The following is a 288358-nucleotide window of genomic DNA, read 5'->3' on the forward strand; positions in this document are numbered from 1 at the left end:
TAAATGTGAAGAATTCCAACTGGTGCCTACATGGAACTTTCACCCTAGGTTATAGTATCTTTGGATTAGGTAGGTACTTTGCAGGTTATGAAAAGAGAAATGTAGACAGCAACCCAGCTATGAAACTTTGGACCTAGATCCAGATATGTGAAACTTTGTCTTGCCCCTACATCCAGATATTAGCTATAGACAAAAATATCTGATTTTATTTAAGACCTACTTCACAAGAAGTAGCCCATTGTCATCTTTGCTTGGGCAACCAAAAACCAGACAGCAGATAGTTAACTGGTAAATCAAGCATGGCTGGTCTAAATACATTCAATAAACTTATTCCTAATAGTATTTTCTTGTACTACTAGATCAATGGATTACCCAGTCATCGTCAGAGAGGTTTTCTCCAGCACCAGCTGGGAACAGATGCAGAGAAAGATAGCTAGGCATAATGTGGAGAAAGTGTCTACATTGGAGGCAACCATCAACTCCCTCCAGTCAGTGCTTAGGTAATGTCTAAGAAGAGAAGACAGAAAGATTTTACAGGTCAGAAAGGAAGGAAAACATCAAGAGATCAAGGCCCTCTCATTCAACTAAGCAAGATACAGTGAACTCACAGAAACTGAAGCAGCAAGCACAGAGCCTACATGAGCCTACACCAGGTGCTCTAGTATTTATTATAGCTATTGGTTTAGCACTTTTAGATAACTCCTGACTATAAGCACATGCGGGTCTATGACTCCTTTGCCTGCTCTTAGCACTCTTTCCCTTCTTTTGGGTTGCTAGGTCCGTTTTGATATGAAAGTTCTGATTTATCTTGTTGTATTTTATTTCGTCATGCTTGGTTTTTAATCTCTTTAAAGCCTGGTCTTTTCTAATGAGAGACAGAAAGGGAATGAATCTGAAAAAAGGTGTGTGTGGAGGGGGGGTTACTTAGAAAGAGTGGATGGAGGGGAAACTATAATAAGGATAGATTGTATAATATCTATTTTAAATATAAACAATGTTGGCAGGTAGAATATTTGAAATTTTATTTCTTTTTAGGTAGTATATTTCTCCTCAACTAAATATCACATATGTAAATTTGATTATATAACAAAGTTATTTAGGAAAAACTGTGGAAAGCCTTGGAATGGATGTGAGGTGTGTATGGGAGGACGAAGAAATGAGATGTCCTTTCATATAAGAGTATATTATATAAAGAATTTGCAATAGAAAGGCTCCATGGGGACTCAGTTTTCTCCTATCTCTCTGAAACAGCACTGTGAACTTATGGAATTCTCTTGGTGAATTTTGCAACTGAGAATTCACACATCACATCTCTCCTGCCCTCTTCAGGTCTATCACATCCAGCAACAAATGATGACTTCAATACTCTTTCTGTGAATTTTAATGTTTTTATAAATATTAGGTAAAAACAAATTTAAATTGAATAAAGTTATTGTTAAAAATATATATCAAGTGCTTTTTATTTATTTTGTATTTGTTTTTTTTAAATTTGAGCATGCAGCCATAACTATGATTCTAGAGAAAGCAGCAACTAGAACAGTCAATACTCATAAGCTTGGGATATTGCTATTCTGATTAAGAAACCTTTTGTAACATTTTTATGGCTGATATACTTGTGTTCTATTCATACAATTAACAACCTCAGTAATGTAAGTTTCCTTCAAAATGTTAGGAATTAACTATCCTAAAAGGAGTGATATGTTGTTAATGAAAAGACAAATGACAGATGGAATTAATAACTAGGCCTAAACGTTAGACTTTTTCATAGAAAAGTGACTGAAATACAAGGGCGAGCTAAGTGTATAAACTAACTTGACTAATTATGACATCTTCACAATGTGTATCAGTTGCTAAGATCACAAACACCTGATGCTACACTGTCTTGTACCCCATCCCCTAGCCGTGTTCCTTTTTTTTCTAATATTCTGTTTCTAATTGCATCTTTTTTTAAGAATCAAGATTATGCAAATAGCAGAAAACTTAGCACTTATTCTGAGTCTGCAATATTTATTTTTAAAGTGAAACAAATATTTCATCCATTTTTCTTTGGGTGGCTAATTTCATTCACTAAGAGAATTGCAATTTTTGAAATTAAAAATATATTTTTTTTAAAGTTTGAAAGGTTGATTTCCTTATCTACTCTTCTAGATACACAATCTTTGATGCAGAAACAGAAGTGGCATGAGAAAAGTTCTTTTTTAATTTTAAAGTTTTATTTATTTTATATACCATCCACAATTCCCCCATCCCCTCATTCTGCTTCACCATCCACATCCTTACCCATCCACTCTCCTTTCCTCATAGAGGGTAGGGTTTCCCATGGGAGTCAAGTAAGCCTGTCATATCCAGTTGAGAAAAGACCACATCCCTGCCCCCTGCATGTAGTAAGCTGCGTGGTGTCACACCTGATGGAGATGTATAATCAACTCCTGAGATGGCTAAGGCCTGACCTATGCTATGATCACGCAATGATTATCAGCTGCCTGCATATGCGTGAACCTATGGGCAGTGCCCACCTAGCAGTTCGGAGTTGGCAGCCCATGCCTACTTAAGGGCTGGGAGAGGTTTGCCCAGAGAGAGAGAGAGGTCAAGGAAAGAGGGGAAAGAGAGAGGAAAAAGGAGAGAGGTCAACGGAGAGAGAGGGGAAGAGAGGAAGAGAAAGAGAGTGAATAAAGTCCTGGAATAAACTGCTGCAAGAAGAGCTCCGGTGGTCGCGTCATCCTTGCTGGTCGAGGGTGGACGCAACAAGTGGTGGCCCATACAGGGACAAGTGTACAGGGAACCTCCAAACCTCTCTCCGTGGAGCCCAGAACTTGCTGCAGTCAGGGGGTGCACCAAATAATCCTCAAGGTAAAGATTGGGGATCCGCAACAAAAAGCGGGTTTTCCGCTCTCGCCGGTAGAAGAAGGGAGAGTGGGGGTAATAGGGTGGCGACCAAAGCGGACACTTTAAAGTCAGAGCCACGATCAAAGTGGATGATTTAAAGTATAGCCATGACAATAGTGGACGGTTTAAAATGAAAATAAAAGAATAGGATTTATAATGGGCGCTTCAACATCACACCTGATTTTTCTGGCTCTTAAAGAGCTGTTATGGAGCGCTTTGGAGAGGTTTTTGGCTAAATGTGACACAATTGCTCTTTGGTTTGCCGTCTCTGGCAATCTTAATGTGTCATCCTGGGATAGGCTTGGTAGAGATCTGAATTTTGCTGCTGAACAAGGTATGCTAAGGAATGGAGGTATATCTGTGTGATTTGAGTTACCGAGACCTCCGGAGTTTAAAGTGGCCTGTGAGCCACTGCGGCTCCAAGACCAAGGAGCTCTAGGCGGCTCCAAGGCCAAGCAGCCCTGAGGGTCAGCAAAACTGCAAACACCGGGACCTGCCTCAGGGCATAGAAGCACAACCAGGGTAAGATCTGTTGGCCTGAACCTCTGTCCCAGTCCTAGGCAACCAGCCAGACCAGGGTCGGGGCTGGCCGCTCAGCCCCACCATGCCTCCACCTTACAGCATGGTGGGGAAGTGAAGTCTCCGCCTCTCCTCTGTCTCTGCCATCCAAGTCCAAGCACAACTGGAAAATGGCAGTAGACTGTAGTAAAAACCCCTAAGAATGCAGCGTCCCCGCTCAGCAGGAAGTAGCCAGAGAGATGCCCAAATTCCCTAAAACACGGTTTAAGTGGGGGCCCTTTCAGAGCAGATGCAGGATCAGCTGAGCTGCTAGGGAAGTCAAAGAGGTGCACGAGGGAGAAGGTGTCTTCCATGCACTCAGCTGACAAGAATGAATGTGCCACGGGGGTATGGCAGCTGGGGTATGTTAAGTCTATAGTCTGTCAGACATTTCTATCCATCCGGGGCTGTGTGTGTGATATGAAAAATTTAAAGAACTGTCTAGCTATCTTTTAGGTAATTGGTCTGGTGAATTCGAACAACAACTGGAAAAGCTGCGGGTGGCGATTGTGACTGTGAACTCCACACGCATGGATACCAGCCTGGCAGATGGACTATCTTCCTGGATCACTCCATGGATCATCTGAAGGAGTGGGCGGGAGTAGGAGCCCTAACAGGTTTAGTGGTGCTTGCCTCCCTGGTATGCCTATGGTGCATTTGCCACAGAAGGGTTTCACAGCATTGCAATGCAGTTAAATGATCATTCAGGCCTTCACGGCCATTGAAGCAGGACAGTCTCCCCAAGTTTGGCTAGAGATGTAAGAGCAAGTCTGCTTGCATGTGGGTTGGTGTCTAGCTCCCACCTCTGTAAAAAGGCACCGGACAGGTCTAGTGTTCTCTGAGTGGATGACACCTGGACAGACACTAGTACATGTTTCATTTTTAACAGAGATCAGACCTCTACTCTTACCTGTTTGGTTTACAAAACAAAAGGGGGAACTGTAGCGAGCTGCGTGGTGTCACACTTGATGGAGATGTATAATCAACTCCTGAGATGGATAAGGCCTGACCTATGCTATGATCACGCAATGATTATCAGCTGCTTGCATATGCGTGAACCTATGGGCAGTGCCCACCTGGCAGTTCGGGGTTGGAGCCCATGCCTACTTAAGGGCTGGGAGAGGTTTGCCCAGAGAGAGAGAGAGAGGTCAAGGAAAGAGGGGAAAAAGAGAGGAAAAAGGAGAGAGGTCAACGGAGAGAGAGGGAAAGAGAGGAAGAGAGAGAGAGAGTGAATAAAGTCCTGGAATAAACTGCGGCAAGAAGAGTTCGGTGGTCGCGTCATTCTTGCTGGTCGAGGGTGGATGCGACACTTGCATCAGGGTTGAGTAAGGTATCTTACCACAGGGCATGGACTAACAACAACAACAAAAAAAAAAATTATGCACCAGGACTAAATCCTGGGCCCATTGCCATGGGTTCCACAGACGAAGCCACACCACTGTGAGTCACATTCAGAAGGCCTGGTTTGGTCCCATGCAGGCTCCCCAGCTGTGAATCCAGAGTCCATGAGCTCTGGTCAGCTAGAGGATTTTAAAACTGACTTTTGAGTATAAATAGAAAAGTGACTGAAATACAAGAAACCCTGTTATGAAATTCTTGCAATTTCTCCATGGATTATATCACAGGAGTACCCCAAAGAACACAATGCAGCGATGCATTCCCAAGAGGTGGGGATAGAGGTACAAAGTACCCTCCCTTTTTGATCCAGGAGTTAAACATCAGGTTAGGCTTTAAAATGAATCTCATTTTTCAAATTAGCTAGATGGACATCTCATGGAGAGGATATTGGAGTTGCCATTCAGTCTTACAAGCAAAATCATGCTCACGTGGAGTATTTGGGGAGAAGAAATAAGAATGTGCTAATTAAATTTGTCTTGGAGATATCCTAATCTACTGCAGATTCATTCTGATGACTTTAGCTCTAGGCACTGCTAATTCAGTCTATACTACTAACTTTTCTTCCTGGTCAAAGGTTCATGTTTACAGAAGTTAGATGTCCTGTGATGGAATGTACTGGTTTTGGTTTTTTTTTTATATTGTCGTATTCCTAAATTGTATTCTAAATATTTAAATTTATACTTATAGCTGGACTACAGTCACCATAGGTAAGAGTTGCATGTTTGGCAATGAGCAACCATAGAGAACCGTAATTGCTGTCTTTTGAACATGATGTGACTTGTGACACACACGATTCACAGCAAATGTGGTGATTGACACAATGCCAGACTACCTCAAATCCCAGTGTAGGTTAGGAAAGTGCTCACTAGGCTTTCCTCACTGAGTAGTTATTAGCAGATGATAGCGCTAGAGGAGGAAGAATCATTATTTCTGAGGGTGTGGCCATTGGTAGATTTCTCATGTTCCGGTTGAGGGCCCCACAATTGAACTTTTAGAGTTATAAATAAAAGGAAAGCAGACAAGAAGTTCAAAGAGCGAGGTGTAGGGGAATATTTGGGTTACTTGAAGGGGAGAAGGGAGCATGGACTTCGTCCTGTTTCATTACATATGTACATGAAATTTCTCAGAGAATAAAATGAAAACTATTGCTTGTTTCTAGTTTTATATGTGATAAATTACCTTCAATGCTGCATTATCAAACTGAGTAAAGCTTTCCAAGATTAAATGGAGATTTCAAAATGTTAGATGTACTGCTGAAATATGTTTCTCATATGTTTACATTGATCAACTTTAAAATTGTTTGACTGGACAATTCATGTTCAATTTCCAGCACCCACATGACAGCTCAAGACTATAACTCCAGTTCCAGGGGATCCAACAACCTCACACAAACAAAAAAAAATTGAAAGAAATGCACGTTCACAAGACTTTAAATATACTGCATACAAAAATATCAATGCTGGTTTTTGTTTTGTCATGTTCAGCTCTTAATTATCTGTGATAAGTTCATCTATTTTTAGAAAAAAAAATAATATATTTCAATATATTCAAAAATTCAAATATGTTCAGATATTTTGATTTTTTCCCTCCTACAACTCTCCAAAATCATCCTTGCCTCTTTCAAAAAGGCAAGAAAACACAAACCCCACAAAATTCAAAACTATGCAAATGGCTAAAAGGCTAAACAATAGCTAAAATAAGGAAAATAAAACAAAAATCTGCAAAAATACTGAGTTAATTTTCTATTACACAACTACCACTGGGTTTGGAGATTACCTAAAATGTGCTTTATATATCCAGTGAAACTCATTTGGAGGTTCACATAGATCACTTCCACATAAATCACTAAACTTGGAGAAAGGGTTTGAGGAAAATACCATGTTTAAGTCTGAGTGCTCCAAACTCTTTTCACAGTTTAGTGTTAACTCCCATCTACTACAAGAAGCTTCTCTTATCCAGAAAGGCAATGAACTATTGGCACAGCAGAATGTCAATAGGAATCATTATATTGCTACTTTACTTTAGCAGAATAGTAGCATTAGATTTTACTCTCAGAACATGACCTATTTGATCACCCTATTCCAAGGAATATGTAGTTTTAACCATCCACCCATTAATATTATGCAAATAAACACATATAAAAATGCATGTACTATTATGAAACTTTCCATATTATTCTAGTATTACATTATAGATATATGAATGCAATGTCACATCAGTGTGTAGTAGATCTTTTTGAAATCTATTGGAAGACCTTATCCCATGTAGCTGTTATTCTCTTTAGGCTCATAAAACTTTTTGTAATTTGTATATAGACAACTAAAACAATTTTTAGTGCATGTGTTCTTTCACATGACATGCATAATTTCTCTTCCTCCAATTTCTCTTCATTTCTATAAAGCTGGGTCAAATATGCTACTTTGCTGTACTATCTCTGACTACAAAGATTTCTGATGAGCTGAAATATACCTGTCTTTATTCTCTGCCCTACCCTTCCTTCCCCATTATTTTGTTTAAACACCTGTGATCTATTAACCTCCACCCTTGTAATATTTTCCCCATTACCCACACAAGATAATTTATTTCTTTTTGAAGAATCTTGCTATGGATAATTCAACTTTTTATCTTCATTTATTCCCCAATTTCATTGACCAAAATAATGACCACACTCTATTTCATTTCATCTTCTGGAATTATATAAAGACATTTCAAAGTTGTTATTTCATTGATCAATTGTGTATTGACTTAATTGTATCTTTGATTTTTTTACCAGTAAATTACAGCTTTTATATTTTTATTATTTTTTAATCTTTCATCTTTGCTTTTATCTTATTCTCACCTCTAATTCTTTGATGTAATTGAAAAAGTATCTCTTTAAATATTACAATTATAAGAATTATTTCTTATATTTGTTTTTTTTCTCCTTATTCTACAAATGAGTCATTTTTTAAACTGTGGTTGTTTTCTGAATTTTCTACTAGGTAGTACGTTCATATTTCACCAGTATTTTATCATGGGTTTTATTTTTTTTTTTGTTCATTTATTCTGAATCTACGTTAGTAACTACTCTTTACAAGCATTATTTATCAACAACAGAACAATGTTGTTTTATTGGCACAAAGACTTATTTTGTCTATACTCTAATAATTTTTAATTTAAGTAGTCTAGCTGCTTCTGAGCTTTAGCTTTCCTATACATTTATTACCCAGCAAAGCATCTATATGTGCAAATATATATACAAATATCCACACCTAAAAACATGTATTACACACAGTGCACAAACACACACACAGACATACACACATGGTTGTTGTTGTTCACGTGTCATTCAGGGTTCAGCGGCCATATCTTCGCTTCCCAAATTGACTTCCTTCGCATTACTGTATAGGAGGGCTCAGGGTCTGCAAATTTGTAGTACATAATATGTGAGAGAAATTGCAGTGTATGAAAGAATAAATATGTGCTGCCAAGTTTGAAAAGCATACACATTTATGAAAATATATTTCTTGAAATTGTGCATCATTTAAGTTATGAGAATTTCTTAGAGAAAACCTGAAAAAACCTTTTGTTATTGGGCTTGTTTAGCACGGTGTCCTTGCATTCTTTGTTGAAAACCTGGTAAATTCCAGGCCACTTACTTGTTAGAGAGACAAGTTATTGTTATTTTTAAAAAGCAACAGTGTTTATTTGTGTTCCAGGAAGCTCATATTTTAGCAATATGTAGTAAGGCATATTTGGCAGTTGTGAAAAAAACAGACTATCTCTCCACAATAATATTTAGTAATGTGCAGATAGAGAAGTGCATTTCACCATGTGGGAAAGAACGCTGAATATTTAAACTGAACCAACTGTGATGAAAAAGGACTTTTATTTATAACTTAAGATTACCAGTCTCACCAAGATGTTGTTTTCAATAAAAACTTTGTTTGAAAGGTCAGTGTTAAAAAAACATCTTGTAGCTGTATCTGTTGAGACTGAGCTCTGAACTCAGCAATATGATTCGCTGTGGTTTTCTGTAATGATAACAGTCTTTTTTAAATAGAAGCTTTCTTAATTGAGTGGTTAGTATTTATCTGTAGGTATAGAGACAGATATTTAGAATGCATTCAGAGAATATGCTGGCTTAAGAAAAAGGGAGCTTAGGTCCTCCTTCAAGGTCCATGACTTCACTAGCCTTGGGCAGTTGGTTACTTCCAGTACCAGGAATGATTCTCCTCTGAGAAATTGAACCTTAAGATCAATTAGAGACCTGTTGTCACTGCTACACCCAGAGTAGGAGAAAAAGGTTTCCTGATGGAAAAGCACACTAATTGGTTATCCTACAACAAAAACTCAGTACTGAGGAATCTCATATTGAGTTCCTTAATGGCTGTCCAAAAATACAGATATATCAGCAATGGAGGAGTGTTCCTCTTGCTCCATAACCTCACAAGAATGATTAGTCACTTCACTTGGGTGGCTGATCTTAGCCATTCTGACAGGTATTAGTTAAAATATCAAAGTCATTTTAATTTTCATTTCTTTATGGCTAATGATGTTGAACATTTATTTAAATGTTTTCCAACCCGTAAAGATACCTAGGTTGAGAATTCTCTATTTAGATATGTATCCCATATTTAAATTTGATTATTTGTTTTTTCTGATATGTAGTATTTTTTATATAATTTTGATATTAGATCTTCACTGGATGTGTAGGCTGTGCTTTGTCCAATTAACAGTATACTTTACCTTAAAGAAGATTTTCATTTTCATAAGGTTCCATTTACTAATTGTTAATTTTAATTCCTATGCCTATCAGCGTTTTCTTCAGAAAGTTGCTTTTTGTACCAGTGGGTTCAAGACTATTTTCTACTTTCTGTTCTATCAGGTTCAGTGCTCCTGGATTTATGATGTCTTTGATCCACTTGAACTTTTGTTTTGTTCAGCATGATAAATATGCGTCTCTCTTCATTCTTCTACATTTGGATATTTAGTTCGACCAGCACTATTTGTTGAAGATGCTATCTTTTTTCAATGAGTATTTCTAGCTTCTTTATCAAAACTGTTTCCATAGGTGTGGAAATTTATGTCTGGTTCTTCAATTCTATTGTTCAACTTGTTTGTTTCGTTTTGGTTTTCTCTTTTTGTCAATATCATGCAGTTTTTATTACCAACAGCAACTATTTTAGTTCAGAATTATTTTAGCTATCATGGGTTTATGTTTCCCATATGAAGTAAAGATAATTAATGGTTCCTTCAATATCTAAGAAGAGTTGAGATTTAATGTTTTAATAAAAGTGTTTTTTAAAACATTAAGTATGCATCCTAACTTGTTTGTCTATTATTCATAGGACCATCAAGATTTATTTTTCTATTATGTGATGAGGGTTATCAAATCATTGTCATTCAAATCAGTTATATTAAATTCATTTGAATAAAGCAGTGAACAAGATATTGACTTCTAATAGTGACATCACTTCTTAATATTTTCATCTCAAATACTTATACTCGTAGTTTAACTTTTAATAATCATTTTAACTGAAAATCTAGTGAATATCATACATGTACTGAATTTGAAAATTGAAAAAACCTGCAAACTAGAAAACTGGTTCTTAAATTGTGCAGTGTTCTTGAAAAAAATGAAGTATAAAATAATATTTGTTGTTCCCAATCATGTTTCTTTGTGGAAATTTAAGAATAGAGAATGCTATGTATTTTCCCCCAAAAGAAGCCTTTATCACACTCTGATAAAGATTCATATCTTGCCTGACTGTTTAAACCTGCATCGTGGAAGCTGAAAATGCTCTCTAAATGAATAACTGGTTATATTTATTGTACCTTTCCTGTGTACATTAGAAGAAATACAGCTCACTATTTATGATATCACGATAAATTCCCCACTTCAAAGCTATGAAACATGTATAAAATGTTAAATATTTAGAGACAGTATTAAGCATACTTCTATAATACAAATGTTTTTTTATGATTGTGCTGACAATAATCCAATCATGGCAAAACATGTTGTATATATAAGAATCTACCTTGTCAGGCTTAATGGTGGCAATCTGAACCCTATCCTCAATGACACTTAATTAGTGCTTGGTCTTTGTATTTGTAGGAATGTAAGCAACTAATGAATGTATGGGAGTAAATTTCACTATTGATCATGATATTTATATAAGTATTACCATGACAGATTCTAATTATTAAAAATTTTTAACAATCTCTAACCTATGGTTACAGCATAGTCATGTTATTATAGAATGTATCATAGGTCATCTTTCTTTATAATATTACTTGTATGCAAAAACCACAAGTCATAAATGAAATTAATAGAGAACAGTTAAAAAAAATCTTTTCATAAAATTAAAGAACATATTTTTTATATTTGTTATATATGTAGAAATCATCATGAAAAATTGTCTTACCATTGAAAACCTAGCACATATTTATAATTCTGCAACTTCAGAGGATGAGGCTAACCGCAGCTATATTGTAAGAATAGGCTAGGAGAAGACGAAATGATTGAGAGTGCTTATTTGCAAAGGACATGAGTTTGATTCCTTCCTCACATCTTAAGGGTTTCATGAACCTATAATTCCAGCTCTAGGTGATCTGATACCTTCTTCCAACATCTGTAGGCAATTGAATTCTCAACATAGACACACACACACACTTGCACAGACATGAACACACACAGAAAAAAAATGACCATGGTAAAATATATAATGTTAAAAGAGAATCTCAGCACTAGTTTTTTTTCAAAGTTGGTTATAGAAATATTTTTAAATATCTGTTTAATTTGCACTTCCTTATTCTGATGTGGGTTTCCTCTCTGTATGCCATGAATAAAGAGATTGTTTCAGCCAATGGCTTAGTAAAGTCAGGAGGGAAATCTGAACAGAGATATAGAGAGAAAGTTGATGAAGTCAGAGAGATGGCATGTAGCTAATAAAGGAGAAAAAAACCCACCAGACCCTTATCAGTAAGCCACAGCCTTGTGCTGCTAGACTGATTAATAGAAATGGGTTAAGATATAAGAGTTAGCCAGAAATATGCCTAATTTATTAGCCAAACAGTGATGTAATTAATATAGTTTCTATGTTATTATTTGAGTGTTGCCACACATGAGCCAACTGCATCCACATAAAATCTGAGAGAGACTTAGAAAGGATTCTAGACACAAAAGAACAGAGTCCAGCTTCTTGGTAGTTGCATATTTTCAGATAAATTCTTCTTTCTGGCAGTGAGTAGAGACATGGCTTCTTTAAGAGAAGTCTTCCTGACTCAGTGTTAGTAGCAAAAATTGCACAGCTTCTTTAGGATCTGGCTTTCTGGTTCATGCTGGCAGAGCTATACAGTAATGTAAATCAGATTTGGTGAAGGACATAGAGCTAAATTGAAGGAAAGTGAGTAGATATGGACTTGATAAGTTTGTAAGGCAAGAATTGGCAAGCATTTGGTTTTGATTATGTATGTCTTACAAACACAAATAATAAAGTAAATTGCAAACAAAAAGATTAAACATAAATAAAGGTAATCTAATTATAAAATTTGAAGTGCCCCTTCAAAGTGGGTCAAAAACCTGGATTCATAAAGAGAATTATGTAGGGAAAACAAAAATCAAGCTGTCTTTCCATCCCAAGACCAATTACCTAAGAGTCCCAGGTGAGACATCTGCATTTCCCCAAAACTCCCCTAGTGATTCTAATGTGCACACAGTGTTGAACACAACTGTTGTCTCAATCATTCCCCAGATGGGCTTTTGACTTATAAAACAAAAGAAAAATAAATGGGAAATGAAACTAGTAGGAGGCTTCCTTTTTTCTATACTTATTATAAGGACAAACTGAAGCTACATGGAAGCTCTGTAAGAAGCCAATTGTGTGAGACACAGATTCTAATCTATGTTGCTTAGTAAAATAATAAAACACATAAGGAAATATCCCTGGCTTATCTAGCTATCAAAACGAGCTTGAATCAGATCTTGTCTGCCCATATATTTAAAATGTGAAATTTTTCAAACACACTTAAGTATATAATCGCCTTACAATATTTCCTTGAATTATTTAGAAATGTATAAATATTTGAAGTATGTTCTATAGTGTCTGCATAGATTTCTGGAAGACATTACATAGATACTTAATAAATCATTCCAAGGTGTCTATAGGAAATAAAATAGTACATTCAAACAAATGAACTTTGGTGATAAGAGAGCTTGTAAAAAGAATAGAAATCTCAGGGATTTTTCCTGGAACTTTAAAACATACAAAGGAGGCTAACGAAGATTATAGAAATGTGAGATCTAAATCATATTTAACTCTGAGGCTGCCATGGAACCTTATACAGCACATTCTCAATAGGATGAAATTTCTAAGCAACAAGGATATAATGTTCCCTTCACTGATTTCTTTATAGTAACATCAGCTTATATATGAGGTTATCTTTTATAAGACAAAAAGTAAAATATCACTGACCATAGACCATATTTTCAAAACTTCCCTCAGTTTTTCAAAATTCTCTTGATAAAGATTATAAAACAATATTTTTGCTATCTTTTGATATTTCTAACCAGAAATAATTATTCTATTCCATGTTGAATTTCATTGTCTTTGGCATATGTTTCTGAATCCATAATTAATGCACAAATTCCTCCTTTTTCATTGTAGCCAGGTAATTTGTAAGCACCTTTCTAATAATTCCTGTGACTATGCTATCAGAATTTTCTCTTACTGTGTCTTTTTAATTCATCAATTTTTTTTTAAAGATCTTGGTCTGGAACTCAGCGTGTTTTCTAATGGAATTTTACTCTTCACATTTGTTTCATCTGTGTGACATACTTATAAGAATTTCAAAGGTGATTTAGAAATTATGTTCTGAATTTCAATGCTTCATTATGGAATGTGGTAGATTTATATGTGCACTAAATACACACACACTATGTCCATCTATCAATACATACATATGAAACATATTTGAAACGTTTTCTTTGTACACCTGTGATGGGGAAACCTTGTTAACCAATTATTTTTAAGAGGTGGGACCAAGTTAGGGTGTGACTTTCTGGGACCTGGAGAAAAAATGGGTTCACAGCCAAGGTTCTCTCTCTCTCTCTCTCTCTCTCTCTCTCTCTCTCTCTCTCTCTCCCTCTCCCTCTGTGTGTGTGTGTGTGTGTGTGTGTGTGTTTCCCTTGCTGCACAGCTGAGCTTGGGCTTCTCTATCCAGTTTTGTGAGTTTTCTCCTTATAATAAATTAAAATATAATTGTTTATCTTTTAGCTAGCCTGGTTATTTCCCGAACTGAGTTAACTACTGAAAAATATTGCCCCCATGACAGTGGGAAGTAATTCTAGAGGACAATGTCAGGACTCCCAATAAAGTTTGTCCTCAGGGATGGGAACACCATTTAGGGCTTATTGATTATTACTTGTATCAGGTAGAGGGTTGGAGTGGAAACTGGATTCTAAAATAAAAAGGGGAACATAAAAGTGGGAAATAGAGTGAATAACTTTGAGCTATTATTTATGGGAAATTTACATTGGTAAAGTTTTGTATATTGATACAAGTTCAAGCTATATTTTTTATTTCTGCTTACAATATTCTATACTTATGCAAAATTATTCTGTCAGATTGTATACATGCATGTTTCTATCTCTGTTTAGGACATTTTGTATTTTTGATAGAACTTTTAGGATATATTTTAGCATTGCATTATATATTATACTTACCTCTGATCAAGATACTTATACATTGTTTATATTTTGAGGTCATTGTCCTCATTTATTACACATTTGTTTACCGATTATTTAATATTCTGATATTAAGTCTTAGTCTTTAAGTTATACAGATATTAAATATCATAGGTCAATAGTTGTTCATGTTTGCTATACATAGTCAGATTAATTAGGTTCTTTAGATATATAGAGATAGTATTCTGCCTAGATAGGTAATCTTCACCACTTCAAGGATCTGTAGAACATGGTATTTTAATAATTTAGGGTTCTGTTGACATGAGACATGATTGCTCTTGACAGCACCAATCTATTCTCAAGAGAATGTTGAGCATAGGAGACACTCCACTCGGAGTCTTTGTTTTCTTCTTGACACGATTGACCTTTGGACAAGGTTCTGCCCATGTCTCAACCACTGACAAAGTACATGGTGTTTGGACTGGATAAGGAAAAGGACTGCCAAACCTTGCTAAGACAAGGTAAGATGGTTCTGAAAAATATCATGCCTTTGAAAATGGTCTGTCAGTTACGCTAGGTCTTAGCCAAAGTTGTTTGCTTCAATGTTGCAAATAGGACAATGCGGAATACTGAGAATTCAAGAACAATTGCAGTGGGTTTTTGATCCTACTGCACGTACTGGCTTTGTGGGAGCCTAGGCAGTTTGAATGCTCACCTTACTAGACCTGGATAGAGGTGGGCAGTCCTTGGGCTTCCCACAGGTCAGGGAACCCTGATTGCTCTTCGAGCAGATGAGGGAGGAGGACTTGATCGGGGGAGGGGGAGGGAAATGGGAAGCGGTTGTGGGGACGAGGCAGAAATCCTTAATAAATAAATAAATTTTAAAAAAAAGACTTTGGGTGATTGCTCAGGTAAATGTGTTCTTTGCTTAATATTGTATATGTTGTTTGTAATTTTATACTTGATATCTGTTCCTATTGATAATAGTTTGTTATTATATTTGGATCTCTCCTGTTTAGACAAAAAGGGGAGGTCCTGGGAAAGCCTTGTTAACTAATTATTTTTAAGAGATAGGACCAAGTTAGGGCTTTCTGGGACCCGGGACTGGGAAAAAAACAGGAGCCTGGTCCAGGTGCTAGCTCTCTCTGTGATTACCTTGCCTCACAGCTGAACTTGGACTTCTTGCTTGGGATTTGTGAGTTTTCTTCTAATAATATAAAAATATAATTATTTATCTTTTAACTAGCCTGGTTATTTCCCAGATCGAGTTAACTTCTACACACCTGTTCATCTTGTTCATGATCAAGTGCTTCCATCTATACAAAATTTTCATAATATTTCAATTACTTTTCCATTATAATTCAGATCCATCCAATATTACTTCTAATGTTTTTCATGTGTTAGGGATTTAGTTTCCAGCAGTCTTACTGTAGATATATTTTTGTCTCAATAATTTCTTATATGTAATAATAGAACATTAACATATTTATCTCCTTTTTTTCTTCTCCTTGTTACCTTTGTGTACTTCACAACATTTTTAAGGTTGAAATCAAGCTAAAAAGATGGTATTTTGTTTAATATGGTTTCCAAAGCCCTTATTAGGACACCAGTATTTTGCTCAATTTTCTACTTGAATATTGGGCTATTAATGACAAGATTTACCTTATTAGTTGCTTGTCTGTCACAGTGATAAAATACCATAACCAGAGGCAAGTTTATATTTGCTCTGCGAGGAGGAAAATTTATATTGGCTTTCAGTTACAGAGATTTAGAGATTATAATGATAGATATAGTATTACTTTTCAATTCAGTGTCATGATAATTATTAGGATGGAAGCAGAACGCAGTCAGATTGTCAAAAGCTCGTGTTTATGGTATCTAACCTTTCAGGAAAAAAAATCAACATTGAGGTCAATGATTTCATAATTCTGTGGAAAGATTAAAATATGAGTATATTACAGAGTAGATATCTTTCTAGATATAGTTTTTGTAAAATTCTAGTAAGTCCCTATGGTTGAGGAATATTATATTGGATTCTAACTAAAAAATATGACAAACTTAATGCAGGGAAAAATTAGGTTATAGTAGTTGAAAATGTAAGTTGAAGAATAAAAGTCTTGGAGGAAAATAATTCAAAGTGTTGTTTCCTGAAATTCATACCCATGCAGATTTTCTGTTTTTTTTTTTTTTGCATACTTATCTCCATGGATGATGCAGCATTTTGGTGGTGGTGGTGGTAGTGGGATTTTTTTTTGGGGGGGGGGAGTTAATTGTCTTCAATGTGTTTATTATGGACTGTTATTAATATGGTTTTCTTTCTAACTATTATTATTATGTATAATAATTATGTATAATGTTTTGTGGGAGTTAATTGAATCAGTGGCTTCTGAGCAAGTTGAAGTAGTAATAAATGAAAATGAAATTTCTCAGGATAAACAGAAATTACACAACTGAAAGGAGATGCAGTATTATCTTGTGTGTGTGTGTGTGCATGCAGACCCAAGTTTTGGTTGTTGCATGATAATACAATTATTCCTTAAAGTCAGATTTCATTAGGTAAATATTTAAATTAAATATATTAATTGGGAAGAGCTTGAATGTAAGAATGTGTAGCAGTGTAAAACAATGTGCTTAAAATTATTTGAAAAAGCAAATGCAAGATATTTTCAACTAAAATATTTTTACAAATATTTAAGACTAGAATCAGTTATAAAATAATACTTAAAATATAGTCATTGTTTTTTAACTATACTAAATATAGTAATTGATAATGTAGTATATACCTCTCAGTAGCTAAAACAAAGTATTTTGGCTATATCTACGAGGATTCAGCCTCCATACCTACCGGGTGGGCAGCCTAAAGGCCTAACTGGTCCATAGCCCAGAAAGTCTCCCTACCCTGCCCTCTGGGCTTGCTGTTACCTAAGCAACTTTTTGTAAAATCCCTGCCATAGGACTAAGTGTGTGCAGTGACTTGGAAATATCCCAAATTTGAAAATGTCCCCTTCCCTACTGCTACATTCCTTGCTGTATGGTGACTTGTGCAGTTTCCGGTTTGTGCTCTCTACCTGTGAGTTCTCGGCTTCCTGCTCCATGTATGGAATTGATTTAATTGCTTTTAATTTGTCAAGCAATGCATATTTCTCAGTATTTAACCACTACCAAGGCAGGAAACTAAAGCAGCTCAGGACAGTTCCTGCTGCCCCTGGCTGCATCACTGCTAGTCCTGACTCTGCAACCATAACACCTGCTGGACAATAAAGATTATTACACCTAAATCAATTTACTGGATCTCATAACAGGTAATTAATAAATAAATAAACTTGAAAGTTATATAATGGCAGACTACATTAACATTTAAACCTCTAGTTACTTTTTTGCTAACACTATGGATTGTATTCTGCATGGTTATGGTGATACATCCATTTAGTGGATATTGGGTCTCATATTTTGTCTTCATATTATATCCTTAAGAAAACGGTTTGATAACAGAGCCAAGAATGAGGCACATTAGAAATGATACAGTCTTTACAGACTAATAATGAACAGCTAGCTGACAGGAATAATAAATTGAGACTTTGTCAATTACCAGGTATAGATCCAGCAGAGATTTTAGTGTCTTTGACTACTAATGAAATAAAAAAAGTTATGGGAATACAATGAACCATAGCAAAGAGCTTGTGCTATTTTTTTTGGGAGAAATTAATAACAATTTTCCCCAAAGCAATAGACTTAACCTTATAAAGAGAATTTCTTGGATTCTTCCCCAAATTGTATGTGATACACCAATAAATGGAGTCTGCACAATTTATTTTATACTGATACAAATAAATCAGGGAAGGCAGCTTACAAATCAGAAGAATTAAGGAAGGTGGAACAAAGCCCTTATAATTCTGTACAGAAGGCAGAATTATATGCTATTCTCAAGGTGCTAAGAGGTTTTTTAAAACCTCTTAATATAGTTACTGATTTACAATATGCAGAAAGAGTTGTTTTGCATATTGAAATGATATTAAAAATGGGATTTAGGGGGTTTGCCCAGGTAGTCAGTTGTCTCTGTCATTTGTTGCACATTTTGGAGGTTGCTTGATTACACTTCCTGCTTACTCAAGTAACATTATTTTCCTTCTCAGATCTTCAGTGGGGTTGTAGATTAGATAGTTGTAGGTACTTTTCTCTCATGACTTGGCCAAGTTATTTATTATACAAGACTTAAACTCCTTAGGATAGGATAATTGGATAATTATTGAAACATTTATCACATGATTTTCTCTTGATATATTTGTTCTTATTGTATGTAATTTTGTATTAGGGTTAGAACTCTCTTTAAACAAAAAGGAGGAGGTGCTGTAGGAATTCCTATCGTCAGTAGCCTTTAAGTTACCTGTCCACTTGGGCATGGCCTCCTATGTAATTTTTGCCGATTCAAAGTGGACATTTGGCCTCTCTTTTCTGGCTGTGGGATTTGGTTGCTGTTCCCCTTTTGAGCAGAGGATTGTGATCTGTGAATCAACCCTGAAATAAATAACCTTCTATTATACTCAATTCTGAGTATAAATCAACTCTGATTTCTTTTAAGTTTCTTTCTTTTATCAAATAAGAACCACAAATACATTTGTATTAAGTATATTAATTATAATGTTAAATGTTTTATACTATGTATATACATTTGGAAGATTAGAATGCTCAAGTGAATTCAATTATGTTCCTTTAAAATTGTCTGAAATCTTGCCTATTCTGTATTTTTCCAATGAGTGTGGTTGTTTTTATGGAGAGCAAGTACTTTTGCCTGTTTTGGTGGCTTTGGAATTCTTAACATACATATCATGAGGTGAACTTTGGCAGCAGCAGTTGAAAAGGGATAATTTCTACAAAGGTTGGAACTCATTCTCTATATTTTTATGCTGGCATCTGGAAAAGCTGCAAGGCATTGAAAGTGATCTCAAAGGCATTCATCCATTCAAACCCCTGTTGTGACAAACAATGAGAAGAGAGAGCTGATTCTTAGGCTTGAGGCACATGTATAAAATAGCTGTCCTAATTCTTTTTTAATCTTTGCAAGTCATGTCTGAGGCATTTTACAAATTTTTAGATTAAATTAATTTCCTTTAGTACACATGAGTGGAAACAGCTTTGAGACAATTGCATTTTGTGAACCGAATGTGCAGATGATGTGGAATAACTCACTCTGGATTGGGTGGACGCTCTGGGAAAGCATAGCTCTAATTTCAGTCTTAGACAAATGTGAGAATAGATTAATTCTAGATCAAATGATTCACATGACACCTGACACTCTAGTTATTCTTAGGCCCTTTGTCCCAATATTATGTATTACATACACATACATTTTAATGGCATGAAAAAATTAACTGAAACATATTTACTGAAAATGATAAAGTTCAAGTTTTATCAGATAAATATGGGAGCAGTGCACCTTTCAGTGTTTTGAGGACCCTTCTGTAATTTTTATGATATGTGTGCATATATATTTTTAATGAAAAATTACTTTGTAAGTGAAAATGGTTAATACATTTTGCATGTAGCATCTGTGAATAAAGTGGTTTTTGAGCTTAAAGTGGAAGTCATGAAGCCCACAGAACTAAGTATTACAAAGATTGATTCATTGTAAGCGAATGGATGTTGACTGGAGTTAAAATATCTTAAGGATTTGGAGAGTCAAAGTGACATGTTTGATAATGTCCTCAGATGCTCGTGTTGAAGACTGATGTATATGTAGTGAGCTTGCAGGAAAAGAAACTTAGGAATTGCTATAAAAATACAGAGGAAGACATCTAATCAAATAAAGGTTAAGGCAGGTGAATCAAATAGCCAATTAACATTCACTGAATGAGATAGTTGCAAAGATACCTACAGTGTTCATTTTGGTCTAGACAGTATAAAATGTCATTATCAGTAAAGTGAAAAATAGGAGAATCTCTATGGAAGGTAGTGTGAGATTATTTAGTGCCCTGGCTGTGTAGATTTGAAAAGTGAGATGATTTGTAAATGAGTCTGTCTTTGGGAGTGGTGTACCCACAGGTAGTAGCAAAGTAGTATTTGTCATTAAAAAGAAATGCAGAGAAGTTTTTTTTTTAAAAAAATTGTAATACAAAGAAGACTTAACTGGTAACTGAATTATAATTTAAGAGCACACACTTGAATTTGTTAAATTTATAGAAGTATTACTTAACCCCAACCAATTTTTTTTTAATTTTCTGTTGAATTTCTGCCTGTTGTACTAGCTTCAATCTTCCTCCTACCCCACTCCCACCCACTCCTCAAAGGCACATTGCTTTGAGGAAGGAACAAGGCCCTACCTACTATATCTAGACTGAACAAGGCATCCCTCCAAAGGGAATGGCTTCCAAAAAGCCAGTTCAAGCAGTAGGGATAAATCCTGGTACCACTGTCAGTTGCCCCACTCTCTGTCCCGCCACACAACTGACACCACATTCAGTGGGCCTCTTTGGTCCTCTGCTGGTTCCTTTCCGGCTGGAGTTGCGTGAGCTCCTATTAGCTCAAGCAAGCAGTTTCAGTGGGTATCCTCATCAAGGTCTTAACCTCTTTGCTCATATCCTCACTTGTCCCACTCTTCAACTGGTCTTCAGGAGCTAAGCCTAATGTTCTGCTGTGGATCTCTGCCTCTGCTTCCATCAGTAGCTGGATGAAGGTTCTATAATGACATTTATGATGGTCATTAATCTGAGTACAGGGCAAGGCCAGTTCAGGCTCCCTCTCTACTATTGCTTAGAATCTTAGCTGCGGTCATCCTCGTGGATTCCTGGGAATTTCTCTAATGCCAGGTTTATTGCTAGCCCCATAAGGGTTCCCTCAATCAAGATATGTCTTTCCTTGCTCTCTACCTCTGTTCTTTCCCCATCTCAACTATTCCATTCCCTCAAGTTCTCCCCATCTTCTTTTCCCCTCCTCCTCCATTTATACATTCTCTTCTTTCTTGGAATAGAACCTCACAATATAGTCAAGGAAATCAAATATAAGGAAATTACAAGATGGTCAAAAAGGAAATCAAAATAGAAATTCCAAACATAGGTCATTTTTCTTAGTTCAAAAAATACTTTATACTATAACAGACAGTGTGGATAGGGATGAAAATGTATTGATTTTTGATGACAATCATTTTATTTATGAATTTTATTGATAAAATCAATACATTTTTTTTTTTTTTTGGTTTTTCGACACAGGGTTTCTCTGTGGTTTTGGAGCCTGTCCTGGAACTAGCTCTTGTAGACCAGGCTAGTCTCGAACTCACAGGGATCTGCCTGCCTCTGCCTCCCGAGTGCTGGGATTAAAGGCGTGCGCCACCACCGCCCGGCAATCAATACATTTTCAATGGCATCATCTGTCTTATATAGAAGAAAGTATTCTTTAGTTTGCAGACATTCCAAAATTTTTTTAATCACATTTTGTCTTTATTTACTTTGCACTTAAATGTATCTTAGACAAAGTATTTTAGAATAGCGTAAGGTAACACTACATTTGAGCATAAAATAAATTTTATGTGCAATAACTATAACTTTATAAATAATGTAAGCATTAACCTATATACAAAGTTAACATCTTTAAAACACTTATCTTGAGCCACCATGTGGTTGCTGGGAATTGAACTCAGGACCTTTGGCTCACAACCATCTATAATGACGTCTGGTGCCCTCTTCTGTCCTGCAGACATACACACAGACAGAATATTGTATACATAATAAATAAAAAAATATTTTACAAAAATATTTTAAAACACTTATTTTACATTAAGTTATAAATGTTGTGCATTAGTGTGAGTTACAGTGATATAAGCATATGAATCCAAGGGCCCACAGTGACTTTGTGTCCACTAGGCTCATAAGGAAATTATAACTTGCTTAACATGGATTCTTGGACTTAATCTTAGTTCCTCTAAAACACTCGTATGCTGGTACATGCTGTTAACCATTGTGTTGTCTCTAAAATTCAAATTTTATTTTTTAAATTGTTTTAGGTGTGTGTGTGTGTGTGTGTGTGTGTGTGTGTGTGCGCGCGGACATGAGAAAATGAGTACATTGGATGTGGTGGCTAGAAAAATGTAACAGATATACTACAGCTGTAATTACAAGCAGTTCTTAGATACCTGATGTGAGGAATTTACCTCATCTTTCGAAGCAGCAGTATGTGTTCTGACAACAACATAAATATTCTCATATTACCCTATAGTTTTTATAAAACAGGCTCTATAAAATTTCTGAGTAATTACTTTATTTATTTTGATGCTTTTTAGCTTCCCTTTACTTCAAAACCCAAATGTTGTAAGAAGGTTTGGAAGCCTGGGTACTGCATTAGTAATGGCAGGGTCCAGGTCCTTGAAATATCCTTTGAAATATGAAATATCAGTAATATCGACTAAGTACACAAACAAACTGACTTAACTCAATCTGTGAATAAAAGCAATCGACCATTTAAAACCCCAATATCTCAGCATTTTAATTTTTGCCTTTTTATAGACTCATGTAAAACACATTTTCCTATTATTAGATAATAGCCTGAAGAATTTTACTTTTGTTCACTTTGAGTTATAGGCACATAAAATACACATCAGATAAGACAGTGCTGGTTCTCAAAAATGTAAATATGGACGACCCTTAAACATAAAGTTAGCACAGCAGACCATAAACCCTTTTATTCACAACTTTTCTTCAAGGTAATAAGCCCTTCCTATGCCATGGGATGGGCAATAAACAAACTAAATTGATGTGCTTTGCATAGAACTCTAAGAAAACGGCAGCTGTTCATCAAGATCATTTCAGTTTTTACCAGAGTGGCAGCTGTAAGGCACATAATTCATGTGGCATGCTGGAGCTGTCCATCTGCTGGGTGCTGAATTCACGGTTGACCAATCATCTGTAATGGAATTTCTGTCCAGTTCTTTGTGCATACCATCATATTCTAAGGACTCCAGATGTTTATCCTGTATGGACAAAGAACAAAACATCATGTCATTCTCTCTGGAGAAATGCTATGCAAACAACTCACTATAGAAATTGATTTTATTAAAAAGAGATCTCTAAACATATAGTAATCAATTATGATATTTTAACATAAATCTATACACATTTACATATCTCTGAAATTATATGGTGACAATGGTCTTAAGAGAAGTGCTCATTATTAACACTACTGGAGGCTTTATCATTCATTCAATATTCACTATTTGTTTGGAATTTTATTTTATTAGTATAAATAATTCTACTGATTTACAGTAGTAATAAAGCTTCCCCAATTAGTATTTCATTATTGCTAACATTTAAGAGGAAATTATGACTGGAAAAGATGTCCAATTATTTTCCCAGTCTAATTATTCACTCAACAAGCATTTAATTTCAACATGCAGATTCCATACTCCAGATGTTTTGGTATGCTTCAATAAGAATAATGAATAGACTTAACTTGGATTCTTCTAATTCTGCATAGTAACTTGTTATAATATTATATGTCATCAGAAATATACATCATTTGGTCAGTACCTGAAAAAAAGTAACTCATTCTACTGTAACACTGGCACATAGGGTATACATGGCACATGGGATATACATAGGTTAGAAAAACTGATTTTATTTTTGTACTAACTACTCCTGCAGCCTTCACAGTGTATATGCTTTGAAAGTCAACATCCTTGATCTCCAATAGTAGAAACAACCACATAGACTCTATCCGACTTACCAAAGCATTCTGTAATCTGGTGACTCTGAACATTTCAGACGTAGAGGCCAAAAGACACTTTTCGGATGAATTTACATATGTATGGGAATAACAATATCTTTGGTTGTGGAACATAGACTAAGAAAATATTAATCCACTTCCTGTACTTTTGGTAATAGGATGTCAGCAGAGAAGAAGGAAATGTGAACAGATAACACATGAAAGCTGGGTCTTGACAGCACTACACAAAAATGACTACCCATGCCTCAGGCTGCATCTGGACCTGTAGTTTTATATGCATATGAAAAACTTTGTTTTCTTTAAAGAAGCTTGACTTTACGGTTTGTCCTCGAACTGCATGTATAGCTAAGGGGAGAATAAGCAAGACTTAAATCATAAATATTTACATTAGTGCTTCAAGATTTTCACATTGCTGTGTCCACTAATTTTTGATGAGTAATAGAATCCCTACCAGATTCTGATCAAGTCCTCTAATAAAACCTCACTTTAAGATACTAGCCATTTCTCAATAACCAAACATAACATTGTCTTTTCTGAGACTGCTTGTGATTTTTAAGGTGGTAGTTTTTTCCCTTTGCAATGCAAAATAAATTGTTTTCTTTCACAGTCTGATACCAATAGTAACGCTGAGAAGGTAGAACCTCTCAAAAAGGTATAATGTCATAACAATAATGGTGATTAGAGAACTATGAAGTCATATATTTTTAAAGTGGTAAAATGTGAATAATTTGTTCACTTCATAGAAAAAGCAAACTCTAATATTAAGGTTATAATTTCAGGAAAATATAAAGAGTACTAGATAAAAACAAATTAAATGTGGAAGTAAATGATATTACACAGATAAAAATAGGAAAAGATGTTTGAAAGACTAAAATCAAGTTTTAAAAAAAATAAACCTTTTAAAACTCAGATATGAGAAAGGCAAAAATGTCAGTCAGGTTTTTCAGGTACACAACTAGACATTTTCATACTGTATTTTTAATGATATGGTCTAGCAACTCTTGGGTCTTGACTCCAATGGAACCTCCAGTTTCTCAAGTAAGCAGGAAGTTGCACTATATTGTCAAACTTCAAACAGTTCCTGCTTTACTGGGACTTTAGCTCATGAATCCATAGAAACATTGAAGGAGTCAACCCCTCAAGATGCAAACACACAGTGACTTACAGGTTCCATTATGTTGGACATCATACGGGTCTGATTTTCATAAAATGCATCTGGGCACAAGATAATCAGTGATTCAGATGCAATGTTCTAGCTTCCTGAAGGAACCTTTTCCACAACAATCAAAAGCATCAGAATTAGTAAACTTTACTCACTTATACAGGCATTGAAAACCCTGATAATTATTTACAAACTTAAATGCTGCATATATATTGATAACTACTTTAAATATATACTAAATGTATGACTTCATTTCTTCAGTATTCTTTATCTATCTTCACCTGTTCTTTCTCCCCCTTATGTTTTTTCTTCTATATCCTCATTTCTTTCTTTTCCTTCTTTCTTTCCCTCTTCATAATACACACACACACACACACACACACACACACACACACATTCCTACTCTAAATGTCTATTTTCTCTTTGATTAATCTAGTTTAATGCCATATAACATTAATAACACTAATCCACATTCACTTTAAAGTAAATTTTAGAATTCCCATTAAAACCATCAGGCCTTAAAACCAGTCACAAATATTTAACTAGCATTACTTCTCACTTGGTCTGGATTATTGTAGTATGCACAGACTCAGTTTTGTAGTTGATGATTCAATGATTCAATAATTCAAAGTTGAAAATAAAACTTAGAGAACTCAGTCAAACTACACTAACAATTGTATTTTATTAAACTTTTAAGCAGCATAATTTTGTTTCTATTTAAAAGTTATTATGGCTTTCAAAATTTGTAATTACTTGCTATTGTAACAAAGAATCATGAATTCTTTATTATATATGTTATAAATTGATAACATAATTACTAAAATTACTTAACAATGTAAATTTTTTTCTTTTATTATTATTATTAAAAATTTCCACCTCCTCCCCTCCTATTACCCTCCCCCTACCCCTTTCCCCTTCTTCTTTTCCTCCTCCCCCTCCCTCTCCAGTCCAAAGAGCAATCAGGGTTCCCTACCCTGTGGGAAGTCCAAGGTCCTCCCCCCTCCATCCTGGTCTAAGAAAGTGAGCATCCAAACAGTCTAGGCTCCCATAAAGCCAGTACATGCAGTAGGTTGGAAACCCAGTGCCATTGTCCTTGGCTTCTCAGTCAGCCCTCATTGTCTGCCACGTTCAGAGAGATCAGTTTGATCACATGCTCCATCAGTCCCAGTTCAGTTGGCCTTGGTGAGCTCCCATTAGATCAGCCCCACCGTCTCAGTGGGTGGGTGCACCCCTCGCAGTCCTGACTTCCTTGCTCATGTTCTTCCTCCTTCTGCTTTTCATTTGGACCTTGGCAGTTCAGTCCAGTGCTCCAATGTGGGTCTCTGTCTTTATCTCCATCCATTACCAGATGAAGGTTCTATGGTGATATGCAAGATATTCATCTATTTTTGACTAGTTCCTATCTCTCTTTTTAAGTCTATTTCTAAATGACAATCTTGTCAAATAGTTTTAATCATCAAACTTGTAAGATTGACAGTATTAACTTTCCTCTGAGTTAAGCACATGATTGTTCAGATATAGGTCAGGCTGTAACAACACACTTCCAATTAGAAATAAGTAAAATAACAGTTGAATTTGTTCTTCATGAGAATAATGACAAAACTCTTTTTTTCACTTTAAGGGATTTAACATTAACGGTGAATATATGTTTTTCTGATACTTTCTATGGGAAATAATTTTTCAAATTTTACTGAATCTAATGTTGATCTCTCTATTATTTTTTGTGTGTAAAAAGTTAACAATGATTACTTCTTTGTATTCTTACAAATGGTGAGGTCAAAGACACCTATCCTCAAATCTTACCCATATTCTCCTTGTTAAATTTTGTTAATGGTTTAACTGTGTGTCTCAACACACTGCACTACCGCTTCCATAAAAAGATTCTTATTTTTTTTATTTTGTTTTGTTTCTTCATTTTGTTTGGTTTTCAGTTTTTGTTTTAAATTTAGTTTTCATTGTGGGGAGGGTGGTTACAAGGACAGAGAATAAAGGCAAGGAGACTGGGAGATAAGATGGATTGGAAGGCAGGATGTGAAATCCAAAACGAATCAATAAAAATAAATAAGTGAAAGTCCCTACACCTACTGTCGTCAAGCACCGCCACTGTACCAGATATGTTGACAATGGACAAAGAAAATTTCTCTGGTGTATCTTCTTACTGTTTTATGCAAATCTACTGATTTTTTTAATGCAGCCAAAACCTTAACAGAACAATTGTTTTTTCTACAGATTGCAGCCTTGGTTTGTCCAGTTCTTTGCTTGGTTGCTTGATGGCTTCTATTTTTGCTATTTTCTTTCACTTTTTGATTTTTTCTTTTATTTAAAGTAGATTTTTTTTGCACAATATATTCTGATTATGGGTCCCCCTCCTTCTACTACTTATCTGCAACATCCACGTTCTTTCTGTCTTTCCTTAGAAATCATGTATCTGTGGAATGATAAAATAAAATAATATAAAATAAAGCAAATCATAATAGCACAAAATAACCATTCAAAAAAAAAGCCAAAGGAAAAGGCATAGAAAACACATACAGCCATAGAGAAATACAAGTTTGCATACATAGGAATCCCATATAAACACAAAACTGGAAGCTAAAACTTAAAAGCACAGTACCTGTAAGATTCAAAACAAACATATGAACAAACAAACAACAAGAAAATAGAACTGACATTTTGTGACTGAAGATGGTTGTTGAGCCCGTTTTGTGTTGGGCAGCTACTGCTTGGCATGGATTTACCCTAAGAGTGGTGTTTTTCCACCATATTTCCCTTGAAGACAACTAATTTTTCATGTTCAAATGAAGATCAAATGAAGGTACCTTGTGGGTTAGGGTTGTGGTCATAGAATCACTTCTTTTACTCAAAGACCCCACCTGCTGCAGACCTAAATGGGTCCTGTGCATGTTGCCTCAGTCTCTATGAATTTCTATGTCCACCAGCCCTGTTCTTTCTAGAATACCTTGATTTATTAGTGTCCTCCATTACCTCTGGTTCCTAAACTCTTTCTGTCTACGCTTCTAGAGAGTTCCCTCAGCTCACAGTGGAGAGTTTTGACAGAGACATCCTTTTTAGGGCTGAATGTTTCAGGGTCTCTCTCTCATTGTATATTGTCTGGTTGTAGATCTCTCTGCTTGCTTTTGTGTGCTGCTGGAGGACACTACTCTGATGATAATGGAGCCAGGCACTGATCTATGAGTTTAGCAGAATGCCATCAATAGTAATTTACTTCTCTGTTCCTTCATGGTTACAGTCTTTTTTGTTTGTTTATTTATTTTCCCCAAAGGCCCTGATCTATCAAATCTCATGTTCTTGGCCAGCATTGGGTTTGAGTTCTATCTCATGAAGTGGATATTAGCTAAAATACGTTTTGTTTGGTTATTGCAACAAGTTTTGTACCACCATTGAATTGATTTTTTTGTAGGGGGGGTGGTAAGTTACTACTATAAAATAAAGGGTATGTGGTTAGGTTGGTGTTTATCTTTTTCCTTTGGTTCCATATTGAGTACCTTCCAGAACCATGAACATTAGTTCTTGGGGTGAAGGCTCTAACTAGTTGACAGTTGAGCTGAATTTTCCAATGGTCAATAAGTTGTATAGGTACAGTCGTTAGCAATAAGGCCTTACTATCAGTTTGTGGAGAGTCATCAATAACCTTGACAACAGCCTAGATAGTTAATATCCCAGCATTTTGTGCTTTTTCAATATCATATATCTCTATATGCGGTGCATCATCCTATTAGACCTGACAAGATACTGATAACTATGCTGTTTTTATTCTTATATAACCCATTATATTATGATCACAAATTATACAACTATTTACTACCACTGCCTAAGTAAAATAGAAAATAAAATCTAATATTTGTTTCTAAACAGTGGATCTTAGCCCTTATATCACCACTAATATGACAAAGGATGTAGAGATGGCAATCCTCATACATGTCTTTGTACTTCTCCAGCTAGATCTTGGCAGAAAGCTGGATGAACTGGAAAGAGGGTTATAGAATCTCACAGACTCAGGAAAGTAGATGTAATGCTAAACACTGATTACTAGTTCCTACTGTTTGAAAAGACTTAAAAGGCTTTAGCTATATCACAAGTAACCATAAATATGGTAGATTTATTTTGCTTACTTTTCCTTTAAAGAAATAATTAGAATGCCTTTTTGTAGGCCCTTAAGGGTATTTGCTTTTTCTTCCTTAGATCTCTAAGTAGTTCTATCTGTATCTCTCTGACAAAACAAGGTCTCATTGACCAGTGTGTCTCAGCTTCTCACAGAAACAGGATTCAAAATATCATGGTGATTGTCCTGGTCCAGTGAGAGCTGAGAAACCTGCCAGAGGCTTAACAACACCATCCTAGCAGATTCAGGGACCTGCTCTTTCTGTAAAGTTGTAAGGATTGTTTGATTGGCATGAGTTAATTTTCTTTTCTAGTAAAATGTAAATTTCAACTTCTTTCACCTGTTAGCACAATAACTCTGACGTGTGTGCTTAAAGATACATATTCTTATTAGATATCTGCATGGGTCAAGTTTTCCTCTTTTTTATTCCATAAGGTCTCTATTTTTTTTTTTATTGAGAAAAGGAGAAAAAAAAAGTTTCCACCTCCTCCCAGCCCCCCATTTCCCTCCCCCTCCTCCCACCCTTCTCCCCCTCCCCCAAACTCCTTTCCCCCTCCCTCTCCAGTCCAAAGAGCCCTCAGGGTTTTCTGCCCTGTGGTAAGTCCTAGGTCCTCCCCCCTCCGTCCATATCTAGGAAGGTGAACATCCAAACTGGCTATGCTCCCACAAAGCCAGCACATTAAGCAGGAACAAAACCCCATGCCATTGTCCTTGGCTTCTCATCAGCCCTCATTGTTCGCCATGTTCAGAGAGTCCAGTTTTGTCCCATGCTTTTTCAGTCACAGTCCAGCTGGCCTTGGTGAGCTCCCAATAGATCAGCTCCACTGTCTCAGTGTGTGGGTGCACCCCTCGTTGTCCCGAATTCTTTGCTCATGTTCTCCCTTCTTCTGCTCCTCATTGGGACCTTGGGATCTCAGTCCAGTGCTCCAGTGTGGGTCTCTGTCTCTATCTCCATCCATCACCAGATGAAGGTTCTATGATGATATGCAAGATATTCGTCATTATTGCTCTAAGATAGGGTCATTTCAGGTTCCCTATCCTCAGCTGCCCAAGGAACTAACTGGGGACCTCGGCTTGGGCACCTGGGAGCCCCTCTAGGGTCAGGTCTCTTGCCCACCCTAAAGTGGCTCCCTTAACTACGAATTGCGGTTCCATGCTCCCCTGTCCAACCTTCCTTTATCCCAATCCTCCTGTTTCCCCAAGGCCCCCCCTCCTTCCTTTCGAAGTTTTCTCTCCCCATCTCCCCTTACCCCCATCCCACCCCACCCCCAAGATCCCAATTTTCTCCCCGGCAATTTTGTCCACTTCCCTTAGCCAAGAGGATAACTATATGTTTTTCCTTGGGTTCACCTTCTTACTTAGCTTCTTTAGATTCACCTATTGTAGACTCCGTGACCCTTATTTATGGCTAGAAACCAATTATGAGTGAGTACATCCCATGTTCATCTTTTTGGGTCTGGGATACCTCACTCAGGATAGTGTTTTCTATTTCCATCCATTTGCATGCAAAATTCGAGAAGTCATTGTTAATGCAAATCAAAACAACTTTGAGATACCATCTTACACCTGTCAGAATGGCTAAAGTCAAAAACACCAAGGATAGCCTTTGCCGGAGAGGATGTGGAGGAAGTTGTACCCTCATCCATTGCTGGTGGGAATGCAATCTTGTGCAACCACTGTGGAAGTCAGTGTTTCGGTTTCTCAGGAAATTCGGGATCAACCTACCCCTGGACCCAGCAATACCACTCTTGGGAATATACCCAAGAGATGCCCTATCATATGACAAAAGCATTTGTTCATCTATGTTCATAGCAGTATTATTTGTAATAGCCAGAACCTGGAAACAACCTAGATGCCCTTCAATGGAAGAATGGATGAAGAAAGTATGGAATATATACACATTAGAGTACTACACTGCAGTAAAAAAACAAGGTCTCTATTTTCTTGCAAAAATAAATGACCTATCAAGGGGTCAGTACATGGAATAAAATAAATATTTAAGATTGTTCAATGAAGGGTTTAAATATTGTTCTGAAAATATTTTTCAAGTAAGTTGATTCGGGCATTGACTGTGTCACTACCAAGTAGAATATATTTAATTAATTTAATTAGTATTGGTAATAAGAACATAAATATATATTTATTAATGTTCAATTTTAGGACAAATATAAGAGAATGTAAGAAGCAAAGGTATAATCTTTTTAGAGACTATTTGTATTCTAATACCAGATATTATTGATGTAATAGATATGGGTTCTGTCAAGAGTGAGATTATCTATGTTTAAATTCCAATTCACACTTTTGTATTCATATGTAATAATGATAGTATTCAAACCATTCATTAAAGATTCAATATTATTAAACTTCTGGCTTCCTGGTGGGAACTACTATAATTATCAACCTTCATAGCTGCTGCTTTACCCACTGACAATGTGTAATCTTCTTGGCCTTCATTTCTTTTCCTTTTTGTGAAGCATAGATATTCCACAAACAAGTGGCCTTTTCATTGGTAGTTTATGTTTTTGTTTGTTTATTTGTATTCCTGGTGAGGATAGGTCACTAATAAAACTGTGAAAACATGGGCGTTAGCAACCTTTCTTACATTGAATAGACTGAGGTTGGAAAGGCAGGTATACATGGAACATTGTGGGTGCGCATGAAACTGATGGAACGCTCTGGTTGTTATTAGAAGGACTTTTCTAATGGTTGTGACTAGAAGGATTCTATTTTCTAAGTAGTTTCTGAGCGTTCCTGGACCTAGAAAGGGCTCTGCTGCCTCCTACAGTTTCCTTGAGTTAATATCAGACTGAAGGAAGTTTTCAGTCACAGAAACAGAATTGCTCCGTCAGGATATGATTTTGGGGAGGAAAGGTAGACATGTACTTTACTTTCTCCTCCTTATTTGTGCCACTGTTTCTGATTCTACTTTTTTTCCAACCCTGTTTCTTACTCATCATTCTCTCTCCTATGCATGTTCCTCCATCTACTTAGAAACAATAAAATTCCACTTCTATTTTGCATAAAATCATTTAAGTCTGAAAAATGTTTATCAAAAAATTCATGACATTCTTGATAAAGGTATTGATTCATAATGAAGTTTTGAAGAAATTGAGTTATTTTTTGTAATGAATTAAAAGTTTTACTTATTCTATTTCCCATACATCATTCTTCAAATATATTTGTTTATATTTTCATATAAAAATGATGTAAATGTGTATATTTATAAAAACATACACTCGAAGATATAATATGGCATACACACTTTTATTGTATGGATTTTACTCACATAATTTTTCTGTGATTTTTTTCATATATTACTGCCTGCCTGCAAGAGTTTCCTACTGTTTTCCCAGTCATTTATAACCATTATATTTTTAAATATTTGATGTTATTATTGTCCTGTGGTTTCTTCTTCTTTTTCTCATCTTCATACTTTTCCTTCTTGTGTTTGTGCTTATTTTATTTTGCATATTGAAAATTGGACCAAGATCTCATAGAAGCATGGCAAGAAAAATACTCTATCATCAACCACTAGTAGTCAGTTTACTTTCATGTGTTATTTTCCTATAAAAAGGATTATATATAAATATGTTGATTCACGAACTTTTACATTTCAGTTTATTACTTCAATATATATTTATACTAAATAAATTGATGCAAATTTGAACCATGGCACTATGGTATTGTGAATAATTTAAGTAAGTATAATGTGATTCTGAAAATACTTTCTTGGATCAAGTTACAAAAAATATTCTCAGTTTCCATTAAACAAAGTATCTAAAATATGTGATACATATGGAATACATTGTAATTTAATAAGTCATTTATAAGTTGTTAAAATATGTTATTAATCAGTTACTATATTAAGAAATAACTAAATAAATGATGTGAAATCAAGCCTATGAAAAAGAAATATGCAGTTTAGCAGTTGGATCCAGAGATTAAGAATGTAACTATGAAATTCACAGGACAGAATATGTAGTCTGTACAATAAAATATCTATGGCTATTATGTTACCTTTAAAGGTAAATAATCATTAAAATTTCTGTTCTATACTGGATGTACAATTGTATAGCAAAATAACCTAGACAAAATATGGATTAATAAATGAAAACTTAACCACAATATCCCAATAATAATTGCAATGTTTCATAGTGCAAAACTCGGTGATCTTGTTAAATAAAAGTCCACAAGTATTTTTCTGTGCTGACAAGAAACAACTCAGTTTTGTTCTGAGAATTAATGGGCAAACAGAGTGAAGTAAATTCTTCTTCTAAATGGTATATTTGTATTTTCTATATTTCTATTTGATGTCACTCTGAAATGCTTTAATAGATATGCTGTAGGAATTCCTACTCCCAATAGCCTTTAAGTTACCTACCTACTTAGGCGTTGCCTCTTATACTATATATGCCAATGCAAAACACGAGTCAGGCCTCATTTCTGGTTGTGGGGTTTGGTTGCTGTTCCCTATTCCAGCAGAGGATTGTGATCTGTGAATCTACCCACAAATAAATAACCCTCTATTATACTCAATTCCTAGCTATTATGGTATTTCTTCTAAGTGTCCTTCTTCATAGATATAAAGTCATACAAGCTGATATTGATTCAGAGAACCCAAGTCTGTTCTAACTAGGATATATAACATAAATGAAGATAGAAAAATTTCTGTATAAATAAAATCTGTTTATTCCTTTATAGTTTGGCAGTCCCCAAGGATGTATACCAAGTCTGTCTGATATCCCTGGATCTGCTATTACAGTGAGCATTCTGAATGGCGTGAATGATGGTTGTAATTATCTTAAACCAGATGGCTCTCCTGTGACTATACACTAACAGAACCTTTTGCAGGCTTCTTATTACAATCAAATTTGCAATAATTCAGCATCATAGGAGGTCTGTCCTTTCTTTTGACTTTATCAACTAAGGATCTTTATTTTTTTAATTATTATTATTATTTTATTACTTAAAAATACCAGTCCAAATTCCCATTCCCTTCCCTCCTCCCATTTCCCTCCCACTCCCTTCAGAGACCCTCCCACCTCACCCCCCTCCAATCTTATGAGAGGGCCATGTACCACACCCTGCAGAAAGTCCAAAGCCCTCCCTACTACATCTAGGTTGAGCAAGGCTTACATCTGAAGAGAATAGTATCCCAAGAAGCCAATAGATGCCATGGAGACAAATCCCATTGTCACTATCAGTGGCCCCTCTGTCTGCCCCAACTGTCAACCCTCTTCAGAGTGACTCCCAGTCCAGTTGGAGTTGGTAAGCACAAGCAAACTGTTTTAGTGGATTAACCCTTCGTGGTCTTGTATTCCTTGCTCGTACTCTCACTCCTTCCACTGTTCAACTGGATTTTGGGAGCTTAGTCCAGTACTCTGATGTGGGTCATTGCCTCTGTTCCCATCTGTTATCGGATTAAGGTTCTATGGTGATATTTAAAATAATCCATCAGTCTGACTATCAGAACTTTCAAGAAGAGATAATACCTAAACACCTCAAAGTGTTCCATATAATACAAACAGAAGGATCACTGCCAAACTCTTTTTATGAAGCTACAGTTACTCTGTCCTTTATTATGTTTAATTAATAAAAAATAGGAAGAAACAATCTTAGTCCTTTAAAAGATGTTTTGATCTAACATGTGCCTTTAGTTATTCATAAATTATAATCTGTATAATCACATGACAGCATAATAATTCCTTTTAACTTATTGATATTTAATATTTAATTATTTCAACTTTGTACCAAGAAATAAACTGAAATAGTAATCTTTAGACAGTATTAATGAACCTAGATTATTAATGCATAAGCATGTGTGGTCATTACAGTTATGTTAACTCATGCATATTGTAGTTAAACTCAATTACATTAATTTTACATTTTTGTTATTGTGAATCATTAAGTTAACCAACATCTTCAGGCTCAGATTTTCTTTAATATGAACAGGGAAAGGCAGCAGGATCTCAAGAAAGTGGAGACAGCATGGCCTAGCTCTGCTCTACCCTATCACAGGCCCAAAACAGCTTCTTTATTAACTGATAGTGTTTACAGCATACAGCGGGAAATCCCACATCACTTCCCCCTTTCTGTCTAAATAAAAAAGAACGTTTTAACTATAACATGGTAAAATTATATATAACAGAACAGTTATCAAGCAAGAATGACAGTTACAGTATTTATATCTACTTTACCTTTTATCATAATTAAGGAAAATAATAAATATATAGTCTTCAGTTCCTTCAAAGATGCCAGAATGATATAATATTGTCTACGTAAAGAGGAAGTACATTGTTAGCAACTTCCAAAACTCTAGAATTGATAGAGATATCTCACTACCTTGGCAGTCACCCAAAGGTCTTCTGTACCATTGGGTATCCATCTTCAGCGTACAGACCCTTAGTGTCCAGCAGACTTTTCCATGAAGCAGAAAATTTCACAGTTTCACCTATATTGGCGGTTTGTCAGTCACTTTCCTCTGTGTCCTGCAGAATGTCAAGCAGACTCTTTCATAAAGCAGGGACCCTGAAGGACCATTTTACCTTTAGGCAAGATCAGTAGTCATTTCTCTGTGGGTCCTGCATGTCCAGTTCATACAGCATAACATCTAGTAGTCTAGGCAAGGGCAGTTTCTTCCCCAAATGGCTAACAAACTCTATAAGGAGCCTCTTTGATGCCCATCATCCTCTAAAAGTTATTAGTGCTGCCAAGAGCAGATGTGTCTCACTGTCATGAAAAGTCCTAAATTTATAAAACATTTTAAGTGCCATATTATGTAGTCTTTGAAAGATTTGAAGAATGCCTATCCATCTGAAATATATCTCTGTATATCTAGAAAACCTAACTAGCATGACTACAAGCTTTACTATTATAGATTAATCTTTATTAACCTATATTTCTCAATTATACATTACATTTTAAATGACCAGTACAATCACAATACCTTAATAAAGAGAAGAAATATACATTGACCTTAAATTAGTATCAATAAACCAAGATCCATACTGATGCAAAGTAGTCATCTCTATATCATATCCCCATTTAAATATAAACAAACACTTATAAACAATATTTGGGAATTTGGGTGTAGTTCTCTCCAAACTGCTTCCTGTTTTTTGTTGAGCAAAGTATTTTGGGGGTGTTCACGGTGATGTTTCAGTGGGTCTTGGTCCATCAAACCACATCAGTCTGAAAGGATTCTACAAGTTTTCAAATTCTGGAAACAAAAGAAGAACCTCTTTTCCAAAGCAACATATTCTTAGACCCATATTTTGAAGTCAAGACACCTTTAAGGTATATATGTTGATTACTTACCTCCTTCACAGTCAAAAAATTCAAAAAAAACAATAATATGCATAATCCAGACTCTCTGTGTATATTCCATCTTTACATGGCTTATTTTTCTTTACTCCTTTTACCTATGACAGTCTGTACTCTTTCTCTTTGAATATTTTACGTTTTTTTAAAAAAAGACATTTACTTTTTTTTATAACTGTAAGTATTCTTTTTCTTTTCTCTACCAAGTTTACATACATTTATTCAACACTGAGATCCACTTAGAAGTCTTTATTATTTGCATCTGTCAATATTGTGCATCTGTAATTTTTGTGACAAAGATGAATTCTTTAAAAAATATAAGGTTATCAATACAATTCTTCTTTTTATAAAAGAAGAAAATCTTTTATTGATTTTTGTTGAGCTCTACATTTTTCTCTGCTCCACTTCCTATCTCTCCCCCCCCCTTCAACCTTCACCCACTGGATGTTATAGAAGAGAAAGTGGAAAGTACAGAACGCATTGGCACAGGAGACCACTTCCTAAATATAACCCCAACAGCACAGACACTGAGAGAAAAATTAATAAATGGGACCTCCTGAAACTGAAAAGCTTCTATAAAGCAAAGGACACGGCCAACAAGACAAAACAGCAGCCTACAGAATGGGAAAAAATCTTAACCAACCCCACATCAGACAGAGGGCTTATCTCTGAAATATACAAAGAACTCATAAAATTGGACACCAGAAGATCTCATAATCCTATAAAAGAAATCTTTAATAAATAAATAAATTAAAAAGAAGAAGAAGAAGAAGAAGAAGAAGAAGAAGAAGAAGAAAAGGAGGGGAAGCAGGAGTTCAAGGCCACCCTCAGGCACATAGCCAGGTCAAGACCAGTCTGGCTTACTTGAGACTTTGCCCCATAAAACAAAAATTTAAAGACAGTCTTTAAAAAAAATGCCTGTGAACTTTAACAAATATTTTTATATCTGTCATTGTTGTGGCAACTGATACTTAGTGCAGTAATAATAAAAGGCAATGCCTTTGATACACTGGAAAAAAATAGAGTACAGACGAAAACAGAGAACTCTCACACAGAGGAATCTAAAATGACTGAAAGACACCTAAGGAAATGTTCAACATCCTTAGTCATCAGATAATGCAAATCAAAACAACTCTGAGATTCCATCTTACACCTGTAAGAATGGCCAAGATCAAAAACACTAATGACAACTTATGCTGGAGAGGTTTCAGAGTAAAGGGAACACTTCTGCATTGCTGGTGGGAGTGCAAGCTGGTACAGCTCCTTTGGATGTCAGTGTGGCAATTTCTCAGAAAATTAGGAAACAACCTTCCCCAAGATGACTTCGTAAAATGCTAAGCAAGTGCTTCTTAAAAACCTAAGTTACGCCGGGCAGTGGTGGCGCACGCCTTTAATCCCAGCACTCGGGAGGCAGAGGCAGGCGGATCTCTGTGAGTTCGAGGCCAGCCTGGTCTACAAGAGCTAGTTCCAGGACAGGAACCAAAAGCTACGGAGAAACCCTGTCTCGAAAAATCAAAAAAAAAAAAAAAAAAAAAAAAAAAAAAAAAAAAAAAAACCCTAAGCTACATTGTCGCTAGCACAAACAAAGATCTGCCTGCTTGCTCTGTTCAGGCCAGCATGGCGGAGTTGTTCACTGCCTCTGAGAGCCATATACATTGCTGCATTATTAGGCACACAGTGGGTCTATGTTGCCATTATGCAAGTTGTAGCATTCTGCTCACAGAAACCATTTAAATACTCTGTGGCTAAATCTCCACAAAGAGTGGAGTTCTCGCTGGCTGCATGACCCAGAAAGCTGAGGCTTTTTTGTGCTGCTGCTAAATCAGGAAAACTTTTCTAAAAGGACTCATGGTGTTAAGCCATGCTTAACTGTTTTTGTTTTTGTTTTTGTTTTTGTTGTTGCTGTTTTTTTTCCCCCCTAGAATTCCTTCCCAAGTTCTCTCAGGTTTTATGTTGATTTAGCTAGCACACATTGGAGCACCAATTTTAACTAAGGCCTAAAGTAACTGACAGACCATTTTCACAGGGAGAAAATGTCTCAAACCATCTTACCCTGTCTTGGTAAAATTTGACAGTCTTTTCTTTCTTGTATCCTGCTTGTCGTGTCCAGAAATCATGCATTTTGCCATATTTCCTATCTGGAGTTTCTCAGTTCACCTCAGCTTTTTGGATTACTAACCTTTTAGGATACATAATGAAAATCAAAATAATCTAAATCATTCCAATTTTATTTTGGAATATGTCTTCTTTCATGCATATTTGGCATTAATTATATCAGTGTTTAATCATCTGGTATTCATTATATCTGATTACATATGTAGCAAATGTTTTTATGATTTTAATATTACTAAGTAGCTGGAAGATATGATCAAGAATTATAAAACATGCATTTGTAATTTGTATTCCTTCAATATGCTGTGATTAACTAGCTATAAAGATTTGTCTTTGAAAATTAAAACCCAGAGGCTAAGGGCACTGCTCGATATATACTAGCACCTTTAATGCATCTATGCAGAATTAGGTTCACAAGCTCAATGCCCACTTAGAACATGCAAATATGCCAGCCCACTGGTGCTTGCAGCAAAGGAGGAAGGAGCATTGGCTAATAAAGGCACTGCCCTGGCCCATTTTATTGGTTAGAGGATAGGTGGGAGGAGTAAACATAACAAAATGCTGGGAGGAAGAGGAAGTGAGGACAGAGACTCCAAAGCTCTCCTCTGAGGAGCAGACGCCTGAGAGAGACGCCATGCCCCGCTCCCGGGATGAAGCTCCGACCCAGGATGGACATAGGCTAGAATCTTCCTGGTAAGCGCACCTTGGGGTGCCATACACAGATGATTAGAGATGGGCTAAATTAATATGTGAGAATTAGCCTAGAAGAGAATGGGCCAAGCAGTGCTTAAAAGAATAGAGTGTCTGTAATTATTTTGGGGCATAAGCTAGCCAGGCAGGCGGCTGGGGGTGCTGAAAACGCAGTCCCGCCGCCCTTATTACTTCATACCACACAGAGATACATATACGCAATAACTTTCAAAACATTGGGTTATCTGTGAATATATCTTGGTTTTAGAGTCCCATGAGTAAGTATTTATTTATCCAGTTATTTCTAGAAGTAATGATTCTACTGTTATGACAGAAATACCTAAGAGAATAATGTAACCTACTTCATCATAATATTTACAATGTTTTGTTTATTTTCTGTCAGATGATTAGTTTCAATTCTTCATAAGTAATAATTTCAAAATTCAATAAAGCCATTTTATTTAACCATGTCTTTGGCATTAGAGAATTCAGTAATTTGCTATTCTTTGAGATTCTGTGTTAATAAAAAATGTAATCTAGGAAACTGGTTTCTAAAACCTGAATCTATTGACGAACACTTAAATTATGATGATATCTCCTATTAGTGAACTGATTTACAACATTTATATTGAATTAGGGAAAACACTGTCATGTATAAGAAATACGTTTATGTATAATGTGTTCAATGTACTCCAGTATGTCATCCCCAAATATTTATGTTCCATCCCTAAGTCACACAAATGCGAATTCCACTAACAATATCCAAAATGTCTGTCTGGGCTCAGCTCAGGCTGAAACATGGACAGGGTAAAACAGAAGGATTGCTACTGGATAGACAGAAGCTTACACCAAGAATACCTCAGAAACCTGTGGAATGGGTTTCTACCTGGCAGGAAGAGGCACTTCCCTTACCTTTGGCAAATTGGGCATATAGTTCACTACTACCACATACATGTAACACATACTAAAAGGCCCTTCTCTAGCATCCAAGCTGTTCTGGTTTGCATAAACATACAACACACACACACACACACACACACACACACACACACAACTACTTGTTTTCCTTAAAATCAACAAGGTTTCATGGCAATTTTGGAAAACTCATGTGCTTTTGGCTCTTTTTTTCTCTTCCACCAAGAAATAGGCACACAAGAGTTCCTCATATTTCCAACATGCTATATTATTACCCATGGAGCAAGCTAGTTCAATGGGTTTTCAGTGCACTGGCTTAACATTTTGATTGGTTGAAACCTTTAGAATCAGAAATACTTAGTCATTAACCAAAAAGAAAACTGAGTTCCAAGCATTTTGAAAGCTTTTATTTAAAGAAGCAAATGTTAAAAAGAATAAGAGACTGATTCAATATATAAGACAAAAAGGTAGTGCTTTAGTTTTAAATTGCCATTAAGTACAAGGACAGGTACAATAATATATTGAAAATATAAAGGTGCCAAACAGGTTTCTAGCTATGAGACACACTGAAAACCAAAATCAACTCTGTTTTCAAATTGAGTTTATCTTCTTGTAAGCATGATGATAAAATAAATAAGCTAGTAGTATGATATAGGCAGAGAGAAGTTCACAGCTCTCTCTTTCTCTCTCTTATACCAGCTATGAATGTTAGTTTAGATGAGATACCTGGAAACAATCTTTGAATATATGATATTATAACTTTGACCTTTTACTTGAATGAAGAATAAGTGTAGACTTGAAACATCAAAAGAAAGATCATTAAACACAAAGGAACAACAGATAGAAATCTTGAGACCAAGTGGGATTAATATCATAAAACAATGGAATCAAAATAGCTGAGAATCAGAGGAAAATATAAACAGAATCTGAAGGTGAGCCAGGTAATCTAGGTTTTGGAAAACAAAGGAATGCTGTTGCTATTTGTCCTCTAAGAATGTCCTAACATAGGCACCTAATGGTTGGCAATCTTCCTGGCTATATTTTGGTTCAGTCCATTGGATTTCTTTTGCCCTCACCTGTACTAAGCATTTTAGGAAATGAACCACTTTAGAAGGAAACAATTCATGCAAACTGGCTCTTAGACAATGCTAAGCATTTTAGGAAATGAACCACTTTAGAAGGAAACAATTCATGCAAACTGGCTCTTAGACAATGCATAAGTTTGTTATTCAGCAAGTGAATTGACTGAGCCTGTTTGCCATTGTCTCTCAGAATTTTCCTGTGAGCTTTAAGTTTAGATATTTGACTGTTTCAAGGTATAACTGTAAGTAATTGAGCACCTTGATAAAAATATGTAAAATGATGTGCTTTGAAGTTTAAAATTCATATTGAGTGTTTGGGGGATGTATGTTGTTAAGAGTGAGGTAGGAAAGTCCATTCCACAGACTAGTACACTAATTCTTACAGGATATGTGGTTTAAAGAATGATTATGTTTGTTTGTTTTTTCTTTAGAATAGATAAAGGAATGGCAGTAGTGAATAAATAACTAAGAATATTTAAAGTCTTTAGCTGAGAAACACTTTTAAATATAAAATAAAAGGACTTTGAGTGAAAGAAAATTCAATTACAAACTCTGTATTTGAGTTGGATAATAAATATGATGGAGTTATAGGAACCATATTTATGAGTGATATTCACATTCTGGTCACTGAGGCCACAGTTGTGCTATGTATTAGGAACACAGAGAAATAAAGGTCAACTTCTCTACAATGGATGGATCCTGCCTGGTCCTAAACTCTAAGGTTGATGTTATTGTTAGGGTCACAGCTACAATCTGTTCAGGAAATTCTATGGAAGAGAAGGTAGAAAGATTGTAACTAGAAAGGAAGACACTAAGGAAACAAGGCCTTCTAGACACAATAGGAGTGATGCAGATTTGAACTCATAGAAACAGTGGAAACATGTACAGGTATCAGCCAGAAAGGGTTCTAGTACTGAGAGGGGAAGTGAAAACAACCACATACCCATAACTGAGAAGTTATCTTCAATTGATAACTTCTCTCAAAGGAAAAACTAGTTTTGTAGTTTTTATTTTCCAAAAGAATCTCACTGAATATTACCCACCTTTAAGATCAGGCTCCATGCTCAGACAGCCAACACCAAATAGACTCAATGGCATTTTCTGAAGCATTGTGACACACAGTGTTTTGTCTGGGTATTTTTTTTTTTTGAAAAAAAATTTCTGCCTCCTCCCCGCCTCCCATTTCCCTCCCCCTCCTCCCACTCCTCTCCCCCTCCTCCCACTCCTCTCCCCCTTCCACCACTCCTCTCCCCCTCCCCCTACTCCATTCCCCCTTCCTCTCGAGTCTGAAGAGCAGTTTGGATTCCCTGACCTGTGGGAAGTCCAAGGTCCTCCTCCCTCCATCCAGGTCCAGGAAGGTGAACATCCAAACAGGCTAGGCTCCCACAAAGCCAGTTCATGCAGTAGGATCGAAACCTAGTGCCACTGTCCTTGGCTTCTCATCAGCCCTCATTGTTCGCCATGTTCAGAGAGTCTGGTTTTATCCCATGCTTATTCAGTCCCAGTCCAGCTGGCCTTGGTGAGCTCCCAATAGATCAGCCCCACTGTCTCAGTGGGTGGGTGCACCCCTCGCAGTCCTGACTTCCTTGCTCATGTTCTCCCTCCTTCTGCTCTCCATTTGGACCTTGGGAGCTCAGTCCGGTGCTCCAGTGTGGGTCTCTGTCTCTATCTCCATCCATCGCCAGATGAAGATTCTAAGGTGATATGGAAGATATTCATCAGTATGGCTATAGGATAGGGTCATTTCAGGTTCCCTTTGCTTATCTATTATGGTTTTTTTTTTACTTTTTTTGAGTTTTTTTTGTATGTGTGTGTGTGTGTGTGTGAGAGAGAGAGAGAGAGAGCGAGAGAGAGAGAGAGAGAGAGAGAGAGAGAGAATGTGTCTCAGTGTCTGTATATGTTTCTTGTGATTTTTCTTTGGCTATTTTCATTTTCTGTTCTGATTCATTTCTTTTTATTTTTTTCTCCTCCATATTTTTTCTTTTTCTTTCCTCCTCCTCAACATCATCATCATCATAATCAATCCTCATAATTTTAAATTCCTGCTTTTTATTCTAATGAGAGAATGAAAGAATGAGTGTGGATTTGGGTGGGCAGGGAAGTGGGTAAGATCTGGAAAGTGTTGGGAAGGGGAAACTTTAATACAAATATATTTTATTAAAATGATATTTTCAATAAAAAAGTATTTCCTCTTCCAATGGGGGAAAAACAGGAAAGAAAAAAGAAACATGTCCGGAGATCACAGAATAGATAAGACAAGAAAAAGGATAATTTAGACTTTAGAAAATAATATATGATGTGGTTGAAACATAAAGAAGACAAATGTTACAAGAGGGTAGAGTGTCAAGTAGCGATCATCTATTCCTTTAACTTTTAGAGGCTAGGTAGAAAATACAATGATCTAATATTACCTAAAACTTCAGCCAATTGAGCATTCTTTTTATTATCATTCCTATGTTTATTTGGATGAAAATTTCTGTGTATCCACCCCATTTGATCTGTGTTAACATTCACCAAAGACATAAATTTTGCTCCTATACTAATGGACATAATGGAATATGGAGGCATATACAGGAGAACCATATAGATGCATTCATGAAGTTGTCTATATAACTACACTATTTATACTCCCAATAATAAATATATAATTTATATTTCCCAATTCTAGGAAGCACAGAAAAGAAGCCTCCACTTATCATAAGTAATTAAGTACATCACTAGAGATAAGACAAGTTTATTAGTGTAACAGCTGGATCAGATCCCTTCAACATAAGTGAATTAAAGAATTGAAAACTATGATAATCGTTAATCATGGAATCTGAAATTGAAAGGTATGTATGGTGTACAGCAACCTATTTGAGTTTGAAGAGCTTCAGCATTTACAATATTTCACAATGGTTAGGAATAATGATGCTCCTGAATGCTATGACAATTTGCTATGTTCTTAGGCAAGTCATGCTTCGTACTTAATATTTAGTGGACTCATTTTGTAAACAATGTGAGGTGAAGACTAGATGGCCATAATAGGCATACAGCAACCACAGAATCATTTTAATGGGTAGATAGTCGTAACATGAGCTAATTAGAGACTGTGAGAATAAAAATGACAATGGATTATCAAAATTAAAAATAAGTTTAAAAAATTATAAAATGTAATTATAGGATTATTAAGTTCTTCATATAAAAATTATTTTGTCTAAATCTTTGGAAGTGTATAATACAATAATTTCTACCTTAGAGAAGGTGAGAAAAGCAGAGCAGGGTATTTATCTTGACTATGGTCCCTGAAAAAGTCAAAATTTGACTTATGTGTTTTAGTTACTTTTATGCTGTTTTAACAAAACACCCAACCAAAACAACTTACGTAAGAAAGAATTTGTATTAAACTTTTGTATTTAGTATATCATGACCAGTTATACATGATATCAGGAAACTGAGGCAGTTGGTCACACAGTGTTTACAATGAGGAAGAGGGAGACCTGTACCTGTGTTCAGCTCTCTTTCGCCTTTTATATTCAGTACAAAATTACAACATAACACAAAGTTTCAGTCACAATAGTACTGCATGTATTTTTCCTGTTTGTTAAATTTTCCTGGAATTACCTTCATACAGACTCTCAGAAGTGAATTTCTATGATAATTCTCAATCCCATCAAGTTGACAATGAATATTAGTCATCACAATGTTGGTGTTTTAGTTGTAGAAAATAAAATATGAGTGAGTATTGACATACTTTGAATATTGTGACACTGAGGAAAAGTTGGTGAAAACTAACATGTCAATCTTTTGTTCTATAGAGTGTCTGGTGACATTTCATTAGGTATATGAGTACAAAGAAGAATTAAAGATGTTCAACTTTTTATTATCATTACTCATGAAAAATTACTCATTTATGACACTTTAGAAATTTTCATTGTAATTCTACAGACCAAAAATAATAGCAACACTTTAAAAAGAAAGATCTCAGGTGCTTCCAGATGTTACAATCCAGGAAATATCAACAAAATGGAGAAACAGTAATACTGATGCCAAATTTATATAAGTGCATCTATTGTATAAATTCTATTGACATGGATAGAATGTAATTTATCCTACCCTATCTTGAAATTCTCAGACTTATGCCTGACAGAGAGCATGGATAGTTTACTGAGCACTTAATGAAGAAGCATTCTGTGTCATCTTATCTCCGATAAGCCGAACAAAATTTTATGTTCAAGAAACTAGAAATATGGCACAGTCCCGCTTTAGATTTTTGTCATTTAAATTAGTCCTATATCAGGAGCTGGAGAGGACTATGAGAAAATGGTTATATATGGCCCTATAAATTAGTGTCATTGCTATAAATATATCTACAGGAAATAGTTCTGGGGACGGTTTCTAGGATGTAGGAAAGGCAAACTTCAGATATGGGTATTGAATGAAATACACACCCACTATCAGAAGAGTTATACATTATTTCAAAGACTTAAGCAGTTCTTCCTTGTCTCATCTTCTACTACTCTTCCAGCTTATTAGAACTGAATAGGCGCTTTTCTTTAAGTACCAAATTTAACTTAGTAATGGCGTAGAATTGAGAAATTACGCTTTGTTCTTTAGTTAAATTTCAAGGTCATCCTAGACCTCAAAAGTGGTGACTAAATGGGTTTTACTTAACTGCTGTTATTTTCAATAGAGTTGCAAGAGTAATCATTTGCTCTCGCCCAAAATACTAAGTTTTGGGTAATATGTTTAGAGCCAAAGATGAAATTTTCCCTTATTCAAATAACACAGATAGGAAAGTCTTCTAAATAATCTATTCCTTTGTTCACGGCTAGTGGTCCACCGTGTACCTTGCACTGTCCTTTTCTGATTAAACTTTCTTAGCTGTTGAATGTTTTATATATTTAGCAGCATATGATATTTTATCAAACTTGTAGTTATATTCATTATATCTGATGGACTTGTCTGTTGAAAAGCAGAGGAGAAATCACAAGGGCTACAAATTTTTATCCTAAGAATATTAAAAATACAGATCAAATTTATGAAAAACAGTGAAAATCTGACATTATACAAACTGAGAATTCAATTTTTTATTTATACCAATTGTATTTTCACTTTCACATATATCAGTCTCTTGGTAACTCATCATGGTACATCTATACTTCTTTGTGTAGCCTTTTTCTTTCTTCCCTCATGGGGAACCACTCATTCCGGACTCCCAGCCCATCCTCATTTTCAAGTGTAACTTAGAAAAGCTAGGCGCGCCACTGCCCCTTCCTTCTTCCTCGGCGCTACCTGCGAGGTGGCTGCCATCTCCTTTGCGGCATCATGGCTGGCTTCCGGCCTCTGGTGAAGCCCAAGATCGTCAAAAAGAGGACCAAGAAGTTCATCCGGCACCAGTCAGTCCCATATGCCAAGATTAAACGAAACTGGCGAAAACCCAGAGGTATTGACAACAGGGTGAGGAGATGATTCAAGGGCCAGATCCTGATGCCCAACATTGGTTATGGGAGCAACAAGAAAACCAAGCACATGCTGCCTAGCGGCTTCCGGAAGTTTCTGGTCCACAACTTCAAGGAGTTGGAGGTGCTGCTGATGTGCAACAAGTCTTACTGTTCTGAGATTGCTCACAATGTTTCCTCCAAGAACCGAAAAGCCATTGTGGAAAGAGCAGCACAGCTGGCCATCAGAGTCACCAATCCCAATGCCAGGCTGTGCAGCGAAAGAATGAGTAGATGGCTTGTGTGCACGTTTTATTTGTGTTTAAATAACACCACAAAAATTAAAAAAAAAAAAGAAAAGCTAGAAACACTTACCAAGAACCCCAGTGACCACACCAAGCAGGATCCCAGTAGAATTCTTTATATGAAACACATAACAACCATACAATCCTAAGAAGCAGAGAAATTAATAGAAACTAAGCCACCAAACACATATGCAACAATGACAAGACCAGACAAGACCAAATACTAGTACTTAGAGTTATAGCCATCACAATCCCAGATGCATTAGCTACCAGCCTAAAAAGCAAATCAATAACAGCCATGACAATATGAAAGCCTAACATTTATATCAGTGCAGGCCATGAACCACCCCCCCCCCAAAAAAAAGAAAGAGTATAAGACAAAGACCTTAAAAGTACCTTAAAATGGCCTTTGTGAAAATGAGGTTATTAATAAGGAAATGAATAAATCCCTTAATAAAACCACAAACAAACAATGGAAGGAAGTTAATAAAACATTTGAAGAATTGAAATGGAAGTACAATCAATAGAGAAACCTCTAACTGACAGAAATCTAGAAATCAAAAATTTAGGAACTAGAACAGAAACTTCAGAAGTTTCAGAAACCTCACCAACAGAATATACGAGATGAAAGAATCTCAGGAATGAAGACACAATAGAAGAAATAGATACCTCGCTCTTTGTTTCTATGGCCTGCCTGCACCAAGCAGGGTAGGCACTTTGTTTGCCACCTGCCCACCAGCACAGAGGCCTGATCTCTCGGCGCCAGGAGACCCAGTGTTGGGGAGACCCAGCGTTGGGGAGAGACAACGTTGGGGAGAGCCAGCATTGGGTAGGCAAGGAGACCTGATCCGGTAAAGAAGATCCATAAGGGAGCATTTGCAAGAAGAGATGGGCAGACGCCAAGGCAAGAATTCGCCCAACAAGCTGAAAAGCAACAGGAAGCCACCAGAAACCAGCGACCTCACAACGGGAGGACATGAACACCTTAATCAAGAAGAAGTAGAAAAGATTGACTTCATGAAAGTGATTGACACCCTTAAACAGCATGTAAAAAATGCCCTTATAGAAATGGATGAGAAATATAACAGAAAGTTTGAAGAACTGAATAAATCGGTGAATGATACCCTAGAAAACCAAGGAAAAACAATCAAACAGATAATGGAAATGGTGCAAGACTTGAAAACTGAAATGGAGGCAAAGAAGAAAACACAAACAGAGGGCCGGCTGGACATGGAAAATTTAAGTAAACAAACAGAGTCTACAGAAACAAGCATAACCAACAGAATACAAGAGATAGAAGAAAGAATCTCAGATTCTGAAGATACCATAGAGAAAATAAACACTCTGATCAAAGAAAACAGCAAGTCCAACAAACTCTCATCACAAAATATTCAGGAAATATGGGACACAATAAAAAGACCAAACCTAAGAATAATAGGAGTAGAAGAAGGAGAAGAAGTGCAGCTCAATGGTCCAGAAAATATATTTAATAAAATTATAGAAGAAAACTTTCCCAACCTAAAGAAAGATATACCTATGAAGGTTCAAGAAGCATACAGAACACCAAATAGGCTGGATCAAAAAAAAAAACATCCCCTCGCCATATAATTATCAAAACACAAAGCATACAAAATAAGGAAAGAATATTAAGAGCTGCAAAGGAAAAAGGCCAAATTACTTATAAAGGTAAACCTATCAGACTTACACCTGACTTCTCCATGGAAACCATGAAAGCCAGAAGGTCCTGGATAGATGTACTCCAGAAACTAAGAGACCATGGATGCAAGCCCAGATTATTATACCCAGCCAAGCTTTCGTTCACTATAAATGGAGAAAATAAAATTTTCCAGGATAAAAACAAATTTAAACAATACGCAGCCACAAATCCAGCCTTACAGAAAGTAATAGAAGGAAAATCACTAACCAAGGAGTCCAACAATGACCACAATAACTCAGACATCTAGAGACCCTTCACCAACACAAATCAAAGAAGGGAAACACACAGACTCTACGACTAAAAAAATGACCAGAGTTAACATCCACTGGTCATTAATATCACTTAATGTCAATGGACTCAACTCACCTATTAAAAGGCACAGGCTAAGAGATTGGATACGAAAACAGGATCCAACATTCTGCTGTTTACAAGAAACACACCTCAACCACAAAGACAGGCACTACTCAGAGTAAAGGGCTGGGAAAAGGCTTATCAAGCAAATGGACCTAAGAAACAAGCAGGTGAGGCCATACTAATCTCTAACAAAGTTGACTTCAAACTTAAATCAATCAGAAGAGATGGAGAGGGGCATTTTATACTCATAACAGGAACAGTTCAGCAGGATGAAGTCTCAATTCTGAACATCTATGCCCCTAATATAAAAGCACCCACATACATAAAAGAAACATTGCTAAAACTCAAGGCAGCCATCAAACCACACACACTGATAGTAGGAGACTTCAACACTCCTCTCTCACCAATGGACAGGTCAATCAGACAGAAACCTAACAGAGAAATAAGAGAATTAATGGAGGTAATGGATCAAATGGACTTAACAGACATCTATAGAACATTCCACCCAAATAGGAAAGAATATACCTTCTTCTCTGCAGCTCATGGAACCTTCTCAAAAATTGACCACATAGTCGGTAACAAAGCAAACATCCACAGTTACAAAAAAATATTAGTAACCACCTGTGTCTTATCAGATCACCATGGATTAAAGTTAGAATTCAACAACAATGCTACCCCCCAAAAGCCTACAAACTCATGGAAACTGAACAGTCAACTACTGAACCATACCTGGATTAAGGAAGAAATTAAGAAAGAAATTAAAGTCTTCCTTGAATTCAATGAAAATAAAGAAACAACATACTTAAACAGATGGGACACTATGAAAGCAGTCCTAAGAGGAAAGTTCATAGCACTAAGTGCCCACTTAAAGAAAACAGAGAAAGCTCACATTGGAGACTTATCAGCCCAACTGAAAGCTCTAGAAAAAAAAAAAGAAGCAGACTCACCTAGGAGGAGTAGAAGACTGGAAATAATCAAACTGAGGGCTGAAATCAACAAAATAGAAACACAGAAAACAATCCAAAGAAACAATGAAACAAAAAGCTGGTTCCTGGAGAAAATCAACAAGATTGACAAACCCCTATCCAAACTAATCAAACGGCAGAGAGAGAATTTGCAAATTAATAAGATCAGAAATGAAAAGGGGGACATAACCACAGACACAGAGGAAATTCAGAGAATCATTAGATCTTACTACAAAAGCCTATTTGCCACAAAACTGGAAAATGTAAAAGAAATGGACACTTTTTTAGATAAATACCATATACCAAAGTTAAACGAGGACCAGGTGAACAATCTAAATAGACCTGTTAGTCGTGAAGAATTAGAAGAGGTTATCAAAAACCTCCCTACCAAAAAAAAGCCCAAGACCAGATGGTTTCAATGCGGAATTCTACCAGAACTTCCAAGAAGACCTAATACCAATACTCCTTAATGTATTTCACAATATAGAAACAGAAGAGTCATTGCCAAATTCCTTTTATGAAGCTACAGTTACCCTGTTACCAAAACCTCACAAAGACTCAACCAAGAAAGAAAATTATAGACCAATCTCACTCATGAACTTCGATGCAAAAATCCTCAACAAAATACTGGCAAACCGAATCCAAGAACACATTAGAAAAATTATCGATTATGATCAAGTAGGCTTCATCCCAGTGATGCAGGGCTGGTTCAACATACGAAAATCTATCAATGTAATCCAGCATATAAATAAACTGAAAGAAAAAACCATATGATCATTTCATTAGATGCTGAAAAAGCATTTGACAAAATTCAACTCCCCTTTATGATAAAAGTATTGGAGAGATTAGGGATACAAGGGTCATACCTAAATATAATAAAAGCTATATATAGCAAGCCGACAGCTAACATTAAATTAAATGGAGAGAAACTTAAAGCCATCCCACTAAACTCAGGAACACGACAAGGCTGTCCACTCTCGCCATATCTCTTCAATATAGTACTTGAAGTTCTAGAAATAGCAATAAGACAACATAAGGGGATCAAGCGGATTCGAATTGGAAAGGAAGAAGTTAAACTTTCGTTATTTGCAGATGATATGATAGTGTACATAAGCGACCCCCAAAACTCCACCAAAGAACTTTTACAGCTGATAAACAGCTTTAGTAATGTGGCAGGATACAAGATCAACTCCAAAAAATCAGTCGCCCTCTTATACACAAAGGATATGGAAGCAGAGAGGGAAATCAGAGAAGCTTCACCTTTCACAATAGCCACAAACAGCATAAAATATCTTGGGGTAACTCTAACCAAGGAAGTGAAAGATCTATTTGACAAGAACTTTAAGGCACTGAAGAAAGAAATTGAGGAGTATACCAGAAAATGGAAGGACCTCCCTTGCTGTTGGATTGGGAGGATCAACATAGTAAAAATGGCAATTCTACCAAAGGCAATTTATAGATTCAATGCAATCCCCATCAGGGTCCTATTAAAATTCTTCACAGATCTTGAGAGGACAATAATCAACTTTATATGGAAAAACAAAAAACCCAGGATAGCCAAAACAATCCTATACAATAAAGGATTGTCTGGAGGTATTACCATCCCTGACTTCAAACTCTATTACAGAGCTACAGTGATGAAAACAGTGTGGTACTGGCATAAAAACAGAGAAGTCGACCAATGGAATCGGATAGAAGACCCGAATTTTAACCCACAAACCTATGAACACCTCATTTTTGATAAAGGAGCCAAAAGTATACAGTGTAAGAAAGAAAGCATCTTTAACAAATGGTGCTGGCATAACTGGATGTCAACCTGTAGAAGAATGAAAATAGACCCATATCTATCACCATGCACAAAACTCAAGTCCAAATGGATTAAAGACCTCACTATCAGTCAGAACACATTGAACCTGATAGAAGAGAAAGTGGGAAGTACCCTACAGGAGATGGGCACAGGAGATCGCTTCCTATGTGTAACCCCAACAGCACAGACTTTAAGGGCAACATTGAATAAATGCGACCTACTAAAACTGAGAAGCTTCTGTAAAGCAAAGGACACTGTCACCAAGACAAAAAGGCAACCTACTGACTGGGAGAAGATCTTCACCAACCCCGCAACAGACAAAGGTCTGATCTCCAAAATATATAGAGAATTCAGGAAAGTAGACTTTAAAATGCTAATTAACCCAATTAAAAAATGGGGCACTGAACTGAACAGAGAATTCTCAGCAGAGGAAGTTCAAATGGCCAAAAGACACTTAAGGTCATGCTCAACCTCCTTAGCAATCAGGGAAATGCAAATCAAAACAACTTTGAGATATCATCTTACACCTGTCAGCATGGCTAAAATAAAAAACTCCAATGATAGCCTTTGCTGGAGAGGCTGTGGAGGAAGGGGAACCCTCATCCATTGCTGGTGGGAATGCAATCTTGTGCAACCAATTTGGAAATCGGTGTTTCGGTTTCTCAGGAAATTCGGGATCAACTTACCCCTGGACCCAGCAATACCACTCCTGGGAATATACCCAAGAGATTCCCTATCTTATGACAAGAGCATTTGTTCAACTATGTTCATAGCAGTATTATTTGTAATAGCCAGAACCTGGAAACAACCTAGATGCCCTTCAATGGAAGAATGGATGAAGAAAGTGTGGAATATCTACATATTAGTGTACTATGCTGCGGTAAAAAACAATGACTTCTCAAATTTTGCATGCAAATGGATGGAAATACAAAACACTATCCTGAGTGAGGTAACCCAGACCCAAAAAGATGAACATGGGATGTACTCGCTCATAATTGGTTTCTAGCCATAAACAAGGGTCACGGAGTCTACAATTGGTGATCCCAAAGAAGCTAAGTAAGAAGGTGAACCAAAGGAAAAGCATATAGTTGTCCTCTTGGCTATGGGAAGTAGACAAAATTGCCGGGGAGAAAATTGAGATCTTGGGGGTGGGGTGGGATGGGGGTAAGGGGAGATGGGGAGAGAGGGCGGATAGGGGGAGAATGGGGGGAGCTTGGGGAAGGGGGAGGATTGGGATGAAGGAAGGTTGGATGGGGGAGCACGGAAGCACAATTCTTAGTTAAGGGAGCCACCTTAGGGTTGGCAAGAGACTTGAACCTAGAGTGGCTCCCAGATGCCCAAGCCGAGGTCCCCAGTTAGTTCCTTGGGCAGCTGAGGATGGGGAACCTGAAATGACCCTATCCTAGAGCAATACTGACAAATATCTTGCATATCATCATAGAACCTTCATCTGGTGATGGATGGAGACAGAGACAGAGACCCACACTGGAGCACTGGACTGAACTCCCAAGGTCCCGATGAGGAGCAGAAGGAGGGAGAACATGAGCAAAGAAGTCGGGACCACGAGGGGAGCACCCACCCACTGAGACAGTGGAGCTGATCTATTGGGAGCTCACCAAGGCCAGCTGGACTGTGACTGAAAAAGCATGGGATAAAACTGGACTCTCTGAGCATGGCGAAAAATGAGGGCTGATGAGAACCCAAGGACAATGGCACGGGGTTTTGAACCTACGTAAAGTGCTGGCTTTGTGGGAGCCTAGCCAGTTTGGATGTTCACCTTCCTAGAAATGGACGGAGGGGGGAGGACCTAGGACTTACCACTGGTCAGGGAAATCTGTCTGCTCTTTGGGCTCGAGAGGGAGGGGGAGAGGAGTGGGGGGAGGGGGAGAAGGGTGGGAGGAGGGGGAGAAGTGTGGGAGGAGGGGGAGGGAAATGGGAGGCTGGGAGGAGGAGGAAATTTGTTTTTTTTTCTTTTCTCAATAAAAAAAAGAAAAGAAAATGGAAGTTTTTACTGCATGATATTTTTTGTGGAACCTTTATTCACATATATTTATACATATACATATATAATATATATTACAAGCAAGTGCAGAATTATGATGTAACATGAATGTCTAATTGTAAATCATAGACAAGATACTGAAAGAAATGTCTAAAAATCTTTGTCATGATTTTTTATTTACGTATCTGAAAAATGGGAAGGTATCTGTATAACATTTTAACAACATGGCATATTTCCCAATAAACTTAATCTTGGTAGTAAAAAGAAAAAAAAAGAAATATATACCTCAGTCAACAAAAAATTTAAGTCTTCAAAACTTTTAAAATCATGGTACTAAACATCCATGAAAACAGAATACCATGAATTCTAAGAATACTAGGAACAAAAGAAGAAGAAGAAACCCAATCAAAGACAGAGAAAATTGACTAGACAAAGTAAAAAAAAAAGAAAAAAGAAAATTTTCCTAACTTAAAGAAAGAGATGTCTATAAAGATTCAAGTATTGACAGAATACAAGATAGACTAGATCATAAAAGAAATTCTACTAAACACACAATAATCAATGTACTAAACATACAGACCAAAAAAGAATATTAAAATATGAAAAGGAAAAATACAAATTGATATAAAGGCAGAACTGTGTGTCATATATCAATCTGTTGATTTCATTGGTTAAGCAATAAAGAAACTGCTTGGTCCTCATAGGTTAAAACATAGGTAGGCGGAGTAAACAGAACAGAATTCTGGGAGAAAGAAGCTGAGTCGAGGAGTAGCCATGATTCTGCCACTCCAGGCAGACGCAGGTTAAGATCATTCCTGGTAAGCCAGCTCATGGGCTACAGCAGATTAGTAGAAATGGGCTAGGCCAGGTGTGAGAGCTAGCCTAGAAGAGGCTAGATAGAAATGGGCCAAGCGGTGTTTAAAAGAATACAGTTTCCGTGTAATTATTTCGGGAAAAGCTAGCCGTGGGGGCGGGCTGATGGCGGGACACAGCCCGCCACTCCTATTACTACAGAACTGTTAGAATAGCCCGTAGCTTCTCAATGGTGATTCTAACAGCTTGAAGGGCTAGGACAAAAGTTGTACCAACTAGATATGACAAAAGACACCAGCCAAGACTGCTAAACCAAATAAAATTTCCAACCATAATCAGTAGAGATAATAAGACATTTCTTGATAAAATAAAATTTAAGCAATATATTTTTATAAACCTAACCCTATAGAAGGTGATAGAAGGAAAGCTCCAACTGAAAAGTTGACTGTACCCTAGAAAACCCAAAGAATAAATAGTCTCATAAGAGCAAATAATAAGATGAGAAATGCAGACACACACACACATACACACACACCACCACCACCACCATCACCATGACCAGCACCACCACCACCATAATGAACAACTACCTAATAAGAATCAATAAATATTTTTCATTGAAAGCCTTTAAAACCAATGTTTTCAATTTCCTAATAAAAGGCACTTACCAACAGAATATATGTGTAAACAGTACCCATTCATCTGCTTCATACAAGACACATACCTTAACAACAAGGATAGTTATCAGCTCAGGGTAAAGGATTGGGTCAGAAAAATTTATTGCAGAAAAATGGACATAAAAAACAAACTGGTGTAGCCATTTTAATAACTGAAAAAATAGTCCAAACTATAACTAATCAGAATAGATACAGAAGGATACTGCATACCTATCAAAGGAAAAAGCCACCATGAGGATGTTCTTAACTTATATACCCCAAACATAAGGGCACCCAAGTTTGTAAAATAAATTCTACAACAATTTTAATCACATATTAACCCTTACATACTGCCGGAGGGAGACTTCAGTACCTCACTTTCACTAACCGAAAAATCATCTAGACAATCTGACAGATAATTCCAGACCATGTCACTTAAAAACAAAAAATATGAGAACTTCAAAAGATCTCATAGAATTTTCTCCAAAACTGACAAAAGAAAGCAAATCCCAACAGAAACAAGAGAACTAAGATAACATTATCCATCATCTCCAAATACCATGTATTAAGCCTACATATCTACAGCAGAAACAAGAGAAAGCTTACAAACTCTTGGAAACTGAGCAAATCTCTAGTGAATGAAAAGTGAGAAATTAAAAAGAAATCGAAGACTTTCTGGGGTTGAATGAAATGATACACAACAATGGAACACAATGCATGTGGTTCTAAGGGGAAAGTTTATGGCAAGAAGTGCCTGCAAACAGAAAATTTGAGTGATCTCATATCAGCAATGTAACGGCACAGCTGAGAGAGCTCTAGAGCAGTGGTTCTCAATCTTCCTAATGATGTGACCCTTCAGTACAGTGCAGTTCTTCATGTTGTGCTGACCCCCAAGCAAAAAATTATCTTTGCTGCTACTTCATGACTATAATTTTGCTCCTGGTATGATTTGTAATGTAAACACCTGTGTTTTCTGATAGGTGACCCCTGTGATAGGGTTGTTTGACCATGCAAGGGGTTACAATCCACAGGTTGAGAATCATGGTTCTTGAAAAAAAAATAAATCACAACTAAAACATGTAGACAGCAAGAAATAATCAAACTCAGGGTTGAAATTAACAAAATTAACAAAATACAAACAAAAGGAAAACAGAAATAAAAAGAGATTGACAGGTAGATCTCTAATGATTTGGGGAGAATCAGTAGGATTAAAACAGTAAAAATGGCCATCCACCCAAAACAGTCTACAAATTCAATACAATCCCCCCAAAATTTCAACACAATTCTTCACAGATTTTGAAGGAGTAATTTTCAACTTTATGCAGAATCGCAGAAATCTAGGAGAGCTTAAAATTTCCTGTGCTAACAAATTTTGAAATAGAATTAAAGACCAAAAGATGAATCAGAACATGTATGAACACCTGATTTTTATATAAGGAAGGTCACCATCATTAAGACAAAGCAGCAGCCTACAGAATGAGAGCAGATTACTACTAACTACGAAGCCATGACAAGTGGAATACAAAATTGTACAATCACAATGGAAATCAGTGTGGTGATACCTCAAGAACAGGGCAATGGAACTACTACAAAATCCAGCAATACCACTGTTAGCCATATACCAATGGATACTTCATCCTACCACAGAGACTTTTACTCAGCAATGTTCAATGCTATTCAATTCACAATACCCAGAAATTGGAAACCTAGATATCCCTCAACAGATAAATGGATAAGGAAAATATTTAAAGAGTGGATTGTTACTTAGCTATTAATTTGATAAATGTAACCCATATAAATTGTCTGAAAATCAAAAACTGGACGGTCATCTCAATACGCTTGAGCTCTGTACCCAGCCCTTGTGTTTACTAGATGCCGTCTTCTTGATTTCTCAGATTTGTTTGAAATTTAAGATATTTCTGATGTTGTCGTTTTAGTTCTAGGATGATGGGTGTTCACTACCATGCCTAGTTTGCATATATATTTTCAAATTACTTATGGATACATGCTGTGTTAGTATAATGTATAGTTACTTGTTTGATATTCTGACCATTGCTTATATAAAACAGCCAGAGATATCTACTTTATTCATACTGGAAGAAAGTTAAGCATTATATTCTGAGTGCATCTAAGTTTAAGAGGTCATTATGATAATTTTCTATTAAATTTCTAGACTTCTAGATGCAAATTAACAATCTATCTCATGAAAGATTCGTATTTTTGTGTTTGCAGATACTTACCACGGAATTTAAAGATTCCGTTTTCGCTATTTTCAAAATCTATCCTAATCCTTGGAAAACAATTTTAACTTTTCATCTTTTCAGAATTCTAACCTGCTTTGCAGCATCCATTTTCATGCCTGAATCCTATGGTAGTAAATCTCTAAAAACAGAACTGTGTGGAGGCCAAGGCTCAGGAAGCTTTGCCTTAAAACCAGGCGGCACCTAGGCAAGAGATCCCTCTGCAGCTGTGCAGCCAACCTTCTTAGCAAACACTTGCATTCTGAAAGCCAGTCAGCGCAACAGCTGTGCATAGCTCAGAGTTCCCTTCTTTGCCTAATTAAGACTGATTCAGACCACTAAGACCTCTGAAAACCCTAATCTCACCTTCCAAGACTCTGTGAGCATTGACACATAATACTCTTTCCCATAAGAATAAGTCCATCAAAGCAGAATTATAAAGATGTGAATTAAACAGAGAAATTATTTTCATCACATTGGAGACAACTTATGATGCTTTTGAACTATGATAGTTGTCATTAATAATTGTTCTTAAGGAAAAATTCTTTGTGACAAAATTTGCCTTTTCCAAGACAAGATTTTACAGGAGAACTTCTTGATAGGCTTTTACTAGATCAGTCCTTAGTACCTTATTAACCTTCCCTCTGGAAGGCACTATCAGTTGAGGGTATAAGAATACAACCACAGATGGAATTATATGAAACAACGAACAGGGGAGTAGATTGTGCCATATGAGTCACCTTTGGAAGTGTTCTGTCTATTCTGTCCTAGCCTTTGTCATTTCGCATTAGAATGCCACCTCTTTCTCTGGGTCTTCTAAAGTTAGAGAAAAAACAGCCACTCTTGCTTCACAAAGGAAGAAATTGCTTTCACTGAGGTAGAAGTTACTCTGCATTTTATCTTGAATGTCTATCAAACCTTCTGAACCTGCTCTTGTGTTGTCTCTGACTTGATTTGATGCCTTCATTGAATCCCATTCTTCCCTTATGATTTTAGATCTCTCTGTAGTCAGCTCTGTGAGACAGCTATCTTTCATTTCTGATACAGCTCTATTCATTTTATCTCTGTTCAGAGAATGTCTGCATGAAACAACCGGCTTTGCTATTAAATATACATGAGGAGCCTTCATGTGGATTCAGCAGAAGTCTGTCTGCTGCAAAAGCATTGCATTTCGTTCTCAGGCGTTTGGAGAGTGGATTATTCATCATATTTCCTGGAACATGATGGCTTTTAATAAATTATGAGTCTGTGTCTCATGGTTATAAGTTCATGAGCTGAGCTTTGCATCAATACATATTCACTATATCTGGCTCTGACTTACACGGAATGTGTAATGCGTAAGTTAGCAGCATTACTAAATCGCTTGCCTCAACAAATCTTTAAGAGTCATATGATATACTTGAAATCTTTTACTATGAACATTTACATTCTTTAAAAGATCCTCTTCACCAAATGAACTTCATAGTCTTCACTGCCAACACAGGTTTGTAGTCATCAAGGCATGGGGACACTTAGGGCAAGTGAAGTCTACAGACAAGCAGAAGACACTGCTTTGTTTGGAGAATGTGTTCTAAGCACAGACACTTGGCCCTTCAACTTTGTTTCTATGACCTCATGTAAGGAGGAAGTGAGAACTGGGTGTGAATACACAGAAAGAGGAATTCTTTGTTAAACCTAATGATAAGATATTTATAAGTGGACATCAACCCAAAACCTTTGACTAAATATTTTGATGCTATGACATATTTTCCCAGTGAAAATTTTGTAGCTTAGCCACTCTGTGTGCTGCATACTTTAATTTACTATTTTGGAAATGAGTACTAATTTTATTTGAATGACTTCACATCAGGCAAAATGTAGGATACTAGGAATAGAGAGTAACAATACTCCTAGCATGTATGGTGTTTTCAGCGTAATGAAAAGCAAGAAAATTTAAATCCTTACAACAGATATATCATGACAAATGCTGTGGACAGCAAGGACTGAGACTTATGACAACGGTGAGTCAACAAGCTAATGCAAAATTACAAAATACTTACTTCACAGAAAATTTGGGGGCTATGTTTGAAAGAAAGTTCTAACATTTTAACCCAACAAATACCCTTTGTGTTCATTTAAAAAGTAACCACAATGCCAGTATTCTAGTCTAAGGTATATTTCATTCTCCAGGCTAAGATTCTTTATTTCTGTTTGAGAGCATTGGAAGTCAGGTTTCATTGTGTTTTGGTGGGGTCTTCTTCACTGGCTTGTCCTTCACAGGAAAGGACATTTTATTTTATCCTCCTTCCTTCCCTCTTCCCTCATTCTCCTCCTCCAACCCTGACATTGTGTGTGCTCAGTGAGTGATCTACCAATGAGCTACACCTTCAACCCATTTTTAATTTGAGGTAGGATCACCTTAAGATTCCAAAGCTTGATTTGACTGGCATTATATCTCTGAAAAGCCTTGAATTTAAGATTCTCCTGCTTGAGCTCCCTGAGTCAGGGGGATTCCATGCCACCTGTTTAAGCTGTTGTTTTTAAAGGCATACAGAATTAACTCAACCAAAAGTGTCAGACTACCTTTGAAAATAATTGACATGTTCCTATCATGTACTAGGCATACACAGAGATTAGTAAATGCCACATCGGGATTTCCTACCATTTAAATTATTTGAAAACCAGCATATCAATTAGTTTTAGTTTATATATCAAGCTTTAATAATTACAAATAGTTAGACTTAATATGCATGTCTATCTATTGGCAGTGACAGTGTTGTCAACGTGACAGGATCTCGAATCACTCAATAGATAAACCTCTAGGTATATTTATAAAATGGTTTATGGACGTAGATAATGAAAGTGAAAGATTCACCTTAAGTGTGGGCAGCACCAATCCATGTTCTGTCAGCTAGAAATAAATAAAAAAGGAGGAGTTCAGGAGGTAAAGTGTTTATCATGCATGCAATGAAGGAAGACAGAGAGGGGCATACAGCATGCTCATGGCTAGTTTGTGTAGCCAATCTGTGCTTTTCAGTTGTCCCCCTAAGTGAGGTGAATAGTTCCAGAAGACCCTTAACATCCATTTCTTCCTTCCAAAACACACACACTGATGTATATATCCGCACACACACGGATAACAATGTAACATTTGTGAACGCATACACATTTATATATGCACTGAGAGAGACACACAAAGATACACTCACATACTAAATATCGAAATCTACCTCTGTCTCTGCCTCCTGACTCTGTGGGCATAACGATTGCTTTCCCAAGTTCAGATCTCTGCCTGGAAGTTCCTCCTTTGCTTTTCTGCCTGGAAATTAGCTGTCCATGTCTATCTATCTATCTATCTATCTATCTATCTATCTATCTATCTATCTATCATCTATCTATCTATCTATCTATCTATCATCTATCTGTATAATCTTTACTTTTATTGATTTTTTTTGTGTATTTCACATCATACATTGTGATTCTACTTATCTATTGTCCCCTCCCATCTGCTCACTGCCCTGCAGCCTCTCCTGTAAAAAATAAAACAAAATTTAAATGAAAAACCAGAACTCAAACAAAAGAGGCAAAAGAAAAGACTTAGCACAAAGCTAAGTCTCTAGAGAGAAAACTAAGCCTCCCTTTTCTCACACTATGTGATACAGGGTTTGCATAGCTTGTGATGGCTCTAGCTCAGCACTAGAAAACTTCCACAACTGTTTTTTTTTTTTTAATGAATAAATCAGTTTCTTTTCCTCTGTAAATCCATATTTTTCAACATTTTTTATCTTTATCAGATGTTTTTCGATTAACAACTCTTTAATACAGTGGCCACCTTAAAATGGGCTATAGTAGTGATAATGCCAGAGAAATCCTTTACTTTTTTGTGGTTATGTGTGATTCACATTTGTGAGTTTCAACCAGATGATTCTGTCCAGCATTTCTGCTATACTGCTTCAGCAAGATGAGCTTCTATGGAATCTTATTTTTTATTTTTGAGTAACATATTCTGTGGTTCCATCCTACAATAGGGTTTTACTCTTTGAACAAAAACATGAATTTCGGCCGGGCGGTGGTGGCGCACGCCTTTAATCCCAGCACTCGGGAGGCAGAGGCAGGCGGATCTCTGTGAGTTCGAGACCAGCCTGGTCTACAAGAGCTAGTTCCAGGACAGGCTCCAAAACCACAGAGAAACCCTGACTCGAAAAAACAAAACAAAACAAAAAAAAAACAAACATGAATTTCATATAGTTTCCATGAATGCTCATCTTGACCTCTTAGGAAACCAGGATTTCTGTGTTCAAATGTTTATACTCAAACAATTTGTAATAACTGTATATTTATTAGAATAAAAATTAGTTGTTATTATTAAACTCAGTTCATAGTTCATGTTGGTAAAAAAAAACATTTGAAGTTGTTAAAATATTCTCTAAAAAGAATAAGGAAGAAAGGAGATAGAAAGTTTCCTTTTCAATGAAATAAATTTCTAATGATATTACAACTAAATTACATCACACAGGCTAAGAAAATAATGAGAGTTAAAAAGAATTACTTGACCTTGTATTCATTGGATCAACTGACTTCCAGAACTACGACTTCAAACATCATATGTTTGTGGTGGCCCCTGTATTTTATTTCCCTTCCTTTACCTTACTACTCAATAGAATTAATTCCTTAAGTATCAGAAATAATGGAATAAGTTAAGGAATTATTTTCCAGTTCCACACATTAGTCTTCAGGTTTTAAAGATATAATGTTACCTATTCTACAAAAGCTGTTTCTTATGCCCATTTTTATGTATTCCCCTATTAAAAAGTATCCAAATATATTGAGCTTAAAATGGCTCTCTTGTTTAGGTAGTATATAGACATAAATGCTGAGGTCTCCTAAGGACATAAATAAATGTAAGCTTCAAGTATACAAGCACAATGAATAAAAAATTCACAAAGACATAGCAAAAATATAAATATGTAAACATCCACACCAAGCTTTAATGAGTGAACAAAGACATATACACCAGTATCAAACTTAAATATAACAAAATTAACATGTCTTTCAAAATCACACATTTTTACGTATTGGACATTTTCACTACAATGAAACAGAATGAGTCAGAAGGTGAAGTAGATTGAGCAAAGAGTAGATTTAAGTTGTTTCAAATAGCTTAGCAGGTTGTTACATGACTTGGAGTGACTATCCAAGTCACCTTTTGTGATGTTCTAACTTATGTGGACTTTTCATTTCTCAAATTATAAAATTAAAAAATATACTTACTATGAGTAGGATGTCCTTAAATGTGTCCATAGAGCACATGCTGTCTTACACTGAAAATAATCATTTTTTTAATGAGGAATAAATAGAAGATGTATGGCTAAATAGGTTCAGAAACTCTGAGTTAGAGGGAGTGTGTCAGCTTTCTTTAGTGGATTCAGCTAAGCGCATTTAACATGCTAATGTGTGCTCTGCACCACAGTTCCATTAGAGAAGAATTCTTCTAGTCAGCTAGGCCCACGTTTAATTTAACAACTTGGCCTAGAACTATGTAAAACTAAATGTTGGCAGGGTTTACTAGGAAATACTTATGGAAAACTCTAAAATCACCTTAGTAACACTTAGACAAACAGATCTTTAAAACAGCTATAAATGCAGACATATTATCTATTAGTCAATACTATCTTACTTGAAAAGTAGAGAATAATTTTCAAATATCAGGAAATGTTTTATTTTAATGCTTGTCATGATTACTTGTAAGTTATCTTTAAGAATGGCTGTATCACTTTATAGTGAAGTAGAAACAAGACCCTAAGTTTTCTTCGCTAAGGTGGAGTTCAGTATCATTTCTGAGTACTGCCTATAAACTTTTTCTTACCATAATCTTTATAAGTTTATTTCCAATTAGAGATAAACAGCAATATAGATATATTTCTATCAAATTATTGTAACTGAATGGTTATTTTAAGGATTGCAAAAAAGAATTGCTTAATCACTGTTGATTTTAAGGCATTAATTAGCTATAAATGATCATCAAAACTGTGTTAATCCTCAAAACTTATGTTTCAGTATAAATTTAATGACTTGGGATATTAAGAAGTAAGTTTAATTGACATAGTATCATGCCAACCCCTAAATATCTATCTACGCAACCACAAAGATTTCTCTGCCTGGAACAGCAAAGTATCGCCTCACACCGGCTAGAGACAAAGACGTCTAATTTGAAAAGATGCCAAGAATCTGTAAAACCTCCAGGCTTATTCCAAGATGACGTTTATATCACTATTGTCAGACTTAAAGAACATTACCAAAGTGGGGGCATAAATAACAGAAGATGCAAACCACCATCTCCTAAATTGGGAATGAACATGGGAAGCCCAAGAATATTTTTTTCTGTATTCATTCTCTAGACATTTTGAAGATTTTATGAAGATTTTAACTTGACAATTTCAATAGAACACAGATGTGTTTTCTGGGTAGGAAGTTTTATTTATCCAGATAAGTCAGTTATCATAACAATGAGCCATGGAGAGGAAAGGAACTCATACTGCCCTACCACATACTGCTTATTTGTCCTCGTTAGCAGATTTTAGATTATAAGAGTGGATTAGTCATGGAGGTGAGTCACTGGGGAGCCCAACAGTTCTGATGGTCATTTCCTATCTCAGAATTGCACAAAGCTCTGGTCTGCAGAACTCTAGACAAAACCACAACTGAAATTTCGTGTAAAGTATTTAGGGGCAGGAGGCAAACGAGCAGGGTATACAGAAGAGGGACAACAAGTCAAAGTGCACATTTGTAACAACGTGAAAGAACACAATTATTGACCAAAAGAAAAAAGAAAGAACTGAGTCTTAAGTAATAATTCTACAGTAAGCAAGCAATATTTAGAGCAAAGCAGTTTTTAATTAATTGCTTAACATTTTTGAACAAGTTTAATTTATCGAAAAATTAGGAGGAAAATAGAATTTTAAAATTCATCTTCTTCTTCCATCCTTAGCTTCCTGTTTACCATACCTGACATGGGTATGGAATACTTGCTAAAATAAATGAATATGTTCTATGGTAGCATAATTTAAGGTGCAGAGATTCAGTTTTACTTCTATTTTACTCTATAGTTATATTGGTTTTATATAACTGCTTAATACTGTGCCATCACCATGAAACTAAGTTAATCACTCACTACAACAGAGAGTAATATTCAATTTAAGATAAGTCATAGCAATAAAATTCTGTTTTAACAGAATAAAAATTTAAACATCCACCTCAGATTAAATGACACAAACAAAACAAAAACATATAAATTGCCTATTTTATATATAATAACATAGGAGCTCTTGAAGGCCTCACAATATACTTTAACAACACTATTATTGGGGAGCATTATGATGTTAAGTACATTAATTATTAGCATGTGTATGCATATCTATGAACAGAATTTCAAAATGAATGGAGAACATGCATAACTGGAAGAAGAAAAAGAAATTCAAAAATAACAACTTGAAATTATGAAGAGATATACAATATCTAAGGAAGCTAGTTAGGAATTCTAAAACTTCCTAACCAGAAAAACGCATGCCCTGGTGGCTTACCTGGAAAATTCTATTGAATATTTTAAGAAAGATTCAATAGAAAACCTTCATAAACTCTTCAAAATGTCCAGATAATGAACACATAAAAATACTTGATGAAACTATAATAATAAAATATAATAATAAAATGTAAAGAGAGCAAGCTAAGATATTAAGACGTAAACATCTACCATGACTTATGTGCAAACTCGCTTTGCAAATATCAGCAATTTAAATGTAGAAAGTACTGTCACCTTTGAAGACGTAAGATTTTCTCCAACAAGGTAAGATTATTTAATAAACTAATGAAAATGAATAAACTAATGAAAAGTCACCTTATTAGTTAATTACTAGAATAATGGGAAAAGTGTTATGATTACCTAAATAGATACAGAAAAGGCAATGGAGCAAGTCTAATGACTTTTCATAACACTCCACAGACTGGAAATTGAAGGGAACTTTCTCCACCTGATCACAGTTACTAAATATATAGAGTAAGTTATGCAGCTGATATTTATTAATGACAACACAAATTGAGACCAGCAACATGACTCTGCAGGGAAGGGTGCTTGCTGCCAGGACTAATGAACTAAGTTTTATTCCCAATACTCAAATAGATGAAGGACAAACCCAATCTTCAAATTGTTCTCTGGCCTATACCCATGTATTCTAGCACACGGACACTTGCCTATACTGAATCACAAAATAAATGAATAGAAAAACCAAATGCTATTTAAAAGGCAGAAATGCTTTTTAATCAAGACTAGGACAAAGACAACAGAGGCATACCTTTCTCACTTGTTCTGAGAACATACTTGAGTTTTAGCAAGGATTCATAAGCAAGAAAATGATAATTAAAATTCTCTATTTTCAGAATACGTAAGTATGTATATTGAAGAGCCTATGGAATTTATTACCAATATCTAAGTGGAACAAACAAGTTTAACAGTATTTAACAGTTATAATCATTCTACAGAAAGCATTTGTATGGATTACAGGTGAATAATTCATGTTGTTAATTAAGAAAAACAATTTTGTTCATAATTTATAAAAACTGAATTTTTTTGAATAAATTTATTAAAGGATATATATATGTATATGTATATGTATATATGTAAAACACTAAACTTCTGGGAATAGTTCTAAAATTATTAAATAAATAGATGAGAATTGTTGTCAATGGATTGAGGCACTTATTGTCAGTAAAGTAATCACTCCCAAAAGTGGTCTGAACATTTAAACAGATTTCTATGGAAATCTCATCTCCTCGTCAGAAATAGACAAACTGTTCCAAAAACTCAGAGACATGAGTAGATAACAAATGTGTCTATGGAAGAGAGAATAGCCACAAAGTCTTGACAAAAGACAATGCCAAGTGACTCAAGACTTTTCATTTCTAAACCATAGTGGAAAGTGATAGAAAAAATATCACAAAACTCAGAAGTTTGGCAAACAAACTTCTATTAACTAAAAATACCCGACAAACAGAAGATGTAAGAACTGCACTTTAACTCATCTCACTTCTATCTTTCAATAAATAATATATTCTAACTCCATGTAAATATACTATCTGCTAGGAGAAAACTGAACATTCTCAGTAGAGCCCTGGAAAACTGTAGTAAGACAACACCATATAATCACTCCTTTCCTCCTTTTTTTTTTTCAGTTTAGTTTAGCACAATGGTCTCTTTAAACTGTCATGGAAAACACTCAAATTTCTCACCTCTTTGAGTTTATATGTTCTTACTATGTCGCCTATGTCCAGTTAAATTTATGTGTATTTGTATGCCTTTTTCTGCTGTTGGCATTCTTACATGTAGGAAAGTTATGACCTCATATTTTCCTTTTCTCCCTCCTACCTTATCAACCCACTTTCTTCCATACAAGTTCCTGTTTTACTCATCTGTTTCTGTTCTATTTTGAAAATCAGTGAATGTAAGCAGCACCATCTGTGTGCATTTGGAGACTTCTGGGTTCACTAGCCATTACTTAAATGATGACAGTGACTTTTCATTACACAGAATCTTTCAGCAGCTTCTAGTTCAATGAGGCCAGAAGGACCTCTTGAACCTCTCCTCTATCCATGGTTGGCTGTTTAAAGGTCCTTGTGAAAACTCAATGTAGGCAAGTGTAATTGCAATGAATTCATGATTAGAACATTGGCATCACGGCCAGAAGATGACATTCTGTAGTTCTTTAATAAAAAGTGTAGTGACTACTATCTTTCCTTTTGTTTTCAGTCCTTCCCCTCACTCACCATGTAATTGATTATAAATGAATTGTATTTTTCCCCTGATCATTGGTTTTCCCTTATTGGAATGCTGACCCACCATGGCAGAAATTTTTGTTCAGTATTTCATTTCTGTTTATATAAACTCTAAAACCATATCTATATAATTTGCATAATAAGTAATGAGCAAATGAAGGAATGGATCTTGGATACTTATACTGGTAAAAATACTTTAGATAACATATAAACATGGATAGGCAAAGATATATAGGTGATGTTGTTACTTTTTCCCATTTATCTCTCTCTCTCTCTCTCTCTCTCTCTCTCTCTCTCTTACTCTGGATAGCTTCTAACGTAAATGATTATGTACTTTCATTCATGATTTCTCCAAGTATTGTCTCTAGTTTGAAGGTGGAGCTCAGTTTTAGAGTGTGTCACCAGCTTGCAAAAGGCCTGAGTATGATTTTCATCAGCACACACTGATACACACATACATACAATCTTTTAAAGAAGTACCATTAATTTATGCATGTTACTCTGATATGCTGCTGTCTCTAGAACTAGCAGAATTCATTGCTGTTAATCTTAGCATATACCCCAGCAAAGCTTACTAACTCTAGGTTAATCAAACCTGTAACAATGGTATCAGCTTCACGTTTTAGTACTGTTGGTATCAGCAACAAAGCTATCTGCTAGGGACAAATCTTCAAAAAGTCACCACAAATAAAAACCCTTAAGGCAATAAATATTTTTTCATGAATAAGAGTCAATAGCCTATAAATAATCAATTATCATATCTGTTCCAACATTCAGTCTTTATTCTACTTGATGTCACAATGTTAGATATTTGTAGATACTTGATGATTTTGAAACACATGCTGTTGTTTCACCAAACTAAATGTTTATCAGTTTCTATTATCAGAGAAAATGAGACTCTTCAGTCATAGGATGATAAAGTTACACTTAGACGGAAAATAGAAGAGGATATTTCCGTGTACGTAGAGAACTGGGTTTTAAAAGTATTCATTAAATAACAAAGCAAAATCATTTTAATAAATAAATTGTTGAAATGGAACAGATAAAATTTGGTAGAGCTCCAAAGTAGCAGTATTTAAAGATATAGCACACTATATTTGCAATAATTATTCTTGAATTTGTTTTTTAATACTTTTGGCCTAGAACAACCCCTGAGATATAGGTAAGAAGTAATATCAGTAAGATTCCATTCATAACTCTTAGAAAGGGAGGGAAGAAAGAAAAACCCTAGTACAGTGCATTGATAAAAGCCACAGGAAAGTCTTCATCATGTTCAGCAATCAATCTTGCCATTTCCTAAAAGTTGAGGCATAGATACACATTTGGCTTTAGCAATTGCCTCTAGACATTTACTTTTGATGTTTTCAGCATGTGATACTTAAAATATAGTTCTACAAACAGCATCCTAAATGAAGTTAAGTCTAGTAGGATAGAATGTTGTATTGAGATAACAATAATCCAGGAATAATTATGCTAAATTTCTGAGGAGACAAAGTGCTATGCATGTACATTGATTCCACTATTGAAAATATAGTGCGCGTATGGGTCTCACATGACAAAGTCAGCCTTTGCTAAGAACAACATAGGTTGGTGCTGTATTTCCCATCAGCAACAATGATTTTTGGAGATACGCAGCTTCAGTAAATTGTTGAAAACATATTTTATTGCTATATTTAAAATATTGAGTATTTCATTAACTGCTGGAAATAGAAATGTTATAAATATAAATAATACTGTTTTATATCAAGAAGAATTTGAAGTAAATGAAATTTTTCAGTAGTTCTACTTGGAGTTAGTTGGCTAACAAAGCAAATATGTAAGTAAAGTATTTGTTTTTGAGTCTAGCCCACTGTGAGGGGGGCCACCCATAGGCATAGGGTTCTGTGTTGCAGGAGAAAACAATCAGAAAAAGCTGTGGAAGGTACATCAGTAGAGAGCATGCCTCTATTACTTCTGTCTCTATAACCTCCCGTGAGTTACTACATTAACTCACCTAAATAATGAACTGGTTGGGAAATGCAGGAAAAATAAACTCTTTCCTGAGTGGAGTGAAGAACCATTGATTGGAAGAACTTGCTTTCTCAATACTGATAAAACATTGACCAAATTCAACTTTGAAAAGAAAGAAAGAGGAAAATGTTTTTATGGCCTACAGTTTAATGTACTCTGAGATAATCAGGGCAGGAATTCAAGCAGTATCCCAGAGGCTAAAACTGAAGCAGAGAATGCTTGTTACTGGGTTGCTTTTCATGGCTCATTCAGTTTGATTTCTCATACATCCCATGACCATCTGGACAGGGATTTCACAGTCCAAAATAATCTTGTCCCCAACAACAATAATTAATAAAGAAAAAGCCACAGATATATGCCCACAGGTCAATCTGATGCAGGCAATTCCTCAATTGAGCTTCCTGCTTCCCAGGTGTCTGTGTTGTATCAAGTTCTTAAAAAACTAACCACCTGAGTTAACAAACCTTAACAGTGTTAAGACATTTCAGATATCTGTCTGCCAAGCTTGGGTGTATGAGTAGAAATGGCTTATGTATTAATATACTGTATTAGATAATTTCTTTAATCATTCTCTTTGAAAACCAACACCTTTGCTTCCAATTTAAGTTTTATTAGAGATCAATGTGGAAAGCTCACATTCCTAGAATTACCATGAAACATCAACAGAGGGATGCCAGGATTTTATAGCGAGCAATGTCTGTCTATTTGTGTTTAATAATTATTTCCACAGTTATAGTCTTCACTTAAAGATGCTGGAAATTTGTAAGAAAGTAATTGAACATAAGTGGAACTTTGTTGCTGATAAGGATTCAGATAAAGACTATTTAGCGTTTCCAGTTATAACCTATAAGAGAATAATCAGTGAAGAAAGACTGCAGGCAAGTATGACACCAATGCCCATGCCAAATTAGATGCAGAAAAGCCCATGATGTCTCAACCTTAAACAAAGAACTACAACCAACTGAGGAACATTCAGAATGAAAGACGTGGCCCTTTCAAGAGAAGAGGAAACCACATGGGTGATTGTCCCAGCAAGCATACATAAAGTAATATTTTATATATTGGACAAGTGGCATTCAGGAATGTATATGTATATACAAACAAATATATGACCTCAAAAACAATTAGTGAATAAAAAGGCATGAATTTGAAAGAGAGCATGGGTGGGAAGATGGGATGTTTTGAAAGGAGGGAACGGGAAGAAGAAATGTTGCAATTAATTATCTCAAAAAAAATGAAAGAAAAAAATAAAAACATGATTGAAGAAACTAACATATTTCTAGTGCAGGGAAGATGCCTAGAGATGATGGAGACATCATGAGAAGATCCTAAAAGAATTCCTTTCTGCCTAGGTAAATACAAGCCCTGTATTCCAGTTCTGCTCAGAACAATTTCTAGAAGGAAAAGATTTGGATGTTCTCACTCCCTTCTGTATCTGTATAGTAATAATTCCTTTTGTGCACTTAATATTTTGTAATAATAATTGTTTTCAAATATAAGTATATTATACATTCATATTGCATTGTATGTTTACATAACATATATTCTTTACAGATAATTACAAACTCAATAGCTATAACTTATTCTTAATAAAACTTGTTTTTCTGTTTTCTTTCATTGAAAGATTTCTCTGCTTTTTTGTTCTATTAGATAACTCTTTTTAAAAATATTTTAAGACCATCTTAGTTTGCATACCAATACCAGTTCCCTCTCTCTCACATACTCTCACTCCCCCTCACCTTCTCCCCATCCCAATATGACCCATTCCTGAGAGATTGTGAGGCCTCCTATGGGGTGTCAACAAACTCTGTCACAACATGTGAGACAGCCCCAAGGCCTTCCCCTCTGTGTCTATACTTGGCCTAGAAAATAGATTTCTCATTTATTATATTTTGATTACAGTTCTGCCTCTCCTTGTTTCTTCCAACCTTTCCTCCAAAGAAGATCCATACCATTTCTAACTCTCTTTAGAAATCAAATATCCATGTAATAATAATGAAATAAAGTAAGTAAAAAAGAGCAAATCGGATAAAAAACAATGAACTAACAAAAGACCCAAAGAGAAAGCACAAGAAGCAAAGATATAGAGATAGGCACATATTCATTCACATACTAAGGAATCCCATAAAAACCCCAAACCAGAAGCCAGAGTATGAATGAAAGGACCTGTATAGCAGGATAAAACAATAACAAAATACCAAAAAGATGCCCTGACTTAACACGAAAGATAAAGAACCTCCAGAATTACCACCGAGTTCATTTTCTGTTGTCTTTCTACTGTAGGGTGTGCTTCCTGCTATTAAGAGTGGTTTGTTTTCCCAGTGAGACTCTATTTGAAAAAAATAATGATGAATTTTTTATATGTAAGTGGCTGTCAATTGGAGATAACCTGTTCTAGGGTGTGTGTTTTTTACTCCTTTCAGCTTTAGCCATAGAGAAATTTAGCTTGATCAATTAGAGATGGGGACAGAGAGGAGGGGGAGCAAGTGTTTAGCTACAAGGTTGGGCATAAGAGTAGGAGACTGGATTTAGAGGGGAGGAGAGGGGTGCAGTCTGAAGATTGTTTACCTGGTTTTTCTGGACCTTGGTTTATTTTTCTTTAGAACTTATATTTGATTCTTATGGATTTAACCCAGGGCAATATAAAATAACTTAACTACCTCATATTGTTCATTGGTTCACTTAGAAGAAAGCTTAAAAAGTCACTTAGAAGAAAGTTGACTGTTCTCTCAGTTTAAAACATCAATGTCTTTATGATTTAGATCACTAGTATTTGGCTGAGATTATACCAACAATTGGGACTGCTTTGGGGAGTTTCTGAGCAAAAGAATATAATAATCTCCTATAGTTTCTTTCATGGAACTGGTCCCTTAGGCTATGGATAGTACAATTCTTATTAGATTATAGTAGTGGAATATGATGAAGAGGAATGGAACTTTCCAGAAATAAGAAGTTTGAGGAACTTCCTTAAATTCTGTTTTCTTCTGTGTCTGATATAATGCTGGCTTGGGAACTGCAGTGCAGGAGTGCTCCAGAGCGCTAGACAGAGCATTGGCTCCTTCAAATTGTCCCTCTCTGTAACAGCACAGCCATTAGCCTTTTCTATTTACCTCTTTGTTATAAACTTTTGCCAGAAATTTTTGGGTTATAAACATGTTTTCCTGTTCTCAAAATAAACATGAGTTGTAGATAAATGGGCAAAATGCAAGTTTAAATGTATTTTTATGAACAATTTTAAAATTTACAATTTCTAGCTTATGATGGAAGAGCAAATGCTGTTTATGGAAATCGTGGTCTTACTAAATAGCTTTTGGTCTCTAACTGGGAGAAAGTGGCCAAGATGTAAACAGCCAGACATAATGTTCCATGCTGGTGCTTACCAGCACTGGGCAAGTTTAAACAGAAGGATTGCCATGAATTTGGTGCTTGCCTGGGCTATATAGTGAGTATAAGCCTAGCTACAGAGGGATTGCCATGAATTTGGTGCTTGCCTGGGCTATATAGTGAGGATTAGCCTAGCTCTAGAAAGATTGCCATGAACGTAATGCCAGCCTAGGCTACATAGTAAATACAAGCTTAGCTAGGGCTACAGAGTGAGAATCAAGACTAGGAGTTATGAGAGTGTTAGGAACCATTAGAAGTTGTGTTGACGGGAACTGTTGTCTGCCTTGTTTGTGGAAGGGTAGGTTGATACTAATAGACTTTTGGTTTATCTAAAAGAGACTGAACATATGTTCTTGTACTGCAGTAAAAATCCGCTAATATTTACTCTTAAAAAATTTGCCCAAGTTCAATATAAAGCACAAATATTCCACACTGCTTCCTACTTGAGGATGAGTAAAAATATTCCCGAAGCTGCTGTGAGGGCAGCTCAGGCTAAATTCTTACAATAGTAAAATCAATTTTTTTTAAAAAAACTGATTTTCTGCAATGCAAATCACACAGAAAATTCAGAAAGATAAACATGCAGACCAATTAATTAATTAATAACACCTCTAGCATAGAAACAGGTACGTATTCACACCACATGTTTATGCAACGGACAGCAGGAAATCAGGGAACAAACGAGTTTATATACCAACTAGTGGAAAGCTGTGCTTCTCTGCTGGTATTGAACTAAAACCTGGAGAGTTCCACAGATAGAGGGGAAAGATATGGATGAACGTGATACTACACATAATGACCAGGGTTTCTATTCATCTCATGATTAGCAGCTTTGAGCTTACTCTTTATGCTCCTTCCCTGAGAGTGTATGATGTTCTACCTGAGGGTTAAAATAGAATCGGGTGCAGATGAACATTCTGTTTCCCACTGAAACTCACAAGGTGAAATTGTACATGACTTTCATCTCAAGTATCTCAAATGACTCCATTCTTCTGTCTGAGAGAGTCTCCACTAAATCAAAAATATATATAACATGCCTGTCCGTGGTATGTTAGTTTTACTTTTCTGCTTGTGACTTCATTTTATGCTACATTTATTTACTGTTTACTCTGTTCTCAGGACATGCGACAATAAAATAGATAATTACAGTTACATGGTTTCTTTCTCCTGGAACCACAGGGGTCTCATCATAACCTGTCAAGTCCACTTGTGACTGCATCACAGAAAGTAGATTTTGCTGATACACTGATATATTGATAATACGTTATAAATATTATCCTTATAAAGCATTCAGATAATTTGCCATTCAGCTATTTGATTTTTGCTTTGGATCGATATTTATTTATTTATTTATTTTGAGAGAAGTTTTCCCTGTAGCTTTGGTGCCTGTCCTGAAACTAGCTCTTGTAAACCAGGCTAGCCTCAAACTTCCAGAGATCCTCCTGCCTCTGCCTCCCAAGTGTTGGGATTAACCACTGCCTGGCAGATCAATATTTAATATGTAATAATGGAGTTAGTACTTTGACATAATATCTTAGGACACTATATTTTGTGGCCTCTAACTAGAAAATAAATTTCTTAACCTCTATGCTATCTCAAATATATTTTTTGTCATGGAACACCTTAATGATTGGTTTGAATAGTTCATAAAAAACCTCCTGCTTATCCAGTGTCTCTGTGGAACATGTCATACACATGCTGTTAGTGAGGGTCATGACTGTACAGGTGTTATTATCCCTTTAGTTGTCATGGGTGTCATTAAAAGGTTGGCTTTTACATAATGTGATATAACTCTAGTAGTATAAGCACCACATTGTAGACTTTCTGTTTGTTTTAAATTACAATCTTCCCCCTTGATAGCAGCTCTCAAAAATACAAGTTGAAAATGCCATTTATTTATCTTGTCATGTAAGATATTCTTTCTTTTCTTAATTTGCACATCATTATCATAAAGAGTGTGTATCTTCTCTCTGTTTTAATTCAACTTAAATCACTGAAAGAAGACACATGACACACACTTCACATGCTCACAGTTCATAGCAATTTATCTGCACAAGAATTTAACTAAGAAGTGACATTTTAAATAAAAATGGAATTCATTAAGATGTGCTAACCTTAATAGCAAACAAAATACACAAGAATTTAAACTATTAGGCACATATATTATTTGATGCCATTGTAGTGATTATATATCTTGATTTTTAAAGTACTAAGGTAGTATCTCATTTAGTCATTTGAATTTTGTGTTTAATGAACATTTCATGTGTTATAATACTATTAATAAATAGACAGAATGCAATTGTCTTAAGAATGCAACATTACATGGTCATTAGTGAGGGGAAAAGCATGAACTACTTAAGCTCTACTCTATTCTTTAAACAAAATTTAGTCACAATGCTGAATTTATTAGTTTTTGAACAGTTATTGAATGACAATAGTTGCATTGCAATCTCTTTTCATGACTAAAAGGTAATGAAATTGTATCAAATAATAGTTTTGTTTCATATAGTCATTTTCTAAATAATCTGTTCTGTTTGTTCATTTGAGACACAAGAAAGATATTGCTCATACAAGTAGGCACATGAACACTTTATCCTGTGAACTCCAGTTATTTTAATTGCTGTGAGAATTAATTTCTGTTATTTCTGCTTTTCATTTGAAATCTACTAAGAACTTGTGGGGCTAAAGGAATGGCTCAGCACTTCATTGCACTCATTGATTTTACAAAGGATTGGTTCAGATCCCAGCACCAATACAGTGGCTCACAACAGCCAGGAACTTCTGTGCTTTCTTCTGACTTCTGCTGGTCCTACAGAAGTGTGATGCACTTGCATATGCTTATTTTTCATTCTTTTATTAATTGTTCCATTTATTTTACATATTGACCACAGTTGTGATTCTCTCCTTTTTTATCCTGTTCCCTCCCCCACCTCCCTTCTACCCACACTTCTCCTCTGTCTCCATTCAGATGGAGGCACTCCCTTGGGAGTCAATAAAGCATGGCACTTTAAGTCTAGGCAGAACCAAGCTCTTCCCCCTGCATGAAGATTGAGTGAGTCAACTGAGCATGGGGAATGTGTTCCCAAAGCCAACTCAAACACTTTAGACAGGTCCTGACCTCACTGCTAGAAGCCCCACAAACAACTAAGCTACTCAACTGTCACACACACACACACACACACACACACACACACACACACACACACACACAAGGTCTAGGTCGCAAACAGGATCCCTATGTCGATCAAGAGTCAGTGAGCTCCCAGGAGCCCAGATGAGCTGTCTTTATGCGTTCCCTGCCATGATCTTGCTGCCACACATCCCCAGCTAATGCAATCTTTCTTCTCTCTCTTCAGCTGGGCTCCAGAGCATACCCAGTGCTTGGCTGTGGATCTCTGCATCTGCTTCCATTAGCTACTGGATGAGTGTTCTCTAATGACACTTAGGATAGTCACCATTCTGATTACAGGAAAAGACCAGTTCAAGCACCTTCTCCACTATTGCTAGGAGTCTTAGCTGGAAACATCCTTGTGGTATATTCTTATGCGAACTCTCATACACATGAAATAAATAAAAATATTCGAAAATGAAAGAAGTTAGTATGTGACTAGTACTTTATCAATTCCTGGGAGCTAAAGTTTGATTTGGGCTCTTTTGCCTTCAAGGAGTTCAAACCCAGTTTGCATGCAGGCGTGAAGCAGGAGGAAGAGGAGCCTGTTCTTTATTTGTGAAGAAGTGTGTGCTCCAATGAGCATGGCAATAACAGAGGGATGGTTTAGGAGCAGGTACAATTGGAAAAGTCCACTTAGGGAAGGTGAGTGGGGTCATACCTGGGCTGGAAGGATGGCTACTACAAAAACAGAGGGGGGAAACCTAAGGGTTTTATTTACCAACAGAAATGAAATGGCTCTGAAATGTTGCAGGAGCAGAAGATTCATGTTTATACATGTGAATTCAGCACTTTGATACTCTGCCACACTCATGTTCAGGTACAACTTTACTGGCACTAACAGAAAAGAAAAATAAAAGAAGAAAGTAAATATTCCAGGAAAACCAGTATACCTGGAGCAAGGCAGAAGATTCGATGCTTCTACTTTCTATCTATTGATAGCTGGCCTGATTGGGGTATTCTGAATGCTAAAAAGGATTATCACCAGCTTTAGGACAATTAAAAAAAAACTTCACAATGATATCTGTATTTAAATTTATCTTGTTCTTATAGAAAACAATCTTGAGTAAAGGAAAACAAAGCAAAACCCATTCTTTCAAACCTCTGTGACAAAGTTTTTCTTCCTCTCAATGATCTGCTGCCATTTGCAAGAAAGATTCCTTATGCTGTAAAAAAAAAAAAAATTGCATTGCCTAACCCGTATTTTCTTTAATTTGCATTTGCTTCTCTCAAACCCATCTCACTTTTTACTACTTTACAAGTTTTTCAATCACTATTAGTGATTATTTACTTTAGAGTGTCATAGAAAAAAATTTTCTGAGCTGTTGGAGAGAAAAAACCTTGTGCACTAATAATTCTGAAATTAGGTTGGAATAAATGAGAAATTAGTAACTTAGAAAATTCATTTAAAAATTAAAATTGCCCATCCATGAAGAGACAGAGAATTTGGTGACTACTGGGACAGCTCTTATACTTTACCTATCTTTTGGCATGTATATTTTAAAGTGAATTTGCATTCGCCAAACGCAAGGGATTTTACAGATGACTGATGTCTGTGAAAATGAGATTTCTCCCCTGAACTTGCTTTAATTAAAATGCTGTAAATAAGGGAACATTTTAATGTGGCAATCTCCATGTTTGGTTAGAGCCAACTTTCTAGAAAACTGCTACTTAGGTTTGCTACTAAACAGCTCTGCTCCACAGATACTGCTGTTTCTATCTGCTGTACTTAACACCCCGGCTAATGTTCTGTTGAATAATGTTGAATAAACAATCCTCAGAAGAATAAAATTAGTTTTCAGTGTTAAACATCCCGTTTGTTTTTATTTTTGCTGTTTATAGTTTCCATAATATATAAATTATTCATATATGTATATACCTAATATGTACATACCTAGGAACTTTAAACTGAACACACCTAGATGTATGGTCTCAGAAAAGCAGCATTTGAAGTAACTTTGAATCTATTTTCTCCTAGGAGCTAAAACCTCAGGTAGCAGGGTATTCTTGAACACATGCTAGAAGAGAGGCTTTCTCCATGGCTAATTTGCCCTGCAGTTTCAGATTGCAAGCCTGGCAATGGAAAGCTAGGTAGTAATCTACTCCCTTGTAACAATTGCCATGGATAAAAATCAATTATATCATGGGGAAAGCGTATTTTCACTTAATTATCATAATAAATTCTCAGAATATAAGTAATATATAAATACTTTGGTTAATATCTACACATTCTCTTCTTGTCACAATCAAATTTGACATTTTTTCAACTAATATGAGATCATTTCAAAACCAATTCCTTATTTTAGATTTCCTGTGATGTAAAAAGCTTAAAAATATTTACCACAGCATCATAAATCTCTGGTTTTATCGTCATGGTAAGCTAGAAATAACCATAAAATATTTAAACACAAAGCCTTTGATATGAAAATGCTCTTATTTGGGGAAAGAAGTCCATAAAATAAATTGTCAAATAAGATTAGGTCCTTGGCCTTGTACAGCAGGACCAGGGCTCTCAGAAGGATCTGTAAGAACTACCTGTTTAAAGATGGATCTCTTGGTCCATATTGCACAGAACCTGTATGGGTAGTAATGTGTTCTATTAGGTAGTCACTGCCCTGGGCCCCACAAACTGGTTTTTACCAAGGAAGTGTTATTTTTCACTGACCAACAATTATCTTATAAACCATTGTTTCAAGGCCCTAGAAACCCTTTCACTTGGAAATATATATTTGTTTAATGTTAACAGCGATGGTAGAATCTGCTTGGATGTTCAGCATTCAGAGTGGCTTCTAGCAGTGACTGTGTCCAAAGTTCTTGTCTATGGTTCCAGTTCAACTCTTTTTTGCTTGTTTTTGGGGAACTAAACCATTCAGGCTTTCCACTCCCTGTCCTCAAATTGCACCATTTCTCACCATGATACCACACAGGAAGCATGCTGTCTTCTAACCACTTTTGCCATTAGAATACAGTACCTTAAAACTCAGGGAAGAACTTAGTTTTTTCATGTCTTTTTTGTAATGGGGCCACAAAGTAGGAGACTGAGTATGTTCGGAAGGCTATCAGTCCTGAGTAAATTGGGAGCATGGGGACCTTGGGAGAGGGTTGAAGGGAAAGGGAGAGGCAGGGAGGGGAGCAGAGAAAAATGTAGAGCTCAATAAAAATTAAAAAAAAAATGTTGGGAAAGCATCTTTGGAAATTGTTTCTGACTCTACCCCACCATTTTCCTCTGCATAGCTGCATCCTGCATTTCTCTTCTCATGCCAAGCAGAAGATGTAGACAACGTCAGAGCAGAAAGCATTCACCACACCACGAAAGAGGATGACCATTTTTGGAAGCAAGAACAAAATTATCAACATGTAGAGATTGTGCTGTTTTGTACGTTGAATTTTCCCCCACCCCCACTTTGACCTACTGGCAATTACATAATTTACAATTATGCCATCAAGCATAAACTAATTACAGATTGGGGCACAGAAAGGAAAACAAACTTTAATGTGATGAAAAATAAATTTACCTCGTAACTCTAAAGAAAAAGTCTCATTGCCCGTGGATTAATTGCTTCTTAAATAATTAAATACGTGCTGGTAATAGACTGAATAATTCTAGAATCCCACTTTTCCATTCTTTGTCATTTTTCTCTAGTAATTTGTCTATCAGTTTTATGTTATGATTAATAATTACTTACATATCCATCTGAAGTTCAGAATATTCCCAGGTTGCAGAAACATTTCTTTGATACTTCATTTATCATTTTTCCTTGTTCTGCTTTCCAGGTGTCTTAGGACTAGAGAACTTAATCTAAAATAAACAACATTTCTATTTCAATATTTCTTGAACTCCTTGACATGCTTTTATGGTTTGTAATGTTTCTTTTAAAATAAGAGATGTGGAGAGCTTAAATTTTCTGTTTTGACTACTTAGAGTGAATTTGTCTTAAAACAGAACTGTCATTTCAGTAATTTTAGGTCATTTTTATCAAAATGTTTTTCATGATTTTAATTTTTTGTTATAAATTAAAAAAAAACTGTGCTAGGTCTGCAATTTCAGCACCTAGGAATAAACGGAGGCAGAATTGAGCACTCTAGGCCAGCCTGCTGAAGATAGTGAGACTCCCACAAAATAAATTAAAATGATGAGTTTACTTTTAGATGCAGCATTGTAATATCAAATAAAATATGTCTCTTTTAACTTCTGTCCCCGAAGTGGAGGAAGGAGAGCACCTAAAAAGTATACCATTGGTAGGAGTAGTAAGGAAAAACATACCCCAAAATATGAAAACAATCTCTCAAAATATCCCTGAGTTAATTTTTTGTTGGCCATATACTGTTGGGTAGGGGCTGCCATTTGGTGTACTTTGTATACCCATAGACACCATTGGAGAAACCATTTTTTCCTTTGTGGGTAGGTGATAATTGGACATAGTTTTGTGTTAGAGATGGGACCTTGGGCCACTTCCCCTCTCAGTTCTTGGATCCTATCTGGTTCAGTTCTGTTCAGGCCCTATGGATGCTGCATGATATCTCTGAGTTCATATGTGTGTAGTACCTTTTGTGTTTAAGGCTCTGTTTTCTTAGTATTTCATTTCCTTTGACTCTTACAATCTTTCTGTCTCCTCTTCTGCACAACATCCTGAGCCATCAGGGGAGGAATTCAATGCAGACACCCAATTTAGAACTGAGTGTTTAAAGATCTCTTGTTGGGACCATTTGGAGTCCTGGCCTCCAGCTGCTCTTCCCTGCTAGTGATCTTTACTTTCCTTCTGATTTGAGTTACTGAAAGCTGTGTCAAAGTTGTTCACCAGTTCTACTTCTCGAGCACTTGTTGCCTTGGCCTTGAGGATCAGAGGATAAGATTTTCACCTGTTGGCCTACTTGACTGTTGGGTATATAAGCCTCCATGGTGCTATTGAATAAAGGGCTTCTTACCAGTAACTAGAGGTCCGTGTCTCTGTCTGTCTGTCTGTCTCTGTGCCTTTGTATGTTCAACCTCCAGCCCCTTTCCCAAAGCTTAGGAACTGTATGATAGCACTTAAAGCGCAGACCGGTGTTGTGTGCTGCAATCTCTCACTCTCTGAACATTGTCTATTTGGAAATCTCTGTATTAGTGTCCATCTCCTACAAGAAAAAGCTTCTCTGATAATGACTGACTAAAACAATGATTTCTGATTACAGCAGGATGTCATTAGGAATTATTTCTTTGCTACATAAATTAATAGACAAACAGTTCTTGTTTTCTTCTAGGTCCTATTATGTCTATCAGATTCTTGGCCACTCAACCCGTGGTTTCCATCTCATGAAGTGGGCTTAAATCTAATAAGATAGAGGGTTATTTCCACATTTTTTGTCAATGTTGTACTAGTGTATCCCACAAGCAGGTCACCATTGTTGATGGGGAAGCTCTGTTAACCAATCACACCCAGTTAAGGCGTGGCTACCTGGAGCCCAGGAAGAAAAGCTGAGAGGGACCAAGTGCCTGCTCTCTCGCTGGGTGATTCCCGCTGGACAGAGGAAGTCAGACTTCCCAATCTTGTGGCGTGAGTTTCTCCTTATAACAATTTAAATTATAATTGTTATCCTTAAGTTGACCTGGTTATTTCCCGTATCGAGCTAATTCATGACACATTGTAGATCAGAGGGTTCTTAGCCGGATTGGTTGTTTACCTTTATTCATTGGAATCACAGAGTACCGCATAGTACCACAAACATTAGCTAGTAAGGCTGAAGTCTCTAGTGAGGCACCAGATCATCTTCTCTGAGGCCATTGGGTGATGGGAAATACTGTCCTCAGCGATAGGGTCTAATCATCTATTTGTGGAGAGGAACCAATCGCCTTAGCAATAGCCTGGATTGTTTTTGGCTTCCCATGTGGCCACATTGGCCAGGAATTCAATTATATGTAACCCATTGAAAGATTCTGTAAAGAACTAGGTAACACATTGGAAAACCTTCTCAGGAACAGTATTGTTGACCCATTTCCTGTGAGAGACTAGAAACTTCACTCCACTGGAGAATTTGCTCCATTTGAAAACTAGTTTGTTTGTATATTAAAAATGAATTAGTTAGGTTTTCTATTGACCAATGGTCAATAGCAAAGACAAATGGCTTTAGACCATCTCACCTCTGTTCTTAGAAATACATTCCCATCATTTCATAAGCACCAGGTTTCTAGTCTGTCTCTACCCTCCTACCTTAACTCTGAAACAATATCGGGATACTTTTATCTTATTTCATTCATCTTGTCTGCTGATTTTCTTTCTTTTACAACTGATCTGACTAAAAATGTACACAGAGCCAATGCATCATTTAATCATAACTTCATCTTTTGAATGCAAGTTATCCATAATTATAGAATTATGTCGAAACTTAGTTAGATAACCTGCCTGACAAAATAATGAAGAAGAACAATACAAATGAAGATTAAGAATAGACTTTCTTATAAAAAAGAGACTAGTAGCTCTGATTACTTATATTTTTTCAGTTATTCATCTATTTAAGAAGGAACAGCGCTTTGTGGATATAGAAATTTAAATGGCAATGTACATGACATCATATATTCTGATAACATGAAAATATATATATAAGGAATGGATGAATAATGATTCAAAATAGTAGATAAAATGAATAATATGTCACAATATCTTGCATATTTCAATGAATGATGTTGGTATTTTTAAATGAAATTGAAAATAATAAATACACTTTAATTATGAGAAGAAATTTGGAAAATAGCAAGTAATGGGAGAGTATTCAAGAATGAAATTAAGAAGAATCTTCCAGACAGTACTAACCACAATAGATTACTGGACTGTTTAGGTAGTAGAAAAGGAAAGGGGAGATTGGAGTTTTCTATGAGGCATCATTGATTCAAGTACAATTTAGGATCAAATTTTATGGTTTGTTAGTAGCCAACATAGAATACTGGGAAGAAGTGATGACTAAATCAACATAACTTAGAGTCCTTATTTATTGTAAGGAAATAAGATAAAAATAAAAAGAAATCCAATTTTAATTGTACATGGGTATTTCCATATCTATCTCTAATAGTTCAACCACAGTAGTTTCTTCTTTTAGGAAAGCCTCATCATGAGATGATATGTATGTGTGAGCATTGTATCTGTTTTGGGTGTGTGTTAGTGACTTTATTGTAGATCAGTGAATAACAAGATCTATGATTATTGTTCATAATTAAAAATAAAACTTTCTAGTGTGAATGCTTAGTATACAATATACATTTTAATGCTTATTGAAACTGCTGCATTACTTCCCACCTCTGGTGTTTGTGAAGAGAATGCCCCTGGCAGTTTATTGCCCTCATCACTGAGGTTCTCAAATCTCTTAGCCTTAGGAATAGTGCCTCTCTTAAAGACAAGGGAGCATGAGAAATTATAACCTTAGAGTTACTTTGTCTCTATCAAAGCCTGACCCACCAATTTGCTCTTAATAGGTTGAAAATCTTTATGGATCTACAAAACATACTTTACTTACCTGTAATAGTAGGACTATCATCTTATTTAAATTTCTTTCAAAACACCCAATATTATTAGATACAGTTTTTCCTTTGAATATCTCTGTGTGGTATCTGTAATCTATATTGTTCAATTTTCACTGTGACACTCTGGTTGGTTTTCTTTGCTTCATGATATGCTGTAATTGTAAGTATAAATCCTTTTCTAGTAGTTTATGATTCAGTTTCTTTTTATTCATTTTATTTTGTATTTACTTAAACACACTCACCCAGATGACAATGATTTCACTAAATTATATGAACATGTATCTGCATTCTCTTGCCTTCAAAGATATTTTCAAAGCAGTTCTCTGACATTTTTCTTCTTTGCAAAAGAAATGACATTACAAAGTAATGCAAGTCAATGCAAGTGCTTCTAATAACTTTTGATAACTTGCAATCTTCTTTATCTTCTTATGCTGCTCCATTCTGTGCTATTATTCCTATCACTATGCTGGTTACCTTGGTCACCACTGTTTGGTCACTTGGTATCCAAATATAAGACAGATTTATAATGCTCATAATTCAGATGTCTGTATTTTCTGCTCATTGATTCAAATTTCTTTTCTTCCTTTGAGCTACAGTAAATTCTCTAATGCATGAAGTTTTAGCCTAGTTCATACTGCATCAAAGTAAAAGACCCAGGTAAAGGTCTCCAACTTTGGAATTTCCACATCTGTTGTTAAAATGACAAAGCCAGTGTAAATGACTGGCAGTGAAGGATTAAAATAGGTAAATACTCTAGGTTTAAGCTGAAGTGTTTTACCCAGAGTACTTCCATACATGTGCTTTGATCTTTCTTGAGCTGCAGAAGCATGTGCTGTTCTAGCCTTCAACTTTTCTTCTTGTCAACATGTTTAATGGCACAACAGTTAACTTTTGATATCTACTGTCTGCTCTCTGGTTTCTTTCAGAAAAAAAGACATGAAACCATGTTAGGTCATTTGCCTGAAGATAGTGATCAGGAAAAGAGATGGTTCCACATGGTGCTCTGGAGTTACTATTGCTAATACAATAGTTTAGGTTCCTGACAGAGTTGGGAATGAACCCAGTGACGCTTCAGCCCCTGCCATTTCTGGTCTTTCTGGAAAAGTGTGGGAGGAAGTCTGTAGCTCCAGCCACAACAGCACATCCTTAGTGATGTGTTGCTGAAAGCACAGTGTCAAATCTGAGGTTTCCACTGTTGCCAGTATACACTTAGTGTCTAAACACACACCATTGATTGATCTGAGAGCAGGTGTTCCTGACAGACAATGATAAGGCTGCCAATACCATATGCACTTCTCTGTACCTGAACATGATTGAGAGACCTGACTAGCCTCAGCTCCACTATAGGAATGGCCACAGAACAGACCCTTCATATCATTGTAACACAAATTGCTGAGTCAGGTTCATGTGCAGAAATGTGTGACAGATAAACATACGGGTCCAGCTAGATCTGCATATGCCTGCTTTCAGTTCTTGTGTTAGGGCGTGAATCCTGATTTATGACCGGGAGGTAAAAAAAATATCACAGAATGTTTTTCTATGCTATCCATAGAAAAATATGCATTTTTACTATTTTTGAATTATACTTGGTATATTAAGAGAGCATATGAGGCTAAGTGAGATGTTTCAACAGAGAAAATGTCCTTGCTATAAAGACTGTCAACTTGAGTCCAATATCTAGAAGTCACATAAAGTTGGATGGAAATAACCAGTTTCACAGAAGATAGCATATGCAGAACCTTTATACCCCAAATCACACAAAAAATAGATTTTTCTAATTTCACCATAGGAAAATAATGCCGAGAATAGACACTATTAAATATTAGTTTTTAAATGAAAAGACATTGGTATAAATATAATTTAACTTTTTTCTTAGTTCAAATAGCTTTTTAAGGGAAGCTGCAGATATTTCATTTGATCTTTAGAGATTTTAAACTTGTTAATTTAGCTTCAAATACTGAGCAAACAGATTCATACAATTTGTGAACTGGGAATTTAGAAAGTGGGCTTCACAGTGTTTGAATCGCTTAGAAGGAAGAGAATGAAATGGTATCACATAGCACATCAGAATAATTTGATAGGAACATATTCAACAATGAACTGTGAGAGAACAGGGCATCTTGGTTGATAATGGCTGAGTGTAAAGGGTTTTTAGTAGCCAGGGATGGAACTGGGACACCGTTTTAAATTCTCAGTGTTCATCAAAGGATCCATGTTAGACAGAGCTTATCTATCTGTTCAGGAGAAAACCAAAGAGGAAAAGGTGTCAGATGCTTCAAAAGCAATCAATATTAAATCACCCCCCAAATAGAGTGAGAGGCAGTTAAACTTATACCTGCAATCTTAGCATTTCGGATTCTGAGGCTGTAGGATTGCTGCAGGCTTGATGCTAGCCTGGATTGGATAGTTACTTCAGGCCAGTCAGAACTCTACCAAGACATGTCCTAACAAGTAAACTATAGCAAACTCTGAGTCAGACTTTTAATGACACTATGTGCATACTTTTCATAGAAAGAACAACAAAGACACATAAGCTGAGGAATGTACACTTAGAAAATTACATTTTATGCAGATTATTGAAACATGGTCCTACTATGGAGTTACTGCCTCTTTTTCCTGAGTGATGGATTACAAATCTATGTCACCATATCTGAATGTCTCTCATATTGCCTTTTAAAAGTATTGCTATGGATTTTGAGCTAACTATAATATCTTCATGCTCTTGGCAGGGATATTCCAGTGTTTCCTCAAACTCTCTTTAAAAACATAATATTAACTTAATGCTTCCACTGTAATGAAAGAGTGAATGTTTGGTCAAGGAATACAGCTTTAGGATTAAAGTCTGAATTATCTATTTTACCTTCAGTAATAGGAACAGAAATCTTGGGAAATAAATTACAACAGCATTGTGCTTTCTAGTATTTTTATTTATTTGTTTTTGTCAACTTGATACAGGCTAGAGCTATAGGAAAGAGGGAAATCTCATTAGAGAAAATATTTTTGTAAGAATACCTTGTGGGAAAGCCTGTAAGACATGTCTTGATTGGTGATTGATGAGGGAGGGACAAGCTTCCTCTGGGCAGTGCCACTGCTGGTCTGATGGTCCTGAGTACTCTAAGAAAACAGGCTGAGCAAGCAAAGTGAGTAAGTCAGTAAGTGCACCCCTCAATAGTTTTAGTATAAACTACTACCTCCAGGTTTGTTCCTTGAGTTTCTGCTCTGCCTTCCCTGAGTGACTGACTATAAGCTATAAGCTGAAAGATGAAATAAACCCTTTCCTTTCAATTTGCATTGGTCAGGGTGTTTTATCATAGCAATAAGAACCCTGAAAATAAAGATCAATTACTTGATTAGGTATCAACACTGTCTACATTACTGATATACAGCATCTGTTAATGCATACATAAGTAGTGCATTAATCTTTAGGTGTTTTTCTTTGTGAGTGTTATTTTTTTTTAATTTCTCAAAGTTTAGTCTTGATGCCATTTTTCTTGTTTTTTTTTTCATTGCTTTGGATTTGTTTCCCACCATACATTGTCATTTATCTTACCTTGTGTGTAAGCGAGATGAATACATATTGCTAATATGTATTGATCCCATTTTCAGTATTTTAGATAATAAAGCAGAAAAGAAAACAAAGAACTAAACTACAAAACAAAACTTAAACTGAGCAGATAAAGATATGTGAAGCACATTTCTGTTCTACTTGTTTAGTAAGCTACTCGTTTTTTGGAAAAATCAATCAAATAAAATTCTCATAATAAATAATTTATAACTCTAAAACAGCAGAGACATAAAAATATTACCGGGAAGTATTTTTTGAAATATTGGAATCCTAAAAGAATTGCAGAGCTGCTTAAAAATTAAGGAGTTTGAGAAGTAAAAGTAGCTGTGCCCTTTAGTTTGCTTTCCTCTCTTGTGATAAATCACTCACACATGTGAGATTTTTGTGAAAACTTCTGCATTTTTTCTTGCTGCAAAATGTATTCAAAGAACATTTGCAAACGAAGGAAATACCGTTTCCAGCAGTGAGACTGGAGAATGCCCCAGTTCAGTTGTAGCATACACTTGGGTGCATTCAAAACCTGTCATCTCAATCAGATGCAAAGAACATCTTCTAAGCATATCTATGATGTGAATCTTAACTTGGGATCATTAGGCTTTACCTATGTTTCTCAAGCTTTGCCTGAAATTCGATGTATAGATGAGTATGTATCTAGAAATAGTGCCTAATTATGTTGACAATAATATGGCGAGTACATAAAAATTAAAACCATACTCAATAGCAAAATGAAAAATAAACCAGGAGAGTGATACCTCACCAGATCTTTCTTCTGTTTCCAAGAAAATATACATAAGACTCAAACGCACTCTATTCTTACCACACTCCCATTGCCTTTCATGTTTCCAACATATATGTAACAAGTGTCACCCACTCTGTTTCTGTAGTATCTGTGGTGGAATTTTGCCTATTTTTGGCTCTGGAGTAGGAAACTGTAGTGATGGTATTTGTAGTGGGATGATATGACCATCAATCCATTTTCTATCACAGACCCATTATTTCTTATACAATCCTAGTCAGTCTTAATGAAATTCAGTTGTTCATTGAGACCTTCTTTCATTAATCACTAAGTTTTACTTTGTGTAATATGATGTGGGGGGAGAATAATATATCATCCTCTTTTGGTTTACTATTTTGGTGGTAGTAGAGAGAACACCCTGAGCCATGTGCATGAAAGACACATTCTGCTTCATATCATGTGATGAGATCATACAATAAAAAGTGAAAGAAGCTGTTAGCTACTTTTTGAAAGATGTGACAATCTTTTACAGTATCTAAATTTATGGCAATAATGAGTTTTTGAAGATCACAGAACAACACTGAGTACACAGTGACATAGATGAGCAGTTTACAGTTTACACCCTGAGCCATGTGCATGAAAGACACATTCTGCTTCATATCATGTGATGAGATCATACAATAAAAAGTGAAAGAAGCTGTTAGCTACTTTTTGAAAGATGTGACAATCTTTTACAGTATCTAAATTTATGGCAATAATGAGTTTTTGAAGATCACAGAACAACACTGAGTACACAGTGACATAGATGAGCAGTTTACAGTTATTTGTTCAACTATGTTCATGGCAGTATTATTTGTAATAGCCAGAACCTGGAAACAACCTAGATGCCCTTCAATGGAAGAATGGATGAAGAAAGTGTGGAATATATACACATTAGGGTACTATGCTGCGGTAAAAAACAATGACTTCTCAAATTTTGCATGCAAATGGATGGAAATAGAAAACACTATCCTGAGTGAGGTAACCCAGACCCAAAAAGATGAATATGGGATGTACTCACTCATAATTGGTTTCTAGCCATAAACAAGGGTCACGGAGTCTACAATTGGTGATCCCAAAAAAGCTAAGTAAGAAGGTGAACCAAAGGAAAAACATATAGTTGTCCTCCTGGATATGGGAAGTAGACAAAATTGCCAGGGAGAAAATTGAGATCTTGGGGGTGGGGTGGGATGGGGGTAAGGGGAGATGGGGAGAGAAAAGGGAGAAGGGGAGAATGGGGGGAACTTGGGGAAAAAGGAGGATTGGGATAAAGGAAGGTTAGATAGGGGAGCACGGAAGCACAATTCTTAGTTAAGGGAGCTACCTTAGAGTTGGCAAGAGACTTGAACCTAGAGTGGCTCCCAGATGCCCAAGCCGAGGTCCCCAGTTAGTTCCATGGGCAGCTGAGGATAGGGAACCTGAAATGACCCTATCCTATAGCAATACTGACGAATATCTTGCATATCATCATAGAATCTTCATCTGGTGATGGATGGAGATAGAGACAGAGACCCACACTGGAGCACTGGACTGAGCTCCCAAGGTCCCAATGAGGAGCAGAAGGAGGGAGAACATGAGCAAAGAAGTCGGGACCATGAGGGGTGCACCCACCCACTGAGACAGTGGAGCTGATCTATTGGGAGCTCACCAAGGCCAGCTGGACTGTGACTGAAAAAGCATGGGATAAAACTGGACTCTCTGAGCATGGCGAACAATGAGGGCTGATGAGAAGCCAAGGACAATGGCACGGGGTTTTGAACCTACGTAATGTGCTGGCTTTGTGGGAGCCTAGCCAGTTTGGGTGTTCACCTTCCTAGAAATGGACGGAGAGGGGAGGTCCTAGGACTTACCACAGGGCAGGGAACCCTGACTGCTCTTTGGACTGGAGAGGGAGGGGGAAAGGAGTGGGGGGAGGGGGAGAAGGTGGGAGGAGGGGGAGAAGGGTGGAGGAGGCAGAGGGAAATGGGAGGCTGGGAGGAGGTGGAAACTTGTTTTTTTTTGTTTGTTTGTTTGTTTGTTTTTTCTCCTTTTCCCAATAAAAAAATGGGAAAAAATAAAATAAAACATACCGTTATTAAAGATTAGTGTGACTCAATGGTCCAGTGTGTTAAAGTGATGCATAGATTCGACCTCTCTTGATCCAAAACAGTCCCACAACTAAGTACAGTTACATTGTTCTCATTACACCAGGCCTCAAAATGAGTCTAAGGCTCTTCTGCAAAGAGCCACAATCATTTCACCTACCCTTTCTCACATTTTTCTTAGCAATAAAGTGAGAATACCCGATTCATATAATACTTTAAAAATTTGAGTTGGAGAAATAGCCAGGTCTGATGGAGAATAACTGTAACCTAAGCACTTGGGAAGCAGAGGTAGGTATATCAGGATGTCAAGGTCCTCGTCCAACACATATGCATTTAAGGATAGCCTGTGCCTCCTGCAATAACAAAAAACAAAAAAAAACAAACAAACAGAAAATAAACAAAAAGCAAGCTAACCAAAGAAAAATAACTAAACACCACACAACCAAGCAACAGAAGGAAACAAATATGACAAAGAAAACATAATCACATACCATAAAAGACAAATTTTAAAATACTGAAGCAACTAGAATGATCATAGAAAAATTGATTCTCAGCCAGCATTACCTAAGTACAGGTGACTGATAAAGTACTTAAAGAATTCTAAGGACATTCTTTATTAAAAAGCATCTGGAAAAACAATGGACCTAGTGATTCCTTGTGGCAATAATTACTTGTCTCTCATAGCCCATTTCCATTACGAGATTTGCTATTTAGGAGAAGCCATTCCTGAAAAAGAAGAGGGGAGATGGTCACATGTTGGCTTTTGCGAGAGTGGTAGGAGGAGAAAAGCCCAGGTGGGAATGTCCTCTCTGCTCCTAACAGTAGCGATGAGACAAAGAGACATGTCTGAGTTCTAGCAATGATCTCATGACCAATCATATTGTGCAACAATTTCCCAATTTAATCCTCTCGTGAATACACCTTTTTGGCCTGACAGTTGAGCAAGGTGTAATTTGTAGTTTTACCATCAGTGCAATCTTCTACTCTGTATTATGTCTTTCCTGTACAGGTTGTGGTAATACCCAAACTTTCCGTGCAGTTGCAATGTGTAAATTTCATATTCTTAACAGTCCAGCACATGCAATAGTTCTGCTGTAATAGGAAATCTATATATTTTATTTCTAAATGGCCAAGTTCTCTTCCTAATGGAAGCATTCAGTAGATGCTAGCAATTATTAATGCTCTGTTTTTTAAAGTGGGTTCTGTTATACTGTTTTAAATTGTTTTGTTTTTAACTGACCTTTCATTCTCATTCTGGTTCTCCCTTCTATTATTTCTTCTTAGGGAACTTTATTTCAAAACCATATAATGATAATAAATGAACTCATGAGAACATACCTTTATTTTTTTAAAGGTCAAACATTGTGATTTTTTACCAATGTACATAGGCTTATTCGTGAATATGCAATTACTTATGAAAGATAACGTTAATCTTATGTGGTTAAGAGCATAGAACTATGTGATTGCTTAATTTTCTGGTTGCACTTCCTAATTAAGCAAAGTGAAGTTTCTTTTTCTAAGGATACACTGAGATACATGTCTGTATGTGCAAAGTGTTCTTGGAATACTCTGTCCCTGTGGATGCTCAGAATTGTCTTCCTGTGGTTTTGCTTTTGTTACTGTTGCTTTATATTGGAGCTTGAGTGTCCCCTAGGCTTTCAGCTACGTATGCAGCCACAGCTACAGCCATATAGTTTTTTTTTTGTTGTTGTTGTTATTTACTTTTCTTCTTATTAAGATGCTCATATTGGGCTCAAAAGTTTAATTCACCTGCCTCAGCTTGCTGATTTACTGGGATTGCATGCCTGCACCACTCTCTTAGCGGCAAATAAATTTACTTGTTTTAAAAGACTGGCTAGACAGACAGCCTAGAATTATTAGTTTATCTGTTTTGTTGAAAACCGTCTATGATGCACAGTCTTTTCTGTGAAGGACACTGTAGAAGTTCAAGATCTCGGGTCCTTTCCCACTTTCATTGTGAAAGTCTCTATGTTGTGCTATGGAGCAGTGTCAGTTTATTTGAGATGCACACTATGAAGACCCCTCTTTCTAAAGCTACTTGGGCTCAGTTGTTTACTATCTGTCTTCTCATCTTGAAATGCCTGATACTGGACCTTAAAGTGACTGTGTGCTCAAGTGTTTTGCTGTGCATCATGTGTACATGACATGTAAGCGTACCTCATCTATGCGCATTGTAGTTTTGTGTGGCTTTTCCTGGGAAGAGCAGAACAAATATGTATTTATCTCCAGATATGTCCCTATTGACAGGCCAAGGAAAATAGCTCCCCATGTCTAGCTTGGTGAACACAAACACAAACGCTGGATTATCCCTTTGGTTTACATAATGAATGAGGGTAATACTAACTATGTGGGTGTTAGAAAAAGGGGAAATGGTTTCTAATCAATCCAGCAAGATGATAAACTCTAGGAATTTCCTATACTCCTTTTCTCCTATAGTTAACAGGAACATTGTTCACTGAAAAGATGTTTTAAGAATGTAAAGCTCATCTTTAGTATTCCTAACACAAATCCTTATACTTCAAAAATACCTGCAATTAGATTTACTAACGAATAAGAATTATTTGTACCCTTATTTCATAATTGGAAAGTATTTCTCATATATTCAAGTTCATAATGAATTGTTCATTGCTTTGATAAACTTTAATACAGAATTACTTCTGTAAATTCTTTAGATTAATAAATTATTAATATAAGACAATATGACAGACTTTAAAAGTAACTATGGGAAAATTATAGAATAACATAGAAATGTCAAAATTCACAAGTGTGAAAAGATTGGAAGGAAAATTGATAAATATTCCATGGTTCTCCATGCCACAAAATGGTATTTATGAAAGATAGACATGTCAAATAATATATTATTCATTCAGTAAAGATGGAATAAAATATTTTAAATTTTAATGAGTTTTGAATTTTTCAGCTTTTCTTTCTTATGATGTAGAAAATATTAGCCACAATCAAAACTAATCTAAGCACAATATGCAGACTATTTTTTGATAATTATGTTGGTAAGATAGTTAAGTGTCTTGACTATTATAATTTGCTTATTTTTATTGTTTAAATTTTAATTTTTTTAAATTTAATTTTACATTCCATATATATTTCTCCCCACATCCCTCCTCCTGCTCCCCTCAACATCTCCCCAGCCTACCCCCAAACCACTCCTCGCAAGGGTAAGGACTCCCATGGGAAGTCAAAAAAGTCTGACACAAACCAATCCTCCACCATCCCACATGAAGGCTGAGAATGGCATCCCACCATGAGAAATGGGCTCCATTAAGCCAGCTCATGCACAAGGATTCTGGTCCTGCTGCCAGGTGCCTCACAGATTGCCCATGCTTGACCACTGTTTCCCACACTTGGATGTCTTAGTTCAGTCCCATGAAAATGCCACAGCTTTTGGGCTAGAGTTCATGAGTTTCCGAAGCTTGGTTCAGCTGCCTTTGTAGATTTCTCTAGCATGATCTTGACATTCCGTGCTCATATATTCCCTCCTTCCTCAGTTGGATTTCTAAATGTCAGCCTGGTGCTTGGTTCTGAATCTCTGCATCTGGTTCCATTATTGGCTGGATAAAGGTTCTGTGATGATAGTCATGGTATTCACCAATCTGATTACAGGGGAAAGCCAGTCTTATATTTCCAATTTTTAATGTATTTTTAATTAAAATAATTGTTTCTTTGTTAATTACAACCACATTATGTATCCAGTTAATCCTGTATGTAATTATTATGTAATTCAGTCTAGATATGATGGTACATGCATTTAGTCTCAGCAAATGTATGGCAAAGGTGTGTGGGGTCTCTGTGAAGTCAGCCTGGTCTACACAGAACAGTAAGAACAGTCATGCCTACTTGGTGAGACCCTTTCTAAAAAAAAAAATAAAAGAAAGAAAGAAAGAAGAAAGAAAGAAGAAAGAAGGAAAGAAGGAAAGCAAATTATAATATTCAAATCCTTTGTCTCATTCATTATTTCTGGACTAAATCATCTATTTCTAAAAATAATATTTGTGTGAGGACTTTTACTATTTATTTTCTTTTCTTTCACCAATGAAATATTATTCTTTTGATCTCATACAAATGACTTTGATTACAGAGTTTCCTTCGAGTGAATGCAGAAAAAATTATGTTGAACCAGTTTTCATATTTGATGTGGGATTCCCCTCTGTATTTTTTTTGAATACTATTGGTTAATAAAAGACTGCTTTGGGCCTGTGCAGGGCAGAATATAGGTAGGCAGGGAAAAGCTAAGCTGAATGTTGGGAGAAAGGAAGGCAGAATCACAGAGAAGCTATGGAGCCAACAGCTGAGAAAGGTGTGCTGAAAGTTTGCTGGTGGGCCACGACCTGGAGCTGATGCACAGATTAATGGAGATGGGTTAAACTCAGGTGTAAGAGTTAGCCAATAAGAAGCTAAAGCTAGCCGGGCGGTGGTGGCGCACGCCTTCAATCCCAGCACTTGGGAGGTAGAGGCAGGTGGATCTCTGGGAGTTCGAGGCCAGCCTGGTCTACAAGAGCTAGTTCCGGGACAGGCACCAAATCTACAGAGAAACCATGTCTCGAAAAACCAAAAAAAAAAAAAAAAAGAAGAAAAAGCTAAGGCTAATAGGCCAAGCAATGATTTAAATAATATGGTTTCTTTTTGATTATTTCAGAGCTAAGTGGCCAGGAACCAAACAGGAGGAAGTGTGTCATTAGGGAGGCTGACTTTATATGCTCAAGACAGGTCCAGTGAAACATAGCACTTCCTGATGCCTGTATGTGAAAATTTGAGAAATCTCAGCTCCATCTCCAGCACTGTAGAAGTAGGAGCGGTGGGGCTGTGTCCCGCCACCAAGCTAGCTTTACCCGAAATAATCACATGGAAACTGTATTCATTTAAACACTGCCTGGCCCATTTGTTCCAGGCTCTTATTGGCTAGCTCTTCCATATTGATCTAACCCATTTCTAAGAATCTGAGTAGCCCACAAGGTGGCTTACCAGAGAAGATCTTAACCTGTGGCTGTCTGCAATGGGAGAATCATGGTGACTCTCTGAATCAGCTTCTTTCTCCCAGCATTCTGTTCTGTCTACTCCTCCTACCTAATTTTTTGTCCTATCAGGCCAAGCAGTTTTCTTTATTAGTTAACCAATGAAAGCAACAGATAAGGTACAAGACCCACCTCTATCACAGCACTGTCTGCTTGCATGCTGCCTTGTTTCCCACCAAAATGATAATGGACTAAGTAAGCCTCTGAACTGTAAGTGAGCCATCCCAATTAAATCTTTTACTTTATGAGAGTTGCTGTGGTAATAGTTTCTCTTCACAGCAATAGAAACCCTAACTAAAACAAAACCTTATTTAACATTGGACATATCAAGCAACAGTGCTAAATAAAATTATGTTGTTTAATAAGACTAATAACCCTGCCTTCACACTCTAGTCCAGCTATTCTTTGTGAGTTTCCACTTTATGATAATCAACTTTAAAGTTCCAATAGCTTTCTTGATATATATGATACACAAAACAAAGCATACATATATAATTTCAATAATGTAGACATGAAATTATCACAGAAATCCAAACAATAAACATATCGTTCCCAGAAATCTTCTGTAATTTAGCTATTTATATATGGATTAAGAGCAGCTAATATGAGAGATAATTTAATAAAATTCTAATTGTTGTGTACTGCATGCTGTACACTTTGCTGTAAGCTTTGGATCATACTACACATAGCTAAGACTTTTAATCTTGCTTAATCATCATTATGCCCTGATGTGGGAGTGTCATATATCAATCTGTTGATTTAATTGGTTAAGCATTAAAGAAACTGCTTGGCCCTCATAGGTTAAAACATAGGTGGGTGGAGAAAACAGAACAGAAGGCTGGGAGAAAGAAGCTGAGTCAGGGGGTCGCCATGATTCTCCCACTCCAGACAGACGCAGGTTAAGATCATTCCTGGTAAGCCAGCTCGTGGGCTACAAAGATTAATAGAAATGGGTTAGATCGATATGTAAGAGCTAGCCAATAAGAAACTGAAACTAATGGGTCAGGCAGTGTTTAAAAGAATACAGTTTCCATGTAATTATTTCGGGCAAAAAAGCAAGCCATGTGGGCGGCCGGGGACAAAGACCTGCCACTCTTTTTACAACAGAGTGGCACCCAACGTGCTAATGAATGCCCCGTAAAACCTGAGAGGGCTTAAAAAGGAGAGAGAGAGAATTTAAGACAGCTTTTTGCTGTTTGTGGGTGGCGTGCTGCAGAGAGAAACTGTCCTGACTCAGCAGCAGGAAATAACTGGCTGTTTTAAAATGCCGGCTTTCTGGGCTGTGCCGCCATAGTGATCTCTGTCTGGCCCCTGCAGAGACAGAGCTTTTGAATGGAGCATTTGGAGTAATGTGCTATGGCTTGGTTGATGGCAATGTGGATTGCTGTGTGCCTGGAACTGTGTGTGGCTCAGGGGCACCAAGTGGCTGTGAGGCAGGAGCTGCTCTGCTCCTCCATGATGAACTGTGCTGGTCTCAGGCAGGAACTACCATAATTACTGTAAAAACAGCGCAGTTAAGGTTTAGACTGAGCAGGAAACAGGATGTACCTTATTACCATATTACCTGTACATGGAGCAACTTAAGTTTTTAAGAATTGCATAACATTTTAAGAAATGCTCCTGGATAGTAAAAAAATGTTACATATTCACAATAAAACAGATTCAGACATAAAAGACCACAGTGTTGGATGAGTGTACATAGGCTTGGGAGAGAGAAGAAAAAGAATATAGAGAATAAAGTTAATGTTTTTTTTTTAAGGTAAAGTCTTTAAAGAGACAGAGTACAGATAGTTAAGAGATTAAAAGAAATAAAGAAAAATAAGCCATGTAAAAATAAAAAATTCACAGAGAGTCTGGATTATGTACATTGTGTTTTCTTTAAAATTTTTGACTATGAAGGAGCTAAGTACAGAGAGACATTTCATTACATGGGCTGTCAAGCAAAACCAGAATGGATATAAGGGTATTACGATTTCAAAATTTGGATCTAAGGATATGATGCTTCGGAGAGGGTCTTCTTTTGTTTTCACAGAGGACCAGACCCTGTGGATTGCATCTATTCCGATATGGTATGATACACCGCGACCTCCCAAAAAGTTCCTGTGAACACCCTCAAAAAAAATTACTTCACTCAACTGCCAACTGAGATAAACCTGGCACACAGGTTACACCCTAAATGATCTGATTAACAGCGCCCCCATTCAGCAGGAAGCAGTTTGGAGAGAAAAAACTGTGCCCATGTTCCCAAAATATTGTTTATAAATGTTCTTTTACATTTAAAGGGGGAAATGATATAGGTATGAATAATTTGCATTGGTATGGATTTTACATTCAATTTTGTTATATGTATATATATTTCTTGATCTTGATTAAGGTATTGTGATTATGTAGTTCATTTTAAAATGTACTGTATAATTAAGAAATTTAGGTTGTTGATGGATAATCATAAATAATAGTCAAGTTTGTAGTCATGTTACTTAGATTTTCTAAATATATAGAGATATATTTCAGATAGGCATTCTTCATCTCTCTCAAAGGCTGCAGAATATGGCATTTAAATATTTTAATAACTTAGGACTTTTCTTGACAATGAGACATATCTGCTCCTGGCGGCACCAATCTACTTCAAGAGGAAGATGGGCATCAAAGAGGATCCTTATGGAGTTGGATAGCCATTTGGGCAAGAAACTGCTCTTGCCTGGACTGTTGCATAAAATGGACACAGAGAACCCACAGTGAGAGGACTGCTGAACTTGCCTAAAGGTGAGATGGTCTTTCGAGGTTCATGACTCATGAAAGAGTCTGCGAGACATTCTGCAGGATACAGCAGAAAGTGAACTGTCTTTGGAATTTCCTGCTTGATGAAAATGTCTGCTGGATACTATGGGCCTGAAGGCTGAAGATGGATGACCCAACGGTACAAAAGAACTTTGGGTGACTGTCCAGGCAGCGAGATGTCTCTGTCATTTCTAGAGTTTTCTTATTTCTTGTTTATTTAGGTAGTATTATATCCTTCTGGAGTCTTTGATGGAGTTGAAGAATGAATAGATAGTTATAGTTTTCCTTAGTTATGATAAAAGATATAAATATTGTAACTGTAATTATTGTTTGATAACTGTTTTGCTATATGTATTTTGCTATGTTAAAGTTAATGCCTTCCTTTTTTTTTGTTTAAACAGAAAAAGGGGAAGTGATGTGGGAGTGTCATATATCAATCTGTTGATTTCATTGGTTAAGCATTAAAGAAACTGCTTGGCCCTCATAGGTTAAAACATAGGTGGGTGGAGAAAACAGAACAGAATGCTGGGAGAAAGAAGCTGAGTCAAGGAGTCGCCATGATTCTCCCACTCCAGGCAGAGGCAGGTTAAGATCATTCCTGGTAAGCCAGCTCGTGGGCTACACAGATTATTAGAAATGGGCTAGTCCAGGTGCGAGAGCTAGCCTAGAAGAGGCTAGATAGAAATGGGCCAAGCGGTGTTTAAAAGAATACAGTTTCCGTGTAATTATTTCGGGTAAAGCTAGCCATGTGGGCGGCCGGGTGCTACTACTACAATTCCCATTGAAGATAACCCTAATTTTCCATCCTCTAGGAAAACTTCTATTCTATTATCTGTTTTTTTTTAATCTTGAATATTAGAAATACTGCATATAATGGATGGCATGTTTATTTTTTTGTTACTGAGTTGTTTATTTTTATAATTTCTTTCAGGTCCATTCATATTGTCACAAATTATGCAATTTCTTGTGCTTTAGATATAGATGTATGGGCTCTTGATATAGAAAAATCACTGTAAAGGCCATATATTTGAATATTTCCCATGGCTTTTTTTCTAGAACTATTATTTCCTCAGATCTTATTTGTAAGTCTTTAAGATTTTTTGAGCTGATTTTTTTTTTGACTGGGTGAAAGTCTATAGAGTTATTTTTATACCCTCAATACCAATAACGAATTTATTTTTTCCATGTCTAAGTATAAAATCTATCCTGTAAGAGACCTGACCCACAATCCTAATGACCAGCAGGGGAAAATCTGTAAGACATGAAGAATGAAACAGACAATACCATCATTGTTGGTACTGGGTCATGCCTTCCAGGGACTGACCTCATGATTTACTTTTATACATTTAAGCACTGGAAAATTTTGGTAACAGGTTTCTACATGATAATTTTCATAATAAATCTTTGAGACTGCATCCATAGAAGTTTTATTTTTGTTTTTGTAGCAAAACCTTTGACCTTCACAATAAGAATGAGTTCTACTGCCTAATAGTGCTCAAATTTAGGGCTTACATGGATGATCTGTGATAAATATAAGAATAGATTCTATTGATGCAGAATGGAAAATATATGGAGCCTCTTTCATTAAGCTGTGCTCTATTTACTGAGAGACAAAGTTTAGGAATGTGGGGGGTTCCAGTGGATGTTTGAGAGTAACAGAATAGTGAAGAATGATGAGGTTGCTTGACAAGTTCACCTTGGAATTCCAGATGATCAGGCACATGTGTTTCCTACCATTGAAGAAATTAGGGATATGCTATGTGATTAGTTATGTGATTTTTTTTTCTAAGTTGTGCTCCCTACACTATTTTATAAACAAAGCATACTATGTTCCATGATTCCTTTTCCAGAATATGAACAGGCAGTTCTTCTTCAGGGCTGGAAAACTTTTATTTTTTTCTATCAGATTAATACCCAACATTTATATTTTTGCCAAAATTGTTTAGAAAAAATCTCTAATAATTCCAAAACTTCTCTAATAATTCTATCATTGCAACTTAACGCCTTCTAATTCAAAGAAATATTTTCAAATAACATTTCAGGAAATATTTCTCCATATTTATGTTCTGATTTTGATATCTCTGTACATAGGAAACATTTAAGATTCATATTCCTTGAGCATCTAGTGCACATGATGTAATATCTTCATGATCAGGAATGGTATCTTAAGAATTAATATTCCTGTGTGAGAAAGTTCCTTAGGAGCAGAACACTTTCTAAGCAAATTTTCTTTCAGGTAAGTTTCTTTACATTCATGATAGGGCCCTATCAGTCATATCTTTACATGATAAGTTAGTCATTTTTTATGATTTGTAAGGATAAATGCATAGAATGTGAAAATAAACTTGAAATGCCTACAGGAACTTATCATGTTATTGAAGCTGCATTATGGGATATCACTTGGTTTTAACAAAAAGTATCACAAATGCTCAACATCTCCCTTCAGAATAAGGTACAGGCATTTTGTAGAAAAATATTAAATATTAAACATTTTTCAAGATAGAAGAAATTTCACATTAAAATTTTCATCAAGACATCAATGCAGGTATATTCCGATAGTTTGTAACAGGCTAAAATATAACTGAGAGTCCCATAGGCAGATTTAAATAAACACATGGTCTCCCCAAGGTGCAACATTTAATCTTTACTTTTCTTGAGACATAAATATTACATATTTTCTACCTTTAATTTTTAGTATTTTATGTAGTTCAGATTAACACATAAAATTTTAATATTTCTGATCAGGATTTGCCTCTGAAGAAGAGAAATATACCTTATTTTCTTGATTCTATTCTCAGTGAACTAAGTTTTGGCTATTTCAGTGACTCTATTGTGTTCTTATAATTACAGTAATTACTCACCAAAATTAACACTGATAACTTTCCGAATGATCTTAACAAGAATAATTTTCCATAAAAATACACATAAGCACATGATTATATAAAGTTAACTGGATAATAGATCTGTATAATGTGAGTTCCATGTAAACTGGTATTTGGAATTAGTCCAATGAATGGGACTGTAGTGGACTTTAAAAAGAAATACTGTGAAAACACCGCAGATGAAAGGTCAACATCGTCCTGCCTTCTTTGTCTGAGTGGAGTAGTAGATTTGTTCACAGAATGCTTCCGGGATAAACCATATACTGATGAAAGATAACAGGATATAATGGGAAATTTCATTTTTGTTCATGTAAAATACTCACCTGTAATACAAGAACATCGTATAATTTAGGGTAACTAATTAAACATAAATTTCAAAGTTTCACCCTAGTGAAAACTTACAGCTGCCTTCAATTGTAAGCACCAATGACGTCTGGAGAGAGCTAATATGAAGCAATTGACTCTTGATTAATGATTGGATTTAGTCTCAGTAAAAATCCGTACTTACCTCTTAATTTCAATGTTTACAAATTTAGAACGTGGACTTCTTCATTTGTTTATATAATTAGCATATAGCTGGTCAGGGGTGCTTGCTAATTTTTGCTATCTTACTACTAAAGGTGTTGAAGAGTTAGAATAAGTAGATGAGACAGTGCCTTTTACTCTTCACACTGTTCACGTTACCTTGATTAGGCAACAATTGGGTTGCACAGTAGTCAATCTTAATTATCTAACCTTAATTTTTTTTATTGAATAGTAAATGAAGTACTATTTCTATTTTTGACCTCTTACTGGTAATCAGCATTTCTAAGTATAACATTAAAGCTCATCGGGGCCCAAGGGAAAGACAATGAATTAGCTGGTACAAGACACAGCCACCTTCACCATTCCACACTAATAGCAGTACGAGGACTCTTTTGAATCAAATATAAATATTTCACTTTTTAAATTTTTTTATTGCAATCAAGTGTTAGAGGGAAGAATATATGACTGGATAAGAACAAATTGAAGTCATGAAGAAATTAAGAAATATGATGTTCACTCAATTATGATTCATTTTAGACCATTTGGTTTTCAACACCTCCAATGATTAAAAAGTAACATTTTAGTCTTTCTAAAGGAAATGTGCTTACCATTTATATTATTCTCAGCAGAATACATCCTTTTCTTGTGCATTGATCAGCACTAAGTATGTGGAACAATGGAGCCATACAAAAGTATATAATACAATTATAAAGCAGTTAAATAAAGGAAGGCCACAAGACACCTTTTGAAATACTAAAAGATCATATAAAATTCTACAAACCTTAATTTCCATATGCAAAGGGGTTTGTAATGCCAATTTCTCTTTCTACTGATCCAGTCATATTGTCATTTCCCTCCACTGGTATTCAGGCTGAAAGCATCAATTGAGCCCATGTGTGCTTAATGCACATATTTGGCATTCTTGTCCTTTAAATGATCTTAAGGGAATCTTCATGCTATTATCCCCATTGTCCTCATCCTTTATTGCAGAATGTGGTCAGTTCATCCCTTATGTTTAAGTAGTGACATCTCCTGTTTCTCCTTTACAATAGCAGCCAGATCCTTATTTGTGAAATCTTCATGTCCCAATTGTTTATTTTCTTGATGAGTGCTTTATTTGTATATATAATGCTGTCTTGGAGACTTTTAAGAATTCTAAGAATAGTTTTCTAGAAAAGTTGAATAAGACAGTTATTTTGGCCGGGCAATGGTGGCGCACGCCTTTAATCCCAGCACTCGGGAGGCAGAGGCCGGCGGATCTCTGTGAGTTCGAGACCAGCCTGGTCTGCAGAGCTAGTTCCAGGACAGGTTCCAAAGCCACAGAGAAACCCTGTCTCGAAAAAACCAAAAAAAAAAAAAAAAAGACAGTTATTTTGTGTTCAAATCATAACCATGGTTAATGCCTGCTTTATTCCATAGTATGCTGAGTAGAGGGAAACTCTACCTCAGCATTCAGTTTTTATCATTCTGTTTTTTTTTTTGACAACAATCTAGTTATCATCTTTAACCCACTCTAACCCAAGGATATAGGTCAAATCTTTCTTCTCTCTACATTACCCATTATAGGTGAATCTTGTTCCCAATAAATTTTCATTTTACCTTTATTCAGGCATGCTTTTAAAAAATTGAATGTAACATAGGACTCCTATTTTATAAGTATAAAAAATATCGTGCTCTCTGTCCAAAAGCACTCAGGAATAAAAGCAAATGTTCAATGCTAGCGCTATCTAAATAAATAGAGTATATTTCTAGTTATTAACCATAGAAAGTTACTATAAATTCAGCAAGTCAGATCAAGGCAAGTATACTATGGTACACTTCTGTAGGTTGGACAACCAAGCTGATTCAGCTGATTCTCAGTACCAGTGTTGCCAAGACAGACAGCAAGAAATCAGCAAAGATGGCCTCTTTTGTTCAGTCCCTGGTCTTGTAATTGTCTTTAAAACTGCTTAAAATGTTGGGAGAATTCAGAATCATCAGCTATAGAACAGCATCCATGTTCATTTACTATGTAATGGCTAGCTTTTAGATATCAATAACACCTACATTTAGTCTGTCACATATTTTGACTGGTTTCACCCAATTAAATCCCCTTGCCCACAATTAAATTCTTTTTCCCCTCTCCCTCTTCTTGCCCATCTAATGTGACCACTATTTTATTTTCTTCTTCTACTGTTTATCCACTGGTTTCCACATAGAGCAGTAAGTATGTGGTATTTGTCTATCTCTGCTTGACTTGATTTCTCAGGATATTGCTTTCCAATTTCATCATCATGTTTCAAATAAATTTTCACTCTTGCTAAAATAATTAATAATAAATAATTAATAATAAATAATAAAATAATTAATAATAAAAAGTAATACAACATGCACCAATATAACAAATAAAACCTCTTACACATGCACATCTGTGGACATATGGGATCTTTATAACTGCTACCTTTGCAGTTCTCTCTAGCCACATTTCCCACCACTATTGTTATAAGATGCCCACTGTAAAGTCTTTCAATAGTTGAAAGGATTTTTCAGAAGTACTTCAGTTGAGAAATGGCATACTATTAAACATTTTAAAAGATTCATTCTGTTGCTTGCCTATTGATGGCTGAATCAATTTTATATTATTCAATTAATTGAAACATAATACTTGTTTATTAATGCTGTGTCTTATGTAATGGTTTTATTATTTAGCTATTTCCTTTTTTTGAAGAGGTGTGGGTTTGAACTCAGGTATTTGTAAATGATAGTTTGTGTAACGGATTTTAAAGATAATATTTGTTTATTCAATTGTTTTATCCCAAAAGTTTGAAAATTAATGTTTGAGACATATTAATAAATGCTAAACTTCAGCAATGGTTTGCATTCATTTATAGCTTTACAGGTTTTATAAGGACTTAGAAGACAAGCCTCTGGAAATGCCTATGATGTCATTTCTACAGAGATTTAAGTTAGATTTGGAGACTCACTTTTATTGTGGGTGGCACTGTACTAGGACCTGAGATCTCAAGAGGGAGACCACGGCTCATATTTGAAACTTATCTAAATAATCGATGCTAGTGAGGTCATGATTATTGGAGGGAAAACTACAACCACTAATTTACTAAACCAGCTTAATCCCTCACAACAATCTATAAATATCTGTCCTTATACCCATAGATAAATGTAGTCTTCGTCTTTCATCAAGAAAACTTCACTTTGTAACAGACATTTTGTAACTAGGGAAAAACTGCAATGAATCAAACTTCAGAGATTTGGGAACCAGACAATTGATACAGCTACAAAACAAAACAAAAAACAAATAAGCAGCAACTACAAAAGTGTCTGCTCTTAAGGCTCAGGGCACATTATAGAAGAGGAACAGAAAGATTATAAGAGACAGGAATAGGAAGTTTGCTGTGAGGTTTTCTTCAAGCAACATCAGAATGTATATCTATAAAATCTCATAACAATGACTGAGAAAATGTGAGCTGAGAAATGTACATGTCAGTGAAAAATCTCATGAGGCCTCAAACCTATACAGAAAACAACAACAACAACAAAAAAATAGAAGCAACTGAGTAAAGCTGGAAGTGGGAGAAATGGTCTTCCTCAGGCAAGAGCACAGTAATTCGTTTTCTAATTCCAAATGGTCAGCCCTGAAAACCTACATACAATTAACATGGAGATGAGCAGATTATATTAGTATACATTTTGGTGGCACACGCCGGTGGGAATTGCCAAAGCAGGCAGAGGCAGGAGGATCATGAGTTTGAAGGCCAGCCTGGGCTACACATAAGCAGACATATATACATACAATTACAATTAGTGAAAAATATGGCATAAATTTGAAGTAAAGTGGGAAGGGGTATATGAGAAGGTTTGGAGGGAGACAAGAAAATAAAGAAATGTAATTATATATTACAATCAGAAAATAAGAGGAGAGAGAGAGAGAGAGAGAGAGAGCGCCAGGTGATTCCAGCATTCATCACTCTGTGTGTCCTGCCTGCAGATGTGATGTTTCCAGCATCTTCAGTCTTCTATTGCCAAGTAAGCCCTCCCTTCCACAAGTTGCTTTTGTAGGATGTTTTCTCACAGCCACAGGAAAGGCAACCCATACCACGACAACACTGTGGTAAGTATGTGCTGCGATAAAAGTCGTGCCTTTCTACCAGAAATTTATAACCATTTAAAAAATATTTTAATTTCTCTTTAAACTAATCTACCAATGAAAAGTAGGGATATAAGCAGAAATATTTTTAATGCAGTTCAAGAAGAAAGGATCTGTCTTAGGGTCTGATGAAGACACCTTGAACTCTAGTCTCAATATTCAAAAGAAAGACTGAAGTGAACAGGATCAGAGAGCCAGTTGGTATTAGCGAAAATCACTTTCCCTGGTGACTGTGAGGTACACTCTGCTGCTAGTTGCAAGAATATTCTGAAAACAACACATTCATGCTCCTGGGAATGGAAAACCTGATGAGGTTTGCTAGCCTCCTCCCTCTGCACATTCAGCATAGACTCAAGTCACCTGTTCCTTCTAAACTCTGGGATTAGAATTCTACAAATTGGTCACCAGTACCTCAGGAAATCTGAGTCTGCTGTGACATCACTGAGACCTGCCCTTCAAAGAAGCAGCAGTTACTGTTGATGCATTTTGGTACTTTATTTCCTTACCGGGAATATTTTAGGCAACACACTAAATGTCTAATAATCACCCACACTATAAAGTTCTCCCCATCAGAGCATCAGTTGAAGACTTCTTTGTTTGACAGGCTCTGTATCAATGTCATTGCCTCATGAAGAACACATTAGAGTAGTGCTTGATTGTTTTTTAGGAGCATGATTTAAGTGGAGACACAAAAATGTGAGCCTATTTCCACCTTGTCAGAAGGTCAGAGAGTTTCAGCTTGCTCAAAGTTGTTGCCATTCCTCCCTGACCAAAGGTCGGAGGGTTGGAACTTACTTTGAGGTTATTTTGTGTTTCTCCCTCAAATATCCCACCTAGATTTAGACCAGAGTGTTCTGCTCTCTTAAGGTTATTGTCTACAGGTGTGGCTAATATCTATACTTTGTATTTCCAGTACAGAGAAGTATGTCTGTTTCTACCTCAAACAAAAATCTGAGGATCCAACTAAGATTCTTTTCCCTTAGGGAGATAACAATGGATTCCACCCAGGGAGTGGTTTGCCTACAAATGTTTTGTACTAGGATGTGAGTGTTACTTGTTTTTTCTAACTACAGAAAGTTTAGCTAAGAATGTAGAACATAATCCTTCAAGTGATCTCTTACCTTTCTTGTATATTGTTAATACAGTTTTTTATCTTATAAACAAAGACTGCTCCTATTTTTTCTGGTTGCCCAGACCTAAACAATGACATAGAAACTATATTAATTACAACATTGTTTGTCCTATTAGCTCAGACTGCTTATTAACTAACTCTTATCTCTTAAATTAACCCATTTCTATTATTCTATGTATTGCCATGAGGCTATGGCCTAAAGGTAAGGTTCTGGCATTCAGGTGTCCTTCTCTTTCGGCAGACATGTGGCATCTCCCTGACTCCACCTACTTTCTTTATATATCTCTTCCAGCCTGGCTATATTCTGGCCTGCCATAGGCTGAAACAGCTTCTTTATTAACCAAAGATAATAAAATATATTCACAGCATACAGAGGAAAATCCCACATCATTTTCTTGCTCCAACTTTTTGGGGTTCAGGATATTTGAAGCAAATTAATTTCAGTATTCACAGCTACTCCCTTCCAGTACTATCCTATATTTGCTGTTTTATTATTTTCACTTGCAACTTTGTTCTCTTTACTTATTCTTTTTAATCATGCCCCTACCTTTGTAAGTGGTATTTCTGTTGAAGCTGGTGTCCAACAGATTTAGCTTTATATTTTAGGTTGTTTTGTTTCTGTTCTGGGTACTGAACCTAGAATATAATACATAATTACATGCACTCTACTACTAAACTATAATTCCAGTCCAAAGATGAAGTTTTAAAATGTTATATACTATTAATAATTTCCTGTGATGTGCCTGATATATAGTCATTTATGAAACAATATTTAATAGAGCTATATGTATTTGGCTTGAATAAATAAGAATAACTAAACTTATATTTCCTAAGAGAAGATCCTTTGATTTATTCAGAAATGACTTCACTCAGCATAAAAATGTCATTAATTTAGAAAATAGTGCTAGAAATGAAAATTTTCATAATAGCACCACAAAAAATATAATCATTAATCGCTGAGAGATAAGTAATTATGTCCATGTTTTTGGGTAACCATGAACCTAAAGCATTGATTTTCTATACTAAGAAACACACTATAAAGGACACTCCTGTTATCAAATATAGAAGACAGAGATAGAAATAAAGACCATTGGACACATAGTTCTTTTTAGAAACACTAATAATTATGACTGCTTCCGTTCTTTTTATTTAGATATAGTTTACACTGACTTTTAACTAGAAAATAAATCACTAAATAAGGTGTGAAAATAGTTGATTATGAAGAAAATACATGACTACATAAATAAACAAACAAATAAATAAATGTTAGGCATATGATACAAAAACTTAATGCACCACAGAAAGCTGTATTAATCATAAAGTTCTTATGAATTCCAAGAGCCTGCCATTTCTATAATTGTACCTGGTATACACATACTTGAATTTGGTAGAGAAATCAGACATGAGGGTTAACAAATGATGTTGGTTTAATTAATAGATAAATATTTTTCATAAACAAAGCATTAAATTAAGAAAGGTACATATTGTTGCAAAGGAAAAGGACACCAAGAGAATAATTAGTGTCTCTGACTCCTTGAATGCTAGAATTAAACAGACAAAATACTACCCTAAATATTCTAGAAGATAAATTGAGAGTGTCTTTCACATGTCATACTCTTTACTCTCAAGAAGAGTAGTGTTTAATGCACAGTTATTTAAATAAAGCTATGAAATTTTAGTTTGACATTCCAGAAAGAATAATCTTAAAACTGGAATAAATATGGAGTAAAACGCAAAATTTAAGAAATCATCCAGTCCTTCTATTTGTTATATAAATATTTTAAAGAAATTCTGAGAACTGAGAAATAATTCACACTAAACATATTTTACCTAAGTGTTTACTTGCTTAATTATTATTTATGAAAGTACTATAAATTGTATAATGCACTTGATAAAAATATACAAACTAGTACAGTATAAATCACAGCAAATAAGTTCCCTTAGGCCAAAAGAATAATTCAAAATGAAAATATTTAGCCTGGAAATATTGCTTCTGGCAGACATGATGGAGTAAAAGCCTGTGTTAAACTAGATTTAATAATATGATTGCTAAATCTGTTATATGGTAAACATAGTCATTTCCTATTTTGCTCAATAACATGGACATATTAAATAAAAGCTCCAAATTTTATGCCCTATTTAGAAAATATTTCTCTTTTACTGTTAGAAACTGTCATATTGAATGATTTTTGTTTCCAAAATTTTTCTCAGTAATGTAGCTCTGGACACACTTACAGAAAATAGCTCAGTATATTTTATAATAACTTTGTTTTATTGAAGAAATTATTTGCATTATTCTTCTTCTTTAGCTTCATCTTAAAACTGAATATATTATAATAATAAAACACAATATCTGATGGTAAAATCTTTTCACCTACATAGTGTAACTTTCAAATATCTGAGGAGACTGCAGCAACAGATTTTAAATTGTGCTTCAGCATGAAATGGGGCTGGAGAAAGAAAACACCAAAAACAATTAGTGTCCATTAACAGCTGTCAGAGTCTCCCAGAAGCTCAGAGTAAAACATCACTCATCTTTAAAATGATTGAGCTTGTGCCCCATGATCTAAATTCATTTCAACTTTTCTTACCAGTACACTGTCAAGGGAAGCTTTCACCCGCAGGAATTCAAAAGCAAAATAAATCATATAGATAAAAGCATGATTCCACCCATACCCTTAATGTTGCTTGCCATTTATTTCACTGATTCTGTTAGATAATAAGTTTATGAAATATTATATGTTATGACACTTAAAATACTATGGCAGAATTTTATGTGTGCTACAAATTGTAAGAAGGGACACACTTATATCATTATATTTTGACTGATCTAAACATGCAGACACTTACTCAAGTGGGCAGCAACAGAACATGTTCTTGGCAAAGCTATCCCTGAGTGCTGGATCCATGATGAGCCTCCAGCTGTAATATATTCCGGGCTATTATGGAAGAATTTTCGTGGGTAACTAGTTGAACCCTTGCTGATAAGGAGAAAGTTTTTCCTACTTTTCCCAAACTAGAAACTATAGGCACACATCCTCACTAAGGGAAGAAAGGAATATCCAAATGCACAGGACTGTCAGGGTCTTTTACTCCAGATTTCTCCACATGTCTTAGAGTTTTCAGTTATGTCCAGAAGCAGCAGGAAAGGATCCTTTAAAACTAAAGAACTTTCTCTATAAACACACGTTCTCAACGACTGAGTAGGTGTGTGTTTGTGTGATGTTTTGTTTGTGTGTAGGATTTATCTAATTCTTTTATGAATAAAATATTGGGAGTCCGATATCGGGGAAGAACCAGAAAGATCAGAGAAATAGAAGAGCAGCCACCAGTGATTTCCAACCTCTCTGTTTCTCTATCCAAAAGGGCCCAGAGCCTCTCTAAGCCATGCTGTACTACTTCCTCAGTTCCCCAGAGCCTCTATGGTTAAACACTGAGCCGTAACTAGCAAAAATTTACCTTAATGTCTAATGTATTTGATAATCTGTTTAAAATATTTTCAAGTGGTGAATAATAACTTTATAAACTTAATATACATATCTATGCAGAAACTATAGTATGTTCTTTTTCATATTATTGTAAAATTAATAATTTTTATTTTCTTTGGATTTTTTTTGTATTTCGTGCTTTCCCTCTCTTCTTTCAGATATTACATCATGACTACAGTTTTTCCTTTCTCCACTTTTCTCAGTCTGTTGAGACTTGCTTTGCAACAGAGTATGTGGTCAATTTTTGAGAATGTCCCATAGGTGCTGATAAGAAGACGTATTCTTTTGGGTTTGGGTGAAATGTCTTGTAGAGTTCTGTTTAGTCCAATTGGTTTATAATGTCTCTTAGCTCCAGTATTTCTTTCTTTAGTATTTCTTATGAACGATTGGTCTGTTTTTGACAGTGAGGTATAGAAATCTCCCACTGTATGAAGGTCAAATACGGATTTAAGCTGCAGTATTTTTTCTTTAACTAACATGGTTTTCATTATGTTTGCGGAATAAAAGTGAAGTATTAAAATATTACTCTGATGGATTTTTCCTTTGGTAAGTATGCAGTATTCTTCCCTGTGTCTTTGGATTAGTTTTGGTTTTATTTATATTTTGTTTGACATTTAAATAGCTACACCTGTGTGTGTATTAAGTCCATTTGCTTGGAGTAGTTATCTATAACCTTTACCCTGATAATATCTATCCTTGATGTTGAGGTATGTTTCTTCAGTACAGTAGAGGATGGATCCTGTTTTCACATCCGTACTGTTAGTCTCTCTCTCTCTCTCTCTCTCTCTCTCTCTCTCTCTCTCTCTCTCTCTGTGTGTGTGTGTGTGTGTGTGTGTTTGTGTGTATGTGTGTGTGTGTGTGTTTATTGTGGAATTTAATCCATTGGTATTGAGAGATATCAGTGACAAATTACTGTCAATTCCTTTTATTTCATTGTTCTTGGTGATGTTTGTGGTTGTATTGATGGTGGTGGTGTGCTTGCTTCCATTTTGCTTTTGCTGGAATGACTTTATGTGTTTCCTGTGTTTTCATGGGTATAATTAACCTCCGTATTGGAGTTTTTATTCTGGGACCTTCTGTATAGCTGGATTTGTAGACATATATTGTTTAAATTTGACTTTATCATGGAATATCTTATTTTTTCCATCTAGAGTGCATAAAAGTTTTGCTGGTTATGGTAGTCTGAACTGGCATCTATGGTCTCTTAGAGTCAGGAGAACATCTGTTTAGGCCCTTCTGGCTTTTAGAGTCTTTATTGAGAAGTCATGTGTAATTCTAAAAGATCTGCTTTTATATGTTTTACTTGACCTTTTTTTTCCCTTATAGCTGTTTGAAAGTAGTTCTTTGTTTTGAATGTTTAGTGTTTTGATTATTATGTGGCAAATGGACTTTCTTTTCTGGTCTGATATACTTGGCCTTCTGTATGCTTATTGTACTTTTATACATGTATCATTCTTTAGGTTAGCAATATTCTCTCCTATGAATTTGTTCTAAGTATTTTCTGAGCCTTTGAGCTGGGATTCTTCTCCTCCTTCTATTCTCATTATTCTTAGGTTTGGCCTTCTGGTCTTTTTACAGTGTCCAATTTCATGAATATTTGGGATCACAAATATTTTAGATTTAAGGTTTTCCCTTACTCGTTTGTAACTTCAGTGCCAGATATTGTCTTTTCCATATCTCATATTCTGTTAGTAAGACTTGTCTCTATAGTTCCTGTTCACTTTCCAAGATTATTCACTCCCAAAATTCCTTTAGTTTGTGTTTTTTGTTATTGATTCTATTTCCATTTTCTGGTCATGAACAGTTTTATCTATTTTCTTCAACCGTTTGTTTGGTTTTATTTATTTATTTTCTATATATTTTTTTTAAATTTTTCCTTGATATCTTTAAGGGATTTAATCATTTTCTCATTAAGGACCTTGATCCTCTTCATAAAGTTAGTTTTAAGGTCATTTTCTTGTGCTTTGACTGTGCTGGCTTCGTGTAGTAGAATAACTGGATTCTTTTTTTTAAATTTATTTATTTATTCTTATGGTGACACATTATCATTGCTATTGTCAGTTGTCGTCTTACATTAGCATCTAGGTATATTGGTTTGGTGTGATTTAGGTCTATGTGCAAATATCTGAGTTTTCTATGTGGGAATGATGTTTTATTACTTGGTTTTTGATTCCTTTCTTGTCTTCTGGTTAGGCTGGCCTGAAGTTGATTAGAAAGTCTCCACTTGAGTTAGTTACTGGAGTTCTAAATGTTGGGCCATATTTTGTATTTCTATGTGTTAGATTTAAGATTATAGTTACATTTCTCCCTTCTCTTTCCTCCCTCCAAACCTTCCCATTTACCTAACCTGCCCTTCTTCAAATTCATAGTCTCTTTTTTCCACTAATCATTACTGTATATATGCATATATATGCATAAATTCCTAAATATAATCTGTGTTCTTTTTATAATTTTGCTTATATGTATCGTCTTTTAACAAAAATATTTTCATTTGGTTTGTTTTTAATATTTATTATTAATAAATGAGAATTAGGGCTGTAGAGACACCTCAGGAGAGAAAGTACTTGCTGTTTTAATGTGAGGATTAGTATTTAAATACTTTTATGGTTATAAAAGGTCAATAAAAGAGTAGCAAACCTGTAATCCCAGCACTCCAGAGGCAGAGTGAGGGAAACCCCAAAACCTACAATAGACAGTTATTATAAGCTAGGTTCTGGTCAGTAAAGACTCTGCCTCAGTTAGTAAATTGTGGAATGATTGAGGAACACATCCAATGTCAACCTCTGGTCTCCACACATATTTACATGTATGCTAATACATAGTTGCTTACACAATACACACACCCACACACACCTGCGCACACACACACCATGCTTATATATGTGAACAAAAACTTCTTATAATATTGTATGTGTGAAGACCGAATAGAATTTCAGTTCTGTGGAAAGATTGGAATGTCAACATCTGTACTGTCATTCCTAACCCACGTTAAAACTAACATCTGTGACAAATGGAAATACTTTAGAATTTATTAATTTAACTGACTACTAGCTTTCACCAATCTAAAACTAAAAAAAATCACCAGATAGCATTTTGGATCTATAGAAGAATATCTCCCATTTTACTGCAACTTTTTCTTTGATATAACTACTAATATATTTTAAACTAGCCTTATTTATAAATTTTTGATTTTGTAAAGCTATTAAAGCTTCATGAAATCACTTTGTAACATAAAATTTAGGGTAATCTAAATCTGTGTTTCTGGTCCATTGTCATTCAACATGGCTACAGAATAAATTATTTCTTATTTCATTTAAGATAAGAATTGTGCTTTTTGCATCAATAGATACATACTTCAAATACATATATGTAATCAAAACATGCTTTAAAAAGAACTGAACTAAGCAATTCAGTCATGCTTTCACTTCGGAAGATCCCTAGACATCCGATACCATCACACTGACAGCCCAGGATTCTAGAAATATTGAGACAACATCTAAATGGAGTATCAGCAGCACGACACATCCTGTTCCTTATCTAAATAAAGGACTAAAATGATATTTTACAATGTAAGCATGTTTTATTGAACTAGGACACTTCAATGCTATCCTATATGTTAATTTCTGATGGACTTTTACTTTCCTTCATTCTAAATGGCACTTCTCCACGACTGAAAACACTATTGTTTTGTTATAGAGCATTTTGGCACAGTATTCTGCCCTTACTTTTTGAAAGTGTATTTATTATTTTTTACAATTCTAGGACTCTTCCATCTATATTTTTATACATCTTTAAGTTATATATTTTATGGAACAGCAAGATTAAACACAGTCACAAATTTGACTCTTATTTTTAAATAGAATTCCAATTTGTTATGTCACACAAAAAGTTAAAAAAAAATAAAGGCAAATGTGGAGATCTACATTGAAGTAATGATATCTAAACAGAGAGAAGAAATCAACAAGAAATGATGGAAACATCATGTTCCATTCCCCACTAAGCTCAATGTTCCCGACATGTTCTGACAGTTGGCTTTTTATTTTGAACAAATAGCTTCAAGTCTCCATATAGCAAACAGCTGAAATAAATAAGAATGTTAGTGAACTTTAGCACATTTTTTAAAAAATCAATCAAACCTTCTGGCATAAAGGAACAACTGACTCACTTCACTAAAGTGACTGAACTAGGACACCACTTAATAAATTGCCATTTGTACATAGGAAATGGCAAGAAATGATGTCAAGGCCCTGGAAACGTGTAATGTAAAAGGCTAGCAACATTAGGGGAGTAATTTTTCTTTGATCATCTGTAAATGAGCTGAGAGCTAGGGGACCAGGCTTTTGGTGGAACAGAACAAAGATGAGATACTTTATCTACCACACAGTGTCTTTCATGTTCCAGAACAGAGCTACTTTATATGAACTACTTTATATACTTTGTTTAGCTGATTAGTTCACTTTCTACACTTTCCTACCAGGTAGGAGGAGCCTGTTTCTCAGATAGCTGTATTTCTCTAAAGAAAAGCAAAGGCCAGCAACTTCCAAGAGTCCATAGTTCATTTCACAATGAGTTCCTATTTTCATCAATACAGAGATTTCAGAATAAACACTCAAACTCTGATCTGGCTGCAAGTATGCATGGATCTAAGTCATCCATGAAAAAGTCAGGTACAACATTGTTGCAGATGTGGCATGAGGCTATGTTGGGTGGGTGTGTTAGCTTTGGCGATGTTGCCTATAACAGAGATAGAGAGTTGACACCACCTTCTAAGTAAAGTGTACTTCCTCTCATCTAAAATTCACATAATATGTTCTTAATGCACTGAGATGACACATTTATGTTAAGATTATCAGATAATAAAATAATCACATTTGTGTTGTGGGAGCTGCGGGCTGCGTTCCTGCCACCCAGCTCCTGGCCGCCTGGCTAGCTTATGCCCCAAAATAACAACACACAAACTGTATTCATATAAACGCTGCTTGGCCCCATTTCCATTAATGTGTTTAGCACCATGAGGTGGTGACTTACCAGGGAGATTCCAGCCTACATCCGTCTTGGGTTGGAGCTTCATCGCATCTGCCTCAGAGAGGAGAGCTGTGGAGTCTGAGCTCACTTCCTCTTCCTCCCAGCATTCTGTTCTGTTTACTCCACCCACCTATATTCTAACCTATCAGGCCAATCAGTTTCTTTATTAATTAACCAATGAAGGCAACAGATTGATATGACACTCCTACATCACTTTTATGATTAGAAACCCCAACCAGATATTTTATTTTGGTGCAAAGTTCATCTAAAAGTAGAGTTCGTTTTGTTGTTTTGAAGCAATATCTGTGTCTGAGAGGCAGGAATAAACTGCTAGTGTAATTTCTTCCATCATTTTTTTTCATATTTTTTTTCATTTATTTTATGTACCAACCACAATTTCCTCTTCCTTCTCTCTTCCTGTTCCCTCCCTCCATCTCCCATCTATCTCCCATCCACTGCTCCTCCATTCAGAAAGGATCACATCTGTAGCAGTCAGAAAAGCATGGCATATCAAGTTGAGGCAGGACCAAGCTCCTCCCACAGCATCAAGGCTGGGAAAAGCATTCCAGCATGGGGAATGTGTTCCAAAAAGCCAACTCATATGCCAGGGCAGGTCTTATCCCACTGCTAGGGATAACAGAATTTCTATCTTTACAAGGAATTTTCTTTGATAACAATTCTATCCTTATGATCACAGAAACTATTGACCTAGAAGGATCAGTCGCCCAATGTAAACATCCATTTTAGCTCAGTGCACAGCTGCTCATTTTGTGCTTTTCCATCAGTAATCCTTACCTTGTGTGTGTAATGACAATGTTGTAAGATTCTACTGTAATAACAATCATTACTCTATGTAACTTCTCTTGGTTGCTGGGTTCCAGAGCTGGGACCCAAAGGGCAATACCTTCTATGACATGTGATTTTGAGCATTTAAACTGTATTCATCCAATGGTGACAGTTACTTGTGTGAATTACACAATAGATTTAAAGAGTTTCTAAAAGTAAGGAAGTTAGATACCTCACCTTCATTGTCCTGCTAATTGTATAATGAAATATTTACATCATGTTTTTAATATATATACACATATATATGCTTTATCTATATACATTAATTTTTAATATTGCCACCAGAAAATTTAACATGGCATAAACATTTTTACTTGTGAAGAAAATTATGTTTTTATACAGTTTCATATAAATGTTTACCTGATATCTGAAATACACCAGGGATGTGGGTTATGTAGATACAGGGGAAAAATAGGAGTAGAGAGAGACCATAAAATAACAAACATTGGAAGGTTTTACATTTACAAACTGATGGCAAGTTGGAGAAAAGCTGAAATAGTTTTATGCAACATATTGCAAACATGTAAACTTGTATGTCTTCTTTCTCTAAAGTGTAATACTTGAGATGAGTGGACATAACCAGTGAACCAATGAATGAGATTTGCTTGCCTTTCTAACATGGTTTGTAGCAATTTGTTTTGTTGCTTGTTGTGTTATTTCCTTTATCTCTTGAATTGAGCATCAGTTGGAATAATTTTCATCCTGACTACTGAACAATCTTTTAAACTCAAAGCCTGTTAAGATCTACAAGACTGAATTTAATTTTAGTTTCTAATAGCAAGAAAACGTGAACTGTGACAAAATAAACCTTCATTCTTCCCCAAATCTCTTTCCTCAGATATTACCAAACCCAAAGTGTCTTGGCTTTCATTACACCACTTTTCCTCACAACTCATACCTAATCTTTCACTGTATTGATTACTGTCATTCCATGTATCAGTAACCTGTTCTTTTGTTTCCATCTCTTGTGTTGGCATTATAGTTCAGTGCACTCTGAGTGTTCTATTGCAACCTTCGTAGGTGTAGGTCTCCTTGATTCCATTCCAATACTTTTGAGTGCATTTGTCATAAGGGAACCAAAGCAACCACAACTTTCCAAGTATTATTTAAACTGTCTCTACCTTAGCACACATTCAGATTAATCTAGACTACCTAGTCTCAAGGCTCTACTGTCTCTTAATATCTCACCAATTCTTTATTCCATGTCTCAGTTCCTTCCATTACACCATGACTAGTCATACAAGCTTCTGTGTATCCTAAATATTTTATGCTCTTTCCTTTTTTGGGTTTTTGTTTTCAGATTTTCTCTTTCTGTATGACTTTCCATTGCACATAATATTTTATTTTTAACTTTTTTAAAAATAGAAAAATCCACTAAAATTTTAAACTTGGATTTTTATTTTGAAAACATGTGAATCCTTACCACTGTTTTCCTCTCATACTAGCTCTTACTTAGGCTAAACAGCTCTTACTTGTTTTCTCCATTTTTATTAGGTTTTATTTTGAGAATTTTATACAATGAATTTTGGTCATATTTACCTATTTACTGCCTCCTCTAACTTCACCCATATTCATTCTCTACTCTTTCTCTACTAGTTTGTCATTTCTCTACAATGAGTTTGTTACAAATTAATATACCTCTCACTGGCAAGCAAATTATACTATATAATATATATCACATATAGTATAAAATATGCTATTTTATATATGTTGTATTATACGTGATATTATATATGATAAATATGTATATATATTTCTTTTTGTAACTTTAAAAATCTCACAGTGGATAGGAACACTTACTCACTTAACCTCTTGCAGAGGACACAGTTCTGATTCCCAGTACCCAATGTCTTTCTATCCATTTTCAGGCAATCTTATGCCCTCTTTGATTTCTGTGGTCACCAGGCTTGCATGCAGTATATAAACATGCACATGGGGCACACACTCATACATATGGATTTTTTAAAATCAAAATGATTTTAAGAGACAACAAAAATGCAATTATTCCTTTTGTAATTTATCCCTTCCTGAAATTATCATTGTCTCTTATATATTGAAGTATTTTGCTATAATTTATTCATTTGGTATATTTTGATCTTCATCAGTGCATATATATCTACTGGATCTTTTTAAATTTGTAAGCTTAGAAACACAAATGGTTTCATATTTCTGGCTATTGCTAGTGTTAAGTAACATATGATTAAAGGAAAAACAAAATATTCAGCAAAACATAGGAGGCATTCATAAAATGAGTTAAACTATATAAATAAAATAAATCATATGATATTTTTGTTTTTTCATAAATCATGGTATGCATCTGGATTTCTTTGTTGATTCTGATATAATACTGAAAGAAAAATGTGCTTTTAGATACTAGCCCTGAATGCACTGGGATGTTAAAATGTTTGTATATAAAATGTCTAAAAATCTTTATTTATTATAAAGTTTTTTATATGTCACAGTCTATCAAGTCCTATGATGATGTCTACTATTTTAAACTTTTGTTCCCAAGAACCTACTGGTCTCATCTCATGGGTGGTTGAAAAGAAACTTGATAACTAATCAGGTTGGATGCCATTCATATGTCCTAATATTCAGGAACTTTGAGAATTGTCAGTCAAAATATTTGACTCTTGTTGTGCGGGCAGTGGGCCATCATAGAGATGTAGCATATTTGAGAATGGTGAATATCTGATACATAAACATATTAAATTTAGGTCTAATAACATTGTCGCAACTGTAATAGAAATTATAAATCTTACAAAGTAAAAGAAGAAATGATGCTACGATGAGTGATGAAGGTCAACTCAAAATTCTACTGTTAAGCTGTTTGGTGTGGTCTACCAAACCTCAGTAGTTTCATCAAGGTGCTTGTAAGCTTTGAAAATATAAACTAAGAAATGAACAAGGGTAAGAGGATAAGACAAAACATACATAACTATATAAATACTTTCAATATTTTTTGCTTATAAACATTTGCAATGCCGTGTTAAAAAAAATCACAGCTATCAACATTATTGAACTTAAACATCGCTTCTCAGCTTTTTGGCTAAGATCAAGTGAACTTAGACAACTTCTGGCTTTCCACACTGATAATGAGCATGCTCACAAGAGGTTCATAATGTTTCGTTTTTATTCTGAGTACGATAAACATATTTAAAAGAAAAAAGAAAATCTCAGCACACTCCCTTCTAACTGTAACTTCATAATGTGTTCCTCACAGATGGTAATAAAGGACAAACTGTAATTACACTAATGGAATAAAATACAGAATTATAAATTTCAATAACTTGGTTTAAAAACTTCATCGAGGAGAAGAAATGTAGCAAAGTCAATAATTTGCTAGACATGTACTCACAAAGAAGTGACATTTCCAGAACGTATATCATTGGTGACCAAACCTAGTCTATTTGGTATGTTCTAGGCTAAGGAGAGAAATTGTCTTATAAAAAATAGTGAATGGTGTTCCTCTACTTGTTTTATTAGAGGTCAAGGTACCATCATTAGGTGCCAAATGTTGCTTTACAAAGCTACCTTGATCCATGACCTACCATGGAAAAGTCCACTATATTTCCATAGCAGATATATCTAAAGACTCACAATGTCTGAATTTATGAGGCCACATATTCCTCCCCAAAAGCCATTTGGCTATTTTTGTCATGACTGTGACCTGTGGGGTTAAGGGAGGTGAGAAGAAAACTTGGGACTAAATGACTTACACACTGACCATATTGTGTTTTCCAAGGAAATTTCTAATTTCTACAATCTAGACTGAGATACCTCCAATCACCAGCACAGTGTTGACTGCTTACTCTACGGGAGACATTTCCTTAGTAAGCATTTTTTACTTGGCTTCCTTTGTAACTTCTTGAACCTTGAGGAGTTCTTCAGCAACCTGGATTTCAATAAAGCAATGATTGCCTCCCTCTACTCACTCAGGGTGGCATATCACCCCCTCGTGTACAACACTGGAGACTTTTTCCAAAGCAAAAAAAAAATCACTTTATATCTTTCTCTTTAAAATTCTTTTTATTAAGCTTCTACAAAGCAGGCTTTGCAGTTAATGCATCTATGTTGAACATGCAGATTGACTTTAGGATTTTCTGTTTCCTTGCCTAGGTAGACACTGTTCATGAACTCATTTCTACTCAAATTAATAAATCTATAGTGCATGCAGAAGTCTGCTGTATAATCAACAGTCACAGAATCATTTAGTCTTTTACATAAACTTTTCCATTGTCACATATTATTTATAATCTGTGGAAAGACTTTAATCAACATCTACTCTGTTTTTATGGGTACATCTGACTATTGGAGTCATTTTGCTCTTAGAATTACCCTTTTGACTCCAGTCTTCCCTCTCCACATAGGTCCATGTCACTAAGGCAAAAAAAAAAAAAATCTCTCTCTTCCCCTACCCAGAGCCCATATACTACTGCCCTATCCACCTTCAGAAATCTGCCTGACTCATGATCATAAAGATCCATGCTACTGGCATGATCTTATCAGAATGAATTCCACGGCCTTTCACTGCTATCCTGCTATTCTGTTAGCAATACTGACATGGGCAGAGAGAGACTCTGATGGGAGACTGTTATTTATTGCTGCTTTTCTATATTTAGCGATTTTCCTGATCATAACTGAACTGATCCAATTAGTCATCAATACAGAAGAATAACTGGCAGAAGGCAAGAATAGAAGTATAATAACTTGTGCTCACTTCAGTAGCAAGTATACTGAAATTGGAAAAGTACAAACTGTTACCTTGGTCCTTGCCTAAGAGTAATACACAAACTCATGAAGCATTCTACAACTATGTAAAAGAAATGTGGCAATGGGTAATTGTGATATTTTCCAGGAACTTGGTGATAAATGTAGTTAGTATCTCATCTCAATATACAAGGCTAATATAATTTCAAAACCCCATATAAGAGTGAGGTTGTCTATCCTCAGTAAATTTTTTTGCACTTTTTATATTCTTGCAGGTATGAGGGGTTTCTGGTGCTTCCTATACATTGGAAAGCAGGCTGTGTGGTATATATACATAGTAAAAAAAAAAAGTAGAAGACCAGCATGGCATTTGTAATTCTGAATTTGTTAAGCATACCCTCAGGTAAGTTGGAGTAAAACTAATGGGAGATTGCCCACAGAATGTCTCAAATGGAATTTTTCCTTACAGTGGTCTGAACCTTGGTATAACTACTGTGAATAGGTAATAGATTCCATAGTTTTGTTTCCTATATGACTCTGTGCTGTGCATATTCTGGAAAGTACTGAACATCAGAGGTGCAGAAGCTTTGCTGTAAGGCATTTATAGTATTGTAACTGATGAGTTTCATCTTCTGAATATAACATTTCCAATTAGGGAAAATATAATAATTCTAGGACCAAAAGGGAGTGCCATAAAGATCTTCTGGAACTAGATGTGAAGATGCTAGTCTTCTTCAACTAAAGCTTCAAAAGATAATTATATTAATTCACAGTTCCTAAAATGTTGGGAGACGCTGCTCAATCACTTCCCATCTACCCAGACCAGAAATAATCACACAGAAACTATTTATTTACAATATTGTTTGGCCTATAGTTTAAGCATAATTTTATCTAGCCCCTATGTCCTAAACTAACCCATCTCACTTAATCTGTGTATCGCTATGTGACAGTGGCTTGCTGGGTAAAGTTTCATCCTGTGTCTGTTTCTGGCGATGGCTACATGGTGTCTCAATGACTCTGCCTTCTTTCTCCAAGTATTCACTTTAGTTTTCCCAACTAGCTCTATTCTGCTAAGACACTGGCAGAAATATATTTATTCATTAAGAGCAACACAAGGAAGGACTTCCCACACCACTAAAATATAGGATAAATGTAGTTATTGAACACTATGAGAAGTAGATAAGAAAAATATAATATGTTATATTTAATGAGTTTCAAAATACAGTTAGATATTAAACCATTGACCTAATGTACACAATAACAACCAAACCTTTGTCCTTCAAATAGAGTATTTAATATTCCACAGGAAGGAAACTAACAGAACAGCACATACTTGGTTACAGACCCTTACTCTCCTAGCTATTCCATGAAAGTTCTGCTTTTCTTTTGCTCTAGAAACTTCCTTTCTCCATCTTGAGTTGTCTGTAGGTATTTCAGACATCTTTTTAATAGTGTGGTTCATAGGAGCTATTAAGATATCTACAGTTGTTGGGTATCTCCCACAGTGAGAATCTGGGATGTCTCTCTGAGTAACAGTGGTTGGATCATTTGGGTGTTACTTACTGATTAGTCAGCCACATTTTTCATTTTTCAGAAACACAGATACCAAGCAAATTTTTTTACTGATGTCCTGAATTTTGGCTATTGTTATTTGATGAGTCACAGTTGCTAAAATTGTAGCAGGTTCAATATCCTTCAAAGATTAATTCATCATCCAAGGACTGGGAAACTAAAAAAGCAATATCTGTCCTTTTACAAACCCCGTGAATGCATTAATCACTCATAAGATGTCTGATTTCAGAAATTCTTTTTGACTGATGATACTGATGTGTAAGTCAGCACATAGAGATTTCATCCATAGTCACATCTTTCATCATTCTTTTTACTGACTGTAGTTACTGCCAACACTAGTCAATTCTTGCTTTTCTCCCAATGGTGTAGAAAAACCAAGAAAGATGGAACTTATTTCCCTTCCAAAGACACTCAATTTTATGCTTTTGTGCCTACTGTTCCTCTGGGGCTCACAGTAACCACATATCCCTTTGGAGTTATGTTGACAGTTTCTAGAATAGCAATAGTCTGATTTGAAAAAAATGATCTTTTGATATGGCAAACAGATTTTCTGTTAGAGAAATTTTTAAATTTAAAAATATCTTACATTTTACTACTATGATGATCATATAACTTTTAGCATTCATCTTCTTAGTGCTATGTTTTCACATTTATTAATGTATTTTTGGACACACCTTTTCATTGAGAAATAAATGCCACCTGATTGTGGAAAATCTACCTTGTTTATGGTATGTTTAAAATTAAGTTGATGAAGTTTACTTGAGGTTTATTTGCATCTTTATTCATAAGAGATTTTGGTCTATTATATAGTAACATTTTCTAGCTTTTATCTCATAATTACAACCTTGTAAGCTGAGTTTGGAAATATTCTCTCCACATCAATGTTTTAGTAATGTTTGAGAAAAAATGGTAATAGTTATTCTTTAGATGTTTGGCAAACTTGAAAGCAAATTTTAGTGGTGACTTTTATCTCAAATGATTGAGCCTCATGTTTGGAAGCACATTTTAAAAACAGACTTCATTTTATCTTTATTTGTGGGAATGTGTGTGTGCATATGCATGTGTGAGCTCATAAGGAGACAAGAAGACGATGCCAGATGCCTTGTTGCTGGAGTAACAGGCAATTGTGAGCCTCCCAGTGTGCATGTGAAAAAGTGCAAGTACTATTAAGTGCTCAGCCATGTCTCAAATCTCTTGAGGGAGAATTTTGTCATTAATGTACTATCCTTATTAGTTACTAATCCTACTTTTTCTTTGTGTTTATTTATTGTTTTGTTTTTTACCTCCCAAAGTTTCTTCTCCTTCACCTCTGCCTAGTTCCTCATAAACTCTACCCCACTACTCCACCATCCAATCACTCACTTTCATCCACGGTTTCCCTTTAGATACAGGAAAGCCTCCAGTGGATATTAGGCAATCATGATATATCAAATTGTAGTAAAACTAGGCACCTCCTCTTCTATTAAGGGTGGATGAGTTAATTCAGTAGAAAGAATGGGCCCAGAAAGCAGGCAGCAGACTAAGAGACAACCCCTGCTTCGACTTTTAGGAATCTTCCATGGAGACTAAGTTACACATCTGAAATATATATGCAGAGGGCCTATGTCTGTCCACTGCAGGCTCCTTGGTTGGCGGTTCAGTGTTTATGTATCCCTGTGAACCCAGGATAGTTGTTTCTGAAGGTTTGCTTGTGGTGTCCCTGACCCCACTGGTTCCTAAAAGTTTTCCTTTCACTCTTATTAATCTCAATTCTATTGTTATTTATTTGCTCAGGTTTAGCAAATTATATAATTACAGAAACTCTTCCATTTTCATTTTTAGGATGTGGTATTGTTAAATTAGATGTTATCTGATTTATCTGTTATCCCTTTCCTTCAATCTGATTCTCTTCTGTGATGCAACTTTTTACATTTAGATTTTCATACGCTATACTTCTATATTTTCAGTAGCGGATTGAAACCCCAAAGAGAGAAGAAAAAGAACTTTTAGTAAGTTTTTTAATATGAAAATTTACTAAATATTTCTATTTATACTTCTTAAACAACTCAGAATTCTATCACACAATACCAAATTTCACATCAAATGTGATGTCCTATAGTGGCAAACACAAACTTTATGACTCATATTTTGGGAAGTACTCAAAATTTCTTGGATAGTTCCAAAGATTTCTTTGTACAAATTTAGTAATTCATCCATCAAACAATAGAAACAATACCATCAAAACTGGTATTTCAAAAGGTTGTTTGCATCCTCGTTTTTCTCTTGTGTCCTGGTGTTTCCTTGATATCTTTGATTATTATGGCAGAGACAGGATTAGGAGTTCAGACAGAATATCTCTGATCTGAATGTACATTTTATTGTAGTCCACATGACCTTACTCTCTATTGACTTGACAAAATTATCACCACCCATCTGAGAGTCAAACTCAGTGCAATATTTTGAAAGTCAGGATAGACATCATATCAACTTTACCACTGGTACATCTCATACATGAACCATTGATGTGATTTGGATTCTACATAGGAAACATGGTCTAGGTAATTGGTAAAGTATACTCACATTTAAGAAAATTGTAACTTGGAAGCTTTTGGGCCAAAACCAAAGCCTAAAATTTTTTCTGGAATTAATAAAACTGACTATTCCTGAGTTAAGTCTATCCCAAAAGGCAACAGCAACAGGAATTAACAATTAATCCTTTATAATTCTATTTGTAATTTCTTCAGAATTCACATGCACAGGTGTGTGTGGTGGTCAGGTCCCAGAGAGGAGGTGAGGAGCCAGTGAGGAAAGAATGAGTCAGGCATGATAGTTGAGAGCATCTTGGAGTCTGATTGACCAGCAGCCAAAGTGCTTCTTTATTCATTCAGATTTCAGTAAGCAGGAATAAATTCATGTTGTTCCATCATAGATCATGTCATTTTTGGTTGTGAACATTCACTTAGATTTTATTCTTGTATATTTGGGATCATAAATTTAGTTATCATTGATAAACTATGAACAAAACAGAGATACCTTTTATAATTATTTTCTCAAGTTTAATCATCATTGATAAACAGTTACCTTTTATAATCACTTTTACTCATAAATTCCATAAGCCAATGTTTAGAATCTAGTGGTATGTGACAGTCTGTTCTCAGGCTGCCATGTTTTGTGACTTCAAGGATGCTAGACAAAAGGAAAAATGCTCAGGCTAAAGCTGCTGTATTTATTATTCAATCTCTGGTGCAATCTAATGTTTTACACTTTATATCTTTAAATAATCTTGACATTCTTTTGCTCCTTGGTCATAAGACACCATAGTGGCCCTGAATGAGCTATTTTTTTCTAAGAAAGGGAGGTCCTGACACCTTATTCTTATGTCATTTTCCTACACCATTCCTTGTTAATCAATGTAAGTTTCTGTGTAGGGCAAAGGTATCTCCAACTAATCTAACATTTTGCTGTATATGCCACATAATCACCTTAGTGTATAGTAGGAAAAAGTTGGTAATCTGATCTGCTGCCAACTCCCCTAGCCCACTGAATCTTGTTTACCTTCTAAAGTTTAGTTTCTTTGATTATCTTGTTCCTGAGTAATTACAGGGACAAATTCTTAAGACCATCTAATAACCTCTTATGGAAACCTCAGGCTTCTTTATGTGAGTGTATTACAACCTCCAAAACATAAAGAAGACCTTCAAGTTGATAAGGATATCTCCAAAAAATAAGAGGTGTAGTATGCTCAGAACTTTCTGGGGAAGTTTAGAAGCAGTATTCCTGGGAGACAGGATAAATGATTCATAAAAAGTTTTTGATCAATCCAATATCCCCAAATTGTACAAACATGAAAAAAAAAACCAAGCACGCAACATGTGGAGATCAAAACCAAAAGTGACACAGTGACAATCATGTGGCTCAGATTTGCTGGATCTTTCTCAAGCAGCTGTGCTGGCTTCATGGCTTTTGCTGTTCCCACCAGATATAGCTGTGCCATGTACACATGCTGGTGGGTAGTTTAAATATGAATGACCCCATACGTGTGTATATTTAAATTCTTGGTTCACAAATGGCAGAACATTTGAGAAGGCTTAAGAGGTTGGTCTTGTTGCAAATGTGTCACTGGGGGGCAAGATTTGAGGGTTCTAAAGCATACATACTCATTCCCAGTTAATCTTCTCTCTCTCCTTCTCTCTTTCCCTCTCTCTCTGTCTTTGTCTCCTCTCTCTCTCTCTCTTCATTATGCTTGTGGATCAGATATAAGCTGTCAACTACCACTGCCGTGAAATGCCTGCCTATAGGATGTCATGTTCCTACCATTGATTCTAACTCTCTGAAATGTTGAATCTCAAATTTAATAACTCCTTTTATAATTTTCCTTGGTCATGGTGTTTTCTGCAGGGCAAAAGAGAAGTAACTAAGACAGAAGTTGGTATGAGGGAGTAGACTATTGCTGTGGTAGGCCTAATGATGCAGGGTTTTTGTTTTTTGTTTTTTTTGAGAAATGTGTAAGATATCTACTTATGACTGCTAAAGCAACTGGTCACTCCAATCAAGGCTTAATGGGCCATTCTACTAGGAGTTAAAAAAAGATAATATTGCTGAGAGTTATGCAGACTATGAAGGAAAAGTTTCAGAGGTTTCAGCAGGAAACAATATTAACAACTGGACTAGAGGTCATCCTTATGAAATATTGGCCACAAATATGGATGCTTTTTCCTCTTTCCATAAAATCTCACTGAGATAAATTGAAAAGTTTTGAACTAATTTCATTACGAGAGGAGATTTCGTGACAGCCAAATATTGACTCTCAGTTGCCTACTAGTAATTGCTCTTACACAGACCTCAAGTGAAAAAAATGAAAGCAGGGCTAAAGAATTACAAAAGCCACAGTTGGAGAGGAAAACCAACGCCAGAAAAATTAATCCTAGGGACACTTTTCTTTTTTTTTTTCTGAAATAGATAATACATATGGAATAAATGAGTAGTGTCCTCATGGGAAGACCCCACCCAATTAAGCTTCCAAATTCGAAAAAAAAAATTCATCTAATTAATTACCCATTCCTAAAGAACCACAACAAGTAAAGCCTTACACAAATACAGTGTAAAGATCTGGGTCTGGTTTCATCCCAAGGAGGCAGTGGAACTTGGCTGCATCAACCAAAGAAAGACACAAGAATAAGTAGGTTACAGAATCTTCCTTCATGTTTATGGAAACCCAATGAGCCCAAAAGTATGGCTCACGGGTGCCTGTATGGAAGACCAGAGAGGCTGTTGCATGAGGATGTGAAGGAGAAGCCTGAATCAAACTTGAGACCAAATATTTTAGATACAGAACCATGGGACTTCTGCCAAGGAGAACTTTATATAGGAGAAAGAAACAGCCCCAGAAAGAAAACTGTTTTGCAGGCTGCAAAGGTGGAAGGGCCTGGCCATCTCAGACCTTTCACACTGGATACAGATTTGGAATTCATGCTGATGGGTTTTAATCCCCTTTTGGTCCAATATTCCTCACCATGTCTCTATTCCTCACTTTCAGAATTGCAGTGCAAGTACCATGTAATTGTACATTGAAAGTATGAAATTAGCTTTTTGGTTTTACAGGGGTAACAACTAAGTGATTATCTTAAATCTTGAAAGAGATTTTATACTTTGAAGCCATGTTCAGATTGTAAAAGACTGTGTGTCCACAGACACTGTAAGCCTCATTACAATAGAAGATGATCTGAAAGCTGTGAAAAATGAAATTTGAGAGAGTGCCATCTTTTCAAGCACTGGGCTATGTACTCCAAGAACTGACTTGTGGTCACTTTCTTTTACATTTAAACATCAAAGAACTTGTGACCTGCCCTCTTTACAATAAGAAATTCTACTGACTGAGAAATAGAGCTCAGTCCTTGGGCATAGAGGAGAGATCTGTGATGAACATAAAGATAGATTCTACCACTGAGTAGTACTCTAATATGTATATATTCCACACTTTCTTCATCCATTCTTCCACTGAAGGGCATCTAGGTTGTTTCCCGGTTCTGGCTATTACAAATAATGCTACTATGCACATAGTTGAACAAATGCTTTTGTCATATAATAGGGCATCTCTTAGGTATATTCCCAAGAGTGGTATTACTGGGTCTTGGGGTAGGTTGATCCCGAATTTCCTGAGAAACCGCCACATTGATTTCCAAAGTGGTTGCACAAGTTTGCATTCTCACCTTGGATGTCTCACAGGGCAGGGAATCCAGACTGCTCTTCAGACTGGAGAGGGAGAGGAAATGGAGTGGGGGGAGGGGGAGAGGAGGAGAGGAGGGGAAGGGAAATGGGAGGAGGGGAAGAGGCAGGGAGGAGGCAGAAATTTTTTTCAATAAAAAATAGATAAATAAATAAATAAGAAAAAAGATAGATTCTAATGGTGAAGGATGAAAAGTACAGTGAATTGATTCACCACTTTTCACCCTGGCATTCCAAGTGACTAGACATCATTCACTTTCTTCTACTGAAAAAAAAAAAATAAGCCTCCGTGATTGACAATCCTGGATACTCCAATACTTATTTCAAGCTGTCATTCCAACAACTATGGAAACTTTGAAGGGGGATTAAATACATTTCACATTATGATATGGCCACAGGCCTATGAGGGCCAGAGAGTAGAATATGATTATTCAAATAAGAAGGACACCCATTGGCCCATATATGTGAATGCTTGATTCCATGTTAGTGGAAATTTTGGGGAAGAATTTGGAGATGTGGCATTGTCGGAGGATGTGTGCCACTGGAGTCCAGCTTTGAATTTTCAAAAGCCCATGACATTCTATTCTCTACCTCATTCTTATCAATAAGATGTAACCTTTCAGCTATTGCTGCCCGTGTATTAATCTGTAAGCCCCACTTGCCCAAAGACAGATAATTTCTTAGAATACTGGGGGCTGTGCTTGATTGGACGATAACAAGCCACATGTTTTCACTTCCTCTAAACAAGTTTGTTTGACCCATCTGCACTGGATATGACTTTTTGGCTGTAGGCAGTGGGTATGAAAGTCGGAAGTATGTCAAATTATATGCTTGCTCCTGATTGGACCTCGTTAGAAATAAGGAGTCCCCATGGTTTTTCCTTTTCAAGCCTCTTTAAATATAGGACTTGTAGCTATTTTCTGAGAAGCTCAAAATTGTTCTAGCAGAATTCATCATCCTGGCCAATATTTAATTAAATCATGCTTCAAATTTTGCTTAAAAATGTGGAGCTGGTCTTTCTCTAGTTATTCTCAGGTGTAGCAGATGCCTTTCTGTATGCTGCCATGGTCTGCCCCACCATGGTCATGGACTCTAACCTTTGGTAACTGTGAGCTCCCAAATTAGGTTTTTTATTTGTAAGTTGCTTTGTAATGTAATGGTGCATTGCCACAGCAGCATAAAAGTAACTAAGACAGAAATGTCTGTCTATGTAAGTATCTACATATTTATGCATCTATGCATCTATCTATCATCTATCTATCTACCATCTATCTATCTATCATCTATCTGTCAATAATCTATCATCTAGATTTCTATTATCTACTTAAGAAATCTACTTTCTGGTTTAATTTTATTTTCAGTAAATTCTAGTAATATTTTATAGTGATGCTTATCAAGAGAAAAGAAGCCTTCCCTGTTGATGTCCTGCAAGGAAAAATCAGCACTAAGCTGCTGTAGGAAGTATTACGCTAGTTGTTACCACCCACTAAGGTATAGGGTGACCTCCTATACTATATATATGCTGATGTACAGCATGTGTCCGGCCTCTTTTCCAGCCTCTTTTCCAGCCTCTCTGTTCTGCTTGCGGGATTTGTTTTCTGATCTTTGTTCAAACAGAGGATTCTGATTTGTGAGTTTACCCCTAAATAAATAACTATCTATTTCTCAATTCTGAGCTAGTGTGGGATTTCTTTTAGGTGTTCATCCATACTAAGCACCTTATTATATTTTAGCAAATCATTTAGTCTTACGTAAGTTTGTAAAGTAAATGAAATAGCCAAGAAATATTACTGACAATATAGCTAAATTAAATTACGAATTGATGCTAACTATGATATATATACATATATATCATATTAGTGAAACTATATATTAGTAAAACTAATACAATTATCTCTCAAATATTAAGAATAAACTAGTGAGATAGCTCATCAGGTTAAAGTATTTTTGTGTAAGTCTGTAAAACAGAATTCTGTTCCAAGATAGATGTGAAAGAAGAAATTCGAACACATAAATTTATCCATTCACCCGTATGTAAAATATTAAGCCTCTCTGCCAATCATAAACACACACAAAATCATACACACACACCCACAGACACACACTTGAAGAAAACGTGGGTTTTATCTTTTTGAGTTCAGTCAGCATGTTTTGTAAAATAATTAACAGATACTCAATTTCCCTGCAATTTATATAATTGTATTTTTCTTTAGGGTTGAATAAAATTACATTTTTAGAATTATATATTCATATTATGATGGACATATAGACTGTTTCATGTCCTACCATTGTACAGAATCAGTAACCGATAAGGATCTGTAATTATCTTATGTAGACTATAGATTGTTTGGGGGTATGTCATAGAGTGATTTAATTGGGTCATATGGCAGCTCTAGCTCTGTCTTTATGTCTTTGTGAAAATCCACTGTGATTTCCATCATGGAGGCAGTAATTGACATATCCAACAGCACTGAACAAGAGTTCCTAGAGATTTTTTCACTTATGGAATTTAGGTAGACATTCCCAAAGGAGTAGTTAGATTTCTGTTCTTGAATGAGATGCAATTATTATTTAAAATTTCACTGACTATTGAACAATATGCACATTTCCTATAGACAATTTCTGTAATCAATAATAATTAAAGAAATAGCCGGGCGGTGGTGGCGCACGCCTTTAATCCCAGCACTCGGGAGGCAGAGGCAGGTGGATCTCTGTGAGTTCGAGACCAGCCAGGTCTACAGAGCTAGTGCCAGGAAGGCTCCAAAACCACAGAGAAACCCTGTCTCGAAAAAAAAAAAAGAAATAAAATAAGAAATTAAGATAAAAATTCATAGACATATATTGCACTGAAGTGTAATATGTTGAAAACAGTATTTATTAATATTACGAATGTGTCATGTATAGAATCCACTAGGTGTATCAATCACTTTTTATACATGTGATATTTAGATTACATATATTCATAAAGTTCATATGAATATTATGTGTGTGTTTATTCCTGCATATGTATAAAACTCATAAGGCAACCATGCAAATTCAGACTTAAAATACAGGCATTATTTTAGTCAATGAAGGGAATAAATGATAATATCATATAATACATAAGAGTCATCTAAATACTGATTGATACTTATCAACTTTACTCCCAGAAACTTTTATATACATAAATTTAAAGGTGTATTCAAATATAATATTGTTCCATTTGTTTAAATAATGAAAACTTGGAAACAATTCAGATGCTTATAATACAGAAAGATATGAGTAAATTATTCCTATTTAAGTAGTAGTGTTTGAGGAGAAAACAAAGTAAATAAAAGAGGGACACATTTGTGAGCATCTGTACATCTCATGTGTAACTCTAATAAAAAAGGAAAATCAGGGAAATATGGACATCACAATTCCATTTATATGAATTTCAAAGCAAATAAAATAAAATATTTATGTGCACATTTAAAATATAAAAACATGAATATTTCATAGAAATATCAAAGTGTAGTTTGAAGTTTGAGGCATAGAGCAGCCGATAATTTAGGGGGATCTTAAGCCATGCACAAAATATTTTACTTCTGAATATGAGTGCCAGATCATAGATATACTGTTCTTCTTTGTATAATGCACAGTTCAGTATATATATATATATATATATATATATATATATATATATATATATGAAATATGAACATGCATGTACCATTTTCTTCAAACTTATTACAGTATTTTGGAATTATAATTTAGGTATACCAGTTATTAACTAGAGTTACCAGATATATGATTCACTACATACATATACCTTTATTCCTTTATTACTTTTCATTTTGATTGTTTATTTTTAATAATCTAACCATCTGAAGTATTTTCTGTTTGCTTGAATCAAAGTGAATTTAAGTAGATAATTTAAACTATATCACCCACATGGTATTTAATATTTCTTGATAATAATTTTTCAGCAAAAGTATTCTTTTTCGTTTTTACACAATCATTTCTTAACATTGCTACATGAATTTTTATGGGCTATGCTGAATGAGACAGGCATCTATATTATCTATTCAAAAGATGGAGGAAAATGAAATATTTCCTCTGACTCTGTAGTGTGGTATATGCTATGCTTTTTTTCCTTTGGATTTCAAAGGTTGGAAATAGTGCAATAACTAGATAATTGCACACTTATTGTTAGACTACATGGTAATTGGAATAGTTAGTCAAAATAATGAAATTGAACTAGATGTGTTAATTCATGCCTATAATATCTATAAGCCTTACACATTAAAAGCTGAGGCAAAAAAACATAAGTTTCTTTCCAGTTCATTCTAGATATTCATACTGATCTTCTAAAAATAAAAATGTAGAAATAAACAAAAGAAAGAGAATGTTGCATTCAGAATTGAGTGTGAATATGATTAAAAGGCAGGCAAATACTACTTGAACAAGTATGTAACTCACACCTCCAAGTCACTTAACTAAGTCCTACCATTAATTCTTTTGTTGGCCTTATGAGAAAGTTAATATACTCAACTGAAAGACAAAGATAAAGGCCACAACAAATTAATGCCATCTGCACTGAAGTCACTTCCATAATTTCATGGAAACAGTGGAGATGGGAAATCTCAAAGGTTCACTAAGCACATGTAATCTGTGGTTTCTGATTATGAGAATGGAAAGAGCTCTAATGTAGAGAGTGTTTACATATTATTTTCAGTTGCTCTGTTCTGACCATGAGTTAAGAAATCTGGAAATATAGGAGAAAAGGGTATGGGACAGAGTCATATGGATAGGGCAAAGAAGAAGCTTAATGTGCTAAGCTGTTGGTTCCACACTTCAAAGAGAACTGCTGATAATCAGGCAGATACACAGTCTAACCTGATAACATCTTTTCACATCTGTTGCCCAGACACAGTAGAGGTATATTAGCAGGTTGTTCATTGTGGTTCAGATAGAGGCTACAGACGAGGCCTAGAGCAATTTCTTCTTTCTCCTTTTGCCTTAAACAACATTAGCAAGTCTTCTGAAAATTCTCACTTTTTCTTATCAGCACACACACACATATACATATACACATACACATATATATATACATATATATATACATATGCACATGCATATATATGTTCTTATTTTACTTCAATGCCAACCAATGTTGAAGTGGAAAAGGTATAAATAAAAATAGTATTGGACATCAGTGCGTTATTTATTATGATATTAAATATTCACCTTTACATGGAAACACTGTGGTCCTTTATGAACTATAATCTAGTATTAGGTTTCTCTTAGTATGAATTTGCTACTGTTATTATAGTTTCGACTTAAAACAATTGAAGGGAAGTGTTGAAAAAAATCACTTGTTGGTTCCTGTTGGCTTGGTAGCTAAGAACCAAAATAATCACACAGAAACCATATCACTTAAATCACATATTATTTAAATCATTGATCCATTATCTCTAGCTTCTTATTGGCTAACTCTAACATTTTAATTTTACCTATCTCCATTAATCTGTGCATCACTATGTAGTTGTGGCCTTCCAGCAAAGTTTCACCATGTCTGTCTCTGATGGAGGAAGGTCATTGGTTAATTAATAAAGAAACTGCTTGGCCTTATAGATTAGAACATAGGTGGGTGGAGTAAACAGAACAGAATGCTGGAAGGAAGAGGAAGTGAGCTCAGATGCCATGCCGCTGCTCTCTGGGGAAACGTGATGAAGCTCTGACCCAGGACGGACATAGGCTAGAATGTTCCTGGTACCTATGTGTTTGTCTTTGGATTCACCTTATTTAGCTTCTCTAGGAACATGAATTATAAGCTCAATGTCCTTTATTTATGGCTAGAAACCAAATATGAGTGAGTACATCCCATGTTCCTCTTTTTGGGTCTGGCTTACCTCACTCAGGATAGTGTTTTCTATTTCCATCCATTTCTATGCAAAATTCAAGAAGTCCTTGTTTTTTACTGCTGAGTAATATTCTAATATGTATATATTCTATACTTTCTTCATCCATTCTTCCGTTGAAGGGCATCTAGGTTGTTTCCAGGTTCTGGCTATTACAAACAATGCTGCCATGAACATAGTTGAGCATATACTTTTGTTGTATGATAGGGCCTCTCTTGGGTATATTCCCAAGAGTGGTATTGCTGGATCCAGGCGTAGGTTGATCCCGAATTTCCTGAGAAACCGAAACACTGCTTTCCAGAGTGGTTGCACAAGTTTGCATTCCCACCAGCAATGGGTGAGTGTACCCCTTTCTCCACAACCTCTCCAGCATAGGCATCCTCAGGAATATTAACCTTCATCAGGCGATGAAAGGAGACAGAGACAGAGACCCACACGGGAGCACCGGACAGAAATCTCAAGGTCCAAATCAGGAGCAGAAGGAGACCGAGACGAGCAAGGAACTCAGGACCACAAGGGGTGCACCCACACACTAAGACAATGGGGATGTTCTATTGGGATCTCACCAAGGCCAGCTGGCCTAGGTCTGAAAAAGCATGGGATAAATCCGGACTAGCTGAACATAGCAGACAATGAGGAATACTGAGAATTCAAGAACAATTGCAGTGGGTTTTTTACCCTACTGCACGTACTGGCTTTGTGGGAGCCTAGGCAGTTTGAATGCACACCTTACGAGACCTGCATAGAGGTGGGCAGTCCTTGGGCTTCCCACAGGTCAGGGAACCCTGATTGCTCTTCGAGCAATTGAGGGAGGGGTACTTGATCGGGGGAGGGGGAGGGAAATGGGAAGCGGTTGTGGTGACGAGGCAGAAATCCTTAATAAATAAATAAATTAAAAAAAAATAAAAAATGACAAACCCAAAAAAAAAAAGAGTTAATAAGAAAAAAAAAAAAAGAATGTTCCTGGTAAGCGCACCTTGTGGTGCTACACACATTAATAGAAATGGGCCAAGCAGTGTTTATATGAATACAGTTTGTGTGTTGTTATTTTGGGTGTCAAGCTAGTCATGCAGGAGCCTGGAGGAATGAAAAGCAGGCCTGCCCGCAGCTCCTACAACATGTCTCCAGCAGCGGCTTCATGGTTTCTCTCTGACTCTGCCTCCTTCTTCCCAGCATTCATTTTAATTTTCCCTACATAGCTCTCTTTCCCTGTAGCTCTGCTATAGGCTCAAAGTAGTTACTTTATTAACCAATGATATTCACAACATACAGAAGGAACTTCCACAGCAGGGAAGATTTTCTTTTGGCTCATATTTTTGGAGATTTGAGATACTTGTTTGTTGAAACGATGAACTCCTGAAGTACATTATGGCAGCTGAAGTATGGCAGAGGGTTCACTTCTAGGCAGTGAGTGAACTGCCAAGTGAGGAAGTGGTGAAGAAGGAAGGTAGAGAGGAAGAGGAGGGGAGGAAAGAATTGATTGAAGGATGAGATTCGTCTAGCGATGCATATTTCTCCCTATTGTGTTCACTATATTCATTGGCATTCCAGTTGATATTCTCCTCTATAAGGTAAGAGGTATAAATTTTACTGTTAATACACAACTATTACTTAGCGTTTATTTACAGTATTCAAGCAGAGAATACTACTGAACTAGAAACAGAAGCATTATGCCTTTTAGGATAAAAAAGAGAGAACTTAATTGTACACACCACAGTTACATCATACCAAGCAGAGGATTAATGCAGTTATCCTTTTCATTCACAAAATTACAGTGGTAGAAATGCTTATAAACACAAATTTAGAAACAACAGATGTTTCTGGCTACCTACTATCAATATGTCCTTTAAAGATCTCTATTTTACAGAAAATAATCAGAGCTTTATCTAACAGTGCTCTCCTATGAATGGCTTTGGATAACTGTCATGGCAAAACATGCACTCTTTACTTGAGTAAAGAGTACTCAAGTAGTCTTCAGTGACAGATGAGTTACAGTGACTTTCTAGAAAGTGCTGCAAAAAAAAAAAACAGAATTTACAGAGCTTTACATGGATTTTGAGCATAGCACCGGTTTCTTCTGAACTGTGAAGAAGCAAAGTTTTCAGGAAAAGAGATGGAGTAATTCACTGGAATCGCATATGTGCCTCATTGCTTGGCTATTACAAAGGCTATGGATTCCTAACATGTTTCTTATGTCCTTTATATTTGCAAAATTTCTACTGTGCTACTGAGTATACACAGCAATAAGAAATGTAGAAATTATGTAGAAGACTTTAATATTAATCAGATCATTCAACATTTGGAGCACCATTAAAAATATTTTAAAACTTTATTTGTTTTAAAACTTACCTTAATGCAGCCTTCTCTGGTGATAACTTGAATAACTTGAATCATTTAGAGTCTGATCATATAAAGTTGTTCAGAAGACAAAGTTCTACTGAGCCCTAAATAAGACATTTGCACCATTTGCTCCAAGATTAAAAAGCATCAGAAGAACATCTCTTTTTTGTGTGTGTTTTTGTTTTGGTTTTCCTAGTATAGATGCCTAGCAATAGTGGATAAATATTAGGAACTGACTTGTTGCTGTCTTTAGATTGATGCCTGGAAGATCTGACATTAGAGAGGCATCATCCAACAACTGATGGAGGCAGATTCAGAAACCCATAATCAGACATGGGGCAGAAATTGGGAACCTGGAGGAGGAGGAAGAGAAAAGAATGTTGGAGTCACACTGGCCAAGGACACCATGGGACGGTTCACAGAATCAACTAACCTGGGCTTATAGAGGCTCACAGAGACTGAACTGACATACAGAAAGCTGCAAGGATTGAGCTAGGCACCCTGCATGTATGTCACAGTTGTGTAGTTTGGTCCTCTTATGGGACTGCTAACAGTGATTTTGGTACCCTACTTCTTATACTGGGTGAACTTGTCCAGCCTTAAAACATGGAGAAATGCTTAGTCTAACTGCATTTTGATATGCCATTGACACTTGTAGGAAACCTGACCTTTCCTGGATGGAGACAGAGTGCAGGGTGGGGATTGGGGTGGGGCAAGGTAATGAGAGAGAAGAATTGGGAGGGACGAATGTGTGGGGAAAGCTGCAGCCAAGATGTAAAATAAATAAAGAAAAAAAAAGAACATTCAGAAGAGAGGCAGAAATATTGTAAAACCTAAAAATGAAGCTAGATAGAAAAGGCATGGGAGGTAATCTTCTACATAAAACAGCCATTGCAATCATTCACAGTAGCTGTGTATGCCTGTACTGGTTCTGTACAAGAACTGGCCTGAAGCAATCAATAGTCTCAGATAGTAGGAAGGAAGGCTCAGAGAACCCTTGTCATCACTGATGAATTATTAGCTGCTGGTAAGCTCAAGGAGAATGCAGTCATTACTTTCAATTATGTACCCACTATTTATCACACCAGGCTCAAATGGAATCTTCCAATCCAATGGTCACACAGATGGCTGTAGTTAAATTAAGTGGGTTATAAAACAAAACCAAAAGTCGTGATTCCGGGAAAGAGGCTAGTATGTATTGTGTGTGTGGTATTGTGGGGAGGGGCAGTACTGATGATAGGTATAGGAAAGACATAGAAGAGGGTGTGAGGAAGAGAGTAAAAATATATATGTTATTATGAGATGGCCAAAACTAAAATTGACCATTATAAAACTTAAAAGAAAATAGAATAAATTTAAGGGATAACTGAATTATATATGCTATAGGCTTACATATGTTATGCATATTTCATATATGGATTTCAAATAAGTGATAAAACTAATGATTAATTAGAAAGAATAATTGAGCCCCTTGTGCAATGTTGTATCAGATGGCACAAATTCACGAATGAATGTTTTCAAATATAGAGATGGTTGTGAGATCACTGAGTTTGAAAGAAACAACGCTGTTGGATATTTTGGAAGTGACTTAAATGAGTCTTCTCAGTATCTATCCACACTGCTTCTAAAGCCCACCCACTGTACGTGCAGGGTCAATGAGTATCAGCAAATGTCCAGACAGTATTTAACATTCCTACAAGTTCTCTGAAGTCTCCACAACGTTGAAGAAAACAATCAAATATTGCAAATTCAGGAGGATTCTGTTGGCATATTTTTGCTAAACCAGGGATGCTTACACTGCGTTTTTAAAGTTAATGGCGGATCAAGTTGTCAATATTTACTGGAAAATTCCCTACAAGGTTATGGTTTCTATTATCTTAGCTATGAATAAAAAACTATGAATTTAAGCCATGTGCATATACATTAACACGTATATGCATTTTGTCTAGTTTTAGGTAAATATAAAATAATGTGATTCCTTAAAGCTTTATCAAACACCCTGGTACTATTTTTGACACGTGGGTTAATAAGACTCCTCACAAGATCGGACAACTATATAACAAAAATGTCAGCACAGGCATCAGAAATCTCCATTTGAGTTGTTGATCAGGGTAGACCATGTGACACCTACAGCTATATTGCTGCTACTTTTAGTTGCCTCTGTAAAATTCAACGTAAGTCCAATGTCTAAAGAAACCTCACAATTTGTACATAAGACTCAAAAGTTTCAAGCTATATATAACTTCTAAGTCTCCTCCGTGAGGTCTATCTAGCTTTAATAATATCAGAAAATACTATATATACTGCCATGGCATGGAAGTAAGCAGCAGTCTTAACTAGCTGTTACGCCAATTGACCACAATCATGACCAACATGACAAGATATACCTAAAGGGTCAGTAGTAACACTCATAACTTGGCAGCAATCAGTAGCTGTCCATTTGGATATAAGGCCATCCAATAAAAAAATAAACTCATCTAAATGTATGCTATTGAAACCGCAGAGGATGAAAGAAAAGAAAAAAGCTCGAAAGATACCCAAGGAAAATAGAATTTTCCTGACAGTGAAATAAGGGTGAGACTTCTCCCCATATTTCCTGTTTGATGCTATGCAAGCTAGAAGAGAGTGGTGTGAGAAAAATTAAAAAAAAAGAAAAAATAACCTCACAAAGCTTTGAATTTGATATACAGGGATGCTATTCTTTAACACTGATGCGAGAAAGAATACGTCTCGGGAAAACAGAGCAAAACTGCACCATCAGCAGAACTGCGCTGTACAAATGTTTAAAGCTGTACTTCAGGGAGAACAGGCCAACTTTCTTTTCTGTATACTCTATTTTAACTGAGATTTCTACATGGTTCCTTGTTTATGTTTTAGCACGTCAATTATACATTTTCCTTGGCACGTTGTTTCCCTTGGCTGTGTCAAGTTTAATGGAAATGTAAATGAAAATAAAGAATATATGCACCTCTTCTTCAAAAAAATATTTATGGTAGATATTAATGCAACTGCGTGATTAGACCTCCTTAAATGTAAACAGTATAAATAGATTACAGACAGAAAATATCACCATGTATTAAACAATTTGTATTCTGCTCAGTTGCAACTTTTTAGAGGACTTTAAAATGTTTGATTTAAATATAAGATTTTATATAACACAAAGTATTTTAATCATGATTACAAACATACTTATTCTATATCTTATCTTTAAATGGTTAGTATTTCTTTAAAAAATTTATCAATAAGTTAATATTTAAAGGTCATAATATAAACAATCAAATATACTAACTCTCAAATTTCCACATTCTACTTATTAAATTTTAAAACTGTATCAAGGAGCTAGAGAGGTGTCTCTGTGGTCCTGAGCATTTCCTGCTGTTGCAAAAAGCCTGACTTTGTTTCTCTGCATCATTCAGGTACTGACAACAACCATTAACCATAGATTTAAGGGATCTGATTCTTCCTTCTGGATTGTTTGGACACTTCCACTCAAGCGCACATAATACCCACACAAACACACACACACACACACACACACAAATACATAAAATAATATTCAATATATTTTAAAATAGATATATATATATATCCACTTAAATAATTCCAAACCATTTTAGTTGATCACAGTATAATATTAACATGAAGTATGGCTTCCAATGAGAAAATTAACTTTACCCATGTTCATAACAGCTGGTAAGACTTACTATATATATATATATATATATATATATATATATATATATATATATCTTTGGGTACATGGTAATTTGATTATGGCCCTAAAGTCACAAAAACAGTTCTGTATCCCTCAACTTGTAATTCATTTGTAAAATGCTAATATAGTCAATTGGGTTTTGTTGCTGTTGCTATTTATTCAAAAGAGTTATCAAGTTATAATTAAATGAACAGAGATCAGCATGACCTATGTAAACGTTGTAATTGGTTCATAAATATGTAATGTTCTTAATTTAGGTATAGTCTCTCGTGGCTTTGAAATTAGCGTCACTCTCTCTGATGACCACCTTAGGTGTTAAATGTTCAATATTTCAAGGCTATGTTTTGAAAATCAGTCCTAAGCTTATACAAACTTTTAAAAATGTGAATTTCAGAAAGTGTGAGAAATTTGGGAAGGGCAGTGAGGATCCCTGCCCATATGTTTGGATCCATTTCTCCTTCTGGCTAATCCTTGATGCTGTGTTTGGCAAAAATACCTGAGTACTTTCTCACAGTGTCAGTACAATTTTTTCTGCCATGACAAACTCAAGTTGTGATTAATTCTATATAAATTTTATGTCTTTAAATGCACTTCTGAAACGCCTTTTATAATGACAGCCACTCTCATTTAGAAATATATAATGTATGCTTTCCACCAGAGAATTAAAAACAATACTAAGAACATCTCAGGTTGCATTCCTCCTCTTTTTCTCTCTTACTTAGATTTTCTAATATTTATTATAAAAAAAGTCACCTTTCAACTTACATTTTCTTCCAAAGGTTGTGCAATATTTATTATCAATACATTTTCCTTAAAATATTAAGAATAAGCTGTTTATATTTGCTATTCCTTGTTGAAATTTTCTTTCTTTATTTTAAATGGAGCAAAGAGAGGTGCACAAGCAGCTGCAGTTTTTCTTGTGAGTCACTGAACATCTCATGGAAGTTAACTCCTTCAACCACTGTTAATTCTCTTTCCTTTTGGAAAATATGCACATTCGTGGATCTTTATCAGTTTTTAGTCAGCTACTCTATTAATCATTTTGAAAAATAGTCAATGATTTCAAACATGGCCCAGATCATTCTTAAAATTTTCCTGCTATAAATGTAACTATAAAGAGACTATCATAAATCCCCATAATAAATAGAAGAGAATTTAAAAAGGACTGTGTTGGCTTTGAAGGTTAATTTTCCTTTAGGAAATGCAGCTCGGCATATTAGAGTAGCCAAATCTATTCAAGAATCTTCTGGTATTCAAAATTCTACCCATGAATTATTCATCCATTTGCAGATTTCATTTATGTCGAGTCTCGTTAGAACATTTAATTTTACATGAACGTTATTCTCAGAGGAGACCCTTAACAATTGGACATTAGCATCTTTTTGAGTAAGTCAGCATTTTTGGTGTAACGAGATTCTTGTCTTATTCTGAGTAATACCACTTCCATAATTCAATCATGGCACAGTTTAATGTAGGTCTAAGAATGTCATTTTCATGGATCATACCTAGAATTTTGTATTGACTTAAAAGGGAGTGGGGATGGAGTATTTTTAACACATGTTATATGCTGTATCGGGGAATCACAGAATTAAGATGTTCTGTTTACTTTATTGTATTCAAATAAAAATACTATATTAGCCATAGGAAATAAAAATGCTTTAATTTAAATACACAAGTAAGTAGCATAAATTATTGAAAATGTTGAAGACTACAAAGAAATACTGTGGGAAATTATATCTGGTTTAGTATAACCATTTTTAAACAATGTTATCTTGCACTGAGACTTACATCTGTGACTACTAGAAATACACATTTTTTTCCTGTTTAAAGAGTGTTTTATAATTAACATCAAAGGCATTATATACCTACGGGTTCCTTTGTTTTCTGTCAAAAACCGAAATAAGGAGGCTCTTGGCCTGTCAAGTACTTAGAATTTTTAATAAACATCCCTCTAAATCCCACTTTATTGATTGCTAAATCCAAACTTAGTGCCCTTCTCAGAAGCTCTCATGAAATTACATGAGATTTCATTCCTAAAGTGCAGAGCTCACTGTTTCCTTCAGATGGGTTTAATTGTGAGCAAGGCTACACCACCCCTCTTGAACCCTGGTGCTTCTTTCACTAAGCCCCTTATAAAGTCTATCTTTGAAGATGCCTAAAAGAAAATGGGGTAGGGTGGATAGAAGAAAGAAACAAAAAGGAAAATGAAAAGTATACATTTTGTGACCTAATAAGGCTCTTAAAATTTATTTTAAAATTAAAAATTTCATATACAACTATTAAAACTATACAGGAATTTTGAGAGATAAAATTTATAAGTCAGTTTCATATATTAATATATAGCATCCATCTGCTGACACTGTTGATACATAGCAATGAAAGTCCAGAACAGTGGATTCAAGGGAATGAGCTTAGACTTTTATATGATCACATAACCTAATTCTTCTTCACTCTAAGATTTACATATTTCTCTCATTCTCTATTCACAGTTTTTTTTTTTTTTTGGTTTTTCGAAACAGGGTTTCTCTGTAGCTTTGGTGCCTGTCCTGGCACTAGCTCTTGTAGACCAGGCTGGCCTTGAACTCCCAGAGATCCGCCTGCCTTTGCCTCCCCAGTGCTGGGATTAAAGAAGTGAGCCACTACCACCAGGATATTCACAGTTTTTTATCACACCAACAAACACCTGTGTTTGACTGTGATGATCACTCATGTACTCCATTTCTTTTGGCTCTTTATAAACACCACATAAAATGTTGCATACCAGGATTTATCTCAGAGAAATTTTTTTTTCTAAGCACTGATTACTGATGTCATTATGCTTCTTGCTGCTCTGTTTACAAATATGGGTTGATACATATATTTTCTTGTTATATCAACTGAGAAATCCCAGAATAATTAATGTCCTTGTGATTATGATAGACATTCTTACTTCCCACCTGTTTTAGCACCAGTTTTCTGTAATAATTGCTAGAAAAAACAAAGTGGTGTTGAATTGAAACATATCTATGTACAAATAAGCACAAATAAACAAATGTGACTATGAAAACCAAACTGTTATGCAGAATTGGTCCAAATTATATAGTTTAAAACTATACTCTCAGAGATTGGTATCACTCTGCCTTCAAGCTGGAACCTACAAAGAGAACCCTATAGTACAGACAGCAGTTAAAACAAAGAATATCCAGTAAAATTTCTAAATAAAATATCTGAGAACAATAATGTCAGCCTGATAGTTCAGGTTAATTTCCATGATGTAAATTTTAAATATATGAATAGAGTTCTATTTGCATCTGTGATCTCAAAGTCTAGTCATGAATACAGAGGATGGAGAATCTAAAACATACTTGACTAGTACCTGTTATTGTTTATGAATTCTGAGATTTTTAATATTTCATTGATTCATGTTTGTTACATAGGTAGGATAATTTCAAAGTGCTTCCAATTCTGACTTGTTAAGAGTAGCATGAAGCATTCTTAAATGGTGATAATCAAATCTAAATGCTATAATTTCAATGATAACATCTAAAATATAGTAAAGAAATGTTTGTCAAGAAAGCAAATGGAGAAAATATGAACTCTTTATATACAAAAAAAGCAAGGAATTAGAAATAAACAAAATATTGGGTAGAAAAAATACAGAGTAACCCTAAGGAGATGTTTTTGTCCCAGCAATAGAAACTGTAACTAAGTCAACAACAAATGATATAAATTGAACATAATAAATGTTCTCCCATAAATCTCACAGTTTACGCCAAATTCCAATAGACATGAAAATGCCTCAATTTCAAACAAGTAACTCCAATGTAGCAAAATGAGAAGACAGTGTCTAAACATATTTATCAAAGGAACACTGTAAGAATGGATTTGTGGACCAAATGATGAAAATTCATGAGCTAAGCATTCATCTTAGAAGACAGGTAAAGAACTATAAATGCAATGATATGGAAATAAATCTGAAAATACATATTTGAGTACAACAGCAAAACAATTTTTGTTCTTTGAAAAATAAAAATCTATCAACTAAATTAAAGGCTCATGAGAGTGATAAATATAAAGTAGAAAGTCACAAATGCAATGAACTATGTTATTATAGCTATATCTCACCCCATATCAAAGAAGTATCTCCTGGCAGAAGATGTACACTATTACAGAAATTACAATTTATTTGGATTCAGATAGTCTCTGGTTAATTTCTCAGTTTCAAAACCTGAAAGATATGTGCTTTTGTGTCTGGAGAAAGCTGAAGGCAAGCAATAACATCTAAGGATCCTTATATTTTAGGATAAACAATACCACCAGGACAGGTAAGTGAAGAAGAAACAATTTAGATAAAGGGGTCAAAATACCATTTGCTCTTGCTATGCCTGCAGTGCTATTTTCAGTGGTTAGTTAAATATAAACACTTGTAGAAAACATAAGAATTGTTCCTTCCTAAAGTGAACCCAAAGTCTTATGTCTTTATCTACCATTGGCCTCCTCTCTAGGTCTCTGTGTTGTCATTGGTTGCTCTGGCTGAGTTAGCAACTAGTCAAAATATAGAGAACAACAAATTGTGGGATGTGCAGACCCAATTAGTATATCAAAAAAAAATCACTAATATCGAAGACTAATGGAACATTGAAAAAAAGTGGCAGAAATACTTTAAAATCTAGAGACACTAGAGACTGAGGGGACTTAAGAGCTTGCTTCAATACTGAGGGGACTAAGAGGTGAGTTAACAGCCACACAGCAGGACAGCCCACTCTCTAGGACCTCCATAGTGGGACAAAACCTAGAGTCCCTCCTTTAATTCTCTTGGCTTTTCTAGCCAGCCAGCAGGAGGGTTTCCTGCAGGTAGGCTTCCCTATTAACCAGCCCATCTACCTGACCCTCCAAGCTACTAGCCCCACTGCATCCTACTTATGGGAAGGGAGAGGCGGGGAGGGGGAGAGAAAATATGGAACTCAATAAAAATAAAAAAATAATCTAGAGACACAGGAAGTCTAGACACAAGTGAGATTGGTGAGTTTGTGCCTTCTAGCTATGACAATGATTATGCACTCATGGAATCTCAAAATATAGATCCCTGAACAAGACTTGAGTAATTCTAACATCAGTTGACCTGTTAACATGAATGATGAAAACTCATAGAATTACATACCATAGATGAATACCTATAAGAAAATTAATGACTGCTGATAGAATTAGCTCTTTCAAGGATGAGCCCTTGGTTGGCTGATCAATACCATGTGGCCAGGCATGTTAGTGGGGCATCAAGATGGGGAGACATTAGGTATAGAAGAAGGAAGAGAGAATGGTGATGATGATCTATTTACATTTTAGTTAAATACAAACTGTTATCTCTTTATATATGGCATGTGAAGATTTATTAATGAACTACAAAATAGGAAATGTATAATATTATGGAACCAATTCAGATACTAGAACATTTGAATCACAATTTGAAACCCTGATTTCATATTTGTCTTTCTCTTTATCCTGGTTGGTTGTGAAATCAATTGACACACTCACTGCTTTTGCTCGTCATATTTACTTCTAGTGCACCTTTTCTTCACACTCACCCTCTGGTTCTCACTTCTGATTTCACTTTGAGTACAGTAAGAAATTCCTTATGGTATTTTTCAGGGTTATAATCAAGAGCGTCTCATTTCAGCTGCACTTGACTTTTCCTCTGGGACTCTCCTGCCAGAATAAATCTCTCTCAGACTTGCTCAGTTTGCACAAGATGAGATTCAGAAATCTGAGAGCTTAAACCTTCAGGGAAAATTCTCGGGAGTTTGGAAGTTGGTGGTCTAAAGTGGTGGATTAAATGTTCCTCCTTTCCTTCTTCATCATATACACAGAGCATCAAGACAGACATGTGTATGTTTCTCAGAAGTTCCAAATAGGACCCACCGCTGTCTCCCAGAGCAATGATCCTGGCAAAGGACACTCAGATTGGCTTTTCAATCCCTTTCCTCTTATCTGTTTCCATTTCTGTATTTTCAGGCGCCTAAGGCAAGGAAAGAATTGAGTACTCTTGCTTCTTTTGCTTAAATAAACACTTAAAAGCATACAGCAGGTCCTTAGCTGAAGTTGATATTCTGCTGATAAAGAGAGAATATCTATGAACACACATGGAGAATGCTTATCAAGGACTAATTCTATGTAATAGCATCCTTTGAAACTTAACTACATTATGCTTTTGAGGGGCTACATTCTTCGGACAAGAAAAAGTGAGATTATTAATAAATTATATAGCAAGAAGAATTTTGTTACTACCTATGTAAAAGTTAAATCACATGATCTTGAAATATTTAAAATTGGATCACCAAATATTAGTAAAGTATCCAACTAAGTATAGCATGTAAAGCTTATGCCAATTTGAAATCATTATTCAATGTGTGATGTTTTATAAGATGCTGCTTCTTTTCAGTGCTAGAATTCAAACCTAGAATCTCTCACAATAGACACATGATCTAAAAATGAGCAACAACTTCTCCAGATACTGCTCTCTGGCTTCAATATAACATTGACAAATATGTCTTATTTGTGTTTTATAGATGATATGACAACATTGAACAACTAGAGCCATATTTGGCCATATAAAACAATTTATTTTTGCCATTCTGTCTTAAAATGTACCCTATCCTATATGTAGTCTATGAAATCAATCATATATCTATACTTTGGTTTTCTCTACATTGGTCATAGTTCATATCTCTTTTAGGACATAACATTTTTCTGATTGGGCTAAGGATGCAGTGGATAAAGTATATGCTGTGTGTACATGAGGACCTGAATTGTAATCTAGAACCTTTTTTTTTTCTGTGAAAAATGGGCATGATACTGAGCTCTTGTTATTCTAGTGCTAGAGAGATACAGATAGGTGGATCAATGAGACTTCCTGGTGGGCTCAGTGGCTAACAAAATTTGGACAGGTCAAGTCAACTCAGTCCTAGGTAAAATGAAACCTGAGGTTTATTTCCAGCTTTCAAACATACCTGCCGAAACATGTACACACACACACACACACACACACACACACACACACACACAGAAAACAGATATACACATGCGTACATGTCCATATCTACACAAAAGATCTCTCTGAACTTACTCCTGAGGCAGAGACTTTTAGAGATTTGTTTTGGCACCATTCTTTCCTCTATTCACACTAACTATTGTAAAGACATGTTCTCTTGGATTCTCCATAGTTGTGTACTAGCCAATGGAAATCAAACCTCTGCACTAACAATCCAAATGCCATGCCTTTATGTGAAGTGTGGGTTTTCAGGATTCTCATCTTTCAGGCTGTTTAGTGCAACCACTGGCTTCCTCTTCACATGAACTTTGCCTTGTAATGTATCAACTCGTGTATATTGGTAAAGAATTCTTTTGACTTGCTCTCTCTTTTGTGGATTGGGATATATAAAGGCTATAAAGAAATAAACCTGAGGTGAATCTCAGTATTTATCGGATGCCCTCCTGACTCTCTGTTGTCTCTTGTCTCTCTCTGAATCCTCACTTTTATCCCCAAGCACAGTCAAATCCATCAGGCCAGATTCAACATTACTTCACATATGCATGCATACAGATGTACTTGGCCTGTGTACATGCAGGCTTGTGGAAACCTAGTGTTGATATTAAAAGTCTTCCTTGATCACTCTTCTCTTTGCCCATTATGTCAGGATCTCTTATTTTAATTCACAACTAGCAATACGGTTAACCTACCAAGACAGTTTGCTCCAGTGAATTCCTTTTCTCTGTTCTGAGCACTAAAATTAAAAGCTGCTCCAAGAAGCCTAGTCTGAATTTATATGGCTTCTGGGGATCTAGACTTTCAGCCTCACAGCTGTATGGCAAGGGCTTTACCCACTGAGCTATCTCTCCATCTCCAAGCCTTCCTTTTAATTATTAGAATATTCTTTAACTTAAGGTAAAACATTTTACTTGTTTCATGAAATAAATCAGGTGGCACAGAGGTTTCACTAATGCCTCTAAATTCATTTGTAGCCTGCAGATTTTGAGGCATTTAAATGTTGACTCTGGGATCCTCGCTATTACTACCAAGTTTTCTGTTTCTGCAATTCAAAATTAAAATATTTTTATCCTTCCAGCAGGTGTATCACAGAGGTTAATTATAATTAGCTGTTCTCTGCAGTAAAACTACTTAATTACTTTGTGTTTGAGGTACTCATTCTGACCTCTTAAGTTTTCTTTTTGGAAAGATAGCAGGTAGCTGCAAGAATGGTACTTTCCCATCATGCCAGTATGCAGAAAACTTCCACAGGACACTCATCAGTTCAAGGCCGGCCTCAGCAACACAGCCAGATCCTGTCTCAAAAAGTCAACCAACTATCCAATCAACAAGTGACTGAGAAATGAACAGAGAATGATAAAACGCACATAGAATAATGCTGATTAAATCAAATGCTACAAAACAAAATAAAATAAGTTAAGTACAAGATGAAAAGGAGGATTTATTTCAAAAATGAAACATTTTCAAGATTCCTTTTGTCATCCTGATAGCATAAAATCCATACTCTCTAGGTTTCATCCTGTGACATAACTGATTTAAATTATTTACATACTTTCTGTTAGATTGTTAAACTAAAAGAACCTTTTGTTATGCTTAGATGGAGAATTAACTTCAGTATATAAAAGAAAATACTCACTGTAATGCTATTGACACAATCATTAAAAGGAACATACGGTGTCTAGGGAAACTTGTTGGAAGGCACTTTCTGACTACTTTTGATAAATACTAGCAAGAGCATAAATAATCTAAATTTCATAAGATTTCAGATTATTGTAAGAAAAATTAGTATCTGAGATCAATAAAAAGAAATTATCAATCAAATATTACAAAAAAAATAATTAAGGACACTAAGAGGTATGTTAGCAGCTTGGCTGACAAATATTTAAAAATAATATATTTTATTTAATAAGTATACTGAAATTTTTCTCATTTTAAGAAAGAGTGTATACATAGTAAGTCCTATTTTATTTGTCTTTTATTACAGCATGTGATTCCTTAGTATGGACTGTTAAACAAACGAAGGGATAAAAATTTGAAGTATCTGCTGGTGTCATTCTGATAATGTTTATGAAAATGTACAAATATTTAAATATGACATTTGTATCTTAGAGATTTTACCAACTGAATATGAATATATTGGCAATATTAACATACATATTTATCACTTGGAAATGAGCACAGTTTTCTTTCCTCCAGGCAAGAGTTGGTATTCTTCATAGCCCTTTCCCTATGCTTGCAAACACTTTTGTGCTCGGCCAGAAGTTATTTCTAGCTGTAAGCAATGGGCTTTAATTAAACTTTTGCATTTAAACACGTTCATGGATTTCAGTTTAGTTTCAGTCAGAATAAAATGGAATTAAGATGCATTAAATTTGTTTCATGGCATTTTATGGTATGTTTCATGTGGCATAAGGCAACTTCAGGTTATATGTAATAGCAAGTAGGAAAATATGTCCTGTTTGAAATAAAACTTTAGCTAACATTGGATTATATTTAGATGAGGCAAAAGTAATTTGAAATGTATGATACCTTCTACATCTAAAGGAATTAAAATAAATTTAAAAACCTTCAATAATAATTCTACTTAGTTTATCTGAATACTGTGACTATTTGTTTTGATACAGATAGATTTTACTTTATTAGTGGTGAGTCTTCACATAATAATTAAAAACAGAATTTCATCTCGAATTCTTTGTTTTATTTTGTGTTTGTTTTTCAAGGCATGTTTCTTTGATAGCCTTGCCTGTCCCAAAATTAGCTTTGTAGACTAACCTGGCCTCGAATACATAAAGAACCACCTTCTGCCTCCTTAGTGTTGGGGTTAAAGGCATATGCCACCGCCTCCCAGCTAATTTCATGTTATTATTTCCTGTGCATATAGAAAATATGAAGGGGAAACAGAATAAAGGAAGGAAGGAAGACAAGGAGAGAAGAAGGAGGGATATACAATAGTATTCACAAGAGGGATGCATCAAGAGGGCTCTAGTGTTGTTTAGTCAGTGTTCTTTGCCATTCTATGTAGTTCTCTGAGACTTTTCCTTTTCAAAAGTCTCTATTAGAGTCATTCTGTGGCTCAGAATACTATACCATATGTTTCATATAACAGATATAATAAGAGACATTTAACTATAACTAAACCAAATCACGTGGCTCCCAAATAATTGGTTAATCATCGAACAACTGATTAATTATTTTTGGTGTGATCTAAATTTGAACACTCATGTGGAGTTTTTTTCAAAGCAAGTGTTTCTGTCAAAAACCGGTGTCCAGTACCAACAGATACTGTGACTGGAGAGATGATTTAGCAGGTAAGAGCCATCTTATTGCTCTTCCTGAAGAGTAGGTGTGGATCTCTAGCATCCACATAGAGAAGTTCACAATAATTCATAGCCCTGTCTCAGAAGACCAGGTGCTCACAGTGAGGATTCCAAACACATGTATGTATATATATATATATATGTGTGTGTGTGTGTGTGTGTGTGTGTGTGTATGTATATATATATGCTCAGACACACAAACTTATACGGGAATAAATGACATTTTAATTACAAAAAGTAAAAATATTAAGTTTATAAACTGTACATGTATAAAAGGGAAATATTATACAAAATATTCATGGATTCCTATGAAGCAATATATTTTATTTCCTCTACTAAAAGTTAGACTTCTTAGATTTTAATCGGAGATAACCATAGACTAGATAACAATTGTTAATAATTAGAGTATTTCATATGTAAGATACTTTTATATTTAAATTATTTCAAGCTTAAACAACTATAGTTAATTGATATAGATAATATTTTTAAATCATCAAAGAGAGTATTTTTATATAACATTATACCTGTACCTGAAAAAAAATATATATATATATTCAAAATTAATTTGAGTATCAAAAGCAATATCCTTGATATTTATAAAATATCTATAATAGATAGTATAAAAAACCTCTTATGAATAATTAATAAGATTTTTTATACCCAAATGCACTTTAAATCTCAAAATCATATTAATGATATGTTAAACATACAGAAAAGGGTGAAAATAGCCCCAGAAATATATTACATAAGGCTTTATTAACCTTGAATTTCTTAATGCTAATGAGAAAGGGACAACAGCAGCAGAGAGACATTGAATAATAGAAAAGTCTTCTGATTAAATCTGTCAGTGTATTTCAAGAATGTGTTGTCTGCAGACACTCCACTTGGAGCTTGTTTTCTTCTTGGCAAAACTGACCTTTGGGCAAGGAATTGCCCATGTATCAACCACTGACAAAATTCATGATGTCCAGACAGGACAAGCAAGATACAAGAAAAAAGACTGTCAAATCTTCTCAAGACAGTGTAAGATGGCTTTATAAAATCCATGCCTCTGAAATGGTCTGTCAGTCACTCTAGGCCTAAGCCAAATTTGGTTGTGCCAATGTTTCAAATGAGACTTTGGGTGATTGCTCACATAGCCAGTTGTCTCTGTCATTTGTTGTACATTTTGGAAGTTGCTTGATTGTACTTCCCTCTTACTCAAATAATATTATTTCACTTCTCAAGTCTTCATTGGGTTTGAAGACTAGATAGTTGTAGTTACATTCATCTCATGACTTGGTCAAGTTATTTAGTATAAAAGACTTAAACTCATTAGGATAGGATAATTTTTGCAACATTTATTACATTTCTTGCTTGATATTGTTTATGCTGGTTGTAATTCTTTTTTTTATTTTATTTTTTTATTTAAATTTAATTATTTATTAAGGATTTCTGCTTCATCCCCGCAACCGCTTCCCATTTCCCTCCCCCTCCCCCAATAAAGTCCCCCTCCCTCATCTGCTCGAAGAGCAATCAGGGTTCCCTGACCTGTGGGAAGCCCAAGGACTGCCCACCTCTATCCAGGTCTCTTAAGGTGAGCATCCAAACTGCCTAGGCTCCCACAAAGCCAGTATGTGCAGTAGGATCAAAAACCCACTGCAATTGTTCTTGAATTCTTATTTTTATTCTTGATAATTGTTCTTATTGTGTATAATTTTGTATTAGGCTTATAACTTTCTTATTTAAACGAAAGAGGGAGGTGCTATAAGAATTCCTACTGCCAGTAGCTTTATGTTACTCACCCACTTGGCATGGCCTCTTATACTATATATGCTGATGTAAAGCATGCATTTGGCTTCTTTTCTGGCTGCAGAATTTGGTTGTTCTTCCCCATTCCAGCAGAGGATTGTGATCTACCCCTAAATTCTGAGGTAGTGTAGGATTTCTTTTAAGCGTCTTTCTTTACATCTTCCTTAATCTTTATTTCTATAATAGCAAATTATGTCCTTCCTTTTTCCTAGTGGTGGCTACTATATTCTTTTCATTTTGAATACCTATGCTATAGAAAATTAAGTAAGTATAGCTAGTAAAATTATATCTAGAGTCAAGGAAAATAAGGTTTTAGTTTCTCACATAACTACTTTTGTCTATCTGCAAGACAAACATTTAAATGTCTATAAAAAAGACAGATTAAATTGATTTGGTTTAATCTAAATCACATGGGCTTCCATAAAAAGTGGTTTCCATAAGAAATTCTGAACATTTGCTGTAGAGGACACTATGTTTTATTTGTAAATATCTGTTTTATATTTAGACAGTATTTTATTTCTTTAAAGCCCAATATTATTATGCATTTCTTGTTAGCCTACTTAGCATAAATTTCTAAGGAGATAAAATCATTGATTAGCTATAACTCATTAAGGAGACATTTTTCTGTAAGTTACTTGTGAGTTTTTGTACTGAAAAAAATTTATTGGGATTTTAGAACTGAAATAAACAAGAAATACATATAAGTATCTTTGGTGATTAGATATTGCTTGTTTTTTATAAATGTGAAGAATTATAGCTTAAAATTATTCTTATTAAAAACCTTACAATTAAAGCTCATTTTAAGCAAATTGTAACACACACACCTGGTATTGCTCATTATTTGAATACTTGGTCACATTTTAAAATTTCTTTATACTTCAGATTTCTCACTGAAATCTATACTTGTAGAATAAGAAAAATAATAAATTTATATAAAAGATTGTATTGATAATGCATAAGAAAATAAGCATGAGATTATAATGGGGTTTTTATATGCCATGAGCTATATACATTTCACAAAGAAGTATACAGCATTTATGACACTAAAATCTTAGTTTATAGGAATGATACGTTTGGCATATATATATATATATATATATTATTGTCTGATTTTTTAAAATTGATTTTTATTATTTTATAGAAATAAATATGAATGAAAAACAATTTCTTAGAAAAGATAAAGATTGAAATATATATCACAACTATATTTGAAATTCAGAGAGAAGGGAATGGGTTTGCATGAGAAATGGGGAGAAAATATTGTTTCTATATAGAACCAGCTACATAAATATACAATCTAGCCAATGGTTGAGTAGGCAACTCTCACTTCATAGAGGTATTTTAATTTCATTAAATTCTGAAAGAATATTAAATTCAGAATTTAACACTCTTAATGGGCTAGGTCACACAGTGTAAAAATGTTGCATATCAATAAGGTTGGTAACACTTTTCTTTTGTACTGTGAGGCTGTATATTGGTTGTTAATTTGACAGAAACTACAATTATCAAAGAGACAAGCCTCTGGACAGGTCTGCAACAGGAGGAGGAGGCTGCTTGTCATCTCGGCCGCCAGGCTAGCTTAGTCTGAAATAATCACACAGAAACTGTATTCATTTAAACACTGCCTGGCCCGTTAGCTCTAACTTATTATTGGTTAACTCTTACATCTTGATTTAACCAATTTCTGTGTATCACCACATGACTGTGGCTTCTAGCCTGCGTCCGTCTCAAGAAGATCCATGGCATCTGCCACTCTGCCCTTCTTCCCAACGTTCAGTTCTGTCTTTGCCATGCCTACCTAAGTTCTGCCCTATCAAAAGACCAAGGCAGTTTCTTTATTCAGCCAATGAAAACAACACATAAACGGAAAAAAAAACTCCTACACCATAGGTCCTTTTCACAATTCTTCACAGACCTTGAAAGAATGATACTCAACTTCATAAGGAAAAACAAGAAACCCAGGATAGCCAAAACAATCCTGTATAACAAAGGAACTGCCAGATGCATTACCATCCCTGACATCAGGCTCTATTACAGAACTACAGTAATGAAAATAGCTTGGTATTGGCATAAAAACAGAGATGTTGACCAATGGAATTGAATTTTGGATATTAATTTACACACCTATGAACACCTGATTTTTGACAAAGAAGCAAAAAAGATATAATGGAAGAAAGAAAGCATCTTCAACAAATGGTGTGGGCATTACTGACTGTCAACCTGTAGAAGAATGAAAATGGATCCATATCTGTCACCATGCACAAAACTCAAGTCCAAATGGATTAAAGACCTCAATATAAATCCGACCACCCTAAACCTGATAGAGGAGAAAGTGGGAAGTAACCTTCAATGTACGGGCACAGGAGACCACTTCCTAAATATAACCCCAGTAGCACAGACAATAAGAGCATCAATAAATAAATGGGACCTCCTGAAACTGAGAAGCTTCTGTAAAGCAAAGGACACAGTCAATAAGACAAAAAGGCAGCCTACTGAATGGGATAAAAATCTTCACCAACCCCACATCAGACAAGGGACTGATCTCCAAAATATATAAAGAACTCAAGAAATTAGACATTAAAGTTAAATAACCCAATTAAAGACTGGTGTACTGAACTAAACAGAATTCTCAACAGAAGAATTTCAAATGGCCAAAAGATACTTAAGGACATGTTCTTCTTCCTTAGCTATCAGGGAAATGCAAATTAAAACAACTCTGAGATACCGTCTTACACCTGTCAAAATGGCTAAGATCAAAAACCCAAATGATAGCTTATGCTAGGGAGGTTTTGGAGCAATGGGAACACATCCATTGCTGATGAGAATGCAAACTTGTGCAACCACTTTGGAAATCAATGTAGCGATTTCTTAGAATTGACTGGGAGTCAACCTACCTCAGGATCCAGCAATTCTACTCTTGGAAATATACTCAATCATAATACAAGAGCATTTGTTCAACTGTGTTCATAGCAGCATTATTTGTAATAGCTAGAACCTGGAAACAACCTAGATGCCCCTCAACTGAAGAATGGAAATAGAAAGTGTGGCATTCTACACATTAGAGTACTACTCAGCAGTAAAAAATAATGACATCTTGATTTTGCACGCAAATGGACTGAATTAGAAAACATTGTCCTGAGTGAGGTAACCCATTCCCCCCCCCAAAAAAATATATGGTATACTCACTCATTAGTGGATACTAGTCATAAACAGAGAGCAACGAGCCTATAGTTCAGGATTGTACAGAAACTAAGTAATAAGGTGAACACAAAGAAAAACATATATAGACCCACCTGGAAATTAGAATCAGACAAAAATTTGTGAGCAGGTGGGCAGGGGGTAGAAGGGCGGTTGAGAACTTGAGGGAATGGGATAATCGAGATGGAGGAAGAACAGATATGAGAGTGTCGTGATCCAGCTGCCCTCACTCCCCCTGACTGACAGCAGAACTTCCTTGTGGTCTGTAATTGACAAGGATGTTTGTGTTCTTTCTGGCCTGTGAGTTTGCACAAAAGGAGTAGAGGTGTAAAAGGTTGCTGGGCAAAGTAAAAGTTACTGTTCTTCCACCTGAAAATAAGCCTCCTTCTCTGAATCCCGGCACCCCCTGCCAGTCTTGGCAACTAGGCTGCTCTGGCTGCAGTTGACAGCTGGGGCAGACTGAGGGGCCACTGATAGTGACACTGGGATTTGTCTCTACTGCATATACTGGCTTCATAGGATCTTATTCTCTTGCTTAAACTAGGTGTATTTAAGGAGGACCTTGGACTTTCCACAGGGTGGGGTGCATGACACTCGTTTAAGGTAGGAGGGGTGGGGAAATGGTCTGCGGAGGGAGAGAGAGGGGACTGAAAGGAGGGAAGGGAGTGGGAGTTTGGATTGGTATTTCTTAGAAAATAATAAAGAAAGAGAAAAAAAGAATTATCTATATTAGGACATGTGAGGTGGGAAGAACAAATATAATTCTGGACAGCACCATTCTCTGGTCTGGGGTACTAGACTATGTAAATTAGAACACCAGCTGGGCAGCGTTATTCATTTCCCTCGTTTTGCTGATTGCAGGTGGAGTATAAATAGCCTAAGTTTTGCCCTAGAACTCTAAGACAAGTGAAACTTCCCTCCTTTAGTTTGGTTTAAAAGAATGTATGTGTTTACCTGCAATAGAATTACATCACTTTCACTCCAGCTCCTCCCAGTCCCTCCATTCTATCTTCTTTTAAACTCTTCCTTTGTCCTGCATGTTCTCAAGGTGATAGTCACTTTTTCTTTATTATTGTTAAACACAATATACACATCCATATACACGCACATGCATGTGTTTCTGCAGGCTTGTACTAACATATAGTAACAACATATTGAATCTGCTCCTCTTTTCTTTTTTACTGGTTTTATTGAGCTATATAATTTTCTCTGCTCCCTTCCCTGCCTCTCCCCTCCCACTCAGTCCTCTCCCATGACCCCCAATTTACTCAGGAGATCTTGTCTTTTACTACTTCCCATGTAGATTAGATCCATAATACGTTTCTATGTTCCTACTGAAATTTTTGACTTATCCTCAATGTTTATTCCATCATCTAGAACAGTATCCTTTTTTTGTAGAAGTCTCTAGCTTTTTTTTTTTAATTTTCCTGGTGAGACATGTCCTCCACAGAGACTGGGAATAACCGGACCACTTTTGGCTTGGGGGTCTGCAACAGGCACCCTCCAGGTGTTTACCAGTGGTATCAGGTTGCCTTGTCTGTCTTTATAATTGTCACCTTTAACAATTGTACCAAGTTGTATTTAGTGTAGAAAATTGCCTCATATTTTTCACAAAAATGGTATCATTTTCTAAAAATATAGTTTTGAAACATGAGTACTAAAGAATTAATTGCTATGTAACACTTCACATTTAATTTTTATTCAATGATAGATATCAACTGTATTTTATAGTTAAGATTCACAATGACTATGACTATAGTTTTTCACACATTAGCTTATTAATTTGTGTTTTTAGTTTTCTGTAATAATTAGTATTTTTCAGAAAGAAATGATAGAAATTGGCTGTATTTTAATATGTAACTAATATATGATGAAATGTATGTAGTTTAATTTTAAAGCAAACTGAACATGAAGATTATTTCTAAATACTTCAGCCCATTTAATATTTGTGCCTTATCACTAAATAGTAAATTAATTAAGTCAGGAAGAAAGAATAAGTTCAGACATGGTGATACTTCTGTCATGTTTGCAGCAGTGAGGCAGAGCCAGAAAGAGAGAAAATTCCTGGCCAACCTGAACTACATAGTGAGATCTTCATTCAAAAATAATCGAAGAGAAAAAGAATAATGTAGGCAACACACTATATGTCAGTATTATCACTTTGAAATTAAGAAACATTAGGTACAAATTTGAATTTGCAAGAGAATACAGTTTTAACATTGCTAATTATTGGATATTTTATCTTTACAATATTGGTCTTGCTTTTCATCTCACAAAGTCATTTCAGAAGATTAATTAACTCTTCTTTAATAAATAACTAAGCATTTTAGCTCTCTGTTGCCTGAAAGCAGTAGTAAATTACACCTTGACTCTGCTGTTAATTTGATGTCCAGAAAAAAGTTTTGCCTGTGGAATTTTTGCAAATCAAGTTTATAATCTATTGGCTGTAATCTCCTTCCTTTCTAGTTCCTCTCAGTTATTGATAACGCAAATCAAGCCACATGTGTGATAGATAACCTGTCAGGAGACTCTGCTAAGGAAAACCACAGACACATTAATATCCACTGTCCAGAGGTGTGTTGTGGAACATTTCTCTTTATAATTAAGAAGACAAACGTGGCAAACAATATGCTGCCTCATCAAGTTTGGCCCAGGCAGCATTTCAGAAACTAACATAACAAAGAACAGCGTGAATTCTGCCAGGAAAGAATGAAATATACTCCCAAACATCATAACCCCTCACAATTGCAATGTCAGCACTAGGCACACAGATAACATTTGAAAAGGTTCATATTTAATTAGACATAATGTAAAGTCAAGGAATGAAATTTAAATCAGAGTCTTAGAAATTTATAGGATTTTGCTAAGATATTTTTTGAATCAAGTACTCTAGCCTGTAGTATAGATTCTTAGACACGGGTTTTTGAAAGACTCACTACTTTGAGAAACTGTGGAAAGTGATATCCAAAGCAGACATTGTTTCACTGATCCTCCTCTGGAGTAGGTAAGCAAACAGAAAACATTCAGTAGAATGATTAACAAAATAACTGAAAGACCTTTAGTCATCTTACAAATGAGTCTACTTAAAGGATTTACAAATCGTCACAAGTAATTCACTTTGTTTTAAAGGGGAAAATATGTGGAGTCCCGAAACGATGATGTCACAGTAAATATAAATATGAAGGAAACTCCAAATAAACAAAGAGAGAGTAAAGAACCAGAGACAGGAAAATGGAAAACGCACTGATAAGATTGTTTCAAGAACTTTGAGTCCAGAGCAGACAACACAGGTTAATAACCCTTGCCATCCTGTGGTGCAGACACCGACTGCAGATATTAAGTGCAGATGTTACATTAGGAAGTTTTAAATGCACAATATATTCTTTGTCTCTATCCTCATTGTCTTCTAATGCTATCTGATTTTTGGTATATGACGGATCTTCAAAAATTGTGCCTGATGTACCTAACACTTGAAAGAAAAGATCATCTTAAAGAACGGTAGAAACCACTTTAGCATCTTACACAAACTTATTCCTAGAACTTTTCATGCATTCCCTGAAAAACATATTTGGTAGAGATCAGAGGACTTAAAACTCATGTTTCAAAATACAATTTTAAGTTTTTGCTTTCATTAACTTATAAATTTCTGTATTATTTTCTCGACTTATTTCAGACTTGTCTCAGCATTTCACACCAAATTACACTGATCCTAATTTTATTCCTTTTTCTCCAGGGCTCTATTTTACCACAAGGAAGCACTTTTGATACGTGAGATACTTTATATTGTGAAATGACTTTAATTATATATATAGACAGGAGACTATTAAAAACAAATTATATGGTTTTGACAAAGAATTTGATTGTTTGAATGATCTTTTATGCAACTGAAAGTATTTGACATTAATGCTTTGGCATGATTTGCCTTTTTCCAAACTACTAAGTTGAACTTCAAACTCCAGATCTCCAAAGGAAGGTTTTTCAAAAGACAGAGTTTTTTACTTTTGTGTTTACATACTTATCTGCTTACTGAAGCATGGTTGTCTGAGGGAAAACTAATGTCTTCGGAAGAAGCACAATTACTTCAGAACATTGACAATCGTGGATGTGGCCTATTGTTGGGCTCAGGACACTTAACATACAAGGTTGTTCTTGCATTTACTACATGAAAGAGAGCATGGGATAGCTAGAAACGGACACAGGGATTAGTTCTGACATTTTCTTAGTTTAACTTCTGTCGCCTTTTAGGTTCTTCAGGTTAGATCCTGTTTTTCCCTAGGCTTTAATTACTTTTAATACATTGTTTCTTACCCAATGTGTTGCTGTGAATTCAAGAGACCTTGCTTTGGCAATTTGACAGAGGACTCCGTGGTGTAACTAGAACCAATGAATAGCTTCCATTTCCTTCCTGAAATCACCAATGCATGGTTTTGCTAGTTCTTAGAGAGTGTAACTGATTGACTATAAGGAAACATCCAGGAAAGTGAAATAAGAAAGTCTCTTTATTATGACTCAAGGGATAAAAATAAAAATGTTTGCATATGTAATGGGAATTCTTCCATTAGCAGATGGGAAAATGCAGAAAAGGACATTGAATTCTTTTGAATGGAAACAGTTGTGAGCCTCCATGTGAGTTCTGAGAAACTTATAATGATCATCTGCAAGAGCAAAGTATGCTCTTAAACCTGAGTCTCAGCCCAATATTTTTTATTTTAAGACATAGTGCTTTTTATATTGAAGACTCCTGACTACCAATAAAATATAGGATTGCTATAAACATTTGAATATGTTCATTTTAAAAGGATTCATTATTGATCTGAAACTCAAATGTAACTGAGCATCATTTGTTGGTGTTTAAGAAATACTCAAAATCAATTTTAAAATAATCTCCTGGTCCTGTGAAGTGGGACAGCCCGCCACTATCTTTAGTCTACAATGTTCAAGTTGTGGTACCTCTCTATTCGTGATTTTGCTCACGTGTTTGTGTTTTAAAGATTCCAGACACTATCAGTTTTATTTGGGTTATAAAGGAAACTATATTCTTTTGTTCTGTATACTATTTAATGATATTTTTTTCCAGTAAAAGTCCAAAAATTCTTTCCTTGTAAGCAACAGGTAAACTTAATCTACTTGATTTTAATATACTTATAAAACACCTACAGAAGGAGTCAGACACCAGAGTCAGAACTTTACCATAGGCCACAGCCTTGTGGTGTTACACAGATTAATAGAAGTGGTTTAGTTTAAGATATAAGATTTAGTCAGGAGTATGCCTAATCTGTTGGCCAAGTAATATTATAATTCATATAGTTCCTGTGTGATAAATTGGGTCCAAGCGGCTTGAAGTGAAATATCAGTCTCCACCTATACAAGAGGAAGACCTTTATGGCAAGAACTTTAAGTCTTTGAAGAAAAATAAGAAGAAGCTATGAGAAAAATGAAAAGATTCCCCATGTTCATGAACATGTAGGATTAACACAGTAAAATGACATTCTTACCAAAACCAATCTACAGATTCAATACCAACCCCATCAAAACCCCAACACAATTCTTCACAGACATTGAAAGAACAATTATCATGATCATATGGAAAAAAAAAACTAGGAAAGCTAAAACAACTTTGTACAATAAAGGAACTTCTGGAGGCATCATTATTCCTGACTTCAAGCTCCAGTACAAAGATATACTAATTTAAACAGCTTGGAATAAAAAATATATGTGGATCAATGGAATAATATCTAAGACCCTGACATAAATCCACATGCCTATGAATTCCTAATTTTAGGCAAGGAAGCCAAAAGTATACAATAGGAATAAAAAGCATCTTCAGCAAATGATGCTGGCATAACTGTATGTCTTCATGTAGAAGAATACAAATTGGTCTATATCTGTCATCCACCACAATACTCAAGTACAAGTGTTCCAAGACCTCAACAGAAATCAAATTATACTATCCCTGAAGAGAATATGGGAACTAGCCTTGTACACATCAGTACAAGAGACTGCTTCCTGAATAAAACACCGATGTTTTAAAGTAAGTTCTTTTATATTTAACCTATCAATTGGCTTTTCTTCCCTGTCTGTAATAGCTAAAGTGAAATTTAAGTAAAAAGAATTTATGGTTCTGGAAAGGTGTCTCAGTGGTTAATAGTATCCCATGCTCTTGGAAGACATGAGGTTCAGTTCTATTATTTGTGTTAAATGGCTTACAACATCCTGTAACTCTAGGTCAAGGATTCAAGACCCTCTCTTCAGCTCTACATCCACTCATATGCCTACAGCTATATAAAAGAAATTAAAATAAATATGAAAGAAGATTTGATATATACAATAAAATCTATGATTTTCTTTATTACTACGATTCATATTTACCTATTAAAGCACATTGTAGACTCTGATATACAGTGTTTATTTGAAAATGATGCAACATGTAAATTGTTCCATTTCATACATAAAGACAATTTTGGTGAATTACAATAGTGGGCACTGTTATTTATGCCTTTATAATATCAACAAGTTTTTGAAATTTTTTCAGGCCTATTTTTATCACCCTAAAATAAACTTGGATGTGTTATTATTTCTAGGGAACTTTTTTTTGAGTAGTATTCATTTTCTACGATCCAGTTGCTTAAGTTTTGAGGATGAGAAGTGATTATAATTACAAAATTTGTGAACACTTTAAAAAATAATTCAGCCTACCATACTTCCCAAACATGAGTGTGCATGTGTGCCTGTGTGAGAATGTCTGAAAAGGGGATTCTGGATGTTTCTGTACCATTTCTGACAGCTAACTTTCCTGCACTTGGCCAACCGTGCCTATGCTACCATCTGTCACTCGGAGAATGTGTCTGTCAATTAGCACTTCTACAGCACTATCTGCTGTCGACTGACAAAAGTTAACAGGAAAATAACGAAAGCTACTGTCAGGAAGAAATTGGACGAGGTATCAAGTTCTTTAGAAGAGCATTAAGTTTACAGAATCTGCATGTCAGTGGTGATAAATGCCCTTTAACTGGGTGAGAAAGGGAAACTGTCTCCTGAAGAAACTTGTATAAAGTAGGCTATGTACTCAGCAGCGCCAGTTCTTCTACAAGAGCTTTTTATATTTATTCGTTTACTCATACAGTATTTTAAAATGCATCCCTGAACCCCCTGATGATAAAAAGCTAGTTTAAAAAATAGCTATCACCTAAATTTAGAGGTTTTTAAAAAGTAACACTTTAATTCTTCTATGCTATTTGACCTCTAATGAGCTGAACTCTAATTGTTCAGAGTGAATGTAATTTCTAAAATATTTTCTTTGTAAGTAGATGTTTATCTAAAGTTCATTTCAGAGGACGATAGCCATAACTCCCTTCATCATAACAGCATCAGATCTTCTGAATGACAGGACTTTAAGCCATACATGGTTTTAAGCCTAAAGTTTTAAGCCTAAGTGTACCTGTGAATTTGTAAGGTCGTTCGTTTTCTAATAGCCTATTGCATTTCCTGTTTTGCTCTAATTATACATTTTAGAACTTAAAAATAAAATTTTTTGAGTTTTATAAAGAAATTTTGTTGTATACCTTCCCAACATTAAGGGTATACACATAGCTATGGTATATGTGGATGTACCTATGCAAACACGTACAAACACATACATATGCACACATGGCTCTGTAAGTAGTCATATGTGTGTGAGTGAATTCATGGACACACATTCCTGCACAATAATCCTCAGTGTAATAAGCCGGTAAGCAAAGAAATTATAAGAATGGATTAATTGACTTTGCTAGCATAGAGTCCATTTAGCGTTACGATTGTCTACATGCTTGTTAATGTGTGGGCATTTGAAATTAGGCAACATCAAATTCAACATATACTGTTGTTCAGTAACTAGCATTTTTGTGACCATTGCTGATTTCTTGACTTATAGTATATTGTAATATAGTCTCTTGGGTTTAGTTTATCTAATCTATAAAGTAAGAATAGTAGCATTTTAGTAAGTTTTCAGAAAAAACATCCAATGTGTCTAGCTAGAAAATGGAATATACTGCTGGGCGGTGGTGGCGCATGCCTTTAATCCCAGCACTCGGGAGGCAGAGGCAGGCAGATCTCTGGGAGTTCCAGGCCAGCCTGGTCTACAAGAGCTAGTTCCGGGACAGGCACCAAAGATACAGAGAAACCCTGTCTTGAAAAAAAAAAAAAACCGAAAATGGTATATACTATGTAATAAGTTTTACATAAAAATAGCTCAAATTGAAAAAAGCAACAAAATCTCTTTTACATGCTATCACACTTTAGAAATAGTGCTGTCCTTTAACAGTAAAATAATGCCTCATTAATAAAATGATGTCCTCTGAGTCTTGTGTAATATTAGTTTTTATTCTTCGAAATTAGTTATTCTTGTTCATAGAGATAAGATCCCATGTAGTGCTATATGGCCTGAATTTCAAAGTCCACTTCCTTCTACAGAGTTTAATTGACAGACGCACATGACTGTGTCTGCCTGTCTTAGATTTTATATAGTTAGAATTCTTTGATGAAGGAAACCATGTAGAGATAGTCACCCTTTGTTATTCTATAGTACTTGGCGAGTACAAAATTGCAAAACTCTTTTATTTCACTGGACATGTGAAACTTTCCTTGGTGTGAAAATTTAGCATTAAGCTTAAATTTGTCTGTGCTTAGAATTCCATGTACATCTAACATAGGAGTAATCGCAATAAATGTTCTTATTTGTGAGCAAACTACTATATATGTTTTGTTCAACCATGGACCAAAATGCTGCAAAGTGAGGTTATGCTTGTTTACAAAGGAGAGCTTACTATAGCAATAAATGACCCATTATCTGGAAGATAGGAAGGATCCAATTAGAGAGAGAGTATAAAGTTGTTCTCAGTCATTAGCTGATCACTGAAACTTCCTCAACCCCAGAGGCTTCAGGTCAGGTTAAACTCATTGACCAAGGTTGTTATGGATAACAAAATAGCCTGAAACTTCCAACTCCAGGGTCAATACAACATCTGTGCAATAGCTAATAAAATAAATGTATTAGTTCAAGCAAAAAGATCAATTAAAACCTTAGTTAAGTAAGAATGTCCAGCCTGATTTAGACACTAAACATTCAGCTCTTCGTGTTGTTTGGATTACTGTCAAGAGAATGTAGTTACGTACACTTCAGGTAATATTGGATATATTTGGTGTCAGTCCCAGTTAACCTAGAGTAGAAAACTTTCAGCAGGAGTTTATAGTGAGTTAACTAGATGATAATTCATTGCAGCATTGAGAAGTGTTACCATTGGGAAACTACTATTCATAAATCTTTAACTTTTTTTATTTTTGGAATGTGTTATGAAAGGACATTTAAAATGCAAATTTTAGGGATATTTATGATAGAAAAAGCCTAAACTTGTATTTTAGAAGTAGTCATTTGCTGGGAAGGGTGTTTGCTCAGAATTTAAAGGCAGTATCTATCTCCTAAATAAAAGCATACTTACCTGAAACTTGGCATAATGAATGTAGTCTCTCATACTGAATCAAAGAACAGGTATATTTACAGAATATTTTCAATGGTCTTGATGCCAATGTCCCATTCCTTGTAGTAAACTCAGCACATGTAGAGGCATTTATGGGACCCCATTTAGTTGCCCTCGTGAACCCCAGATGTCAGTGAGTGATGCCAAATGTTGATATTCTTTGTTCTCGATATGTAGTGACATAAACAACCCTTCCCATCTAAGAGTATCAAGACTTTTACCTGAGCCCACAAAATTGTATTAGTCTAATACTTTGGCTTAAGATAAGGCTGATAATTCTTAATGCAGTTCTGTATAAGAGAGGAAGAGAGGAAATGATTTTTGTCTCTCAAAATGTTTTCATGGTGTTTTCAAAATGTTTATTTTTCCTTCTACGTTTAGTTTAGATAAACAGAAATCATCCAACATGTTTACAACCTTAAACACATCTTTTAATCCCATCACTGGGGGATTTCAGTGGATAATTTCTGATACTCCCCATGATAGGCAAATTTACTAAAGTACTTTATTTGTGAATACACTGTAAGCTTTATTTTATTTCCCTTTCTTTCTTTATGTAAAATTTGTATCATGAAAACAGTGACTCTTCAGTCAGACAAAAGTAGTTCTCTTCTGGGGAAAGATAAATTAGTAGCACATGGGGTTGACAACCCTTCCAAAATTGCATATCAAAAGCAAATTGCCATTTATAGAGGTTTTTCAGGAAGAAATGTTATCATCTAGTAAGTTTCTGACATATGAAACAGCGGCTCAGCTCTGAAACGAAATGCCAAGTTCCCTGCTCCAGAGTACTGCACTTTAGACAGACTATAAAATGTGCTTTATATTTTTTCCCAGAAGATTTTCTTGTTCAGTCATAACTCTATTGCATCAAAGGTCAAGTGCAAGTCCAGCAGCTTGGTAAGTTGTCCACATCTCTGCACAGCATCAATTTCTGTACAGATCACATCTGTTCTCCAGCACTTCTTGAAAAACAAAATCACCAACATAGATCCACCCCTGAAAGAGCGAGAAGTACAGAAGTTGCTGCCCTATACTTGGCCTGCAGTTGAAAGTTGTCGTTCTCACTAGAGGGTCTTTTTCGTGTCTTATAGATTCAGAAGACCACATTTAGTTTTCATACTTTAAGACTAAAGTTCAAGATCTTCCTTCCAAATTGCTCTGGCTAGAAAACTGTAACTTTTTCAATCTACATTCCGTGCATTTTAGAGCTATAAGTATTTCTACTGTTGTAATATTTCAATTATATTTGAAGACATACCAAAAATACCAAAATATTATATAAAATGACAATCCTGACTATAAAATTGCTTAAAAATACACACTTTTAATTTGTTGCACTATGGAACAATGTATATTTTCTACGTAGAAAATGTACTTGATTCAAGATTAATCAAACACAGGTATTAATATTTGCACTTTGTTCTCAAAAATAACATATATATATATATTCTTAGAAAAATGTTTTTAATGAGTGTGTGTGTGTGTGTGTGTGTGTGTGTGTGTGTGTGTGTATTATTTGTGGCTCTCATTGAAATGAACCGAATGGTTCTGGAACAGACTATGTATAAATTTGACTATCTTCCTTCATACTAATATTAATTCCTTCACCATCCTTCAACTGCCGTGACTTCTTTCTCACATCAATTACATCAGTTTTGGACCATTATTATAATTATCTTTCCACTCTCCAACTTCTTAACTAAGGCACTATACACTTTAGGATTCTAAAAGTATATATATATATATATATATATATATATATACACATATATATACATACATACATATATATATAATTTAAACATTCACAAATAAGAGAGAAAAAGTAGCATTGGTCTTCTAGGCATATGTTACTTCACTCAGTATAATGCTTTCTGTCTTTTTACCCTCACATTTTATGATTTCTTTCTTCTTTAGAGTAGGAACAAATTTTATTAAGTATATGCACTACATTTTTCATTATCAGTGATTCACTGAAGGAATGAAGTAGCTCAGAGTCACCAAGGCAAAAGGCTATGTTCTTTCTTATTTGTGAATCCTACCTTTAAGACATTAGATGTGAATACACAAACTACAGAAACCAGAAACACAAAAAGCAACCATGGGATGGGGGGCATAAGTAGCCCTAGCAAGAAGTTCAAAAGACATGGGTGCTCTAAGGGAATGATGGAAAAAATATAGTGGTTTCATTGAAAAATCAGGAGCAAAGGCTATACAGAGGGAAAGGTAAGGAGAAGAAATAAATAGCACAACAGATAAATTAAAATATATAGGAAACTGCATTATGTTTACTTAAAAATGCATTTTGTTTGTGTTTTGCATGTATAAAGTTACATCAGTTGGACTATAATACTTAGAAGTAACATAGATTATCTTCTAACAAAACCCTAGTGTCAGGCTTGGGAAATTTGGCTTCATTTTGTTGATCAAGAGAGTCAAGGAGATTCCAGCAATAATATAGGTTATTTCTGCGACATTTGATTGAGTCCCAGAACCTGAAAATGAGATATGATTATTGACAGCAAATCACACGTCAGCCACAATGCTTGGAGGAATTCAGCTGGTGTTGAACTGGAAACTTCCTCCACAAAAGACTCACTATCATAACACAAGGTGATATGCCGACTGTCAAGAGATAAAAGCAGTCAAGATATAGCATAAAAGCCCTAACAATGGCAGGAATAACCATGTATATATGCATGCCATGGAAGCAAGTCTATCTTGAGTTGAAGAGCCATCTAATTAAACTAAAAGCATTCTCAATAGGTGCAAATTCATGCCTATAAAGCCAGCCAACTACAAGTATCTGGTGAGGTCATGCACTCTAGAGAACTCACTACTACCACTTTTGTAAACCTGTACAATACCTAGCTGCACTCTAGATACTTATATTCATCTCTACAAATAAATGTAGCTCTCATCAAGAAGATTTTCCTACAGGTATAGAGATTATTATAGAAATTCACAACTGGTAAAAATGCAGAAAACAACTAACTGTGGGTGTCCAAGTTCCATTGCTGTATTACGAACACAGCATCTTCACCTGAGGATCAGGGAGCATTTAGGAATAGATGACAGAATGATTGTAAGAACCAGATGACCAGATATCTACTATGAGATAGTGTCTTCTATATAAGAAAGCAAAGCTACTCACATGAAATATCAAAAAATATGATTGCCTAAACAAGGCTTGCAGAACAGCAACACTATTTGACATGCCGATGTGGATAGGGGAAATCCCAAAAGGAACTACCTGTCAAAAAAAAAAATCTTTAGGCTTTTAATGACTGCTGAAAGCCTTTTTCAGTGACAAGTCTCCGATAGGTTATCAAATCTGAAGCATTCAAACCCAAATACCTAAGCATAGTAGTGACACTTAACGGATACATAAGGTAGTATTGACAAAAGTATATTTATATGTATATATACGTGTGTGTGTATGTATGTATAGCTGTGTGTATGTGAGTGAATGTAACAAAAAAAAAGAAAATGAAAGAGACTGAGGGGGGCAAGGAGGAATGGTTGGACAGGGTAGAAGGAAGGGCAAAATGATGTAAATATAGTACTCATGCACAAAATTCTAAACAATAAATTTAATTAAATTATTTTAGGCAAGTTCTTAAACATATGAAGTAAAAATTATAGATGTTGATAATATTCTTCCTGGATTCTTTTCTAAAAATAGCGATGCAGTAGTAAGTAACATTATAGCAATAAGTGTGAAGCATATAAAATATGAAAGTGTTCATATTATATAAATGAGTTACTGACTTAGCTTACACTGGGCATACATAATTGTAGTTTGTTGATAATTATAAAATGCTAATACTAACATTTTACAGGCTGTGTCCAAGTTCAAAACATGCAATTTCTTTAAAGATAATTAAAAATACCTTTGATTTCACAGTGATATTAAACTAAATCACTATAATTAATAACTATATAGTAAAGTCACCTCTAGTATATTAATGGGGCAAAATTGTCCTCTGACTATTTTAGATTAATTTTTTAAACTTATTTTTAAAATGTATTTATGTATGATATAAACGGTTGTGTGTATGTGTCTATGGAGGCCAGAGGGAGCCCCTGAAGTTGTAGCTACATTTGTGAGTCAGTTGAAGTGGGTACTGGGAACTAATCTCAGGTTCTCTGAAAGAGCAGTATATGTTTTTAACCACTAATATCTTTCTGCAGCCCCGTAAGTTCCCCCCTTTTTGTTTCTTTTTTTTTATTAGATTTTTTAAAATATTCCAGTCCGAATTCCCACTCCCTCCTCTCCTCCCATCCCCTCCGCACACTCTCCTACCCCGCCTCCCTCCAATCCTAAGAGAGGGCAAGGCACACTGCCCTGTGGAAGGTTCAAGGCCCTCTCACTATATCCAGGCTGAGCAAAGTATATATTCAAAGAGAATGGGATCCCAAAAAGCCAGTATATGCAGCAGAGACGAATCCCAGTGCCACTCCCAGTAGCCCCTCCGTCTGTCCCAGCCACACAACTGTCAACCACATTTAGAGGAACTAGCTTGGCCCTATGCTTGTTCCTTCCCAGTTGCACTGGAGTTGGTGAGCTCCCATTAGCTCAGGCAAACTGCTTCAGTGGATGAACCGCTCATAGTCTTGACCTCTTTGCTCATATTCTCATTAATTCCACTCTTCAACTGGACCTTGGGAGCTCAGTCCAGTGCTCCAATGAGGTACTCTGCCTCTGTTTCTATCTGTTGCTGGATGAAAGGTCTGTGGTGATATTTAAGATAATCATCACTCTGAATACAGAGCAATGCCAGTTCGGGCACCCTCTCCACTACTGCCAAGGGACTTAGCTGGGACGTCCCCTGTGGTATCTTGGGAACCTCTTGAAAATGACTGCCCCAATCAAGATATCTCTTTCCCCATTCTCATATCCGTCCCCCAGTTATAACTACTTTTCACTGCAAGAAATATAGTCTAATTCTTAATAAAAACTGTGATGTTGTCACATATATGACATTTACTTAGTAGTTTTCAGAAAATAAATTCCACAATTTTTAAAGAAGATTAGTTTTTAATAACTATCGACATATTAGCATTTAGTTATGTGGCAGATGATTTGTTCTTTTCCATCACACATCAATATTAGTAATAAATTAATATTTTTCATGTCATAATAACTCTCTTTTTCACTAGAGGTGGGTATTAAGTTTGTCATTATTTTGCCTTAATTTCTAAACTTGAGTAAGGAAATATTTCATAAATAATCAACGATATTTTATGTAATTTCCATATGCTTCAAATGCTTAGTCTCTTACTATTTTACGCTAAGAACTTACTTCTCAACAACCTTTCCTTGAGAATACTCCTATCAAACACAGAGACCAAATGGTCATTGGTATGGTTTAATATATTTTATTCAAACATTGATTTTGATAGAAAATTTATAGTGCAATGTTTTAAAAATATTTTACTATTTAAAGTATTAATCAAAATATTAATATATAGTATGTTAAATTTTATTTGAAGTATTTCATAAAGCTAGAGAAAGAACTCTCATTTTTAAGTTCTTATTTATGTCCATAGGTTATGTTTTGTTTGGGGGATTATAATACATACATTTCTTGCCTCCCTTTTTCCCCTCCAAGCTCTCCCATTTACCCATACTTGCTTCCCTACAAATTTATAGCCTCTTTTTATGACTACTTGTTATTACATGCATATATTTACATACACATATATAAATAAATATAACCTGCTCAGTCTGTAAATTACTTTTATTTTCAGGGCTGACGATTAAGGTCAGAGCTGAAAAATCAATGGTACAACATTATCACTGTATTTGTGTGCAAATTCATACTATCAAAAGTACATTGAATACTCTTTATATGGTTACAAAATTGGATACTTCCTGACCATATTTACTAATTGGATGTGTGAGGTGAAAATACTCTTAATATTAGCATTTAATGCAGCACTTGATGGAGAGTTAGTGAATAATGATATTTTAAACAAATTTCACTTTGGAGGTGTGTCTGATCCTTTGCTTCAAGCTTGAGTTTAAGGTGGAGGGAGGGTCAAGTAGGAAGAGGCAGAGACGATCAGGACGAAGGCTGGTTTTTATACTTGAACACACTGAAAAGTCAAGCCCTTTACTATGAATAGGTCATTTCAGCTCTATGGAAGCCAGCTTTGTAACATCAAAAGACTATCAAAATGGACAGCACATATTTTAGGTGTTTCTTGAGACAGTGAATTATGAAGGAAGTACACACTTCATTTTAATTTTTACAGCCTGTAGGTTCATATAAAGATACCCTTGCCATCAGAGGGCTAAAATAAAACTCAAAAGACGTTTTATTTTATTAGATAGAAAACATTACTGCATTCATTTGATGTAGAGGGGCTTTTATCCAACAAAGCACGTTAATGGAATGTCATTGAAAATATTCCGATTTAGCTACATAATGGCACACTTGGGAGTCTTTGGAAATAAATGGCTTTGTTTATATTAGGCATAAAGACATTTTAAATCCAAGACCTTCATTGGGGATTCATCCAAGTTCTCATTTACCACCGCTAATAAAAGCATTTTTTCTTTATTCATTCATTTAAATTATGAATTTTCCCCTTTTGGTTTTCTCCAGGAATTCCATTACTTTATAATATTGGCTCCAATTGACATCTTGCATGGTGTTTTATATAAAATGAAAAAAAAATGTAGAGAGTTTCTTTTAGTTTGGAAAAAGAATGGGTAAGCTATTCCCATCTACCAAGAGAAGAGAACGTGCCCCAGGCTCAGACACATGGCCCCTTCACTATTGATCCAAGGCTCTCTACTGTGCTCCCAAGCAATCCACACCTATGGAAAGGCTGATTATAGGGTACATCTTTGTGAACATCATATGTATTTACTACTACATTTAAGAGGATTAAAACATCCATCTCAAATGTGAGATCCCATTTTCAAATGTTTTCATTTTGCTGCTTTTCTTTTCTGCATATTTGTTTTGATTTTGTTATTGTTTGCACCAATGTCTCACGTTGTGGCACTGGTTGGCTTGGAATTTGCTATTTAGGGTAGCCTGAACTCACATAGGCCCACTTGCTTTTGTCTCTTTGGAGTACTAGGATTGAAAGTATTGCATCACGCCTGGTTAAAATTTATTCATTTGAAGTAAATACATCTGATTAGGAATTCTTTATTGTAGGCAGATATAGCAAAATGAAAGGAAAATTATTTACAGATTATTTTTCCTTTTAGCTATTAAGACAACAATATGTACACTCAATAAATAAATGTGTGTATTATGAATTTTGAGGGAAGACTTTTTAAATGTATAGCATGTTTCAAAGTAAAATAAATTCATTAAAAGGATTTGACAATCACTTCTGTAATTTTGCCATTAAAATGTCATCTTCCTGATACTGGTCACCGATGCAGACAGTTTTCCATAACAAAATGTAGGGAAATAGCTGCCTGAATTTATTTTTGAATTGTTTACCCTCCCTGCTTAAGATGCTTCCTTGGAGGATGGAATGTTTCAGTCTGGGAGGAAACTGTTACACAGCAAAATGAAACAGAAAGTTTCAAATGCTCCTTTAAAGAGTACAACGTAAAAATAAGCTTTGCAGCATCGTTTCGGTTGTTTTGTTTTTTGAAAAAAATGACGCACATGGAGATAGCATATCCGTGCAGAGGAACGGTTAGACAAAAAGCATCTTTAGAGCAGAGGATAGGTTCCCTGCAGAGACAGACACTGCCTTGGCTCCACGTGTGCAGAAAATGAGGGACCACCTAGGCTTCCTTTTGAGTTTACTGATGTGGGTAACTAGAAGAGAGAATTAGAGCCTAGGAGTTTGCAGCAGTCAGTCAGCTCCAGATAGCACTCAGGTGCTGTTGAGAGCAGCAGAAAACACCTGCTCTTCTTTTGCAGTAGCATTCCGACTGGCATTCCGACTCAGCGCCTAAATTCCTGTGCTCTGAGATTCACGCATTTTCCAAGTGTCCAACATGATTTCGACTGCTCTTCCACACATGCTTTAATTTCTCTGCTGACCAAACTAGAATACGTATTGCTATCAACGAACAGAGATTCTATCCTGATTCAAAACGTAGGCTCCCGTCTAGTGAGCTGAGTGGGAAAAATGACAAACCACACGATTCATGATAAACAATTTGGGTTTGGGATGTTGGTTGAAGGTTTTTTACTTTAATTCTTTCTTGTCTTCACGTTTTAATACATATTCATGAAGTTATAGTAAAATGGCCCGTGTTATACTTGAAAGGGGGTGATAAAGACAAGACACTCTACGATAGCGTTCTCAGCACAGAAGTGACTTATTTGTTCCAGAGGGACAAAGGGCAGTGGATAAGAGACAAAGATAGGAGGCAGAGGGAGAGGAACAAGGGAGAGAGGAATGGACATTTGCCTCTGCTACAAAACACAACTGCCAGTAAAAGCTTATCTTGTTTGTTTACACACACTTAATGTATAACAAGCTGCTTGGGTATGAATGACTTGGATTCTTGGGATAACTTGGTTTTCATCTGTAATACATAAAATGTTTAATCATGTAAGGGAAATGAAGAAGATGTTGTTTTTTACTTGCATGTATTGTAATCATTCATTTGAAAAACAGAAATTAACCACATTGTAAGTTTTATATTGCCAGAAAGATTTTGCTAGGGTACATAAGCTGTAAGGAAAACACCAAGAAAATAAAGAATAGATAAGGCAAAAGAATAAAGAAAAGGTCTAAAGGAAACCATCAATAGAGTGAGTGAGTGTCTCTTTCCATTTTCTCTCTCAGGTAAAATGTTCCAGCAGGTGTCAAAGTTATGGATTCTCTTTGAGTCCTGGTCTGCTAGAGGCTGGTTCCGCAGTCAGCGATAAAAGGGGGAAACCTCATGTTACAGAGGGATGTTTAATTTTGATTAGACACATTAGTTAGGGTGACCAGAAGGGGCTTTTGTTTGTTAGACTTTAATACTTAAATTGTATCTCTGTAGTAGCCTCAGGAGAAGGAGGTTGCCCGATAAAGAAATAGACCTTGGTGGCTAGCTTTAGGAATGGAATCTAACAAACTTTAGTAGGAAATAGGGAACAGGGGAAAGGGAAGTTCTTCTACAACCATGTTGGCTGGCTAGAGTCTCTTCAACACTTATTTCAACAAATTTAGTGATATGTATTATTTTAACCACAAAATCTACTCATTTTACAGTGAAGTGTCTGACTCTGCACTTTTTAGAAAATGCCCAGAGTTTGTTCAAACTTCATCTAAAGCTCACATAGACATCCCTGCCACCCATCCACCACTCTTGCCTTCTGCTGATTCCTTTATTAGTCCAGCAAGCTGTCAATATTATTATTTTTTAACGTTTTTTCTTTTATAAATTTTTAGGTAAATGTCACTCTTTTGCTTCTACATTTGATGTCTTTAAGTTAGCATGATGCTGATGTTCATTCCTGGTGCAGCAGCATCAATACTTCCTTGTTTATTGTTATTATTGAACAGTTGTCTCTTATGCAGATATGTCACAGTTCAATCAGCTGTCATGGGGTTGTTCACATTTGGGTCGATATAATTCTTTGGATGACCAGAAGACCAGTCTTCTTTCCCTGCTCTCTTGGGTTTTTCACATCTGCTAAATTACTCAAGCAAATCTCTTCATCAACATTGATTCGCTGTGTCACCAACCCTGAAACCCAAATTAAACTTCAGATGGGAAGTTTAAACTACAATAGCCATAAAAACTTGTCTGGTCTTTGAGCTGACAAATAATGGGAAAAAAATGGTATCTTACTGATGTAAGAAGATGGATTTGTGCTGCTGTGATGAAACACCATGACCAAATGTAACTGCAGAAGCAAAGTGTTTATTTGGCTTAGGCTTCCACAGCGCTGCTCATCACTTTGCACAAACAGGGCTCAAACCTGCATGAAGGAGCTAAGATAGAGACCATAGAGGAGAGACGTTTACCGAATTGATCCCAATGGCCTGCTCATTCCGCTTTCTCATAGGCCTGAGGACCACCAGCTGAGGAACGGCACCACCTCCTTCCAATCACTAGTTACGAAAATGTTCTGCATGCTTGCCTACAGCCCGATTTTATGGACACATTTCCTCAATTGTGGCTCCCTCCTCTCTGATGATTCTAACTTGTACAAGGTGACACGTAACTGACCAGCACAAGTGGAAAAAATGCGGGAGGAAAATCCTTAAACTTGAGTCTTGATGTCATATGTAGCAATCATAATTGTTTTGATTCAACATTTCTTCCTTCACATTTATTCAAACCCTGAAACAATTTGCTCATTTTAGAAATGTGTCTAATTGCAAAGATACTCTTGTAACTAAAATAGCCCCCTTTATATAATTGTTTATCAAGGATACATATGCAGATTTGAAAAGTTTAGCTTTTTATTTTTCTAATTAATGATGTCCTTGATTCATAAATGATCTCTTTTTTTGGTAACTTATTTTAGAATAGATATAATAATGCTGTCTTTTTCCAGCTTTTTAAAGAATAGATATAACACTGATGCTTTTTTATATGAGTTTTTTTTAAACTGGCTTTTTAAAAATGAATTTTTATTGATTAATTCAATGACCTAAATTTATTTTATTTTATGTGGATCTATAAAACACTGGATCCCTCTACAGAATAAGAAATGGTATTTGTATTTTTTAGTCTCGATTGTTTCCTAAGTGACTAGTATCTTGGCTCTCCTCAACAGTTCTGTAACAAACGAAAGTGTGCAGGCATTTCTGTGCCGCGCTTATATCCCCTTAAATTTGTTTCCACCTAGATTATTCTGAGAAAGTTCCATAGTGCTTTGCGTAATGGCTAGAGCTCTTTCTATTTCTACCTATTATATGAAAAAAGTTTTTTTTTCCTTACCACATCTTCTCATTCGTTTTTTTTTTTTTTGCCAAAATAATCATTCTCATTGTTGGGATAGGGAATATTAATGCAGATATTATTAAGAGTATAGATCACTTTTCTCATGTATTTATTGGCCATTTACATTTCCTTTTTGAGGAACGATTTGCTAATTTCATTTGTCTATTTATTTACTCGATTTCTAAATTTTAAAAACATTTAGATTTTAGTATCATTATTGTTTTCAACGTATGTTGTTTGGCATCTTTGTCATATATCAAGTGGTAATATATTTTTAAGGTTTACCACTTGGTACTAGATTAGCTATTGTCTTGGAGAAGACTCATCCCCTTCCTACACAATCATTAAGAGTATGAATATTATAACCTCAAAAATAAAAGAAAAAATTAAAAGGCTCATGTCCACACATTATATACTGGGAATAAATTCAGATGATTGTTCAGCCCTCAATAATACATTTACATCACTTCTTAAGGGTTGTGGGAAAGAGATTAGAAAAAAAAAACTTCAGAGCCATGAGTAAGGGAGAAAGGCTACAAAATGCCTTATTCTTGGCATAATCATTAAGAATCAAATGCCTCAATTGGTTCTATATAAGTATGATAATTCAACATCAACATAGAGGGAAGCATGACTCAGTTGACCATGCATCTTTCTCATAAACAATTTGTAAAAGATAATGCCAATCAAGGCTGCTGATTGCTTTCAATGTTGTACTCAATGGATAGTTCTAATTGAATGACTGGAGAGATGACCTTGGTTAAACTAAAACATTCATAAGTCTAACCAAAATCATGAAAGTAGGGAAAGGACTTGTTGAGATAAGAGGTAGAGGGGAAGAATCGGAGGAAGATTAAGAAAAGGTGGGGTGAGAGTTGTCAGAAAAATTACATGTGAAAATGTCAAAGAACATACAATATAAAAATGAATATAAAAGTATTTACAAACAAAGAAAGAGAGTTAGTAGAAAGGGGAGGTTGGTTGACTTCAGGAACTTGAATTTCTCTATTGTTGATGAAGTTAAAGATGGGAATCATCTAACTTTTTATGAAATCCATGTACATGTATTCTGAAAATTTGGGATGATAATCCTTTGGGAATCCTTAAGCAAACTAGCCATTATCAAGAAACAAGACCCCACTGCTGAACACAACACATATACGACATAAAGAAGTAAATGTGAGAATAAATTTCAATGACTCATCTCTCCTAAATAAGACATTTAAATCATCCCCTTTAAGGCTCGTGGAGAGAGATTATGTTAGCACCTGTGTTGACTTAGGAGGCCAAAAATTACCTAATATCACAAAGAGGAATGAAGTCAGGCCAGGTTGGATATGCTAAATCACAACTGAGACTGTGACAATTTTATTAAGAGTAATATGACTTTCTATCCTTTTAACAGAGACAGAATATAATGGCAATTTCCAGAATCAATACGGTTGTAGTTGCCCTTTACAGGGTAAAAGATTAATGTCTCAGACTAATTGTTCTGTCAAGTTTCCATGTTACTTTGACTTCTGAGGGAATATACAGAGAAGCACAAAGTAACTTGAATATTTCACTTCGCAAAGGAGTAGTACATTGATCCCTCAGGAACTGGAAGATATATTGTGCTCTAGAAGCCATGGGCTCTAACCTGATAAACTTATGACACATGCCTCTCAAGGCAGCCAAGTCAAGCCAACTCCATAGTTCCCCAAAAGATTAGAAAATGTTACATGGAGACTTCATTTCTACATCCTAGCATTTTTTGGTTAGGAAGGTATTCTGCATGCTACCAAAAAAAGAAAGGCAAACCAGGCAGCCACAAAGCCTTGGATCTACAGTGGTGACAAGGTTACAAGATTGACTAGGTGGCACAAAATTTGTGGGAGTAAGTAGCCAACTTGATCAGACTTAAGGTCCATTTAATGAAATGGAATCCATACTTAACACTGGATTACCAAGAATCAGACACTAGATAGCCTAAGGACCTAGGGTAAAACCAAATATCAGTTAAGTGGGGGCATTGCAATGTAGTGATAAAATGACCCCTAATGACATACTGCTATGCTCATATTTCAGTGCCTTTCTCAGCTACCATCAGAAAACTGTCTCAAACAAATATGGAGACCCAGATCAATACATTTTGCAGAGAGTCAGACACCTTGGAACATTCAATCCTAAACGAGATGTCTCCCTGAACTCAGAAACTGGGAATCCCCGTGGAAAAGGAAGTGGAAAAGAATATAAAAGCCAGAGGGCATGGAGAACACCGATAAAACAGGGTCCTCTAAAGTAATATGAGTAAAGTTCATATGAACTCACAGGAAGTGAAAAAGCATGCAGAGGGCCTTCACGGGTCTACACCAGGTACCCTGCCTCTATATCATGACTTCCACTCTAGTGTCTTTATAGGATTTCTGAGTGAGTGAAAGAGTTTGTGGTCTCTTATTCTTGGTCTTTATCTTGAGTTCTTGTTCGATTCTGAATTGATTTCTTTGTTTTATCTTATTATATTTTATTCTTTTGTCTTAGAGGTCTATGCTTTTCAAATGAGAGAGAGAAAGGAAGTAGACCTAAATGGGAGGGTATGTGGAGGAGAACTAGGGGAGCTAGAAGGAGGGGAAGCTGTAATCAGGATATATTATGTAAAAAGAATCTATTTTCTATAAAAGGGAAATAAAAAGTCTGTGCTGAAAAAAGGCAACTCTAATACTTTACTTCCTGCAGCTGGGTATGACAGGAGGTGGTTAGAAACACCTAATGGGACTCTTTCCTTTATGGCTGAGTTCCGTCCTTCAAGCTGTCCTTTCTGAACTATACATACTTACAAACACTGAGTGAGAAAGTGTGTGTGTGTGTGTTTGTGTTCACATATGTATGCTAATATATAAAATGTACACATTAAATTCTCGTGTCCAGTTACTCCAATAGTGATTTTTCATATCTATTGGTACTTGGTATTTATGACAGCACAAATACACTTTTTAGTTCCAGATACTGCGATATATACCAAAAGAACCCAGTCAGCTAGTATTTTAAAAATAAATAGTGATAATGAAGGGTTAATATCATCTTTAAGCTTTTAAAAGCCACAAGAACTGGGACACTCTAAAATTTGTCATTGATCTTAAATAATTTGATAAATTGCAGAGTAGTTAGATCCCTTACAATGATCTATTAAATTTTTAGTTGCGACCCCACGTATCTCCTCACATTTGACATACTTTTAAAGTGTCTGGGCTGGAGAGACAGTTCAGTGGTGAATAACTGATCCACTGGCATGTTGGTGTGAGTTGGGATCCCTGACATGTGCCTGGCCATGGTGGTACTTGCTTTTAACCTCAATGTTGATGGGAATGAAAGAGCAGCAAAAAGTTTTACCTCTAAGCTCATTTGCCAATCAGTTCACATGAATCATTAAGCTGTTAGGTTTACTTAAAGACTCTGTCTCAAAATGTAAATATTAAAATAGTGGAAAATATTAACTGTCTTCCCTATATCCAAAAAGGCAACAAACAAACAAAAAAAAAGTCACAAAGAAAATAATTGAAAAATTACAATACAGCTTTTATTTCCAGAGGGTTTTTTCGTTATTTAAATAGTTTCTTTTCTTCCTTGCATAATCAAGGTAATGTTTGACTAGATTTTATTCACACACACTTTTTGATAACATACCACTTATATACTGTATATAATATCACTCTCTATAGAATGGTCATAAATTTAAAAGCCATGATCCTTTTCATATCTACATACAACTGAGGTAGTGAATCTTTCTATTATCTATTGTTCTTTTGTCTCCGTTTTCAATTATCGATATACTTCCTTCTTCAGTAGCTGTTAGGTCACTTCAAATCAGTTTGATTCACTGACAAGACTGACTGCAAAAACTCTAAATCGCCACCCTGCTCTTCCTGTCTCTTTTAAAATAGGGAATGACAGTCATGGAAAATATTGAACGGAGAATCATTCCAATGCTTTTGCTGTCTGTGACAACTACAGTCATTGCAGGGTCAGCAAATTTAAAGCACTCATGAAACTGGCAAGGGATTCTCATATATGGTGTTGATGGGGTTGAAGAGTAAAATACAAAAGGACAAACAAAACACAGGCAAATGTGAAGATAATATAAGCCATCCATGGAGGAAGAGGTTCTGAGGCTTGCTTCCAATTTCACAGAAGCAACTTAATCTCTGGATCATAAACCACCAAACTACCAAGATAAATGAGTCAGAGCATGGTCTCAAGGCATCCAGATCACAAGTGTACTCAGGGGTTTTTAATACCTCATTTGTTAGATAGCCAGAAACAGCCTGAGGGATCCCATAAATCTTGAACAAGCTAGTAATCCGTACACGTGTAATAAAGATGTCTAGCTGTTACAGGGTTAATAAGAAAATTTTTAGTGCCTACCTCTTGCATTTGAATGCTGTCATGTATTGGGTGTACTATAACAGTATCAGAGAACTACCATCGTTGCATGCAAGCTCCCCCAGCCTCTCTGTCTCTCATCTTACAAACACAATATATTCTCCAAGTTTGTTAGTATACCAGAAGTCCGCAGTACTCCATGTCACTTCTGATATTCACAAAGAACACTGACTATGACATGGACTGAAAAATTAAACCAACTAAATTAAAAATTACACCACAGACTCAGGAGAATGCATAGACTTCTGAAAGTATTTTAAGTAGTTTAGAAATTGCATGATGTAACTACTCTCTCTTCTATAAGGAAAGCCATCACTCAGGTTAATGTGTTAATAGAGTGGACAATTACATTGAACTATGCTACTTTATGTGAAAAACTAATCCAGTTATTTTTTACTTTCTTATTATACTTTCAAAGAAATATTGTAATTGAATGTGCAAGCCGATGAATACAACATAATTGAGGTGATACAGCTCCGAAGTGCAGAGTCACTCAGTAATATTTCTAGGAGCAAATAATATACTTTCTTCAAAAGTTGTGATAATGGTAATAACCAACTTTCATATTGTTTGAAAAATCTTATCACTTAGTCTAACAGTATCAGAAAAGTGACCTACGCTTATTGATCTCTGAAAAGAAAAGGAGCTTTGATATTTGAATTTCAATGATATGTGTATTTCTTCTGTCACCTATTGTAAAATGATAGATATAGATGAGGACAAGGAAAATACCCACTTAATCCCAGGTCTACCTTAGGACATATCTGGTTTACCTTGAAATCTCAAAAATATGGTCACCTAAACTGAACCTGTGTAATGGCAGCACCAACTGACGTGTCTGTGAGAATGGAGTAGATCTGCATTCCTATTCTTTCCCCTAAACTCTCCATATGCTGATGGAGGAAGGTCATTGGCTAATAAAGGAACTGCCCTGGCCCATTTTATTGGTTAGAGGATAGGAGGGAGGAGTAAACAGAACAGAACGCTGGGAGGAAGAGGAAGTGAGCTCAGAGACTCCACAGCTCTCTCGGGAGCAGACGCCTCAGAGAGAGAAGCCATGTCCCGCTCCCGGGATGAAGCTCCGACCCAGGGTGGACTAGGCTAGAATCTCCCCGGTAAGCGCACCTTGGGGTGCTACACACAGATGATTAGAAATGGGCTAAATTAATATGTGAGAATTAGCCTAGAAGAGTATGGGCCAAGCAGTGTTTAAATGAATACAGTTTGTGTGTTGTTATTTCGGGGCATAAGCTAGCCGGGCAGGCGGCTGGGGGTGCTGAGAACGCAGCCCCGCCGCCGCCCTTATTACTACAGTTGGCGCCCAGACGTGTGGACAGCTAAATCCACTTAAAAAACCTGAGAAGGCTTAAAAATAAGGGAGAGAGAGTTTAACACAGATTTTTGCTGTTTGTTGGTGGCATGCTGTAGAGAGATTTCCTGATTCAGCAACAGTAGCAAAAAAAAAACAAAAAAAAACGCTGTGTCATTTTAAAGCGCGACTTCCTGGGGCTGTGCTGCCATTGCTATCTCTGTCTGGCTCCTGCGGGAGACAGAGCTTTTGAATAGAGCATTTGGAGTAAAGTGCTATGATTTGTTTGATGGCAACTAGACTCGCTGTGTTCTCGAGTCTGCTCTGCTTGCTAGAGGCAAGCGGGCGCCTCATCTGAGAGAGGCTTCCTGACTCAGCTTTAGCTACAGAACCCTGCAGCTCATTAAGAGGTCCTGCCACGAAACACTTAAATGGTGTTGACGAAAAGCTGAATGCATGCTTTTCGGTTTTCAGCCGTAGCAGGAAAAAAGCTGTGCTGTTTAAAAATGCCAGCTTTCTGGGATGTCCTGCCAGGGCAAACTTTGACTCTTTTACGCAGGCGGTTCGTGCCGTTTGCAAGCAAAGGCTGCTGAAGCTGGCTTGCTGGCAGGAACCTTGAAATGCCATAGAGTTGTGGCAGTAAACATGGCTACAGCCAGTACCTCAGCCATGAGGCTGGAAAGCTAAGGAATGGACTGGATCTAGCTGGCAAAGCCACGCTTTTAATCCTACCCATATTGCTCAGTAATTTAAAGGCTCGTGTGGTCAGAAAAAGAGAGATATACAGTAAAGAGAGCTTCAAAGATGAAGAAAATTTCTAAATGGTTTGAAGTGTGTTAAAAATATATGCAGACTAAAATTTAAAGTTCTTAAAGTTAAAAAAAAAGGAAGAGAGTTGTTGTGTGTGGTAGCACAGGCCTTTAATCCCAGTGCCTAGAAGGCAGAGGCAAACAGATCTCTGTGAGTTCAAGGTGTAATAGCTTACACCTTTAATCCCAATGCCTGGGCGGCAGAGACAGGCGGGTCTCTGAGAGCTCAAGGACAGCCTGGTCTACAGAGTTACTTCAGGTCAAAGATACAGAGAACCTGTCTCAAAAAGCAAAAAGTTAAAAGTAAAAATAAATGAAATAGAGGTTAAAACAAAGCTGTACTAAGATGGAAAATAAACAGAGAATTTTGATACTGTATGGTATTATGCTCTCTTTGAATTGTTTGAATGCTGAGGAAGGAGCAACAGCTGCTAACAGATATTTATTTATAAATGCTGCTGAACTAATCCAACATAGATATTTTGAAAATGCCTTGACTCTGAAATTTGGATCTAAGGACATGATGCTTTGGAAAGGAGTTTCTTATTTTGTTTTCACAGAGGATGAGACGCTGTTCATTTCTTCTATTCCGATTTGGTATGATGGACCACGCCCTCCTGAAGGGTTGGTGTGAACGCCTTCAAAAAATTGCTTCGCTCAACTGCCAACTGAGATGAAACTAGCACACAGGTTATACCATGAAAGACCTAATTAACGACGGCCCCATTCAGCAGGAAGCAGTTTGGAGAGAAAAAACTGCGCCCATGTTCCCAAATAGGGTTTATAAACGTCCTTTTACATTTAAAGGGGGATATGATATAGGTATGAATAATTTGCATTAGTATAGATTTTGCTTTATTGATAGAGATTTAAGGTCAATTTTGTTATATGTATAAGTGTTTCTGATTTTGATTAAGGTATTGTGATTGTGTAGTTCATTTAAATATGTACTGTATAATTAAGAAATATAGGTTGTTAATGGATAATCATCGATAATAGTAAAGCTTGTAGTCATGTTAGTTAGATTTTCTAGATATATAGAGATATATTTTAGATAGACATTCTTCATGTCTTTCAAAGATTACAGAATAGGACATTTAAATGTTTTAATAACTTAGGACTTTTCATGACAATGAGACACTCTGTTCCTGGCAGCACCAATCTACTTCAAGAGGAAGATGGGCATCGAAGAGGCTCGTTATGGAGTTTGATAGCCATTTGGGCAAGAAACTGCTCTTGCCTGGACTATTGCATAAACTGGACACAGAGAACCCGCAGAGAGAGGACTACTGAACTTGCCTAAGGTGAGATGATCTTTCGGGGTTCCTGGTTCATGAAAGAGTCTGCGAGACATTCTGCAGGACACAACAGATAGTGACTGAACTGACTTTGAATTTTCCTGCTTTATGGAAATGTCTGCTGGATACCATGGGCCTAAAGGCTGAAGATGGATGCCCCAACGGTACAAAAGAACTTTGGGTGACTGTCCAGGTAGTGAGATGTCTCTGTCATTTCTAGAGTTTTAAAAGTTGCTTTTTTCTTGTTTGCTTAGGTAGTATTGTATCTTTCTGGAGTCTTTGATGGAGTTAAGAATAGTTAGTTATAGTTATAGTTTTCCTTAGTTATGATAAAGATTATTGTAATTTTTACTTGATAACTGTTTTGTTATATGTAATTTTGCTATGTTAAAGTTAAAGCCTTTTTTTTTTTTGTTTAAACCGAAAAAGGGGAAATGATGGAGGAAGGTCATTGGCTAATAAAGGAACTGCCCTGGCCCATTTTATTGGTTAGAGGTTAGGAGGGAGGAGTAAACAGAACAGAACGCTGGGAGGAAGAGGAAGTGAGCTCAGAGACTCCACAGCTCTCTCGGGAGCAGACACCTCAGAGAGAGACGGCATGCCCCACTCCCGGGATGAAGCTCCTACCCAGGATGGACTAGGCTAGAATCTCCCCAGTAAGCGCACCTTGGGGTGCTACACACAGATGATTAGAAATGGGCTAAATTAATATGTGAGAATTAGCCTAGAAGAGAATGGGCCAAGCAGTGTTTAAATGAATACAGTTTGTGTGTTGTTATTTCGGGGCATAAGCTAGCCGAGCGGGTGGCTGGGGTGCTGGGGAAGCAGCCCCGCTGCCCTTATTACTTCAATATGCCACTCTTGATTCTTTCAGATTCATATCTTTTTTCTTTCATCTCATTGTTGATATATACACATATCTACATGACGTATATTACATACACTATTTGTTTAAATGTTAATAAAGGTATGAATATAATCTTAGTCTGTATGATGTTACCACTCCTCTTGTTTTCAAGGCTGACTATTTGGTATTGAATAACCAGTTGATTGGTTGGTAAGCTCTTCTCTACAGAAGAGTAATTTTCCCACTCCCAGAATTACTTAGTTGCCTACAGTTTTGTTGTTTTTGTGTATGTGTGTGTGTGTATGGTTTTGTAACTCAACGGGCTTTCCCTGTTTTGTCTGCTTCGACATTCCTATCGATATCATCCTTGTTGTTCGGTTCATGTTTAGGCAGTCATGTTGGTGAGACCTAACCAAATAAGCCATAATCCCTAACATCAAAGTGAAGATGTATCCTTATACTACACGGGTAAGTGTAGTCCCCATCCTTCATGGAGGAGATTGCTCTTTGCAGCAGAAAGTGATCACTACAGAAAACAACAACCAACCAATATGTGGAGCTGTGGAGTCCAGTACTAGTGGGTAAATCTATATAACACTTCTGTACATAGGTTCTAGGAACTTTGCAGAGGAGTTGGCAGAGAGCTAACTAGATCAAGAAGATCAGAGAGGTTGCTAGAAGATTGTTACAACCATAACACCTCAGCCATGAATCTCTGCATTCAGCACGTATCATTGAAAAGAGAACCTACTCTGAATAAGACTAAGAATATAGATTATTTATGCTATAAAAGTAACTATTCATATAGCCATAGAACACTGTGTCAATTTCCCCAAAATACAGGATTTTGTTCTCCTCTAACACTTATACAAATGATTCTATAGTATGGATAGTTGGGATTTGCAATTTTCTTATTTTCCCAATAAGAACTGAATAGGAAACATTTTAAACTGATTCCAAGTGAAATCCAAATTTCCTTTCCCAACATAAAAACAAGGAATAAGATTTCCCATTTCCACAGAATCTGTAAAATATGATTTTACACAGGTTTGATACTGCGTATCTTGAGAAAGATATCTTTCATTTTCATTTTCTAAATAGATTTGTTTACATGTATGTGCACATGAATGTGTGGATCCTCAGAGGTCAGAGATTTTAGATGCTCAGGGATCTGATGTTACATAAGGTTTTGGGCAGGCTGATATAGATGCAAGGGATTAAACTCAGACCCTGGAGAAGAGCAACAACTATACTTATACGCTAAATCAGCCACATAACATTCTCTTAAAAATCCTTTAAAATAACAGTGCCATCTGAATTCTTCCGTGATATGACTGTCCAAAATAATTTGACAAATAAAATTATTGCAAATAAGAATTATAATAAATTACATTTAAAACCAGTATTTCCTAAAGTTTAAATTCATCATTCCACATGAGCTTTGGAATCTACCTGGCATAGAAATAAATAGAGTTAAAAGACAATAACCAATTTAAAATATGTCAAAAACTAAATTAAATGTCCACAGAGTGCAAATACATGTAGACACAGGGGAAAATGTAGTGAAGCTAGCTAATGCAACATTGTTTCATTGACTAAGATGCCTTTGTATTTTGTGACCACAATTATACTATCTTTAGATAGATAATAAGCTCCTATTATATAACATATAAACATACAGGGTGCAAGAACCATATCAGATGTGGATTGCAATTGTTTGTAAATTTCATAATATCCAGGTGTTCCTTAATGGCTTTCCAGACTATTTCTCTGCCCTAAAGACTTCCTTTTCTGCCCCTAGCTTTATGAAATGTGGAATAAGCCTTCCACCCATTATGGAACATACACAAAATGCTATGCTTAGTCAACAGGATAAACTATACATTAAAGTTCCCAGAAAAAAATCATATTTTTGTTAAAGATTCTGGATGAACATTTGACTGAACTCTATGGCTGTGGCGAGCAGACAACACTTAAATTACCTCAAGCTATCTTTTGTTCCTTCTGGAGCTATTCATTGAGCAAGAGGGTCTGGCCTAAGATCGTGGGACTATCAAAATCTTTAAATTGGCTTTTTTTTTTAGCAGATTTGTAGCTTCCATCTATCCTAAATCTAAGATATCATCCGATATTATCTATAATGAGACAAGAGTCTTATTCATTTTTTTATAAACTACCTGCCTGTATCCCCACTGAATTCTGGTAAATGTTGTGTTTTAGTTTGTTTTGTAGCTTATATCACCTCACATAATCACTTGTATAGTAGAGCATGTCTCTATGAGCAAACTAAATCTTTCTTTGGAGCCATGGTAGCATGGTTACTCATATTTGGTTCAAGAATAAAGTGTCTGTTATTCAGGGAAGTTAAAAATTGTATTTGTAATTGTAATTGAATATATATACATATATATGTATATTTAGTGTCAGTGTAGAAGGTTTTAGATTTTGCACCTTGTACACATATGTGAGACAGACAGACAGACACATACACACACACACACACACACACACAGAGAGAGAGAGAGAGAGAGAGAGAGAGAGAGAGAGAGAGAGAGAGAGAATATAGGATGTACTTTCAGAGATATTATATTAGTTCAGTCCAAAGGAATTTTAATCCATCCAGAACTACTGTGCAGATATCTCAGTTGCAAGATAACAAATTATAGCTTTTATTTAATGTGTGGTCCCTGTGAGCCTTAGTAGACTAAAAATGAAAACTGTAATTTACATAACTAAGAAAATTTGCTGTATAAATAAAACTAGGGCATTTTCATAGCTGGTAAGAATGAGAAACTTGTTATATTTAACTAGATTATTTCCCATTGAAGAAAATGAGCTACTCGGTACTAATCTCTGGGCATGCAGGCTAGTCAATTATTTATATGTCAAGGATATTCTGAAAAACTTCAAAACTATTCTACTGAGTCTTTATTGAATGTTAGTTTTTGGCATATATATATATATATATATATATATATATATATATATATACATATATACTCTTCATTAATAATTCAAATAATGGGCATTGAATTGAATCTGTAGATTATTTTTGGCAAGATTGCCATTTTTACTATGTTGATTCTGCCTAACCACGAGCACTGGAGATCTTTCTACTTCTTGGTGTCTTCTTCAATTTCTTTCTTCAAAGATTTAAAGTTCTTGTCATACAAGTCTTCCACTTGTTTGGTTAAAGTTACTCTGAGATATTTTATGCTATTTGTGGCTATTGTGATTTCTTCCCCATCCCTTTTATCATCTGTGTACAGGAGGGCTATGAATTTTTTTAAGTTAATCTTTTATCCTGCTACATTACTGAAAGTGTTTATGAGTTGTAGAAGTTCCTTGGTAGAACTTTTGGGATCGCTTATGTAAACTATCATATTATCAGCAAACAGTGAAAGTTTGACTTCTTCTTTTCCAATTTGTATCCTCTTGATCTCTTTCTGGTGTCTTATTGCTCTAGCAAGGACCTCAAGAACTGTATAGAATAGATATGGAGAGAGTAGACAACCTTGTCTTGTTCTTCATTTCACTGGGATAGTTGTGAGTTTCTCTCCATTTAGTTTGATGTTGGCTGTTGGCTTGCTGTATATTGCATTTATTTTGTTTAGGTATGTTCCTTGTATCCCTGCTCTCTCCAAGACCTTTATCATGAAGGGATGTTATATTTTGTCAAAATGTTTTTCGGCATCTAATGAGATGATCATGTGGTTTTTACTTTTCAGTTTTTTTTATATGGTGGATTATGTTGACAGATTTTTGTATGTTGAACCATCCCTGCAACTCTGGGATTAAGCCGACTTGATCATGGTGGATGATGTTTCTGATGTGCTCTTGGATTTGATTTGCCAGTATTTTATTTAGTATTTTTGCATCAAAGAATGGTACTCAACTTCATATGGAAAAGCAAAAAACACAAAATAGCCAAAACAATTGTGTACAATAAAAGAACGTCTGGAGGCATCGCAATCCCTGACTTCAAACTCTACTACAGAGCTACAGTACTGAAAACAGCCTGGTATTGGCATAAGAACAGACAGGAGGATCAATGGAACCAAACAGAAGACCCAAATATCAATCCACACATCTTCAAACACCTGATTTTTGACAAGGAAGCAAAAAATATCAAATGGAAAAAAAGAAAGAATATTTAACAAGTGGTGCTGGCATAACTGGATATCAACATGTAGAAGAATGAGAACAGACCCATATCTATCACCATGCAAAATACTCAAGTCTAAATGCATCAAATACCTCAACATAAAGCTAGCCACCTTATAGAACCTTATAGAAGAGAAAGTGGAAAATACACCTCAACTCATTGGCACAGGAGACTACATTCTGGGTTACTCAGCAGCATAGACACTGAGAGAAACAATTAATAAATGGGACCTCCTGAAACTGAAAAGCTTCTGTAAAGCAAAGGACATGGTCAAAAGACAAAATGACAGCCTACAGAGTGAGAAAAGATCTTCAGTAACCTCACATCAGACAGAGGTCTGATCCACAAACATACAAATATACAAAGAACTTAAGAAATTGGTCACCAGAAGAACACATAATCCAATAAAAAAAATGGAGTACAGACCTAAACAGAGAACTCTCAACAGAGAAATCTAAAATGGCTGAAAGAAACTTAAAGAAATGTTCAATATCCTTAGTCATCAGAGAAATGCAAATAAAAATAACTCTGAGATTCCATCTTATACCTGGAAGAATGGCCAAGATAAAAACACTGATGACAACTTATGCTGGAGAGGTTTTTGGGAAAAGGGAACACTTATGCTCACAGATGAATGTATTATCAAGTTATCATCCAAGACAGGAACCGGTACTCAGACCAACAGTCAAATGTAATGTGGACAAGGAGTCTAAATTGGACTTCAACATCAATTGTCTTCCGTCAGAGTTCAAGTATTCCATGGAAGACAAGGCAGAAAGATTATAAATACCAGAGGGAACGAAAGACACCGGGAAGACAAGATCCTCTGAATCAACAAAGTATGGCACATATGAGTTCACAGAGACTGATGCAGGCAAAGAGCCTGCATGGGTCTTTTCCGGGTTCTCTGTGTGTGTATATATCATTGCTATTGGCTTTGCATTTTTATAGAGATAGTGAATATGAGAACTCTTGAAACTATTCCTTTTGTTGGGTTGCCTTGTCCGACTTCAATATAGTACCTTTTGTTTCATCTTCTATTTATTTTGTCATGTTAGTTATTATATTTTTGAAGTCTATTCTTTTTAGTGAAAGACATAAAGGGATTGGGTCAGGAAGGGAGTGGAGATAGGGAGAAACTGCAAAAAGGAGAGCAAGGGGTATGTATAATCATGGCCCATTATATGAGAAAATAATCTAATTTCCATAAAAGGAAAAATAGAAAAAAATAATTAAATAACTTTGTTATTCCTTCCATATTTGATTCTCTTACTTAGAGATAGTCTTGTTGAAGCAATGCTACCCCATATGATTCTCTTATATCCAAAGCAAACAATGATTTCTAGTATTTTGTATTTTTCAAATAGCGGTGTGCAGGTTCCAATGTTGAAGTGTATTCATTCTGCTATATATAGAAGATTTGGCAAGTGATTTTTTTTCCAATGAAGCATTGTATACCTTATTAGGCCTGTTATCTTTTAAAGGGGGACTGGGGAAAAGAAGCCAGTAAAATGTTTTGAAAACATTATATCCTAATTTTGCAATAAGAAAAAAAACCCTTACCAGCATAATGATTGCTTTTCCAAATTTATGAAAACAGTCAATGAGTATTGTATTAAATAAAAACTAGTTTCTTTCTAGCAGAACCTTCAGTATTCCTCAAATTAATTTTCACTCTTAAGGCCTACTACTATAAAACTACCAGTAAAGCATTGTGCATATCCTCTTTATATGAATAAAGAATGCGTGATGTTTAAGCAGTGACAAAGCAGTAAACACCAGGCATCATGGTAGGAAGGAAATAAGAAAAGGCACTTCGTGAACAAAAGCACAGAGCAGAGAGGACAAAACGAAAAGAGATCAAAATCTTTGAAAGTTAAAGGCAGTTTTAAGGGTAAAGCTTCCTCCAGCAAAGTCTTGCCTCCTAAATATCCATTAAAAACACCAAAAACTGAAGAAGTTTTCAGACATCTTATCATATGGAGGACATTGTAATACAAATTAATATTGGTTTATATTTAGAGATAAAGAGCAATGGAAATTGAACAATATGTGTTTATAGTTTGAAAGAGAATACAGCTTTGATGAAATTCAGTCAGAATGCTATGCTTATTAAAATTCAGTTCTTAACATAATCTATCTGGATGAAGATCTAACCAAATCAGAATAAGAATTATTTTTTTTGACATTGCAATTATAACATTGCTCCTTCCCCTTTTCTCACTTCAAGTCTTCCCACACACCCATTTTGCTCTTTTGTCAATTTCATGCCATCTTTTTTCATGCAAAATTATTATTACATATATATTTATAATATATTGTTATATATTGATTTATATCTATATTTCAGGGATGTCCTTTTGTTATTGGATAACGTACTAATGTGCTCCTCCCTGGAGAATATTCTTAACACTCCCAACATCCCTAAGTTGCCTGTATTTCTTCAGATTTATTTGAGGTCACCTGGGTTTTCCTCATCCACTTAGCCATATCGTTTCGTTCATTCCTTGTTCAGTTCATCTTTAGGCAATCATATTAATGAAACTTTATGGGTAATGCAATCTCAAATCATACTCCAAACCCTCTGATCATCCAGCTCTTAGAATTTATTTGTCCCCTCCTCCACAGGGCTCCCTGAACCTTAGATCTTGAATAAATTTCCACTGGGACTAGAGTTCATAATTTCGTATTGTGTTTGATTGTGGTTTTCTATAATAGTCCCCATGTGTTATAAAGAGGTGTTTCCTTGATCAGAAATGGTGACTACACTTATCTGTGGGTATAAGAATGTATGTTTAGATTGCTGTTAGGAATTATACTATTTTAGTTAAGGGATGGTAGGTTCTCCTGTAAGATCAATCACTATACCAGCTCTATGTGATAGGTTTCCAGTACTAGGCATTGTTTCCTTCTTGTTGAACAGGTCTTATTGCAACTGGAGAGCTGTTGGCTATAGCCAATGCATGCTGCTACTACTTTACCTTAATATTTTCATGCCATGCATTTATTTTTTTTCATCATTGTTATTCCTGGGTAGGACTGTTGGTTGCTTTCTTCTCCATCTGAAAGTTTGTGTGGAGCCTGGTACCATGAAAGCTAATCCTCAGGGAGAAGGCATCCCAGTTACCTTTGACTCAGAGGTCTCTAATACCTCTTGGAAGAAAGCAAAGGCAATAGTAACAGCCTGTGTGTTTTTGGGAGTTTCTTAGATACTCTGGGACAACAATTCAAAAAGCTTAATTCCTGTATTTAATATTGAGGTTTTATTTATGTGGTCTCTGGCTATTTAAGGAACATTGTTAGACCAGATGAGAACTGTTCATTAAACTGTATGTGTATATTTATACACAGAATTACAAGTATTACAGTTTCCTTTGGATAGATACTTAATGATATGATTCATTCTGAGTTTTTGAAACATTCATATTATTTTTACCACTATTTCTATTTCTTCTGCATTTACCTCCCACTTGTCTTCCTGAAGAACCTCCTTTTTCTTTTAACACTGACTAGATCACAGAGGCATGGTTTCCTTTTAATTCCTTACTTCTTCAGTTACTTCAGCATATGTAATCATATCTGAAGATTTATGGCTCAGAGACACCCATGATAGAGAGGATGTGAATGTTTATTATTCTGAGTCTGAGTTACCTTACTCAATTTTTCAGTTCTATACAAAAATATATGATTTAAATTTTCTTTATAGCTAAACAGTATCCCATAGTGTATATGGACCAGTTTTTTGTTACCCACACATTTTTCAAAGGCTATTTAGGTTGTTTCTATCTTCCAGCTATTATGAATAGAACAGAAATAAACATGACTGAGAAAATATCTGAGAAGTTGGATATGGATTCTTTTGGGCATATTCCAAGGAATGAAAAGTCATTGACTTCGTAAAGTTGATCCTGTATGCTGCCACATTGTGGAATTCATTTATAATATCTAGCAGTTTTCTGGTAGAATACAATCTCTAATTTATAATAACATATCATTTACAAATATGGATAGTTTGACTTCTTTCTTTATCTGTATCCCTTTAACATCCTTTTCCTGTGTTATTGTGTCAGTTAACACTTTAAGCATAATATTAAGAAGGACAAGGGCAGTGGACATTCTTGCCTGACGCCTAATTTCAGTAGTATTTCTTCAAATGTTTCCCCATACAGGATGGCAATAGTTGTTAATTTCTCATAAAGAGACTTCATTGTGTTCAGAAATGTTCCCTATGTTTTCTGAGTATTTTCCCATGAGGGCATGTTGATTTTTTTTCAAAAGAATTTTTTTCATCTGTTGAAATGATTTTTTTTGTCTTTAAGTCAATTAATGTAATTTATTGCATTTATTTATTTGTGCATGCTGAACAGTATTGTATTTCACTGAGAAGGTCAACTTGGTCATGGCAGTAGTCATCAACACAGCTACAACACATGTAATCTACAACAGTGACCTGTCTTGAGACTTACTGGTGCAATAGAGGCACAAACATTATGGGAGTAACCAATCACTTTCTGATTGGATTTCAAGTCTGCCCAGGAAATAAAACTTATACCTGAAATGACTCTTTTGATCAAGATCCTGAGACAAGTAAGACCATGGTCCTAGAGGAAAACCATATACTATTGTTTTCCTTAAAGAACATAACAATAAAATAACTCCCATTGACTTTCCACTATACCCATAGATGAATGCATGACTTAGTATCAGAGAGACATCTTGCAGTAAATGAGATCTAACAGAGATCCACAACTAGAAAGTATGAAGACAGTAAGAGATCTTGCAACACTCAGGCCTAAATGGAATGTCTTTGTCTATTCTCCCTTCAAATGTCAGGTATCTATGTTTCAGAAGAGTTGGAAAGATTGTTATCCAGAAGTGATGGATGATTCCAAGGAAACAATGCCTTCCAAACACAACAGGGATAATGTACATATGAACTCAGAGATACTTTTGCAGTCTGTGTAATAATTGCACAGATTCAAGGAAAATACTGTCCCAGAACTGAGAGGGTGTAATTGGTATAGTCTCATTCTTGTAACCAAGACACTATCTGTAATTGATTACCACTGTCTATAAAAGAATTAGTTTTCTCCATTGGAATCGCACTAGGTATATTAACCACATTTCATTCTTGTCTCTGACCAGGAGCAGTTAACATTAATCAACTCAATGGCATTTTTGCAGATTTTTCTTTGTCTAATTTTGTTTTGTTTGAACATAATTTTGTCTTACTGGCTCTTTACTAGTATTTTAGTTTCCTATTTTGTGGGTCTGTTTTGTATGTCTTTCTTGGCTTTATTTGTTTGCTTGTTTACTTTTTTCTTTTTTTCTTTTTAGAATTATTTTATTTTATTATTTTATTTTTTTAATTTATTTATTTATTAAAGATTTCTGTCTCTTCCCCGCCAACGCCTCCCATTTCCCCCCCTCCCCCAATTGAGTTCCCCCCCCCCAGCCCGAAAAGCGATCAGGGTTCCCTGTCCTGTGGGAAGTCCAAGGAACTCCCACCTCCATCCAGGTCTAGTAAGTTGAGCATCCAAACTGCCTAGGCTCCCACAAAGCCAGTGCGTGCAGTAGGATCAGAAACACATTGCCATTGTTCTTGAGTTCTCAGTAGTCCTCATTGTCTGCTATGTTCAGAGAGTCCGGTTTTATCCCAGGCTTTTCCAGACCCAGGCCAGCTGGCCTTGGTGAGTTCCCAGTAGAACATCCCCATTGTCTCAGTGTGTGGGTGTACCCCTCGCGGTCCTGTGTTCCTTGCTCGTGCTCTCTCTCCTTCTGCTCCTGATTTGGACCTTGAGATTTCAGTCCTGTGCTCCAATGTGGGTCTCTGTCTCTGTCTCCTTTCATCGCTTGCTGAAGGTTAATATTCAGGAGGATGCCTATATGTTTTTCTTTGGGTTCTTCTTATTTAGCTTCTCTAGGATCACTAATTATAGGCTCAATGTCCTTGGTTTATGGCTAGAAACCAAATATGAGTGAGTACATCCCATGTTCCTCTTTTTGGGTCTGGCTTACCTCACTCAGGATAGCGTTTTCTATTTCCATCCATTTGCATGCAAAATTCAAGAAGTCATTGTTTTTTATTGCTGAGTAGTACTCTAATATGTATATATTTCATACTTTCTTCATCCATTCTTCCATTGAAGGGCATCTAGGTTGTTTCCAGGTTCTGGCTATCACAAACAATGCTGCTATGAACACCGTAGAGCATATATTTTTGTTGTATGATAAGGCCTCTCTTGGGTATATTCCCAAGAGTGGTATTGCTGGGTCCAGGGGTAAATTGATCCCGAATTTCCTGAGAAACCACCATACTGCTTTCCAAAGTGGTTGCACAAGTTTGCATTCCCACCAGCAATGGATGAGGGTACCCCTTTCTCCACAACCTCTCCAACAAAGGCTATCATTGGTGTTTTTTTATTTTAGCCATTCTGACAGGTGTAAGATGGTATCTTAAAGTTGTCTTGATTTGCATTTCCCTGATCGCTAAGGAAGTTGAGCATGACTTTCAGTGTCTTTTGGCCATTTGAAGTTCTTCTGTTGAGAATTCTCTGTTCAGATCAATGCCCCATTTTATAATTGGGTTGGTTAGCCTTTTACGGTCTAGTTTCTTGAGATCTTTATATATTTTGGAGATCAGACCTTTGTCAGTTGCGGGGTTGGTGAAGATCTTCTCCCAGTTAGTGGGTTGCCTTTGTGTCTTAGCGACAGTGTCCTTTGCTTTACAGAAGCTTCTCAGTCTCAGGAGGTCCCATTTATTCAATGAGGTCCTTAATGTCTGTGCAGCTGGGGTTATAAGTAAGAAGTGGTCTCCTGTGCCCATCTGTTGTAGGGTATTTCCCACTTTCTCTTCTATCAGGTTCAGTGTGTTCGGACTGATATTGAGGTCTTTAATCCATTTGGACTTGAGTTTTGTGCATGGTGATTGATATGGATCTATTTTCATTCTTCTACAGGTGGACATCCAGTTTTGCCAGCACAATTTGTTGAAGATGCTCTCTTTTTTCCATTGTATACTTTTAGCTCCTTTATCGAAAATCAGGTGTTCATAGGTTTATGGGTTAATGTCAGGGTCTTCTATTCGATTCCATTGGTCGACTTCTCTGTTTTTATGTCAATACCAAGCTGTTTTCAATACTGTAGCCCTGTAGTAGAGTTTGAAGTCAGGGATGGTAATGCCTCCAGACAATCCTTATTGTATAAGATTGTTTTGGCTATCCTGGGTTTTTTGTTTTTCCATATAAAGTTGATTATTTTCTTCTCCAGATCTGTGAAGAATTTTGATGGGATTTTGATGGGGATTGCATTGAATCTATAGATTGCTTTTGGTAGAATTGCCATTTTTACTATGTTGATCCTCCCAATCCAGCAGCAAGGAAGATCTTTCCATTTTCTGGTGTCCTCTTCAATTTCTTTCTTCAAAGACTTAAAGTTCTTGTCAAATAGATCTTTCACATCCTTGGTCAGAGTTACCCATTAAATTAAATGGAGAAAAACTCAAAGCCGTCCCATTAAAATCAGGAACACGACAAGGATGTCCACTCTCACCATACCTCTTCAATATAGTGCTTGAAGTTCTAGCAATAGCAATAAGACAACATAAAGGGATCAAGGGGATTCGTATCGGTAAAGAAGAAGTTAAGCTCTCGTTATTTGCAGATGATATGATAGTATACATAAGATAACCCAAAAACTCTACCAAAGAACTCCTACAGCTGATAAACACCTTAAGTAATGTGGCAGGATACAAGATCAACTCCAAAAAATCAGTGGCCTTCCTATACAATAAGGATAAGGAAACAGAGAGGGAAATTAGAGAAGCATCACCTTTCACGATAGCCACAAATAGCATAATACTTTTTTAAGAAAGAAAAGTATAGAACAAAATGTTGGATGGATAGGTAGGTTGGGAGATCATGAAGGAACTGGTTGAGAAGAAATTGTTGATAAAATATATTGTATAAAAAATGCACACCTTTAATCCCAGCACTCGGAGGCAGAGGCAGGCAGATCTCTGTGAGTTCGAGGCCAGCCTTGTCTACAAGTGCTAGTTCCAGGACAGGAACCAAAAGCTACGGAGAAACCCTGTCTTGAAAAATCAAAAAAAAAATGCTTTCCTTTTATAAAATTGATACCTCAATAATTACAAGAAATTTGAAATTTTACTTAAAGTATATTACTTTTCTACAATTTATCTAAATAATTTATTTAAACAATTTATCTAAATAACTCAACTATTATTTATCAATATTCAACAATAATTTGAGTGCATTGTTTCATTTATCTTATTATATAAATACAAAGTAAATAATTAAAAGATGTGGTAAGTTCTAAATACACTGCTTTCAACCTAATCTTTGAAAAATTTACAGTTATACTTTTGAATACATAATAAAGTCTTTACATGCATTATGATTAAATCTTATTAAAATTAAACTCATCATAGAGATGTAGATCCATCTTAATTTTGCCTTCAATTCTAATTAACACCCTTTAAAAGTCTATCAAATATGTTCTCATTCAGGTCATTAATCTAAAACTGTAGGATAGGTCAAGGCAGAGAAGAACCCTTTCAAATAATTAATGCTCTTCTTAGACACTGGAAGTCAGTCCTTAATTAACTTCCCCTAGTGCAAAGCATTGGATAGGCTATGAATTTATCTAATTGAATTGGCATCAAATTTATGTCTCTTCAACTTAGCAGTAAATTTTGACAAAAGACTTTACATTTTAGAGGATACTTTCACAAATCTACCATTAAGATTCTTAAAATTTAACTCTAAATAATATGGAAATGCTGTGAAAAAAGCACACTTGCAATTTAAAAATGACATGCAATTTGTGTAACTTTCAGATTTTTCTTGATTTAAGATTTTTATAAAAAAATACATGCATTTATTTTTATTTTATAAGCATGAGTGATTTTCCTCTATACATGTAAGTGCATTGGTACAGATCTGGTGTTGGCAGGGGCCAAATGAAGGCACCAATCTCCTGGAAGGTGAGTCATGGATGACTGTAGATTGCCGTGTTGGTATTGGAAATCTGGCTTTTAACTGTCAAGTCACCTCTCCAGCTCCAATTGATGCTTCTTTTTGTCTATGTGAAAACTTATTTTATTCTTATCATTACTGGATTTAGTTTATATTTAATTCTTATATACCCAGAAGCTCATATAAATTTAATCCACGTTGCTTAAATACTAATGTCACTTAATTGTGGTTAGAGGTACCTTTTAAAGGAGAAATAAAATAAAACCACAAACCACAAAGAAATGATTGCTGTTCTCAACTTATTGCACAGGAACTATCAATAGAAATATATTTATTATTCCCAAACAACACAGGATCAGTATTTTTAAGTAATTATTATAATAAAATAAAATAACAATTTCAATAATGAATTGGATAAATGAACTATCACTTTATAAATAAATCACTAGTTCTAAAATACTCATAAAACTAGAGACTATGCTCAGACTAACTCTGTGAAAGAGATTTTATAGACATTTAGTTAACAAAAATGAAAAACAACAAAGTATTAGTGTATATATAACTCTTCTTAGTAAGTATTGTTTACATATAAATGGTGTAGAAATAGACTTTTCTTTGCTAATCATTATTTTACAGTGGATATACCCAAAGACCTGTACCTACATTTTTCATTTATAATACAGCAGATATATTCATCCTTGCTCATATCATCATTTGTAATAAAAGTGAATGTAGCCCTAACCTAAGTTTCTGTCAATAAGGATAGAAGCAAACATCCTACCTGCACACAAAAAGGAATCTCACATAGTAGTGTAAATTAACAACTGCAAGAATCTAAAAATAATGACATCAGATAATAAGGCACATAAACAAATACTTTTACAGTATGATTCCATGTACACATGCAACACAATCATGATAGCTAGCATGTTATGTTCCATTTAAGTATGTGATGCCCATAATATTTGGCTATGTTGTTAGGAGAATTAAAGACATTTAATATCAATATTTTCAGCAGCCATGAAAAGAAATAACTTTTTTAAACTTTTGTTTTCTAATACTATACCTCAAATTTTAGTTGAAAGGGTATAGACATGATTCAGTGATTAAGAGCATGTGTTGCTCTTTCAGTGGACCTGGGTTCTATTTCAAATACTCACATGACAATCCATAGCCATGAGCTCTTATGCCCTCTTTTGGCCTCTGTGGACACCATGCATGCATTAGGTCCGCATACATTTTCATAGACAAAACCATCACATGCATAAACTTTTCATCTTTAAAAATGTTTAATGGATAATATTTTTGCATTTGTGTCATTCTGTCTTCATGAGTAAAGAAAAACATATGTAAAATATATGTGCAGCTTAAAAAAAACTTACACATCTACTACCAAAATTTAGATGTAATGTAATAACAAGTATTTAGTAAAATTATGAATGTCAAAAGAATGAACATACTAAACAGAAAAAGAAATATTTTATATTCTACCCATGTTATCAATCCATATTAGATAGCTCTAAATCATATACAACATATACATTTGTAATCAAGGGGATATAAACCAAAGCTTCTGATAAAATTAATTTATTTTGTGAATCTAATAACAGACACTGTATAACTCCCAAATGGGTGCTTGTTCTAATGAAAATTAAGTTCTGAGTATCACCCCCACACCTCCTGTCTCCCTCCCTCCTTTGGGGCATAGCGCCTCCCTGCCCAGCCTGCTAGGGCGCTGGGACTGAATCTGAACCGGGAAGACAAAGGGGTAGCTGGTAGCTCCTTTGTTCCCATAGCCTGCCCGCAGCGAGCGGGGTGGGCCCTTTGTTCGCGAGCTAACCAAGCAGCGCAGAGTTTCAATCTGGGCACCGAGTGAAACATCATTGTGGTGAGTGAGTGCTGCAGCAGCTGGGATCATACCTCAGCCCGCCCACACTTCCTGGCCATCCTACAGGGGCTATACTGCCCAAACCCCCTCTCTCTTCCTATCCCACTCAGCTTACATCCAGATCCCCACACCCCCTGTCTCCCTCCCTCCTTTGGGGCATAGCGCCTCCCTGCCCAGCCTGCTAGGGCGCTGGGACTGAATCTGAACCAGGAGGACATAGGGGTGGCCAGTAGCTCCATTGTTCCCATAGCCTGCCCGCAGCGAGCAGGGTGGGCCCTTTGTTCGCGAGCTAACCAAGCAGCGTGGAGTTTCGTTCTGGGCACTGAGTGAAACATCATTGTGGAGAAACATCTCTGGGGAGTGACATCACTGGGAAGGTACATCAGTGGGCAAGAAGACCTGATCCTATAAAAGAAGATCCAAAGGGGAGTATTGGGAGGAAGAGATGGGCAGACGCGAATGCAGGAATTCTCCCAACAATCTGAAAAACAACACGAAACCACCAGAAGCCAGTGACCCCACAACAGGAGGACATGAACACCTTAATCAGGAAGAAGTAGAAAAAACTGACTTCATGAAAGTGATTGACACCCTTAAACAGCATATAAAAAATGCCCTTATAGAAATGGATGAGAAGTATAATAGAAAGTTCGAGGAATTGAGTAAATCAGTGAATGATACCCTAGGAAACCAAGGAAAAACAATCAAGCAGATAAAGGAAACAGTTCATGACTTGAAAACTGAAATGGAGGCAAAGAAGAAAACACAAACAGAGGGCCGGCTGGACATGGAAAATCTAGGTAAACGAATAGAGACTACAGAATCAAGTATAACCATCAGAATACAAGAGATAGAAGAAAGAATCTCAGATTCTGAGGATAACATAGAGAAAATAAACACTCTGATCAAAGAAAACAGCAAGTCCAACAAACTCTCATCACAAAACATTCAGGAAATATGGGACACAATAAAAAGACCAAACCTAAGAATAATTGGAGTAGAAGAAGGAGAAGAAGTGCAGCTCAACGGTACAGAAAATATACTTAATAAAATTATAGAAGAAAACTTTCCCAACCTGAAGACAGATGTACCTATGAAGGTTCAAGAAGCATACAGAATACCAAATAGGCTGGATCAAAAGAAAACATCCCCTCGCCATATAATAATCAAAACACAAAATATACAGAATAAAGAAAGAATATTAAGAGCCGCAAAGGAAAAAGGCCAAGTTACTTATAAAGGTAAACCTATCAGACTTACACCTGACTTCTCTATGGAAACCATGAAAGCCAGAAGGTCCTGGATAGATGTTCTCCAAAAACTAAGAGACCACGGATGCAAGCCCAGACTACTATATCCAGCCAAACTTTCATTCACTATAAATGGAGAAAACAAAATTTTCCAGGATAAAAACAAATTTAAACAATACGTAGCCACAAATCCAGCCTTACAGAAAATAATTGAAGGAAAATCACTAACCAAGGAGTCCAACAATGACCACAATAACTCAGTCATCTAGAGACTCTTCACCAGCGCAAATCAAAGAAGAAAAACACACAAACCCTACTACTTAAAAAGTGACAGGAGTTAACAACCATTGGTCATTAATATCACTTAATATCAATGGGCTCAACTCACCTATAAAAAGGCACAGGCTAAGAGATTGGATATGAAAACAGGATCCAACATTCTGCTGTCTACAAGAAACACACCTCAACCACAAAGACAGGCACCTACTCAGAGTAAAGGGCTGGGAAAAGGCTTATCAAGCAAATGGACCTAAGAAACGAGCAGGTGTGGCCATACTAATTTCTAACAAAGTTGACTTCAAACTTAAATCAATCAGAAGAGATGGAGAGGGACATTTTATACTCATAACAGGAACAATTCATCAGGAAGAAGTCTCAATCCTGAATATCTATGCCCCTAATATAAAAGCACCCACGTACGTAAAAGAAACATTACTAAAACTCAAGGCAGCCATCAAACCACACACACTAATAGTAGGAGACTTCAACACTCCTCTCTCACCGATGGACAGGTCAATCAGACAGAAACCTAACAGAGAAATTAGAGAATTAATGGAGGTAATGAAGCAAATGGACTTAACAGACATCTATAGATTATTCCACCCAAAGAGGAAAGAATATACCTTCTTCTCTGCAGCTCATGGAACCTTCTCGAAAATTGACCACATACTTGGTAACAAAGCGAACTTACACAGTTACAAAAAAATATTAGTAACCACCTGTGTCTTATCAGATCACCATGGATTAAAGTTAGAATTCAACAACAATGCTACCCTCAGAAAGCCTACAAACTCATGGAAACTGAACAGTCAACTACTGAACCATACCTGGATTAAGGAAGAAATAAAGAAAGAAATTAAAGTCTTCCTTGAATTCAATGAAAATAAAGAAACAACATACTCGAACTTATGGGACACTATGAAAGCAGTCCTGAGAGGAAAGTTCATAGCACTAAGTGCCCACCTAAAGAAAACAGAGAAAGCACATATTGGAGACTTAACAGCCCACTTGAAAGCTCTAGAAAAAAAAGAAGCAGACTCACCTAGGAGGAGTAGAAGACTGGAAATAATCAAATTGAGGGCTGAAATCAACAAAATAGAAACACAGAAAACAATCCAAAGAAACAATGAAACAAAAAGCTGGTTCCTGGAGAAAATCAACAAGATAGATAAACCCCTATCCAAACTAATCAAACGAAAGAGAGAGAACACGCAAATTAATAAGATCAGAAATGAAAAGGGGGACATAACCACAGACACATAGGAAATTCAGAGAGTCATTAGATCTTACTACAAAAGCCTATATGCCACAAAACTGGAAAATGTAAAAGAATTGGACGCTTTTTTAGATAAATACCATTTACCAAAACTAAACCAGGACCAGGTGAACAATCTAAACAGACCTGTAAGTCGCGAAGAATTAGAAGCTGTTATCAAAAACCTCCCTACCAAAAAAAGCCCAGGACCAGATGGTTTCAATGCAGAATTCTACCAGAACTTCCAAGAAGACCTAATACCTATACTCCTTAATGTATTCCACAATATAGAATCAGAAGGGTCATTACCAAATTCCTTTTATGAAGCCACAATTACTCTGATACCAAAACCACTCAAAGACTCAACCAGGAAAGAGAACTACAGGCCAATCTCACTCATGAATATCGACGCAAAAATCCTCAACAAAATACTGGCAAATCGAATCCAAGAACACATCCGAAAAATTATCCATTATGATCAAGTAGGCTTCATTCCTCAGATGCAGGGCTGGTTCAACATACGAAAATCTATCAATGTAATCCAGCATATAAATAAACTGAAAGAAAAAACCATATGATCATTTCATTAGATGCTGAAAAAGCATTTGACAAAATTCAACATCCATTTATGTTAAAAGTCTTGGAGAGATTAGGGATACAAGGGTCATACCTAAATATAATAAAAGCTATATACAGCAAGCCGACAGCTAACATCAAATTAAACGGAGAGAAACTCAAAGCCATCCCGCTTAACTCAGGAACACGGCAAGGCTGTCCACTCTCACCATACCTCTTCAATATAGTGCTTGAAGTTCTAGCAATAGCAATAAGACAACATAATGAGATCAAGGGGATTCGAATTGGAAAGGAAGAAGTTAAACTTTCGTTATTTGCAGATGATATGATAGTGTACATAAGCGACACCCAAAACTCCACCAAAGAACTTATACAGCTGATAAACAGCTTTAGTAATGTGGCAGGATACAAGATCAACTCCAAAAAATCAGTTGCCCTCTTATACACAAAGGATACGGAAGCAGAGAGGGAAATCAGAGAAGCTTCACCATTCACGATAGCCACAAACAGCATAAAATATCTGGGGGTAAATCTAACCAAGGAAGTGAAAGATCTATTTGACAAGAACTTTAAGGCATTGAAGAAAGAAATTGAAGAGGATACCAAAAAATGGATGGACCTCCCTTGCTCTTGGATTGGGAGGATCAACATAGTAAAAATGGCAATTCTACCTAAGGCAATTTATAGATTCAATGCAATCCCCATCAAGATCCCATCAAAATTCTTCACAGATCTGGAGAAGACAATAATCAACTTTATATGGAAAAACAAAAAACCCAGGATAGCCAAAACAATCCTATACAATAAAGAATCTTCTGGAGGCATTACCATCCCTGACTTCAAACTCTATTACAGAGCTACAGTAATGAAAACAGTGTGGTACTGGCATAAAAACAGAGAAGTCGACCAATGGAATCGTATAGAAGACCCGGATTTTATCCCACAAACCTATGAACACCTCATTTTCGATAAAGGAGCTAAAAGTATGCAATGGAAGAAAGAAAGCATCTTCAACAAATGGTGCTGGCACAACTGGATGTCAACCTGTAGAAGAATGAAAATAGACCCATATCTCTCACCGTGCACAAAACTCAAGTCCAAATGGATTAAAGTCCTCAATATCAGTCCGAACACACTGAACCTGATAGAAGAGAAAGTGGGAAATACCCTACAACAGATGGGCACAGGAGATCGCTTCCTATGTATAACCCCAGAAGCACAGACATTAAGGGCAACATTGAATAAATGCGACCTACTTAAACTGAGAAGCTTCTGTAAAGCAAAGGACACTGTCACTAAGACACAAAGGCAACCTACTGACTGGGAGAAGATCTTCACCAACCCCGCAACAGACAAAGGTCTGATCTCCAAAATATATAGAGAACCCAAGAAACTAGACTTTAAAATGCTAATTAACCTAATTAAAAAATGGGGCACAGAACTGAACAGAGAATTCTCAACAGAAGAAGTTCAAATGGCCAAAAGACACTTAAGGTCGTGCTCAACTTCCTTAGCAATCAGGGAAATGCAAATCAAAACAACTTTGAGATATCATCTTACACCTGTCAGAATGGCTAAACTCAAAAACACCAAGGATAACCTTTGCTGGAGAGGCTGTGGAAGAACGGGTACCCTCATCCATTGCTGGTGGGAATGCAATCTTGTGCAACCACTGTGGAAGTCAGTGTTTCGGTTTCTCAGGAAATACGGGATCAACTTACCCCTGGACCCAGCAATACCACTCTTGGGAATATACCCAAGAGATGCTCTATCAAATGACAAAAGCATTTGTTCAACTATGTTCATAGCAGTATTATTTGTAATAGCCAGAACCTGGAAACAACCTAGATGCCCTTCAATGGAAGAATGGATGAAGAAAGTATGGAATATATACACGCTAGAGTACTACGCTGCGGTAAAAAACAATGACTTCTCGAATTTTCATGCAAATGGATGGAAATAGAAAACACTATCCTGAGTGAGGTGTCCCAGACCCAAAAAGATGAATATGGGATGTACTCACTCATAATTGGTTTCTAGCCATAAATAAGACCACGGAGTCTACAATAGGTGAACCTAAAGAAGCTAAGGAAGAAGGTGAACCGAAGGAAAAACATATAGTTGTCCTCTTCGCTAAGGGAAGTAGACCAAATTTCCGGGGAGAAAATGGGATCTTGGGGGGGGGGTGGGATGGGGGTAAGGGGAGATGGGGAGAGAAAAGGTAGAAGGGAAGGAGGGGGACCTGGGAAATGGGAGAATTGGGATAAAGGAAAGGTGGATAGGGGAGCACGGAACCACAATTCTTAGTTAAGGGAGCCACTTTAGGGTGGGCAAGCGACTTGACCCTAGAGTGGCTCCCTAGTGCCCAAGATGAGGTTCCCAGTTAGTTCCTTGGGCAGCTGAGGATTGGGAACCTGAAATGACCCTATCCTAGAGCAATACTGACGAATATCTTGCATATCATCATAGAATCTTCATCTGGTGATGGATAGAGATCGAGACAGTGACCCACACAGGAGCACTGGACTGAGCTCCCAAGGTCCCAAGGAGGAGCAGAAGGAGGGAGAACATGAGCAAAGAATTCGGGACCACCAGGCGTGCATCCACCCACTGAGACAGAGGAGCTGATCTACGGGGAGCTCACCAAGGCCAGCTGGACTGTGACCGAAAAAGCATGGGATAAAACCGGACTCTCTGAACATGGCGAACAATGAGGGCTGATGAGACACCAAGGACAATGGCAGGGGGTTTTGATCCTACTTAATGTGCTGGCTTTGTGGGAGCCTAGCCAGTTTGGATGTTCACCTTCCTAGATATGGACGGAGGGGGGAGGACCTAGGACTTAACACAGGGCAGGGAACCCGGACTGCTCTGTGGACTGGAGAGGGAGGGGGAGAGGAGTGGGGGGAGGGGGAGAAGGGTGGGAGGAGGGGGAGAAGGGTGGGAGGAGGGGGAGAAGGGTGGGAGGAGGGGAAGGGAAATGGGAGGCTGGGAGGAGGTGGAAACTTGTTTTTTGTTTATGTTTTTTTTTCTTCTTTTCGCAATAAAAAAAAAAGTTCTGAGTATCAATCAAGTTTACTAATATCAATTTATTTTCCAAAGAGAATATGCCCAGAGTGTTTTATTTTAAAGTTTTTCTAATTTCCACAATTGCATAGGTCTTACCTGAGGTCTTCCTGGTAGATTCCTGGGAATTTCCCCAGTGTCAGGTTTCTTGTTAGCCCCATAATTTTTCCCTCAATCAAAATATCTCTTTCTTTGTTCTTCCTCTCTGTCCTCATCCTATCTCGACCATCCTGTTCCCTCAAGTTTCCCTCCCTCCTCCACCCTTTCTGCTAACCCTTTCCCCCTAACCCCATGCTCCAGTTTTTTCAAGAGCTCTTGTCTGATTATTTCCCTTTCCCATGGGGATCCATGTGTGTGTTTCTCTTAGGGGTCTCCTTGCCCCACATAGTTTCTCTGGTGTCATGAACTATAGTCTGGTTATCCTTTGCCTTACATCTAATACTCACTTATGAGTGAGTACATACTGTGCTATTCTTCCTGGGTCTGGGTTACCTCACTCAAAATTGCTTTTTCTAGTTCCATCCATTTGCTTAAAAATTTCAAGATGTCGTTTTTTTTGTTTTTGTTTTTTTTCAGCTGAATGGTACTCCACTGTGTAAATGACTGTCTTGCCCTGTAGTCAGATTGAAAACTATCAGAAGTGCCATCATAGAACCTTCAACCAGCAACTGACTGAAGCAGATGCACAGCTTTATAGTGGAGCCCCGGGCTGAGCTCCCAAAGTCCAGTAGAAAAGACGGAAAAATGAGAATATGGATAGCCACAGAACCAGCTTTTCTGAGCTAAAGGGAACTCACAGACTCCTTCGTGACTGCAGGGACAAGTTTAAGACCAAGGTAAGACTGATGAATGTGGGTTACAATTGTATGGCTGTTTCAGTCTGTGGTGTCACTGGAAGTGAGAACAGAATTAATCCCTACTGCTTATACTAGCTTTTTGCAACCCATTCTCTTTCAATAAATACATTGCTCAGTATAGATATAGGGGGGAGGCCTTCATCTTGCCTCAAAGCTATATGCTAGACTTGACTGAGTTCCCCATGGGAAACCTTACCCTCTCTGAGGAGTAAATAGGGGGAGGTGGAGGGAACAAGAAGAGAGAAGGTAGTGGGAACAGGGATTGGTCTGTAAAATGAAAAAGATAGTTTTGCTTTATTTTGTTCTTTAAATAAAATAAATTAATTTTTTAAAAGGAAAACAATTCTTATATCCTGAAATAAGTCTTTTATTTCAGTTTCCTAGATACTTAAGTCTCAAGTTCTCCTAATTTACCAAGTCGCTGTCACCCATTAAAGGATATCATTTTTGTTAATAGAAAATGGTAGTTGATTTCTGGTTTGAGAATTTTGCAGATATTATCTTTATTGTGAATATTTTCTCAACATGCACTATGTATGCCATGCCAGCCTTTCCTGCACCTCTTCCCTTTGCATTGCAGAGTACAAATCATAGATAGATTCAGAACCATGTTCATTCTTCCTCTCCACATGCTGTTCATTTTCTGTCTTCAGTTATAAAATACAGCTCCAGAAGAGCAGTATCTTCTCCTTCCTAGCGAATGCTATGCTACAAGGGGTAGGTGCCTCACATGAAAGAAATGACAAGTTTTTCTCACCTGTTATTGAATGAGTAGATGCTGTGCTATTGAGCTTCTTAGGACTTTCTAGTCTTCACTTGTCTAGAGTTTGTGTTTCATTTGTTTGTTTTTCTGAGACTAGTTCTTACTCTGTAGCCAGACTAGTTAATAATGGAAAACCAGCCTTTTACCTCTTTCTCCAGATAACTGGGATTATACGCATGAGTCAGTGCACCCTAGACTGTGTAGTTTATAGAACTGAAATAATCATAACTTTCTGGGTGAGCTTTCAACACTGAAATAAAGCTGAAGTACTAGGCCAAGTCAGAGAAAGTAGCTATACATTTGTTTATTGATTAATGTGAGTATGTATATACTACAGACACCAACAGGAAAGAACTACACATAATACTTTGAAGGTGAAAAGAGAAATGAGATCAGCAATAAACAGACTTATTATACAACAAATAATGATGAAAAAGATTATGACTTCCAGACATCTGTATCAAAAAGATACTTAATACACTCTAAGAAAGTACTAAAATAAGTTACATGCATCCACTATATTGTTATGAACTTGAAATTAAATTGTGTTAATATTCATTGTTGACTTATAATTACTCTAATGACAACAAATTAGACACTATAGCTTTGAAATGTTTTAATCAGAAAACTGTTTAGAGGACTTTGTAGGGTGTGACCATTGCTGCTAAAAGTCTTTTTTTTCTAGTATTGATGACTAAATATTAACTGGATTTTATGGTTTCAAAGCTTCTCCTCATGGTATGCATCAGTGTACAAATGATAGCTTTGTCTTTTCACACCAAGCACTACACCTTTGCATTGCTGCATAAGAACATTTCATTGGGTGTGTGAAATAAAAGTTGTTTTGTTTGTTTGTGTGTGTGTGTGTGTGTGTGTTTGTTTACCCATGGGAATGATATATAATCTGGACTTAAAAATAAACTAGTATCATAATTTCATAAGCATACATTAAACAGTGTCTAACAATAAACCATAAAGAAAGGATAATAAATACATACAGCAAAGGACAGCCACTTAAAGCAGCACAATTGCAGAAATTAAACTCTTTACTGAACATTATTTGTATTCACTCTGAGCACTGGTAAGGAGCTAAGGAATGCAACATAAATATTATACCCAAGTTCACTTTTGATTTTCTATTCCTATGTCTACTTTTACTTACAGAAATATCACATTCATGAATTATTTTCAGGGGGTAAACATAAATGTGTCAGGTTTTCTCCCATTTGCAGTGGAAGAAAGTGAATATTATCAACTCATTAAGATTCTTGAATAAAATATTATTTTATTCCTAGGGGTATACTGCTGAAGCCAGAAACATGTGGAGAACACACTCTGAAGTTTTCTTATTACTTCTCATTTCTTTTCCATTTAATAATATGGCAATGGTATTTATTTTTTAAATATTTAATTATTTATTATGTATTACATATAAATGCACATGATGACTAGTAAATCTACTTATTGATATATAAATTAAACCAAAGAGAATATTTCGTTGTATTTATAGAGCTTATTTTTTGATATGTTATTAAGTAATGTAAGGTTTACTTTGGTGTATGTGTGTTGTCCTAAGGATTAACCTGTCTTCATGAACACTCAGTAAGCATTCTATTTGTGAGCTAAATCAAAGTGTTAAGGGTATCATAACAATGTGGAGTTTATTGATGTGCCAGAAAAAATTAAACAAGTATGAGCAGACAGTGTTATCTATATGTGTAAAATTGAGATAAAGTGGTAAACATTTGCTCCAAAAGCTTTCATTTGAAAATGAAACATTTCAGAAACCTGTATTATCCTAACAGTTGTCTTATTTTCTCACTATGTTCATAAAATCAAGAAGGCAGTAATAATTTTGCTTTCATTAAAGTCATTTATGTCATAATTTTTTTAAGTATTTGAAGAAATTCAGCTTCAGTAGTTCTTATAAACAAAATAAAAGTTCTCTAACACTACTGTCTCAGTAAGATGTAACTGATACAACATCATCACATTGTGGATTCTTTATCAACATGTAAAAATCAGATGAGAAGAATTCAAATCAAAGCACTGATGAATAAAATCACTCCTGTTTTCAGCACGGAACAAAAATATTAAATCTTTACAGTTTCTACAGACTAATAATTCTGAAACAATTGGCTGGGCAGAAGTGACCTAAGGTCTCTTAGGAGATTGCAGTAAAATATCCAGTGAGAGCATAGTTCACTAGAGAACAAGGTGGAGACTTATTCCCACAGGGTTCTTATTGACAAAAGTTTCTGTCCCACCTGGTCCTGCAGCCATTCCTTCCCAAAGAAAAACACAGAGGTTTATGCTAATTATAATCAGTTTGATCTGTTAGCTCAGGCTTATTATTAACTAGCTCTTACAACTTAAATTAACCATAATTCTTGTCTATATTTAGCCACATATCTTGGTGTCTTTTCTCAGAAAAGCATTTTATCTTGCTTCCTCTGTGCTGACTCTCTGCCTTTTCTTTTTCCAGAATCCTATTAGTCTGGTCACCCCACCAATATTTCCTGCCTGGCGACTGGCCAATTAGTGTTTTATTAAACCAACATGAGTGACAAATCTTTACAATGTACAAGAACAATGTCCCACAGCTACTTCCTCTTTTGTGTTTCCTTATTCTTATCTCCTATATAAGGCCAATCAGTGTTTTATTAAACTAATACGAGTGAAAAATCTTTACACCATACAAGAGCATTATCCCACAGCAGGCTCCCACGATGAAGCTTCAGATCTTGATAAGATCTGAAAGCAGATTGTTAAAGATTTGGCTCTTGGCTTTCATCTTTTGTGTGACTCTTGAGAGAGCAAGGCAGGTATTGCAGAGCTTCTATATTCTTAGGCATTGCATCCCATCTTCCTGTAATATAGTTGCATAGGTATTTCCTAATGAATTTTATGTCAAATATATTGAAGGGGCATGCAAGAAAAAGAAGCTCATTGGGAATCATTTCAGAGGCTTGCAGCCACACCCTGGATATTTCTAATTAATATATATTTTCAAATATTACAACAGTTTTCCCCTAAATTTACTTTTTCTAGGATCCCTCCAGATACTTTCTACCCAACCACTCCCATGGCATCCCAATATTGATAAACTCTTTCTCTTTCATTTTATACATATACATGTGTGTATGTGCTTATGTGTGTATACACAGATATATGCACATAAATATATATTTATTTAATATATACATATGTTCATATTATATATCACAAAATTATACTTACCTTACATATTTATATGTGCACTTATATATTGTTTTATCTATTATCTGCATCTAATAGAAATATATACACACACACACACACACATATATATATATATATATATATATATACAACTTGCTGAGTCCATTTTTGTTATTTATGTGTATATGGTTTCAGGGATGACTGCTTTGCACTGGACAATATTTAATAAAAGGTCTCATCCATGAGGAAGGATAATTCTCCCTCTTCTAGAAGTCAGTGGTTGACTAATTTTTTTGTCTAGGCGTGGATTGCTGCAAATTTTTTACCTTTCCATAGTGATATGTCCATTGATATTAGCATTGTTCTATTGTTCCTTGTACAAACATTTCTAGAAACATCTACTTCTTTATGGCCTTTTGAGTTTATCATCTCTTTCACTTGTAATGACCTGTGATCAGACTTTGCATATTTTCCAATTTGTGTAACAGATGCCAACCTGTCTGTGATTAGATGAGTTCATCTCACACCCTAAGGCAAAGCCCTCAGAAGTAAACACCTGTTCTACCTGCTTCATTTTTTATACAAACTAAATTAGGATAAGTCTCTATTTATTATGGAGATGTTGAGCTTTTCTTTTGTTTATAATATTAACATGTTTTGGACAACGATTTCGAGGCTAAAATTAGTACTTGCTATTTAAAGAGGATCTTTCCTGCCCATTTGTCATCTGAGGTCTCCAACATCCAGGGAGATGGGATGTCCAAGGTCACAAGCAAAGAACAAAATTCTGGCATAGAAATTCTTTTTCTGTAGTTGTTCCTTTATACCTTGCTAGGAGCTGAAGAGGTTTCAATCATCCCTTGCAACGAAAGCAGAATTTGTAAAATTAGCATGAGAGATTATAGGCTGATTGCAATGGAATACTTCACAACAACAGCAGCAGCACGCATTTCTCTGCATGATTTTCTTCTTTTCATTGTGGTGGAACTGCAGCCCATGATTTCATACCTAAGGTAAGGATTAGAATTTCCCAAAGAAAAAGCGGCAAGGGAGAAAACACCTTCAATTTTGCAAGTGTTTTAATTCTAACGTTTTGAGGAAACAAAATTGCAGAGAAATATAAGCACATTTCCTGCTCTGTTTGAGTTCCTTTACTGAACAAATGACATGCAACAGCAGTGAGGTAATTCAAATTAAAAGTGTACATGATGGTTCCTTTATCTTGGAGAAGCTACTTATAGGTTTCATTCCCTTAGCGATGAAGAAGGTGTCTCCATTTCCCAAGCCTATTTTCTTCTCTCAGAATAAATATGCTTCAGGATTAGAGCAATTCAGAATCCAGGAATCATTACAAAATGAAAATTAATCTGCTGGTGAGCAATATAGTTGAGACAGAATGTGTGCTTGCCAGTTTCTGAGACAGATGCGTTAATGTGTGAACTATGTATTTTAATTCTCTTGGGATTTTGACTCTTAATGAATTTTCATGTTTTATCATAAAATTCTTTTAAAAAACAGATGTATTTAAAAATATTTAAAATTAAATGAAATATAATAAATATCATACTTTCTAAATTTGTAATTATTTAAATTATTTTTTGTATTTAATGTTCAATTTTTAATTCATTTCATCATCAAGTAGAACTTCTCTAAAATAATAGTGACGGAGAGAAAAAAAGATACTTTATAGTTCTTAAATAAGTGTTTTGTGTGCGTCCAGGTGTGAGTTTGTGTACTTAATTGCAATGCCCTTTGGAGGCAAAGAAGGTGTCAGATCTCATACAATAGGAGTTGTACATGGTTGTAACCAACCTGATGTGGGCTCTGGGAACCGAACTAGGGTTCTCTACAATAGCAGTGCCTGCTCTTCCTAGAAGCGCTCTCCCTCCAGCTCTGAATACTTCTAATTTCAAACCAAACACAATCTCCTTTAATGCAGCCCAACTTTTTTATTTTTATTTTTTTTTATTTTATTTTTTTTAAGCTGTAGCATGACACAGCATATTTATTGTAAATGTCCGTTGTTATTAGTCCTTGGTTGTGGCTTTTGCTCTCCGTTTCCTGTCCCTGGAGTTTTTGCTCAACTGAGACTCAAGCACCAGCATTGAGTTAGAAAGCAGTAGCATGACAGGAATTAAATAACCAGTCCTCTTGTCATTAAACACTCTAGAAGAAATGTACAAATGAGCAAAAACCTCGTTTATACTAATGTGCCATTTTCATTTGTTCTATTTTTATTTTTTTATAATTTAGCACCTCCCTTTTCCAGTCCAGGTGCCAGGTTACAGCACCATGATTGGTTCACAGTTGGTCAGATGCTCACATAAAGAAACTACTGCACGGCTGAACATGACTGCACCTCCAGTTTGCCACCCCAGCGTCTAAGCTGATCCTGGGAACACCGACTTCTAACACCCACCATCTACTTGTTTTTGCTCCAAACTCTTGAATTTTGACCTATTATACTAAGCAAATTAGTTGCTTCCCCAGTTTATGTAATCTAACGAACAGTAACAAGTAATCTCCGTTGGATCTGAGAGTCTACAGGGCCATAATCCCAAATGTAGTCTCAGGGTTAGGGCATTATTTACGGTCCCTATGCTGAATTTATTATAACCTAAACAGAGAATATTTTTTAGGTATTTGTTTAGGAATCTGTTGCTTCACTATTGACTAATTCACAAGACAAAGGGTGTAGTCCAGTTTTTTTTTTTTATTGGGGGTGCAACTTTTTGCTACAGTGACCCAGCCTCCTGGATAATTTGCTCTGGAGAGCTACAACATGGACTATCACCATAAGCCATAGCTGTCTAGAGAGGAAAACATTGAATGTTACACATTATGAGAAGTTGCTGACAGCCTTAAAGAAACTATTTGCTACACCACAAATTCTTAAGTAATCAAAACATTACAAAAAAACCTATCTAAAAGATAAACCATCCTTCTGAGAAATGTCTATTTTATTTTTGGTTTCTATAATCTAATTATTATATTGAAAGCAAACAAATGTAAAGTTTTGGCTTATCTTATTCAAAAGGCAGTATTTGCTAATGTAAAAAAAGTTATTTTTTACTAGAATTTTATAGATTGAAACCCATTTCTTCAATGTGGAGTCTGAAACTCAAGTCACACATCACAGCCCCAATATATTGATTTCAAATGTACTAAGCTAGAGACCTAGTTTTGTTGTATATAGAAGCAAGCCTTCTAAAAGGAATCTCAGATTTAGACACAAATAGCTGTGGATATATATATATATATATATATATATATATATATATATATATATATATTATAAAGAATCTCCATTTTCAAATTAATGTTAACTGATACATAAAAATTGTTATCAATGGGATGCTATAGTAATAGATTGATACACTCATACTCCAAGTAATACTAAATAATTTTAAACATGCCTATCTCAAACATTGATCATTTCCTCATGGTGATTACATTCCCAATCCTTTCTTCTAGTTTTTTTTTTTTAAGAGAAATTACAAGAACGTTACTATTTGTTACAGTCATCTTACATCAGCACCCCACATCTTCTGGCTGTAATGAACTGTATCTAGAATTTGTTTACAAATCTTTTGTTGCTACTCTCCACTTTCTACATCTTCTCGACTCTGGTAACCACTTTACCCTCAAATATGAGATGCACATTTTCGGATTCCTTGTGAGTGGCATCATGCAGTACCTCTGTTTCTGTAACTGACTTATTTAATTTCTTATGTTGAACTGGAATTCTATACATTTCTTTTCAAAGGACAGGATTTTCTTGTTTTATGCCTGAATAATATTCGATTACATAAATGTACTTTTCCCAACCCATGAAACAGTTCAAAGAGGCTTACCCAAGTAACACACTAGAACTAGCGAGGGTTTTCTCAGATTATTTACTATTTTTGATATTGTGGATAGTGGTTCAAAGATTATGGGAAGCTGGGTGCAGGGTCAACATTGTGAATTCATTTTCCTTAGATATACGCATACTAGTGAATGTTAGAACGTATGTTGTTTTTTCTAACTTTCTTAGAAATTTTATGCCATTTATCAAGTGATTGAAGTAATTTACATATCCCCTCACTATATCCACAGCTTTTCCTTCTCCATATCCTTACCAATATCTATTTTCATGAGTTTTTTGATAATAAATAGTCCACTATACTAGACTGAGATGACATCTCATTGTAGATTTGCATTTCAGTGGCCCTTTTTCAAGCACATGCCAATCATTTCATACCTATTTGTGAGTGTCTTCTTAGGTCTATAACAGGTGTGTGTGTGTGTGTGTGTGTGTGTGTGTGTGTGTGTGTATGGTGTGTGTGTGTGTGTGTGATCTCTAATAAATTGGGGGAAGCCCTTTCATAGACTGGCTATCAACCCTCTTCCAGATGTACCTGTCTTCTCGGTTTCTTCTTGTCATTTGGTGTTTCCTTTGATGTGATGTGTAGAAGCTTTTCATTTTTCTGCAGTCTCACTGTTTGTTTGCTTTAGTTTTCTCTAGTTTGGCAGTGGGGGAGTCTTTAAAAAATCCCTGCCCATTCCAGCGTTATAAAGTCCTTCTCTAGTGTGAACTTCTAGTAGTTTCACATTTGAAGGACTCACATTCTGCATTTAATTCATTTTGATTTGTGTATATAACTGGTAATACCTGGGCATCTAGTTTCATTCTTATACATACAGATATCCAAGTTTCCCAGAATTTTTAAACTGCTCTCATTCATGTATACTCTCAGTCATTTAGACAAGCATTGATTTCTCGGTTTCCACTCTTCTCCACTGTTGTATCTGTCCTTACACAAATGACATGATATTCTTGTTGTTTTTCCTTATATCATCATATCATATTTTCTACTTAGGTAGTAATTGAAACTTGCTTTTTCCCTTTAAATTCTATGAATAATGTGAACATTATTTTGATAGGAGAGAATCAGTTAAAATCAACTTTTCAGAAGCGTTAGATTGGTGAAAAGAATAGAACAAATATCCAAAGGGGTCCATCAAACCTACTTCAGCCTCCCTGAATCCTAGTGTGTTACGTGAAGAAGTTATATCTGTTAGAACTTATTAACCAGTGCTGAGCACTGATATCCACAACCTGTATTTTACTATTTTCTTATATAATATCCTCTTTATTTGGAAGTTCTGTGAATCAAGTTGTGTTAATCTACCATATTTTTCTCTTACTTTCCATGATTTACATGTGGTTCAGATTTCTGGCAAGTACACCGAAGACACTGTGTAGACTTTTTAAAACTTTTATGAGTTTTCTATGATTATATTGGCTTGTATTAGGGAGAAATTGGGGAAAGAGTGAACAACACGTTTTTAAAGTCATACATTTGGCAGGTTAATGCTGTAGTGTTTCGATGAAACTATAGAGTTGAATTCAGCACTTTTTCTCACTTGAGAATGTGATATGTTCTTGAGAGACAGATGTCATGGACTAGTTTAATATAACCTTCAGGATCTCTCACACATTATATATATGCTAATCAAAACATATTAATTAAATACTCAAATTCCTTCACAAACTTTGGAATGAGAAGCTGTGAAAATTGTAATCAGTTTGATGACTATAAGATAAATGCTCTCTCCATCTGTTCTGTGAATCTTTATATAATTATATTGTGTTTTAACTGTGAAAGTTTCTTAAACCAGATTGCCTATGAATTGGTTTAACAGGCACTTATTAATGATATTTGTGTGAACTTCATAACTATATTAGTTACTTTTCTCATTGCTTGCCTAAATAGCTTACATGAAGCAATTTAAAGGGAGAGGAGTTCATCTTTCGTTATAATTTGAGAGGTTAATTCCTTCATAATAGAGAATAGAGTAAAGACATGACAGTAGGAACAGGAAGCCAACTATTACACTGCATCTACACTCAGAAAGCATTGAGTGACTGAGAAATTTAGCCAGATTATAAATCCTAAATGCATGTCCTTCATAATGTACTTCCTCCAATGATACTCCATCTGCTAAAGCTTCCAGTCTTCTCAAACAATGCCACCATACTGACCATAACAAAAACAAATGAACTCCTGTCAACCAGACTGAAAAATAGACCATTATTAAACTGTGATATTTCCTCTCACATCTCCAAGATTTCATATTAACATTACAAAGAAGAATATAATATAACTTTAAAAGTCCCACATTCTTTAAAATTCAAATTCTATGAAACTTCAAGCCTTTATTTCTGTCTATCTATATCTCTATCTATCTATCTATCTATCTATCTATTATCTATTTATCTATCCATGTATCTTGTATTTTGTGGGCTCCTGTAAAATCCAAAATAAGCATCATGTTTTCTCTCTTTATGAGGGGAGAACCAAGGCATATTTCAATCAAATAAAATCAATAATCACAGTGCAATATATAAATGATTCAATGTTTGGAAGTCACACACAATCCTTTGGACTCCAAAGAGCTTCTGTTGGTATCACTTCTCCAGCTTTGCCATCCACATGACACATGGCTTATCTCATAGCCTCAGTCAGGCTCTTGTCCACACCTGCCCCTACATTAGTGATCATCGCTAGGCTCAGCATCACAATATTCGAGGGTCTTCACTGTAACTGAGGTTGTAATTTCACCAATGACCTCCTGGCTATTTTTCCCAGGATTCCAACCATACTGCATACCGCCCAGTCTCAGTCTCATACCATCAGTAATTCATTTCTACAGTTTCTTTCACAATTGAGGCTACAATTTTACCATTGACTTTTCTAATTGTTTGCACTACCAAGCTTCAGCTATACTCCATAATACATCCATAGTTTAAAAACAAGTAGCATGTTGGAGATTTTAATGCATGTCTTTTTGGCTTCCAGACTGAAAGTCAACCCTAGAAACACCCAATCCCTATCCAAGTTGGAACCATAGTGCTAATCTATGTGCTGATGTTGAAGTATTTCTACCTAGAAGATTTGTGTAAAGGATACTAGTGTTATTAATCATAGCTGACTTCTAGCCCTAAGTATCCAGCATCAATTGTCCTAGTAAAGCAAAGGCTTCACTTCAATGGTACTATCTCTTACTGATCACAGTTGATTCTTTAGTTCCCAGTGGCTAGAAAACACAGATACGTTTTTAAAATGTCAGAGAAATGACTCTAATAGAGTCCTTGCTTCATTCTGAAGTATCACAACCCAGGTTTCCCTCACTGGCATTTAATTAAACATTATCATCTATGGTCCCCCAACAGTTCACTAAGCTCTGGGCACTAATTTGGCTTTTATTGTCTAATGTTCCAAAATACCCCATCTTCCTCCTACAAAATATCATAAGCCATAAATGCCACATGGTCAAGTCAATCACAGCACCTTCATTTGTCGTATTAATATCTGCGTTAGTTTCTGTGATAATAAAATGCCACTGAGCAACCAAATTGCCTAGGCTCCCACAAAGCCAGTACGGTGCAGTAGGATCAAAAACCCACTGCCATTGTTCTTAAGTTCTCAGTAGTCCTCATTGTTCGCTATGTTCAGCGAGTCTGGTTTTATCCCAGGCTTTTTCAAACCCAGGCCAGCTGGCCTTGGTGAGTTCCCCATAGAACATCCCCATTGACTCAGTGTGTTGGTGCACCCCTCGCGGTCCTGAGTTCCTTGCTCATGCTCTCTCTCCTTCTGCTCCTGATTTGGACCTTGAGATTTCTGTCCGGTGCTCCAATGTGGGTCTCTGTCTCTGTCTCCTTTCATTGCCCTATGCTCACCTTACTAGACCTGGATGGAAGTGGGTGGTCCTTGGACTTCCCACAGGGCAGGGAACCCTGATCACTCTTTGGGCTGACAAGGGAGGGAGACTTGATTGGGGGAGGGGGAGGGAAATGGGAGGCGGTAGCGGGGAAGAGACAGAAATCTTTAATAAATAAATAAATGGAAAAAAATAAAATGCCACTGAAAGCAACTTGATAAAAATGTTTATTTTATACCACAGTCCATCACTGAGGTAAATTAGAATCAGAATACAAGAATAAATCTGGAGGCAGATGTAAGTATTAAGATGTGATTTCTAGAACTAAAACCAACACTCATTTTAACTGTACAGTGTTGTACTTATTAAATTACACATAGAAATGCGCAGTTTTTTCAATGACGTCTGAGTTATTGACTACATTATAATTATTACCGATATCACTGCTTTTAACAGTTTTAGATTAAGTATGGATAATAATTCATAGTTTATCACTATGGAAATGATTGGTCTTCATCTAAGTGCTTTCCTTTAATGATATTGGTCTAATTAAAAAATAAGTATAAGTTAAATTTACAATATATTTCAGCTAAATTGGAACCCTGGACACAGAGAAATGTCTGATATTTAAATTATATTTAAATCAATATATTTGCTTTGTATGACAGGCTTTTTAGATTAAAAAAAAATAAGTTCCTATGAAAAGGCAAATACCCAAATCTTAGCATTCTGATATCGGAAGCAATGATGAGGTATTGTAATATTTGATTTTAGAATATGTGACAAAGCCAGGATGATTAAGTCAGCATTTCCTTGGCATAAAAGTCAGATCTTAAGAGGGACATAATAGAGTAGAAATTTTGCTAGTTAGTTTTTTGTAAACCTGAGACAAGCAGGATAATCTGGGGGGAAAAAAAAACTTCAACTTAGAAAATGTCTCTATTATATTGCTCCACAGTCAACTTTGTGAGACATTTTCTTGATTAGTTATTGATGTTGGAGAACAGAGCTCACTGCACTCAGGGGAGCCACCATTCTTGTGATATTTTGGCAAAGAACGTGGCTGCTTTCTGCGCTTGTTGTAATAATTTTCATCAACTAAATTAAATAAAAAGAATGGACAATTTCTTCAGTGGAGATTTCAAGACAGCCTAGTATTATTCCCTGCTTTGTAGTTGCTAGTCACCACTTAGCCAGGCCACAATGAAAAAGAACAAGATGGACACAAAGGGTGCTTTGGAGAGAAAAAGGAAGAAAGAGGTGATTTAATATTGTAGCCAAGTTTGTGCAAAAACTAAAAAAAAAGTTAAGGCAATTAAGGAGAGGCTTGATTTAAAATTGAAGAAAGGAAGGAGTACTTTTAGGGCCAGACTCCACTCCACTATCCTGACAACGGTGAAATGGAATTCTTACAGAATTCTTTGCTTATAAAGAGCAACAATAAATGAAAACTACGGGAAATATGACTCAGCTAGCCATGCTGCAATGGAAGTGTGCAGCTGAACTTGTCAGTGTAGTCCATTGTGTTATGACATCAGAGTCATGAAGGATGCACAACTATAAAGGAGTGTGGAATCCTCTTCCACCGTCAAGGAGAGCTGCTGAGGCTGGACATGTGGCAGGCTAGTCTCTTAATAGAAGCTCTGAGAGGCATTACAAGAAACTATGAAATTGAAGCCTGGATTGTATGACCCCAGGATGTTAAAGGTGTCGGAGTTGTAGAGTGTAGCCAGCCCAGGAGAGAGATGTCTGCTGCATGCAGTAAAACTAAAAGGGAACAGGTATCTAAGCCAATTGACATCAGAAGTGAAGCTATAGTATCTGGATTCTGCTCTGCTGAACTTCTGCAAACTTCCATTCAGTATTTCCTCACTAAGCTCCAATTTCTTAATTACAGAATATGGTAATACATATTCTGTGCTATTGTATGTTGGAAGCACCAAATTTGCCTGTTTTTTTATATTTACAGTGGGTTGCAAATAAGAAATTGCCTTGAATACTGAAAGAGAATTTAAACATTGGACTATTAAGCAGTGCTGAAACTATGTCTCAGAACATGAAAAACAATAGGTTCCTGATGTCAACCTCTGACTCAGAAAGCAGATTCTGGATGATCAAGTACATGGCTTAACACACACACGTACACACCTAATCACAATTCTCCCAGGACCATTAATAATAAAACCTTTCAACCTTATAAAAATTTTTAAACTACTGTGATAGTTTAAATAGGTTCCTATGTTTGAATGCTTTGTTCCCTGTTAGTGGAACTGTTTTAGAAGGATTAGCAAAGGTGGGCTTGTTGAAGTGGTTGCAGCAATGCTGGAGAAGGTGTGCCTCTCTTTTTGCATGCTATTTTCTCATTAGATGTGAGCTCTCAGCTACTTCTTCGGTACTATGTCTGGCACCAAACTTCTGTCTGCCACTGGTATGGGAAGTCCTTCGGTCTATGTGGTGCTTTTATTGATTAATAAAGAAGCTGCTTTTGGTCAATGGATTAATTGAGTAAAGAGAGGCTGAAAAGATAGATAGATAGATAGATAGATATAGATATAGATATAGATATAGATATAGATATAGATATAGATATAGATATAGATATATAGAGAGAGTAGGCAAAGTCAGTGAGTAACCATGGAACCAAGGCAGACAGATATGCTGGAATCTTGCCAGTAAGTCACAGTCATGTGGCAATATACAGATTAATAGATATGGGTTAACTAAAGATATAAGAGCTAGCTAGCAATCTGCTTAAGTGATTGGCCAAACAGTGATTTAAATAATACAGTTTCTCTGTGATTACTTTGGAAGAGTGGGTGGCCAGAAATGAATAAGAAGCATTCTACTGCATGGCATCATGTTCCCTGCCTAAAAGATAGTGGACTACCCCTTTGAAATTGTAAGCAAGACCTTAGTTAAATGTTATAAGTTGCCTTGGTCATGCTGTGTGTTCACAGCAATCTATAAGTTGCCTTGGTCATGCTGTGTGTTCACAGCAATAGCACAGTAAATAAAACACTTGTTACACATAATTTAATTTGATTGTAAAACAGACAGAATTTAAAATTGTGAAAAGTAGCAGTAAGGAATATATTTACTTTTTCATAAAATGTATGAAGAAATAAAATGTACCTTGGAGTAAGTATAGTGTTTTTTCTAAATACATGTGTCAAAACCAAATATAATTTATACAACTCATTTGTGTTTTTATACTTTACTTTGCTGTAGAGGAATGACAGGGAAAATAAAAGACGAGCATGTAAAATTAAGAATTTGTTCCTGGTGAGTTCTGATCAGAGATTTGTGGGGTTAGCACTGGAGAAGGAAGCAGCTTGCAAATTTATCAAAACTGCAATGCAGCAGTTCATCTCTGAAATTCTTCTAGAATGTATCACTGTAGCAAAAGGGTGATGGTTCTTTTCCTAGCCCCTGAGTGCTAGAATAGAAACTATGACATGCTTACATGTAGCATCATTGTTTTTTTTTTTTTTACTGTAATTTTATTTCTTAAATCTGTCCTATGGTTGGTGTTCAAAATTACAAAATCAGTTAAAGTATGTTGTTGAAAAAGGAAGACATCCAGAGGGATCCCTTCTATTCTGTGCTGGGTTGGGCTTCCTTCCAAGAGACCCATGCATGTTGCTATGAGATCTGAATAATCTAGTCAAAAATCATTCTTGTCATCTTTTACAAGTAACATGTTTTCATGGTTATAAAATATTAAAGAGTCAAAACTTTTTTGGTGCAAATCAACTAACCAGGGCTCACAGAAATGGAACCAACAATCAGGAAGCTGTGTGAGTATGAAGTAGGTCCTCTGCATGTATATTATGGTTATGCAGCTTGATCTTCTTGTGGAATAACTAACAGTGGGAGTGGGGGTGTCCCTGACTCTTGCTTGCTATTGGGATCATTTTCCTCTTACTGGCTTACCTCATCAAACCTTAATATAGGGGATTTTTCTAGTCTTATTGACACTTGAAATGCCATGTTTGGTTGATATCCCAGAGAGGACTGCCCTTTTCTGAATAGCAACAGAAGAGGAATAGATTTCAGAGATAAAGGAGGTGTGGGGGAGGGACTGGGAAGAGACGATGGAAGGACATATATGAAAGCATTGTGGCAATTTCTCAGGAAATTAGGGATCAATCTACCCCTGGACCCAGCAATACCACTCTTGGGAATATACTCAAGAGATGCCCTATCATACAACAAAAGTATATGCTCAACTATGTTCATAGCAGCATTGTTTGTAATAGCCAGAACCTGGAAACAACCTAGATGCCCTTCAACGGAAGAATGGATGAAGAAAGTATGGACTATATACATATTAGAGTACTACTCAGCAGTAAAAAAACAAGGGCTTCTTGAATTTTGCATGCAAATGGATGGAAATAGAAAACACTATCCTGAGTGAGGTAAGCCAGACCCAAAAAGAGAAGCATAGGATGTACTCACTCATATATGGTTTCTAGCCATAAACAAAGGACATTGAGCCTATAATTAGTGATCCTAGAGAAGCTAAATAAGGAGAACCCAAAGTAAAACATATAGGCATCCTCCTGAATATTAACCTTCATCAGGCGATGAAAGGAGACAGAGACAGAGATCCACATTGGAGCATCGGACTGAAATCTCAAGGTCCAAATCAGGAGCAGAAGGAGAGAGAGCAGGAGCCAGGAACTCAGGACCGCAAGGGGTGCACCCACACATTGAAACAATGGGGATGTTATATCAGGAACTCACCAAGGCCAGCTGCCCCAAGTCTGAAAAAGCATGGGATAAAACCGGAATTGCTGAACATAGTGGACAATGAGGACTACTGAGAACTCAAGAACAATGGCAATGGGTTTTTGATCCTACTGCACGTACTGGCTAGGAAGGAGCCTAGGCAGTTGGGATGCTCACCTTACTAGACCTGGATGGAGGTGGGTGGTCCTTGGACTTCCCACAGGTCAGGGAACCCCGATTGCTCTTCGAGCTGATGAGGGAGGGGGACTTGATCAGGGGAGGGAAATGGGAGGCGGTGGCGGGTAGGAGGCAGAAATCTTTAATAAATAAATAAAAAATAACAAAAAAAATTTCAAAAAGTTAAAAAAAAAGAAAATACAGACCATTAAAGGTATTTGAGCTTATAAGAAGGAGATGCAACTGGAATTAAAAACACTGAGGCAGAGAGGGGAACATCTGTGCTGACCTCTCTAAACCTGACATTTTTTAGTGTTTATATCTACCTTACTCAGCAACAGGCCAACAAATAAACAAATAAATCAATACATTCATAAATGCCTGATAAAATAATAATGTCTTAGGGAGAATCATCACAGGGCTCAGGCTAGAAGGATGAAACAGAAGGGGAAGCAATACTCAGGAGAGACCACAGAAACACCTGAATGTGATTTTACATCATTGAAAAAACTACAACCAACTCCATAGAGTGCTCTATAGCTCAATATACACAGCATCTGACGTTAAACAAGTATTTTTCCATTATACAGCTGTGAGCTGTACATTTCCCAAAGCTCTATGTGTCACTGATAAGAACAGTCAATCATCACCATTAAACTGTTTCACCAACATTCCCTTTTGTAACAAATTCATGGAGTTTGTGAAGATCCACCTTATCTCCCCAGTATAATAACTATAATGTTTGGGCTGTAGGCTTTCTAGCAGCCTGAGCATTAGAAGATGGCAGGAGGTTAGGGACTCTACCAATTACATGCCCTTAAGCAACCAGACTGAACAGAAATGGTCAGGAGAAAGGCAGACACAAACAACTTTAGGCTAAGGCATCAGCACTTGTGAACTTTGAAGAGGGGAATACTTCCTAGACTGTGGCACCAGCAGATACTGAAGCGTGTGTTCATGGCAACAATGTAAAAACTCCTGAGGTCCACTGGCCACTGTCCTCACTGGAGCAGTAAATGGAAAGACAATGATGACCTCTGCCAATTCTTCAAAGCAGATTTGGGTACCATTCCTAGAAACCTTGCCTCAAGCACATTTCTTTGCCTCTCTAGATATTGGGATGTAACAACCCCTTTATTTATAGCCTTTCTTTTGTACCTTTTCTCTTTTTCCATCAGCTACAAGTTTCTTTGAAGTTAAAGATAAGAATAAATTGAAGAGTGTTTGCTTTCTAGAAGTAAACACAGGCATGGAATCCTTGAGCATGTCCATGTAAGAATATAAATCTGAGAATGAATTTACAATGTGATTTCTCATAATGTGTACATATTGTATACATGTGTATGCCATTAATTATCAATGCCATTGATTTTCTGTTGCACAGTAAACAGCAAAACATTTTATAAACACACTTGATTAACAGTTTATAGAGAATCAGTTATGAATTGGAAATCAGATAATTTTAGGAAAATTTATTGTAGGCACGAAGCCACATTTTTCTTCATTAAGAACTGAGCACCTGTTAAAAAATAAATATAAAATTTAGTCAGGCAAAATTTATTCTTCTTTCTTATGTCTTATTATGGAAATATATTTTTGGAAACAATACTTTTCTGTTTCGTGTCTGTGTCCAAGTGAATTACCAGTGATATGATCATACACTGACAAACCAATGAACATAAAACTTGAGTAAGAAATTCAAAAGTATCTCATTTACATATAAATTCAGTGTGTATATGGATGAACCCACAAGAGAACCCAAAAGTTCTATTGATCTGCCATATCCATAGATTGTCTTGTTTTTCCTATACATTAGGATTATTTTAAAACGTGATTTACTCACCAAATAAAAGTAACAGAATATAAATGTAGATATGTTTTCATTTAAGTCCAGGGAAATTCTGATTTAATTTTTTTGAGTAAATATGATTGCTTAATCCCACATGGCTTGGTTATAGAATCCCAATTGGAGTTGCAAGGGAATGAAGAAAGAACAACCACGCTGACACAGAAAGCTGGGATCTGGTAAGGTTTGCTTTCTCTGATAGATTAGCACCACCAGTACAACAAGTCAGCACCTCAGTGCTTGTATTATATGCACCTTGACATGGAATGATTAACTAGTCTGTGAAGGAGACTTTCTGAAGGAGGAAGCTGTCACTGCTAGTTTATTATAATCAATGAGGTCAGCATCATAGTAGCTGTACACACAAAAAGCAAGTACAGCAGAATCACATGCCTATAATCCAAGCATCTGTGAATTATATGTTAGTTGAAATGAAGGAACTTCAATACAAGAGCACAGCAGTATAGCTTATGAACATCAACCCTTTCCCTATCATACTCACCTTCAGGTAAAGGATAAAGAAAAAAAGAATTTGAATTCTTGGATTTACATTAGTAAAGTTTTCCGAGTTTCCTTTCTTGATATAATGAATTGCCTTTGGCTCCAGGGACATCTGGACTCTGGTTTTTGTCATTCCATTGCCCAGTGGAGAGTATCTTCTGAATCTGAGCTATCACACTCAACATTAGACTGTAGCTTAATACAGCCCTCTAAAGCTGTGATCTTAAGCCTGGGGCCTCACCAGCTTTTCAGTGGTTGACGTATTCAGACTGAAGATAAGGTGACTCAAATGTTCAAATCAAGACAATGTTGGAAGAATACAGAGCTCCCCCGTACAAGGAAAGAAAAAGATCCGTGTGTTAGATGTTGCTATTCTGCTCTCTCCTTGCTTTTGAATGCTTTTATGTTATTAAAATAAACTTTTACATTGCCAAATTGTAATAGGGTTTTGTTTTGTCTCCAAATTACATCCTTTCCATTCTGTAAGTTCCCTTTAATTTTCTCTAGTGTGAGAAAAGGTCATGTTAATTTTAATAGCTGTTAATTCTTTGTGAATTTTAATGGCTGTTAATTTCTATGACAATTTTTGTTTATTGAAGAGACACACATTATACATAGGTTAGGTTTTTGTTTGTTTGCTTATTTATGAGGCTGATATATTTTGAATCATCAGAGAGGAGAGAACCTCTTGAGAAAATGACTTCACATGATGTGTCTGCAGGCAAGACGGTAGGACATTTTCTCCATTGTTTATTGATGTGGGAGGGACCAGTATGGAGATGGTGGTCCTGAGTTCTTGGAGAAAGCAGGCTGAGCAAGCAAGGAGGCATTAGCCAGCAAGCAGCACTCTCCATGGCCTCTGCATCGGCTCACCTACAAGTTCCTGTTTCCTTATACTACAGAGTGAAGATTCCCCTTGCCTGATTCCTCTTCAGGCTGAAAACATTCTCACACATAAATTCCCTCTTTCAGTCTCTAAATATTAGACCACAAACCTTAAGTATTCACTGCACACTCCTGGGATGCTTTTGTGGGTTTTTTTTTTTTAGATTTATTTATTTATTTATTTATTTTTATTGAGAAAAGGAAAAAAAAAACAAGTTTCCGCCTCCTCCCAGCCTCCCATTTCCCTTCCCCTCCTCCCACCCTTCTCCCTGTCCTCCCCCCCTTCTCCCCCTCCCCCCCACTCCTCTCCCCCTCCCTCTCCAGTCCAAAGAGCAGTCAGGGTTCCCTGCCCTGTGGTAAGTCCTAGGTCCTCCCCCCTCCGTCCATATCTAGGAAGGTGAACATCCAAACTGGCTAGGCTCCCACCAAGCCAGCACATTAAGTAGGATCAAAACCCTGTGCCATTGTCCTTGGTGTCTCATCAGCCCTCATTGTTCGCCATGTTCAGAGAGTCCGGCCCTATCCCAAGCTTTTTCAGTCACAGTCCAGGTGGCCTTGGTGAGCTCCCAATAGATCAGCTCCACTGTCTCAGTGGGTGGGTGCACCCCTCGCAATCCCGACTTCTCTGCTCATGTTCTCCCTCCTTCTGCTCCTCATTGGGACCTTGGGAGCTCAGTCCAGTGCTCCAGTGTGGGTCTCTGTCTGTGTACAGTATTCTCAGTATTTTTCTGCATGTATGCCTGCAGGCCAGAGGAGGGTACCAGATCTCATTACAGATGATTGTGAGCTACCATGTGGTTGCTGGGAATTGAACTTAGAACCTCTGGAAGAGCAGGCAGTGCACTTAACTACTGAGCCATCTCTCCTGCCCCTCCTGGGATGCTTTTTATCTAAACCATTCCACTCTGTGGACAACATTGAATCCACAATTGTAGTGGTGGGTATAAGAGCCTCTCTCACTATAGCGGACAGTTGCTCCTTGTAGTAATAAGGGTGGCGGGACTGCATCCCCGGCACCCGGCCGCCCCCACGGCTAGCTTTACCCAAAATAATTACACGGACACTGTATTCTTTTAAACACTGCTTGGCCCTTTAGCTCTAGCACTTACAGGCTAATTCTCACATCCTGATGAACCCATCTCTAATAATCTGTGAGCACCGGTCTTACCGGGAAAGGTTCAGCATGTCTACCCTTGCGTCTTCCTTCATCGCGTGCATCTGCCTGGGAGCGGGCATGGTGTCTCTCTGAGGCATCTGCTCCTGAGAGGAGAGCTGTGGAGTCTGAGCTCACTTCCTCTTCCTCCCAGTGTTTTGTTCTGTTTACTCCACCTACCCTACCTATGTCCTAACCAATAAAATGGGCCAAGGCACTTCCTTTATTAGCCAATGACCTTCCTCCATCATTTCCCCTTTTACGGTTTAAACAAAAAAAAAGCTTTAACTTTATATAGCAAAATTACATATAACAAAACAGTTATCAAGTAAAAGTTACAATAATCTTTTTCATAACTAAGGAAAACTATAACTATAACCAACTATTCTTAACTCCATCAAAGACTCCAGAAAGATACAATACTACCTAAGCAAACAAGAAAAAAGCAACTTTTAAAACTCTAGAAATGACAGAGACATCTCGCTGCCTGGACAGTCACCCAAAGTTCCTCTGTACCGTTGGGGCATCCATTTTCAGCCTTCAGGCCCATGGTATCCAGCAGACATTTCCATAAAGCAGGAAAATTCAAAGTCAGTTCAGTCACTATCTGTTGTGGCCTGTAGAATGTCTCGCAGACTCTTTCATGAATCAGGAACCCCGAAAGATCACCTCACCTTAGGCAAGTTCAGTAGTCCTCTCTCTGCAGGTTCTCTGTGTCCAGTTTATGCAATAGTCTAGGCAAGAGCAGTTTCTTGCCCAAATGGCTATCAAACTCCATAAGGTGCCTCTTCGATGTCCATCTTCCTCTTGAAGTACATTGGTGCTGCCAGGAGCAGAGTGTCTCATTGTCATGAAAAGTCCTCAGTTATTAAAACATTAAATGTCCTATTCTGTAATTTTTGAAAGACATGAAAAATGTCTATCTAAAATATATCTCTATATATCTAGAAAATCTAATTAACATGACTACAAGCTTTACTATTATGGATGATTATCCATTAACAACCTATATTTCTTAATTATACAGTACATATTTAAATGAACTACACAATCACAATACCTTAATCAAAATCAGAAACACTTATACATATAACAAAATTGACCTTAAATCTCTATCAATAAAGCAAAATCTATACTAATGTAAATTATTCATATCTATATCATATCCCCCTTTAAATGTAAAAGGACGTTTATAAACCATATTTGGGAACATGGGCACAGTTTTTTCTCTCCAAACTGCTTCCTGCTGAATGGGGGCGTCGTTAATGAGGTCTTTCATGGTATAACCTGTGTGCTAGTTTCATCTCAGTTGGCAGTTGAGCGAAGCAATTTTTTGAAGGCTTGCACAAGAACCATTCAGGAGGACGTGGTCCATCATACCAAATTGGAATAGAAGAAATGAACTGCGTCTCATCCTCTGTGAAAACAAAATAAGAAACTCCTTTCCAAAGTATCTTATCCTTAGATCCAAATTCAAAATATCTATGTTGGATTAGTTCAGCAGTATTTATAAATAAATATCTTTTAGCAGCTGTTGCTCCTTCCTCAGCATTCAAACGATTCAAAGAGAGCATAATAGCATACAGTATCAAGATTCTCTGTGTATTTTCCATCCTTGTTCGTTTTATTTTAACCTCTATTTTGTTTATTTTTACTTTTAACTTTTTGCTTTTTGAGATAGGTTCTCTGTATCTTTGACCTGAAGTAACTCTGTAGACCAGGCTGTCCTTGAACTCTCAGAGATCTGCCTGTCTCTGCCTCCCAGGCATTGGGATTAAAGGTGTGTGCTACCACACCTTGAAGTCACAGAGGTCTATCTCCCTCTGCCTACCAAGTGTTGGGATTAAAGGTGTGTACCACACACAACAACTCTCTTCCTTTTTTTTGTTACTTTAAGACCTTTAAATTTTAGTCTGCATATATTTTTAACACACTTCAAACCATTTAGAAATTTTCTTTGTCTTTGAATCTCTCTTTACTGTGTATCTCTCTTTTTCTGACCACACGAGCCTTTAAATTACTGAGAAATATGGGTAGGATTAAAGGTGTGGCTTTGTCAGCTAGATCCAGTCCATTCCTTAGCTTTCCAGCCTCATGGCTGAGGTACCAGCTGTAGGCATGTTTACTGCCAAACTCTATGGCATTTCAAGGTCCCTGCCAGCAAGCGAGCTTCAGCAGCCTGTGCTTGCAAACCACACGAACCGCCAACGTAAAAGAGTCAGAGTTTGCCCTGGCAGGACAGCCTAGAAAGCCGGAATTTTTAAACAGCGCAGCTTTTTTCCTGCTACGGCTGAAAACCGAAAAGCGTGCGTTCACCTTTTCGTCAACACTGTTTAAGTGTTTCGTGGCAGGACCTCTTAAAAGAGCTGCAGGGTTTTGCAGCTAAAGCTGAGTCAGAAAGCCTCTCTTAGATGAAGCACTTGCTTGCCTCTAGCAAGCAGTGTAGACCCGAGAAATTGACACTATCAAGAAAACATGCTTTACTCATTCCCTCTGCCAAGATTCCACACTGTGGAAGAATAGTGGAACTTCTAAGATCCAGAGGATCAAGGCATTGTCTGTGAAGCCGTGTTTTCGAGGAATGCCAGAAACTTGCATCCAGAAAACCTCACCAGCGTGACTACTCAGAGATGAGTTGTGCAGAACAATGATTGACATGCCAAAGTAGAGAGGGGGAGGTTCCTGATAACTCAACCCTACCTAAAGAGCTACAAGCAATTAAGGAATGTGAGAGGGGGTAATATAGTCTTCTCTGGGGCAGAACACAGCAATTTGTTAACCAAAACAAAATAGTCACTGTGAAAATATATATAATAGTAACATTATACAGACTGAGCAGGTTATATGCATATACATACAAGCATGTAACAACAATCAATTAAAATACACAATTAAATTTAAAGAGAACAAGGAGGAAGATGTGGGAGGATTTTGGTAGTTTGAAATGGGAAGGAAAAATGATGTTAAGTATTATAATCACAAGGAAAAAATACTAAAAACTTTAAATTTCTAACTTATATTTTTAAAGATGAATAGTGTGGTATGTGAATTACATATCTATAAAAAAACAAGACCACTATGTAAAAACTTATAAAGATCCTGTTTCTTTATTTGTCCTAAACTAAAAAGTAAGTACATATAATAGTCTTTCTGCCATATGAGCTCTTGAATAATCTAATAAGAAATATTTATATGCTTTCACTTAAGTCAAGGAAAATTTGTTTTCCTGAGTGGAAAATAATAATTGGAGGTGGGTTGATTATTAGACCATGTATACTGTATGGGCATATATACCTAAATTTCTACATCTGAGCCATAGTAGCATGCCCTATTCCTTAGTTAATTTTTTTTTTGCAGGAACACATAGTTCTTTCTTGAGTATATTGCATTGTCACATCTGAGAAGTGGTGTTTATTGTAATGCAGAATAAAATATAACTTCTGCCCTCTCTTGCCTCAGCAAAATAAACCCAGAACAGGTTTCTAGCCATATATATGGGTCATGGAGTCTACAATAGGTGAATCTAAAGAAGCTAAGTAAGAAGGTGAACCTAATGAAAAACATATAGTTATCCTCTTGGCTAAGGGAAGTAGACAAAATTGCCAGGGAGAAAATTGGGATCTCGGGGGTGGGGTGGGATGGGGGTAAGGGGAGATGGGGAGAGAAAAGTTAGAAGGGAAGGAGGGGGGGGCTTGGGGAAACAGGAGGATTGGGATAAAAGAAGGTTGGACAGGGGAGCACGGAACCACAAATCTTAGTTAAGGGAGCCACTTTAGGGTTGGCAAGAGACCTGACCCTAGAGGGGCTCCCAGGTGCCCAAGCCGAGGTCCCCAGTTAGTTCCTTGGGCAGCTGAGGATAGGGAACCTGAAATGACCCTATCCTAGAGCAATAATGATGAAATATTAATAAAATTAAAAAAATAAATAAAATATACCCAGAGAAAAGGTTTGGCATCTAGAAAAAAATTAGAGAAACTTTTACCTTTGTCATACACAGTGATAAATTTTATTGTTATGTCCATATACTTATTACTGTAACAGCAATCTGCATGATATATATAAATTATATTATCTCTCTAGGATGTGACCCCATTTCAGAGGTTTTCAGCTATAATTCCCAGGAAACCATAGTCTCCTGGAAAAGCAGTACTTTAATACATGGAACTATATTTTGAACACAAAATTGTTTTCATGAGATGATAAGTTGACATATATTTTCACTTAATAATTGATATCACACTGGGGAATATATTGTACAATTTATCACAAGAATAAACCAATTATCTACCTTGGAGATTAGCAAATTCTCTCTAACACCCAGTTTTGAAGAGTGGGCTGGAAACTAGAAGGAGCTGTAGTAATAAGGGGCGGCGGGGCTGCATCCCCAGCACCCCGGCAGCCTGGCTAGCTTATGCTCCGAAATAACAGCACATATTTTTCTATTTGTCTGAGGTCTAATGTTTACAGATTATCCTTAGTTAGGACCTTAGTTATGCTGATTTAGTAAATTAGTGGTGTAAATTCTATTCTGATAACCATGATTTTACTAGCGCTGTTTAGTTAGCTATGTTTCTGATATCAGGTTTGGTATGGTTTCTATTGAGTAGACATCAATGCCTATTAGGGAGTCATTGTTTACCACCTAGGTATGTATGCACTGCTGTACCTGCATGGTTACGCCACACAGGTCATTGCTACACTTCCTGGGCATCCTCAATAGGAAGAACTGTTGGCTTTCTTCCTCCTTTGGAAGCCTGCATGGATATTTCTTGTACTATGAAAGCTAGTCCTCAGAGAGGCAGCATTCAGGTCAGTTTAAAGTCAGGTTCCTCTGAGCTTGGTGAATGAATGAATGATTGTTTCACAATAGAAACTTAACCTTTCACCCCTGGTAGGAGGAACTAAGGGTAATAGCAATAAGCTGTAATTTTTGAAACTTTCTTGGACAACCCTGGCAAACAACTCAAAGAACAGTTTCTCATGCCCTGTAGTAGTAAGGGGTGGCGGCAGGGCTGCGTCCCCAACACCCCAGCCGCCTGCCCGGCTAGCTTATGCCCCGAAATAATTGCACGGACATTGTATCCTTTTAATCACTGCTTGGCCCTTTAGCTCTAGCACTTACAGACTAATTCTCACATCCCGATTAACCCATCTCTAATAATCTGTGAGAACTGATCTTACCGGGAAGATTCTAGCCTAGTCCATCCTGGGTTGGAGCTTCATGCCGTGTGTCTGCCCGGGAGTGGGGCATGGCGTCTCTCTCAGGCGTCTGCTCCCGAGAGGAGAGATGTCGAGACTCTGACCTCACTTCCTTTTCCTCCCAGCATTTTGTTCTGTTTACTCCGCCCACAGGGCCAAGCAGTTTCTTTATTGGCCAATGACCTTCCTCCATCAATGCCCAATGCTGGGTTTTTAAATATGGGCTTTGAGAAAGCATTATCAGCCCAAATGAGAAAATTTCACTCCAACTAACTGTATTTAATGGAGTATGCAGATTTGCTTTTATTATAGAGTTTTTTTAGTGAAGAGTTAATTTGTGATTTCTTATGACCTTTCCAATCATATTATTAATTCTCTTCTCCCTTCTTTTGTATTTATCTCCCTTTCTCTCCTTAAGTCAGAACCACCCTTTTTCTCCAGAGTACAAACTTGTACTTTGCTGTTTTCTTCTCTTTTGCTCTCCAAGCCCCTTACTCAGTAAATGCTTTTTATTTTATTTTTTTTACTTTCCTGCTTTCTGCAGTTATTCCAGAACATATAAACACATCTGCAGATTGGGAGATAACAGTCTTCCATAGGAAAGAAATGACATTTGTTTTTCTGTGTCTGAATTATGATCTTTTCTAGTACCATTTATTTATCTACAAAGTTAATGTTTCATTTATCATTACAGTTGTATTGTATTCCATAGTATATATGCACTATATCACCAATATCCAATTGTTAGTTAAGAACAGTTAGGTTGTTTCAATTTCTTAGTTATTGTAAATAGAGCATCAATGAACATAACTGAGCAAGGATTTTTGAAGTAGTTCTTTGGACAAGTACCCAAGAATAGTATAGCTAGGTCATATAGTAGGTTTATTTTTAGATTTTTGAGATTTTTGTGCCCTGATTTTCACAGGGGTTGAAGCACTTTCCAAATGCACCCAGCAGTGACTCAGGGTTCCTTTCCACTACACTCTTCCAGAATTTATTGCCACTTGTGTTGTTGATCTTTGCCATTCTTACTGGGGTAAAATGAAATCTCAAACTAGTTTTGATTTTCATTTTCCTAATTGCTATGGATGATGAGCATTTGGCGGGCTATTTCTTAGTCATTTTTTTCTTCTTTTGAGAACTCATGTTCAAATTCAAGTATTTTTTTGAGTAGGTCTTATCTCTCTCCCTCTTTTCCTCCTGCTCTCCCCCCCTCATCTTTTGAGTGTTTTTTTATATACTTGATATCAATCTTCTGTCAAATGCATAGCTGGCAGATTGTCTCTGATTTTGTGACATTCCTCTTCATACAGGTGTTTATTTCTTTAGCGGTACAAAAGGTTTTTTTTTGTTTGTTTGTTTGTTTTTTGTTTGTTTTAAAATTCAGTGTTTGCCCTAATACTTGAGAGCCAAATCCTGACTCAAATGAATTCAAGTCCTAGATGGGGAAGGGATCTGACCACAAGATGAGTTTCCCACAAGTGCTAACCCAGAATAGTTTGAGCTGTTTTTATTTATAGTTCAAACTCCAACATGTTTTTCCCAACCTCAGGTAAAAAACAATCACGAGTTCCTCAATTTTTAAATCAAAACAACTTTTAAGCCAAAAACCACATTCAGGATTTTGCTAGCTTGACTTAATATCAAGCCAACCAGACACATCCCATCATTACAACGTTAAAAGAGGATATACATAGCCACAAATTCTCAAGAAGAATATCGTTCAAAGTGTAACAAAGCGTATTTGCAGAAACTGGAGTGATTTGCCAGTTGCTTGCATACAGTTACCTGTGTTTCTCTAACCGTTTCCTTGTTGTACAAAAGGGTTCTGCATCCTGCATGCTTAAGCCTCTCTATAAAGGGGGAACTTTGATAAGGCACTCTTTTTTCTTCATGCCTTATCATTCTTAATGTTTTTCTTTTCTAGAGTTGGGAGACATAGATAATGTCCCCTGTGTTGCCTTCTTATATATGTCCATTAACTTTTATTGCCCTTGATCCTGTCAGCGCTGAAACAGAAAAGTTCCCAGGGTATGGAATAACAGCTGTTATTTCCAGATAAGAAACAACAAAGAATTTCAGCAAAGAGAAAAAAAATAAGGTTTCCAGGAATGATTATTTCTGTCCCATGTGTAACTGACAAAGTGAAATTATTAACCACCAACAGAATCATGAACGTTATGAGAACAAAGAGAGCATGCAGGCTGCAGGATGCCAGTAGTATTCTGCACTCTTCTGAGATGCACTGATCTCTGCCAAGTGAGGGATTATCTCCATGGACTTTCCCTTGTGGAGACCAATTGGACAAGCATCCATATGCTGGTCTACAGCTAGGCCACACAGCTCCCAGCATTTGAATAAATGGAGACCTGTTCAGAAAGTTCTTTCAGAAATCTTTGTCTGTAATACCATATTGTTCTTCTCTGTAATGCTTATTACAATCTGGAATGGCCATCTCCCTGCAATGTTCTTTTTATTCATTGATTGTTTTGGTACCTGGGATCTTCTATTCTTCCATATGAATTTTAGGATAGTTGTTTTCTGTTGGCTTCCTTGTTTGCTTTCTTTTCTATTTCTGTCAAGAGCACACTGGGGATTTTGATTGGGATTTCACTAAATCTCTAAATGGCTTTTGATAAAGTAGTCCATTTTTCCCCATATTGATTTTCTCAATCTTACAGCATTGTATGTTCACTTTTTAGTGTCTTTATATATTTTTTCAGAGTTCTGATGTTTTCACTTTAGAGGTCCTTTAATTCTCTGACTAGGTTTATTCAATGAATGGAGTGATATTTCATTTGTATTTTAATAAATAAAGCTTCGCTGATATTAGAGAGTAAAATCAACCACCCTGGACAGGTTTACAGACTAGGCAGTGGTGACACACACCTTTAATCCCAGTAGCCATACTAATTGGTCATAGAAACTAGCCAGTAGTGGTGCACACCTTAAACCCCAGCACTAGAGAGGCATATAAGACATGGGAAGACATTCAGTCTTGTGTTTCTTAAGGGTCTGCAGTTTGGTGGACGTAAGAGGTTGAGGTTGATGGTTTTGCTTCTCTGCTCTTCAATTTGAACCAAAATATCTGTCTCTAGTATTTTATTCACTGTGCTACAAAGAATATTTAAGTTGAGGCTGCTTGTTGGCAATATATCAACGATCTCGTCTTCTTTACGACTTGTGTAAGTTGATTTATGTTGTACCACCTTGCTAATTTGTTTATCATTTCTCGAAATTTGTGGATAGAAATTTGAGAATCTCTAATGTGTAATATAACATCATCTGTAATTAAGGACAATTTTATTTCTTTCCCTATTTGCATTTTATACTTTCTTTCTTTTGCCTTATGGCTTCACTTAGTACTCCAAGAACAATATTGGAAAACAAAATTGGGGATAGCTGTCATTACTGTCTTGTTCTTAACTTCAGTAGTTTTGCTTCAAACTTTTTTTTCATTTAAGGTGATGTTGGGCGTGGGTCTTATTATATATCCTTCCTAAGAAAGAAAATAGACAAGAAAAAATAAAAAAAAAACAAACGAGAACAAAACAAAATAAGGAAAAAAAGAAAGAAAGAAAAAGGAGGAGTAGCACACATGCAGACATACATGGCCTCAAAAGCTCATCAGGGTTGGACCTGGATGATAATGGGAAGGGAGACGTCATATTTAAGATTTACTTCACCAATTTCTACTTTATAACTGGAGCATCTAATATCTGCACATATATTTGATTAATCAAGCATTATGTAAATTATACACATGTCCTTTTTGCAATGTCTGATACCTTTCTAGTTTCTAAAACATGCATGTATTCTCCCATCAAAAGAGCAGATTGAGTCACTCTCCTTTTAAATTTCATTTTTACGTGTCTCTCTCTTCTGAATCTCTCTCTATGCTTTATGGGAGGGTAGAAAAAAAAAACTTCATGTTGGATCTTTGTGTGTGTGCATGTGCAGTTGTACATGTGCATGTGTGTGTCTTCCTCAGATTGCTTAATCTTTGTCTGTCCCCACGTTTGCTTACTCTTTCCTTCTCAATCTTTTCTTGATTCTCTAGCAATGGTCTCATTTTGGCTGTGCTTTCAAGTGCCAACAATTATAATTCTCTGAAGAATGTTTGCTTTTGTATTAACAACATTTGATGGGACAGCTTTTATTATTATTTTTTTACTAAGCCATAGGGTTTTCAAATCCTCTTTGAACATATTTAAATTGTTGCCATAAAGCTTTTTGCAAAGTCAAATCATGTGATCTCTCTGGGTGAGCAATAGGATTTTTTTCCCTCTGTAAAATCAATACTTATATTTTCTTTGTGTCTTTTACCCTCTCTGCATTTAAAATAAGATAGTTTATAAATTTGAAAGTGAGATTGTTACTACACATGGCTATTCTTCTTTTTGTTGTTATACTTACTGTGAGTTTTGGATGTTTAACTTTTTAAAAATTTCATATAGATAGATATATTTGTTTTATTATAACTGTGTCATGATACATTGAAAAGGAAAGTACATAACTTGCTATTTATTTACAGAATTCCAGTTAAAAGACTTTGTGTTTTTGAGGAGACCATGAATTATTAAGGTGTTGAATATTTTAAAGACTGTGAGACTTTTTAAGATTTTTGTTTTATACTGTGATATTAGCACAAGTCTTTGGCTTAATGCTGGCATTTTTTGTGTCAAATTCATAAGAGGTGGACTTGTGTATAATAATCCTGTCAGCCTCGCACACCTGTTTTTGAGTAACTAAACTGAGGAGTTATGCTCATCCTATTGGCCTGTAGACATGTCTGTGGGGATATTTTCTTGATTTCTAACTAATATAGTATGGTCCAACTCACAGTGGATAATATACTGCCAGTGTAACTAAGCAGGTAGGCCTGGAATGTCTGAGAAAGGTTGTTGAATTTGAGCCTGAAAGTAAACCAATAAGAAACATTCTTTTATAGGCTATGCTTCAGGTCCTGTTTCCATGTTCACACTCTGTATTCCTATTTTGTCTTCCCTTCAAGTACTTTTACAACCTGTAAGTCAGTTAAACCATCTCTTCTTCCAACTCTTGGAAAATTGTATAACCCAGCCATACAAAGTGAACTAGAACAAGGGCCAAACATACATCTTAACATAAATCCATGTTTACACCCCAAATCTAACTGACAAATGTTCTAAAAATTATGAAGAGAAGAGACTATTGACTCCCAACAAGTGGGTCCACATTGCCTATGGAAAGACCATTCAAGCTTCATACTCCATTGTCAAGTAGTCATCTTTCACTGAGCATATGACTTTGACTATTCATTTCTCTAAGGGCACCATTCATGCAATACTAGCATCTTTTTATGATAGCATTATCTTATCTTGATTATAACTACAATGATCTTGGTTTTATATCCTGCTACAGATATTGGAGATATTTGTTTTGTATATTTCCTCAAGATAGTGTGTGGCTGAAGTTTTAATGTAACTCTTTTTCTAATATCTATTTCTTCTATGTCAGAAGCATCTGCTCTGCTCCCTTTCCAGCTTCCATGCCTTCCACAAATGCCCTAAACATATTGTCTAAGATAAACTTAAGGATTGTTTGGCTTTATCTTAATTTTTGCAAATTTTGGAAAATTCTCCCTAGAATTGAAGTTTCAGGCATGAACTTTGATTTCCTTTTGAAACAAGATTTTGTAAAATTATTCTCTGTGCATCATTAGTAACTGGTATTTTCTTTCTTAAATTATAAAATAAATATGTTATAATATCTGTATTTCAAAGTATGTTTTTGAATTAGTCCAGTTTAGATTATGAAAGTCAGAGTTCTGAGGTTTTACTAAATAATTGTAAACAACTGTATTCACTGAGGTCTTATAATACAGTAGGTTGCTGTTTTCAGGAAAGGGAATTTTCATAACTAATCTTTGACATTTAGTGGCTTTTATATGATCAAGTACATATTCTAATGTCTTATTTGATATAATACTTGTGTTCACACATAATAAAATTTTACTGTAATGGCATTACTGTAATGTGTTCATTTACAGATTGATAATGTTAAAATTTTTGCAATAAGAAGCATGTTTACTCTGAGGAGTAGATGGGGGTGGTATGGTGGAAGGTAGAGGGAATGGAAGGAGGGGAGGGAGTGGGAACTAGGATTAGTATGTAAAATGAAAAGGATATTTTTTAAATAAAAGAAAAAAAGCATGTTTAATTGCACTGACAATATTATGGTATGATCAACAATTTCACATACCCAAGTATTGATTACCATAGTAGCCATCCCAGAGCAATAGCTGCACAATAGCAAAGACACCTCAGACATTTAAATGTATTAATCAAGCTTTTTTTGATAAAATTTAAATGTACACATTCTAACAGATGGAAGGATGGAAAACACAACAGAATAGTTTTCAAAATCCATGCTCTGACATTTGGATTAAATCAGGAGAGAGAAATATTCTATTTCCCTGCTGATTATTTGCCTGGAGGGAAGTTTGCAATTCTGGGATAAAGGAGAGAGAGAAATTTACATGTAAAATGTGTGGAGTTCTTGTAAATACACTATGACCAATGTAAATATGCTACAGGAATAAAAACGAAAGAAAATTTTGAGTTTTAATTTGTAAATTTAAAAAAAATGTCAAATAGAACAAATGTAAATAGGTGATAAAATGAGGAAGTATCCATTAGAATGTAATGTGCAACAGGCAAAATTCTAGTATGGTTCAAGCGGCAAGTGTCAAAGTTCTGGGCACTGCACATGGAAATGGCTATGTTTACGACTTAAAGTAGGCATTCAATTCATTTCTGGTCAGCAGGAATGAATAAATGAATGGTGTATTGTGGTATCACAGGATTCCTTTTACAATAGCAGTGCAAAATTGGCAGAAGGTGGTTCTTGATATAATGTTCTACCCTTTAACAGAGTTTTTGTTACTTCTGTAAAATACAATGCAAGTAAATGTGGCATAAAAGAAAGAATACTTGAGTCTATCAAAGGATGCTTTATTATCAAAGAACAATGACATTAGTTGAAATGATTCAGAAGTGAATAGAACAACTGGACACTTAATCTAGATTTTAGAAATTCCTTCTGTTTTAGTGGGCAGTGATGTGCATGAATTATCTACAAAGGGTAAAAAGTACATATTACTATAAGACTTTTATTTTGCAAATTGTGATTCAGACATTTACAATGACACTATATATGAAGTATATTATAATTTATATTTTAGTTTCATACAATTTTACTTTTATCATATGTTCTCGTAAAAAGGGAGCATGACTGTCACCACATCCCGCTTTAACTCTAGATAAACACTGACACATGCTCTAGAAACACTGAAGAACATTTTAGTACTAGAGTATAGTTCAACTCTCATGAGGTCTTAGACACATTCTTTTCCTATATTAAGTATGTTTATAAAAATTTATGCTTTCAATTAAGTGATTTGGCATGAATGTAACAGTTTTGACAATTTTGAAAGGTTTGTGTTGCTCTAAAAACATATAACGTTTTGTTTTATCAAATTGATGGATGAATACTTTAAAAATTCATCTATTAGAAAATTTAAGAATACTGATTAAAATTTTTAAATTATTAAATGTTAGTAAGAAAAATAAAAGAAAATTAAATCAAATCATTAACATTCCTGGAAAAAAAATAATGGATGGGAAACAAATCAGTCTACTGATTGAAAGTAGTAATATCTAGAGAAGTTATCAGGGTTAAAATTCCTTGTAAGTACACAATTTATTCATATCACTCCTCATCTCTCCATGTTCCTTGTCTCCCCCTTTCAACCTCTGGTGTGTGATGTCCCTCTGTAGGATGTGATTATGTATTATTATCATTGGTTAATAAAGAAGCTGCTTTGGCTGATTGCAGGGCAGAATACAGCAAGGCGGGAAATCCAAGCAGAGATAGAGGAAGAAGGAAGGCAGAGTCAGAGCGACATCATGTAGTCGCCCGAGAAGCAAGACGTAAGGTGACAAATTACATGTCACATGGTAAAATATAAAATAGTAGAAATGTGTTAATTTAAAATATAAGAGATAGTTTATATGCCTGAGTCATCGGCCAAATAGTTTTGTAAATAACACAGTGTGTGCGATAATTTGGGTCTGGGTGACTGGAAAAATGAAAGTGCAGTCTCCGTTTCCAACCCTCCATCCTTTTGCCATACTGGGCTAAGTATGAACTCACAATGGATCAGAGGTTGACCTTGAGTTTTGATTCTCTTGACTCTACCACTCAGATGGTGGGATTACAGGAATATGCTAACATGCCTGGTTTACATATGGTGGTAGGTATCAAACTCACAGTTTCATTCATGGTAGACAAGCACCCTAGCGTGTTATTAAAAATGATTAGACTTGCTATTGTAGAATTCATATGATAGAAAGCATAGATATAACATATGCTTGAGAAACCTTGTTCACTTTGAAGCACAGCTACAAATTTTGTCTCTCCTTTTAATTAAGTCTTTATAACTTTAGTAATGTGTTAACTCTGATCTGTCCCCAAATATTTACATCTATCCAGGAACCACTGAAGCATGAGATTCAAGCAAAGTCTTTAAAATTCCTCTACTTGGGGTTTTCTTGCTTCTGTTTAGCATCCTTTAGCCACAGTTGTAAGCACAAGGCTAGATTAACTTGCTTCATGATAATTAACCCCTACCTGAGCCTTCTCCTTTGCTTCTTCTGAGATCTAATCAAGAACTTTGGATGTATTTGGTCATCTTAGTCTTTTGGCCCAAGCTAAGGCTCTAATTGACTTAGGGAGTGGCTGAGTTTGACCATAAGATAAAAGATTCCAGGATAGGAAACAAACATGGCTTTGAAGGCAAGATCATATAAATCCCCAAGAACAAATTTTAAAATGTTCAGGCTTGAGAATAATTAGTATTTGATATCTGGCATGAAACTCCTAGATATTGTAGTTTTGAATTTGAATTGTCTTAACAAAAGTTAAAGTATTTATTGGAAATACACAAATAGTGTGGAGTTTTTGGTTTCATGTTCTTAACACCCAGCTTCCATGCATGCCTGGGAGTAACTCAGCAGTGACTTCACTACCATTGGATAACTGGGCTCTACTTGTTAAAAACTTCCTGCATTTGCCTGGTGACCCCTGCTTTCTTGCAGGATCCAGGTGAGAGTTCTGTTGGGATCATGTGGAGGGGATATATGTCTCATCATTTTCATGAGTGGCAGCTGTCTCTGCTCTAAGGTGAGGTGCCAAGACATTTTCTATAGATAATTCCTTTATAAACAGAATATGGCCTTTTCTTAGTTAAGGCATAAACATGTCTGCATTGAGGTTGTGATCTTTAGGGGTCATCTATCTGCCATGAGTTGGTTCAGTTTGTCCATGGTAGATTTTCTTTCTTACTGTTCAAGGCATATGGTACATTTTTTTTTGAAGTTCACAGAGAAGAAGCCTTCAGCAATTGGGATTTTTGGCAATGAGTAGACCATTATGAGAAACACTCCCAGAACCTTAGCCATGCAAGCAAGTGAGCACCTACTGGCCAAGGCAGAATGACAAAAACAACCAGTAATATTGGCGCACGGGTATTGTTGATCATGTCTTTTAACCCAGGTGGAGTGAGTTATGAGGGGAATAGCAACACAGAACTATTGGGGCAATGTGTGGTTTCTCCACCTACAAAATTGCAACATTTATCGTTGTGAACAGAAAACAGTTTTAAAAGGAATAATCAGATAAACATCACTGAGATAGTAAAAAAAGATGCCACAAGGCATCCATGGCAGACTCAAAGATATGAAAAAACAAACTAGGAGTTTCCCTTGAGAACAGAACGCTAAGATGTTATCTTAAAGGATTTTCTTTATTATAAATAGAGAAACCTGTGAAGATGCTTTCCTGGGATTTGTCTCACCACTTTTAGCTTCTCAGGTACAGGAAAGCTTCTGTAGCCATAGTCTAAGGGGACCAAGCTATTGCTCAGAACGTTAGCCACCCTTGGGGTCACCTATGTGATTACTGTTTTGCAGTCATTCACAATGCCAAATTTACAGGTCAATGTCATCATCCATTGGTTTTTTAAAGGAAAGTTTAAGGATAGAGGCAGTATGCAGCAGGGACAAAATCCCCTAATCCAGCCCCTGAGAAGAGGAAGTAGAGAGCCATGAGAATAAAATATAAGCTGCATTAAACACCCAAGGATTTTGGAGATGCAGGAACATGTACTCCAGGTAATTCTCAAGCTTCAAGTAGTGTCATCCAAAAACCAATACCCTAGGGGATCACAAACACTAAGCGAAGCTGGGACTGTTCAGATCTACTGGAGATCTTAGTACTGGGCATTTTGCCATTTCACCATTTCGGAATGGATACATCTCTCTGGACCATTATATCATATAATTATATAATTTCCTATTTTGCTTTTATATGGACTCACAGCTTTGAAATTCCCTTTAGTTAAGGAAAGGCTCTAAACTTAGACAAAGTTGAAATCTCTTCATACTTTTGTGCATTCTTGTCCTAACATAAATTAAATGTATTTCTCCGGATGACATGGCAATGAACATTAGGGCTGAAAGTTATTTTTTGAATCTGAAAAACTTCCCACAGGCTTTGTTACGTAATATAGGTCCTAATCTGATATATTTTGGATGGACTGTAGAAATTGGTATCAGGCTCCCCATGAGATGAAGAATTTTCTCTACTACACCTCCTTCCACAGTGATGTTCTTTCCCTAAGTGATCCCAGAAATAAAGATACAGGAGAAACCACGGAAGCCATGGAACCACAGAAATGCTTCCTTCTTTAAAATATTTTGTCAAACATTTTGGTCACAGCAAAGAAAGTATATTAATAAGCCCTACAATGGTTTGATAAATTAATAAGATAAAGTAATACAGGACGTTTTCTAATTGCTAGCAGAGTAACAGGTCAACAAATAAAATTTGCATAGTCTCAATATTTATCCTTTGAATACAGATTTAATTTATAACGTGCAATATTAAAAATGCAGTTTCAAATTTAACTTTACAGAACATCCAAATGCAATGAATGAGAGAAGGAGGGAGGGAAGAAAGGAGGCAGGGAAGAGGAAGAGAGGGGAAAGAGGTAGATTATAAAGAGGGAAATGGGGAAAGACAGAAAGAGGAAAAAGAGATGGAGAGAAAGAGAGAGATGGAGAGAAAGAAACAGAGACAGAGAGAGGTTAGAAGAAATAGATAAATAAAATTAGTAGAAGAGAGTAAACCGCTAAGTGGTCCAATATATTTAAACAAAATCATAATCAATTACTTTGCCTTGCATCATGCATTCAGACATTTTGGTTTGATCCCATAGTTTCTTAGATGGATGGGAAAGAGCAGATGCATAAATAAACATATTTTCTGTCCTATTTCTTTTCTCCAGTGATTAGTGCTAACATGTGATAGGGATTTCACTCCCCCAAACATCCTCTTTGGATGTTTGGAAACACTCAATCTCTTGGAAAAATTCAAGTCAAGTAATTATCTTACCTCTATTACTATAGATATGCTGTAGGAATTTCTACTACCAGTAGCCTTTAAGTTACCCGACCACTTGGGTGTGACCTCTTATGCTATTTATGCCAATGTAAAGCATGTGTCTAGTCTCTTTTCCAGCTGCAGGATTCGGTTGCTGTTCCCCATTCCAACTGAAGATTGTGATCTGTAATTCTATCCCTAAATATATAAAGCTCTATTATAATCAATTCTGAGCTAGTGTGGGATTTCTTTTAAGTGTCCTTCTTCATAGAAATTCTGTGATACATCTCCAAGCAAATTTCAGTAAGCAAGTCTCAGGATCCTAGAGCTGTAAAGGTACTGGGAACAAAATATATTCAATAGACTGAGTAATTATGACTCCATAACTAACACAATATACTTTAATGACCCAAAGGTTACTACCAGCAAAATACACCCAGTTCTGGTTTCCTTTATACTGCTACAATAACCTCTATCACCAAAAAGGTGTTTTTCATCATTTTAAAACACTTATTTTCTTTGTTCCTATTCTTATGTGCACAAGTGTTGTGTCTTCATATATTTCTGTGCACTACATGAATGGTTATTGCCTACAGATACTGAAAAATGACACAGTATATGCTAGAACTAGAGTTACAACCTTTATGGACCACCATGAGTCTTGAATACAGGTTCTCTCTAAGACCAGTCAGTGCTCTTAGCTGCTGGGCTAAATATCCCCAGCTGTCTCTCATCAGCTTATCTTTCACCACTGATGGAGTTAGGTCAGGAACTCAAGGCAGGAACTGAAACAGAGGCCACAGTAGAAATATGCTTCCTTATTTGCTCCCATGGCATTCTCAGTTGGCATTTCTACATAACCTAAGATCACCAGCACAGGAATACCATCACTCCCAGTGGTCTGGGCCTTTTCATATCAATATTAATCAAGAAAACAACTCACAGCTTTGCCTGCAAGCAATCTGATAGAAATACTTTCTCAAATGAGGATCTATTTTCTCAGATGACTCTAGCTTATATCATTTCTAGGAAAATAAACTGGAATTTACAGTAAGAAAAGTTCTGATGTTTTAACACTGAAGAAAATTCTAATGCAAGTAATGTCCTATTCATGAGTTCATACTTTGTCATATTATTACAATGGCAAATATTTAGAAATATATGTTCTTGCCAGAAAATCTGTCCTCTTAAATCTAGATAAAGATTAGATGTGTGAAAGTCATATAAATGTATTTAAATACTAAATGTGTTTGCTTGTTCCTCTATCAAAATTGATGTCCTAGTTTGCATTTATAAGTTGTATATGGGTCTGTCTGCCTACTTCTAATTCTTCCTACTGAATATTCAAATACTTTGCTTTTGTAGAAATTAATAGTGACACCATTATATAATGGAGACTACAGGCCCGTAGTATCTGGTTGACTTTTTCATGAAGTAATGTTGACTGAGGTTTTCTGTCCTTCCCAGTTCCCACAATTGTTAAGTCTCAAAGAAATCACACAGAGGACTATATTAGTTTAAACTGATTAAACTGATTGGCCCATTAGCTCAGGCTTCTTATTAACGTTTATGCCTTCTAGATATATAATAAAGACAGATTCAGACAAAAGATAAACCTTTGACAGGTCACAAAGTGTTTAAATATGTATGTAGGCTTAAGAACATTAAAAAAAAAACTTTTCTGACCAGGAATGCTTTTCAAATTGTAAGCATCTTTGTCACAGTGGCCCTGGTTGTTGGCTCTGACTCTCTTGGCCTTTTCATATGGCAGAGATACATTTGTCACCAACTCTCGTAAGGCTGCTTAGAAGCCGAGATCACCACATCAATTCTGGGAAGGAGTATGCCAAACAGAAATCCTTTTTGTCTGAACGAAAGCTAGATCTTCCACACTGCACAACGTGTGGCCAAAAAATAACTCCGTGTATGGCAGTGAGAATTTGCCATGTTCTCTTGCCTGTGCACACCTGATAGACCCAATTGGGATGGTATTCATTCTGTGAGAAGATAAAGAGTGACAGATATTTGGCCCAACTAACCAATAGGAAAAAAAAAAGAGAAAACAGAAATTATTAGAATCAGAAATGAGCAGGGAAACTTTAAAACAGCCACCAAAGCAATTCAGAATATTATGAGTGAACATAAAAAAAAAATGTGTTCCACTAAATTAGAAAATCTAAAAGAGATAGACTTATTTTTCAATTCAGTCAAATCACCAAAGTTAAATAGAAGTAGACAAGTTAAACAGACTCATAACCAATGAGGATATTGAAATAATGATAAATATACTTCTTTTGAAAAATGTCCAGGGAAAGCTGGATAAACAGCAGAATTCCTCTAGACTTTAAAATTTCTGCATTCAATCTTTAAACTACTATGAAAATAGGAAAAGAAGGAGTAGTCCTGAACTCTGTGAAACTAGTATCATTCTAATACGAAATCCAGGGAAAGACATAGCAACAAAAGAAGAAAAGTACTGTGTATTACCCCTGATGAATTAAAGATTTTATCTATATTCTACTCTTTCTTATTTTAGAGAGAATGTTATTTTAGATTCCAATGTCTTCATATATTTGGGCTTTACCTTTACATGTGGGTTATTTTATAGATTAGTATAGAGAATATTATATGCATCTCAAATCCATTATGACAGAATTATTGTTATTATGATATAAGTCAGTGAAAGTATATGAATCTTAATGTTTTCACTGCATTTTAATGTCTTGTATGTGCTCAGATTAATGCTAATTGGAACTACAATTTAAATCCAATTTGTCAATTGTTGCTGCTATTACATAAAAAACTGCTTTAATAAAGTACCTTTATATGCTACAGCTTTAAAAAAATTAACATTTTGGCTATTTTTTGACACAGGGTTTCTCTAACAACTTGTAATAGCTTCTTTTGCTCCTTTTTGAAATATTTTTATATCAAAGTAAGAAGTTTTGGAGTAAATTATATTACACTCATTTTCCAATTTTTATTTTATTCATCTCTGTGGCTTTATTTATATCACCCATTTCTTTCATCCACACAGTTCCAAATGACAAGTATCTAGATAACTACAGTTTTTATTGTTTTGAGGTATATCTTTTGCATATCTTATTTATTAGAAGTTTGGTCCAGGAGGGCATGTTAGATTTTGTCAAATGCTCTTTCTAAGCACCTTGAGATGAGTTTCGTCCTCACTGTGCTAATGTGGGTGGCCATATATACCTGGTTTTATATGTTGAAGCATCATTGTTTCTAAGGAATAGTGGCAATTGATGGGGCTAAATGATCATCTTCACGGATCACTGAGTTTGTATAGCCAGAGCTTTGTGTGAGATTTCTGTCTGTTTGTTCATACAGAACACTGGCCTTTCATTTTCTCGTACTGTCCTTATCTACTTTTTGTAACAAGATAATGTTGGCATAGCAAGATAGGTTTAAATGTATTTTCTCCTTTTAAGTTTGCTGGCAGAACGTGAGAATGATTGATTATTCTTCATTTTTTACTAGATGTTTAAATAATTCACCTAAGGTGTATAATCCCGCAGATTTCCTGGTGGGAAATGTGTAGATGTGTTCCAGGTACGTTATTTCATTTTCCATGTTTTATGACTTTTTAGGGAAAAGATGTAGATGTAAACAACCGTAAAACACTATTAATAGAAATAGAGGAAAAACCAATTAAGGGGAAGATTCCGCATTCTTGGAATGTGGCGTTTTAATATTTATAATAGGTCACGCTGCCTAAAGTCCACTGTAGATTCAAAATGATCCATCAATATTTCAATACTAATTTCCTTTAGTTATTTAATTTATTTATTTTCCTGTGAGAGAGAGACAGAGAAAGAGAAAAAGAATAAAGTAAATTGAAACTACTTGGAGATATCAAAATATATCATAAGTCCATTGTTATTAAATAAGATAGGTATCAGCCAAGAATGGAGGCATAATCCCACATTTAGCATTCTGGAAGTTAAGAGGATCACAAGTTTGAGGCCAATCTTGGATACAATGTAAAAATTATTAAAACAAACAAGAAACCCAGCAGTCCCCAGCACACGCATAAACCAGCAGCATAAAACTGGCTGTTGTAAAGACAGATGCATCAACCAATGGAATGAATGCAAAACTCAAACAATACACTCATACAGCCAAATAACATTTTGAAAATGTTGACAAGAACATACAGAAAAAAAAGGATGCTTATCTTTAGTAATTTATTTGGGAAAAGCTTGATGTCAGCGTTCAGCATAATTAGATTATATCTCACAATATGCAAAATCAGAATGTATTTCAGTATTAAATAGATAACTTGAGACATAAGTCTATAAGATTGCTAGAATAATAAACAGGAGAAATAACTTATTATATAAAATAGCCAAGAGGTGTTTAGACATAAACTCAAAATTTAAAAAATTTAATTCTTTTATATCAAAATCAAAACCTCATGAATGACACAACATTAGATTGAAGAGACTGTGCAACATGACAGAAAGTACTTAAAAATCAAAAATCTAAGCTATTAATTTTCAAAATATGTAGGGAGCACAATAAAATTTTCTTGACAATAACATTTGACAAAATAATCTTTGGTTCAATTTAAAGATACAAAGACATGACAGGTGTTTATTACAAACAGGCTCATAAACAAATGTTTAGTAACATTATAGGGAGGAGAATGCAAACCAAAACCAGACTATTCCACCTGTCAGAGTGACTGCATTCGATTCATAAAAGGTAAATGTTTGTGATGATGAGAAGACATTGATATATGAATATAGTAGAGTAACATTAGGAAAAATTTCAATGAATTTGCTTTTGTTTTTCTTTTATTTTTTTTACTTAGGTCTTAGGGCTATTCATTCTCTGGTTCCTAGCCATGCAAGCAGTGTGTGGCATGGACTCCCTCTTTTAGGGTAGGCCTCAAGTTGGACTAGTCATTAGTTGGCTACTATCACAAGTTATGCATCATCATTGCCTCAGAATATTTTGTAGTCAAAATAGATCGGGGGAATTTTTTAAATCCTATAATAAAAAATATAATTACTGAGAAAGCCATTTTAAAATATAGTTATCATATATTTTGGGAAAATTAACCCAGAGGACATACATGCTCTTTACATAACTTTAACAAGATCAGTGACTTCACTATTTACTGTAATTTTATTTGGGTGAAAAGAAACAATTTATTGCATGCATACACCTGTGAGGTTCTCTTTTATGCAGTTTATATTTGGAAGATATATTACATTCAAGAGGATGATTTAGGGAAAATAAAGAAGTCTTTTAACTCACATGCTGGTTTTACACCTATGAACTGATTTTTATCTACCACAGTTTTTTTCTTAGTGATGTTGAGAAGTAAATGTGAATTGATGTGTTTCCCATTAAGCAGGACAGGAAGAAGATGGGATGGTGCCCATATCTGTAGTTCCCACGATCAGAAGGCCAAAAAGGAGGAGTAATTTGAGCTAAGGAGTTCAAAACTATCACAATTTGAACCCAAATCATAAAATGGAAAGATAAGGTAGAAGATTTATATGTGTAATTCTTAGAATTAGAATGTATTCAGAAATTATTCTTGTATGCAAAGAAGTCATACAACCAAAATTCTTCATGTTTTGAGATGTGACCCGCTGTAAGAATAATTAATTGTATTTGAATTCCATAGCCACCATAGAGTACACACTAAGTTGGCTCAGGGGATCATGGAAAATTTTAACACTGGTTAACAATTTATTTTGGTTATAATACCTAACTTGATCGAAGGTGTAGCTTGAAAATAAATAGTAACGAAATGAGGCTTAGAGTCCACACACTGCAGATAAACAGAGGTTATTGCTACAACAGACAACTCTCGAGGAGAGGAACCTGGACTGCTACTGCCGTAATGTCCAACTGTGGTGACTAGTAAGCTAGGATACCTTGTTCCATTTCTGTCAGTGAAAAATTATAGACCAAAGGAACATATTTGTGTTGTGAGTCCTGAGAGTTTAGGTTGAAGTTTGAAGAAAGTTTGGGCTTTGAGAAAACGAGATTAAATAGTGCAATAATGAAAAAGGAATGACCTAAAAGGAGTTACCAATGAAAGATATGCTTGCACAACGGTTCTCACAGTGCAATAGTAAATTTCAGTCTCCTTAGGCATTTTATTCAAAATTTTTGCCCCAGAGTGAAACTCTAGGTTTGTAACAGTATGTAATTACATATATGCACAAGCACCAAGTTTGCTTTCAATAAGTATTATGCAAACTTTCTACTTCTCATGTACCATAAAGACATGTGATGTATGTCTTAATAAAGTGTATAACATCATGATAAAGCTTCTTTTAGAGCATTGCATTATTTATGAGGGGAAATCAAAATGCCACTTTGATTTAAACTCAGCCACTTGGATACTATGATTAAATAATATTTGCCCTAGATTATTCAAATATCAAATGGAATTTTAAGTACAAAGTGAATTCTCCAATCAGTATAACTCTGGTTGAAATAAATTTTTCAATTTTAACAATGCATGCTCAAAGTCTCTCCCAGCTGGATGCCATAAAATTCTGAGTTTTATCTGTGAAGAAAGCAAGTGAGAAAGCAAAAAAACAAAAACAAAAAAAGTCAAAAGTCACCATATAAAGGAAATGAGTAATGGCTTATTAATTTTGAAGACATGATTTAAATTTATTTCCTTCAAATGATGAGAAACCACCTTATATTTTAAGTCAAAATGTGTAGAATGTTATTTACCACATGGGGTTGTTTTTTAACAATACTGTCAAGATTGTTAGTTAACATATGTAAGGGATTAACTGAGAAACTGATTTTTGTTTGACACTACTAAACAGCCTTACTCCATCTATGTATGCTATTTGCCACTTTTTATTCAAAGAGATAATTAAAAGTCCAATGAATCTCTAAAGAGGAAGATATGAGCACAATTTGATTAGAAATTCTTCCCTGAAAAATCTACTGAGAGCATGAAAAAAAATGAGAGTCTATTAGGATGTGAGTGTCGTATCACAAAGGAGTAGACAGACACTATGTAGGGACAAGAGAAATATTCTTGGAATCAGAAGATCTAACAATAGAAGGAAACAATACATATGTGAATACTGTATACTCTGTGAGGCCAGAGATAGCTCATTGTAAGGACAAAGGGATGAAGGTGCTCACACATACCACAAGGAGAAGAGACTCTAGGTACGATGGTATGTTAGCATTAAAGCAGCAGGACCAAAAACTACGAAGAGCTAAAATAGAAGGGCTAATTCTTTAGTATGGGAGAGAGATAAAACTGAAGGGAGATAGACAAGGGGCTCTGAGAGGCAAGGCCAATGTCAGCAGTCTGACTGGCTGACTTCATGAGGCCATGTGCGAGATGGCCTTCTGTATATGTGTTGCTTTTATTCACTCATGAATAAATTTTTTTGGCCAATGGCTCAGCAAAGTAAAGCCAGGTAGGAAATCCGAACACACACACACACACACACACAGAGAGAGAGAGAGAGAGAGAGAGAGAGAGAGAGAGAGAGAGAGAGAGAGAGAGGGAGGGGGGGGGAGGGAGGGAGAGAGAGAGAGAGAGAGAGAGAGAGAGAGAGAGAGAGAACAGAGTCAAGAAGACACCATGTAGCTACCAAGAGAGATGTCACCCTCAGCCAAAGGAGAAAGATGCCAGAACAGAGGTAATGCGACAGCCATGTGGCAATGTGCAGATCAGTAGAAATGGGTTAATATAGGTAGAATTAGCCAATAAGAAGCCTAAATCATTGGCCAAAGAATTGTAACTGATATTAAGCCTTAAACTGGTTAATTCATAAGAGGTTACCAGAAACTGGCAGGCAGAGAGTAACTGGTCCAGTGGGACCAGACAAGACAAAACATTCCCAACTACACTTCCCTAAAGATCATGCAAGACATTATTTCCCACACATGTATTTTTGCTTCAGACATAACTGTTGTATAGGACTAATTTGTATGAATAGCTTATCAAAGGCTTTGCCTGCTTCTGGAAAGAGATGCTCATATAGCTCCAAGAACAAGTTAAACACCAGGCAGTCGAAAACAACAGCAACTGTGCTCTGGTAACTGAAGTAGAAGCTGAAAGCTTACCTTATAAATGTGAGAACAAAGAGAATATGGTATATGGGAAGTCACCAAACAATTGTTAAGACTCATGTGCCAACAACAGAAAGTCAAGGTTAGTGGCTAACAAATCAAGGTCAGAGATGAAATTGATAGGTTCTAACCACTCCTAACTGAGTAGGCAATACATAAAAAGGTTGACATTGGGACAGGAACTGATAAACTAGTTTCAAAATCACATCTGTATTGGTTGAGTTTATATCATAAGTCATATAAAGAAAAATAAAAATTCTAGACAAAAACTATAACAGTTTCGTTTTCCTCTATTTGTAAACTCCTCTCACTCTCTGGAGTTTCTCCCAATTTAACTTCTCTTAATAAAACTTACTTCTGGGATGCTAACACATCACGTGGGCTGCTAACACATGCGTGTGGCTGGGACATGTACATCAGCTGTTAACACATGCCCATGGGCTGCTAACACATGCACATTGGTTGCTAACACATGTACATCAGCTGCTAACACATGCACATGTGCTACTAACATATGTACATTTGCTTCTTTAGTCTTCAATAGCATGAAACAGTTAACGTAAGAGTCAAAGTCTCAGATTGACATTTGGTGGCTGATGAGTTACTTTCTAAAATCTTAAAAATTAGGTTGAAAAAAGTCTAGTGTTTCTCAAAAGTGTGTCACTAGGAGTGAAAATAAAAATAAAAAAGTGTTTAGTGTGGGTTGTAACAGAAAAAAAGCTTGGAATGATACTATTCACCTCCTCAAACTTTCTTCAGACACTCATCTAAAATACACACCCCACTTTGCTCTTGAGAAACAAACTAAAGTTAGCTTTCCAAAGATGTAAAAATACAAGCTGCCTACTTTTATATACCTGTTAAAAACACAGAAATCAAAAATCTAAATTTTCAGATAAGCTACACCCAATGGCAATGCAGAGGATATGTGTGATCAACAGTGGAGAGCACATAGGTCCTTCATGCTCTGCCTTGCTTAGGTCACATGGAACAAACCCATGAATGGAAGACTACCAGACAACACACAAAAGCCATGTGTGAATACGGCATGCATTTGTTCCATCCAATTCTTCTAGAACTTGTTTCATACCATCAAATAATTTCAAAAGGACTGACAATAAATAAACATGGCAGAATAAACATGGTGAGCAATTAGAAATCACTGTTACAGTGCATCCATCACAGTAAAATTTGAGTTCACAGTAAGGCTAATCTGAGTAGCAGGGCACAATGCAGCAACTGAGTTAAATCTTAAATCAAAATGTGCAGAGCAGGCTTAAACAGGAATCTAATTTAGATTTTACTTTCTGCTTACAAAGTTACAGGTGTTCCATAAGAGGGTAATTAAAATAGACAAATGAGATAAAGTTCAGGGTTACAGACAAAAGAGGAAATGAAGGTGATTATCGCGAGTCATCAAAATAAAAGAGAAAGAAACATGGACAGTAGAGAAAGACAAAGCAAACAGGAAATAATAAATTTAGGAAACTGCTATGAACAGAAGTCTTAAGAAGGATATTGAAACTAGTGAAGTATGATAAAATGCCATGGTTTTGTGTCTATTTTTGGTGAAGTCATTGGGGATAAAAATAACTAAAATGAGTAAAACAGAATATTGACTAAGAAGGAAGACAGTGATTCATATTAGCCCTCAGGGTTATCTTAATGAGTTATCACTGTGTAATCAACACAGCTGTTCTAGCTGCTATCCATTCCCCTACTGTGCTCCAGGAATTGAAGGAAGCAACAGAAAAGACAAATAAAAATAGAATTTAAGTTCTTAAGGAACTCATAATTTTGTGGTTAGATAATCCAGAAAGGTAGAATAATAAATATCATTTAATGTATTATCTTGCATCCTAGCTGAAGAGAACATGCCTCACTGGGGATTCAGCGAAGACATTTTAAGCTACATCTAATTAATTATTTGTTTGACAACAAAAGTAAGTGGTGGATAAACTGTATCCTATCTTCTGCCAAAATAGATGATGAGCTGGGCATTAACTATGCATCTGTTCAGGAGTCCTGTATTTGTTTTGATTCTGAATATATTTTATATCTTATCTCTTTCACTTCTGATATTACAGAATTTGGATTGTACTTATATTTACTATATAATATTGACTTTGACTTGTTATAAGCCTTTAAATATTTTTTCTTGTCTTGTCGCTAAATACTTGCCGGTATCTCTTTTCACAGGTTACGATAGAGTCCATGATAAACCCATATGCTTTAGACATATTTAAAAATAGGTTTATATAAATATTTTCAAATATAAGATTATGAGGCGAGTTTAAATTTGAACCTTGGGAGTATTGTTAATACATAATTTTTTCATATTTTCCTCTTATCTGGGAAAATATAAAAATATATATAGAATTTTCTTTCATGTTAAACCACTGATAGCTATGTATCAAATCTTTCCTGAAGCAGTAAAGCTTTAAAAATGATATGTTTTTGGCTAAAAATATAAATTTGCCTTCTTTTATGAATATAATATAAGGAACATGATGAGAAAGTCAGTTGAAGAGAATCAATGTATCTCAGACTTGTAAAAGTCACAGTATGCTCAATTTATCTCATTTAGAAAATTCATAAAAACTTGTAAGTCATTGAAATTTAATTATACCATTAGAAGTAAATTCAATATATATATATATATATATATATATATCATTGACATGTTTATAATTTTTGTGTTATTTCCTGATGTTAGCTTTTCATACAGATTAATTTTTGATATTTACCCTCACCTATAATATAACAGTATTAATTCTTTATTTTAGTGTATGCAGATTTGTATTAATCTGGGTTTTCCCAAAAGAATTATTAGGAAAAAATTATTCAATATATTTATAAAACCATTTTTTACATTTGATTATACATATTTTTCTCTGATTCTGTCACACTTGCAAAGGTGTTATTATTTCAATGTTTTCTGATAAAGAATTTTTATGTTGATCAAAATTAATCAATGGTAATTATGAAAATAGTGATTAGAAATATTTTACAAACTGCCTGTATTATACCTTTTTCCACTTCCACACCTTCCCAAATACACACCTTTTATTGTTCTCTCTCACTAGAAAAAAAAAAGCTGACATCTAAGCAATCAAATAAAGTAAGATAACAAAAAAAAAACAAAGTAGAATAATAGCACAGAACACACAAACAGAAATTTTCCTTCTTTTTTTTTAATGGAAAAAATCTACAATTCATTGAATGAATTAACATTGTCAAAGTGCCTTTTTGACTCAAAGTAATCTGTATATTCAGTGGGGACTTTTAAAGCATCAATGACATATTTTATATAAGTGAACATTAAATCTTACACACATAATTGGGGGCAACCTATATTAGTCACAGTAAGACTGAGTGGAATAGTAAAGCTAAAGGAATATTTATGACTTTGAAATATACTTACAAATTCCAGTCATCAATTCAACATAGGCAATTACATAAAGCAACCAATAGGATAAGTGATTTGAAATAAACCAAAACATTGGTAGTCAAAAATTTACATCAAATTACTAAGAATATGAATGGAATAAAGTCAGTCTTGTCAATAAATGGTTCTGAGGAAATGATGTGTTCACAGGCTCAATAATAGAATTAGATCTGTGTTTCATCAACTACAAAATTAATCTATTCAGACTATATAAGTGAATGTAAGACTAGACACCATAAAAATGTATGTAATCAAACACTATTGATGATATGTTTAGGAAGACTGGAATGGGTACGGGGTTTGAACCTTCAAAAACACAAAAACAAAGGAAAAAGCACTTTATCAAATAAAAACATTAAAAAATTAAAGAATACTTAAAGAAAGAACTAGAAAATGAGTGAAAATACAATATAGAATGTAAGTTAGTGTTTATAATATGTAAAGAACTCAAAAGCTAAACAGGGATAAAAGAAATCAAATTTGAAAATAGACAATAGGCGTTAATAGACATTTAAGGAAAGAAAAAGAAAGGTGCAAAAGGCAGAGGAGAAATTTCAAACCTCAATAATAACGAAGAAATTTCTAATAAAAATTGTCTCGGTCCATAAATATAAAAATAGCTATTATTAAAAAATAAGAAAAAAATCTGGAAAAGATAAAATAAAAATTGTAATCATTCCACATGATCCCACATGAGGACAGATACTATATAAATTTTATAATCTAGTAGACAACTACCATATAGTCTAGTATTCAGACTGTTGAGTTCATCTAAATGGAACAAGTCTGTTGACGGGACTCTGTACTATAAAACATTCTGTAGAACAATTCATAGCAGAAAATTTTGGAAATAAATTAAATACTTGCATATTACTAAGTGGATCTTTAAAAATTTGGTATACAAATGCTGCATATGCCATTTGGCCATAAGATGAGTGAAATACTATTCATAGTATTGTTGAGACTAGAATTGAGCTGCACTGTATTGATTTTTAATAAAATTTATTTATTTTACATCCTGAGCATTTTCTTCTCCTTCCTCTCCTCCCATTCCCTCTTCCCACCATGCCTTCACCTCTCCCCGCACTCACTCCTCTTGTTTCTGTTTAGAAAAGCAATGGGCTAACACGTTTCAGTAAGACTAAGATTCTCCCCTTGTATTTAGGCTGGGCAAGACAATCTAGCATGAGGAACGGTTCCCAGAAGTCAGCCAAATCATTAGGGACAGCCCTTGATCCTATTAGGAATCCCACAAGTATGTCAGGCTACACAACTGCCTCTATATGTTGAGGGCTTGGATTGCCATGTTGGTTCAAACTGTGTTCCCATGAGCCAGGTTAATAGTTACTGTGGGTTTTCTTGTGGAGTCATTGATCTCTCTGGCTCCTGTGATCCTTCTGTCTGCTCCTCAGCAGGATTCTTGAGTTCGGCCTAATGTCTGGCTGTGGGTCTCTGCATCTGTTTCCATCTGTTACTGGATGAAGGTTTTCTGATGACAATTGGAGCAGGAAGCAATCTGATCACAGGAGAGGGCCAGTTCAGATTATGTCTCCACTATTTCTAGGAGTCTCAGTGAGAGTCATCCTTGTAGATTTGTGGGAGTATCCCTTGCATCAGGCTTCTACCTGACCCCAAAAAATCTCACCTCCTTTTTCAGTCATCTCTTTCAACACTCTCACCCTCCACTCACCCACCCCAACCCAATTCCTTAAGTTCCTATCCCCACTCACCCCAAGTACACCCTCAAGAGCTCTTCTGTTTCCCCTTCCCAAAGTGATTCATGTGTCCCCCTTGGAAACTCCTTGTTACATAACCTCTTTAGTATATGGAATATAGCATGGTCATTATTTACAATTAATATCCACTCATGAGTGAGTACATATCATGTGTGTCTTCCTGGATGTGGGTTACCTCACTCAGAATGATTGATTTTTTTTCTAGTTCCATCAATTTGTCTTAAAATTCCAGGATACTATTGCCTTTAACAGCTGAGATTACCCATTGTGTAAATGTACCACTTTTTCTTTAATCTATTTTTAAATTGAGGGGCATCTAGGTTGTTTTCAGGTTCTGACTATTACAGATAATGCTGCTATGAACGTAGTTAAGCAAGTGTCCTTGTGGTATAATTCAGTGTTTTAAAGGTATATGCCTCTAAGAGACTTGTTTCTAGCTGATTTCTAGCTTGTTTCTAGCCCATCAATTTGGCAATCAAGGTTAGCCTTCAAACATTCCTTTCACTGTGGTATGAGTTTTTGACATTTTATCTGTGTAGTGCTAAAAGCCATATCCTTTCTTTGCTTCCAAATCTATTGAACTACTTGATTTTTTGAAGGCAATAAACTGATCATCTGTGGCTATATTTTTATATTTTACAATAGGAACTCAATATACTATTTATTTCACTAGAAATATTAAGTAATCAGTATTTCTACAAATTTTCAAGCTAAATCTGAAATATCTCAGAACAAACTTGCCCACTATCTATCATAGTCTACAATCTTGCCTAGATCTGCCCATTGCAAAGCATTGTCTTCCTCACATTGTTTGTGTTCTATACCCTAGAAATGGCCAGTTCAGCTATGTGTCATCTGGGACATTTGTCACAAAACTATTAACGTGCATTGCTGTAGAAAAAAAAAAGACGCTGCAGATTCTGAGAAGGATCTTCACTGAAAAAATATCATAAGTCAGACAGAAATATTTCACCTTAGATTGTAAAATGGTCTTGAAATAGCAAGTATCTTTATTGTTTAACCAATTTCATTCTGTACATTGCTATAAAGGAAAATTATGTTTACTTCGAGAAATTTTGATTTCAGACTCTTTATTGAATTCTGCCTTCATTACAATAATTAAGAAGAATTTTTGACAAAAAAATGCTTCTTCTTATAAAGAATCCTATATTGTATTTTCGGTGACTCAGAATTTTACATATTTAGAATATGAATTTTCAATGCATACATGCATTGTGTGGTAATCAAAGTAGGATGTGCTGGGTCTCTGCTTTATGGCACTTATTAACCACTTCTTCCCATCCATCCTCTGCTCTCTACCCTCTCAGCCTCTTAGAGTCACTGTTCTCCACCCTGCTTTAGGGAGGTCACGCTTTCTACTTCCACACATAAAAGCAAGTATGGAACATTATTGCTTTGCGCCTGAATTTTGGCATTTAGCAGGAGCTTTCCAGTCCAATATTTTTTCAAAAATAGTATAATTTCATTTTTGTGACTGATACTCTATGATACCATCTTTTCCTTATCCACTCGTGTGTGGATGGACATATGGTTGGGTCCTTGTCTTGGCACTATGGATAATTCTCCAATAAACAGGAATGAAGATGCCCCCGACACACTTGCTATCCAACTTCAAATGTGTGAGTCTGTTAAATAAGTATTCAATAGAAAGGAAATCAAAAATATTCAATAGAAAGGAAATCAAAAATATCCAGACTGACACTTGTGAGGATTTGTTGGCTGGAAGACTAAGGGAATTCTAAGAACTTTTAGGGACAGAATTAATTTATTTTCACAAAGAAATGAGAATAAAGCTTACTCCACAATCCTTAGAAATGCTGACTAGGAAAATCTATAAGGACAAGGCCTTTTAAAGTTTAGAATGAAAATTATTTTGAACCATGTGCTATACACATTAATTAAATGATAAAGCAAATGTTGGCTCAATTCTCCAACAAAAAGGAACTCAAATACAAACAGTTCTGAAACTATGCCGTGTTTGGTTTTCTACCTCTAGATGAAAAGTAGAGCACAACCGAAATCAAAAATAGTTATATAGTGAATTCCAAAGACCATAATCCCCATGTAAAGTTTGTAAAATATCTGAAATCCTTTGATAAAGTTAAAAAGTTAATTTTTTAATAGAAAATCTTCAAAATAAGTGAAATGATGATGGTAGATGATGATAATCTGTAGGTTAAATATTAAAATGCTTGGTTTTCTTCTTCACAAAACATTTAAGAGTACAGAAAGCTAAATGAGTAAGCAAACAAAACCATATGAATGTATTTAACAAATCCTAAAATTGTAATGTTTTATTATTTTTGAACAATTGGTGTCTTTATTGAAACAAATTTTATCTACAACCTAACGATATTTATCATTGAGACATAGATTATGCCACTTTACCAAAGAGAGCAGAAAAATTTGCCCTAGTTTACTTTTTCGAACTCTATTAATATATTCAGTTTTCTATAAAATGGAATGTTAATATTACTGATTTGGTTTCTAACTACTGGGTTTAATTAGTAGAGTGCTTATAGAATAAGTCAATACTTTAAAAGATATTGGTATAAGAATGATCACGTTGGACACACACTATTTGAAATAACATGTATGAAGGTGAAAAGTGAGAAGAGTATTATACCAGACAGCCCCTAAACAGACCACTGCTCACTGCATCATAGAAACTTTCCAGAGTAGCATAGAGTTAGGCATTGCATCTGGAAAAAATGTAATAAAACTGATAGTGACATTTGGAACTGCACAGTTTTTGTTAGTGGCTAATTTCTAGGCATTGATCACAATAGCATTCTTTTCCCTAAGTCCTGATAAATATAGTGTCCTCAGATTTCTCAATGTCCTCTACAGCAAAAAACAATATTATCAGTCATTTCAGAAAATCAACGTAAGGACATAATGTTTTTCTCTGGGATAGCTGTAATACCTACTAAATTTAGAAAGAGAAGTGTCAATCTATTTTTAGTTATTGGAACACAGTGTTTGAGAGTAGGTAGCAGGCTATTCTGGTTAGTTTTAGGTCAACCTGACACAAGCTGAAGTTATCTGTAAGGACGAAATCTTAAATGAGAAAATGCCTTCATAAGTTCCAGCAGAAAGGCGTTTTCTTAATTAGTGATTGAATGGGGAGGGCTGAGCCCATTGTGGGTGGTACTACCCCTAGGCTACTGATACAGGGCTATAAAAAAATGTGATGGCTTTGTGGGAGCCCAGCCAGTCTGGATGTTCACCTTCCTAGATATGGACGGAGGTGGGAGGTCCTAGGTCTTACCACAGGGCAGAAAACCCTGACTGCTCTTTGGACTGGAGAGGGAGGGGGAAAGGAGTGGGGGGAGGGGGAGAAGGGTGGGAGGAGGGGGCGTAGGGGGGGAGGAGGGGGAGGGAAATGGGAGGCTGGGAGGAGGTGGAAACTTGTTTTTTTTTTCTCCTTTTCTCAATAAAAAAAGAAAAAATAATAATAATAAAAAAAGCAGATCAAGAAAGCTATGAGGAGTAAACCAGTAAGCAGGACCTCTCCATAACCTCTGCATCAGCATGTGCCTACCTTGTTTGAGTTTCTGTCTTGATTTCCTCTGATGATGACCAGGGACATGGAAGGTTAACCCAAATAAACTTCTTCCTTCCCAAAGTACTATTTTCATGATATTTCATCACAGCAATAGAAAACCCAAATAAGACTTGTGCAAAGAAAATGCATTTGTGTCCTATAAGTTCTGGAGTGTGGAACTTTAAAAGCCAGAGTGCTACCGTAGGCTAAGGGCTTTTCTGCCACCATATAATTAGCAGAGAACACCTCATGGAAAACAGCCGTGAGTGACAGGGTGGGATCGATAGAGCACAGAGTAGGTGACAGGGGCATCATTTAGGAAACAAAGCAAACAAACAAAAAACCCATTCCTGGCATACTGACCTTAATCCACGTCCGACAATAGCTCATACTAACTTCTTCATACTGATCATATTTTCCAAAGTCTTCACAGTTGTAATTACATTTTCTCAAATTGAAGTGGGAAGTTTGAACCACAACATTTGAGGAAGAATAAAATGGCATAAGGTAGAGAAATCTATGCCTATCATTGTGTGGTATTATTAGGTAATATTCTATCTTATGTAAAAATAAAGAGATAGGCTAATATAAATTAAAAATAAAAAGGAATAAATGTTAATATTAATTTGGCAAATGGAAAGCATATGTGTAGTATTAAAATATATTAATGAAAAATGATCAATAGTTCAAAATGTTTATAAATCTCTTCAGATAAATTATTTAAAAATATTTTATTATGACTTTATGGAAGTTTTTAAATGACAGAAAAGTATACCATGTATCAACTATTTAAATAATCATTTTGGAATATTTTATGCGGTCACTCAATTTCAAAATCACTCCAAGACCAATTCTGTGTGAAAATTACTGTTCATAGTGAATATGAGCATCTTCCCCAGTTCAATTTTAACATAAAGGTTACTCACCTTGCTATAAACTATTATTCTAATTAACTACACAGAAGACAAACGGTAGATTGAGAAAAGACATTTACAATTTATAATTCTGTCAAAAGTATTAAGACTTATATAGAGGGAAAAATAATGATACAACTTAATTACTAGTAATAAATATTTGTATTATTAAATATTAAGAAATAATGAGCATACAGAAAATGAGAAAATAATAATACACCAAATTCTAATAATTAATAACTTGCAGGAAAATTATTATTGATGGTCATTTTAGGTAAAATGGAAGGAAATGTTTATCAAAAATTAAAAACTAAAATGTTAAAAAATGTATTAAAAATCTATTACTAACATGTTTCTTTGAATAACTTTTAGAAATCAAATATTTGGTAATTGCCACAGTTTAATTTGGGAAAGCTCATTCTACTTAAAAGAAATTTCACAATGGAAAATGTTCTCTAAACATTTTAGAGAATATTTTAACTAATCCTTTCATCTGTTTTTTAAGATTTGCTTCAAAAAAGAATATTATTTATAATTTAATAGTTCAGCTAATAATAAAATTCCAATTATACTTTTATCAATGGCCAGCCTATTTTTTTTATTTTTTTCAAATTTTTAATGTAAATTATTAGAAATAGAAATTAATACACCATGAAACTAATCAGACCCCAAATGTATGCATCTCAGTGAATTTGTATAGTTAGAAATAGTCATAATAAAGCTGCAGAGCTTCATATTGGGTTTTATATTTTTATTTATACCATGTATTTTATTTATGCACTAATTCGTCACCCAAAACAGAAAAAATCCATGTAAAAGTTAAAACTAGAAAAACAATTAACTTTGTAGCCTCTTTCACAACTAGCATTCACTCCTTTCTATTTCACACTTTCCTATTAAGAAAAATACCAAACATATCATAAAATCCCTATTAATATACTTAAGGACAAAATTGGGTTAACATAGTTACTGACATCAGTGAGCAGTATCTTCTCATTAGATATTCCTGGATAGTTTGATTTCATTACTGAATTATTCTCCATTTATTCTTTCAGTTACCTTCTCTACAATTTTATAACTTTTCTTCTAACAACTAGAGGCTTATCAAAATTGAGCAAGAGGGGGTATTTGTGAGGAGGAGAAAATGATGTGATTATATCATCTTTGAATCATGCTTCCAGGATAAGTACTATAGAAGAAAAACTAAGGGTTAAATATCTCCTGTTCTGTGTCACACTTATTTTTATTCTGAAAATCTGAGGGTTTTGCTCTGTGCACCATAATTTTCTCACCTATTTAGAAGCTTGTATCTGTACTCTTAGGTTTCATAGAAAGGTGGTAATAAATGTGATATGTTGTGAGTCTTTTCACCCCAGTGAGGGAACTGACTAGGGACCAAGAATAACTCAGCAGAAATCCAGCTTGTTAAATAATTTTTTTTGGGGGAGGGGGGATTGCTTACAGAGGCATAGAAAGTTACAGGAACTGCATCCTCAGAAAGCCCCACTTCAGTATAGGTGACAACTGACAGAAGCTGCACAACAGGACTTCCTACACAGCTTGCAGGCAAGAACACACACTGAAGAGAACTCTCACATCTTTCAGGAGAGTCATCCTGATCTATATACATCGCATGTCTTCTTTAATCTCATCTATTTTTGTACGTTCAAAGACTTAACTTCCATTCTCTCTCCAGATAGGACTATTTCAATTCCTTCAATCAAGAAGAGTTACTTAACACCAATAATATTCTATAAACATTCCACTTGAACATGACAACTTAGGAATGTATTTTATTTAAATAAAAGATTGAATAAATACAGTAACATAATCACTTCTCCTGTTGCTTAGCTAAGTTGTCATGTATCAAACTGCCTACTAAATATTCATGTTTATACCCATAAGCAAGTGTTACTTTCAACTTTAATCAAAGAAGCTTTTTATTCCAGGCAGTGGTTGTGAGTCCATAAAATTATGACTATATCGGTGTTAAAAATAAGTGATGGTCAAGTGATGAGCTTTAAACAAGATATGACACCGTGGAAGAGGGACAGGAAGAATGTAAGAGCTGGGAGGTAGGGAGAATTTTAAAAGATGCCATCATCTGGCCAGACATACTCATTCAACCATGAACTCATAGCCTGAACACAACAATGTCCCATCAATAGCCAGGCATATATGTGGAAAGGATTCAGAATGCCCTACGTCTCCTATCTGTACTATCTCACATACCTGTGTTGTATACCAATGTGTGTTTTACTATCCATTGAATTTAATCACTGCTGTCTGACTACTGATTTGGAATATGCACTGGTATACAACTTAAAGTGGTGATTCCTTCCCTCTTTCACAGGTATAAAACAAAAAGATATGAATGTTGGAAAGAGATGATTAGAAAGAAAGAAGTGTATTGATAAAGATGTGTATGTAGGATGTACTTTTTTCACTTTTAAGTCAATATTAGCTTTAAAGTAAATGATAACCATGCTACAATGCACAGACCCAGAGAAGCTAAGTAACATGAATCTCCCTTTGAAGGTAAATAGAATAGACATCACAGATAAAGGGGTTTGGGGAATGGGAATAGGAGTGATCAGGAAGAGGAAACAGAGAGGGAGAGAGTACTGATAGAAACTGGAATGGGGGGGTCATCTAAGGGAAAAGCTTGAATCCCAGTTAAATGGAAACTCCCAATAATATTGAGGGTGACCCTAAGACTGCTAGCAATGGGTGATACAGAGCCTGAATTGGCCATCTCCTATAACCAGTTAAGTCTCCCTGTAGAAGGATATGTACACCAATCCAACCACGTAACCTTTGTCCTACAATCAATCCTGCCTAAAAGCTGTAAGGGGGTAAATCTGGCAGAGAAGCCAGGAGTATTCATGCCTTCCTCCATTGAGTCCTCCTTATTACGTATGGGTCTGTGAATTTTAGCATGGCTCTCCTTCATTTATAAGAAAGCACATTCCATGTTTTCCTCTTTGGGTATCGCTTACCCCACTCATGATGATTTTTTCCCCTTTATTTACCTGAAAATTTCATGATGTCTTTGTTTTAAGCAGCTGAGAAATACTCAATTATATAATGTAAATGTATCACATTTTCTTCAGCTGAGAGACACCTAGGCTGTGTCCTATACCATATGGCAAAAAAGAAGGCTTCAGGATAGCTAAAACAATCCTGTACAGTAAAAGAACTTCTGGAGGTATCACCACCCCTGATTTCAAAGTCTACTACAGAACTGTAGTGATAAAAACCATATGATAATGGCATAAAATTAGACAGGAGGATCAATAGAATTAAACTGAAGACTAAAACTTGAATCCACACACTTATGAACACTTGATTTTTAATAAAAAAGGCAAAAATATGCAATGGCTAAAGGAAGTCATCTTCAACAAAATGCTGAACTATCTGAATGTCTGCAAGTATAAGAATGCAAATAGATCTGTATCAACCTCCTGCAAAAATTCAAGTCCAAAAATCAAAAACACCAATGATAGCCTTTGTTGGAGAGGTTGTGGAGAAAGGGGTACACTCATCCATTGCTGGTGGGAATGCAAACTTGTGCAACCACTTTGGAAAGCAGTGTGGCGGTTTCTCAGGAAATTCGGGATCAACTTACCCCTGGACCCCGCAATACCACTCTTGGGAATATACCCAAGAGAGGCCTTATCATACAACAAAAGTATATGCTCTACTATGTTCATAGCAGCATTGTTTGTCATAGCCAGTACCTGGAAACAACCTAGATGCCCTTCAATGGAAGAATGGATGAAGAAAGTATGGAATATATACATATTAGAGTATTACTCAGCAGTAAGAAACAAGGACTTCTTGAATTTTGCATACAAATGGATGGAAATAGAAAACACTATCCTGAGTGAGGTAAGCCAGACACAAAAAGAGGAACATGGGATGTACTCACTCATATTTGGTTTCTAGCCATAAACCAAGGACATTGAGCCTATAATTAGTGATCCTAGAGAAGCTAAATAAGGATAACCCAAAGAAAAACATATAGGCATCCTCCTGAATATTAACCTTCAGCAAGCGATGAAAGGAGACAGAGACAGAGACCCACATTGGAGCACAGGACTGAATTCTCAAGGTCCAAATCAGGAGCAGAGGGAGAGAGAGCACGAGCAAGGAACTCAGGACCATGAGGGGTGCACCCACACACTGAGACAATGGGGATGTTCTACTGGGAACTCACCAAGACCAGCTGGCCTGGGTCTGGAAAAGCCTGGGATAAAACCGGACTCTCTGAACATAATGGACAATGAGGACTACTGAGAACTCAAGAACAATAGCACTGGGTTTCTGATCCTACTGCACGTACTGGCTTTGTGGGAGCCTAGGCAGTTTGGATGCTCAACTTACTAGACCTGGACGGAGGTGGGGGGTTCCTTGGACTTCCCACAGGACAGGGAACCCTGATTGCTTTTCGGGCTGGGGGGGGGGACTTAATTAGAGGGGGGGGGAGGGAAATGGGAGGCGGTGGCTGGGAAGAGACAGAAATCTTTAATAAATAAATAAATTTATAAAAAAAATTCAAGTCCAAGTGAATCAAAAACCTCAACATGAATCCAGATACACTGAACCTGATAGAAGAAAAAGTGGAGAATAGCATTGAATGCACTGGCATGGGAGGCACCTTCTTGAAAACAATACCAAGAACATAAGCACTAATATCGGCAGTTAATAAATGGGACCTCACGAAATGGAAACGCTTCTGTGATGCAAAGGACACAACCAATAAGACAAAAGAAAAAAGCTCTAGGAATGGGACAAGATCTTCACCAACCCCCATCTTACAGAAGGCTAATTTACAAAACATATAAACAATTCAAGAAACTAGACATCCAGAAACCAAATAATCTAATTAAAAAATTGGTGGACCTAAAAAGAGAATTCTCAACAGAAGAATCTTGATGAGAAGCACTTAAAGAATTGTTCATTACTCTTAGTCACCAGGGAAATGCAAGTCAAAATGACTGTGAGATTCCTTCTTACACCTGTCAGAATGACTAAGATAAAAAACACAAACAACAGCTTATTCTGGAGAGGATATGGAATTATGATTCTGGGAGTACAAACTTGTGGTGCTACTTTGGAAATCAAGATGGTTTTTTCAGAAAATTGGGAATCAATCTACTCCAAGACCCAACTTTACAGCCCCTGTGAATGTACCAAAGCACTTCATCAGACCACAAGGACACTTGCTCAAGTATGTGCACAGCAGCTTTATTAGTAATAGCCAGAAACTGGCCACAAGAAACATCTTCTTTTTTAATGTTGTCCATTTGGTTGATTGGTGGTTTTTTCTGTTGTTGTTGTTGTTGTTGTTTGTTTGTTTTTGAAACATGGCTTCTTTGTGTAGCCCTGGTTATCACAGAACTTGCTCTTTAATGTAATTATTTGCATTAATAACTTCAATATATTTGTGGATTGTTATATTCTAAGAATTAAAACATATTTCAGGTTTAATCTGTTCTTGAATTTCTCTGCTATGAAGTTTTGATTTGTCTTAATCATTGTTTCAATATTTATTTTTTCTGTTCATGATCTCTAACAGCAGTGGATGAAAAATGAGAGTCTGAGGATGTTTACAATAGACTTTCTTTTTAAAGGTAAACTGTTTATTTGTGACAGTGTCCAGTTCTCTCTTTAGGATTCTCTTTCTCCATTAATATTAATGAGCAAGAAGACTACCTTTCATTCTGAAACTCCAAAGGTAACTCTAAACACAGAATCTCCCAGTGAAGTCAGGCAGAACGAGAGGCAACCGACGAATGTTAAGGATGCCATAGCTCACTTTATGTATGAGGCAAACTGTTCTGAAAGATGTGATCTTTGCTTCCCAAAGGATACTTTTATCTGGTTAATCTTTCCGTAGTTTTTCTTTTCTTCTCTCTTCTTTTCTCTTCTTTTCTTTTCTTTTCTTTCTTTCCTTTATTTCTTTCTTTTTTGACTAACCTACAGGGATTTCATGTGTGGTAGCAGAATTGTAAATAAATAAACTGTGATGATCTGGGATTTTCCCACTGCTCTCCAGACCAGGAGAATTCTGCTGTTCTCCCAATTCAACACTGCTCCTTTAGAGGGCCAAGTTCTCTGAACCTCATCCCTCTGTATTTAAGATTAAGAGGCCTATTGTATTTCAGTTCTGTGGAAGCTGGTGCTACAAACTCCAAAATTACAATGATTCTTCATTGTTTTTGCATCCCAATAAAAAGGAAAAGGGGATAGATGGAATTATTTTAGCCTAAGAATTGTCCTGCTTGAAATCCCAATACATGTACTGACAGATCCCTGTGTCTTCCAGTCCTTCTGTGGTAGAGAAACTCCCCGCAAGCAGTTTCTTCCCCTTCCATCTATCTAGCTCTTCTGTGGGTCTGTAAATCTCAGCACAGCTTTCTACATATTTTGTCTTTCCATTTGTCTCTGGTTTGTTTTGTTGTGCCATTTGATGGTAAATTAATCTTCATGTTTCTTGTATACTTCGTGTTGTCTAGCAATTATGTTTTGGCTCCAGGATATCTTTGTGATTTTTGTGGTTTAAGTTATATTTTCCTCTGATTTGTAAACAGCAAAATATCAACTTTTTGGCTCATTTATATTTTAAAATATATCCAGAGCCATATCTGAAATATCCATAACTGTTACTTTCCATATATATATATATATATATATATATATATATATATACACACACACACACACACACACACACACACACACACACACACACATACAATGACTGGGTGTGGGAGACTATGTACCTAAAATGGTGGGATTTCCTTACAAGTCAGTATTTTTTTGTTAAGTTTTTTTTTTTTTTTTTTTTTTTTCGTTTCTTTTCCAATCTCTACACCTGGAAGATTTTGACCCTTGGAATGACTGGCTTGGAAGAACAGAATAATTACTGTGATGCAAGAGATTATAAATGAATATCAAAGGAGAGACTTCCTAAAGAATAATGAAATCTCAAAGGATTCTAAGTGAAGCTAACAATAACAGAGGAGACAATGCTGAAACTAGACATATTATGTGTAGGAGGACACTGTTCATTCCAGCTGCCCAGGACCAAAATAACCATACAAGAACTATATTAATTAAAACACTGCTTAGCCCACTAGTTCTAACTTCTTATTGACTAATTCTTTCATATTATTTTAACCCATCTCCATTAATCTATGTATCACCACGAGGTCGTGGCCTACCAGCTAAGTTTCAGCACGTCTCTGACTCTAGTGGTTCTATGGCTTCTCTCTGACTCCACCCTTCTTTCTCCCAGCATTCAATTCTGTCTTCTCTGCCTACCTAAGTACTGCCCTATCAATAGGCAAAAGCAGTTTCTTTATTCATTAATGGTAATCACAACACACAGAAGGGACTCCCACGTCAATTATGCCACTTAGTAATATCTCCTGTGTCAGTAATGGGTTGTGTCTTTTTGGTTTGTTCACTACAGAAGTCCCATGCACCCTCAAAGCATCACAAGCTGTTTCCAAGGCAGTTCATTGTTTTCCATAACCTGACTGTAAGGCCCTTTTACTAAAGACAACACTTACTTACATCATGCGGCAAGAAAAAGAAGAGTTTGTGTCTTGCTAGATGTTGCACCACTACTGATTATCTTTCCTGATACTGGAAGGCACTCTAAAACACTAGTAGAAAGGTAATCACCTATATCGCACCCCAATACAAACTGTAAAATCTACAGTAGTGACCTGTTTGTAAGACTTGTAAGACTACTAGTGTAATAGTAGCATTAAAGTTATGGGAGTAGCCAATAAAACTTATTTTTTTTTACATTATACCTTTATATTTTTACTTTTTACAATTTTCAGGATATATTATTTCTCCATTAACCTTCCTCAACCCTCCTACATATTCCTTCTTAATCTTTTCAAATTCAAGTCTTTTTTCAATATTTATACATGTATGTTTATATTATATATACATATATGAATATATCTATTTCAAAATATAACCAGTTTAAATAGTCTATTCCTGAGAATAGCATACCCTATTTGTTGCATTGGGTAACTAATACTCTAAGAATTTTCTTCAGTTTTCTGTAGTTCAATTTCTTGTAGTTCTCTGTGCAAGGATAAGGACTCCACGAGTTTCCCCCCTTCCATTTTATCATGTTTATTATTGTTACCCTTATTCATGTTTAGCTATAAGATCAGAGAGTGTTTTTCTGAGAGTGTGTCTCCTAGTAATGTCAGAATTAAACCCATAAATTCTGACCAACTACTTCTTGATTGAATTTAAGGTCCATTCAATGAACTGGAACCCCTATCTGACACTACTAAAGTGGCCACGAATTTGAGACTAGATATGTCGTAAGCTTAGGGACAATCTAATAATATCATTCTGAAAAAAATGAAGAAATAAAAATTCATTGCATATATATAGATCAGAGTATCACATAACCCTCATCAGAGAAGTTTCTTCTTGTCATAAACAGTAATTAACAGAGAGAACCACAAGTGAACATTGTTAAGAGAGATACTTTAGAGCACATGGTCAGAAATGAGATGCTTTATCATAATCCTCCTCGCAAGGCTTAGCTATCAAGGTGGAAGTGGAGACGAAAAATTCTAAAAGCCAGAGGTGTTATATTATACCAAGCAAATAACATCTTCCTAATACAACAGGAACGATGCAAATACCAACTCACAGAAACTGGCAGCATACATGAGATTTGGTCATGTTTCAGCAGATGGGTGCCAGCGCTGAGAAGGGGAAGTAGACATGGGACCCCTCCCCTAACCATGAAACTGTCTGCAATTGCCACTATTCCCAATTGAAAAAAATCCATTTTCTTCAATGGGGTGTCACTAGGTATGTCAACCACACTTTAGGTCAGGCCCTTTGTCTAGAAAAAGTTGTTAACAGAAAATGAACTTGATGGTGTCTTTGAAAACATTATGTTTCAGTTTGTTTTGTTTTGTTTTTTGTCTTATTGGTCTTTTACTTGTTTGCTTTGAGTTCTTTTTTTTTTTTTTGGTAGCTCTGTATTTTTTGTTTTATTTTTTGCTTTTGTTTTAAGATAGAGAAAAAAACATACTGATGGGTAGGTAGGTAGGTGTGGACAATTTGGAGTAGTTTGGGGTGTGTAAAAATACTATCAATATATACAATATGAAAAATATTTTCAATAAAAATGTATTGAAAAGAAAGGTTTTTTTCCTTCCTCTAGCACAGACTATGCCACATGGGATGCCAGTCTCGTCTGAATTTTAGTTTTCATTGAAATAATTTATTTCTCTATTGTTGCACTTAAATGTTTTTTTTTATTTTATTTATTTATTAAGGATTTCTGCCTCGTCCCCACAACCGCTTCCCATTTCCCTCCCCCTCCCCCGATCAAGTCCCCCCCCCCCTCATCTGCTCGAAGAGCAATCAGGATTCCCTGACCTGTGGGAAGCCCAAGGACTGCCCACCTCTATCCAGGTCTCCTAAGGTGAGCATTCAAATTGCCTAGGCTCCCACAAAGCCAGTACGTTCAGTAGGATCAAAAACCCACTGCAATTGTTCTTGAATTCTCAGTATTCCTCATTTTTGTTTGTTTGGTTGGTTAATTTTTGAATGCGTTACAATGAATCTGTTTATTTGATGTTTAATTCGGATTCTTGAATCTGTAAATTCATGTCTTCAAACATTTTAGCATTTTTATGTTACCCTTTCATGGTATGTTCTCCAATTCATTTGTCTTTTGATGCCAGAAACTTAATTATCTGAATATTTACTTACTAACTAATGTTTTGAGGTTTCTAAGACTAATTTCAGGCTACTTTTTCTTTTTAAAACACAGAAATTCAATGAATTTGTTTGAGTTTATAAATTTTTGTGCCATGTCAATTTGTGCTGGTGAGAACATTCAGTGCCTTTTTTCAGCTCCTTTTGATTCATATTTATAACTTCTATTTTGTTTCTATTTGTCTAAATATTTTTATAGTTTTCTATGAAGTCAGTTTTAATGTGTTACTTTAAAAATCCTTGTTAGGATGTTGTGTGAGAAAAGTCATCAAGAACCCACCCCCATCTGACACCTATCAGCAACAATAAAGACCATTTTGGCAAAATACTTCCAGCGACTGAAATATTGGCATGGAAGTTATGCCAGTAATGAACTATTTTCTGGCTTGATTGAGGAATGTTCCACATAAGCATATGGCTTGTGCTATAAATCTAGCCAAAGATTCATGGCTTCAGAGCTCAAGGACAACAGGAGTGAACCTACTACTATCATTTTGCTAAATAGACTTAGTATCTAATTGTACTTTAAACGTATTTCTCTATACCAGTAAATTAGTTCATCTCAAAGTCCTTGTCATGAAAGATTCTTCATGAAGTTGAGTGGTAGTTAATTCAGAAATACAGCTGTTTGAATTAAGAAGAAAATCATCTGTGGAGTGCTCATCCATAAATGAGACATCGACAACATAGGCCCTCTCCAAGGCTTTGGGAACATCATTAAGAGTGGAACAGAAAGACTGAAGAGCCAGAAGTCAGAAAGGATCAGAACAAGACAGTGTGTTTTGGACACAGGACCACTGAGTATGTGAACTCACAGCATCTGTGATCACTTATACAAGACTTGCACAAGATTATGCTACTTAGTAGTCCAGCATGGGAGGGATATGTGCTCATAATCTGGCCTGAGGAGTTATTGGCATTTGGTGACTGTTCCTAGATGGAAAGTAGGTTTTTTAAAGAGATGCTCTCTAGTATGTTGGCCATGCTTGAAGGGATGACCCAATCTCATGAGTACATGAGCAACATAAACTAGAGTCAGTGGGCTATCAACAAACTAAGGGGCATGAATTTGAGGGTGGATTTAGAAGATAAGAGGAAAAGTATAGAAAAATATAATCAAAGTAGCTTATTTCAATATGTGAAAATCTTTTTTGGAAAAACAAAATATTTTTCTGAAAAAAGAAAATCCTCCTTGAATAATTTCAAAATCTGTTTTAGGGTTCAGTTCATGGCTATCTCTGTTAATTGTTTTTGTTTTTCTAGTTCTTTGCATAAGAGTGACATCTGGATAGCTCTTCATATCAGTCCTACCTTATGAGTTACAGCATGAGGGCAAAATGAACGTATATGCTATTAAGTTACTCATTGGGTTGGAACAAGAATAACTGAAGGTAGACAATATCTCACTGCTAACGGACAGAGTATACTTTCAACCTCGTTTACTCCTGCTGGTATCTTCCAAGGAAAAATGGAACACCACCATGTTGTCTATAATGTGTTTCCATGGGGTACTAAGTAATATGACAGAGATAAATAATAGAGATAGTGTGTGATGATAATCCGTTATACAGAGTTGAAAACAAGTAATCAATTTCCTTGATAGTGGCAAAATCTGATAGGATGACACTAAGCAATCAACCCCTTTGGTGAAATTATGATTAAAAACCTCAGCTACCTTCTGATCTCTCTCAGTACCTCCAGAAAAAAGAAACAGAACACAATATACTCCCATTTCCTATAATTTAATTTAAGTTCCTTGATCTCAAGAAAGGGTACAGGCTAGGATGTCTACTCAGGCCATTGACACCTAGACAGGAATATGAATCCTCCCTACTGAATCACTCACTCACTCCTGGAGGGTGAGGCGTGCCCATAAGATTCAGGCAAGAAATAAACCTCATCCCATGTCAGAAACGAACAGGGGTCACAAGACCACTCTCCAAGGTTGTAGAGACAGTGAGCAATTGCTGGCAGGATGGGGCCTTCCCACCTAGAAAAGTTACCTAGATGTTCATTAATTGTGTAATTGTGTGTGATTGAAGACACAGATGCCTTTGAGTGAAACATGCAGTTGAAGATAATAAATTCACTGTTTCACTAAGCTTTTCTAGAAGGGAAATATATTTTTTTTTCACCAATTGTAAATAAATTTTCTATCTGGAATGGAGACATGTTTGTTTATAGCCCTAGAGGAAACATCCCACAACAGTCATCCAGAGGACTGGTCTCACCTCTCAAGAGCCCAAATTTGTGTTGTGCCTATATCATTTAATTTACATAGAAGGACTTCTTTCTCTGTATCTGGTTCAATGACATTTTAAATATATTTGCGGTTTATACTGAACTCAGGTACCATTAGATAAAAATCAGGTCCCATAAATACATAAATTACATGCAAAGAAATACAATAAAAGATATTGACAGTGATATAGTTTTATAGATTTCTGTTTAGGATCATGGAACTAGTATGCTCTACTCTAAGATCACTATGTCTATTTGCCAATTTATTCCCACTGTATAATTGCTTGTATTATAATTACTTCTGTATTTTCTCCATGGACACCTTATAATTTTTCCTTATTCTCAAGTTTCAATCATCTCTTCAAATAAAAATAGATTCTGGTAAAGCCTTTAAAGTCTTCTGGCAATGGCTCATAACTGACTTGCAATGCCTTCCTCCTCTATAATATATAGCACTGTATCACTAATGATGAACAATTACCTGACCTACCAAAAATAAACACACTATAACTCAGCCTTCTCTGAGGTGAGCTCTCCAGTGTGTCTAATACCTGTTCAATGTGAGCAGAAAGAAGAAGAATGTGTACAATATTGGGTTCATATATTTATGATAAAGGAAGTGACATCCCAGTCTCTTTTCCTTTCCATGGGTTACAATGTAGATATAAAGTAATTCATCTTCAACCATGTGGATAAAGGAGTACCATAAGGATGAGAGGAAAAATATCACAGAATAACTTTGCGCTTCTAATTGTAGAGCACAGTCACACTTTTTATAGGAAATAAACATTAATTTCTTCATCAAGATGTTGTTTGAATTTATCTTTTATTTAAAATAGATTGTTATCATACAATATATTGTGAATAGTTTCCCTTCCACCCCAAAGATGCCTGACACCTTCCCTCCTGGTGGGGGACAATTCTGTATGCTGTCAATTAGGTTTTAAATAAACACTGATTGGCCAATAGCCAGACAGGAAGTAGAGGCAGGGAAATGAGAATAGGAGTATTCTGGGAAGAAGGAAGCTCTTTAGCAGTCCTGCCCAGATCATGGAAGAAGCAAGAAGTGACCTGCCCCACTGAAAAAGGTACTGAGCTAGCATATACTAGAATAATGGTCTAATATAAGTTAGAAGAGCTAATATGAAGCCTGTGTTTAGAGGGACTTGTTTTCTTAGTGTCCTTTATGCCCGCTGGCTCTTACAATCTTTCTGCCTCCTCTTCAGCAAGGTTCCCTGAGCCTTAAAAGGAGGGATTAGGTGGAGCAATCCCATTTAGGACTGAGTGTGCCAATGTCTCCTTTTCCTGTTTTCATTTTATCCAGCCATGGGTCTCTATATTTGTTCTCATCTACTGACACTTCACTGATGATGGCTGAGCAAAAACTGATGTATGAATATATCACAGTATTATTAAGAGTGATATTCTGGTAATGGTCCTTTAGCAGAAAAGTAGAATTTGGTTTTTCCCCAGATCCATGGTCATTATGAATCCCACTTCTTGGCCACTCAAGCAGTGTCAGGTAAGGGTTCCATCCCATGGGCTGGGATTTAGCTCCAATTATTTATTGGCTGGTTGATTGTTCAAGTTTTGTGCCATTATTGCGGCAGTACATCTTGCAGGCAGGCCATCGTTGTAGATAAGAGACATTGCTTATTCATCATATTGGTATTTACCTTTCCTCTCTAAAGTGGCTTGCAGAGAACGTTCAAGTACGATGAAAACTAGTCTTTAGGGGTGAAGGCTCTAGGAAGGCACCAACTCAGCTTCTCCACATTCAATGAGTTGTATAGATGTCATTTTCAGCAATCAAGCCATATCATCAGTTTGTGGAGAGCAACCAATAGCATTGCAAATGGCTTGGGAACAACTGGGGTACTGTGAAAGTTCAAAAACAACATTAGCTTCCAACTCCCATTTACACTCCAAGGGAAGATGCTGTTATTTTCAAACTTGCACAAAATTATAGTTGTTTCCTAATTAATACCATCCTTAATGTTTCTATGGAATGCTGTGTCATGATTTTACTGTAAAGATGTAAACAAACTCTCTATTCACCTTAGAAACATTAAAGAAATGGAATACCTAAGTCTAGATTAGGGAACAAGTGAGTTAAATGGATTACTGGTGGTAGCACAGGAAATTCAAAGGAACTGTGTTTCTAAAATGTCCAGCTTGTGATGCCTGAGGATGCTTAAAAGCTGGATCTCACTAATTCTCTGATGAAGTCACAGCCAGAAATTTCTGAGAAGTTCTAACTTTCTAGCAATTTTTCCTTGCATCTATAACTTTGATAAAAGACCTTGTAAATCTTGGAACTTTCTGAGCCTTCCGTGTCATATGAATCTCTATCATCTCTCCATAGCGAATTCTTCAGGTCCAAGAATATAGCTGCAAAATATATTTTATTTTAAATTTAGAACAGAGTTCTAAATAAAAATTGGTTCCAGAAAGAGAGTAGTGGTTATTTGAATCCAGCTGAATAACAATTAATTTTTAAAAGTGGGCAGAAGATTTGAGATAGAAAAATTTTAAGAAATTGAAATATTGAAAAAAATAAATAAATTGGGATAGTGTATATATTTTTAAAATTACTACTTAGAATTGCAAAAGCAAAAATATAACAAAAATTATAGTTTGTAATTAATTTTAAAAATATTAACTTTAAATCTCAGATGGTCAAATTGAATTACACTTAATATCTATACTGAAAAGAAATAAAAAATTTCCCACTCTGTTGGATTTGGTCATTAAAGGGGTCCAGTATTTCCAAGAGGCATGAAGCAACATACATAATATAAATTGGGCTTTTTGGAATCTTCTCCATAAAACTCTTGGATATTTAAAGTGCTTATATTAGAAAATATAAATATTTTACTATATTTACCTGTGAAGATATTGTATTAAGTATGTAAATTTAATTAACTAACAAGAAATCCAACTGAATAACAAGTATTGACTTATCAGAATCATAAATACAAAAATATGTCAATATTTGCTTTGATCAAGCTCAAAAAGTAATTGAAAATCTCAAGTAGTATTTTAATTAATGTACTGTATGAATTAGCTTTGTCTTTGTAATAATTTAAGGAAAGTTTGAATAATTGCCTATGCTTTTCGTAGTTTATAAGGTTGTTTGAAGATATAATGTGTAATCTATTTCAAAATCATTATTAATAACATTACCTGAGTTTTCAGAATGGTCATCACTGTCCAGAGGAGAAAATTCAATGAAATCAATATTAGGAAAAACCCACATTCATCCTGTGACCTTATAGTAGTCTATGTGTGAAATATTTTATTACATAACTTTAGTTTATAAATAGAAAAATATGTTACGGCAACTAAAATTTCTTTTACCTCTGAATGTATAGTTCATAAAAAAACTTTCAAAATTACAAGGGCACTCAGTATATTAATCATCTATTATCAGTTTAATATTTATGTTGTTAGAAATCAAAGCTTCAACCTCAAAGATATGAAAAAATTTATTCTGGAGACAAACATTGACTATGAGAACATTACCCAGTAACCCAGCTTCGGTTACTGCAAACACCATGTACCAAGAGAAGCAGGTTTACAAAATGTTTATTGTAATAGACCAAGTAAATTCACAGATAAAGCACTTTCAAATACTTTGCTGGAAACATTAGGTAGAGGGCTATAACAATCTGAGAAAAATCTCTGCTATTGGTTTTGGATGCTATCTGGTGAGAGGCTTAGGGATTTAGTGGGTAGAATAAAATGTTAAAACAAATTAACACATTCTGAGGATTTTCACATACTAGTTACAAGAATGTTACCTCAGATATGGACATGATCAAGGAAAGGTTGTTAAGATAACCTATGAAAACTGGAATTGGCTCTAGAGCTGTAGGTAGCAACCAATATCTTCAAAATCTTCAATGTTTGCTCAATTTTTCTTGCATGATGTCAAAGACACAGTGTTGTTTTCCCAGAAACTCTGTTCACATCTACATTTAGAATATATGTGGAATATGTGGAATATTTCTTTACACAGTGTGAATATGTGTCACTGTGATTGCTTTAATAAAGAGGCTCACTGAGCAGGATGAGGTTAGGTGGGGCAGTCAAACTGAGAATGCTGGGAGGAAGGAGGGTGGGATCAGAAGAGTTGCAGGAGACATAAAGGGTACAAGACAAGCTGGAGTACAGGTAAAGCCATGAACCCTTTGACAATACAAAGAAAAGCAGAAATTGATTGAATTATGTTGTAAGAGCTAGCTAGTAATAAGCCTAAGCTATTGGTCAAGATTTTGTAATTAACATAAGCCTCTGTGTAGTTAGTTGGTACTGGCAGCTGGGACAAAAATCTCCTTCTAGGCCAGGCGATGGTGGCACATGCCTTTAATCCCAGCACTCGGGAGGCAGAGGCAGGCTCATCTCTGTGAGTTCGAGACCAGCCTGGTCTACAAGAGCTAGTTCCAGGACAGCCTCCAAAACCACAGAGAAACCCTGTCTCGAAACACCAAAAAAAAAAAAAAATCTTCTTCTATTCCTGTATTAGGAAATTTTAGATATCTAATTCTCATACCCCTTGCACAGCTGTATTTCTGCATTTTGAATATATATGTATGTTTTCTCCTCGTCTTTGTTGTCTCACAAACACCATTCTGCTTTCTGCTTCTGGTTTGACTAATTTGAACTCATTGTATAAGAGATATTGTGTAATACCCATCATTCCATGACCCTTTACAATTTTTTTAAGTAAAAGTTGAACTCACAGTAGTATATTCTTTACTCACCTCCAAGGATCCTGAGACAGTGGGGCTGATTTATTGGGAGCTCACCAAGGCCATCTGGACTGTGACTGAAAAAGCATGGGATAAAACTGGACTCTGAATTGGCGAACAGTGAGGGCTGATGAGAAGCCAGGGACAATGGCACGGGGTTTCGATCCTAATTAATGTGCTGGCTTTGTGGGAGCCTAGCCAGTTTGGATGTTCACCTTCCTAGATATGGACGGAGAGAGGAGGACCTAGGACTTTCCACAGGGCAGGAAACCCTGACTGCTCTTTGGACTGGAGAGGGAGGGGGAGAGAAGTAGGGGGAAGGGGAGAAGGGTGGGAGGAGGGGGTGGGAAATGGGAGGCTGGGAGGAGGCGGAAACTTGTTTTTTTCCTTTTCTCAATAAAAAAAAAACCAAGAATCCTATAACATAAGTTTAAATTTCACTTTTTTATTTAAAATGAAGCATGATGAGTGTTGTGGTGAATTTCCCTAAATAGAAAGTGACAGTATAGACATAGGAATTAGGTAGATGTCTTCGGGAACTCTCCCAAAATAATGGTGAAAATTCTAGCACCAATTTGTAAGATTACTACACAAATTAAATATGGTCTAATGGGAATATTTACAGAGCAATAAAGAAGTTTACACCAACCTTTATTAGAACCCAAAGAAACAGCAACTGAAGATGTTTAGTTATGTTAGCAACACAGTCTCATACACTGACATCTCAGTATAGACAGAATCATCTAACAACTGGAACAATTGCCACTGTTGAACTTATACAACAAATGAGAGCAAATATTGGTCTGACAATACCGTTAATGTATGCCTGACATTTTCTGCCTAAAGAAACCCATCACTCTGTTACAATGAAGGGAAGTTAGAGAAAAGTCTCTTAATATGGCAACTTAAACCCTTCAGTTGTTTCTTTTGAGATAGATGAGACTATTACTTTAATTAACAGTTCATAGAGTTTCTCTAGCAGATGCCATTATAATACAATGTAATTAGAAAAAAGTAATTCACCATGGCAAAACTAAGATAAAACTGTGATTCAATTAACATTTAATAAATTATGTTCATCTAAAGCAAGCAAATATGTACCCACCAATATAATGCTTTAGACTTACGGTGCAAATTATATTTTCAATATAAAGATTCAATACATAATAACTATTTTAAAAATATTCTTGAAGCCAAGCATCAGGGTTAAGTATTGAACAAATTTATGTAAATCCCCAACCTATAAAATAGCAATTTATTATCTTGATGAAAATGTCCATATGAGAAAAATTACCATGTTTAAGCTTGTGTATAATTAGTATGCCATGTTTTTTCTTCCCTGGTTTTTCAATTTGACCTTTTGTGGTATTTTAAAGCCATATAAAAATGAAGAGAACCTTACTGTTCAATTATTTTATGAACTTAGATTACTTCTTAAGCTGTTCAGCTTTGGTAGTTTTGGGTGCTGTAGAAAATATCACTCTTCATCTATTTTATACGAAAACATGCACTTTCAGGATTTTAGAAAATTAAAACATTTTAGACAATTTAGTTCCATGTTCTATGGAAGTTCTCTTAATATAAACAAAAGTACATTAAAATTTTATGCATTTAAATATGCTGAAATAAAGATGAAACTGCAAAAATATTCAAATCAATTTGCTAGAAGAAATCTTATGCTTTAGAAAAATTATACTTCTAAAAATCCCCTTTGAAAGCATATTTCTATAGAGAGTTAACGGTTATAGTCCATATGTATGTATGTATATATATATATATATATGTGTGTGTGTGTGTGTGTGTGTGTGTGTGTATGGATTATAAACACACACAAAGCCATGAACACACACATGCCTACAATGTCCTGCATTTTTTCAAGGATGGTATATAGTAGGAAAACAGACTTGCCTCTGGAGACAACCACCAGCACTTCACACAAGTTATTTTATATATACTTCTGGATTTCTGGGAATAATTTAGAACTCTATAATTATGAATGTCTGACAGTTACACAGAACTATTCATAACAAATTATGTTCTATGCGAATTCTGTCCTTTATTGAACAGTTTTGAATGATGTTTTTCCACGAAATATACCATTCTAATTAAGTGTGAATCTAGTTTCATCTTTTATTTTCCTTTTCATCAGTCTAACTCTGAATTCTGCTCCAAACATACAGCAACATTTTTTTTCTGTTTCTTTCGAATTGGTTAAAGAGAATCCTCTGTCTCTCTGTCATTTTAACATGTCATTAAAATCATCTTTAGGTTTTCAGCGTCTTTCAGTAAGTAAGGTCATGTGAACAGCATTGATAAAATTATGTGCCTTTTAAATATTTAAGTCTTGGTGAGCCTTCGGGGCAATATTTCCTTGCTAATCAGTAAAAGCAAAGAGACTGAAGCAGGAAAAACAAAACTTCCAGATCAGCCTTGGGATACCTAGCACATCTTTGATGAAACAAAACAAAAAATCAGAAAATAGGGATAGTGGGACAGGCAAAGACAGAGCAAGAAAACAATGTAGACAGGGACAAAGACAAGAGACACAGAGAGAGGAGAGAGAAGGGAAGAGAATTTTGCTGCCTGTTTTCCTAATTCTTTTTTAACTTACTGCATAGTCTCTATTTTAGATTGTATTTTAAATTCCAGCCTATTGACTGCAAATAGTGTACCCAACAAAAATTGATGGTTTTGATTTTCACGTGATTATTTGTTGAAATTCCTCAATGTTGATGCTCATAACTTGGTTTCTCCTAAGTACTGGGTATGAGATGAGAGATAATGCGTTAGTTGGCTTTTCCCTGTGTTGTTTGCGTTGTTGTCTAATTTGAGATATAATCCATTCATAGGGTTTTTGCTCAAAGGAGCTGTTTTTGAAATATGGACAACTTAACTCATTTTCTTTTTTTCCCCTTGATCTGTGGCAGAAATGGGAATGTGAAAGCTGCAGGCTCTCTCTGTGTGCATCTGTCTGTATTTGTAATTCAACAGAAGTTCACAGAATGTGAAACATTTTCAGAAATTATGCTACATGGCCTCCAAAACTAATGGGACAGGTGCAATGAATGTTCTTAGAGATGGCACTAACTGCTGTAGCTCTTCATTCCCAAGGGAGATTCACCAAATGGATATCTAGGCACAGTGACAGGGTTTTTTAATGATGCTAATGTTAGCAGCAGAAGACAATGTCACATTTTTACTTCCTACATATCTTTTGTGGTGTGATATTGATCAAAATTTGATCTCAGATCATTCTTTTATTTATTGATTTGCACTTATCACTTTCTTTAATTCTCTCAGTCTCAAGTTATGTGTAAACATAAATTTCTTTTTGCTATCAAAAGTAAAATTGAAAGCAAATACGAATATTGCCACTAAAAAAGCAGAGAAATTTTGTCAATAATATGAAATTGGGTTATATTTCTAGTTTGAGTTGAAAGTTGTGGAAATACAGACAGCATTAAAGACAGGAATAAGTTTTACAAAATGCAAATCACTTCAAAAAGTAGTAATGCGATTTTAACCTGTTATGTTTAAAGGTTTTAAAGGTTTTGTCACTTTTTTCCTTTTCCTTTTGGCAATATCTCTGCAATTGTCTAGGAACACATTCCCTTCTGTTTATCATGTAAAACATCTTTGCCCTCAACACTTAAAATGACTGCTAAAGTTACTACTTTCTTCCAAAAAGGACTTTTGATGTTTAAGTAATTGTTATAGCATAACAGTCCCAAATGATTATTGTGAAACAAATTATTGTGGAATAGGGGAATGTGAGGATGGTTGGGAGTTCATATTGGTTGAGTAGAGTACGAGACATCATTTACTAAGGTTTCTCCTACCCCAAAGCTCTGTCTGGTGAATCTGCACTTTAGGAATCTAGAAAAGAATTGCAGATTAGGAAAATCTCTTAATTTTGATACTAAGAAGGCTAGGAAATCATGTCATTCACATGGTGTAACCCACTATATTTTCACCTCCGCAAACTCATGCACCATCTAGTTTTTACACTTAAACTAATAGCTAATACTTGAGGCTGTGAAGCAGGCAATATCAATATAAAGATACAGGAAAAGAATATTCATTCTTGAGGTTAAAATCACTTCAGCAACATCTCTTTTTTCCTGCTCCTAAAGTAGCATTTCTCTGGAGTAAGGTCTGAATCCCACCTCAAATGGGAGCGAAGAAGAATGATAAATGATAAGGTCATCCCCTTCTTTGGGAAAACAAACCATAACACAAAAACAACTTAGTCCAATTGGTATGTTTATTAACTTCTTCACCCTTTTCTCCAAAGAGTCAGGAGACATTAAGCATTTGTGCAAATGGAGAAGAAAACACTCTCACCTACATGACATCTTTAATGTCTTGAAGTTTATATCCTTCACAGAGAAGGTGTTATATCTTTAAATGTTTCTTTACCAGGAACAAAAATGGTTTGCTTATTTTATCATAAAAAAAATTTCCAGGCATCTTGTCAAGACAAAGAATGTAGATATCTCAGTTGCACAAACAGAGAGAATTTGCTGTCCTTCCCTTTAATTCTCTGTGGCTCTCAGTGGTGTATGATTCCATTCATATTGGAGAATGGGGTTTTACTCAATTTATAATTCGAAATTAAATTTCTGTCTGGAAATACCTCAAACACATACCCTAAAATAATGTTCCAACAGTTATCTGGGCATCTCTTAGACATCATATTCAAATTTGAAGTTGACGACTAAGAGAGGCTGGGGAGATGGCTCAGCATCCTGCCCGTGAATAAATAAAAATGCTACCATGAAAACATGAGGAAAGTTCTAAGTTTTGATCTCCAGTATCAGTATAAATGCCTGGTGTATATTAATGTAGCTCTCGAAAGACACACATGATGTTCCCAGGAAAAGTTAGGTGGTTAGATTAGTCTAAACAGAAATATTCAGGTTCATTTGAGAGACCCTGCCTAGGTAGAGAATGATCAAGGAAGACTATTGCTATTACGCATTCTCTTGTATGCATACACACATGTGTTTACCAAGCCATATATATGCGTATGAACATATATGCACATACATACAAACAGACAAGTCATAAATAAAGATATAAGAAAAGAAAATTAAAATGGTAATCATAAATTGCAAAGCTGTTTTCCACTTCAGTGGACCCATGTAACAATCTCACAATTAATCTACACTCTGGCCAACATTTGTTATTCCCTATGGTTTTTACCATTGCCATTTTCCTTAGTCTATTTCTCTATGGCAATGACATGTGACATATTAGTTAAGATAAAGGAAGGAAATACATTTCCATAATATTTTGGAAGCTAGGAAGTCTGAGAACATCATGTTCTATCTGGAGACAATTTGTTTCCTCTTGTTTTTATTACCATGTTATTCCATGTTGTAGGATTGGAGGGATGAGAGGACCTGGAAGAGGCTACAGTTAGATGGTCCGCTTTCAAAATAATTGAACCCTCATGATGATCAATCAACACTGAAGAAGATGGCAAAATTTATTCAAGGGGCAGAACCTAATCAATTAATTTTGGCCTGTCTGTCTGTCTGTCCATCCACTCAATGTCATGTAAGAGGACATATGTGCTGGTATTTCCTTTGATGTAAGCCTTGTATTGTTTCTGTGATGTGTGTGAATTAGCACTTGGAAAGTTACAGGAAATATGTTGAAATGACTTATAGAAAAAGAATATCTGAGTGTGAAAACTTTGACTTTCTGTTTTCTCTCTTGAAGAAATACTAAATAAGAAAATATTTTTCAATTGCATTCATTAAGAATAAATTTTGGCTAAATAAAGAGAAAATATTAAATAAAAAATTATTTACTATATGGTAGTGATTGACTGTATGTAATAGTCTTTGGTATTTTCAAATTGTCTGTAAACTTTAATACAATATTTTAACTTGTAAATAAAATAAAATGGATATTAAGTATCTTTGCCTAGAAACTTTGTATTAACCTCACTCATTTAATTAGTCTTGAGAAGTATTAAGACTAGAGTCTTTCCCAAGCTTTTGCCTTATAAGAACCCTGGTAGTCTAATATAAATTCATTTTCAAATTGACTGCTAAAGACAATATAAAAGCAATGTTTCATCACCATACCACAAAGAAACAAGAGAAATAATGTGGATAACCTTATCATTATCAATAATTTTCCAAAATACTAATTTTCAATCAAGCATCATGACTTATAAAAGCAAAATGCATTATACTTTGTATCAATCACCTGTTCAAATATAGAGAATTTGTTCCTATGTGAAACAGTCCAGTTTGTCCATATTTATTTTCTGCACATGATCAAGAAGACAAAACTTTCTATCCCCTAGAAAATATTAATTCTTTAATCTAGCAAAAATTTGGAGCATGCCAGCATGTGATTATAGTTTACTAACAGAACACAGATTATTTATAAATGTATCATTTCATACTATCATTAAAAATGGGATAAATTTACAAAGCAAGCATAATTTATAAGAAATTTCAATAATATTAAGAGATTTTAATAAATGCTTTTTATTCATCATTTTTTTAAGATTTATTTTACATACCAACCACAGTTTGCCCTATCTTCTCTACTCCCATTTCTTCCCCTCCACCACCTCCTTCTACTCTTCCATCCACTCCTCCTCCATCTCCTTTCAGGTGGGATAAGGCCTCCCATGGGAATCTCCTAGCATGACTTATCAAGTTGAGACAAGATCTAGCTCCTTCCTCTTGCCCCAAGGCTAAACAAGGTATGACACCCTAGGGAATAAGATCTAAAGAGCCAGCTCCTGCTTCAGTACAGCTCCTTGACCCCACTGTTAGGGTCCCCATGAAAGACCAAGCTACACAACTGTCAACCAGATATAGTCCCATGCTGGCTCCCCAGCTGTACCTCCAGAGTCTGTGAATTCCCACAAGCTCAGGTCAGCTGTCTCTGAGTTTTCTCATCATGATCTTGGCTCCCTTCTCCCTGCTCAGGAAATCCATCTCAACTCTTGCTAGAAGTCTTATCTGGGGTCATCCTTGGAGGTTCTAGGGAGTTTCCCTGGCACAAAGTTTCACCTTAACCTCATAATGGCCCCTCTTTCATTACTCTCCTTTTCTGTCCCACCCCAACTAGACCAGCCTGATCCCACATGTTCCCATCCCCAACCCTCAACTCCCCTCCCCACTCCCAATTTAGCAGGAACATCTCATCTATTTTTTTTTGACCAGGGACATCCATGTGTCTCTCATAGGGTCTGCACTGTTACCCAGCTTTTCTGGAACTGAGGAATGTAGCCTGGTTATCCTTTGCTTTACAACTAATATCCATTTATGAGTGAATACATGCCATCTAATTCTTTCTGAGAACAGATGCTTTCTTCAGGAAATGTTTAATATAAAAATGCTTTATGACTATTACCTTGAAATTGAAAAGTAGCTTAGTGAGATATAAGTGGAGATATATATATATATATATATATATATATATATATATATATATATATACAACTGATATTATAAACCACAGAGACAATTTAAGGCATTTAGTATATGAGACATATTAAATTTATCTAGTAAATTTATCAATGAAATAATTAACTAAGAATTTTAAAATGACTTGTAATTAATCAAATTAAGTCCTGAAGATTTAGCAAGTACTCAAATTATAAAAAGTTTATTTTTGAGGTCTGTATTTTTTTGCTTATGTAGAAATAATATGCTTTAGAACTATTCCAGTTGAAAGTAGGTAAATAATTATCTACAAAATTAGTATCTGTCTTTTTTCAAACTCACAGAACTCAGTTAAAAGTTCCTTCCGTAGTTATGACCTGCCTATACTCAGGAATGCAATGAATGATGGCTCACTCTGTACCAAAAAGTAAAGAACAACCTAGAAGTAATTATGCTATGAGAGGCTTAATGAACAGATATAAAAGTATGTGCCTAAATGTCAATGTTGGATAAAACTGTAGATTCTTCAAGTGATATCTATGTAGACCAATAAAAGTCACACAGCAAGCCATCACTCAAATGAGCTTCTCTCCTGCTGCTGAGAAGTGTCCAAATGGTTAGCTAATTTTTGAACATTTTTCTTAAGTTTTTCCAGAGATCTTAAAGTTACTGTATATTAAACTACTCAGAAAAGAAATACTTAAAATCTCAGCTTCCTTTAATGGCTTATTCCGAACCTGTCAGGCAACCTTCCTTTGCAGTCTGTTGACAATTTGAGTCTAACTTGAAGAACAGCTATTCCCCATAGTGATAGCAGATGATGCTAATGTTTAAAGAGCTATGGAAAACAGGGAAACAAGACAAACAATAAAACAAAACAAAATAAAAAAAGCACAACTCCAAAATAAACTTATCTGGATATTGACTGCTAGTCATTTCATTTCTGTTTTATCACACATTTTTCACTTTCTTTGAGTGTCCTGATTGCCAATAAATGATTTTCTGAAAAGCAGTTAACTCATTCTCTAAACCCTTTTGAGAAAAAAAAAATATAAAAATATATTAAACTTTGAATAGAAGGAAATATCACTGACAATTAGACTATAGGATTTAAGCTTGGTTGAAATATCAGGAAACTATGTGTTTTAAAAAGTACTACAGTGGGGGCTGGAGAGAGGGCTCATTGCCTGCTCTTCCAAAGGTCCTGAGTTCAATTCCCGGAAACCACATGGTGGCTCACAACCACCTGTAATGAAGTCTGGTGCCCTCTTCTGGCCTGCAGACATACACACAGACAGAATATTGTATACATAACAAATAAATAAATATTTAAAAAAGTACTACAGTGAATCAACAATGTTAGAGTCAGTGATACATTTAAAAATACATTTCATGAAAATAGTATTCATGGGTATCTTATAGTATAACAAATCATTTATGACCATCAACTTGTACTGGGAAATAAACAGGTATATATCCTAATTTCTCATTTAATTTCAGGCGGCTTCAATCATTTAAGAAACAGGTGCAGTGATGAACATCA

General features: G+C 35.8%; 1 pseudogene; it reads left to right on the forward strand.

Moving 5' to 3' along the window:
* Positions 1–46863: 46863 nt before the first annotated feature.
* LOC121452153 lies at positions 46864–213047 on the forward strand (annotated as a pseudogene).
* Positions 213048–288358: the final 75311 nt, after the last annotated feature.

This window comes from Microtus oregoni, unplaced genomic scaffold, assembly GCF_018167655.1.
Source record: "Microtus oregoni isolate MIOR12 unplaced genomic scaffold, Mior012 000009F_ref0000495, whole genome shotgun sequence".
Classification (NCBI taxonomy): domain Eukaryota; kingdom Metazoa; phylum Chordata; class Mammalia; order Rodentia; family Cricetidae; genus Microtus; species Microtus oregoni.